Source organism: Onychomys torridus, chromosome 6, assembly GCF_903995425.1.
Source record: "Onychomys torridus chromosome 6, mOncTor1.1, whole genome shotgun sequence".
Classification (NCBI taxonomy): domain Eukaryota; kingdom Metazoa; phylum Chordata; class Mammalia; order Rodentia; family Cricetidae; genus Onychomys; species Onychomys torridus.
The window spans coordinates 32,328,577-32,616,934 of NC_050448.1; the positions used below are offsets into that span (position 1 = coordinate 32,328,577).

At 42.7% G+C, this 288,358-nt stretch overlaps 1 protein-coding gene and 1 pseudogene across 1 annotated transcript; one reads left to right on the top strand and one right to left on the bottom strand.

Annotated features, from left to right (window-relative positions):
- Window positions 1–1,685: 1,685 nt before the first annotated feature.
- On the top strand, window positions 1,686–204,526 carry Lhfpl6 (LHFPL tetraspan subfamily member 6). Its single transcript, XM_036191592.1, has 4 exons — window positions 1,686–1,954; window positions 3,299–3,870; window positions 173,761–173,859; window positions 203,398–204,526. The coding sequence occupies exons 2-4, from the start codon at window positions 3,486–3,488 to the stop codon at window positions 203,514–203,516; spliced, it is 603 nt and encodes a 200-aa protein (XP_036047485.1). The 5' UTR covers window positions 1,686–1,954; window positions 3,299–3,485; the 3' UTR covers window positions 203,517–204,526.
- A 15,665-nt stretch (window positions 204,527–220,191) lies between these two features.
- Window positions 220,192–220,809, bottom strand: LOC118586356 (annotated as a pseudogene).
- Window positions 220,810–288,358: the final 67,549 nt, after the last annotated feature.

The following is a 288,358-nucleotide window of genomic DNA, read 5'->3' on the forward strand; positions in this document are numbered from 1 at the left end:
TTTTTCCTCCCTTTTGTTGAGAATTAGATGACGCTGTCTATTCATAAACCTAGTGTACTGACACACAATAATGAAAGACTGCACTTGACATGGTCACTACTGATGCCTTCTGGCAGTCCATGTCACTATCTAAAGTTCCTATAAGCTTGAGAAAGTATCCTAGACAAGTTCTCCAGTGGTGTGTGTGTGTGTGTGTGTGTGTGTGTGTGTGTGTGTGTGTGTCTTGTTGCCACTGTATAATTTTGTCAACACTGATATCTGCTACCCCCACATTATGTAGATCGGAGGTGTGTTATAGCCAGGTGGGTGGTACTCAGCTGGAAGTCAGACCAGTCATATGGCTACCACCCACACTCAGCAACTGGTGATTTGCACAAGAAGTATGAAAACGTAAATTAACGAGAGAAAACTTCAATCTAGACCTCTAAACCTGAGATTCATGGGTGAGCTTGAACCATGTGCTATTTTGAAACACGGCTCCCCAGCCTTGGCCCTGTTCACATCTCAAGCTACATTATTCTGGATGTGCCCTGCATACTGTATTGAGCAGGATCCCTGGCATTTATGGACTAGCTGCCAGTAACCCCTTCCCAGTCAGGGGTCGTAGTTACCAAAACCATCTCCAGACTTTGACTCTCCTGGGAACTATTCTTTGCCTTTCTCAGGAAGTTTGTGAGAAAGCTTAATGTGTATTGCACGGTTTTTCTGGGAGGCTCATTACCTACATTGTATTCTTAAGAAGGACAGGCTTGGAATCACTTAAAACCTTTCAAACAATCATGAAAACAACCCCTGTCTCCAGCTGATATTACCTAATTAAATGGTGCACTTGAAATTTTATTATGAAATATATTCTCACCCATTTATTACTTCCAACTACTTGGAAAAGGCACATTACAAAAACTGTATTTGGAAAAGTATGTACTTCAAAAGTTGCCGTTCCCACATGGTAGCTTCCTAAAATAACTGTCCACAGTGGAGGAAGGAGTCAGCCAGTCACCTACAGAACACGGCTGAGGTTTCCAAAGGGTTAAATACTGATGTCAAGTCAGAACCGGGCTGGTCCGGAGGAGAAATCAAAAGGAGCTGATTTTCAGAAAGGAAACCCAAAGGTTGTGTAGATTATAAGATTGATCATGGGGGGGGGGGGGGTAAGAGGAAAGGGAGGAGGGAGAGGGAGAGGGGGAGAGGAGGAGCGAAGGGAGTGGGGGACACCGGGAAGAGAAATGTCTTGAAAGAGGTTCCCAAAGGTGTGCAGCTGTTGGGAGAGGCTGGCTAGAGGAGTTGCCCGCCTCCTCTCTGGCTTGTCCCCCACTGAATCCAGCAGCCTCGTGTGGTGTGCTCAGCAGCCTTCTCATCCCTACGTCCACACCCTTCCATGGTCTCTGTCCTCCGAAGTGATCACTTCTCAAGAGCCCCTTAAAGCTCACAGACATCTCTCTACCCCACTCTCGGAGGCTACTTCCCACCCTGGGCTCCTGAGGGCTGCGGGAACACTGCAGCTCCAGACCCCAGTATTTGACCCAGAAAAGAATACAGGGGTAGGGTGTGGCCTCGGCGCCCCGGAGGAGCTGCGGAGAAGGCGAGCAACTTTCTCCGTGATTTCCCAGTCTGTCTGCCGCCCCCACTCTCGCGCGTCCAGGGCTGCGCGGCGGGGCCAAGGGGAGGGGACAGCGGAAAGGGGAGGGCGGGGAGGAGGCGGCGCGTGCCTCGCCTGCCAAAGCTGGAGCCGGCATCCGCGGTGCTCCCGGGCCGCTCGGCCACAGCCGGCGGGCTCTCCCAGCGGGTCCCCTTGACCCTCCACCCCGGCTCTCCAGAGTCGTCCCGATCTCCGTCGCGATAGTGGCGAAGGCGAGAAGGACAGTCTTCCGTGCCGCTCTGTCCCCGCCGGGGAAAGACAGCAAGTTGTGCTGCGCCCGGGACCCGCTAGGGACCGTGGCCGCCGCCCGGCCGGGTAAGTAGCGCGTCCCGCAGCTCGGAGCCCCGCACCCGGGTCCCTCCAGACTTCCTGAGCCGCTTGGTTCAGCTGTGGTCGGTGTCGGCCTCCGGGGGGTGCTGCCTTCCCATCCTTATCCGCCCCTTTCTCCGAGCCCGCTGCAAGAACTTCCCCGTGCGGCTTAGCATCCAGAGATCATTGTGTGTGTGTGTGTGTCCCTGGTGCCCCAGGGTGCGGTGAGTGTGCCGAGCAGTTTGCTGGGGAGCAAGTGGGGGCGCGCGGGGGCGTCGCGGCTCTGAGTTGATCTGGACTAGGGCACCTCCAGCTGAAGAAGAGGCCCTCCTTCCTCCCGTTCCTCCCAAATTTCTGGTCCTCCTCAGACCAACTCAACTCCAGCCTCTGCTCACAACTGACAAGATTTTAAAAACTGTAGCCAGAGGGAGCTCCCTTTGGGTAGAATCCAGAACTGAGGGCGAGAGAAGTGTAGGAAACAGAGTTTGCTCGTAGGCTCTGAAGCTGGAGTTAGGAAGCAGTTTGCAGATGGGTGGGTGTACTTTTGCATTCTTTGTGCGGAGTGTGTCCAGGTGTGCAAGTCAACCCACCTGGTGGAACCCTTTGACTAGCTGATGTTTGACACTGGGTATTGGAAAAGTGTGAATGCCCTCCCTGGTTAAGTTAAACACAAGTGAAATGACCAGCAGGTGAAATCACTGAAGCCACCGAGTGGCAATAGGAGATGTGAAAAGAACAGAGACTTGCATTTACCCCCGGAAATTCAAGACCGAGTGAGTTCCCAGTGTTGTTGAGTACTGGAAGTGTGCGGTTCTATTCCAGTGCATACACCTGGGTGGTAGATGATGTTAGTTAAATCTGCAGTACTCTGTAATTGTAAGACGTTACAATCATTTTGTTTAGTTGGCGCACCCACCAAGAGATGCAGAGAAATGTGCTAGGAACTAAGTGTGAACTTGCAAGCCAAATAAACAAACAGCAGTATGGTTCATTTTATTTTAATATCCTGAATTATGTCTACTGCTAGTAAAAAAAGATGCTACATTGCTTTTAATGTAAGTATGTGAAATGAATTCACTGGCTTGGCAAATAGAAGCCATTCATTTCTTTAAGTAAATAGCTGTCAGAGTTAATTTGGGAGCGTTTTACAGGAGATAAAGACATGGGGAAGCTTTGAGCTAGTTTGGCAAAACTTGTACAGAGATGCGGACGGAGAACATTAATTCCTCCCATTTTTGAAGCATTGAAGGATGTTCGCCGCTTCTTAACTGAGAATTGTGGTGCTTCTAGAGACCTATAAATAAGCTAGAGGTACTTAACTTGCACTGTTTCCTGTTGCTGTTTTACCAGGGGCCACCTTCATTACTACAAAGTATGAGAGGTTGATACCCAGTAAGACTGAAGATTTGCTGCTGCTAGTAGCTGCATCCTCCTTGAAGAACTGTGCATTTTACCTGGGAGCTGATAGCAACTGGACGCCTTCATTCACACCTTCAGGACAATCACGTTGGGTCCCCATTGCATTGCCTGGTGAAAGATGGCATCCAGCCTGACTTGTACTGGGGTGATCTGGGCTTTGCTCTCCTTCCTGTCGGCTGCCACCTCCTGTGTGGGGTTCTTCATGCCTTACTGGCTCTGGGGATCTCAACTGGGCAAGCCTGTGTCCTTCGGCACTTTCCGGAGATGCTCCTATCCTGTGCAAGATGAGAGTCGGCAGGTGATGGTGATGGTGGAGGAATGTGGGCGCTACGCCTCCTTCCAGGGCATCCCCAGTGCGGAATGGAGGATCTGTACCATAGTGACAGGCCTGGGCTGTGGTCTGCTCCTTCTGGTGGCTCTCACTGCCCTTATGGGTTGCTGTGTGTCGGACCTCATCTCCAGGACAGTAGGAAGAGTGGCTGGGGGAATACAGTTTCTGGGAGGTAAGTGACTTTGCTAAACTTGAGTTGGTTCCATAGAATCTCAAAGCAGTATTGAAAATGGTTTCATTTGTCTGCTGATGCAGTTGTGATGGCCACTTGGAATGCAAGGAGAAGTAGGTCTGAAATGACCATGATAATAGATGGAATAGAGTCAAGGTTTTTTACTGGAATTCTTTTACTTGTCAGGGTTCTTCCTGCCCATTCATTCTTAGTATACACACACACACACACACACACACACACACACACACCCTTGTCTTCCTGGGTACCATCTATGTGAGACAAGCATGTATAGGCTGTTTATAATATATGTACTGGGGAGATAGTTTGCATTTAATAGCTTCTTGCTGTTTTTGCCCAACAGTAGACCCCTGGGTTGTCTTTGCCTTGCTAGATACTTGAGGTCTTTAGAGGCAAGGATTTCATAGAAAAATGCAAAAGATGTTTGGTTCAATATCATGATCACAATAAGCCTTTAAGACTCCTGGTGGATATAACATTGACCGTTGTTTAATTTTCCACTACATTTCAAAGTAAGTTTTAGGTGAGTTATTTCATCTTGGCAACTACGTTATTCACTGTGTTACAAATACAGTTCTAGGCTGGTTATGGTATGAGCTCTTAACTTCTCTGGTAACTTTTTCTGTGGGGGAAAGAAGAGAACACAGTGTTTAGAGAATGATGTGAGCTGTCCCAAACGGACTGGCTTGTCTCACTAACACCAGACAAGGTCTGATTTTTTTTCACTTGGCGCTCTTCCAGAAAGTATTGCTTCAATATATCTGGTCATGTGGTTCTAATTGCTCTTTATATATTTTCCACTGGGCTTTTTCACCTCCATCCTTCAACCTGACTGGCTGAACTTGTCTGATTTACAATATGCCCTGGTGAAATATGACAACCTCCATTGATGGTACAGACCGAGGGGAAACAGGAAGCCTGGAAGACCTGTAAAACTGCATCCGTAACTTCATAACAAAGTAAATGTCTATTATTCTCACACTGGATGTTTTCTTACAGTCTTTGGTGAAGAATCCAGAAGAAGAAAAGGCCTTAAAAATGACCATTTTTGTGGTGTCTGGTATAGATTAGAAAAACCCAGTGCCTTATTTCAGATTATTTACTGTTAAACTTTGTAAGTGTGCTGAAAAGGGGTACAGCAAAGCAACTTCGTGTTTCCAGGCAAGACTGAGACTTGCATGAAGTCCTTTGTTTTCTTATCTGGCATAAACTGCACTTTGCATCCTTGTCTGGGCTGGGAGGTGCTTTGGGTGCCTGGCAATCTCTCCTGCCTGCTTCTCTCTTCATCACTGGCCTGTATTGTCTTTAACACACACATTTACACAGAAATATAGTGAAACTTTTCGGAACCATCAGGAGGTTGCCAGTGCAAATGGCAATGTAGATGCAGTGCTCAGGAACTTGTTGGTGTCACAGATTTTTAGAGCCAAACTAAAGCTGGGAATATGGAGAGGAATCTTTTCTTTGAGGGTAAACTGGGCTTGCTGTTGTTTTCCTTGGCTCTGGAAAAATGCTTAGGCAGTTTCATTTTTCTCCTCTTATGGTAAATATTACTTTCCATTTTTTTTCATTTTGGAGCAGAGACTGCTATTATTTCTGGCAGAATAGGAAAATGCTTACAAAGAGAAATCAGCTTTTATTGATTATCTCTAAACGTGTAATGAAGGAAGGCAACAAGAAGGGAATCTGAGACCCTGGAGACTTAGCCTTCCCTCGCTAAGCTAAGTATAGATTTTTTTTTTTAAATTATATGGAGCCAACTCTTCACTTTATAGACTACCCAAGGGAACAGACAATTGAGAAAGTTGTATACATTTTTTAAATAACCATGCTTTTCTTTGTATATATGCTTCATGATCCTGTTTGGTAAGGGTTACTGACATTAAATTAGGGATAGTTATCATTGATATGATAGGTTCCTTCCTTCCTCCCTCCCTCCCTCCCTCCCTCCCTCCCTCCCTCCCTTCCTTCTTCCCTTCCTTCCTCCCTCCCTTCTTTCCTTCCTCCCTCCCTCCCTTTGTTCTTATCACTTTTTCTAGTATGTGCTTGTGTCTTTACGTGTGTAGTATGAGCACATATGTACCTGTGTAGGTGCATGCAGAGGCCAGAGATGGACATCAGGTGTCCTGCTCTGCCACTCTCCACCTTGTTCCCTTGAGAGCCTCTCACTGGATCTGGAGTTCAGCCAGCAGCCTGCAAGCCAAGCATTCCTCCAGCTCTACCCCAGAAGTGTTGGGGTTTCGGTACATGCACAGCCAAGTCTGACTTTGCACATGGGCACTGGGGATTCGAACCCAAGCACTCACACTTATGCAGCAAGTATTCTTACCCCTCTTAACAGTCTCCAACAGTTGGCATTGTCTTATTTCCTATACATGTTTCTTAGGTCAGGCAGAAATAATTCTGGTAGTGACAACCTAAGAGGTTTATTAAGAACTCTAACTCTTAAACAGACATGCCCATTACTACAGATAATAGTGAATTTAGAGTTAAAAAATAACTTGTAACATGGAGAGAGATTTTGAAAATCTGTTGCTAGTCATCAACAGCTAATAAGAGAACAGATGATAAAATGCCTTTAGAAGAATTTCTCCAGTTGTTCACTACATAATTGTTTTTCTTTTTATTCACAAAACTTACGTGGTTAGTAGTTTTATTTGATTTTTCATTAAGTGGGCGGGTATTTTTAAAGACCAGAAGATGCCGAATGAGTGAGTCCTGAGAGGCTTCAGCTTAGTGTCAGAATGTAATCAGCATTTAGGAGGCTCTGTTGGGAGGGAGGCAGATTCTCTTACTAAAAATGAATCGCCCAGAAGGGTTATGTTTAGCTAAGTGAGGGTTGTTCCAAAAACAACAGGAAGCCGAGGAATGGCCTGATACAGAGGCATCTTGCTTACTCCTGCCTGCTGGATGTGGAGTCTGCCCATATGGTGTAACATCGGGCAGCATAACCCCTGCAGTGTTTTGGAACAAGGTAAAGGACAGAGTGTCAACCTTGAATTTAAATAGTCTTGTGATGGCTGAAGAGAAGTTGATGTGTCACCTTTCAACCAGTGAAACAACATAAAATGGAGACTTCTGTATGGAGACCTTCTTCTATCTTAGGAACACTTCAACCAGTGAATGCTGCTTTCCCGAAGTAACTTGTGGGTGAGCTTTATTGCTGTTGGCTTTATTAAAAGGCATGCTTATATCATAATTTAAAAATAGTGAGCTCAGAATTTTACTCTTTCTTGGGTTTTTTAAAAGCCTGTAAGAAGGCTTTGGAACATGTAATGTATAATAAAAATATTAGCATGTATGGAGGTAATTCTGTATTATAATACCTTAGGGTATTCTGTAAAAATAGATGTTTGACTTCTTTCTTGTCCAGTATAAAATTATGTCCTCACAAATACTGTAGTCATTAAATACTGAGAGAGAGAGAGAGAGAGAGAGAGAGAGAGAGAGAGAGAGAGAGAGAGATTGAGATTCAGTCAGTCAAAATGTATGCTGGGTATGTACTGTATCATTAAACTCCTCTATCATTAAACGCTGAATGGTTAGATTGGGGGGCACTGGAGGAACTAGCTTTGGTTAGTGGATGGTTTCCTGGTCTTCAACACATGTACAGAAGAAGATGATCCACTCTTGCTTAATGGTAGGGACCCTCAAAATCTCAGGATCCGACTTTTCATTACAGTCATGTGTACTGATAACACATGAGGAATGAGATTGAGCTGGGGACATAGACAGTGCTTTGGTATGAGCAGGGATATTTACAGTCTGATGTGACATTGACAGTGCTTGCCAGAGTCTGCCTGCTCCAAGTTCTAGGTTCCTTACAGGCAGGAATGATGGCATCTTAGCTAATCATTCATAATATCTGTAACACCAAAGTCTATATATTCAAACCTAGTAATGGTTCTAAGGGGCATGTTTCAGGTATCCATTGATGTCGGTCTTATGTTTCACTTGAAGAGCTTTTCTGAGCTTTGGTCTAGGACTTTCCTCATTGTTTTGTTCTGTTCCCATGAAGCTTCCAAGCTTCTCAGAGAGGGATTCAGTGCAGCATTCTTTTAGCTCTATGAGAGGCCTTGAGATATCACCAGTGAGCTTATTCCTCATGGAGAATCCAGAGCTCTGCCCCAGAGTGTGTTCAGCAGGGCTAGGTGGAGCCCAGGTGGAAAAGGTTGGATGAACTTTCCCAGGGAGGACAGGCCCAGTTGGTGCACAGAACCTTTTTTGAACCATAAGCCAATACTATCTACTTAAACCCTCTAAGTCATACTGTATAGGTCACAGTGTAGACTTACACAGGTGCCAATCTTAGATGAAGCCATCAGACTTGTTATTTGGAGATAATAAGATTTGAGGCAAAGAACATCAGAACTGGTGCTGTGGAAACAGCCTTGTTAATTCGGATAGTGGCTTCTCCTTTAAAGTGTCCTGTTTACCTTGGGCGGTAGTTACCCCACCACACGTGATTATAAAGCAAAGGAGAACCAACTGTTATTTTCCATGCTATACTTTGAGAAAGATTTTATTTCGAATGCTGTGCTTGAGTCCTTCACCTTGGGATCACGTGAGGCAACCTTATATTCTGTTGGTGACTTTAGTTAGGGTCTTGGTTTCTTTCCTGTGAAATTGTACTCAGCCCCATCCTTGCACCATCCCCAGTTTGAGTTACTGTGTTTGTTTTTTTCTAACATTGCCTCTCTGAAATAAATAATAATAATGCCAATAATTCTTAAAAATGACAGAATATAGGGTTATCCATGGCCCAGGGCCAGCATATTAGCAGCCCCATGACAATTCCCCCTTTAGTTGCTGACCTGCCTCAGTTCCTCTGTATTTTTTCAGAAGTGGAGAGTCATGTGATTCTTTTCCCCCTTAACTCTTCTTGTTACCACCAGTTACCACAGCTAGAGACTAGAAAGGCTGGGGTCAATAATGGACTAGTTGCCCTCACTAGTATATAGGCTGCAAACTGGTCCTTCACAGAGTGAATTGTCTGAGGAATGCAAACTAATAAGCATTTACTAGAAAAATCTCAAGAAAGACCATTGAGATCCTTACATTGTTTCTATAAAGCACCAGAAGATGCATGACGTTTTCATGCAACACAGAGGCATCATTATCTGCCATCAGGACTTGAACCTTCCAACATAGCCAGAGTGGCTCAGTAGGTGTGGGCTAGAATCAGAAAAAAAAAATTATACTAGTCCAAAAATTTCATTCTTGGTGCCTTTAGAATTAACTTTGTTGCTCTTCAAGTATCATCTTCAAGATGGTCTGAGGAACATTAATTCCTATGTGTACCAAGATGTGTTAACAAGAATAACCTAATTAGCAGGAGCAAGAAGAGGTCAAGTGGTTAGTTATGACGATTATCAGCTTACAACAGATCTTTACAGATCTCTTGATGTGTTGAGGCATACAGGCAGTCTTTGTGGAGAATGGACTGGACTATAGTATTAAGTATTCCCTTAAGTCCAACACCATGAAGAGAACCATGTTTCAATTTTCATTTCACCTCAATTAAGCAAGAAACACTCTTCTTATGGATGAGAACACTGAATTTTAGAGTGAGACCAATGATGTCCCCATTTTTATTGATGAGGTTATAAATACTACCACTATACTATTAAAGTGTTAACTAAATGTTACTTTATGGAGCCGGAGAGATGATTCAACAGTAAAGAATACTTGATGCTCTTGCGTCCAGGTTTGGTTCTCAGCACTCACATTGGGCAGCATCCATCCAATTGTAACTCCAACTCCTGGAGATCCAATTCTCTCTTCTGCCCTCTGAGGTTACCCTCCTGCGTGTGCTCATACACACAGACACGTACATATACACATAAATAAAAATAAAACAAATTCTTTTTACAAGCTATTTTAGGTTGTATTTTGAATTCAAAGTTTCTGACCATAATAGGTAGTGACTCTCTTAGTACAGGTGACACTGTTTAAAGGTTTATTTGTTTTTATTTTATATGTATGGGTGTTTTGTCTGTATGCCTCTCTGTGTACCATGTGTGTGCAATGACTTCCAAGACTGGAAAAGGCATCAGATCCTCTGGAACTGGAGCTGCAGGTAGTTGTGAGCTGCCACGTGGGTGCCAGGAACCAAACTAAGGTCCTCTATAAGACCACCAAATGCTCTTAAACACTGAGGTGTCTCTCGTGTCCCCAGGGGAATATTTATTGTCTCTGTTGGCTTTAGCTTTTGACTCTGGCAGAAACCGGGTAGTTGTATTATACAGCAACTTTTCACGAATATACATTGCAGGTTAGTGGTAATAGTCCTCTTGTTTGTGAGGCCAATGCCTTCCTGACTGAGCCATCCCCTAGCCCCTCATAGATCTTCAATGTGACTGTCTAATTGTCTGTCTGTCTGTCTATCTATCTACCTATGTGACTAGGGGAATATAACTGTTTCCACTTGCACTCTATCCTGAAAGTTACAATCAATCAGAGAAGAAAGACATTATACTTCTAATTACAAAAATTAAATTGCAAAATGTCATTAGCACATACATTTTAGAAACGGAAATAACAAAGTCAAAATGTTAAAATAAGACCTTATTTTTGAAGTCCAACAAAGTACTGGAGAGATCTGTGATAATAATTTGCTGTCTGCTCCAAATTCTGTATAAAATGGGCTCTTTGAAAGTTTTTTTTTTTTTTTTCAGAATGGCAGATGCTAGCCTTGTGTTGAATATTGATGTTAGCATCTGCCGTCAAGATGTCCAAACTCTAGAATCAGAACCTGTGCAAACAAATGTGATGAAAAGGCTAAGAAGCTTCCAGTATATCTCCCTAAGACCCTTTGCAAACACCCTTTGGGTGTGAAAAAAGATCAGCCCATGGTATGCTTAGCCAAACTTAGCTTTGGATTCCAAGTTCTTTATTCTAAATATTCAGTATTCCTATGAGAGGGAGGTAGGAGCAGGCAAGCAGCTAAGGTTACACCTGGGGAGCTCTGGACTACCTTACTGCTGGCCAGAGACTGACTTTGTAAAGTGTTCTTCAGAATCACCATGGCCATTGAGTATCCTATCTTCCCTTCATGCCTTGTGGAGGAGGACTGTCTCTGTCTTCACTGCCCTGATTACCTGATCTCCGCATCCTCTAGTCGGAGTTCCCACCAGATGGTGGTCCTCTTGATTGGCGATTCTTCTGAATTGGACTCTGGGGAAGTGTATGAGGCAGAGAGGAAGGGGAGGGGAAGGGGGACAAAGGAGGAGGACGGGTAGAGGAGTTGACACCTGGTTGTCAATGATGAGATAAAGCAGCAATGGTCACTCTGGTTTCAAGTCGAAGTGACACCTAGAAGGACACTGTCATTCATGGAGAGGAAGATGTCTACAGATTTGGACAGCAAGGTCATCAACTCAGTTCTGGAAGTTTTTTGGTTCCAGTTCTGGTAGGAGTTCAAGGCTGAAGGTCAAATGGGGAACATTGAACATTGAGCTCATAAGAATGATCAGGATTAGAACACTAGAATTATAGTGGTTTTGAAACTTCATGTAAGAAGACATTACTCCATTTACTCTCAAAGGCACAGCTTTTTACGTCTCATGCTTGCTTTTACCATTTGACTGTACTGGCTGACAGGCAAGCCCCTGGCTGCGTCTGACTTAATGGTGGATGTTAAGCTTCCCCTGGAGAGTTCCAGCTGCTTGGCAGTTATTATGAGGTGGTTCAGGACCACAGAGGAGTTTCACTCCGTGGGAGTAGTTTTTTCTGTCTGGAGTAAAATGCCATGGAAATCAAGGTGCAAAAATCCTTTTGCATAATATTTGTTAACAAAAAAACTGCCTTGGGGAAGATAGAGCCCAGAAAGTACTGGACACAAAGAAAAAAGGTGACTACCTTAACTTTCTGTAGGCGCATGCGCACGTGTGTGTGTGTGTGTGTGTGTGTGTGTGTGTGTGTGTGTGTCCCGTCACGCATAAAGATGGCGTTCTATTTTGATCCCCTAGTAGAGAAAAGTCAGTTTATTTATCTCATCTCCACTGGTGGCTATCCTGAGCCATTTAAAATTCAATTTGGCTACTCATGCCCTTGGTGCTCAGTGGGTTTCATTAAATGACACAGCAGTGACTTCTTCTTCCCTGTGTGACACCTTTTGATACGTGTTTGACTCTGCTGTAATTTCAGACAATTGTGCTCTGTGTGCAATGAGCTTACCATGATAATCTTCCAGTCCAGTTATGGTAGACCCAAAGATATGAATCAGATAGAGTTTGAAGACAGTAGAAACTGCACAGAAGAAATGTTCACATCTCTCTCTACATTTGCTGTTCAGCTTGTTAGGCTCATAGGTTTTTTTTTTTTTTTTTCCAAATTGTTTTTGTGACATTGCTTACAGTCTAAATGTTGGCTAGTATTTTCCCTCATGTTAGGTATTTCAGAATTTTCATGGAGTTGGATTATAAATCACAGCCTCCTTAAACTCTTAAGTACAATGAAATATTACTATCTTTTTTCTTGTGTTAGCAGCCCTTAAGGTACTGCTCACTGTTTATGGGTTCTTGTGGGAACTAAATAGACCCAGGACACGGTCATCTGCCTCGTGTTTCTGACCCTCCCCTCAGTCCTTCAGTTAGTACTTAAACATCCATACTCACTGAACGTTTTGTGACTTTCAGGTATATATACTATCAGGCCCCATCGAGTAGATTCCCGATCCATGACGTCTATTATTGACAGGCCATTAAATACATGCTGGCTGACCACCGCCGTGTGCTAGCTGCCTTCCTGATGTTAGAGGGAAAGCAAAGGCCGAGGCTGACTGAGAGGACAGTGTAAGGGAAGAACGTGGATCCGCAGCAGTGAGAAGAGGGAGGGAGGAGAAAAGAAGGAGAAAGGAAGGGTTGTATCATCATTTGTCGTAAGCTTGCTATTGTTCCACAATATTGTTAACTTTTATGTGGGTACACGGGTTTGTGTGTCAAGCACTTTATCCGCCGAGTTGTCTTCCCAAGTCTGAAAAATCCATTTTTTTTTTTAAACGCAGTGTTTCTGCCCTCCACAGATCAACATTTGAGATGCTCTGTGGGTATCTGTAGATGGTCCCAGTGTCCAGACAATTGTGTTCTGCTCTGTTTGGCATATGCTCAGTGCTGTCCATTTTCTCACTTGTGGTGTACTTTCTGGTCATATCCATTTCATTTGAGAGAACTGCTTGCTTCTGGGCATAGAACTCGGGGCTTTGTATCTGCTGGGCAAACCTTTTACCTCTGAGCCACACCTATAGCAAGAAACTTTCCCTTTAACTCTGCATCTCTCTTCCAGTACACCCCACACGTATTTTTAGTCTAATAGCAACTTGTTTGCATTCTTCAAAATCACCAGAGTCACACTATTAACATAGCAAGTACATCCCCACATGTTTTCTCACAGAATCTTGAGATGCTGCAGCACCTTTTGCTTGCAACTGTGATGGGTGGAATAGCAGATGCATATGTAATTCAGGGCAGAGCTGGAGGAGTCCGCAGATTCACTCACTGCTTTGGCTGCTAGACTCTGTCCTTCTGGAATGTGCTGCTGTTATTCTGCCAACAGAAAGCTCTAGTACTGCTATAGGGTTGGCTTGTTACTCTGTCTTACAGGGTGATGCTTGTCATGGTATGGTCAGGTGTCTTGTGCTGATGCTAAGATGAGCACACCATTCAGGGTTTTGAGAGCTTTCATGTTTTTGTTTTGTTTTGTTTTTCGAGACAGGGTTTCTCTGTGTAGCTTTGCTCCTTTTCCCTGGAACTCGCTCTGTAGACCAGGCTGGCCTCGAACTCACAGTCATCCGCCTGCCTCTGCCTCCCGAGTGCTGGGATTAAAGGCCTGCGCCACCACCGCCGGGTGAGAGCTTTCACTTTTGATCCTCAGGGGAACTGAAGACGTGTGCATGTGTGTGTGTGTGTGTGTGTGTGTGTGTGTGTGTGTGTGTGTGTGTGTGTTTAAAAACTGTAGCAAGCACAGTGTAAGAGAAAGATAAAAATACTTTGAAATTGATGTTGGAGATGGATCATGGGAGTTCACTGTAAAAATGAGTCATTTTGCTGGCTGGTGGTGGCATATGCCTTTCATATCAGCACACAGGAGGCAGAGGCAGATGGATCTCTGTGAGTTTGAGGCCAGCCTGGTCTACATAGCAAGTTCCAGGACAGACAGAGCTGTTGTTATACAGAGAAACCCTCTCTTGAAAAAAAAAGAAAGAAAGAAAGAAAGAAAGAAAGAAACCAACCAAACAAAAAAGAGTCATTTGAGATCAGAGACTGAATCCTGGAAATGAAAAGAAATTTTGTCTTGAATATATCTCTAGGTAGTTACTTCATCTGATATGCAAATTATATGTAACTAAATTATGCTGCCATAGTTATGACTTCGATGCCCATTTACTGACAAAGCCAGGGAGTATTATACATTGTCTCCAGTGTCGTGGTACAGAGTTCACCTTCTGCCTGGACAGTCTCCCTGCTTTCTTATTTCTCCCCTTCTATCCTCATGTGTCTGAGAGAATAATCTCGGCTGACCATGGCGCTTCATTCCTCGATTGCCCCGGTAAGACAAAGACTTCCTGTGATGTGCCTCGGGCACCATGGAGGATGGCTACAGCCTTGGATGACTTCTTGTACTTGCAACTAAAGTTTAAAGTCCTTTAAAGTTTCCTGTCCTTCTGTCCACATCCTGTCTCCCCATATCCTGTCTCCATGGAGAGCACTGTTCCTTAGCCTTCCATTTCCCTTCTTCACAGAGCCAGCTCTGCTTATCTCCACCCCACCCCCATCCCCCCGCCCTGACTTCTCAGGGGTCACTTCTGCCCAGCTGGTGAGGAGCCCTGCCAGAGCTCACATGGAGTCTATCAACATGTTTTTCTGGTGGAGGTGGCGAGAGCACTGTGCTCCATGTATGACCGTCATGTGCTCCTGCTACAATCTCAGCAAACTGTGCCTGTTACACTTTCAACACACTAGATTGCTGATGCCCAAAAAAGTATTCAGGGAAAACTTTATGTCCAGGTGTTCTTTGGAACAATAGACACATTGTAGCTGATGACATGCTTGGCTCATGTGTTTGTATTGCACTGTTGAGGTCCCTCTTTTCTCTGGGTGAACCACCTGCGAATAACACACTCATCTCACAAGGCAGAGTCTATGGCATTTTCTCATTTGCACTCCATTGGCTCTATGCTGAAAATAAAGCCTTGCTTAGGTGGAAATATTTCTGACCCACACTGAAGATGGTCTTTTTTCTGGTCTCATTTTGCTTGCGTTTCTACCAATAGTCAATGGTGATGTAGTCGGTGGTATAACTGTTCCTTTGGAACAGTTCAGGGCCATTGTTTCCTGGTGATACTATCAGGATATCTAACTGGGTGGGGTGCTTTTGTCTTATTCCAAGATGATTGAAAGGGAAAAAGGAGAGGGCGCCATGTGTGTTAAAGGCAGTGGGCATCTGCTCTTTGTGGATGATTTTTTTTTGGTCAGGCTGCCAAGGCATTCTTAGTTCTATGTTACCCAATGTTACTATTTGAAAGTATTAGGCAATCTGAGAGTTAGTATTGGCTTGTGGAAAGAAGCCATCAGTTGTTCCTGATCTGCTCAAATGTCTGCCCATTCCCTGTCCCAGCCATATGGAGTGATAATACAGTTTCTCCAAGCAAAAACCTCCAGGAAGTACCTCAGCTATTGTACTTTTCATCGGGATAACCTTTGGAAGGTGACCAAAGGAACTTTCCTGAAACTGGGCTACAACTGACCCTCAAGTGTTTACTGCTCCAGTTTTGCTTGGGGTAACTCCACTGTAAAACTCCACATGGGTGGGACAGGGAATGGGCAGGCACTTGGGTAGAGCAGGGGAGCAGCTATGCTAGTTTAGAAATCCATCTTTACTCTGTGTACCTCTTGTTCAGGTTTTCCAGGTCATCCTAGTTCTTAAGTATGATTTTTCATTTTTTCTTTTGTCTGTTGACTCATGGTAGTGACTATGTCCTGTCAAACTGAATTTTCTTGTGCCTGTAATATCTCTAATTTACTGAGATTTCATTATTGATTGATGTATTGATGAACAAATGCCACTTTGAAACAGCATGGTGGCCCATGTCTGTGATTTCAGTACTCTGGATGCTGTGGTGGAAGGTTCAGGAGTTGAGGCCAGCCTTAGCCACGTGGCAAATTTGTAGCTAGCCTGTACTATATAACAGGACAAGAAACAACTGCCTTAATTCCATCATTTATCATGTAAGAGCAATTGACTAGTGACATTTGTATCTCTCACATAGGCCAGGCGACATAATTTGAGGGACAGTCAAAACAAACACACAGACCTCCAAGTTAAAACTTTACTGAGATTTTTTTAAAAGGCAATGGGAGAGCCTTAAAAACTAAGAGTGAGTCTGTGTGTCTGTCCAGGTTGGACACCATTCTGCTCTTCTGTAATGTAGAAAGGAGACTGAGGTTTGAATTAGCATCGTGTGTGTGTGTGTGTGTGTGTGTGTGTGTGTGTGTGTGTGTTACACATTGTGTAAGTGTTATGCAGAAGCCAGAGAAAGACATTGGGTATCCGATTCTGTTGCTCCGATTATTTTATTTCTCTGGATACATGCTTTTTCACTGGATCTGGAGCTAAGCTGGCAGCCAGCAAATCCTGCAAGATTCTTTTCTAATGTCCACTCCCTATGGTGCTGCGGTTCAGGCAGCATGTGGAGACTTTTTACCTGGTTACTGAGATCTGAACTCAGATCCTCGTCTTGCACAGCATGCACTCTTACGACAGGCACATCTCCCCAGCCCCCTATCTTGTGAAATGAGTACACATCATCATTTCATTTCTAGGTAGTGGTAAGAAGGCCTTCACTTACATTCTCACCTGTCATGGCACAAATTGGATCTAATGCTGAATTTACCATCTTTGAAATGTGCCTTGTATCAGCACAAAATTTAAGGCAGTACACCCCACCAATCTAAGCAGCCTGTTCTCATTCACAGCCCCGGTATTTTTTTTTTTTTTTTTAATAGACTTTAGCTGTACTGCACAGGTAAATCATTGACTCAGCTCTAGTGTGTGTGAACTCTGGTAAAATGATTATAAATCAGAGTAGTGGGAAGTGGCTGAGTTCCACTCTAATTTTGGAAACATAAGGAGAAGTCTAAAATGAGATAGTCTCTAGCCCCAAGATCAGGAAAGAGCTCTTCCTGTAGGGGAAATCCCCTGGGGGAGTTTTAGTTTACACAAGAAATTGGATTGTAATAAAGCAGATAGAAGCAATGTCTCCTTCAGGACTCCTTCAGCAGGACATAAACTTGAAAGTAAATGTTGGCCACTCTGTGATCTCCAGACTTGAGGTAAATAGGATTGCTCGTCTGCCCTGTCACACTGGTTATCTTTTGGCCCCTGGAAGTCAATATCAAAATCTGTAACTGTTTTCGTTAGCTTTCCATTGCTGTGCTAAAATACTATGACTCAAAAGCAACTCGAGGAGGAAGCATTTTATTAGGTTTGTATGTTCCAGTCACAGTCTATCATGAAAGGAAGGTAGGGAAGGAATCTGGAGACAAGAACTAAAGCAGAGGCCACGGAGGGATGCTGTTCACTGGCTTGCTCCTTCTTGCTTTGCTTAGCTTGTTTGCTTGAACCACCTAGGACCACCTGCCCCAAGGTAGCACCACTCACAATGGGCTTGACCTTCCCGCATAAATCATTAATTTAAAAAATGGTCCACAGACCTGCCTATAGGCCAGTCTGGTGAAGGCATTTTCTCAGTTGAGAATCCTCCAGATGACACTAGCTTGTATCAAGTTGTCAAAGATGAAAGAAAACAAAAACCTAAGGAGCAGAGGTGACAATCCTCCTACACCAGGCTGCCCCACAGCAAATGGTGCACATCACCAGGAGAGAACCCTGCCTTGCAGAAGTGTGAGCCATCCATCTGTCCATCATCCTTCCATGTACGCATTTGGAGCTTTCTAAAGAGCAGATGTTGCTGCTGCTTATCTTTGTGTTAGCTGCTTACCTCATGTCCCTTGCTTCTAAGAGGTAGGTCTTTTGGAATTCAAATAAAACTCAAATCAAACCTGGCCACTTGAACTCTTTCATTCCTGGTCATAGAGACTTAGCAGTGAATCGGGAAGATTCTTTGACTAAAGTTGTAACCACCCTACCAGAAGGGGACATAATCTAAAGAGAAACCTGTGCCTTTCCTTTCACCCATCCGACTACTGTAGTAATGGAACCCAAAGAGTTAAAAATTTTCCCGGCATCTCATGCTGAGGAAAGAGAAGGAAATGAAACCCTGATTCCTACCAGAGGAGGCACTTGCCTTCCAGGAAAGCATTCCATACAATTCTGATAAACAATCAGATCACCTTGTAAGATATACCAGAACTGAGAGGTCAGTGATAGGGAGGCCACACCTTGACCAGGGGTGCTTACTTATGCATACTTCTTTATTTAAACCTAAACTTCATGTTTAGGTTTATCTAATGTGGACTACCCAAAAAATTGGCTTGGGGTGAATCGCTGGGCCCTTTATTCAATCCTCTTTCCACTGTAGGCATATTAATCAAATGTTTTTTCTATCTGCTGCTTGAGTCACATACATGGTATAGGCCTGGAAACATCTATGGTTGATCAAAGAAACCATAATAAACAATAGAGGAAGATGGTTTCAAACTTAATTTCTTATGTTTTATACATATACCCGATAAAGTTGCAAAATGATTAATTCTTAGGCTGCAAGATTATTTCCAATATTTCTTTTGTGGGGTAAAATACGACAAAGTATGTTGTCACTTTATTTAAACTACAGATGTTTTGTGAGTCCTAGGAAACAAGAGCTTGTACACTTTTCAGTCTTTAAGCTCAGCAGTTTTACCATCACAGCTCTGCTTGCTTTTCCTTAGATGGTGTGCTGGCTCATTTTAACTGTCGATTTGACAAACCCAGAGTTACCCAGAGGAGAGTCTTGATCAGGGCTATCTAGATCAGGTTGGTCTGTGGGTGTGTCTGTGGGGGACTGTCTTGATTATGAGTGGATGTGAGAAGACCCAGCCCACTGTTGGTGACACCATTCCCTGAGGCTAGGCCCTGAACTGTACAGAGTGAAGCAAACAGATTGATGTTATGTGATTATGTACTTCCTTGACTTTTCCCAGTATGATGGACTGTAACCAGGAACTGTAAGCTAAACTCTTATTTCCCCAAGTTGTTTTTGTTTGTTTGATTTTTTTTTTTGGGGGGGGGGGAAGGGGGGTTACCAGGATATTTTATCACAGCAACAGAATTGGAACTAGGACAGAAGGAGATACTCATAAGTATTGATCTATTTTGATGATTCTTAACTCCTTAAAATGATTTTATTTGTTCTACATTTTGGTTAAGACTCTCCAAGAATATTCTAACTCTATACAAATGAATGTAAACCATTTTTAGGGGGAGCACAGGGAGCTTTAACATCCTGGCTTTCCTGGAACTCATTATTTAGACCAAGGTGACCTCGAAATCAAGAGATCTGCCTGTCTCTGCTTCCCGAGTGTGAGATTAAAAGCATGTGTCACTGTGCCTACTCCATAGACCATTATTTTTAAGAATCTTTATTGAAAATGCCACATTATGAAAAGCCATGCATAAAATCTTTTCATAGATACTTATATTTAAGTTGTAAAATAATTTATTCCCCCAATTTTATTTCCTTAGTATTTATAACCTTATAGATGTATGATGAGCTGCAAAATTTGCTTATACCTACCAAGATCCTTGTCATCAATTCATTGTGGATAGATCTCTCATGCATGATAACTCCCAATTGCTGTTTAACTATCATTCAAACAAGTACAAAGGCATGAGTGTGTTAACCCTTTGTAGTATAGAAAAGAAGCGAGTGTGTTAACACTTTGTAGTATAGAAAAGAAGCCCAATGCTGCTGCTGGGCAATTTTGTCCATCTATCTGTAGATACTAAGCCTCTGCTATATGCCAGGAAGTCAGCTGAGTATTAAATATCTGTAGATGAACAAGGAAGGACTCATGGATTTTGCTCTTATATGGTTTCTTTTTCTTTCTTTCTTTCTTTCTTTCTTTCTTTCTTTCTTTCTTTCTTTCTTTCTTTCTTTCTTTCTTTCCTTCTTTTTTAACAACAGAAACCAGGTTAGAAAATGATTTTAGGCTCCACTGAAAATTACTGCCCAGGTTTTCAGGAAGGATGAATGGAGAATGTGATAGCTCAATAGAAGCTGCTCTGTGTTTGTTGAGCCTTCTACAAGCTCTGACTTTGGAGATGGAGGCTGCTTGTCTTCTGCTGGGCAGTGAGGCAGGCCATTCCCTTGGAGGAGGTAGTGCTTGCCTCCTCCCTCCAACTGGACCCAGCCTGGAGCTTCTGAGATGGATGGGTAGGAAGGAAATTTGACTTTTGTCATACAGAAGGAATGTGAAATAGAAACAGGCTAAAAACAATCTTGTAGTATTTTCCAAATCTAAGTTCTAAGATGAAACAGAGTTGAGAGAAAGATGGCTAGCTGAGAAATCTGACTTTTGGAAATGATTTTACTTGGGTCAGATAACAGGCACTTGGAAACTGCTTTCGGTAAAAAGCATTGACTCCCCGGGGAGTCGGGGGCGGGGGGTGTCCACAAAGTAACTAGATGCAGGCTGGAAGCCTGGAATCTCTACCTTTATGTACTGAATTTTGGATAGTCTCTTGCTTGACTTTGCATATGCATGATAGTCCCTGAGGAGTGTCAGTCTACTTGAACTATGTCAACCCCTTCTGAGACTGGAGACACAAAGAGAAGTCAATGTTCTGTGTGTGTGTGTGTGTGTGTGTGTGTGTGTGTGTGTGTGTGTGTGTGAGAGAGAGAGAGAGAGAGAGAGAGAGAGAGAGAGAGAGAGAGGGAGGCACACACAGCATTTTGCTCTATTTACCTAGCATTATATCTTTTTATAGATTTGAATTGAAATCGATCCGTAGAAGAACATCTTAGTCGGGAGCAGGTCATTGTTCTGGGTAAAGCGACTGTCTGTGCTCACTAAGCTCTTCTTAGGCTCACCACAAACTCATCTTCCTGAGAAGGATGCCTTTCTGCCCAAGTGTATACTGAATGTCCTCCTTTGGGGTTTTAATAGACTCAACTTTTCATAAAATATTTCATAAAAGGCAGTATTTCTCATTCTCTGCTGTTATAAACTATGAAAATATATGCCACCCATTTTAAGAAACGCATTTTAACCTCACTTTGGCTTCTTATATAACATTTATCATGCTTTGACTTTTATGATATATATAACATTGGTCAAAAAAACCCAAAACAACAACAACAACAACAACCACCAAAACCCTCCCAACCAAGCAGCTGGGGCCATTTGCTCAAATTCTTCCTGTGGTTGAGAGTTATGGAGCAAAGTGCTAAGAACAAAGTGGTTTTTGTTGCTCTAGAGCAGAAAATATCATTTCCCATAAGAGCCAGTCAATAAATAGTATTTGGGGCTTTGTGGGCCATAGTGTCTCTGTGGAAAGGAGTCTCCACTGTGAGAAAGAGTCAGTTTGTTGATGAGTGAAGGCTGTGTCTAATAAAGCTTTATTTAAACAACAGGCTGCAGGCAAAAAATTTGGTCTCTGTCATGTAGTTTGTTGACTCCTGCCAGCAAGTTCAGTCTGGAAGCCTTTGTAGGTTTTTTGTTTTGTTGTTGTTGTTGTTTAAATGTTTTAAAGCTTTGTTGGAGGAGAGGAGAGTGGAAGGGAGGGGGGAGAGAGGACAGCAGAGGAGGGGAGAAGAGAGGAGAGGATGAAGACAGAAACAGACCTTATGTGGTCTAAAATATGTGTTTTGAATTTTTTGGAAAAAATTAGGCCTCCAAGGCCTAAAATATGTGTTTTGAATTTTTTGGAAAAAATTATTGTAGCTCTCTAAAAGATAGTTTACTTCTTCAATAATCTCAAGTTATGGTTGGAATTAGGGCCCTTTGTCAATTTACCCCTGCTTAAATTTCAATAATAGAGAATAAGAATTTATTAGAGAAAATGAGTCTTTAAAATTTTGATAAGATATTGGACATGAGAGAAAAATAAACTGATAGTTTTCGTTGGTCACTTGTATAATTTATAATTTTATTGGAAACTTAGAATTTGTTTTTATTTCATATGTTTGGGTGTTTTGCCTGCATGTATGTATTCACCAGCAAGTGTAGTATCTGTGGAGGCCAGAAGAGGGCATCAGATCCCCTGGAACTGGAATTACAGATGGCTGTGAGCCACTGTGTGGGTGCTGGGAATTGAACTCGGGTCCTCTGGAAGAACGGCCAGTGCTTTGATCCACTGAGCCATCTCTCCAGTCCCTTTAGGGGACATGAAACCAATGTATATACTGTCTTACTTGAAAAACCTGTGTCTCAGTGAGATCATTTAAAAGCATTACTTCTCAGTGCTTGAAATTAGAGTCTCCTAGCCTGTAATTGGGACACCAGGGCTGTCACAATAGCTATAATATTCTTGATATGAGGCACAAAACAACATTAGTTAACATGTATTCATTCCATGGTTACTATGTGAAAGGCACCAAGCTAAGTATTTAATCAACATCTCCTCGGTAATTTGAATGAAATTTGTGGTTATATACCCTGGTTTTAGTGGAAATTAAGTGACTAGTCCAAAGTAACAGCCAGAAGCAGTTCTGCTCAGTTTTCCTTCACCCCCTCTTCCCAGCTGCTCTTCCCTGCCATGTCTTTAATCTCAGTAACCTTCTGAAAGTGACAATATAGGTACCAGAACACACAGTCTGTCACTGAGCCTGCTTCTGCTATATAGAGACATGTTAATACTTCAAAGTGATGCTTGAAGTTTTAGCAAGTAGACAACCTCTGGTTACCTAAGTAGAATTTAGCAAGAAAAATAAAATAACTAGAAAAATTAGCAGTGTTAGGTCCCCTTGTGCCCCCATAAGTGAAGTGCCATTTCCACCTCTCACACACAGGTGAGAGCTCCATTTGAAGACACGATCCTTTTCCCGTCAGCCTTTCCAACATGACGAAAAGCATGCTCATGGTACTTCACACTAGAGAGGAGCAACTTGTCACAAAACACTCCCTTTCAAGTCCCCAGAAGTCATGTCTGCGTGTGTTTGCCTTTGACTTTCAGCTGTGTCTGAGAGCATCATTAGTTAGGGAGTGAGTTCAAATCTAAACAAAATGGCTTCATTGCTTTTCTGTTCATCTGGCTTTCATTTGGCAGCCACCTTTCTCATCGTGTGGTTATTCTCCACGTGACTTCCCAAGCTGGTTGGCCCAGAGGAGGGACAGAAGGTGGAACCCACTCTCTCCCAGCTCAGGGTGTTGGCTAAGGCTGTGAGTCAATGCACTGGAAACTGTGAGATCCAGAGGGATGGTCCTCATGCTAGAAGTCCTTAAAATTTCAGAAGACTGTCCTCCAGCTTTCTACTTTGGAAGCCACGCTGCCAGGAATTTATACTTGGACTAAATTTTATGTGGATTGTAGTTTTCTAATAAGCGAATGTTCCTTCAGAAAGTACCCAGCAGTGAAGGCTAAAACTTCCCACCACCCACACAGTCTCCTGCAGACTCTTAGTCTCCTCTGGGCTGTATTTCTTTGACTGTTTCCTCCTCGTTCTGTGGCTTGTTTTCTGCCCCGTGACAGTTTGCTAGCATCTTATTTTAACAGGCACCTAAGAATAAAAACCACAGCACCACAATTGTAGCTGAGGCTTCGTTTTGCAGGAGGAGCTATATTATTGTCATGTGTGGCCTGCAGTGAACTTGAAAGCAGTTAAACGCTGAACTTCTCTTTTGTGTGTAGTGCCTAGCTTTGACCTCTCTGATACACACTGGGTTTTATTCTTTCTAAAGAGTTCTTTGTCAGTCCTTGGTATTACAATGCAATTGTAACCTTTTTTCTAATCCCTTCCCGTTTCTCTTCCTTTTCTTTAGATGAGATGAGCTGCTAACAAGCTTATTGGGAGACAATTTGTTTTGATTCTAAGCAAATGGTGTATTTTATTCTTCTATGCTCCCCACACCCCCTTGCAGAGGATGCAACCCAGACCCTGTGCATGTTGACTAAGTGATCTCCCCCTGAGTTATCCCTCCATCTCTAAGTGGCACCTTTTAAAAACAGCACTGGTTATTTTTGCAAATACTCTTGGAATGTAGTAGTGTAGGAGAGGCGTGCATATAGACTTTAGGAATGCCACTCATCTGATGTGGATCCTCTGTATGGAATAAAAATTCATTTTGCTTATCATGGAAGGGTGTTTGTATCACAATATCAAGATGTAGTAAGGAATATAGACAGGCCTTACAGACTCTTGTCTCATGAGACGTAAATTTTTCTTACATTAGTACAGTGCCTCAGCTTCCAGAGGAGAGTTAGGTGGTGATCAGGGACGGGAGGCATCCCCTTGACTGTTCATGAACGGAAAGACTCTCAATCTAAGTATGCACATCTAATCTTCCACCAGTGTTTCTATGGCCTCATGGCCAAATTCAACTCTTATACATATAGCTTGATGTTTTCAGCTTGCATAACCCAAATTGTGTAGTATCGCTGCACAGTTGAAGGGAGTTTGGAGACAGTGGTTATCTTTGGTGGACAGTTTGCCTGGAGTAAGAGGCTACATTTGGCGTCTTATAAACAGAATCAAAGACCATTATTTCTTGTTCTTGAGTCTTGGATGGCATGTGAAGTGCACAGGCTGTTGCTGCTCTTGGTGGCTTTGATGTAGACAGGTGAGCGTCTGCTATCCATTGTTTACCACTTCCACTGGGAAGGAGTCAAAGAGGTCACTGCATGCGGTCCTCACAATGTTTACCACATTTTATCAAATACTCCTCACTGAGCACTCAATATTTATCTTTGTACTAGATGTTCTACTCAGAGTACACTAACTAGAATTAGAAATTGGCCTTGGCAATTTTCATTTTAATCTGGCCAAATCTGTGATTTTTTTTTAATTAAAAAAAACAAAAACAAAGTCTCTAGAGGAAACCAGTTCACAAACTCCCAGATTTAGTGGATTTTGGCAGTAGGAACCCTTCTGGTACAGTGATAGGCAGCAGCTCCTGTGTGCCCGGTGTTCACCATGGGCCTGGCATGGTATTAGTGTAACTTGAATTTTAGGGTAAAAGCCCAGATTCTAAGAGTTCAGGTCATAAGCCAGTACATTTTTGGAACAGTCTCGACTTGCCTTTTGGACTAGGAGTCTTCCATGCACATTGCAGGGTTTTGGTTGCTTTTGGGGTATACACAACAAGTGTCTGCTCTTTCATATGACAGATAGCCCTGGGGATGTTATCTGTTAACCTCCTCTTCCAGAGGAGAAGCAGAGAACCTGGGAAGAAAAGGATCACACCAGACCCCATTGTTCACTTTGCTCCCAGTTCCCTCAGTTAGCCTTTGTATTTTATGACCTCAAATTATTAATATAATCTGTTACCCTGACAGGCATAATAAAATACAGAGACATGACAGTAGATTAATAAAGATCTGATGAGGAGAAAAAAAAAACCTGATCACTCTATGAAATGTTGTTCCCAGGGCAGCAGAAATTATGGTCCAAGTCCCACACCCATGCTTGCTTGTCGGTTTTATTCTTATTAGCCAGGAAGACATTAAAGCATGCCACAGTGCTGCTCTGGAGAACGCTTCTGTACTGCTGACTTGCAAGCCTTGTTCTCTTGTCTCGTTCTCTAACATCTATTTTGACCTCTGTAAGTCACTTATCAACCCCCTGGACTCACTCATTGCAGTCAATTCTCTCTCTCTCTCTCTCTCTCTCTCTCTCTCTTTCACACATTCTCTCTCTCTCTCTCTCTCTCCCTGCCTCTCCCCCTCCCTCCCTCCCTCCCTTCCCCCCTCACTCTTGCTCTCTCTCTCTCTGTTTCTCTGTCTCTCTCTCTCACTCTCTCTCTCTCTCCCTCCCTCTCCCCCTCCCTCCCTCCCTCCCTTCCCCCCTCACTCTTGCTCTCTGTCTCTCTGTCTCTCTCTCTCTCTCCCTGCCTCTCCCCCTCCCTCCCTCCCTCCCTTCCCCCCTCACTCTTGCTCTCTCTCTCTCTGTTTCTCTGTCTCTGTCTCTGTCTCTCTGTCTCTCTCTCTCTTTCACACACACACACACACTCTCTTTCCCTCCCTCTCCCCCTCCCTCCCTCCCTCCCTTCCCCCCTCACTCTCTCTCTCTCTCTCTGTCTCTCTGTCTCTCTCTCTCTCTCCATATTGACCTATGTCTTTATGACTCATAATAAGGAATTTTTAAAAATTACTATCACCCCCACTGTGGTCATTATCAGTCATCACTCATCCTTATACATGAAATACTTTTTTTTTCTCTTTGAATATCCTCTATTTCCCCTCTGTGTGGAATTTATTCTCCCCTTGGTGCGTGGGGACAAATTACGTTCATAACAGTCATTAATGGTAATGGGAAGAGTATATAAATCTTTGATGCATTGAAAACTAAATGGAGCCCTGGTGGGTCTTTTTCTCTATCTTTCCTTACCAGATTTTGTTTGGCAGCATGTATAGTAGGCTGTGTAAAGTGCATTTACTTATTATTTTTCTCTTTATTGTGGATACATAGTACACACACACTCACACACATATGCACGTGCGCATGTATAGTACTTCTCTCTGTGTGTAAAGATTGCCCCTCACTGCTTGGTACCCCCATGAGAGTGAGAACTGATTTGGCTTGCTCTGCTCTCCATGTTTAATATTGAACACGACGTTATGTTAATAGTGGGAGCTCAATAAGGTTTTATGAGCACAGGAATGAAAGAGTCCATAAACATTAAAGCGAATGACTACTTACCCTGCCTGGACATGATCCTAATGCAAAGATAAATATTGTAAGAGCCAATGAGTATATATGTATTATACAATATGGGGACCCCGCAGAAAAATGACAGGCATTCAAAACTTAAAATTAGCAAAGTTTGGTGTTCATTTTGGTAGCCACTGACTGAATTTTGAGGAATTTCTCTCAAGTCTTTAGCATCAAGTTTTCTCATCTGTGGCTCTGAGTGCTTCTGGGAGAAGCCCATGAAAGTATTTCCTCATTGACTCTCAGAGCAGTCACTGAGTCCTGGCCTCCTGGGCTAAGTTTAAAGATAAATAAGACCCCACTCTTTTCATCCTGATTTCACAGGTTGTGAAAGGGAGTTCTCATCCAAGTTGGTAGTCTACACATACCCCATGAGGCTTTATTAATATGAGATCTCCTGCTCTAGGTTTTGAGAGAGCCTGAGATTCCTGGGAGAATCTGATGTTGCTGGTCCATGGAGCACAACTTGAATAGAAAGGCTCTCAGGAGAGGTTAGCAAGTGTCTTAGTTAGGGTTTCTATTGCTGTGAAGAGACATTATGACCATGGCAACTCTGTGCATGTGCGTTTGTGTGTGTGTGTGTGTGTGTGTGTGTGTGTGTGTGTGTGTAAGAAAGGGTTTATTCCAGATAACAGGTTACATATTCCATCAACTAGGGAAGCCAGAATAGGAGCTGAAGGTTGCAGGGACTGAACAGAGACCATAGAGAAACATCAATTACAACATTGTCAGCTGTCTTTCTTATGCAGCCCAGGTCTACCAGCCCAGGGATGACACCACCAACAGTGGGCTGGCTCCCCTGCACCATCTCAACCATTAATCCAAGAAAAGCCTCAGACATGCCACAGCAACTCTTATAAAGGAAAACATTTAATTGGGGCTGTCTTGCCGTTTCAGAGGTTTAGTCCATTATCATCACGGAAGAAGTATGGCATCATGCAGGCAGACATGGTGCTGGAGAAGGAGCTGAGAAGTCTACATCCAGATCAGCAGGCAGCAGAAAGAGACACTGGACCTGGTTTGAGCATCTAAGACCTCGAAGCCCACCCTCAGTGACACACTTCCTCCAACAAGGCCACACCTCCTAATAGTGCCACTCCCTATGAGCCTATGGGGCCATTTTCTTTTGGACGACCACAGCGAGCAATAGTGCAGGGTGGGAAGGGGCGCTTCCAAGAGAGCAGTGAGGGCTGGAAGCGATGCTCAGGGAGCACATCCTTGGCACAAATGAGGCTGGGTCCAGTTTTCAGCACTATAAAACATAAAGATAAAAAAGGTAGAGTGAGAAAGAAAGCTGGAGCTATTTGTGCTGGGTAGGAGAGACAAGGCAGGACACATTGCCTAGAAATGGGCAGGTAATCTGGGTCCTGAAGAGTTGTGGTGAATTTTCAGGCAGAAAACCAGAAAGGCTTTGGTTGTCCTGATGTAAACTATAGCTAACTCCAGCTAGAGTGTAAGGAAAGCTGAAAAAGGAGGTAGGAGAAGAGAATAGAGAGCTTACCCAGAGCTGGATGAGTAAGATTAGGCTCTGTTTACAAAGCTAAGATTGGGAATTAATGTAGAAGTTAACTAGTTAACTAGGAGGCATGAGGTTCAGTAGAAATATTCCATAATACATATAAAATATGTTGGGAAATTTTCATCACAAGGTAGATTGTGCTTGGATACTCATTATTTGCAGGTAGTAAATACCCTTTGAAAGAGTAAGACTAAGATGAAAGGCAAATATTTAGATTTCCATAGGCTTTGGAGACACATGGAACAGGGATTGAACCTTCCATGTTCTAGCTTGTCATGGTAAATCTTGGTTCTCAACTCGGTTGGATTGAGACATGCCTAGGAGATTATACATTGGGTGTGTCTGGAGGGCATGCCTTTCGCAAGAGTATTAACAGTGGGGGAAGTTCTGTCCTGAATGTGAGCAGCAGCACCATCACATAGGCTCAGGACCCAGAGGAAATAAAAAGAAAGAAAGGAGAAATCTGCCTAACATGACCATTCTCCCTCTCTGCTTCCTGGCCCCTGTGAATGTGAACTGTTTTACTCTGTGAAAACAGACTGAAACCTTAGAAGTCAGGAGCCAAAATAAGTCTTTCCTCTCTGGATTTCAGTTGTTTTTCTGGGCATTTTGTGACAAGAAAGGCTAACACATAGTTTCATAGCCTTGATAAAAGTTATTAGCATTCTGACCTTATTTTTCTTATCAATACAGTGTAGGTAATAAGTACTGTCATCCTCTTCTGGCCTCTGTAGGTACTACACATATGTGGTACAAAGATATAAGTTCAGGCAAACTCTCATACACATAAACAAACCTTAAAAAAAATCTTTTGGGGCTGGAGAGTTGGCTCAATGGTAAAGAGCACTTACTACTTTTGCAGAGTACCTTAGTTGGAGTCCCAGCATCCAATCATGGCTCACAACCATTTGTAATTCTAGTTACAGGGGACATGAGGCCCCCTTCTGGCTTTTATGAGCACTGCATGTAGGTGGTGCACATACATATATGCGGGCAAACATTCGTCACAGAAAATAAACCTTAAAAAATTTCTTTCAAACTTATGTGTCTATTGTTATCATGTCAAGAATATTATACTATGTACAATTTAATACCTAAATCTGTGTCATAAAAGTCTTGCATTCCCTTATGTGAGAACAGCAGTTTCAATAGACTGAATGTTTAATAGTTCACTGTAGTTTATTATTCTGTTAGTCTCAGACAATCACTTTACAGATTAAGGAGAGAGGGACCTACAGAAATCTGAAGCCTTTTCTGATGGCCATTGAGCTGCTTTCTCAAGGAACACCATCAAGGAGTTTATAGAACTGCCCCCTGAATACAATTATTTGTACTGAAAGTAGCTATCCCATGAGCCTTGGTATTAACGTGCCATTTTTGTTCTTTTTATTAGAGCAAAATGCAAAAACTGTTTTTAAATGAAAAAAGTAGAGTTCTGTTTTGCAAAGTTTTACTGCATGCATAAACATCTCTTACATATCTAATTCTGCCAAATGTGACAGACAGACATGGGGGACTAGAAAGACACTTCTGGAATGTCTTGATTCTAATTGGAATTAGCATAGTTGTTGACAGTCTCTGTAGCAGGGGTGGAACACTTGCTGCTGCAGTGTGACATTGAAGTGAGAGTTTTGAAAGAGCTTCATCTGGGCTGACTTCCCATTTTGATCTTGGTAATAGGTATTCATTTACCCAAGATTTTGTTGTACTTCTTGGTCAAACAATTCAATTCTTTCCGATCAGATCTTCTCCCCTCTGGGAAGCCATGATTACAACACATTAAATTTAAGCATATGAAACCTGTGCTATGGGTATGAAGGGCACAAAGCATCAAGAGCTGTGTGACCAAAGGATTTACAGCCTTCTAGCACCCTGAGTAAATAGAGATCGAGCTGCAGTGAAGATCTTACCAGAATGGAGGTATGGTTAGGAGGGAAAGGTCAGATCTACCCATGGTGCAAAGAAGGGCATGGGAGTGGCAGTGAGGGATGCATGCCTATGCAGGAGAGTTCTTAGTTGAATCAGTTGGTAGTAAAGTAAATTCATTAACCGAGGAAGAAAGGGGACAACATTTCAAAGTGCTGAGATATGAAAGGGCATGGTCTGCTTTAGTGGCAGCTCCAGTTTGAGTTCTGAGGAAGTGCGGAGGGGGGCATTAGCAAAGAGCAAGAAGAGAAAGTTGGCATCAGATAACGGAGCATCTTGGCATGCATGCTAAGCTTTTCAGAACATCCTGTGGGTATCTGGGAGCTATTAAGGTACCTGACTTGTACTTATAGGATGATATGTCCTAACATGTATTTTAGTAAATGCTTCTGATTTAGCAGGAAATTGCTCCAATGATTAAAGCATGAACTAAAAGGGCCAAGGAACGAGGAAAGGAGGTCTTCTAGAGGGCAGCTGATGAAGGGCTATGATAGGCACAAACGATGGAGAGATCTAAATGGCCCATAATGGGAGAAACAGAAGGAGGACAGACGTAGTCTATTGCGTAGTCATGAGTCATAGCATATGGTGATGCCAATGGCACAAAAAGCAAGAGGGAGGAAAAAGAAAGATGATACGGAATGAGTTCTGAGTCTCAAGGAGCAACTTTGGACCGCCAGTGGCCAAACTCTTATCACTTCGTGTAATAGGCTGTCCCCACATGTAACGTCTTCAAACAACAATCATATGAAATTGTGCCCATGAGTTTGAGTTGGCAGTGTGGTTCTTCTGATGTGGGCTGGCTTAGGTTAGAATCGCCTTTCATGCATGAATCTATACTGGGCAAAGAGCAAGCCTGGTGGCTGGCTGGCTGGCCTCGGCTGACCTAAGCTAACATGTTTTCCTCCAGTTTGCATCTTTTCACACAGCAGGCATGTTCAGGTTTGTTTTCATGATTGCTGAGCAAGTTCCAAACATGAAAATGACCTTTGGAGAGTGAGTCTCTACACTGGGATGGTATACATCCCATGACGTTCTCCTGGCCAAAGCAAGTGACTGGACGATTCCCATTTCATAGGGAAAAACTAAAATGTAAACTACAAGTTTACACGATAAGGAGTATGGGTAAAAGTTACTGCTGTAATCAGGGTACTAGAATGACTCACAATTATTAGGTGATTATCAAAGTAATTTAAAAATTATATTCCATTAATTCCATTTATCTGCTTCCCAGTAAAAAATTAAGATAAATGATGTTCTAATGTGGTCATAACATTGTTGAAACCTTTACTTAGTTTTCTCTTATTTTGTTAGATTTATTGAAATACTATTCTGATTTCCTTTTCCTGGTTTCTTAGGCTATATGTATCTGCATTTAGCTTCTCTAAAAGGGATTAATAGGCTCTTTTATGTAGGAGAACATACTGAAGAGCAATAGTATGCAAGCAGTCCTGCCAGTACAGTGTCTCAAAGCATTATGGCCACTCTTGACCACCATCTCCAAAAAGGCTCCCACTAAGTCAGAGTGCTTGACTATGAAGGCAAAGACGCCTGCGTAGTCCCAGTGTGGAGCCCTTCAGCTCACAGGCTTCACAAACTGCACAGGCTGACTTGCCATGTTGCTGGTGCCTCACAAATTGGTATACAGGCAAGGTGTGCTCTATCTTAGTGACTTGACTTCAGTCTTATTAATCATGCTTCACTGCCTCATGCAGAGCCTGTGAATAGCTTTTCCTGAAAAGACCTCCCACAGTGAAAATATTCAGCCTATCTGGTGGACTTGAATACGTTCCTTATGAAGCAGAATCTTTATGTAGAATAGACACTTGGGAAGCAATTATTATTAATTACAGACCCTTTCATCACATCTTTTGATCCTTCCCATGCCCCAATCCTCCCTGCTATTCGTTCATCACAAGGATAGCCAACAATAGCTTCTGTGCCATGAAGAACAAAGAGACTTTTTGAAAAATACTCAATTTACCAATTACCGTCACAATCATAATCTTTGATTGTGTTTCTGTGTGTTCATCTCAGTTAATAGATTCTCCTTGTATTAATGCCGGCTTTTTGCCTCTGTTACAGGCTTCAAGGGATGTGTTTAAGATGCCCTGCTGATGTCAGGATTGGTCTGACCATGTGCCTAATTAATTTTGATTAAAAAAAATCTCATGAATGAGATGAATACATGTGGTTATGGATCAGTGAAGGCACATGTACTTGACACAGTTATTCAAATTTTGTGTTCTCATGAAAAATTAGAAGCCTGGAAAGATGGTTCAGTTAGTAAAGTACCTGCCATAAAAGCATGAGGCCCTGAGTCAAACCCCAGTATTTGGGTGGAGGGCACTGTCCACCTATAAGGCCAGTGGTGGAAAGACAGGGACAGGGGGATTCAGTAGCTCACTGGCCAGCCAGTATAACCAAATGAGAAAGGTCCAGGTTCAATGAGGGAACCTGTCTCAAAAACAAAGGAAAGAGCAATAGAATACAGCTGAGGTTAACCTCTGGCCCACCACACATCATAGATCAACTCCCCTGAGTTTATTCACATGTGATTTAGAAATTTAGTCAAGATATTCTGAATTATTCTTTGGTAGAAATGTGTAGGTACAGGGGACTATCATGTTAGTAAATAAAAACTTAATAATGAATCATCTATAGATATAGATATGTAGCTATCTTTGCCATGTTTGAAGTGTATTCATTAATGAGCACAGACCTGACTTTGGGGAGTTGACTATTCTCATCAGAAGCTGAAACCCTCAAAGGCTTTTCCCTAAGGACACACCTCCGCCAACCATCTCTTAACTTTTAAAGATTTTATAAAATCTCAAAGCCGTGTCATAGATGGGGACCACGTGTTAAAATACATGAGCCAACAGGATAGTCATGTTCAAACAATAACAATGAAGCATAATGTTTCAATTCTGTTGCTGGTCTTACAAATCCTTCGCGTTTGACTTTTCTGATAAAAATTCTATTTCCTTAGAAAAGCTTCACATACTTAGTATCAAAATTGAAATAATCCAATTTGTAATATTTCCTTGAATCCCTATTTGCTTGTCAAGAATACCAAGCTCACTGCTAACTTAATAAGCATATGTAAACTGAATTTATTTTATTCATAAATAGTCATCAACAAAGGCAGGACTAGTTAATAGCTTTATAATTGTTACTGGAAATGCATATTACTACATTACCTCATGGTTATTCAAAACTTAAAGGGTAGGCTGAAACCACTTTAGTTATCAAAATGCAAAGACAAACTAAATAAATGGAAGTCATCTATAATGACTGAGATGGCTCATTGACCAACAAGCTTTCTGGGGTAGGCAGCCAGTTTAGAAGCCAATACACAAATTTAAAATCGTAAGATGGTTTCTTCTCTGATGAAGCTGAATTGTTTTTAAATGCCATATTTATCAAGATGTTACTCGCAGGGGACTGGAGAGATGGCTCTGTGGTTAGGAGCACCTGCTGCCCTTGCTAAAGATCTAGGTTTGGTTCCCAGCGATGACCTACCTTTTCTTGCCTCTAAGGATACCATGTGGGGTCTGGGGTCAAACTCTGGTCATCAGGCTTGGAAGTAGGTGCCTTTGCTGTCGGAGCCATCCTGTCTCTCTGGCTCTTGATTCACCCTCTGTACAGCACTATTTCCTCTCTGCAAATAGTCAGATAGGATTGGATGTGTATGAGAGATGTCTAATAATTTAACACTTTGTTCTTACATGCACAGAAGGTTGTAAAACAACAAAAGACCCCATGGTAACAAAGCACGTGTATTAAAGCTGTCAGCAAGATAATTCTGTCCTGATGAAATGGCCAAATCAATTTTTACCCCAGTTTTATTTGTTACCAGTTTTACCTCCTCTTTGAGTAACAGGTTTATGTCATGCTTCAAGATTTCAGTCAAAATAATGGTTATTTCCTTCTTTCTTTCCATTGTCAGTAATGATAACCAGTGTATTCTGAACAGGAAAGAATAGCTCCCTTGCACACAGAAAATGGAACTCTGGATAGTTTCCTAAAGTGTTTGAACTATAAAGGAAGGGATAGAGTGTAATTGCTAAAGAATCTGCAAGCAAACTGTTTTAGTAGATAACAAGAATGCTTTGGAATCTTAGCTATCCTCCTGCTATGTGTAAACTTTTTCATTGAGATACTTGCGTGTCTTCATCCTAATTGGTACCAGAGAAGTTCAGGACCACACAGGACCCATTCAGAATCTCTATTTTAGGTTATATAGCCCTGGATTCCTGAGACCTGAGGGACTGACAGTGTCATGCAAGGCTGGAACTACAATTCATAGCAGCTCCCAGCTCCCATTTCACATGGCCTGTACTTACACAGCAGCCCTCTTTATCTTTGGATTCTACATTTGTAAATTCAACCAACTGCAGATTAAGAATACTGCATTTGGGAAGAATAAATTGTTTCCATACTGGCTGTACAGACTTCTTTCCTTGTCATTATCCCCTAAGCAAAACAGCACAGCAAGAATTTGCATAACATTTATTTTGAGGTAAATACTCTATTAATCTAGAGATTATCTAATATACAGGAGGATATGTGTTTGTTATGTGCAAATGTTACCACATTTTATATAAAGAATTGGGACATATGAAGATAGAGTATCCAAAGGGGGTCCTGGAACCATGGGGTATCCAGGGAGATCTGCATAGTTACCAAGGAAGCAGCTATCATTTTGTTTAACTATCATCAGAAAGGATTCTAGAACAATCTTTGTGTTTTCAGGGCCAGCTTCGACTGTACTAATGCAAGAGGAAATGAATGTCTACTCTAAATCATAGACTATGAGAAAGAGAAACAAAATATAGAAAGAGTATCCTCAGGAGAGCCCCCCTACCAAATTGTGCACCCATCATCAAGCAACTACTAGTAGGATGTCATATATATATATATATATATATATATATATATATATGTGTATATATATATATATATATATATATATATATATATATATATATATATATATATATATATATATATTGTATATGAATGAATGACATTTCTATGATGGGCGGTGGGATCGACAGGTAGAAGTCTTCCTGCAGAACCTAACAGTTAACTATGAGCCAGGCAGGCAACTCATGCTATAGCTCATGTGCGTGTATGGGTATATGCGTGTGTGTGTGTGTGTGTGTGTGTGTGTGTGTGTGTGTGTGTGTTGTGTGTTTCATTTTTAATTGAATATTTTATTTTTACCAAATGGTGAAGAAAGACATTGTACCGTTCAAAACATGAAAAAGCACCACACTTGAGTCTTATAGAAAAGTACCCTGTATTACTTTGCATACATTTTACTGGTAGTTCTTTGATTTCATCTATATCTATATCTATATCTATCTATATCTATATCTATATCTATATCTATCTATCTATCTATATATATATATATACATATACATATATACACACACATTGGTTTTTTTGAGACAGGGTTTCTCTGTGTAGCTTTGGAGCCTTTCCTGGAACTCGTTCTGTAGACCAGGCTGGCCTCAAACTCACAGAGATCCACCTGCCTCTGCCTCCCAAGTGCTGGGATTAAAGGCATGCGCCACTATCACCCAGCTATTTCTTCTATATTTTTTATAGTGTGATACATTTCTACAAAACTATTATTCTGGTGAAGATGTAGAATATTGCTAGCACCGGGAGTCTCCTAGTTCCTCATCCCACTGGCCATTCCCCCTGCCTGCCCTACCTACCACCCTGGTACACACCTAGAGCAAGCGTCCATTACACGCCAGATAGCATGAGGAACAAATGGATGAGTAAGGCCATCATGAGATGAACAAGTCCCATCTCAGAAAAGGAAGTAGGCGTGGGGAAATAAAAAACAATTCGACAACTCCACCAATAGAGTGTAGGAAGTTTCGTGAGGGGGCTCTTCACGTGAGTTGGGGTAATTAGATGGGGCTGTGCTTGGAAGTGAGAGGTGGAGGGTCTTGAGGGCTTTTACTAGGACTTAGGGTAGCAGAGATGGAGTTTGAGGCTCTAAGATAAGTCCTGAAAGAAGTCACAGCATGAGGTTAAAGAGGTCAAGGGTTACAGGGTAGGGAGGGCAGTGCAAAGACAGAAACACCATCATGGTGAGATACAGCTGCAGAATTTAACTTTATTTTATTTTTTTTTCTATCTAAAATTTTTCTTAAAGGACAAATATGGGGAAATGGCAGGACTTGATTCATCTTCCAGCTGTGGCTTTAAAGTGACTCAAATCAAACCCTTCCCAGGGCTGCTATCTCTGTGATGCATTTACTCGGCAAGACCATGGAGATGGAAGATGCTTTTAAGAGCAGGATTGTGTTGCCCTGAGTAGCATTTGTTCCCAATATGTGTGCCCCAATGGCTGCCATTGAAACAACCCAGCAAATGACTGGAGAAGTAAGCCTTTGCCAAACCTACCAGGCCTGTGTGTCTCATATGGAATATGCCTGTATGGTTGCTCCTCCTTGGCAGAGAACTTGTCTTGGCTACCCTGTTCACTCTCCACCTCTATTTGAGACAGAAATCAGAGGTTTGACCATTGAAAATATGTTGAGAGGAGTATAATTTCATGGTTTCCTCATTAACACAGTGGTTTAAATTCTTAGGCAAGTATTGTCCAATGTACACTTGATTTGTGGTAGGATAAAACTGTTTAGTACTCATAATACTAATTAGCAACCCCAAAGACTCCCACAATGCTTTGAAACTTCTACTAAGCAAACTATAGATATCCTTAATGACCTTATTTTCCCTCAAAGCCTTTTTTTCCAGTCAGAAGGGTTGAACCCAGCTTCTTGTTCATACTAATCAAGCACCCCACTACTGAATGCTCCCTTTGTTAATGATTGTGATTATAATCTCACTGAGTTGCCCAGGGTGGCCTTGAACTTACAACCCTCCCACCTTAGCCTCTGGTGTAGCTGGCAGCATAGGCACCATTCCCTGCCAAAAAAATCCTTTTAATAGGTTAGGGTGGAGATAAATCTCCCTTTCCTCTTGACAACACTGACATATGTTTCAAAGTACCAATTAGTGTAAAAAAATATAGTAGTATTTCTAATAATGTATGTGTCATTTCCTGGGTGGGTGGGATACTCAGAAGTAGGTTTAAGAAAATAATTAATATGATTATAAACAACTTTTAAAAAAGATTTATTTATTTATTTATTTATTTAGTATGTACACAGAAGGTGCCAGATCTCATTACAGATGGTTGTGAGCCACCATGTGGGTGCTGGGAATTGAACTCAGGACCTTTGGAAGGGCAGTCGGCACTCTTAACCTCTGAGCCATCTCTCCAGCCCCAATTATAAACAACTTTTAAATAGTACTTAAAGGTATTTTTTCATTTATCTGTCAATTTAAATGACTCCTCAAGCAATGCATAGAATTAATTAGCAATCTATAATATTTTTTCATAAGTCTCCTACTTTACAGCCCAATTTGATCTACAAAGAATATCAACATGAAAAATGTGATCCCATGTGTCTGAGTTTATATTCTATTTCATCTACTTTTATGACCTTGAAACTTGGCAGGGTTTTTATCCCCCACCCTCAGATTCTGTTTCCATAGAATTTATTTGCCATCTTAACTCTGTGGGTTCAAAAAAAATTAAATAATGATTTGGCTTTCTTTTTATTAATAGTGAGTTTATATAACATGGCTTTTTCTCAGCTTAAAAAATTTATATTTCTTTTTATGTTATATGTATATTTGCCCGCATATATGTTTTTGAACCATGGACATGCAGTGCCTGAAGAGGGTGTCATATTCCCCAGAACTGGAGTGACAGATTGTAGTAAGCCACCATAGAGGAGCTGAGAACTGAACCCAGATCCTCTGAAGGACCAGCCAGCGCTCTTAACCACTGAGCTACCTCTCCAGGCCCATATCTCAGTTTTTACTCATCTGATTGAAATTCCTTCAGAAACAAATTCTCTTTAACTTTCATAATATGCCACATCCTATAAAAGTTTATTACTTTTGTTTTTAATAGCAGAGTTGAATAGACTAGAGCCTCTGATGTTAGGTGAACCCTTAATGGGCAGTCTGAACCAATGGTGCAGCTTAATTAACTGTCTAAATATTTAATGCTGAGTTCTATATTTCTAATGTCATCTTGAAGAGCAGTCTGAATTTGTGAGGGTCATTCTTGAAGGTAATTCATTTATGGGAACTCAGAGACGCAGACAAGTATATTTTAATCATATCTGTATATACTTGGTATGAGGTACTGGCTCACCTATGCAACATTCAGATTGACACTGGTTTGCTCAGAATCAGTGGGGCCTGCATCTAGTTTCCCAAGCCAGGGGCAGCAGAAGCATATTATGAAGAAAAAAAAAAAAAGAAGAAAATGGAAAGAAAACAATGGATTTTCTGAGTAGCTATTGTCTAGCAGACCCGGAAGAGTGTGTTGATTTCAGGGGTGAAGCCATTGTCCAGCAGACTCGGAAGACTGTGTTGGTTTCAGGGGTGAAGCCGTTGTCCAGCAGACCTGGAAGAGTGTGTTGGTTCCAGGATGAAGCCATTGTCTAGCAGACCTGAGAGAGTGTGTTGGTTCCAGGGTGAAGCCATTGTCCAGCAGACCTGGAAGAGTGTGTTGGTTTCAGGGGTGAAGCCGTTGTCTAGCAGACCCAGAAGAGTGTATTGGTTCCAGGGTGAAGCCATTGTCTAGCAGACCTGGGAGAGTGTGTTGGTTCCAGGGTGAAGCCATTGTCTAGCAGACCTGGGAGAGTGTGTTGGTTCCAGGGTGAAGTCCAGTGAAGGAACTGCCGACTCTTCCACTTGTCTTTATAAGTTATCTAGTTGCTGTAGCTCAGCTCTGAAATTTCCCCCAGGGGCTGATGTGTTGAAGTCTTGGTCTTCAGCTTTGTACCATCAGAAAGTGGTGGCCGAACTGGAGCCTAATGGGAGAGAACTAGGTGATTGGAGACAAGCTCTTAGAGGGGATTGTGGGATCCCAGTCTCTGCCTGGTCTTTCATTCCCTAGCAGGGTGACAGGGCCTCTTTCCATGTACTGCTATGATGTACAGTACCACAAAACAATGGAGGGACTTGATGAAACCTCCATGGCTATCAGCCTTTTAGCAGGATTCATTTCAGATTTTTGCTATAGCACCAGGAGGTAACCGACACAGGGGTCAAGCACTGGTTAGGTCCGGGCCATAGATCCCTGACACTTGTGACCCAGGGGCTAAGAGAACCTTCTCAAGAGCTGAATTTTCTTCTTAATATTTGTTCCATTGAATTACAGATTGTTTTAAAAGGCCCCAGAGATACCTGGTGGAAAGAAGTCTAGCTATGGAAAGAAACACTTTGAGCTAATGTGGACATCAATGTTGCTCTTGGAGATAGGGTCTCACATACCCCAGGCCGACCATGAGTTCCTCACCTTCTTCTTGCTCCCTCCCAAGTGCTAGGATTTTAGGCACGTGCGCCCCCCCCCCCCCCCCCCGTGGTTGGCCAAGACTTCATTTTTTTGTTGTGTTTCTTTTAAAGTGAAGGAATGTTCTAGAAGTGCAACCAAATGATTAAAGATTGTAAACCTCGATAAGGTAGAGTTAAAAAATATGATTATTGAAACTTATATAGAGAAGACAAGCTGCAACTGAACAATTATACTTAGGTAATTATAACAAGTAATAACATTGAATAGTGTTAGAGCTCTGGAAATCCCTAGCACATGAGGCTATATAACTTCAGTTTTCCTTGGCAGGAAATACACCAGGCACAGAGGAATAACAGGGCCTCAAACCTGTGTCTGACCTTTTCAAACGAACTTTTATGTTTCACAGCCAAGTCTAGTTTCGATCACATGTTATCTAGAACCACATGGACCTGTTTTATAGTCTGATGTATTTAGGGCCATGTACTCAGAGTTGCTAGTGATCTAGTCTGCTCCATTATATTGGAGCAGGAATTCATTTAAAGCAAGAAGAGAGCTGGGATGGATGAGAGGGAAGAAAGACACTGTAGACAGTGAGTGAACTTTAAAAGGTCTGGAGAGACCCACGAGTAAGAAGACAGTTCACTGAAACAGCAGTTGCAGGGGGCATGGCCTATGATTGGCCTGTGAGGTTGTAGGTAGGCAGGGAAAACCAGAATTGGATCCATTACTGTTTCACCATTCAGAGTAGAATTTTAACCCCGTTCTGCTCATGAGATGTGTGCGTGATTTAGATGAGTGATGGGAAATGCTGGTGAATGATAAAAGGGGAAGAGGAGGAAGAGGGGAGAGGTTTGCAAACTGGGCTTTAAAGTGTCCGAAGAAGGAAGATGGGTTAGAAAGATGGGTTAGACAGGAGGAAATCGGAGTTCACTGCAGTTCTGTGAAGGTCTCAGCCAGGCCAAGTAGGCCAATGCTGAGCAAGTATTGCCTGTTAGAAGAACCTTGAGTTGGGTAGGTGCAGGTGATCCTCATATGTGTGTGGTGCTCAGTCATTGGCTGAGTATCTTGGAAGAGCAGCGATGACGATGTTATGACATATGTGTGGATTCTCCACCCCTCTGGAAGGAGATCTGAGTGGTTCAACCCCACAGCTGCCACAGATCATCCCCAAAAGTAACCAAGATCATATCTCCTTCCCTTCCATCATGGTCTCCATAGCTTCACATCATCACATGGTTGTGTTATTGTACTGAACACAAGGGCCTGAGTGTTAAAGAGAGACACAGCAATGGATATTTCTTCAACTCTTTAGAACTTGCTCCATGGCAAACATGTTTTCATGCTGCTGGCTTGTGTGAATGCTGGGATGTTACCTGACAAGCTAGTAGATCTTCTGCCAAGAAGATGAAAAGACACATAATATACAAAGACAGTGGGGTGTGATTACCCTGCCTCCTTCCTCTTTCAACAGAGCATCAAGCACGGAGCTGAAGTCAGTAATCAAGTACTCTTCATGGGTGGTTAAATACATTTATTCTGCTCATTTATTACTTGAGTATTTTATTTAGATGGTTTCTGTGAAGCCTCATGCCCCTCCTTTCTTGTGTCCAGAGCTTGATTGCTTACTCATTTTAATAACTAAGAACAGGTGATTGTGACCCTCAAAAAAGGTAAAATTACAGCAGAAGAATGATAGTTTGCATTTAATAAATCAAGTTATTTTCTACTTTATTTAACTTAGCTATAAAATTTAACATAGTACATATGTATATAGAGCAACTTCAATCAGATAAAACCTGGCAGCTAGTAAAGCAGAGAATGTATACCAGCTCTGAATTCATAAAGCGGCCTTGTCAAGCATCTGGAATTTCCACTCAGTGCTTTATTTGAATGATCTGATTTCTTACAAGAATGGATAGAAATGTTCACCATCCCTTTAATTTTTATCAAAAATTTTTCCAATAAGAAATTTTCACAGGGCTGGAGAGATGGCTCAAAGGTTAAGAGCACCGACTGCTCTTCGAGAGGTCCTGAGTTCAATTCCCAGCAGCCACATGGTGGCTCACAACTGTCTGTAATGACATCTGGAACCCTCTTCTGTATACATAATAAATAAATTTTTTAAAAAACTTTAAAACAAAAGAAATTTTCACTCTTTCTGATGCTAGCTAAATCTCTAAAGGCATAGATAGCCACTAGGGTCATCCAGTCACCCTGATGTAATATGTTCAGACTAAAATGAAGAGGCAGAGTAAGAAGGAGATGCATGGGGGCCTGATGTGCAGTGGTATGAGTATGGCAGCAATATGCATTGAGTTGTCTCCCGAAAAGATGCTGAAGTCTAGCTGTAGTAGCTATGAGTGTGACCTTGCTTATAAATGGCTCCATAGATACGGTTAAGCTCAGGTGGAACCATTTGGATGGGGTCTAATTCAGTATGACTGGGACCTAGAACAAAGGGGAACTTTGGACAGAGACACAGAAAAAAATGCCACACACACCCACTGAAAGAGTGCACATCAAGCTACCACAGGTCAGGGAAGAGCTGCCACAAGAAGCTGGAAGAGACAAAGGAGGGTCTGTCCCTAGAGCAGTGACTTTCAGCCAGTCCTTCCTGAAGCGTGAGCTCCTCTAGCCTTTAGTATGGTGATGGGGCAAATGACTCTTCTTTTATGATGCCAGTTATGCTAGCCATAGGAAAATAACGTGGGTCATATTTCAGGTGGAAACAATATAGTAACAACATGGAAACATATAATTACCACTTCTGATTTATTTGAACTGGTAATGCATGGGTGTGTTGTGCAGTTATAGCATTATTAACGACATAAACTCATCTCTCACTCCTCAGGTCTCCCCAGAGGACATCTGCTAGTACCATTTTCTTGGGTGTTATTAACATATGCAGGACATTCATAAGCATGGCAGGATATATACTCATGTTTCTTCCCAATTCCTCTCAACAAATGACAACCTACCATTTACATGTTTGAAATCTTGACTTTTCCACTTATAAGATATTTTGAGGGCTGCAGAGATGGCTCAGTGGTTAAGAGCACTGGCTGATTTGGCAGAGGGCCCGGGTTCTATTCCCAGCAGTTCACAACTGCCTGTAACTCCAGCTTCCAGAGGTCTGATGGCCTGTTCTGTCCACTGCAGCTACCAGACATACATCTGGTGCTCATACATACAGACAGATATTAACATAAACACATCAAATCAAAATAAATATTTAACAAGGTGTTTTGAAATCTTCTTCATCTGTTTTCTGTTACGGTCACTCAGCACCACATAGCCACATAAGAATGCTTAATGCTACTACTGTGCTTTGCAGTGTATGTATCGGTTACTGTTCTTCTCATGGTAATCAAGTATAAGAAAGAAGCAGCTTAAAGGAAGAAGGCTTTATTCGGGCTACTGGTTTGAGAGGGTGTGGTCCATCATGGCAGACAATCAAGGCAGCAGAAGAATGTAGCTGAAACGTCTCACATCCTAACAGACCAGCAAGTAGAGAGAGTCCCAGAATGACAACTAGTTGATAGCCCTGAAAGCCTGCTCCTATTGTTCTACATCTGATGGGCAGACCCCGTGTCCAAAAGATGCCACAGCCTCTCAAAAAGGCTTCACCAGCAGAGAACCAAGTGTTCAAACACGTGTGTGTGTGTGGGGGGGGGGGGGGGCACTCCACTCCAAACATAACAACTGTCACGCACCAGGAACTACACAAAACTATTTGTGTGCGTTCTCTAACTTGTTTCTGGGTGGCAGAGGAGGCGTAACAAAGGAGCGCCAATTTCCTGACCCTAAAGAGCATAAAAGATGGATTTGCTATTGGAACAGGATCAACTTCTGTTTGTGCTGCAGGATCCTGAAAAGAACGAAGACAGGCAATTTTATACGTAGTTGTGATTAATGCCAAATTGCCTCAAGGTGAGTTTCATGCTAAAATACTTTCCTCTTGTCTTTTGCTTGTCATTACTGAAAAATGTATTTGTTTGGTGTCATAAATCTAATTTTCCTGTGTGCAGAGGTTATTCTCAGCAGAGAAAAACCTGGTTTTGATATTTCTGAATGTTCTAACTAGGCTCAAGACAACAAGAGTGCATATTTGTTTTGTACTGATGTTGTGAGCCCATGTCAGGTACAACTCAGTGTGTTCACCCCATGTTATCATAACTATCTCTGCCAGCCCTGTTTGAATTGGAGACTTGAGAGCTGGCAACAGGAGGGAGGTGTCAGGGTTTAGACATGAAGTGTCTCCAACCCCTCCTCCCAAGGCTCACATAGCAGATGATTGGTCTCTAGTTGGTGGCACTGTCGGGGGAGGTGAGGCATAGCAGGAGGAAATAGGTCAGTGGGTCATGTCCTTGTGCAGTGATTCCTGTTCTGATCCCTCATCCTGGTCATAGCAGGAGGAAATAGGTCAGTGGGTCATGTCCTTGTGCACTGAATCCTGTTCTGATCTCTCATGCCGCTTCCTGGTCCCTATGTGGTGACCACCTTTGCTACTTCCTTTCCTCCCCGTCATGAGTGGAGGCACAGACTGGAACCTCTGAAGACATGAGCACAAGTAGACCTGTCCCTCGTTTCACATTGTTCTGTCATGACAGTGGGAAGGTGACTGCCACTGTACGCATCGTCTATGGCAGCGAAGGAAAGGGTTGGGGTCACTGTGGCACTACTACCTGAAGGTGCATAGTGACATAACCGACGGCAGTGTGATGTCAAAAGCGCTGTAGATTCAGGGACAGTTAGGTCTCTGCAGAGCACTTCAAAGGCCTCTGATCTCTGGTAGCCTCCAGTGGTGGGGAGGAGGTTCAGGCTACTGGTTTTTATCTGATTGAAGTCGCTCTATATACATATGTACTCTGTTAAATTTTATAGCTACCTTGAGCTCAGTAGGAAAGCCACATGTTGATGACAGTCAGTTCACAAACCTGGAACACCACACCTCTCATTCAAGCTCCCGTACTTGGAGTCGGGGCCATTCTTTGTTTCAGCAACTGAGATTGTGTCCTAATTAATCCACCCGCATGCTCTGATATTGATAGGGACCTAAGCCACTCACAACTGTAACTCTTCTGGAATCAAATATTGAACATGAAGTGGCTATTTTTTAAAAAAATCAGCCTACAGTCCAAGACTGTAATGTATTTTCTTCTTTTATGTGTTCAATTTTGTGTTTCAGAAATATCGATGGCTTAAGGTAATCCTGGCTATTATCATGTTGGTTATAGCAATATTTTCCAAACTGCTTTTCAGAAACCTTGTATTCATGAGTGCTCCTACAAAAAACAGTGTGTGTGGGGGGGGAGGGGGAGGTGATTTGAAGATAGAAGGTTTGAAAAGTCATGGGTCTAATGATGTTAGCCCACTTTTTTCAAGGCACTCAATGAGGATCAACTACACTTAATTTTTCATTGGGAGAATGGTGTGTGATGTATTCCAGTATTATTTAGCTGTGAACTCTCTCTTTGGAACACCTAATGATGTTCTGTGGAACCCCATATTCTTCTGACAGATGGCTCAGGATAATAGCATTTGGGGTTACAATTGTACCTTACAGGTCTAGAAAGCACTTCATCCCTATTAAAGATGACTATGCTGCTTACACATTTGGTTTTACACATAGAAAACAACTTTGTTTTCCTTCACTTTTGAGCTTAGCGAGTATGTACATGATATCAGTAAAAGGCACAGGGCTTTGTAGAAAGGAGCTGATGCAGGTTTTAATTATGACATAACATTGTAATGATGATGTATTTTTAATTTGTTTTATGAGATTTGGGTTATGTTTCAGATTTCTCTGGGAAAGATTCTACTGTAACAAAAAAAGTCAATAAAACATTGCTGGTGTTTGTGGAGCAGTGGTTGAGTTCTCAGGAACCTTTGCCCTCACGTCCAGCTGTTTTTAAGTTCTTGATTTAAATACACCACGTCTGTACACTTACTTTAACCTCAGAAAGATGTTTTGGTTTGAGTTGCCTGGAATCTCAACAGGACATCATGGTACATTTTGCTAATTTAAAATAATCTTGCCCATTTTTCCTGAGTGTGCCCTGAAATTTTCACTGTTTTAAGAAAACGTTATGTTCTCTCAAAGGGGAACAAAATACAAGAATGGCATTTTACACCGAGGCAATAGGGTACATTAAACCTCATCTGTGCTCTTCTAAAACCCAACCTGTTTCCACCAGTTCTGCCCATTTTTCTGTTAAAAACTCACAACATGTTCAGAAACACGTTTTTTAACTCAGAGCATGTCCCTGGGGTAGGGTCCATGTGCGGATTGTTTTGGGCCCGTTCTGTCCCATGCTTTCCTCACAAACATCATTGGACAAAGCAGTAGCTTGTTCATCAGTTGTGATCCACTGTCCTGGCCTGGCTTGGAAATGGTTCCATGTGTCCTGTTTGTACCATTGTAGATACCCATGCATGTCCTTCTTGTTACCATGTTTAATTAACTGGTATTCTCCTCTACCTATAAAATTGGGGGTGCTCCCTTCCAGTGGGGTTTCACTTCTCTCTCTAACTAGCTCTGTACTCACCACACTAAGCAGCCTGCTGGAACATTGTCTCTGGCAGTATGTGGCTAGGGTTTCTAATGTCACAAAGCATACTTTTCTTCTGTCCATATGGCATTCCCCAGGTCCAGCCACACATCTGGAGCATCTTTCATTTTCCTTGTCAAGACTTCCAACTGGCCCCATTCCAAGGGATGCTATTTACTGGAAATACAATGTGGTTGGGGCCTTTGATGGCACACCCTGGGAACTTTCCAATGACAGTCTCCTCATCGCAAGCTCACCCCACTCAGCACAGACACATGTGATGCTCAGCTCACCATGCTCTCACCTCCAGGCACCTTTCTTCCTGCTTTACTCCCACTCCCTATGGCTCCTGGGTGGGACAGAGCTTATCAGACAGCAGCATGCGGTTACCTAGATACCTGCCTTCTTTACTAACTCCATGCTGTGTTCACCTGTTAAGTCCTAGTCATTAATTGATTTAGTATTTAACAATTCTTTATTGAGCGTCTACTATGGACAATGCCATGTACATAGATGAAACTCATAGAAAACATTCAATTATCTTGGTTTGGGTCATTTAATCTCTGGGAAAACCACAGCATAAAATTGCTTCTTTCATATAACTGTTCTTCCTGTCACTTTGTGCAAAACTTTTTTTTTTACATTATGTGTCCCCCCTGTCCCCCCTCCCCCCCTGTTTGCATCGTGTTATAGTTGCTTTTTTTAATCTGGTTTCCCCGCCCACTCCCAATCATAAGTATCTTCTTTCAATCAAAGTGCTCAGTGCACAGAAACCTGTAGAAGTGAGGGTAGAATGGGATGCGCTGGAATCCCAGCTCCTCTTCTTAGTCAGCACACCAGTTATTTAACTTTAAACACTGAATTTCCAGTTTCTGTGTTAGGGATATGGGTATCCAATGAGGTCAGCATAGTCTCATCTTCACTTTTACTCTTTCCTTAGACTTTATATGAGCACATGTTCTAATACAGTGCCTTACCACGAGTGTCCCTTACATGTTGCATGACCACGAGTGTCCCTTACATGTCATATGTATATTGAAGTGTTCATCTGTCAGTAGTTTGTTTTTCCCTCCTCTGGGACTTTTCACCTAGTAGGAACTTGTGAATGATTATTGTTGCACATGGACTCTGTCAATAAGTACAGCTTTGGGTAGGCACAGGTACTGGACAAGGGTATTGTGGGGTAGGTACAGTATCTCAGTTGAGTGTTCTATTGCTGTGAAGAGATGCCATGACCACAGCAACTCTTATAAAGGAAAACATTTAATTGGGCTGGCTTACAGTTCAGAGGTTTAGTTCATTATCATCATGGTGAGAAGCGTGGCAGTGTGCAGGCAGACATGGTGCTGGAGAAGGAGCTGAGAGTTCAACATCTGGATCCACAGGCAGCAGAAGGAGTCTGTGTGCTGGGCATAGTTTGAGCATATATGAAACCTCAAAGGCTACCCCCACAGTGACACACATCCTCCAACAAGGCCACACCTCCTAATAGTGCCACTCCCTATGGGCCAAGCATTCAAACACATGAGTCTATGGAGGCCATTCCTATTCAAACCACCACAGCATGGTACTGGACAAGGGTATTGTGTGGTGGGTATGGGTACTGGACAAGAATATTGTGTGGTAGGTATGGGTACTGGACAAGGGTATTGTGTGGTGGGTATGGGTACTGGACAAGGGTATTGTGTGGTGGGTATGGGTACTGGACAAGGGTATTGTGTGGTGGGTATGGGTACTGGACAAGGGTATTGTGTGGCAGGTATGGGTACTGGACAAGGGTATCGTGTGGTGGGTATAGGTACTGGACAAGAAGAGTATCGTGGGGGGGGTATGGGTATTGGACAAGAGTATTGTGGGGTGGGTATGGGTACTGGACAAGAGTATCATGGGGTGTCTTTGCTTGGCCACACCACTTCTGCTGATTGGTCGCTGAGATACAGTAAAGTCGCCCTGAAACAGCTGTTACAGATACTAGCCCTGACTGCCTTGACAGTCTTTTGACAAACTAGAGTAATTCTTTGAAAATCAAGTCATGCAGGATTTTTTTCCAGTCTCCCTCCCAAAAAAAAAATCTCAGCAACAGAATAAACAAAAAGTTATTATTCATTCCATGTTGTGTTAATTCTTCTTGCCAAAGGGGAAAAATGAATTTTTAAGAAATTCCAGGAAGACTATCTAGAGACCTAAAAATAAAAACCCTGGTTTTATTTTAAGCTTGTCAGCAGGGGTGACAAGTGCAAGAATTGTAGCCCAGAGTGCGGGAAGCACCTCATAAATTCTGTTTCCCACTCTGTTTCATCATGCCTGTCCCTGTCCCTAAAATGGAAATAATTTTTTTTTTCTTTTTAGAGACAGGGTTTCTCTGTAGCTTTGGAGCCTGTCCTGGACTATCTCTGCAGACCAGGCTGGCTTCTGACTCACAGAGATCCACCTGCCTCTGCCTCCGAGTGCTGGGATTACAGGCGTGCGCCACCACCGCGCGGCCCAGAAATAATTTTTAGTATCTGGGAAAGTGGCGTTTTCATTTACAGAGTGGCAACATGGTAAGTAGAGGCCCGCAGGGATGCCGGACTGTCTTAGTGGACGGACTCGGGGGCAGTGGGATAGCCCGAATCCTGTCCCTCAAGTCCATCAGCAGGAACTGGCGTGACCGTTGTTCCTTTGGTGTCTCCAGAAGGGGACCATGGGTCCTGATTAGAGGTGTTCTGACTTCCCTTTCTTGCTCAGCTTATGCACTATCCAAGGTCTAGTTCTTTTTGGTCAGATTAGGGGAAGGCAGTGTGAATAATGAATGGGGGCTACTGGGTCTGTTAGCAAGCATATTTAGTCTGGGCTAGGGAATCAGGCCAGGAGTAGAGTATATTCAGATATGTATAGATATATGTATATGTATATTCAGCTGGCCTAGACCCTGAGGCTGAGGGCAGGGAGTGGGACAAGCAGTTCATCTGTTGGGATTCAGGCTTGCCTCCTACTGTGAACCAAAAGTCAAAATGGCGTCTACCCCTCTCACACAGGCCTCTCAATTGAAAGCAGCTGGGTGCCTGTGTGAGCTAACAAGGCCATGAACTAGCAAAGCTGCACCAAATAGAAGATAAGTCAGATAAATAACATTTTCTGGATTAAATTTTATGACCATAAATCTCATAGAAATAAGATTAATTTATAATTGAAGGGCACAATTAGAGAAATAACTGGATATTAAGTCTTTGTTTTTGACAACTTGGTCAATGCCAGGCATATGCAGAGAAGTTTCCAGGATGGAAATAAAGGAAAGTATGAAAGTTTACTCCTGCTCTGCTGAGTTTATGTTCCCCTTGAAGAGGTCAAAAGCAGGTGTAAAGCAAAAAGGCAGAGATGCAGGAGAGGAAGGAGTACATAACCAAAAGGAGCCTTTGTTTGCTACCAATGGTGGGAAGACCCTGAGTTCAGAGCAAGCCATTGAACCTCACTATCTGCTGTAGTCAATAAGTGGTTCATGGTTCTGCTATTGGGAGCCTGGTGTAGCCCTGAGGGGTAACCCCTGGCAGGTCCTGGCAGGTCCACGGATCACAGCACAAGTCTGCTGTAGGAAAGAAGACAGACACAACTCAAATGTGTTGTCATTGCTTTAGTATCTGTATTAGTGTGCTATCTGTATTAGACAAATGACTTCTTTCTCATCTGGCCATCTCAGGCAATTAAAAGGCTTTGCTGGGAGTGTAAATGATAGCTTAATGGTCAGGGGACAGTTGAAACATAAAAGCACACACCCTCCACAGCATCACTATTAAATACAAATTTTTTATGACTGGTTAAAAAAAAAGGAAAGCAAACCATTATCAAACCTGAAGGCAAAGTTCCAGATATTTAGCATTTTAGTGTATCAAAAGTTGCTAAAACTTTTAAGTGCTAGCACTTATTGAAGATGAGAAAAGAGGCTGTCATTTAAATGGAATATATACTTATATATCGTATATAATTTAACAGATTTTTGAACAAACAGAATATGTCATTTTGAAATTTGATTAAATATATAAAAAACTTAGAAGTGAATTTAGCTGAACACATCTAGGAGAAAGGGACTCAGGATCTGCTGTTTGAGTCTTGAATGTACATTTCAACATTTCTGGTTCTGCCAGAAGAGTCCTTTAAAGCTGTCTTCAAAATTACAGATTCAAAGCAAGATTGCTGTAATTTCAATGGCGTCAATTACTACTTGGATGCTAGATTGATGGGTCTGAAGGTAAAGTGAGCTGGGGCGTAAGGAATGCATGTCTGGCTCCCCAAGAGCTGCTGTTCTCATCCTGTCCTGTGGGCTCAGCACATCATCATTCACCTGGAGTGTCTGCTGAGTACTGAGTAACACAGTAGAGTGCTGGACGGGCAGAAAGGGTGATTTTCTCCACTCTCATTTCATTAGCTGCAAATTTATTTACTTGCAAATTTTTATATTTACTTATTATTTTTAGGGTGTGTGTGATATATGCTTGTGTGCCTATCTATATGTGCAGGTGAGCATACACATATGTGCATGCAAAAGCAGAGGTTGGTGCCTATTGATTTCTCTTGCTATCCACCTTCCTTTTTGAGGCAGGGTGTCTCACTGGATGGGACCTAGAACTCACTGGTTGTCTAACTGGCTAGAAAGCCCTAGTCCCTAGTGCTGGAGTACAGGTGCATGCCACCATGCCTGGCTCTTTACTTGAGTGCACAGGATCTGAACCAGGTCCTCATGTTTGTGCAACAAGCATTTGACTGGCTGAGCCATCTTCCCAGACCCCAGTTTGTTTACCTTTATTATTGCAATTACAATATTTTGAAGTAATTGTTATGATGGGACTGGCCCCCAGAATTTCTGAATGCTAATGTTTATGCTGCAGCTTTGATTTTGTTGTGGGTGATGATGTATAAATCAGGTTCAGCATCCAGCCTCGCCCATGTGCATTTGTGGCACCCAGATCTTCAAGAGTATCCACATGTGTTTGTTACAAACACCAGCTATTTAAAGTGCAGTGCAGTCCCTTTCAGGAATTCATTGCTATATGTTAATATCTACATGCTAATCTCTGTACTAGGGACGGGGTTTAGAGTGGTGAATAAGTTCTTGAGCCTTCATTAGTCAATATAGGGCATTTTCTACTTGATAATGTTTTTTTTTTAGATTTCTTCCCATGTGAGGAGATGATTATGCATGTATTTAATTTCTAACCATGATGCAGATAATATGAAACCATTTTAGTAAACAGTGAAGGCTTTCATTTTAATTGCCAAGACTTGGCACAGTCTAGAATATTAACTTTCTTAAGGGTTAGTCCGTATGCTGTCACATTTTTGTCCTCTGTAGCCACCATTTGTGAGGTGAAAGGAAGATTATTGTAATGAGTCTGTAACCTTGAGTCTCTCTACAACAATTAGGCTCTGGCTGTACTGATTATCGTAAGTGCCCTTTGAATGTACTTGTCTGTCACAGTTAGGAACATTTCCTAACAAATCAGCTGACAAAGAAGCAAAGCTGGGCTGGGGAGCGGGCTCAGGGGGCAAGGCCACTTGTTTCCAAGCATGAGGACCTAAGTGTGGGTCCTAGCACCCACATAAAAAGCCAGGCATGGTCATATGTGTGCCTTTAGACGGTAACCCAGGCACTTTCATGGGGGGTCAAGTGATAAGGTGGAGAATAACAGAGCAGGCCACTAATGTCCTTCTGTAGCCTCCATGTATGTGCATATAGGTATGTGCGCACACCCCTGTGCTCACACAGCATGTGCAAGCACACATGTGCACCTGTGTTCTTACAATACAGACACAAACACACACACACATGCACACACATACAGACACACATATGTAAACACATAAACACACATGCCCTCAACACACGCACACACATACATGTGTACACATGCACACACAGACACAGACACAGACACAGACACACACACACACTTCCTTAACTACATAGCCCTTTGCCTGCCGTACTTAGCCTGGCCATCCCTGGTAATTTTTGTCTGTTTTTCTGTGTTGAAGTTCATGAGGAAGATGTAAGACTATGAGTGTTCTTAAGTTACACTTACCAGTTCCTGTCCCTTCTGGGAACTTTATGGCTTTAAGTTAACTATTGAGTGGTTGGTCTCCAGTGAGCAACTAACAATGAATTTGTTATGGCTGACATGCAGACTAAAGATAATATTAAATACAGAGAGATCCATTGCTTCACTGGGTGAAAATCCTTCCAGAAATACAATACGATGATGAAAGACATTCTTATGGAAATTAGTTATGTTATTATCTGTTCAATATAAATCCTAAGTGGGGAGAGAACTGTGCTACAGTGTCTTTCACTTTGGAAATCTGCATGTTAGGAAAAATAGATACTACCTTTTCTCAGGTAGTGACCCACCCACAAGCCTGTGATTAGGGACTGTGATGAAAATGAGTCTTGGCTGGATCTGAGAGGGAGAATTATGATTCATACCTAAAAAAAGAAAGAAAGAAAGAAAAGAGCTGAAAATCAAAGACAAAAGCATGTCATTCATAGGGCTACTTGAAGCCCAGGAATCAAGCAGGCACAGCACCTCTCTCTTTTGCTTGCTCCACCGTGGCGGCTTTGTACGGACTTCATGGTTCCTTTGTACAACCTGCAATGTCCCACGCATTGCCGCAGTGGGGGTGAGGTCCTCAAATGTGTTTCCTTCCTGCCAGTCCCATCCCTTCACTTGCACTGCCTGAGCTTATTTTCTGAATGTTATTTCCTCAGTGACCTGGCAAAGTTCTGCCCCCACCCCCACCTCTCACCCCCAGCAGGTATTGGAATTAGTCTTGGGGTTTTATTTTCTTTCTGAGTTTGTATTTGAATCTTCCCATTGACCTCAGACTTAGCAACCTTAATTGGATGCAGTTTTGGTATCTTGTCTACTTCCTATACCATTTACCACAAAAGTAGTTAGTTATTTCTACAACTGAATTGTCTCAAGGCTCATTGCCCTAATGGCCTCTGTGCTCCAGGATCTCAGATGTGGCTGTCTATTTCCCACTAAGTCCACTTGCTACACAGTGGGTGTGGAGAAGAGAGCAAGTGTGACAGATATTCATTTATTCCCCAGAGTGCTTTTAGCTAGAAGAACACAGGAGTTTAATATAAAAACCCAGACATCTTCCTCTTTTTGTTTTTTTCATAATATACCTTCTACAGGTCACAGTAGAGTAAGTGGAAACTATCCCAGGGGATGAAATCAAGTCCATGTACCTTTATTGAGCCAGACAGTGGTACCAGCCCCCAATATGCCCCCTTTCTAGAAACCGTGTGATACAAGATGGTATGTGTAAATAAATATGGTTTTTGATCTCTCCCAAACCCCAATCCCAGGACATATCTGTAAATTACATCCTTTCTATAATAATAATAATAATAATAATAATAATAATAATAATAATAAAACCCAAGAAGCTGTAAAAAGACAAGCTCTGATGAAATCATGATTGTTTTGAGGAAAACCCAAACTTTCTCAGTGTTTCTCCCTGTGCCCTCCCTCCCTCACTTTGTCTCTCACATGCACTCTCTCCTCTCCCTGCCCCCTTACATTCTTAATAGTTGTTGAATACAGACCACCCTCTCTGCATCCAGATTCTTCATCGTTAGATTCAACTACACATCAGAAATATTCAGAAAAATATTCTATTGGCTCTTAACGTGAGACATCTTTTTCTTGTCATTATTCCCTAAACCTATTAATAGCAATCCATGTGGCCTTTGCATTGTATATGGTACTTACTGTAAGTAGTCTAGAGGTGTTTAAAGTATGTGGAGGTTTGTGTGGGTGATAGAAGGTGCTGTCTCTCCTGGGAAAGGGACTGCAGATTTGGTCTATGAGTGGAGTATAAAACCACATCCTCTACAGCAAGGGTCCAGTGTATCTCATTCTCAAGAGTGCAGCAGCATCCCCACATCCTGGAGCGTCTTCCTGCCCATTAGTGTCCATTTAGTATTCCAGATGGTTATTAGTTTCTTTACATCTGAGGGCACAGCCTGCTGGATTTCGACTGTCTTGTCGTTGACCTTGGGTTGGCATGGCTTCTTCCTATACTAAAGCCGTCTTCTCCTGCCCCTCTATGTGTGACTCTTTCAGTGGTTCTTGCCAGTGTTAAGATCGAGTTAATTCTCCTTTGACATTCATCTAGCTTACTTACATAGCCTTTCTTTTCTATTTCCTTCTTTGTTTCCCCTTCTCTACCCTTCATGTTTCCCCTTCTCCCTCCTCTTCCCTTCCTCCCAGGACTTGTCCTCTCCACTCCATTTAAGCCCCTTTTAAAGTGGAGAGTAGCGGCTCCTGCCTGTGATCACAACACTCAGAAGGCTGGAATAGGGGTTCATGACAACTTTGAAGCTTTGCTGGTCTACATATGTAGCCAGGTCTACAGAGTGTCAAGAAACCAAAAATTTCAAAAAGAAAAAGACAAACTTCTCTTCTGTCACACTCTTCCAACTTATTTTAATGCTAGCCTAGGAGCTGGTACTTTTATTTATATTTCATCTTTTGTAAAGTAAATGGGTGTTGTGTTAGTATATCTATTTAGACAACACATGAAGTATCATAAAATGGTACAAAAGACCTTAAATTTCTCTCTTAGACCTTTAACATTTAATTTTTAAATCATTCTAGAATGTTCTCCATAATTCAGCCCTATTGGAAAGTTACTTACCAATAAGAGTCCAGTTGAGTCAATCCTCTTATAATCTGGGTCTTCATATCCATTTCAGTTGTCATGTGACATTGTTGGCATCTACCTAGTTTCTAGACTCATAGGCCCTTGTCATAGTAACACATAATGGTTACCAGAGACCACTTAGTTTATGCATAGCAGACACATTTAGATGTATAAGAAATAAAGAAGGAAATAAAATCTCCAAATGATTATATAAATTGTCCAACCTCACAGATTTGTTAGTAGTCACAGTAGGGTTTATTTTTCTGCAACCCTCTCCTGAAGTTGAATTTCCCTCATCCTATGTTCTGTGGTTGCTAATGCCAGATGCCTAGTAATATAATATTCAATTATGTGGACTACAACCCATTCTTCCAGGCTGATTTTTATCATGTTTTCAGCTTGCCACTGTACTTACAGGTTTATATTCCCAAGTATTTGAGAAATAATCATTTCATATCTGCTTATAATTTATTAACAAGAAGTGTTTGTCAAGACAAGGATCAGGAGAGCTGGCCAGTCTGGTAGCTTCCTAGCAAGGAGACTATTTCCTCCTCATCACACTTAGTCTAGTGTTGCTATACAAGGTGTTCTTAGGTATAGTGGTAGCTAATTTGGTATAATCTGTATGTGTGTGTATGTATGTATGTGTATGAAGATATATATGTGTGTGTATATATGTGTATGTGTGAGTGTATGTGTGTGTATGTGTACACACGTATGTGCAGAGGGGTTGGGATGAGCTGGTAGTTGTGAGGGAAGCAATTAGAAAGTCAATAAAGTGTGTAAGAAACAGCAAAGGAAGGTGTGTGTGCAAGAGAATAGTGACCCCTTCTTTCCTTTTTTCAGGATTCCATTTCCTTCATTAATTAGTCTATATTTGTTGGTTGATCAGAATTAAATCTCAAATCACAGGGTTTCTTTTGTTTTTTTCCACCTTTTGAAAAAAAAAAAAAACAGAGTTATCAGCCAACAAGTCAATCATCAAGACTCTTTCAACTACTCTGCGGTTGGCATAGGAAGGCATATCACTGATATCTAGATAAACAAAGACTCTTTATAAAGCTACATCTTTATAATGTGAGAAACCATCCAGTTTGTTGCAGTCCCTGTAGATGTCCATAAACAAACAACAAGCACATATACGACAGACTGGTCACACAGCATATTTTATGAATACTCTCCCTGGTATATAAAATCCTGTGTCTTCTATAGGACAAATGACAAGAACCCAATAATGAAGCAAGAGCATCTTCAAATATTGTAGAGACATTGAATCCTCATTTCAGCCTCTAATCTCTTTTCTACTACACAGAATGGACATGAAACAAATGTATAGAAGATTGCAGGCTAGTGGTACAACTTGGTTATATGCACCTTTGATATTTTAGGGCACTCTGAAGTCCTCCTTACTAAAATTCAATCCAAGATGAAAGGATCAAAGAGATATTGTACTTTGTAGCCCTGGATAGTGATGTAGTTTAAAAATAGGCTATCTTTACTTCATACTTGGAAGAAATATTGATTGAAGCTGAGAGCAAGGTCTTTTGTCTCTGATTTATCTAAAATGGTCTATTTGAAAGGCTGCAAGTAGCTTATGGTCCCTCAGCCCTGTGAAGGTAGGACAGCTGGTAAGGGAGGAGACAATTATTTGATCAGCTTCCTATCACTGTAGCAGAATACCTGAGTCAATTAACTTATCAAGATAAAGATTTATATTTGGCTCACAGTTCAAAAGGGCCAGTCCGCAGTTGGATGGGGGGCACCGATCAGCTCTCTATGGTGAACCCATGTTGTGGAGCAAACACGGCTAGGAAAGAGAGAAAAGGAGAGAGGAGCAGGGCTCCACAATCCTCTTTGAGGATACCCCATCCACTAACACAGAGATCTCCCATTAGGTCCTGCCTGTGGAAACTACCCTGCCCCCCAGCAGACCAGCCCTAGATATGGAGCCTTTTTCCCCCTTTGAGACAGGGTTTCTCTGTGTAGATTTGGTGCCTGCCCTGGATCTCGCTCTGTAGACCAGGCTGGCCTCAAACTCACAGAGATCCACCTGGCTCTGCCTCCCGAGTTCTGGGATTAAAGGCATGTGCCACTACCTCCCAGCCAGAAATGGGAACCTTAACCATGTGGCCTTCAGGAGAGACTTAAGACACAAACTGTAGAAGTTGGTATCTTCGTTGACACATTCCAGGATTAAGGAGAATTTGACCTTGGGCATTTGCTTTCAGGCCATGCTGGCTGCTGGCATCTTGGCTGCCCTTGCCTCAAAGCCATGCTCTTCATGACTCGCCTATCGTCCTTCAAATTATTTTTTTGCTCTCTGTTAAAAACAATCAGAATTACTTTGTTTATCCTTCAGAAACCCAGATATTAACACCCAGAAATTCCCCACTCTTATACTGTTGCAGAAGGTGGTATTATGCATGGGGCTAACCTGATGGCCACAAAAGAGTAAAGATAGAGCAGAATTTCTATTCTCAACTTTGTTGACACAGTTCATGTATCTTGTTAAACCTCACAATGTGTGTATGTGTGTGTATACACTAACACTATATAAACCATATATATGGTTTAGAATATATATGCATGCACATGTATGTATGTAAATGCTCAGTGGGTATTTTGTTATTAAAGTTATGATTTGAGAAAATTCCTTGGTTCAATAGGTATTTGACTTGCCCGCAGTCTAGAGGGCAAGATGAAAAGGAGGATTCACCAATCTTCCCGAAAGTCTCCTAACCCTCAGACCCTGGTAAGACTTTGATGCTAATTAACCCCATCGGTAATTTGAAGAAATAGTCTCCACTAGCTTTCTCCAAAAACTGATAATGTTCAAAAGTCGAGCTAAGGTCAAATACATCAGCAATTCTTTAAGAGAGGATTTGTGGTAGCATTTCTGTTCTCATCAAATTTCCCAAGTAGATTTATATTTGAATTGGACTTGTTGATTTTGTGTTATTTACAGTATCCTATGTCATGTTTCTGTAGACATGATTATAACTTCTGGTTGTGAGGCACCAGAGTAGAAAGATTTATTTTAATGATAATATTTCTCTTTTTGCTAGAATGCTGCTGGTTAAAATAGTTCCTATGAGTGGGCTGTTTTTGTTTGGCAGGAATTGGAGCTGGCTTGTGTTAACTATTTAAAATGCTTTGAGTTCTATTTGTCACTTAGCCCTTGCTGACCAAAGTCTCAATATACATGAAATGCATTAACTTGTGACTAGTCACATCAACTATCACCCTAAGAGGAAAAGCTAAGTTGAATCTGGAGGAAAAAGTCCCAGATCATGATGGGACACTTAGGGTTCTCTGAGAGCTAACTGAAGGGAGATCTGTCTGGCTTTGTTTTCAAATTTACATGGTGTGCAGTAGTAATTTGGTTGGGGTAGCTATTTTTACTTTTTGGTGACCAGGAAGTGCTTTTGAAAAACTAGTTTTGTAGGTATTGGTGTATCCTACTTTTATACTTTTGAGTTTTTATGGGGTTAATTATTTTTATCTCAACTCTTAGCCCTAAGGTACATAGAAATGCTGTTAGGACAATAATATAATAACTAACACACAGTCAAAGTACTTTTGCCTGCTGCTTTATATTGGTTAACAAGTGGATGTTACTAGGATAGAACCCAAAGTTATGAAGGAATCTTTTAAAATCACCTGCATCAGTTGTATCATGAACAGTGCAATGCATAAAGCTGCATGTATTGTTGGGAAAACTTAGAGGAGCAGCATAGGAAGCCGGGTCTGAACCCCAGACCCAGCTTCCTTCTGACTGTCGACTTTATAAAGTGCTTACCTCTGCTTTGTTCCTAGTGTGTGCAAATGTAGTTTTCTTTTATGCAAAAGTTGGCTAGTCTGGACAGCATGAAGGCAGAGCCTAATGAATGAACTCTGTGGGAATATTTAGACATTTTAAAGCTTCTCCCATTTTTAGGCTCTGACTTTCCAAGGAGCCTCTAGCTTACTGTCTGGTTTATTGATTTGTTCTAATTCTGACATCAAATAAGCATGGATTCTGCTGGTTTGCTTGTATTCTGGGCATTTTGTCTAGGATGAGCTTCAACGGACATACCTGTTTTGATTCCTAAGTCACAAGTGGAGTTTTTGAACATCTGAATTAAAAACCTCTCTACCCCTCCCTCCCTCCCTCCCTCCCTCCCTCCCTCCCTCCCTCCCTCCCTCCCTCTTTCTCTCTCTCTCTCTCTCTCTCTCTCTCTCTCTCTCTCTCTCTCTCTCTCTCATTACTTTGAATGTATCAAAAAGCTGAGCTTAAGAGGATTGGAACATGAAACAAGTTGCCTGGTGAGGTACTGCCAATCCTGAGATTTCCTGTGGGTTGGTCCTGTGTGAGCTGGCAGAAATTTTTAGGAAAAAAAAGGTGGAAAATGTGAAGCTAATTAAATAAAAAATATATATGTTATATCATACTCTCTCACCATTCAAAAACATTTCTACAAAGGCTACTTCAAACAAAAAGCTTCTTTTACACATTCAAAAAGTTTTTCAAGAAGACATCGTGGATCTTGTGTTGTGTACCACACTTCAGTACTTCAGTAACCCTGAGAAGTACTAAGTCCTTCAGTAGCACTATGAAAATTTCCAGTGCAGTTGAAGTCATTGGACTGATAATGACACTTTACTGAATGATGTAAAACATGCAGGACTTTGAATTCCATGACTCTAAAACATTTAAACTTTATTCTGAATGTTGAAGAAGCCACTGAAGAAGGGGGGATGCTGGTAGGTTTTCCCTTTAAGAAGAAGATAGCCTTGGAGGAATGAATGCCTAGGAAGAAAGGACGGGGGCCACAGAGACTAGAAGTCCAGCCCATAGACCGCTCCAGCATTTGGAGCTGGAGAGAATGAGACAGACTTGGTGATGTAAGAGGTGAATATAGAGGATGCTTGAAAAGTGGATATGGTGACTACATAGTTCACTTTCCCTGTCTAGACCACCCACAGCCAGAGAACATTTTAATAAGGACCCCTGGACCATGTATTTGTTAGTGCAAACTGAAAGTGCCGCAGACAGCCAGCAACATATAATGGAGTTGTGTCTAGAATATAAAGGAAAATTGTCTGGCTTAGCTACGTATACTTGTGGTCTTGAGTGTAGATGATGCTAATACAAGATGATGCCCAGAGGACTGGAGGTTATCTCAGACTGTGGATATAAAGAAGGGAGGCTAGGATCTATTTTTAAAACCAGTGGGGAAAAGTATGTGTTTCATCTGACTGCCCCCCCTCCCCGAAAATCTAACCTGCTTAGAGCATGTGTCTATGCCACAGGCGGTTTTTAATTAGTCTTATCTTCATTTATTCTCTTTGTACTTCATTGTTTCCTTTCCAATCAGCAAACTGCTGATTTTAAACAGGCTTGGGTAGGCAGGAACTAATGATGTAATTTAGAAGTGTAAATGTTCTCATCACCCCCTACCGTCTACCGAGCTTGTCTTTGGAGCTTTCTGAGGAGTTGGCAGTTGGCAAGTCTTTCTCTTTAACACCATGCCAGGGTTCCTTCAAGTTCATTTCCAGAAAGTGTATTATTTGGGGGTCATGTGGGAGATGAGAACTTTTAAAAACCAGATCTTCTAAAACTCCAGGCATATTCTTAATTCCAATATAAAAGACAAAAATGACCATCCTGTGGGATGTTTTAAATTAATATAGTAGTGCCTGGGCTGATGGAAGAGGCTTAGTGTGCTGTGTTGGACAGCAGTATTGATACAGCTCCCCCCTGGGCTGGCACTTGGGGTGTTTGCTTTGTGTTTTGACTATTGTCTTTGGGAGTGTAAATTACTCAGGCAGGCTCATCACAGTCAATTAAATTCAACATCCAATTTTCATCAATGTTTCCCTTTCATCCAATTTTACTGAGCAGGGAATTGAGACTTATAGAGGTCAAGTGCCTCGGCCAAGGTCATCCAGAGTGTTAATGTCTTAGCTCAGATGAGTTTTCTTTTGGTCCCTGTTGATTCCTGCATTATACATTCATCTATCTGTTAATTAGCACCTCTTCATCCTTGTGGCTCAGCTTGTGAACTAGCTGTTTCAGGGCTCTCAACACCCAGTGGGGTTTATGGGAAATCTGTAGGCTCATGAATTGTCTTTTATCTGGAAAACGAGAAACATATAGAGATCAATTATGATAATTTCTGGTGTGCCGGAAGGGGGTCTCTAGGGATTTGTTAACTCTTGCCAGTAAAATCAACAAGGAGCTGCTTGGGCCCTTGCATGGCATTGAATGATAAGTCATCCACTGTCTGGTATTTGAAGCTGGTGTGCTAGAAGGTGGGAAGGCCTTCAGATGAATGACTTCATCCCAGGGGCATGAAGTCCGCCAGGACACAAATATTCTGCATTCACTCCCCAATGCCTGCCATAAGTGTGGCATTGCTGTGACATTGGTGCCGTGGGAGGGTATTATCTAGAAAGAAAGAAAACATGAAGCTCACAGGAATCCAGCTAAGAGATGATTCCAGAAGGACTAGACAACTGGACCCTGTAATCAGTGCCCTTCGTCTTGAACATTCTAGAATTTGCTAGAATGCAAAAATACTTAGAAGATTTCTTAGTTGTAATTTAATTGACAAAATTAAGGTGCATACCATGAGCATGGTGATGGGTAAACTGTTGTTATATAACTTTTGAGGAATGAAATCATCTAAAAGCACACTCAGACTATATTTTTACTTTTCCCCATCCTAGTGAAACTGTTTCCCCATAGTAACTTCTTTTTGTCTCTTGAAAACATTGTTTTTTTTATTCTTAGTCCCCCCTTTAGTGAATAATACTTTTTATTTCAAGCCATTCTTTTCAAAATGTCTTTTCCTCCCTTCCCTCACAGCTCACCTATCAGCGTGACTGGGAAGATGCTGACAACGTTAATGCAGAGACATCAGTTAATGCAGAGACATCAGTTAATGCAGAGACACTGGAGACATCACCTAGCTCGCTCTGCATAGGGGCAGGGTCTGCTATGTGGGCTGGCAGGGAGGAAAGGGATGATTTAAAACAATGCCTTAAAAAGATTCTCAAACAAAGGCAAGCATTTAGTGAGCTGTTAAGAGAAAGAGAAATCTCTAGGCAGGAGAGAGGGACAGCCTTTATCTTGCCAGAAGGGCAAATGGTAAAATACAGTGTCAGCCCAGGCACACTTTATGTCAGTTTGAGTGACTAAAGGCCAATTTGGCACTGCGTGTGTTTGGATCATATGCTGTAAAATGCATGACCTTGTTTCCCTGCTGCTGATTTATGGCTCTGTGCTTTGGGCTTTTTCTTTTTCTTCCTGAAAAAAAAAAAAAAAAGTCTCAATCCTTGGTGGAAAAACAGCAAACTTGTGGTAGTTGCAGACCTTTGCGGACACATTGCTTCCTGAAGGCGACCCTGACACAGCTATGTGAGCAGAAGTAACAGGGATGGTATTCTGTCAGAAAGAGCATTAAGTGTGAAACAGAATAAGATTCTTCACCAGGTCAAGTGGGCAGAGCTGTCAGAAGTGAGGTCGCTCCATTTAGAGGGGATTCAGGTCTCATCAGGATCAAAGAGGGACAGATGTACCACAAGGGAGCGGATGGTTCTAAAGAGTGCGTAGGTTTGAGTTGGTCGCTATTTATCGATTTGATCTATTCCTGTAAATGCCTAGAAAGCTCAAGTGCTCTCACAGGTCCTTTGAGCTTTTCTCTACTGTGTGACATTGCATGGGCAGTAGCAGTTTCTGATCTGCGGCGCTTGGTTATCTTCCTCAGGATTCTGGAGCGTTGGAATTAAAAACTTGACATCAATCGACATGTCCTTGGCTGACTTCTTCAGCTTTGGGAGTATACTTTTTCCCTTCCTGTGCAAGCTCTGAAATGCATTAACATTTTAATTCTGCAATTTACCGACCCTTCCCTGCCCCTATCTTTTGAATGCTCTTGAGGGTGGCGGGTGCCTTTTCTTTCTCTCCCACCCCTTGGCACCCAGTTAACCTCGGCTGACTAACGATGAGCCACACAGCAGCTGTGGGGCAGACATTTCTTTGCTAAATCTTAGTTTTACATGTAGCCTGGTGCTGTCTTTGAGATTGCTGCAGTTCTCCTTTGTAACTAAGTGAGAGTAATAACTTGCTTCTCAGGGCAGGTGCACACGTGGTACCCTGTGGAGCTGAGAGTACCTTCCTCTCAGCAGCATGGATCAACCAGAGTCCAAGGAAATGGACTCCTGGTCCTCGGCCTTCTGACCTTCAGGTACAGGGAAGGGTTAGGACCTTCTTCCTTCTGCCCTTTGGGAAACAGCCCTGCTAGTTAGAGCTTTGCCTTTGTGGCTTGGCTTCTCCACCCTTCTGGCTCATTCCAAACCAGGGAGCTAAGAAAGGATTGCAAAAAGCTAGATTGAGTTTCAAGGGGCTTCGGGACAGTCTATTTAGTTCACGTATGAAGGGAAGAACCTTGTTACATTAAGCTGAATATGTAAATTATCTCTGCCTGAGGCAGGATCAGGATGTGGGTCTTCTGGAACCTGTCTCAAACGCTCTTATACCCCCTCACTCAGCTTTTTTTTTTTTTTTTTTCATTTTTCTTTATTAAGAAAATTTTTACTCCATATATCACCCACAGATCCCCCCTCCTCTCACTCCCCAGCCCTCTCTCCCAAGCCAGCATGCATCCCATATCCCCCAAATTGAGGTCTCCCATGGGGAGTCAGCAGAGCCCAGCACACTGAGCCTAGGCAGGTCCAAGCCCCTTCCCACTGCACCAAGGTTATGCAAGGTGTCACACCACAGGCACCGGATTCCAGAAGCCTGTCCATAGACCAGGGACAGATCCTGATCCCCCTGCCTGGGTGCCCCCCAAACAGTTTGAGCCAAACAACTGTCTTCTGTATCCAGAGGGCCTAGTCCAGTCCCATGGGGGCTCCACAGCCACCAGTCCACAGTTCATGGGCTTCCACTAATGTGGCCGGTCATCTCTGCACGTCTCACTCAGCTTTTAATGAGATGGATGTCATAAATGTTGGTACAGATCTATAAAGGTTAATTGTTGGATTTCAAATATCTGGCTATAAAGTCTGAGCTCAAGGTGGCCTCCATCTTTTTTTTTTTTTTTTTAACTATCTTTGGAATGGCAAAGGAGGAAGCAGCCTCTGAATGCCATCAAGATCCAAGTGTTATCCTTCATTGAATTTATCAATTTTGCTTGGAGACACTGACTTCCAACATCCTTTGTGATTAGTCGGGAGACACATGTTGTCTACACACTGTTTCCTTTCTTTCTCTGGCCTTTTCTTTGACTTATACAGAGTCCCAGCCTGTGGTCCAACTGGTCTAGAACTCACTGTGTATCCTTGGCTGGCCACAGACTCACAAGCTTCCTGCCCCTGCTTCAGCCTCCCGAGACTGTGCTTCTTTTCCTTATTTCCCCATAACTTATTTTGCGGGACATTATCTTGAGAAAGAAATTCAATGAAAAAGGACCTTGGAAGATACAGAAGGAAAACACAAGCCAGAGGCAAGGATGAGTGCAGAAGACACACAGATGAGGGGAATCAGTGACAAGGACTGATAACAAGGATGGTTAGAACAAAGGTCTATGGAATGCTGTAAGAAGCAAGTTGTGGTTCATGTATGAGTGGTTCCCCCAAAGTTCATGTGTTGCAGGTATAGTCTCCAGGTAATGGATCCAATCATTGAAAAGCAACTGGATTACATGGACACTAACTCCATCATTGACTTAATCCAGTGATTTCATATGGCATGGGCTATTAGGAGGTGGGGACTGGTTGGAGGGAACAGATCACTGCAGGTGTCTATGAAAGATGTACCTTGTCCTGATTCTTTCCTTTCTGGTGCTTTGCTTCCTGCCCACATGAGCTCAGTAGCCTCCTCTGTCCCATGCTTCCTACCATGAATTTCAGTTTCATCTCAGGCCCATAGCAGTGAAGCCAGCCATAGAACTATGAGCCAAATACCCATTTTGTTTTTCTCAGCGATTTGTCACAGCAGCAGAACACCTGAGGCAAAGGACAGTGCTCTTCTTGGACAGGTCTAACAGTTCTATGTGCCTGTGTGTGTGTGCATGTGTGTATGGGAGCTGCAGGTCCACCTTGGGTGTCATGCCTGAGGAGTCGTCCATATTACTTTTTGAGACAAGGTTTCTTACACGGCCTGGGGCTGATGGGCTGGAGGACAGTGATTGGACAGGACTCTATCTGTCTCCACCTCCCCAGCTCTGGAATTATAGACATGCACTGCACCACCATGCCTGGCTTTTTAAAGCAGGTCCTGGAGCTTGACTCATAGCCTCATGTTTGCAAGGCAAATACTGTATCAATTGAGCCATGTCTCTATCTTGAACCACCCTTTAACAAAGGGTGATTAAGGTTATCTGTTGTTATTCAGAAAACACTTTTAGATACTCCCAGAGAGTGGGAACTGGGGTGAGAGACAAGCAAGCTACATGCTCAGCAGATGCTGACTGTTTCTTTACAAAAGCTTGGGTTATCTTGGCATAAAGTCTTGATATAGCTGGCCTTTCTGGCAGCCAGCGCTAAGAAATGAAAGGACAGGGCAGCTGCCACCCAGACCTTTATGATGCTGCCAGGCATCCCACCCAGTAAGGGCTGAGAACAGTCTGCAGAATGAAGCTGGCAGGGAGGGCCTGGATCCCTATCTCATCTTCTGACAGATTCCAGACATGCTGCCAGGCCCCCTTTAGAACTGAATAGTAATCTAAAGATAAGACTATTTTCCAAAACAACTGTGCAGAGCAAAATATTAAAATAGAGGACTGACTTAGTCACTTTGCAACCGGTGGCAGAGAAGCGACGTTCTTTTTTGTGTGTTTTACATACTCTTGAGAGGTACGCCTTTGTTTTTGGTCAAGAAGACCCAGCCAGATTCTGCATACAGCTACATAGGTAGGGTGACATAGACACACATAAAGGTGAGGCTGGAGAGATGGATGCAAGGTTAGAGCATTTGCTGCTCTTCCAGAGGACCCAGGTTTGATTCCCAGCATCCACATGGCAGCTCACAGTTGTCTGTACCTCCAATTTCAAGGGATCTAATGTTTTCCTCTGATGTCCACAGGCACCAGACATGTGTGGTTCATAAACATACATGCACATACATTCATGTGTACACACACACACACACACACACACACACACACACACAACTTTAAGCATGATGAACTAGTTTATTATGAAAATTTGAAACTGTAAATCAATATTTAGGACTTAATTGCTTACAAAATCTTCAAATAAAAAAAATAAACTTTTAATTGACTATCTCACTTCAGAATCAGAAAATCATGGGTGCTAATAGGTAGCCTTAGGGAGACCTGAGAGCCAATCATTATTAAGAATTGTTAAGATCATCTGGAGACACTGTCATGGTGAGAAACATAACTTCCAGAAAATTCAGAAACTATGAGTGGATGATGGGAGGAACTGCCTAACATTGCTGTTATCAAAGGTGTTTCCTCTGTGCTTGTTTGCATTCCACAACGTAAAATCTCCTCCAGCTGGCATTCCAGTATTTCAGGTTGAGGCAGGAGGATCATGAGATTGAGGCCAGCCTGGGCTACATAGAGAAAGCCTTTCTGAAAACAAAACAGATATAGGAAAAAAAAAAAACAAATTTAATTCTTGATCTAGGGAAAACTTGGCCTTGAAGTAGTCTGGCTCCAGAATTTCACTAAAATTCAGGCAAAAATAGTATTTCGTTTTCTTCCTAACAAGAGAAAAGAAGTGAGGGAAAACAGCTGAAAAGCAAAAGGGACCATGGATGCGAGGAAAGAGCTAGACTTGAATTCAGAGACCTAGGTTGAGATTGACAATTGGTACTTACTTATTGGGGACCTGTGGTAAACTCCAGAGCATCTTAGAGCTCAGTTTTGTCTATTATGAGATTAACTTGCTTCTGTCGACTTTATATAGCGATAATGTGTGTAGAATATTGTTCATTGTATATAGAGATAATATATGTAGAATATTATTCATTATATAAAATGCTCAACACTTAAATGCCATTATTATGGCTGATACTGATGACATCTCACGAGCTGATTGAAAACAGTCAAAGTTGTAAGCATTTCCTACCTACAATGAGGAGAAATGTCTGGAGCCTTTTGAGGTAGATGTTAAAATGGACCGCATGGTGGAGAGAGGAAGCTTTTCTACAGGATAGAGGGGAACAAAACTTGTCAGACTTCTAAATGGAAGAGAAATGTACAGCAGCTGCTATTTGGTTTGGAGTCTGCAGGTCCCAGCATGCAATGGTGCAATTTAATGTGGGCCACTGAGCATTGCTTGTAAGGACAGGCAGTTTCTGTGGGCTACCCCCAACAGCGAGGAAATGAAGGAAAACCAGGCAGTAAATTCTTAATGCATTGCATACATCATGCCCCGTGTTCCTTTTAAACACAAAGCATACCATATGTGTTAGAATATGTTCATATTTACCAAAAGGTAGACAACTGTGGGTTGGATAATTAAAGAAAATCTCTTCCAAGCATAAAAAAATGTTTATATAGAAAATTATTTGAAAAGTGCATGCATTGTTCCAAAAAAAAAAAAAAATTTTCAGTCTCTGTTTCCATTAGCCGTCTCCTCCTTGGCTAGCCCAGAGCATGGAAGTAGGCGCCAAGCATTAAGCCATTTAAAATCTAAATCAGACTTTAATAAGGGAATGTCATGTTTCATTTAGAAGCCGCTCCTCACCTCCTTTTCTTGTGCTGTCAAGTGAGAGAAAAGCTGCCTTTATAATTACACGGCTGCCTCAGCTTCAGATAATATGTACGGTCTCACATTATTTTTCCACGTCTCTCCTCCCCTCTCCCCTTGCCCTGCCTCCTTCCGTCCACACCATCCTCCCTCCCCCACCCCGGCTTCCATCCTGGTGCCTACGGCTTCAGGGCCTGACAGGATGATGGAGTTCTGTTGAGTAAGATGGTGAACGGCGGTAGCCCTTATTAGTTTCAGGGTGACAAGCAAAAAATAAAATAAAATGAAATGAAATAAATGACTTCGTGTGAGGTGTTTCCTCACTGCCGTTCCTCAGCCTGGCATGGCTGGGGAGAAAGGGAGGTGGTTCTGGTCTCCATCGCTCGGTAGCGGCGGCGCATGAAATCAGATGGAATTCAACTTTGACAAATGTTTTCTCTTCCCTTCTCATTCCTGCCCCTGCTCTCTGGTCCTGGGGCTCCTGTCTTAAATCATGGTGTCTGTGGCCGGGGCCCCACCGTGGCTCTCACCTTTGCTGAGAACTTGACAAAGACTCTGAAGAACTGGGGCAGCAGCTGCCAGCACTTGCTTGGTTCTGTTATGGAGAAAGTTGGCCCTTCTTTTAGGAAAAGTTTGATGCAATTGGAAGTCATGTAGCCTTAGGATAAAGCAAGTCACCTTCTGCCTGGAAGTCCCTCGGCCTTTGCAGGCAGTTGGCTCTTTGCTAAACTTCCCTCCCATGTGAGCCGTTCCTCACCCCTTTCAAGATTTCCTGTCTAAATCTTGAGGATTTGGCCTTACTCCTTGCAAGTATAGTAAGTTTGCTCAATGCAGGACTTGGCAGAGGCCTGATGCCAGTCATACTCGGAATTCCATCAAAATTCTCCTCCCAACTGCATTCAGAGAAGGTTCTGCCCCATCAGATGTGGAAATGGCAGTGATTCCTGGGATAGTTCCCTGCTGATATCATCACGGGGTTGGTTTTAAACATTTGTTTGACTTTGTGTTTCCTGTTTCCCTGGTTAAAGGAACGCTCCTTTCCTCTCTTTAATTTGCACCGGGGCCCAAAGGAGAATGAAGGAAGAAAGGCAGGTCTGGGCCAACTCCTGGAAAACAAGAGACCCAGCAGGGAAAGCTGAGCATTGAGGGAAAGACAAATTAGTTTATTCTGGTAACAGCAGTTAAAGATTTTAGTTGCCATTAACTTAATGATTTCACTTCTGTAACTGGCTAATTCATTTCTGTTGGTTCAAGGAAAGTCATACATACATTCACTAGGAAATTGTGTATTTTTTCTCTTAGCTTTTTGTCTACATAGATGATAGCAGATAACTATGTAAAGAGATAGGATTATTTCCAAGTAAGCTTTAAATACTAAAATTAGCAATATGAGCATTAAAGACTGTATGCTCCCATTCATACATTGAAGAATTAACCTCCAATATCTCAGAATAGAACTGTATCTGGAGATAGTCCTGAAAGGCGTGATTACTTTCTGATGACATATTTGGAGTGGCATTCCATGTAGCATGACTGGTACTCACAGGCGAGGGGTGATACTAGCAACCAAAATGTTACAGAGGTCTGTGTGAAAACAGAGAGGGACTCTCTGCTAGCCACCGAGTGTGCTCAGGAGAAACCAACCCAACCCACACTGTGATCTCTACCTTCCAGGCTCCAGAACTGTAAGAAGATAAATCTTTATTCTTTCAATTGTGCAGTGTGCGGTAACGTTGTTCTAGAGAAGCCCCTGTAAGCCGCTGTCCCTAGGAAATGCTGAGCGTCTAAGTTGTAAACCACAAAGCCAGACAGGTTAAAGAAGATGGATGGTTGGAGATCTTGTAGGCTGAAACTGCAAATACTTGGCCAGTAGTGATAATGATAGGTCTCTGGCAGATCCTGAATATATTAATCCGAAAATACAAGCTGTCCTTCCTACAGAGAAATGCTGAAAGGCAAATTTCCAAGACATCGTGATTAAGCTGCACTTTGAAACCTTCTCTGCTATAACTAAATGCATATAATTGAAGCATGTCAGTAGTCCTGGTGAAAAAGTGATGCGTTATGGTTCTAGACTCCAGTCTTTATTACAACTTTCCTGTGTTCATCAAAGCTAATCTTTCCCCCAAAGAATTGTAAATCAACACTTCCAACTCTATCACTTTGTCATCTTTCTTATTTTGCTGTGGTCTAACATGCATTGTTGTTACCTTCCTAAAGGACCTTCCTTCTACCGTGCCTTTCTTCCTGCTTCTTCCCTCCCTCCTCCCTGTCTGGCTCCTTTCCTCCCTCCCAGTTTGTACTGAGATGAATCTAAGGCTTCCTATAAGCCAGGCCAGTGTTCTAGCCTGAGCTGCATGGTTCCTTTCTGTTTCGAAACAAGGTTTCACTAAGTTGCCCATATTGGTCTTGAGCTCGCCCTAGCCCAGGCTAGCCTCAAACACAGAGCTGTCTTGCTTCAGCCTCCTCAACAGCTTGGATACCAGGCCATGCCGGAACCTCTCTTCAAGGGTGTTCAAAGGATACTTTCCTATTAGTCTGCTAACAAGATGCATTGTGGGGGGCAGGACAGATGGATTTGCAGTGAGGAGCATTGGCTTTTCTTCCAACGGACTGGAACTGAGTTCCTATCACTCTCATGGAGGCTCACAAACATGTACAACTCCAATTCTTGGGGATCCTATGCCCTCTTCTAGTCTTCCTGGGTACCAGACATGCACATGGTACACATAAATACATGCAGGCATAACACACACATACACACACACACACACACACACACAGAGAGAGAGAGAGAGAGAGAGAGAGAGAGAGAGAGAGAGAGAGAGAGAGAGAAATGCATTGTGGGAAGTCATCCTGATGACCTATATAGGTACCCAGTGGTTACTAGCTCTTCTATCTGTAGGTGACCAATTATTTAATTGCTGTCAACACTTTAATAATGTAAATTAGAACTGAAGAGGGCCAATAATACCAGGTACATTGATATTCTTTCTTGACTTGTTAAGGCTAGGTATTGCTACTGGAAATTTGGTTCCATTATAGTCCTTAATTCAACATACATTTATTGAGCACCTCCTGCACACCAGACACTGTTCCCATACTAGATGAAGTCCCTGACTGCCTGGAGCTTGCTCTGCAATAGAAGAAGAAATAAGCATAGTAATTAAATGTTGTGGTATGTTAAGAAAAAGTGAAGGGGAGGAATTAGGAGTGGGTGGTCAGGTTGATTACAATCTTAAGTATAGTTAGGGTAGGCTGGTGGAGCTACTGTTAAAGAGAGGAGGCAGGGGAGTTGACAGGAAGATGACTAAGGAAAAGGGTTCTAGGCAGAGGGCACAGCCAGGTTGAGACTCCTAAAGTATTGTGAGACACACAGAAAGTTGGGGCTTCTGCAGAAGAACAAGTGACGTACCCAAGAGGTAAGAGTAGGCCAGTACACAGCACTTCACTAGTGAGGATCCTGGCTGTTCTGTTGAGCACAGCAGGGAATCGCTGGTTTCTAGACTGAAGACTCATAGGTGTGGACTGTGGTGACAGATATGTCTCTGAGCCTCTGCAGGGTGGGGCTGGGGGACTAGAAGATGCCTCGAGGCCAGGAGCTCTTAAATCCTCTCCGAAATGGGATTTCTGTGTTTAATGTGTCAGGGGTAAATTGAAAGTTCTGCACATGGCCTCCTAGTTTTTGGAACTGGTCTACAAAGTTAAAATCAGAATCCCTTAGAACTTGTTCAAGATCCTGTGTCCCATCTTTCCCCTGACTGTGTGTGTCCTTAATAACAGCTGTGTAGGAACATTTGAAAAATCTGAGTTCAGTTGCTGCTCCTTCCTACAAGGTATTGATGAAGGTATGTAACTAGAACTCAAGAGTTCTTGTTCCCTGTCACAAACATTGAGGAACAGACACGGAGATTGGATCTTTGTTTTTATTTTAAGACTTACTTATTTTTATTTTATGTATGATTGTTGCCTATATGCATGTACACACACACACACACACACACACACACACACACACACACACACATATAATGTATGTACCATGTGCATGCAGTACCCATAGAACCAGAAGATGATGCCAGAACCCCTGGAACTGGAGTTACAAATGGCTTTGAAACACCACGTGGGTACTGAGAACTGAATCCAGGCCCTCTGCAAGAGCTCTTAACCACAGAGCCAACTTTCTAGCCCTAAGGAATTGAAACATCAAGTTGGCTTTTATTCAGTGATCTGAGAACCCAGTGCATTCACACTGAGAGAGAGAGTGACAGAGACAGACAGACAGAGACAGAGAGAGACAGAGACAGGGAGAGCAAGCCAGCCCTGCCTTTGTTCTACAGCCAGCAAGTTTGGAGAGGTGGCTGAGAGAGAGAGAGGTAGTCAGTCACTGCAGAGCTCAGTCTGCTGAGAGCACCCTCCAGGGCCATCTGGAGTAGAGCTTTCTCAGCATAAGCAAGCTCCGTCCAAACAGTGCATACACACCAATCTGTTAATAACACATAGGTGCCTATTCCCTTTCACAAAACGGGGTACAAGAGTGCCCCCATCTATCCTCTTGCCCCGATCACTCCCCGCTGTCAGCTGCAACTCTTCTACCTATACCATCTGTATTATATGAGAGATGACACCTTACTACCACACCTCCAGTCAGTTTCTAACATGACATCTTATGAAGGGGGTGGGGGTGGGGGCTGGCTCTCTATCAAGCTGTGCAGTGTGAATTAAACTATAGGCAACAGCAAGCAATGGGAAAGAAAACTAGAAAGGCCTCCCTGAGGCTGTCAATACCGAAGAAATCTTTGATTTCTCCTATAGGCAGATGAGATACTCCTAACAGAGCAGTGACAGTTATGTAACCTGGAGCCTATGTGCCCACCTCAAAAGGCCGTGTGGAAACATCTGTGAATGTGCCCATTTGCACAGGAAATGTGGTAAATAGATCCAAGTAAGAAAGTAAGAGCGGTTTCATGCTTACCACTTCAGAGCAATCTAGGAACAATCTAGAAGAGATTCTCAGGAGAGTAATCCACTAGAAAACCAGTTCTGCCTGTGAACTGTTAGGTGTCCTGCAGGCCTACTGGGCAGTTTGCTGTCTGTTCTGAGAGTCAATGGGCCTGATGAAATCTGTAAACCCAGGCCCCCTTTGATCTGGCTAATTCTAGTGAGGCATGGAAAAAATGTTAATTGTTTGACTCTGGGCTCCAGCTCTTAGCATTCTGCTCCCCTGCCCAGCCCCTTGTCAAGACACATAGTTGACACCTTCTCAACATTTCTGTGGCCTACATCAAGGGGTCAGGCCTGTTAGTGTGATGGGGTAAATAGAGAAACTAGTGAATCTCTTCTCCTGCTCCTCCCCTTCCTCCTCCTTTTTTCCCTCCCCCCACCCCACCCCACTCCACCCCATCTTTCTACCTCTCCTTCTCTAGTCCCCCAGGTCATATAATGCCACAAATACCCATTGCCCTACAGGAAGCTTCAATCTATTTTATAGGAAAACTTTTAAGAACTATTAGGGGATGGAATGGGATGACTTTAGGCCCAGTATTTAATTTCTTGTAATGCACAGGCTTTCTGAAAGTTGAATTTTCATTGAACTCAGAAAGCAGAGCAGAAAACAGGTTCTCCGAGATAAGGAAGAGCGTTCTTGCTCCTCAGAAGAGGATGTCTGTAACAGAACACAGAGAACAGCATGGGAATGGAAGTAGAATCTCCTGGTGTAATGAAAGGCATTCCCAGGTAAGAGATGCTGAGGCTGAGCTACAAGCAACTCTGGATTTGCAATCAGAAAACATGGGAACCAGTGCTACCTCCAACAATGGATTCCCTTTGCCAAGAGCAACAGTAGCGATGTTTGAAACAATGTTTCAAAACCTTGTCTTTTCTTCTTGGTACTGAAAGTTAAATTCAATCCCAGAGTCTACTGTATGCTAGGCAAGTGTTCTACCTCCAAACTCTCCCCCTCCACCCTAGTCTGGTCAAGGACACCTAATATCAAGAGTAGAGCTGCCATGGTAACCTTTTCTGTATGTCTCGAGATTTCTGTCACAGTGTCTCACAGTCACAGAGCTGAGGATAGTGTCCAGAATCTTGACTTTAAATATTTTAAGAAGACACTTAAGGTGGAAAAAAGAAAAGATAGCTATTATGACAGTGTGAACATCCATTTGGAATGTGCTGGAAATTCATTCTCTAGCTCCACTCCAGATCTGCTGAAACACTAACACTGGGGGCATGGCCTCAACATCTGCATTTTTCTGAAGCATTATGGGTAATTCTGATACCTTCTCACAGCCAAGCGTCACTGACCTGAGGGACCACAATCCAAATTTCTCCAAGCTTAAAACAAGTTTAATATTTTACTAAATATTAGGCTTGATTTTAACCAGAGTGCTTGTTAAAAGTCTAAAGCTTCTGATAATATTAAAATTGGCACAGGTTCTTCCAGTTATCAAAAAAAAAAAAAAAAAAGCAGCACATAGTTTGAAGGGTTTCAGAACATTCATTATACAGCACACTTTCTCTAAGAAATTCCCATTTAATAGAGGAAGCTGCACTTGTATTAATCCATCACCAAGCGCACTGAAGAGAATGCAGCAAATGAGCACGTGCTGACAGGAGCTAGAAGGGAGCGTTGAGGTGTGTTTTGAGAGCAGCTCTGGGTGGTGCACGGGGGTGGGGGAGTGGGGGGACTTTTGCTTACAAAGAGACACAGCAAAGAAGTTTGGGGAAGCATGCCAAGGCGTGGCCTGGAGGGTCAAGCCAGAGAGCGATTGCTTTGTCTGCAGGTAAAAGGAGCAAACTGGAAGAAAGGGGGGTTAGGAAGAAAGAATGGTGACTTTGGAGTTTGCACAAAAGCCTGCTAGCATCTGGAGCAGGACAGAATTCTTTAACATGTTTCTTTAGTAGGACTGGCACATCAGAACAGTGCATAGTTGTATCAGCCATGATGGTTCAGCTGCAAGTGACTGAAACCCAGTTCAAAGTTGGTGAATGAAAGAGTCTATTGGCTCATGTCATGGAAGGCTAAAGGTCAGAGGGCTCCAGGCCAGCTGGATCCAGGAGCTCCAGCAAGGTCAGCTCTTACCATCTCTGTGCTAATCCTCTTCAGGGAGGTAGCCTTACTGAGACACTAAGCTCAGGATCTACACTGAGTCCTCAGAAGCCCTGACAACATGCTAGGATTTTAGCCTGTGGTTGCCAACAGGCTAGACCTGGTCTTTGTTCCTTCTGAAGAAGGGTGGGTGAATGGTGCTAATGATAGCTCCTGACTGGGCATGGGCAAGCACTGGGTGATATGAATTTACAACATGCCCCCATGGTTGGGCATGCCTGGCGGACTTAGACACTTCTGCCTAGCTATTTTCCATTCAAAATAGCCATTTCCAGGTCAAAACGTCTCACGTGACTAGGACCCCGTGGGTTTGCGTGGTTGTGTAAAGTGTGCGGTGCAGCCATGTGATCTACGTGCATGTGTGGAGTAACCAAATAGGTTCGTGTACGCAGGCGCGGCTCACACTTTATAAGCCGGCACCATGTTCCCCAGCCTCACTTTCCCTTGACCACGTGTATTTTCCACAGGCCTGCTCACGTCTGTCTCTTTCTTCCCTATCCTAATAAAAACTCTTGTTAGTGGATCTTGTGTTTGTGACATTTCCTCGCAGGGTAAGAGCGCCACCAAATAACTAACACTGGCTCCACAGTAACTGGACTTTGATTCTAGTGTGTCCTCTGGAATGATCATGAAGGAAGGCCTGTGAGGAAGCCACTGTGACCTGGGAGCAGACAGATGGAAGAGTCTTGGTAGGGTGTGATCATAAGATGTCACTCGTAGCCATACATGCTGGGGCTTTGGCTTCGAGCTGATTGGCTTTGGAGAAATGATTGGATTCCAAGTCAACAGACCTTGTCAATAGATTTATCATTCAATAGATTTAAAAAGTGATGCCATTATTGGGAAGTGGTAAAAGCGAAGCCAAATTAAGAAGAAACTGGGGGAGTGTTAGTGGAGCTGTATCTTGCCATGGCTCCTTCCTGTATCCTTATGGCTGATTCTTGATGTGATCTTACAACCTGCCCACCCTTGGATTAAAGCCTCTGAAAATGCCAGGGATTACTCCTTCCCTTAAGTTGGTTATGGTAGTTATTGTCTCAAGAGCAATAACTGATTCCTACAAGTTACCCAACCTTGACCAGTGTCTTAGAGTTTTAGTTGCTATGAAGAGACACCATGGCCATGGCAACTCTTATAAAAGAACACATTTAATTGGGTAGCTTACAGTTCAGACGTTTAGTCCATTATCATCATGGCGGGACATGGCAATAAGCAGGTAGACATGGTGCTGGAGCTGAGAGTCCTATATCTTGATCAGCAGGCAATGCGAAGTGAACTGAGATCCTGGGCATGACTTGAGCATATATGAGACCCCAAGCCACCTTCCACAGTGACACACTTCTTCCAACAAGGCTATACCTACCCACTCCAACAAAGCCACACCTTCTAATAGTGCCAGTCCCTATGAGCTTATGGGGGCTAATTACATTCAAACTACCACAACTACATTATAAAAAATAATCCCTGTGACCTTGCACAGAGCTAGGAAAGACCACCAGCTCCTTGTCATGCCTGGAGGACAGGAGAGTGGCTAAGTGGTACTGTCAGCCGTGGTGAGGATGAGTGGGACTCCACAGTCATGGGGGGAGATAAAAGAAAAACTGCAGCTGATAGCGGCCAGAGATGTGGGATTCACTCATTAATTCTTTGTCCTTGAGTTCTTATCATAGAGAACTCCCTGTACCTTGTTGGATTAGATATCTGGGGGCTCATGTACCCTCTCCCAGTGTTGATATCAACTTGGATTGTAGAGCTGTTTTGCACTTCCCAGCACGTTCTGGTTATTTGGACTTTCCTTCTCTACTGATTGATTTCAATCTTTGAAATAAATAGGCTCTGCTACTCTGTATGTAGTTTAAAAATATGTAAGTCCCTGAAAACACTGTTACAGGCAGGGCAGAGTTAGCTCTGCTAGCCAGGCTTAACTTAGCATAGACCAAGCCGATAAATGTTTTGTGCATCAGCTGACCAGGAAACAAGGGAGCTTCCAGTTGATTTGGAGTTGGGCATTGAATAACTGATCTCATACAAACTGCCTGTGTTGTAGACATCCAAATCAGGAAGCAGACATTTACCTCTTCTGGAATAACTGGGAATCACACGCGTGTACGCGCGCGCACGCGCGCGCGCGCGCGCGCACACACACACACACACACACACACACACACACACACACACGAGAGAGAGAGAGAGAGAGAGAGAGAGAGAGAGAGAGAGAGAGAAAGAAAAAGAAAAGAAAGAAGTTGGAACTACAATGCTAAATGTGCCCCATAGTGCTAGAGAACTAAGCAGTGGGTTTCATTCTCATGACTGACAGGTATTCTAGGTGGGGGCGGCTATCATGGTGTGCATTGCAGGGGCTCCAGTTACAACTGAGAAGAGCAGCGTCTCAGGAGTGTATGCTAGCACAGAAATCAGACAGTGTCTTCATTAGAGTATTAATCACAGTAGAAGTGGGAATTAGGCCTGGCAGCATGACAGGAGCAGCTGACATCAGAGTTATTAAATTGAAAAGATTGCCACTCAAATCAAATCAGATGATGCTATTGCTGTCATCGCTGGCAACTCAACACTAAAGAGAGTGGAGGAAGTAAGCCTCAAGTTCAGCAGCTGTGGGGGCCTGCCCCTCTCCTTGGGTCTGCTGTCACAATCCAGGAGATTAAATAGGAAATCAAAGCAAGACAGCCTCTCACTGATTGAGACATTATAAACATTACAAATTCATTAGTTACAAGGTAATTTCCCCAGGGCGGTACAAAGTGAAAAAGGAATATCCTACCGCTCAAAAGAAGTATACTCCAGGAAGTTTTGACAAGTTGTTTTCTTTAATATTTCATTTATTTTTAGTTTGGGGTATGAGTATTTTGCCTGCGTGGATGGTAGCACTGGAGTCCAGAAGAGGGTGTCCGATTCCTTGGACCGGGAGTTAGGGCTGGTTGTGAGGCACCAGTGGATGCTGGGAACTAAACCTGGGTCGTCTGTGAGAACCTCAGATGCACTGCACTGCCAAGCCACCGTCTCTGCAGCTCCCCCAAAGTGGATTTTTTCTTTTTTTAATGCACACTTTGTTCTAAGGACCTGTTCCTCCTCTTTCTACGCTGACAGTTGGGCAGAGCTTTCCTAACTCTCTTCATTCCTTCCCTGGGCCATGTAGGAGATGGTAACGTTGGAGCTCCTGTGTGGAGGATCAGCATTCCTATAGACTTCTCTCCCCTTGACCTTCCCATCTCAGCTCTGAGTCAGCACCAGTAACTAAAGCCCTGATGGTTTTGCAATTGCCCGGTTTTCCATTCACCTTTGCTAAACGTTACTATAAAATCTGACTCGTGTCCCCCTGTCCGATGCTTGTGGCCACTGCAGTAGGTGGGCGCGTGGCTTGAAGCCCGTTAGAAGATTCTGAAAGAAAGAGCAAAGAGATTTGTTGCCGAATCCATGCTGCTCCTGATGGTCATGGTTGAAATTCCTCTTTCTGGCTCCATCCAGTATGCAGCCAGCACTCAATACGGGGATGGGCTTCTGCCCTCTGGATAGCCCCGGGCTGCAATTTTAGTGTAGCGGTTTCATGGAGCCACCTGCAGTCTGCACATCGGGGAGGCTGCCAGTACCGGGCTCTTCTCCGGCAACTGGACAACACCCAGGGTTTTGTGAAAAGTAATGGTGGTTCTTTCCTCCCAGCTGGTCACTGGGAATATCTCTGGCACAGGCAACCCCTGGATTTTTCTGGTGGTCAGTGGAGCGAGCATTTTCTCAAATGGGATGGAATTCGCCTTTTCACTGGTGACAAATTGCCTGCCATCCCAAGGTGACTATTTTTGGTCTAGCTACTCCTGAAACTATGCTCTCTTCTATCTTATAGCTCTGTTCTGATGAGTTACTTGGTCAGGTCTGTTTAGTCCAGGAAAAAAAAAGGTCTCTTTCTGGCACCCAGACATCTGATCCCTTTCTGATTTTGAGATGTGTAAATGTCAGAGCTTACGTGTCTGTTTGAAGTGCTGGGTTTTGAAAGAGCTTTCTTCAGGCTCTTAATACATCACATGTCATTAAATGGCCTTGTTAGAACTGCAAGTGTTGCATTGTTGAAATCTGCACCCCCAGGTGGTAGAAGCGGGTGCTGGGGGTGATTGGGTGCAGAGACTTAATTAATCATGGAAACTCATGCTTTGATAAAAGAAGCCTCAGAAGATTGACTTGTCTCTTCTACATGTGAAGACATGGTTAGAAGAGGGGTCCCATCAGGTCTCAAATCCACCTGATGCTGGACATCCCAGAGAATGAGAAATGATTTATGGTATTCATAAATATCAGCCCCAGCTGACTTAGACACAAGGGATGGTGGTGCCTGAATTCTCCTTTTCCTTCTTCCCTAATCTCTTTCCAAGGAGGTGTCATTAATTAGTACCAGACCGTTATATCTATTGTCACATTTTATAGTTGTTATTATTATTTTGGTTTAATTTGAAGAAACTGAAACTGAGAGAGGTGAAATGTCTCCCAAGGTCAGCTTGTTATCAGTTGAGACAGGTGAATCCTCAGTCTAAAGCCTGAAGCCCCCCACTCCCACAGCATCGATGGTCCCAACACTGGCTTCCCAGAAGCATGACCTAGCAAATTACCACCATCCCAAAAATCAATTAGGTACATTCCCAGCTTCTCATATTCTCAGCCTGAAGCTGGGAACCTGACAATTAGAAGGCAGTTTATAAATATTGATTCTACCAGTAAGCTGGCCTCTTCCATAGCCACAGATTCTGCATGCATGGATTCAACCAACCACAAAGACATTCCTCCTCCAAATTGTTACACATGTATTAAATACTTTGTCATTATTCCCAAAGCAATAGGTAGTTTCACAATGGTTTACATGGCATATATGCTGTATTAGTTATTATTAAGTTATTTAGAAATGATTCAAAGTATATGGAGGTATGCATAGGCTCTATGCGAGCACTATACCATTATGCGAGAGATTTAAGTAGTCTAGATTTTGGGGACTTGGAACTTGGGACTAGGAGATGTGGAGCCAGTCCCTCCCCCAGGTACTGAGAGATGACTCTATATTTTGGCCAGTGTGGTCATGGGAAGAAGACACATGGATGTGGATTGACTGAATTTCTTCTCCTATGGTAACACAGCTCTGGTCTTTTCCTCCTCTATAGAGTGGGCCTAATGCTTTTCCACACATATCACTGATATACTGTGGCCACTCAGTGAATGACTCCAGAAGTACGAAATGTGATACAAATGAAAGGTATTACCAAATGAATCGAAGCTAAATTCCATACTTGATTCACTAGACTCACCGACCCCCACTCAATGAAATCAACATGCCATGGGAAAGAGATTGTAAACTGGGAATATAGCCTAGGGAAGAAGTTCTGGAAGACACGTGCCCTGAAATCTGAATGGAGCCATTAGGCTGAGATAGATGGAACACATTACAAAGCCTCAAGGCACTACACAGTATGTCTCCTTGGGAGACAGACGTTTCCTTGTGTGCTGCACATCTGTTTCAGGAGGCCTGGCTTCTACCGTGGTTGAGTTCCCTGTGTCCATCACTCTCTTCTGCCAGCGGACATAACTGGAGAGTGGGGAGAGCTTTAGATGGGGTGGAGTGCGGACATTTCACGTGACAACTAGGTGCCAAGTCAGACCTATGAAGGGCAGTGGGGCAGCTGTGCATAGCTTGAATGCACATGAGGAAATGACTTGCCCGTTTTCAGCTATGTGACCAACAGCGCAAGCAATCTGTCAATATAAATGGAAAATTCTGAGCTATTTAATTAATTAGAAATGGAGCACTCATAATCTCAGGCAGGGAAACATTTCTTTTGGCAGCTTTATTCTGCCCTCCCCTGAGTATGGACATGCAGCTAAGTGTAGCATATTTTATTGAAATTAAGTAATAAATAACTTCTGAAGTTAATTCCAATTAAATATACTAATGAATCTATGGCCATTGAACTATAGCTGTAGAAAGATGTTTCTCTGGATTTTTAAGATTGCTTTATTTTTTTTCCTTTGGTATGTTAGGATGTACATATGTGTGCATGTAGAAGTCACAGGATAGTTTGTGGATATCAGTTTTCTCCTTCCACTATGTGGGTCCTGGGGATCAAACTCAGCTCATCAGGCTTGGCAGTGAGAACCTTTACCTCTTAAGCTATCCATTTTATAGGCTCTGTGTGGATATTTAGAAACGTTAATATTATTTGGATGCTGTCTTCCACTATCCACACTTAACCAAAATCATTTACCTAAAATCAAGCTATAGGATGTAACCTGAGTATATAAATAATATTCAGAGCACAGTGAAGCTATGGAAATGAGGAGAATGTAAAAGTAAGGGCTGGAACCTGATTGGAAGACTCACCTCTGTATTCTTCATCAGTGAGGAAAATAACAAGCCCTCAACATCTCTTCTACTGGAGTAAGAAAGCAGGGTGGAAAATGAGGAAATTAACTGCGTGACGTGAACTGCTAAGGAGACAATGCTAAAAATGTGACCACACTGGCCATCACCGTTCAAGTGCAGCTGTGGATCCAGGGGCCATGGTGCTTACTTCCTGTGCACAGTGTCAGCGCTGTACGTAGTATACAACACATCTCAGAGTGTTGGAAAGATGTCATGGAGGATCCTTGACAGGATCCCTGACATTGGGACTCAGACACTTTGACATAGTAACAAAAGAGACACATCTTTTTGAAGCAGATCCACTGAAGTTAAGACTCATTTGTTGCCTACGGTTTAAAGTTGGGTCACTGAGTCCTTGCACCTTCTCAGAAAGGGGACAGAATTGTATCCTGTGTTCTCAATCTCTGAGAAGTTTCTCTTTGCTTAGAAATCAAGCTTGTCAGAAAGGTGCTACTAGGGGTGGAGAGTATAAGGCGGGGAGGGGCAAGCGGGAGAAAGAGAGTCGAGAAATAAACAGAACAAGTTTTGTTCCAAAATACTGTCAGGAAACTTAATATTTTGTATGGTAAATAATATTTTAAAAAATAAGTTGATCTCAGTTGCTGTTTTCTTTAGTTCAGGGAAAAACTGTGTTCACAGTGTCCTCAACAGTCATGAGTTACTGGATATTACCATGGGTTGTGATGTCCTCCTTGAGGACCCTGTGTTCTTGACTAGAACACTCTGTTAAGAGCAAGTTCAGGAGCAGAAAATTGTGTCTTGTACCAAACTTTCATTATGTGGAACAATTAAACGTAGAGGCAAACAAAATTATAATTTCTTATAATAGGGCGAATATTAGCCATATTTTGCCATTTTCCTAGCTTCCTGTCCTCTGTGCTTATGTTTAAGTTTGGGCTTAAAAATTGACCATTATAGGTCATTTCATAAAGGGGGCTGGAGACATGGCTCAGCTGTTACGAGCACTGGCTGCTCTTGCAGAGGACCTGGGGTGGGTTCTCAGCCCCCATGCTGCAGCTCACAACCATCTGTGACTCCAGTTCCAGATATGATGCCCTCTTCTGGCCTCTGTGGACACTGCATACATCTGGCATACATACAAGCATGCAGGCAAAAACCTATACATAAAATAAAAATCACTTACTCCTAAAACCTGATCATTTTAGTAACTATGTAGTTTGATTCTATGTATGTTTTAGTTTTATAAGTGTTTCCTATCTCATTTCAAACTTTCTGTTAATACATTTTACATGGGGTGTGATGTTTGTGTGACACCATTTGCTACTTTTTGTTGGATGTTGTGTCTTGAGCTGTCTGACTCTGTCATCAACCATACTTTGTTGACTACTGGGGATTATTTTACTATAGTAGATTCCTGGAAGTGGAATTTCCAGGTCAGGACTGTTATGGATTTTAAATCATCTGATATAAGTAGCCAAATGGCATTTTAGAACATTGCAAAAACAATGGAAGGGGTATGATTATATAATTTATGGCAAAAATCACAAGATGGGACATTCATAGCTATTAAAATTATTTTAGAAGAATGTTTTCATTCTTAAAAATACGATGACTTACCTTTTGGGAGAAATATATACATATTGTATTTTATATATTAAGGACAGAGATGTAAAGGAACCATCCTAACAGTTTGCTTATTTGGTTAAAATGGTGTGGGTAAACCTCAAATGATGGGGAATAATTGTTATCCCAGCACTCAGGAGGTTGAGGCAAGAGGAATGAGGAGTGTTAAGTTTGAGGCCACCCTAGGCTACATTCAAGACCATTGTCTCAAAGAAAAAAAAAGGAGAAGGGAAGAGAGGGAAGGGGGGAGATGGGCTAGGAGCAAAGGGAGGAAAGAAGGAAGGAGATGGAGTAAGTAACTCCTGTTTTACTTCTGTAATGTATTCCAGAGTTTCAGTAAGAGCTGCATATTGCTTTTATAATTAAAAAGTTGTTTTCCTAAACGCATACAATTTAAAGGGCTTAAGGTCCCACTATTCATCTGAACTGGTTAGTGTTATTTGAGCTAAAATAGCAACACCTGTGTTAGCAAGAGCAGTCAATGCTGATCCTTCCAGCTCTTTAGCTACTCTGGAGTACTGATTTTGGCAGCCCTTGGGAATGACTGATTGCATGCTCACCATGTGTTCATGTATTAACTCATTCACTTATTCATGGATGTTCATTGAGTACCTATGGCACTTCTCTCTGTGTGTATCAGGAATAAACAGAGAGAAGGATGAATGAAAACTATTTCTATTTTTCCTACCAAAGGCCACAGCTCAATATTTTAATTGGCACTTGGCTTACACCAAAGTCTTTGAGAAACTGCCAAAAGTAGTATAAATGCCCGCCTTCAGTTATTTAAACACCTTTAATGCTATTTCCTTTGTGTTATCTGATATCTTACCTACAGCAATATTAATCACCAGAGATCTGTACCATAGCCAGTAATAAATAATAAACACAGGAGCCAATAGTTGCAGGTAGCTGTTTCACCAGAAATTAATTAAAATGAAATACAATTGGAAATCCAGTTTTCCTGTTGTCCTGGACACACTTTAAGTGCTGAGCATCCAGACGTGGTTGTGGCTGCCACATTGAACATCACCTGAAGTCTTATTACATGCAGCTACTCTAGGAGCAGATACTTCTTCCTGCTCTCCCCAGTCCACGTCCTCATCAAGGCCTTCTTAGACTTACTGTCACCTTCCCAGAAGACTCTGTCCCTTGCAACTGATTCTGTGCATCTCCAGTAGACATACTACTGATACGACCACAGTAAATCTACAGCGTGCCAACTATAAACGAGGGGGTTGGTTTGCCTATTAGCTTTCAAAGCAAGTGCATAGCAAGAAAACAGGATATGCAAGATAAATAAAACACAGCATGGTGGGTGATAAAGCCTGTGGCCGTTACAGATTTGGAGTCATCTACAGAAAGAAGGAAAGGGTGACTTCTGAGTAGAAATCAGAGAAATATGCTATGATTCCTAGGTAGGTTTTGGAGCCTTCTAGAACCCATGCTATGCCTCACTTTTAGGCTTTATCCACTTGTGGCTTCAAGTAGTTGTAGCCATCTCCCGTTCCTAAAGCTGCTGCTGCTGCCTCTTGCTAACGTAGCTGAGCAGAATGTCATCTTCCCTCAGTGCCTGTCTTAGGGTTTCTCCCTCTGTAATAAAACACTCTGACCAGAGCAACTTGGGGGAGGAAAAGGTTTATTTCATCTTACAACTCCGAGGTGACACTCCATCACTGAAGACTTTCAGAGCAGAATCTTAAGGCAAGAAGAACCTGGAGGCTGGAACTGGAGCTGAGACCATGAGGGAACATGCCTTACTCTTACTGGCTTGCTCCTCATGGCTTGCTCAGCCTGCTTTCTTGCACTGCACAGGACCACTTGCCCAGGGGTAGCACCACCCACAGTGGGCTGGGACCGCCTACATCAATTAGTAGTTTTAAAATATGCCCGCACAGGCAATCCTGTTGGAGGCGTTTTTCTCAGTTGAGAGTCCTCTTTACAGATAACTCTAGCTTGTGTCAAATTGACAAAAACCTAACTGAGACCATCCATACTAGAAATAACTTCAGGTCCCATCCATGTCATGAGTCATTTTCTGATTTCCAATCAGAAGCCACCCTTTCCTTCTTTCTGTAGATGGCTTCAAATCTGTAACAGCCACAGGCTTTATCGCCCACTATGCTGTGTTTTATTTATCTTGCATATCCTGTTTTCTTGCTATGCTGTAACATCCTGGAGTAGTTTATACGTAAGGTGGGACTCACAATTTGTTGCTGACTAAATCTAGAGGCATGCGGTGATCATTATCTTTATTTTTATTACTCTGCTTGTGTGTACTGCATAGCAGAATCATCCTCACTCCAGTGGGATTGGAGTTGACTGTCCATTTTAGAGGGCTATTATTTTGCCCACCTGCCTGGTATGATCGGAAGTACTGGGATATAACACTGATCTTTTAAGAGGACTTCCAATAAAAACTGACTTCATTAAATATGGAAGAGAATTAACATTAACAAGAGGAAAGCTCCAAGTCAAATAAGGAACAGCGAATAAAGAAAAGCTGAATCCTTAGCAGCTGTCCTCTTCAGCTTTACTCTTCAGATTAAATACATACGTCTTTGGCTTGTGGTGTTATTGTTTTAATTGGTCTTGTTACCAGCTCACGTATCAATTGGAGTTGTGGTTTTATGGCAGATGCTTAGCTGCACGGCTAATTACACAGCCACAGATGTAGCTGTAAGCAATGGCTGACTTGTTCCCAGAACACTCCAGCAACCAACATCCATTGTACCCAGCAGGATTGCTTGCCAGAGCAGAGGGAGCCTGTCCCAGTCCTTTCCCTGTTGATGTGATGAGAGACCCTGATGGAGGCAACTTAAGGAAGGAAGAATTTATTGTAACTCACATTTCAAGGTACAGTCCGTCATGGCAGGAAAGTCAAGACTGCAGGCACTGGATACAGCTGGTCCCATTGCACCCACAGTCAGAAAGTGGAGAAGGAAGAAGGAAGGCATGCATGCAGCTGCTGCTTAGCTCTTCTCTGGTGGATGCCCGCTCACAATGAAGATGAGTCTTCCCGCACCACCAAATAGCAAGGTCATCTGTACAGGCAAGCCAGGGGCCCCTTCCCTCAGGTGATTCTAGATTCTGTCAAGTCAGCTAGCACTATCAAAGAGATACTCCTTGAATGTCCTTGTCACTGGGAAAATCAGGATTGTCCCTCTTTGGGGCATGTCTTCGGAGCCTTAGTTTGTCTCACTCAGCCTAATTTTTCTCAGTTTTGACCCTGGTCGGGAATCAGGGAAGAGGGAGAAGAGAAGCAGAAGGGGTGGGTACCCAGTCCCTCGGATGCTCGCACTCTTCTCTGTTCTTGGTGGACGCTGCTTATCTCCAGGTTTCCAACCACAGGCAAAGAAAGAGAAGTTTGTGTTTGACTTGGATGGTGCTCGCTTTTGATTTCATGTCTGCTGCCTTTTATTGTTTATATGAACTATTGCTGTTGTGAGTCTCTAAACCTCACCCTGGTGTCTGAAAGTTGTGTAGCAAGCTCAGAATTGGCCACTCAGGAAGCTGCTGCACGCTTTTTCATTGCTCTGACCTGTATGGAAGCTCTCTGTGTATACTGACAGATCACGAAAACAGTGTTTTTGAGGACACACTGCTCTGTAAACTGAAGTATGTTGCTTGCCCTAGGGACACCTGACCTCCAGGCTAGTGCTGTGTTAAAGAGACTTCTTAGTTCTACCAAGAGATGAAACCATCAGCCTTGCAAAGGAATTCCCCAGCATCTTCGCCTCAAAGATCTTAGACCTACCCATGGCCAGAACCCGGGTTCTAGTAATGATCTTCGTGCACCAGTTTTGATGTGGACATTAAACAGCCACTTAATGAGATGCCGCAGAACACTGCAGCAAAGAACACAAGAGGACTGAACAGCCTGCAGGCAGGTCTGTTCTTACAGGAGGCTGGAGCGGCAGGCCTTTGACTCTGTGCAGAGGTGGAACAAATCCGGGGAGAACAGGAACCAGAGAAACACCACACTTTTCTATTCTGGACCTTTGTGTCCATACCTTCCAGTTTCATGGTAAAGACCATAGAAGAGAAAAAGTGCCTACAAACCCACATGTGTGGCATCGGGGAGGTGGGCATGCCCATGACACAAATCTTAAAAGGTCTTATAATATAAAAAACCCAGAGCCAGATATCAGGGTGAAAGCTGAAAGATGAGAGAAGCAGAGCTGCAGCCATGTTCTTACCTCCACAGAATCATCAGTCTGAAGAGAGTGAGTTCCTGTTTCCTCACGCCTTATATACCTTTCTGTGACCTGCCACCTTACTTCTGGGATTGAAGGCATGTGTCACCACTGCCTGGTTCTGTTTCTCTCAAGGAGCCCAGTGTGGCCTTGAATTCAAAACTTCTGAGTGATAGGATTAAAGGTGTGTGCCACCACTGCCTGACCTCTACGTCTAATTTAGTGGCCGGCTCTGTCCTCTGATCCCCAGGGAAGCTTTATTGGGGTACACACTATTTCACCACACATGCAGCCTTGTTTGGAGCTTGAACTGTGATAAATGTCTAAGAATGCTTTAAGATGGACCAGTACCATTCACTTCATTCACGAACAGGAAGGTGAGAGACTGGCTTCGTGTTTCCCCGCAGGTAATGAGAGCCGTGGCTTGGGAGCTAGAATGAGTCTAAAGGGACAAACGCCAATATGAAGTAGATTTCAGTGAACTGTGTACTGTGTGATTGCAAAGGGCACAGTCATGGCTGCAGTCTGTAGTTAAGATTCTATTTCTGTGCCTAGGAGAGTTCATCTGAAGTCATCCCAAAACTGTGCGTCTCTGCTGGCAGCAAAGGATTGGAGATGGTAGGGAATGAGAGGGGAAGGCATTGTGGAGGGTGGTTTTAGGAAAGGAACAGACTGCTGGGACAGAGGGGGAAATCACCTTACCAGTTATACATCGCCATCCTCTGAGTTGGCATCAGACTGCCACAGGCTGGTTGTGGACACCCTGTGGTTCTCACTAAACTGAATTCTGAGATAAAATTACTATAAACATTGATCTCTGGTGGTTCTAGAGTCCACAAAGCCTCAGAACAAGGCCCCATAAGTCACAGAGTCTGGTGGAGCCCTGTCCCCAATGACTGCACCTTCTTGTAACATTGCCACTTACTGGAAAGATAAACGAATTTCCTTGAGTTTTGCTTCCCTGAGTACTAACTCCACCTGCCAGCAGAAACCTTATGCTGGTCATCCACCAAGTTACCACATCCTTGTGAGGTGGATTCCACTACATGAACTGGGAGGTGAGTGCATCCAACCATAGTATTAGATAAGATTTTTTTTTTTTTAAAACTGGAATTTTCCCTTTTGTTCACTAGCATAAATAGTAAAAGCAATTAAGCAATACATTCCTTTGAATGTCATCTAAGGCCTTGCCCACAAATAACCTGAATGTACTTTGTCATGCACAGTCCTGGATGTAATTCTGTGGGCCATATGGACTGTATCACTGTGGGGGTTTGCTAACTGTTGCCAAAAGCTTTTAAATCAGAGGAGCACTTTCAGAGACAATATGATTAATTCATAAAACACTTCAGTGAGGTTTATAGGTATAAGACCTTACGGTCATTTTACTTCTTACTTCACAGTTAGACATATGAAAATTCAGGAATGTTAACTGTTTTGCTCAAGATCGTTAAGGGAATCAGTGGTGTAGTCAGAGAAATGGGAGCATCCTGGGCTGAAAGCACCGTTCTGTGTACTAAAGATGGGGAAGATGTTCTCTTTTGTTTTTAGATTTATTTATCTTATTTTATGTGTACTAATGTTTGCTTGTTTATATGGTTATACAACACTGGTGTGCCTTGTGCCCTTAGAGGTTAGAAGAGGACAATGGATTCCCAGAAACTGGAGTTACAGACGATGTAGCCACCACATAGGTTCCAAGTACTGAATCCTGGTTCTCAGCAAGTGCAGCCTGTGCTCTTAACTGCCCCTCTTTTTGTTGTTGTTGTTGTTTAGTCTACTATCTATAAAGTAAGGAGGAGGAGGAGGAGGAGGAGGAGGAGGAGGAGGAGGAGGAGGAGGAGAAAGTATCATAAATTTTGAGAACTGGAGTCCTTCTCCTGTGCTGTCTTGAACAGTACGAGAGGAACGCAGTACTGCCTGGTTGGCTGTGGCACATTTAGCCCTTATATCACTGTATACAATGCTGCCTCCTAGAGTACACCCTTGTGTTTGTGACGGTCCACAAACTCCCAGTGTTGCATGTCATCTGAGAAGCAGCGCCCATGTCCTATACTAATGAGTTCTTTATTTCTATTTCAGGAAGTCAAGCTTTGACAGAGCACAATGTGTCAGTGCCTTGAAAGACAGTGGCCTGTGTCCTCTAGTCTCTGTCATGTGCTCATTAAGTACTATTGAACCAATTAAGGACATTCATATGATTTTTGCAGATTTTAAAGAATAAAGGCACAGTTTCAGGCTTTTATGTGGGGCCACCCCTCGTTTGGAATGATTGAAGCGGAGTAACCCCAGCGGGGCTCAGGGCTGTCCCCTCTTGACATCACTTGCCCTAATATGCTAGCATTTTCTTTATTCTATCAAAGGGGCTTAAGGTAGCTCTGATTTTCATGCTGGTGAGATTGTACCTTCCCACGGCAGTGACAGATTGCAATGCCTCTCTTATTGGCAACTCTGTATCTGTAAAGAATAGAGACACCCTGACTTCAGTTGGCAGTAGTACTTAGTAAACTTCTTGGGATGATACAGCTTATACCCCTGTTGCAGTGCCCATTAGTAACTGGCCGTAGCGCAAGTCTGCCTCCAGGATGGCTGTTGACACTACCTGCGATGGGCTTGTATATCTACCTCTTGTTTAAACACAATAGCACAGGGTTGAAATGCATTCAGCCGATCCACACTTCTGACAGCAAACACTCTATTCTCTCCTTAGAGCAACTGTCTTGCCTCGGGTAGGCATGCTGTGGGAACTAGAAAGCACTACAGCAGGTGGACATTTTCTACCTAAATGGAGACTATCAATCGTGTTTATTGAGCACTCCACCAGCAACAGTGGAGGAGTACAAAGACATAGAAGTCTTGCACTTACTCCCAGAAACAGCCTGTACCCACCTGGCAAGGAACATTTCCTGTTTCACTAAGAGAAGGAGACCTGGAGAGGTTGCACCAAGCATTGACAATGTATGAGTGGTGTGTGTGGGGGGGGGTGGGGGGTCAGTGGGGCAAGTCTTGGTTCCAGACCTGTTGACTCAGTTGTCTTTACAGCCTTGAGCAGATTACTCATCCCTGAGTGCAGGTTTTCTTCTTGCAAAACAGGAAGGGTAACACTTACCTTGTAAGGATTAGAAACATTGTCATGTATTTCACATAGCCTAGAGCTTAGCAAAGGATCAGTAAATGCCTGTCATCACCGTCATCATCTTCACCACTGTCACCATAGTTGTCATCATCACCACCATCATCATCATCACCACCACCATTATCATGGCCATCATTCTCACAATAAATTAGTTCGTATTGCCAGATCTGGTAGTAAGTATAAATGCCATGGATCATCGAAGTCCAATCAATTTCCTTCATTTCAATTTCTATATTTTTGTTTGTCTTTTGTTCTGTTTTTTGAGACAGGGTTTCTCTGTGTAGCCTTGGCTGTCCTGGAATTCCCTCTGTAGACCAGACTGGCCTGGAACTCACGGAGATCTGCCTGCCTCTGCCTTCTGAGTGCTGGGATTTAAGGTGTACACCATCGCTCCCAGCTATAATTGCTAGATTTTAAAATCTGGACTCATTCATAATTTCTTTTAGTTCCACTCTGACTCCCTCCCTTTCCTAAAAATATCCTTATTTCCGTAGCCACCTCCATGTTGGCTAGCTCTTGTTTCTGCCATGAGAAAGAACATATAAATATTTGAAATTCCAAGGTTCTTTATTCAAAGGGTACCAAGAAAGCTCCTTTCGTCTGTTTTCTACTCTAATCTTGACTTCACTGCAAACCCAGTAAGTAGCCCAATGGGCTTGTTTTTATCTTCTTCCCATCCTGCCCCACTGACCTGTGGTGCCAGCAGTAACTCATGCATCAATTGGAAGGTGACTATGAGATAGGAAAAGGAAGGCTTCCTGTTTAGCCCTTTTGGAATTAAGTCATTGTAAAATACCTTTTTTAAAAAGGCCTGAATCTTTGAATCTGACTTACAGATGAAATTTCTGGAAGGTATTAAAATTCCCCCAAGGCATTGTTCTGTTGGAGAATAGTGGTGTTTGATAATGAAGATCATGAGATACATCTAGCAATGTCTCTGTTTGTGTTTGTATGCAACATAATCTTTCTGGATGATTTATCATCTTTTGTGTTTTGCTTAATCTGATAGCAAGCATGGTTTGCATCCCATAGTGATCACTGACAAATGAGGGGAAAGTGAGCCCAAAGCACACAAGGTAGCAGCACAAACATCTCTGGAATGGGAAGTAGGGCATGAGAAATGCCAGAGGCTTCTAAATGGATAATTGTGACTTGTCTACAGATGAGAGTGGCCATGTTTGGTCATTCATTTGTCATTGTGAATATCAGTAAGTGCCCTCGGGCTAAACAAGGCGAGGAGAAAGTCCATCAGTCATTCTGAAGGTTGTGGCTGTAGAAGGCAGTCAGATGTATGAATCTCTCTAGGAGGGAACGTGTCTACCACACAGAGGTTGTAACCTCTTCAGTTTGTATTCACCCCCTTCCCCAAGTGAGACCCTCTGCACATAATGAACGATAGATAACCCTGAGAATGGATGATTGCAAATGTTGGTCAGGTCCAGGCTGAAAACACCCAGCATTTAACGCTCTCACAACTGATGCTAACCTCCTGCTTGAATTCTTGTTTTTGATAAAGGGAGTCTGCATTAATGAAAAGGAGTTCAAAAAGGAAAAATACATCATCTTGTCCATGAAGAGAGAGAAAGACACAGAGAGAAAAGGGGAGCAGCAGAGATGGATGAGATCTTTATTTTCCATCCATACTTGATTAGTAGCATCTATAGGGCTTATAAATGGGGATTCACTGAAGAAATTTTTCTGATCAGATTTCCTCTAACTAAATTTTCTAACAATGACAGCAAACAAGAGACATCAAATAAGAATTGTAATTTAAGACAAGTAATTTAGAGCTGAAACCAGTGTGCCCATGGTGGAGCCAGATTGTTGACTGCTGAGGGAGTACCTGCTATATTGACATAGAGAATATGTGAACGGGGATTCCAGAGAACCCTCTGGCCATGTCGGGTTATATGTGAAATGCTTGGGTGGCAATAGGTTATATGAATCTGCAGCTTGGTGAACAGGCTTGGACTGGCAAAGTGGATGAGGATGTGGGCATGGAGATGACACTGAAACCATATCTTTGATGGAATCCCACAATTAATAAGTATAAAGAAACTGTATTCTAGAAGAGCCAATTTTGTATTGGTCTTCCTTTTAATGAATGGTTTTACATGGAGAAAAAAACCAACCAACCTTAGTCATTTAACTAAAAGGTCAATGATATTTCTTGTGACTCCAAAATCTGGAATATAAGGTTTTTAAGCTACTATAAACACCTGAAGTCTGTCATATACTGTTAAAGGGAAGATTAGACATGGTCAGTCCCACCTCCCTACTGCCAGACCCACGTATATGCCGGGTGAATATTTTCGCTACTCCCCGTCTCTCAGTCAATAGCTATTTACATTGGCATCTCTGCCTTCTTTCTCTGCTCATTGGTTTTTAATGCTTCTGTAAGCTCCTAAATCAAGTCCACTTGGATTCTGAAACCTTTTAGCGAATGTTCAAATAAGTCTTTGTGTAACATTATTATTTCCCACACAGTTTTAAGATGTATTTCCAGTGTGGCTATAAGTTTCATTCAATAAACAGTGTTTATTTGTAAAATGTGAATATATGTTTATAATACAAACATTTGAAAACAAAATGTGATATAACAATAAAATTCAATAATAATCCAAGATATTGAATTGTTCTCTCTATACATAATGCATACATATAAAAACCTGTCATCTGTCTATTTGCCTATCATCTATTAATGCACATAGAGATACCATCTACTGGGCCTCTGATACATATATGAATAACTGAGCTGTTTTAGAACTGGGAAGTCCCACCATTCCTCACGAACAAGTTGGAGACCCAGGCAGAGGAGTGTAGGTCTAGTCCACGCCTCTTCCTCTCAGGAGCTTGAGGACTAGTGGAGCCATGGTGTGACTCCAAGTCCAAGGGCAGCAACAGACTAATGTCCCAGCAGGCAGACTGGAGTGAGGCGGTGAATTCTTCTTTGGTCTTTACAGGATTGTAGCATGCTTGCTCACATTGGGAGAGTCTCCCACTCTAAGTCCAGTAACTCAAATGATGATCTCACTGGAAACACACACTCAGTGACACCCTCAGAAAAAAATGTCTAAGTACCTCCTGGGTCAGTGAGATTGACATTTGTGCAGTGGAGCCAGACTCACAGACAATATAGACACCTAAAGTACATCCTTTTGGCTACACACAGTATAAATCATGTGTTTTGCCACAGTTAATTAATAGAAACAATGAGTACTGTATATGAAAAATCAAGTTTTCAATGGCATGAAATTAAAAAAAACACTGCTGTTTCCAAACCTAGTCACAAGTGTAAACGCATGGTCGGTGTTTATATTATTTTTCATTTCCAGTGCTGTGACCCTCTTACTATGAGTCATGTGATCTACTTTGAGACCAAAGGGAATGTGGTCGGCACTTCATTTCTTGTGGCAGTGCTGAATGCTGTGGTCTGTTCTCTCTGTGTGATGGTGTGGGATGCAGGTGGTGACAAGGTGACTTTTCCTGCTAACTGCTGCTGCTTCTTTGGTGCTCTGGTCACTGAGACTCCCGTCCTGTGACGACAGTCAGCATCTCCAGCACCCTTCCTCCTGGGCTGCAGGGCAGTGCTGGTAAACATATCATGGTGCCTATGGAAAGTGAAGATGGTCTTGACAAGTCCTGCATGTAGCTTGGAGAGGGCATCTGCAGCATCCATGAGCCATCTGACTTAATCTGTGATCAGTCACGCTGCCGCCCCAGTGCTCCTTTAACTCATTGTGTTCTGACATTAGTGTCTGCTTTCAAAACAGTGGGATGGCAACGATCATTTCTTCATGGCTCTATTCCAAATACATAATCAAACTTATAAGGGTTGACCCTCCATCTATCATTAAAAATTATTGGGTTTTGGCAGCTTGGCTCAAACTAGAATCACCCCCACCCCTCAATTGGGGAATTGCCCCTTCAGTGGCTTATAGACATATCTGTGGGGGGTTTTCTTGATTGGTGATTAGTGTGAGTGGGTCCAGTCCACTCTGGGTGGTGCTCGTCCTGGGCAGGGGGACCTGGCATGTATAAGAAAGAAGACTGCACAAGCCGGAGGGAGTAAGCCAGCAAGCAGCATCCCTCCATGGCCTCAGCTTTCATTTCACCTCCCAAGCTCCTGTCTTGAGTTGCTGCCTTGGCTCCCCTTAATGACGGTCTGTTACCTGGAAGCATAAGGTGAAATACACCCCTTTCTCCCCACAGTTGCTTTTGGTCAGGTTTTATCACAGCAACAGGAACCAAATGAAGACAACTCTTAGCATCTGAAAAACTGTCCTTGATGAATGGATAAAGAAAATGTAGTATATACACACCTTGGGTACTATTCAGCTCCTAAAAGAATGAACACTTGTCACCTGTGACAGTATGGGTGTACCTGCAGATCACTATGTTAAGGGACTCAGCCAGTTGTAAAAAGAGCAGATCTCATTCATATTTGGCACCTAAAAGACTTGACTTCAGCCAGGCAGTGGTGGCGCACGCCTTTAATCCCAGCACTCAGAGGCAGAGGCAGGTGGATCTCTGTGAGTTTAAGGCCAGCCTGGTCTACAAAGTGAGTTCCAGGAAAGACGCAAAGCCACACAGAGAAACCCTCTCTCAAAAAACAAACAAACAAAAACAAAAAACAAAAAACAAAAAAACAAAAAAAAGAAAGAAAAAAAAAGACTTGATTTCATATAATGTGAAACACAGTGGAAGGGCTGGGAAGAGCAGAGGTTAGGAGGGAAGGGAAAGGCTGGTCTTCAAGTACCAAGTGACAGTTAGGAGTGAGTGGTACTAGTACATAACTGCTCATCTGGGCAGTAGAAATAATAATAATCTACATTTCATAAGGTTAGAGGTAAATATTTCGAATGTTGGCACCATATGTGGTAGTATTCTGAGGTTTTGGATGTGTTTACCTTGACTTAACCATTAAAGGATCCATACTGTGTCAATCCGTCATATGGGGCCCCGTTGAGAAGAACATTTTTATGATGGTTTGTTTTCTGCTTTCATATTGAGTGCTTGGGTTTTTCTGTTTTTTTTTTTTTTCTTTGTTTTCAGATAGAATCTTGCTATTATCCTATGTAGTCTAGGCTGGCCTGAAAACTGTGGTCCCCCTGCCTCACTCTCCAGAATGCTGGGATTCTAGACAGATGCCACCATGCCTGGCTCAGTGTTCCTGTCTTTGTAGGTCAGCTAAAATAAACGTGAAAAGGTTATGGGCCACAGGTGATCTTAGTTCTCACTTACCCTTACGCTGCTTAGGATCACATTTGAGCTCCTGCACATGGGAAGTAAGGCATTCGTGAGCAGGTTCCTATCCAGGCAGCTGACTTCTTCCCTCCCGTTTCCCAGACATTCTATACTTGTGTGTCCTACTTCTCATCTCACAGATGGTTCTTTCTGCCTGATATATCACCCCCACCCCTACCACCCATCCCATCTGCCGTGTAGTTCTTTGAGCAGAATCCTGGGACCATTTGGATCAAGATCAGATGCAAAGCACATGTGAAGCCCCGGTTTCTGGGTCACATCTGAGATATATTGTACACGAGTATCTCAAGCCGGCTTTATTTTTAATAAGGTCAATGTAAACGTGAGGAGTACTGAGCTGTAAAGTGAGTTCCTTCTTTCAAGGATCGGTTCTACCCTGGCTATGGAGGAGGCCCCCTCCTCTGCTCCCTGCAGGCCTCTTCTGTCTTTCCTGCCCACTGTGTGTCAGGAGAAATGGGCTGCTGTTTGTAGCATGTACCTGACCCTGCCACCGTGTGAGCAGGGCCGTCACCTCGCAGCTTCCTCTGACCAATACTCATCTCAAGGCCTCATGTGATACAGTCCAGTAGGTGTTTTGTTCAGGGCCAACTTAGCCTTAGTGTTTCAGGGTATTAAATAAACCTAAGAATCCTTTTAAAAGCCACAGGAACTTAATAGTTTGAGTCTAAGAGGGTGAGAAAGAAGACGAAGAAGTATTCTTTTCTGTATGAAAAGAGCACCGGCTTAAGCAATTGCAGGAAAAGTGATAATATTGCATTTTAAATTATGAGTTAGAAGCCAAATCCAGTTATAAAAAGCTGCTACCAATTCATCATGCCAAGTTTCTTCTCCTGTGAAAAGTGATCTTGAGTCAGATCAAAGACAATGAGAAGATAAAGACAGGTTCTTAATGAACCTGGAAAATAAGTGGTGAGGTCATTTAAATAGACCCACAAAATAGGAAAGCTGGATTATTACCTCGGGCCTATGGTTCCTTTCTCTCTAAAATAGTACAAGATAAACCTTTTTATATTTTACTTCCACAGACTGCAAGGTATAGAATGTTTCCCTACTGTGTCTTGAAGGAGGCTTATCCACAACCTACCTCTCAGCAGAGGTTTGAGGCAGAATTCTCCTGGTGTTTCCACTGCAGTCTTATTCAGGGAGGCAAGTGCCTGCCATTGCCCAGGAATCAACAGCTGAGTGTTTACATAGTTAACTTTCTCCAGTCTCAGCCTTGATGTATTGAGGACATTGTGTGAAACTAGAAACTTACAAAGTGCTCATCTAGTTCTGGAGAGCTTTTCCTCGTTTGTCTATTTTTCTGCAGGAGCAAACAAAAAGAAATCAGACTTCATGTCCTCTGTAGTCATAGGGAAAGGACAAAAGGAGATCCCCAACACCATAGTGATCATTTCATTCCGTTTTAAACTGATTTAAATATCACTCTTTCCCAAGACTCCACATTGCACATTTGACTGTTTGATTATACGTGTCTGGGGGACTTTGTGTTAAGTTCAGCCACAGGCCCCCGAAAGGTCACCTGCTACTGTTTATCAGCCATAGAAATGGTCTTGTTCAGGGCCACCCTCTAGGGATGGCCTTGCTTGGGCCACTCAGCTGTTTGAAATGTTCTTTTGGTAAACCATTTCACTTGTACTGGATGAGTGTTTGGCATTCATACATTTTTTTTTTTTTAAGCTGAGGATCGAACCCAGGGCCTTGCACTTGGTAGACAAGTGCTCTACCACTGAGCTAAATCCCCAACCCCCCACTCATACGTTTTAAATAATGCATTGTTTCTTTTTTGCACTCCTTCCCTATACCTGTGGAAAAGCTATTGAATGTGGGCGTTTTGTAATGGATCCCTTAAAAAAAAAAAGGATTCAAGCAGGACCTTGGCAAACACCGTCCAGGGGACTGTGTCAGTGGATAGGAAATGAAGTATTGGTGGGCTTGGCAGTCAGGATCAGTCACTGAATGAAAGACCTGAAATGAAGAGTTGGGGGAGTTATTGTTTTTTTGTTTCTATGGCAAAGTTCTTGACGAAGGCAGCTCAAGGAAAGGGTTTGTTTTGACCCCAGTTTGAGAAGCTACAGTCCATCCTGGAAGGAAAGGCAGGAGCTGGTTATACTGGACCCACTGTTAGGAAGCAGCTCGTGCTTAGCTTAGGCTCCCCTTTGTACCACTTTCTTCAGTCTTGGACCCCAGCCCATGAGATGACACCACCCACATTCTGGTTGGTCTTCTCTCCCCGGGTAAACCTCTCCAGATAACTTCACAGACACCCAGAGAGGGGTCTCTGAGGAGATTCTAAATCCATTGAAGTTGGTGACGAAGCGTCCCTAACACAGACATGTTTCTCTTTAGAGAAATTCAACCAAATTTGAGGAAGTGCTGTGGAAGAACAAAAATGCCCACTCCTCACCTGAACTGCGGTTGGCTTTCATTCTCTCCCTCTGGAGTCCCTCGTGAACTCAGTGATTACCTACAAGTGATTACCTGTAGCATGTATCTCAGCCTAGAATATTAGATGTGTGTGTGTGTGTGTGTGTGTGTGTGTGTGTGTGTGTTATTTATGTGTTTAAGAGAGAGAGAGAAAGAGAGAGAGAGAGAGAGAGAGAGAAAGAGAGAGAGAGTGTGTTATTTATGTGTCTGAGAGAGAGAGAGAGAGAGAGAGAGAGAGAGAGAGAGAGAGAGAGAGAGAGAGAGATCTTTATTTTCTTGTCCTTATTTTGTGGGCATTTCCCTAGATATCTGTCCTTCTTAATGTGTCCCTATTGAAATGGGGCAGGGGAATGGTGTCAAGCCCTTTGCATCATGGGTCATGGATACAAAGAGAACATAGACCATCTTAGACTTGCTTAGAAAGAGGGCTCTGTGGGAATCTCTGCCTCCACCCTTCAGCCCAGGCCACACATCTGTATACCTGCAGAGTTCTGCTCTGCAGACATACCCCGTGGTGTTGCTCAAGCTGTCCCCTGTAGTCTCCAGTGGCCACTCACACAGTGCAGAGCTATCACGGGCTGCCTAATGCTAGTATGTGGGGGCTGCCATTGATCGAGAAGGGGAAGAACCTGTCTGTGTTCACGAAGAAGGAAAACTCATTCCTGTTCTCTCTGCTGAGCCTTAGTACGTCCCTCGGAAACGAACCACATAGAAGCTACATGCTGTTTACCAGGCTTCAAAAGCTCAGCTCGTGTAGCAAGACACTATGAAGGTCGGGAAGCAGACACGTCCTCTGTGTCTGGACTCATTGTAGCTGTGGGAATGAGCAGCGGACATTGCAAAGATGTTAATCACTGAGGAGGGGAAGGCTCTGAAAAGGAAGCAGTGCTTTCAGTTGTTACTCTCTGATTGGTATCTCCCACGCCAATGACTGCATCGCTAGACATGGGACGCAAACTCCCAGAGAGAAGGTGTGTGAATAAACCACAGGCCCTGTGGAAGAATATGAAAGGAAGAGGAACCAAGAGCCAGAGGGCCAGTCTGTCCCAGGTTGTCACACGACGCCCTGTCGTGCACTGGTTCTGTCATTTTGGAGCCCCTGTTCTTTCTTCAGTGTGTACTCCTTATCCTCTCCCTGTGCTAGCTTGGCTAGAATAAATGTGTTTTGCATACTTTAGCTCTGTCATTGTGTGAGGAAAATCTGAGAATTATTTGGTGGTGAGTTGTTAAAAAACTAAAGTCAGTTTCTTTTTCACTGAAATTAACTTTGGATTTAGAAGGATGACAATGGATGGGAATGGCAATTACGGTTAGCTTGGCTTAAAGTTTTATGTTTAAAAAAGAATGTCTAATGCCACACAAATGAATGTGAGTGCCTTGGCTGGTATTTCTCCAGCTGGCCATCTTGGGTCCTGTTGTTTCTGCATATATAGTAACTGTACATTCATAATTAACAATATATAGCATAAGGCTCTATGTAGGGAGGTAAGACTGGGAAACAGGCCTCGAGAGACAATCTGGGCCCCTAACGGACCTACATAATGACCAATTTCTCAGGACTTCCTGGATGAGCTGTGTTTAGTTAAATGGCTGTTTGGATGTGGAGGTGCTCTCTCATTAAAAGAGAACCAACCTCTCAAATCCGCCTTCAAAAGGCATCAACTCTTCATAGTAGCTACAGGCCTCCAGGGTAAATGCTGGGGTCTGAAGTGGAGCCGGGGCAGGGAAGACAGGATGGCCAGCTTCAGCTATGTTCATGACAAAAGGGCACAAATGACAGACATTCGTGTCCCCTTCTGGCCAAACTGTCTGCACCCTTCCGTCATGACAGGCGTCATTTGCTCCAGATAACCTTTCTCAGATGACCTGGGTAATCCTTTAGCACCCAGCTTCTATGTCTGCCATGTTACATGTTGGGAGTAGAGTTTCTTGGCTGTCTCTCCGACTGGTCCCTACGTTCTTTCAGAAGGATCCCTGGCATTTAACTCTGTAGCTCATAGTGGTTAGAGTAGCACTCTGCTTGTTGAGGTACCTCTGGAGAACGGGCAAATGTGGCACTTTGTCTGAAAGTATCCCCTAAAATCTGGGTAACTATTAAACTTGTTTTGAAATCAATGTTTTTTTTTTTTAATAACCATTCCAAGTCCCCTTAAAATTAATTTCCAAGTTTGTGGATGCAGAAAGAGTCTTCTCCACAGCTTGACATATTTATCTATAGGATTAGCAATTTATTGTGAATAATGGACCCATATATCATGGACAATCAATTTATAGGAGTGCCTATTCCTCTGCTTGGTAGGTTAGGAGCATGTATATGTGGATAAATTATCATCTATTTTATCCCCAAAAAAATGAGAATTCCATTTTGATTGATTAAGATGTTTTTCAAAGAGTGTTTGTTACAGAGAAGTTTTTCTTTTAATTTAGATGATTACAACTGCTTTTTAATTACCACATAGAAAAGTGAAATTGCTTGAAAAAATTAGCATATGAACTGAAGATAAATCGTTGATATTACTAAAATGGCAGTGAATCTCATCATTCTAACTTTGATAAGTTCTTAACAAATTCAACATAGTGGATGGTATTCTTTTGCCTATCTTTATTTTTTTTAAATTTTGAGTATTGGAGTATATGCATGTATACGTGTTTGTATGTGTCTGAACTTGTGTGCATTGGAGTTGTATACACATTGGTCCAGAGGTTGATTTTGAGTATCTTCCTTAGTGGCTCCCCATCTTAGTGTTTGAGGCAGTGGTCTCCCACTGAACTTGAAGTTCACTGATTGTCTAGATGAGCCGGTCAATAATCTATGGGGATCTGTCTATCTCTGCCTCCCCAGCTTCGGGTTTACAGATGCATGCACTGTGCCCCACTTTTTACACAGGTTCCGGGGATGGAACTCAGGCCCTCATGTGGTGTGGCAAGCACGTTGTCCATTGAGCCATCTCCAGGGCCATTTTTGTCACTTCTGTGAACATCCCCAGTATACAATATTATAACTGATAGAGGAGTGGTATTAAAGGAGAGGTATATTGTTTAGGTTTTTTTTCCCAGCATAACATGTATATTGATTATTTGGGAATTTCACATCATATACTCTGGTCACACTCACTTCCCAGTCCTCCCAGGTCTGCCTCTCCCCACCCTAGTAACCTTGTCCTCCCCAGGAGGAGGAGGAGAAGTGAGAGGAGGAGGAAGAGGAGGAAGAGCAGGAGGAGGAGAAGGAGGAGGAGGAGGAGGAGGAGGAGGAGGAGGAGGAGGAGGAGGAGGAGGAGAGGCAAGTACAATTTGTGTTGCCCATATACTCAGTGGAGCATGATCAAACTCAACAGTGGCCAGCCCCTTACAGGAAACTGGTCCTTCCCCACCTGCCAGAAGCCATCACTTGTGAAAAGCTATACCCCAGCATCATTATCACAATTTTTAAGAGTTCTCTTTAATGCTTAGGCTGTTTCTTTTGGGAAGTGGGGTAGGGTGGGAGTAGGAGGCTTCCATGTCCCTCTTTCCCAGCTGTGAGTCTGCAGTCACTGATACCACTGTAAAAGTCCTGTCCTTGTCCTTTACAGTCAGCAGGAGTGCAGATCATGGACTTCCACAGGATCTCTGGTGTCAGCACATGTCACAGACATCAACACAGCCCTCTACCACAGCACAGGCCACAGACACCACCATAGTCCTTGGCAGCAACACAGGCCAAAGCCATCACCATGGCCTCCAGGACAAGAGGAGCCACAGACACTATATATGGTCTTTGTTTTATCAAAGGACTTTCTCATTCTAACTCACCTATTTTGACTCTGCATATCTTATTTTTTTTTAAAGCATTTATTTTTTGAAACAGGGTCTCACTATGGAGCCCTAGCTGACCTGGAATTCACTATGGAGCCCAGGCTTGTAGTTGGAGTTATCTCCAGTCCTATCCCCAGCCTGCGGCCATTCAGACCCAAATAAACACACAGAGGCTTATATTATTAAATTGTCTGGCCTAATGGCTCAGGCTTCTTGCTAGTTAGATCTTACATCTTAAATTAACCCGTTTCTATTAATCTATAAGTTGCCACATGGCTTGTGGCTTACTGGTACTTTACATCTTACTTCTCATGGTAGCCGTGGCTGGCAGCATTTTCTGATTCAGCCTTCCTGTTCCCAGAATTCTCTTCTCTCTTTGTCCCGCCTATACTTCCTGCCTGGCTACTGGCCAATCAGCACTTTATTAACCAATCAGAACAACACATTCACAGTATGCAGATATCCACAGCAGTTCCCCTTTTCTTTTTTTTCCAAAAAGGAAGGTTTTATCTTTAACATAGTAAAATTACATATAACAAAACAATTATAAAGTAAGAATTACAGTTACAATATCTAGTCTATTTGTATTTGGCAAAATTAAAGAAAATATTCTATTTATCCTATATTTGTGAGTCTAAGGTTTTATATCTAACTCATCTTTTATCATAACTAAGGAAATTATAACTATCCAGTCTTCAACTACATCAAAGACCCCAGAAGGATATAATATTACCTGAGAACTGGGAGAAGGATGCAAGCAACTTTTGGGAGTCCTGCAAGAGTAGACAGAGACAGCTGGCAGCCTGGACAGTCATCCAAAGTTCCTCTGTAAAGTTGGGGCATTTGTCTTTAGCCTATAGGTCTAGAGTCTCTCTGTCACTTCTCTCTGTGTCCTGTAGAATGTCTGGCAGTTTCCTCTGTGAAACTGGAACCTGAAGGATCATTTTGCCAAGCAAAGTACAGTGGTCACCTTCCTATGGTCCTGCATGTCCAGTTGATCAAGCAGTCCAGGCAAGAACAGTTTCTTGCCCAAATGGCTATTTTTGCCTAGAAGAAGATAAACTCCATATAGAGTATCTACAATGCCCATCCTCCTCTCTGAAGTAAATTGGTGCTGCCAGGAGCAGACATGTCTAACTGTCCAGAAAGTCTATATTTTTAAAATATTTTAAATGCTATATTTTGTAGGTCTTTGAAGTGTTTGAAGATTACCTACTTAATTGAATTATATTTATGTATAACTAGAAAACTTAACTAACATGACTACAAGTGTGATTATCATAGAGGACTAATTATTAATCTATTTTTTTTTTATTTTAATAGTTGTAGATATCTCCAGTCCCACCCAGGCCCATAGCCATTCAGATCCAAATAAACACATAGACGCTTATATTATTTAGATGTTTGGCCTAATGTCTCAGGCTTTTTGTTAGCTAGATCTTACATCTTAAATTAACCCATTTCTATTAACCTATAAGTTGTCACGTGGCTTGTGGCTTACTGGTACTTTACATCTTACTTTTCATGGCAGCAGTGGCTGGCAGCATTTCCTGACTCAGCCCTCCATATGTTGTAGTAGTGAAACCGAGTGAGGAAAAGGAAGGAAGGGACCAAAGGATCAAGAGCTGCATGAATCAAGAGGGAGAGCAATAATCATTGGTTCCTTGTGACAAAGGAGCCATGAGCTAAATTTCCCCAAGGGCCCAAATCTCAGCAGTGTTTGCAACACTGCCTTCTGAGCTGTCCATCAAGAGAATGTGCTGCAAGGCAGAGGGCATGAGAGGGACAGGAGGAAGGGCAAGAATCCAGACTGTGCTAGGGAGGCCAGTCTGACTAGGAGGACTTTGCGGGCCATCTCCTGTCATGAGTTAAGAAATGTCTTGCAGTTGAATCAACAGTTAGGAGCACTGGCTGCTCTCCCAGAGGACCTGGATTTGGTTCCCAGCACCCACATGATGGCTCTCAAATATCTGTAACTCCAGCTCAAGGGGATCCAATGCCATCTTCTCTGACCTCTGAGAGCAATTGGTGCACACTAGGCACATACACACAAACATACACATAAATGATTTTTTTTAAAAAAGTAATGTCTTACTGTAGAAACTTGAAGTTAAAATCTCATGAAGAGAGCTTTTCTCCTAGGGTATCAACAGGAACAATTATCCTGAGGTGTATAAAGTTGGCTAAAATATTCCTTCTCTGGGAAAACAACGCATGCATAGGCATTTGGAATCTGAGCCCATGGCAGACTTTTTTTTTTCTTACATTTTAGCACCTTTCACTCATATAAGTGGAAATGTACAAACAAATCATGGCATTGCTTCCCTTGTGAAGCTGGGGCTGAGTTTTTGATGAGAAAAAAGAATTCAGTTCAGCTTCCTCTGAGAACTTTTCTCACAGATAGGGAAGTTGTGAGTGATTGGAATAGACAGTGTGACTCGATAGTTGAATGATTTTAATCCAGAAATATTTTCAGACAATTTCCTTCTGACTGTAAGCAATCTTGATGACTTTGGGGTACAAATCATGACATTATTTTTGGAACATGGCCAAGGATGAAGAGCATCATGGAAATATGGTATCCTTGACCAACATGTCAATGAATTTCATGGTTCATGACTCAGTTACAGAATTCAGCCAGTCTCTCTCTCCCCCTCACCCCAAAGTGTTGAGGTTCAGGTGATCTGCCAGGTCACTGGAGTGTGGGAGATAAAACCAGTCCCTCTAGCCGAGCAGTGGTGGCACACACCTTTGATCTCAGCACTCAGGAGGCAGAGGCAGGCAGATCTCTGTGAGTTTGAGGCCAGCCTGGTCTACAAAGTAAGTTCCAGGAAAGATGCAAAGCTACACAGAGAAACCCTGTCTCGAAACAAACAAACAAAAAACAAAACAAGACAACAACAAAAACCAGTTCCTCTGTTCTCATTTAGCTTACTCTTGGGAAGACAGTTATCAAAGTATGACAGAAACATCCATGGTTTTATCACATGCACACAGTTCTTTACCTCTGTCCAGGGAACAACTAGGATTTTTCATCTTAACTTACATTGATATCCAATAGAGATGTGACTGAGGAGACCTGTCCTTCTGCCTGTGATGCTAAGCCTACGTGTTCCATGTTTCTCTACTTGAGGGAACTCGATGGTCAAATGTTAACAGGATTTTAGAAGATCAGCCACACATTTTAAGTGGTACTAAACTGTGTCTCCACAGTTTAGACAGGGAGCTGAAGAATGTGAAGTGGGCTTTCCCCATCACATGGAGCTCTCCATGCTCAAAAACGGGCCTTCAAAGGGGAGCATTTTCCCACAAGGCAGAGAGAGCAGGGCTTCAGGGAAGACCATGAGCACTCAACCCAGTAGCAAGACACTTGAGATGAGTTCACAGGGTCCCGTTGCAAGCTGAAAGGACCTTCTGAGCCATAGGAAGATGGCTACAAAACATACACCTCAGTAGGTCATTGCCGCCCTTTGCTAGAGAAAGAGACTCAGACTTGGCAGCTCCCTTCTTGCCTTGTTACTGTTGATTCAAAACTGGGGTCATTATAATAGATCCCTTTTGCATTATGAGGCCACATGGAAATTCCACAGCTGGAGGCCAGTGTGGGACACATACTCAGTGTGTTTTAGTTATTGTTGCTGTTTCTGACAGTGGAAACTTCAGCTATGTCCAGAGAATAATTAGTAAGTCACTTACCACTTTGTCCTTTCCCAGTGAGTGTTACATTATGTGCCCCACCTCCAACTTTTCCTCCTGGCATTGGGAGCCCTGGCCACAGACAGCAGTTTGGTGGGATACGATGTGCAAACAGCAAGACACTTTCCTTAACTAATTGGGTAGTGATAATGTGAATCCTTGAAAATGTTGAGGAGCTGCTAAATTAGTGAGTCAGCTCTCTGGACGTCACAGGAATAGACAAGATTAGAATTTTTGAGTTCTACCCCATATTCTGTATAAAAGTTGCCTGCTGAATGTCTTGTTAATGTGACTGTTTCTCTCAGGTCACCTTAGAAACTGGAATTGGAAGAAACATTCTTTTAGGAGAATAACTTTGCAAAGAATTATTATTTTATAACTACAGTTAGTAACGGAGTGGAGGGTTTCTCTGTATGTTTCTGTTTTCAGTGAAATCCTGTGAGAATCAGAAATCTCTTGGGTGATCACATTTTTAACCCTTCTGTTATTGCCATAGCAACAAAGTCTGTTTTTACTGCTCAGATTAGTTAATCAATAGTAGTCTTTGATTTATGATGTTTGACAGTAGCCATCCCTGAAGATCATTGACTCTGTTCTTCGTTAGCTAATGAGAGCCCTGTTTGAAGACAGTAATTCCCAGGTAACATATACACTCAGCAGCCTGAAGGACTCCTTTGGTGTGTGCCTCTGAGACCTCAGAGCAGGCTAATTAGCTGAAATGTCAGCAAAGGACACATTTTCCCACATGTATGTCTTTGCTTAAGGATAGAAGCAAGTTTTCTGAGATAGAGCACATAATTTATTTTCATCCTGTCCAGATAGTTAAACTGTGAATTAAGACATGAAGTCTGATGTCATGAGAGATGGCTCAGTGGTTAAGATCACCGGTTGTTTTTTCAGAGGACCTGGGTTCAAGTCCGAATACCCACATGGCAGCTTACCACTGTCTATGACTTCAGTTCCAGGGGCTCTGACTCCTTCTTCTGGCCTCCAGGGTCACTAGGCATGCATGTACATCTATGTACACAGACATCTGTGCAGGTAAAACATCTATACACATAACAATAAATTTTAAAGATGTGAGGTGAGATCTGAAAGAAAATGCATATTTTTTCCTGGTATTTGAATTTATTTATATTGAGTTTGCCAAATAATGTACTAATAAAAACTGTATCTAGCTACATCTTTATTAGTTAATAGGCATTATGGAATAAAAGAAATTCAGATTGGGCATGTATATATTATATATATTATATGTATGTAAGTATGTATGTATAAGAGCAGCTTAGTATTAGTCCACATTTCCTATATGCATTCTCTCACAGAGAACCAATGTCTATAGATCACTCTACATTCAATATTTGTCGGTCTTAGCAACCATTATGATTATGGGTTTACCTTCAGTTTCACTTAGCTTCCATCTCCAGTTAACTATTTTTATCTCATGGGTGTAGGTAGGGCAAATGCGGAATGGTAATTAACCTTTGTGAGTTTATATGAATCCATTTCCTAGCATCAACCTGTCAATTTGCTGATATATGTCAGGTTCACCATTGGACAGAGCTAATTGGCACTAAAATAGCCCTTGTAGTTTGCTGTAAGCCATCTTTTCTTATCGGTGTTTCTGTGTTAACTAAGGACTCTTAACTGCATTTGGGATCTGTTTCATCTTTGAAGACCCACCTTTCTGAGCATGTGCCAGATTCATGGCTCTCTCTGTGCCTGGCAGCTTTTCCTCTGTGGAGTGTATGTAGTAGGTGAGCTCCAAGTACCACTTCCAGCAGAGCTTTGCCAATGCCAACAGGAGGACTTCCTCATCAAAATGAAGGCCTTTGCATTTAATTAGCATCTGCAGATGATGCTGTATCAGCTCACATATCTGCAAAGCATGTAGCTTAATTGTTAGGAGGATCAGATTAAACCCAAAGTGTCCTATCTACAATTAATAATTTTTTAATTTGTATATAGCCTGGATGTAGGACAACTGACCCTCAACACACCAACTGCTGCAAGAGAATCTCTACAGCAGAGAACTGTGAGAAAACACACCACTTTTCACTTCTCTATCCTAATTTGCTTGGTTGAAAATACCTTGCAGAAATAGTCAGATGTTTATTCAACAGCAGGATGTCTCTATACCACAAGGGGATGGATTCATGGACTATTGCTGCCATTTACTTAAGGGTTAAGGTAACACAAAACATGACCTTTATCCCTACCCAATAAATGTGGGTATGAAATGTGTGGGTTAGTATGAAAATTTGGAGAGATGAGAGCATTTATATAGGCTATGCTTCTGCTGTGTTGACTAGTCTTATGATTGCAAGTACTTTACCATGCCAGCCACTGATCACTTTCTACTAATTTTATCCCTATAGCTCAGCTGGTCCTGCTCCCAACCCAGTTTTGAAAGTGTGTAACTTCACAGTGAGAAAGGGGATTTTATAATTGGGAGATGATTAGAGACATGATGGTAGAAGAGACTGGGGTCATACAAGGTTATAATTTCTAGGTCATATGTATACCAGGCATATGGGTGACTTGCAGCATATGCTGATGGGACTATGTGCTTTTGTCAGAACCCATCACTCTTGGGAGTCTATAATGTGAGGTGACGATAATGGTGAAATCTATTTTGGTCACTGCCTTGTGGGCAATGTGGAGAAAGACTGAATCTTATGGCGCTACCCCGTGGCTCATCTGAATTTGTGTCTTTATGTATAAACTAGTGACAGTAATAGCTACTCTCCATTTCACAGAGACCATAATAGAAAGTGTATAACATTGTGTGTCACATTTATTTGTTGCCTAATAAGGCTTGTTCGCTTTCCCTAAAAGTCTTTGGATGGGAGAATTCAGGATGTTTACAGAGGGAAGTGACGTTAAAACATTTGATAACTATGTGGCTGAAGCAAAAGGCCAAACATTTGGAATTTGCTAAACATTCCCAGAGACTCAATATGTGACACGCAGTAGCACACACATGAAACCAAATACAGTCACCAAAGCACAGGGATTGTAGCATGGTCTAAAAGCAGCCCTGCTGAGGGAATAGGGTTTTGAAGGGTCAGGGCCTAGCTTAACAGTGTGGATAAATAAGCCTTTGGGGACCTGTATGGTGTATCTGAAGGTTGGGCCACCTCTTCTTCCTGTAAAGATGGTGTTAAGATACTGCCATCCCCAACCCCCAGGCTTTCTGAAGAGAAAGATAATGAGGGAAAAGGGATCCACTGCTGAGGGTCCACCCTCATCCACAGAGAGCTAGATGACATAGACCTCCCTAGGCACTTTCTCATTGACTGTCTGAGGCAGGAGGCTCACTGTAGTCAGCTCCACCTCTGTCAAGCTGTGTGCTGAGATAGGTGCTGACTGATTTCCCAGTCTCCTAGGAGATAGCTGTGAAGTTTCTTTTCCCTTTGCAAATCTGTCTGTTGCGGGGTGTCTAATTCTAAAAAGTGATAATGGCTGGCTGGCAATTGATGTAGTCAGCTTAGGAAAGAGCGTGTACCATTGTATGCAGGGCTGAGACTTAGCATAGAGCAAATACTCCAGCAGCAAGTTTCTAAGTAGACCTTACTTTGGTTTCTCCAGCTGTTAGTCTTTGCTGTTGTTTGTTTTTCTGTTGCTCTAACACAGTACCCGAGGCTAGGAAGTATATAAAGGAAGACCCATTTAGCTCAGTTTTGGAGATGAGAAGTCAAGATCCATCGCTTTATTCATTTGGCCTCTGGGGTCTGGTGGTGGGTGGTATTCCAAAGGAGGAAGCATTGGAGGAAGCTGGGAGGGACCAGCCAGGCTCTTTTGTCAGCCTTCCTTCACTGGTCTCAGGCCTCCAGTACACTAATCCTCTTTGAGAGCAACACTTCTAGAGACCCAGGTTCCATGCATTCAGCTGAACTTCCTCAAAAGATCATCCTCTCTTAGTATAATACATTCGACACCACTCCTCCAGCATTAAACACCCAGGAGATAGCCACACCCCTCTGCCACACCCTCCTCTCCACTTTTTCTTGTGTGAGTTGGGTCAGATAGATCTTTTCTCTGGTAAATACTGTCCTTGGTCTTTTTTCTTCCTACCATGAGGACATGCCAGTAAGCAGGCTGTCTCTGAAGAGAATAGAAACTGTCAACAATGATGTTACAGTGCAAGAAAAAGCTTGCTTAAGACATAGTGACTTGTTATACTCTTGCTTTGAGACAAGACCTCTCTGTGTAGCCCAGGGTGGCATCAAACTTTCGATCCTCCATCTTCTTCCTTACTTGTGAGGGAATTACAGGCCTGTACCTCCATGCTCATCAGGGATAGAGACTTATGACAGTGTTTAGTTCTTGCAAATGGGCTGTGAATTGTGAAATCATACTTGTCACTTGTTTACACAGATAGCTCTAAACATGGATCCTGTGTCATTCACAGGTAAAAGGTCATCTTGTTTTAAAGTGGCAGGCTCACACACAGAGTCTTTTCTTCTCATTGGGATCTGAAAGATCAGACCAAACATCTACTTCCAGGACTCTACACAGACATGTGTCAGGAGGTCACATCCTTCAGGAACCCTACTCCTGAAAGCACCAGTAGTCACAATTGCATTCTAATCAAGTACTGCTTATTAGTTACCTACAAATGCTACCTCGGGCTCTGTACTAAGTGATTGGAAAGAACCAGTTCCTGTTTATAATTAGGAAGCATTGGGAGAGAGGCTGTGCCTCTTAGGCAAGCTGCTTGTCATGTTTTCTGTTTGGCCCACAGAAGCGTCTCCTCTTCGAACTGAGTGCGGGCTTCTGGGGCAGAACACAGAGGAGAAAGATTGGGGTTTCTCTTTCATTCAGTCCGAGGAGCTTTTGTGATCTCCCTTTAGTTAAGCAACCTCGAGTCCCTGAACCTCGAGTTGTGCAAAGGAGCTTGGCTATTTCTTAAGCTTAGCAGCTGTTGTAGGTACATCACGTGACTCCCCACATAGCATACATGAAGTTTTTGTTGAACACCTGCTAATTGGCAGAGCGCCATTGGTCACAGGATAAAAATAGAAATTTCCACAGATCCTCAAAGGATGAGCTGAGTAACATGAAGTGAAGAGAAGGGATTAAGATATATAAAGATACAGTATTTATTATGTTAAAACAATCTTATTCCACGTTCTTCCTGATGATAGGAATCTAGGAGAATTAAAGGAGCACTGTGATGCCAATACCAATTAGGATGTTTTCAAACCTCCGCTAAGTGATTTCTTGCACATCACCTTGTTGCCAGAATGAAGTGTGCTTTTTGGAGGGTGGCTAGAGTTTAGGTTGTGCGGCTTTTGCTGATGTCAGGAAGGATTGCACTTAAATTCTCGTGATTGTGTTTACAGCCTCAAGTACAAAAGAACCCCCAGCCTTCCTTGTCAGGATGAGTTTTTGTTTTTCTGTTTGTTTGTTTGTTTTTGTTGTTTGTGTGTGTGTGTGTGTGTGTGTGTGTGTGTGTGTGTGTGTGTGTGTGTGTCTGCCCTCAGTAAGTACCCGTGGTTGCCACTGAGTACTGACTGAGAGCAGAAAACAGCTTTCATGAGTTGTTTCTCTTTTTTTAAATATATTTATTTATTTATTTTTTCATTTTACATACCAACCCCAGTTCCCCCTCCCTCCCCTTCTCCCACCTCCTCACCTCCCTCCCACTCTACCCCCATCCACTCCTCAGAGTGGGTAAGGTCTCCCATGGTAGTCCACAAAGTCTGGCATACCAAGTTGAAGGGGAGCCTAGCCCCTCTCCATTGTATCAAGGCTGAGCAAGGTATCCCACCACAGGGAATGGGCTCCAATAAGCCAGTTCATGCACCTGGGATAAGTCCTGGTCCTGCTGCCAGGAACTCCACAAACAGATCAAGCCACACAACTGTCACCCACATTCAGCAGGCCTAGTTGGGTCCCATGCAGGTTCCCAAGCTGTCAGTCCAGAGTCAGTGAGCTCTAACTAACACTGGCCAGCTGTCTCTGTGGGTTTCCCCATCATGAACTTGACCCCCCCTCCTCCTTCTCCTCCTCCTCCTCCTCCTCCTCCTCCTCCTCCTCCTCCTTCTTCTTCTTTTTTGAATGCCGAATGCCATTTATTGAAGGAGGGAGGAGGTCTTAAATACAGGCTTACAGCACAATGGGAGAACCCCAGAGGGCAGAAGTTCACTTCTGATGTTTTTTAGCTGAGGATCAAACCCCGAGCCTTGCACTTGCTAGGCCAGTGCTCTACCACTGAGCTAAATCCCCAACCCTGCTTCTGATGTTTTACAATCTTGCATCTAAGCTGTTAACATCCAATATGCTGGATACACAGGCAAGGAGTTTCTCTTAAGCATTCAGGAGGGTAGAATCTTGCAGGGAATTAGCATAGGGAGGATATCAAGGTCAAGGTCGACAAGCAATGCAACAGTTACCCAAAACGGGGGCCAGGGACCTACAGGTCCCCTCCTATTACTAAAAAGTGAGCTTCTGACTTAGGTTGCGTGGGACGTCAGGAGGTCACCTTACCTGTCATGGAGACACCTGTCCAGGCCACACAGGCATTCTGTCTTAGGTTGGTGAGCGCTCCCCAGGTATTACCCGTCTCTGAATACTCATTATCATACAGGCTCAGTTGTGTGAGAGCTGCAGAGTTAACTGTTTCCAAAGATCTCTAAGTGGTGCTGGGCTTGCAATCTGTGTGTTCTACACAGAAAAGACCAACAGAAGTCTTAACCCACCCATAGCCGGTAGGCTAAAGGCAACTGAGCCATTCCCTTCCTTAACGAGCCTTACTGCAAATTGGAGACCTTGTAAGAGGGTATCCCGAGAGCAAATGGAACTTGAGTTTGTAAATTTATAACTTTCAAAGCCAATCAAAATGTATATAACTATTGATTTAAATTTGTCATGCCCAATAGAATGAAAAATTAATTTAACTGTGGTAGCTACTTTTGCTTCCAGGGTCTCCACTGTGCTAACTGTAGTAACCAATTATGAAATGGCAATCCCAGAAACAGTAGTAGCGGTGGTCGTCACTGTTACAACAGCAACAACGGCAGCAGTGATGTCAAATTCTCTTCTGGGGCGTGTGGGTATCCATTGGCATGGACACAACTCTAGGAACATGAACCGCTGAGTCCCATTATTCTTGATCCCAGCATGACTTAAGCTGGCAGCTCTGCAAAAGAACAACTAAGAACCAAAAAAGGGAAAACAGGCAGCTCACAAGGAGCAGAACTAATGGTCTCATAATGGCTACATTCAGACTCACAAATTTTAAGGTATCTTCAAAGGGGGCTAAATGAATTTCAGGAGGCCAAAAAATGTTGCACAGAGCCACTCCTGGGAAGTAGGTATTGCTCCAGCTTGAATAGGATTGTGAGAATGAAAATGTTTAGGTGGCATGCTACTGTTACTAAATGGAGGTCAGTGATCTTCAGTGTTATCCTTAATCTCCTAGGTGTCTGGGTGACACATTCTCAAACATACTTGAAAAAGCAGTTACCATACATTACCTTCTGGAGAATCCAACTGCATGGCTGCAGTTCCTAGGCTTACGTTAATACTCACCAAAGCTGCTCCTATTGGGCTTTCAATCCCCATTGGCATCGGAAGGGGAGAGCTTTACACGAAGGCCCAATAGGTTTCTGCCATGTTAGGCTTCAGCTGCAGCCACAGGGTGCACTCAGCGCTCAGAAACCCAATGAGGAATTTCATTGTCTTCAGGAGGAGTTTTAAAATTCCAAACTGAGATGGAAGATGTGACATTTAGGAAACTTAGAGATAAATAAGAGCTTGAAACTAGAAAAAATGTTGTATACAGAAAGGCTGGAGTTCCCATAGGAAAGAAGAGCATGCTTTTATGTCTGAAAGGATTAATATTTAGGACAGAACGCTCAATACTTGCCTCTCTCTTACGCCGCAGCGTGGGACGTTCTCGCTGGCTTCCAGCAAGTTGAAGTCCTGAGCAGCACTGAGCGGCTTGTGGTTTTGTGTCCTTGGCAGCCGCTCAGCACACAGCTTGGCCCATGCATGCATCCTTTGTCTGGATGAAGAAAGGGGAGGAGGGGAGGAAGAAGGGAGGGAGATGGTGAGGGTTACGGAAGGAAGAGAAATAGGAAGGTGTGAGAGGGAGAGAAGGAGAAATGAAATTAGTGAAGTTGGCAAAGTGTGTCTGTAATGCACACCCATCTCACCGTTCCTAACAGAACCAGGCTAGAGCGCAGATAGTGGCCACCAGCTAGCTCCCTCCTGCTGTTTCCCTGCCTTTCAGCACAAGGTCACTTACAAACACTTTTAAAATTCTTGAAAAACAAATATTAAAATTTAAAATCCTTGGAAGGAAACCATGATGTAAGCTGAGTTTTTTGTTTCTTTTTTTAAAGAGAGCTAAATAATCATTTTTTTTTTTTCTCCCAAAGTCTACATTTCATAGATGGAACAAAATTATACTGAAAATATCTGTAAAGAAATTCTCCTTGTTACTTCTTTGGTATTTCCTTATTTTAATGTTATAGGAAAATAATCTGCAGCATTTTTATATCTCACATTCGCATCCAAATGTAGACTTCTTAAAGTCTTTTTTTCTTTTGCCATTTCTTTTCTCTCTGTTGGCTCATGTCGGCTTTCTGTTCAGCTTGGCTTTCTCTCTCCACAGCCCTTGAGTCCCTTCTCCCATCTCTGCATTTCCTTCCAGCGTTTGACTTGCCTTACGGCTTTGGGACCTCCTTGTGCATTTTCTGCAGATCACAGAGTCTGTTTTTCTAGCTGGCGCCCCTCGTTCTTTTTCTCCTGTTGATGCCTTTCTTCTATCCTGTTGCCTCCTGCTCTTTCCCATTCTCCAAAGATTACTGACTGACACAGACTATCTCAAGTTCTCTGTGACAGGACTCAGCTGTTTTCTGTTATTCAGTTGAGTGTGCACGGCAGCCGCTAGTACTCCTGATTTTAGCTTTTCACTCTGTGAACATTTTCTACAAAGTAAAAGAAGCTCCCGGATGACCATGACGATGCTGGAAGGTGGTCCGTCTGACCTAAATTTTCTGTTTTGGGTTTGAACTTCTGATCATGACTCTCCTGACTCTCCTGCTCTTAACTGTTACTCTGTAGTACATTCCTAGTGTTTTCTATACTCACAGGCACTGAATAAAGAGGGATCTTTATTGAATTGAACTTTGAATTGCTAAAGTATTATTTGATGTAATGTAATGCACCCAGTTTATGGTGTGACTTGAGATATGCCAAGGTGTGTCATTGCTTAATAGACAAGGCACCTCCCTCACGTTACAAGGTTGCCTTGTCCCCTTTTCTCCTTTGTATGCATTTTGTCTTGTGATTTTCCATCATGCAAATGTAAGCTTTCTACTTCCCTTGAGTAAATTCCTAAGGATAAACTCTGGGTTGTACCTTTAATTTTATAAGAATTTACCATTCCCTGGACAAATAAAATGTGGTACATATACACAATGGAGTACTACTCGGCAGAGAAAAACAATGACATCATGAAGTTTGCAGGCAAATGGATGGATCTAGAAAAAAATCATCCTGAGTGAGGTAACCCAGACTCAGAAAGACAAACATGGTTTGTACTCACTCATAGGAGGATACTAGACGTAAAACAAAGGATGACTAGTATAGTGGGTAGCCATTCCAGCCTTGGCCTGGAAGTTCCAACCCTATTGAGGCTTTGGTAATGGCCACAAGGTGGGGCCGAGAGAGGACGCTGAAGACCCAGGATCCAAATGAGAAGGATCTCTTGGTGCCTGGACCCTGGACGCTGGAGGTAGACCAAGCAGAGTTCTCCAGAGAACACCGCCGGACTGCACCATACCTTTGCCAGACCCTATGACCTACCTGTCCCTTCATTTGTAAGTTACGCCACAAAATAAACCTCCCTTTTAACTACGTGGAGTGGCCTTAATAATTTCACCAATAGACTAGACTGCTACTCACAACTCCAGGGAGGCTACCTAGAAAACAGGACCCTAAGAAAGACACAGGACTCTCCCAACGACAGAGAAATGGATGAGATCTACATGAACAAACTGGACGTGACAGGGGTAATAAAGGCCAAGGGTCGAGGGAAAGAGAGCTTAGGGGAGCAGGAGATCCCAGCTGGACCAAGAACAGAGAGGGAGAACAAGGAAAGAGATACCATGATAAATGAAGACCCCATGGGAATAGGAAGAAGCAAAGTGCTGGAGAGGTCCCCAGAAATCACAAAGATACCTCCACAATAGACTACTGGCAATGGTTGAGAGAAAGCTCAAACTGACCTACTCTGGCCAAACACCCTAACAGTCATGCTGGAACTCTCATCCAATGACTGATGGAAGCGGATGCAGTGATCCACGGCCAGGCCCCAGGTGGAACTCCAGGAGAACAATTGGTGAGAAAGAAGAGAGATTGTATGAGAGAAAATTGTTGAGACCTTGATTTGAAAAAGCACAGGGACAAAAATCCAAACTAGTGGAAACACATGAACTATGAACCAATAGCTGAGGAGCCCCCAACTGGAGCAGGCCCTCTGGATAAGTGAGACAGTTGATTAGCTTGAACTGTTTGGAAGGCATCCAGGCAGTGGGATAGGGACCTGTCCTTAGTGCATGAACTGGCTGTTTGGAACCTGGGGCCTATGCAGGGACACTTTGCTCAGCCTGGAAGGAGGGGACTGGACCTGCCTGGACTGACTATACTAGGTTGAGCTGAATCCCCAGGAGAGTCCTTGCCCTGGAGGAGATGGGAATGGGGGGAGGGGCACTGGGGGAAAGGCGGGGGGGGGAGGGAGGAGGACAGGGGAACCCATGGCTGATATGTAAAATTGAATTAAATTATAAAATAAAAAATTTAAAAAGAAAAAAAAAGAATTTACCATTCCCATTTCTGAAATATGCTTATAATTTTGCATCCTCACCAGAAATGTCTAAGAGTGTTGTGCAACTCATGTCCTCCCCAGAACCTATCACTGCCAGTCTTTGGAAATATAATCTGCCTCTAGTGACTTTGACTGAACATTTCCCTCCTAACCAGTAGGGTTGAACTTCTTTCTCTGCAGCCAGGGCCCATCTGGGGGGCCTTCTCTAGTGGTGGCCCTGTCGGGACATTTCTCTCCTTCTTCAGTGTGTTCTTTTCCTCAATTGTAAGACTTCTGTATACATGTGGGGATTTAAGCTATATAAGACATAACCCTGCAAATATTTCCTCACATCTGCTGCTTATGCTTCTGTTTTCCCAGCTGTCTTTCAATAAAAACTTTCCATTTGGATTAAGTCAACTGTAACAGTTCTTCTCTTTTGTAATTTGTGCTTAAGCACTCCATGTGTAACCAAACAGTACGGATATTTTTATTGTACTTTCATTCTTACCTGGAGATCCATAATCTACTTAGAATACATTTTTGAGCATGGTATGAGGTATGTTTGCTTGTTTGTTTTCTATATGGTTGACCTAGCCCTATTTATTGAGATCTCTGCTCTTTTCATCCATTGGATTAACTCGACATCTTCTCAGAAATAAAACAAGAGCAAAGTACTGAATTGTCATGTTTTGGTGGAAAAAAACCCACTTAGTCATATGTTGTCCCAATTATGTAGTGCTGAGTTTATCTTGTTAAGGTTTTGTTTGGAATTTTGGGATTTTATTGGTGTCTGAGCTTCTGACCTTTGAATCTCTGTTCTTTGTGATGTCCTCAAAACATGAGCTGTATATTTTCTCTCAGTGTTTCTGGAGAAAGCTCTTAGGTTTGTTGTTATTTCTAAATTTGCTTTTGAGATGAGCAGATAAAATTCAGTAAAAACACTAGGATTCTTTCAAACCTTTACACCTCTGGGCTTGCCTGAGATTCTGAGGCTGGTGGTCTCATTAATACGCTAATGCATATCTTAGTGAGTGTTTTATTGCTATGAAGAGACACCATGACCACGGCAACCTTTATAAAGGAAAACATTAAATCAGGGCTGGCTCAGAGTTCGGAGGTTTAGTCCATTATCATCATCTTAGGAAGCATGGTGGCATGCAGGTGTACATAGTGCTGGAGAAGGAGCTGAGAGTCCTGCATCTGGATCTGCAGACAGCAGGAAGAGAATGCCACGCTGGGTGTGGCTTGAGAATTCTGAGATCTCAAAGCCCACCCCCTAGTGGTACACTCCTCCAACAAAGGCACAGCTACTCACACTATGCCACACCTCCTAATAGTGCCATTAGTCCCTATGACCAAGCTTTCAGACACTTGAGTCTGTGGGAATCATTCCTATTCAAACTACCACAAGCACTGAGATGGATTCAAGAAAGTAAGTATCTGTGGATGCCTTCATTTTTGCCAGTTTAATATATGTGTCTGTTTTGTGATGTCGCCATCTACAGGGGCAGGAATGGAATGAAATATGTAAGTAGGCATCTTCATAGTCTAAAGACGGACAAGCAGGTGTGGTTTTTTCCAAGAACCTCCAGTTTCTTCCATTCTGCAAGTTATCCAAGAAGGTCTGGCTGAGGTTGGTTAAAAAGCAATTATAGGAAGTTGACACTTGTCTAGATGTGACTCCAGGTATGTCACCTATGGTGTTTGCCCTCAGCAGGCAGGTGTCCATCGCTTGCTTGCTCTTGGCCTTTTCTTGCATTATTAAATGCCTGAGTGACACACTGCAGTTTTCATAACCTTTAACCTTGAAGTCAGCTCTCTAAGAATCAGTGTGTTTGTGTCTTGTCTTGAGTTTAGGGAATAATTATATGGGTTTCAGGTCCAAGCAGGTGTACTTCTACATATGATAGGGATTATCAGAAATGTAATGAAATGTCTACTTTCTGAGTGAATTCTGTTTATGTACAGATAGCTCTGGTTATATTCTGGGAAGCTATTCTTTCTCTGGTCTCTCACACTGTCACTGCTGATTAGCACCAATGAAGTAACCACTTCCTAATATTTGATAAATACATTACAAGAACGTCAAAAGTAACAGGAGCTGTCAAAGCTTTCCCCAGTGAAATAAAGCCTGGTTATTATTCCATAAACCATCTCTCTTCCCCGGGCTTCTGGACAGGCCTCCTAGCTGCTGGGATAAACATGTCTGCTTTCTCTAGAAATAATGAAACTCCTGGAAATTTGGGATTTGGGTCATTCTTTTTGGGAAAAGAAAAATAATTTGTTATTAAAACAATAGAAGCATTCTTACATTATAAGCCTTGATGATCTATGAAAAAGCCACTTTGTGTGGGTGGCAGGGAAGAGAGTGTGTTTTTATGTTGAGTTAGTTCAGAGTGTGCTGTGGAGATTTGCCCACATCCTGTGCTCTTCAATGACTTTCCCAGACTGAGGCTCTGGGGAGCTGCTACTGTAGCTGCTGACATTTGCAGCCATTCCAGGGGGCCTGTGCCATGCATGCAGGGTGCTCAGTAAATTTTGTTAAATGGTTTAGACATGAAACAACTGAAAACCTCTTGACTCTTATTAGCAAACTCTCCAAAGTGAAAATACAGAGAGAGAAGCAAAGAACACTGTATAAAGATACTAGAACATTAATTTTTCCAAATGAGTTAAAATGCCAGCAATTACATACATTGTGACCCGTTAGGTGAAAATATTCCATCTTTTAAAATAGTATCAGTAGGAAACCAGGGGCGATGAACTTACATAATTACACATTCATTCTCTCTACAAATGTCAGTTATTAAGTACTGTTTGGTAATGTTAAAATGGAATTTAAAATAGGATTTGAGTACTACACTTTAAGGAAAACCAACTCTTACTTGAGTAGTCCTTGATTATAATTCATTGCATTTTTTAAAAAGATTTATTTTAACCAGGCATGGTGGTACACACCTTTAATCCCAGCATTTGGGCAGGTGGATCAAGGTCAGCCTGGTCTACAGGGTGAGTTCCAGGACAGCCAGGGATACAGGGAGACCCAGTCTCAAAAAACCAACAACAAAAATACGTGTGTGTATGTTATGCCTATATGTTTGTATGTGCACCATGTGCATGCAGTACCCTCAGCTGAGGGCCAGAAGAGGGTGTTGGATCCTCTGGAACTGTAGTTACAGGCAGTGTGACCCACCATGTGGGTGCTGGAAATTGACCCTGGGTCTTCTACAAGAGAAACAAGTGCTTCTAACTGTTGAGCCATGTCTGCAGTCCCTTGATTACAGTCTGAAGGACATGTTGCTGAGAAAAGAAGAGTCCCACCTAAATCAAATGGCATCGTACTTTGAAATACTAAAAACACTGACTTCAATAACCCTAGTTTCCTTTGCTACGTTCTTAGCTTGACCTTCAGAGGTAGAATGATTACAGCAAAGACGACACACTGGCAAGTTTTATTGAGGAATGGAAAGAGGGCTCAGTGGGTAAGAGTACTGCTGCATGATCAGGAGGATGTGAGCTCAGTTCCCCACCCACATGAAAGGTGCGTAGCTGTGCACCTGACTGTAGCTCCAGCGCTGTGAGGGGCAGAGATGATTACTGGGGCTTATTGGCTGCCATCTTGGCTCCAGGTTCATCAAGAGACACCATCTCAAAAGAATAAGGTAGACAGTGGTTGAGCAGGGTACCCAATATCATCTGACCTCCACCCATACGCACAGGTGGGTACACCCTTATATGTATGTGTACTCCCACCGGTACTTAAGTGATAGTAATAATTTTTAAAGTTATAATGGTGGTTTGAGATCAATGTTCCATAGTTTCTCACTTAAACATTTTAAAAATCATAAGCCAAGTAGCCTAGACCACTCAACACAGTAAATATTTATGAAATCAATTGCATTTGCTTGAAGAATGAAGGGAAAGAACCTGAGTGAACTACATCCAGGCAACACATATCAACCCTCAAAACTCTTAGGCCTGACCTTGAACTGGGTCTCCTCCAGTTTTCTCATAGTTGATGGTCTGGTGTATTAAAAAGGAAGTTGGAATTTTTTCTTTAGTCATATCATGCTTTACTTACTGGGTCTATATCTAGTTGGCTAAATATGTTTTGGTAGTCTATGTTCTGCAGTTCCTGGGTCTTGAAGACTGAATGAAAGTTCAGCTGCCCTGGTGGAGAGAATGAACTTGCTTCAAGTTAGGTAATCACCGATGAGTTTGAAACTGGTTCCATTACAGTCTGAAGGACATGTTGCTGCCCTTCAGTGCATGCCCTAATTTTTCACTTCTTCAAATATCAGTTTCTAGTCTGCAGCAGAGGTACCCTGTATTCCCAATTTCAAATTGTTAAATGAAAATCAAATATTATTACTATAGGATTTTTAAAAAATTGAGCACTATAAAAATGATACCTAAAATTTGTTTGCTTTTTAAGGTGAAGGGCTCTGCATTTTTTAAGATGAAAGACATGAATTTAAATGTGAATCATGATGTACTCCAGGCTTATTTACAATAAAACTACAAACACTGAATAAACCGAAAGTTGATGTGGCCTAATTAATCTTCTTTAATTTGCCTATGTTTTTTTCTGTATGCATATTCAATGATATGCTGCTTAGAAACTTTAGTTGAACAAAGTAGTCTTGTTAAAGCTAGAATCACCATGCCCACTTGGTGTTGTTTTTCAAGAAGTCAGTGAAAATGGATTCTTTGCAATGGCAAAATGACTCAACTCCCAGGGTAAGGCTAAAATAAGAACAGCCCTATATGTTTCTCTGTCTGGAATATGTAGTCGAGTGAAGCCAGCAGGCTGCAGTCCATAAAAGCCTGAAAAGGTCAGGATTCCAGGGAGACTCTTTGTTCCTGGCATCGCAGTGTTTCACAGGCTGCCTCTGTCATATACATGTATTACCTTTTTATAGAGTTGCAATGCTGCTACCCTCTCCAGAGAAAGGAACTAGATGGAGAAAGCCAAGGGTAGACCAGTAGGATAGAGAACAGCCCAGCTAGGCAAGGCACGAGCATCCTAAAATAGAACAGATTGGCCTTTATTGAGTAGTTGTCCTAGTCAATATACTTAATGCTATTTTCTCTGAACTCTGTATTTGCCCATTGGCCACAAGTCCTACTCTGCTACCTTGGGCTTGACCGGTGTCTGAGGTGTCCAAACTTGGTGTTTGAAGGGGAGAATTAAAAAGGCAGCAGATGGTGGATGTGTGTGAAGTGTCTATCCTCTGTTGTCAGCATAATTAGGTCCGTATCAGAGTCAGTGCCCAGTCCCCTGTCCCCAGTCCCCTGTCCCCAGTCCCCTGTCCCCAGTCCCCTGTCCCCAGTCCTGTCCCCAGTCCCCATCACCCCACACTGTAACAAAGATGAGACCTCAATGGCAGAGAAGCACAGGCTCATCTCCCCGCTGCTGATCTTCAAGAGTGACAGTTGTCATAAACTGTGTAACTTCCTTTTTCTTGTCTACACCAAAGGCTGCATTTCCGAATTGGGCTACCCCATCAAAACCGGGCTTCGCTGGCTTTATATGCAAGAGTTTCTCTTTGATGGGTAAGCCTCATTTGTTAAGTTCGTGAGTACTCCATGACCTTCCAGGGCTGAGGGTGGCTTTTCAGGCAGCTTTCTGTGTTGTTTTTCTTCTCCTTGGAGGCTTTAATCTAGATTAAACCTCAGGTGTCCTGTATGTCGCCTCTGTAGCCCAGTAGGGAAGGGATCAGCTGGTGGCATTCTACTGACCTCTTTTAAGCTGTCTTATGTTCTTTTCTTTTTAACTTGATAGAGCTATATATAATACATTTTCTGTAGAAACGTTTTGTTCCTTTAATGAGCCAGGATCCTCTCGGGGCTCCATGAGGTCCATGTTCACTCAGTTCATGGACCTGGTCTAAAAACGTTTCTTAAGCCCACTGATTCTCAAAACAGCAGTGTACAAATCCACCAACATCTTCTGCAGACTTTCATTTCTGTTTTCTAATAGTTTGATTACCATGCTGAGAGAGGAACGTTTTCTCAATAATTAGCAGAAGTGATTTGAGTATATTTTAGTCTTTTGGAATATTAGTGAAGGGTGTTAGTTGACAAAATAAGAAAATGAACCCCACTTGGCTACCCGTTGCTTTGTGAGCATTACTGGAAGGAAACCATTAGCAGCCAAGCCATATGCTAATGGAACTAGAATTACAAATGGTTCCAATATAAGGGTGGGCTGTAAATAGCTGTTGTGTGCTTCAAAGTTGGCCTCTTTCATCTTCTGACTGGTGCACACAGACAGGCAAAGAAATTTCCTTCAGTTTGGTGCAGATACTGTGTACATTTGGTAGTGGCTTTTTGTGAGCTGGTCTCTCCCTTTAGTGAGGTCTCAAAAGGTTATCAATAACAAACCCTGACCTTCTTAAACTGAACCACACACTCACCTGCCAAAGGAATTTACTTACCATGAAGTCATAATGCCAATTACTGTTTTTCTTTCGTCCATTAGTAATCCCCCAGGAGGCTTAGTCACCATGTTTAAAAAACAAACAAAAAACCCACAGCTGATTAAGCTTTATTTTACAAGAAATATGAACACATTTAAAATTTTCTTCCACTGACCCACAAACTTATTTAGCTACCTCTTGCCCCCTGCCAAACAAATTGATGAAGTGAATCTCATGCCTGGGAGAAAACACTCATTCGCACATCAGCTTTATTGCACACTTCCTGGGAGACCCCTGAGCCAGCAACTAGCTTTGATGCCTCTATCTCCTGAAAAGGAGTAAAATTCTGCACAGTGTTTGTGTGGATTGAGAACAAACATTTCACGGTGAGTTTGTAAGGCTGAGGGTCTTAATATAGTACCTTTCAAATGTCAGCATTTTTTTTTCCTCACTCTGGTTTCCATTAGAACATTGAATCGTAATTTTCATGCCAGGTCTGAGCACCCACTATGCAGTTATTATATGTTTATAATATAATCTAATTTTAATGATTGGGTACAGTAAAACACGATACAGCAAAATATACAAATCCTTAGATGGCCCGTGATGTTTTGGAGTATATAAGATTATCTACAGCCACATATAAAGGCTAATGTTTGACAGGTCTGGACCAACAGAAAGACATCCACTTAGCTTAAACCTGAAAAAAGCCAGCTCTTCTTGGTTGAGATCTAGAAGCCACCACTGAATCTCACTGAAGTGTGCTAGCAGCACTCTTGAGTACAGGCAAAATTACCTTCAAGTGTTTTGACTCTAGGAACCTCCCTATACCTAGAAATGTAGATGTGTAAGGGTGTTTTCATGCATCTATATGTACAGGTTGCTCACACTTACATAGCTATACACACACACACACACAACACACACACACACACACACACACACACACACCTATTGTTTACTTTCTCCATTGCTGGCCAAAGGCGACTTAATGAGGACAGGTTTATGCTGGTTACTTTGGAGGTTTGAGGGATACTAATTCATCACAGTGGTGATGGAATTACTCTATTAACACGAGGTGGCTGATCACACTGCAGCCACAATTAGGAAACATGAAGGCTCATACTCAGCTGGCTTTTCCCATTTTCCCTTTGTTTAGTCTGGGATCCTGGCCCAGGGGTTGACGCTAGGCACATCCAGTGGGTCTTGTCTCCTCTGCTAACCTGTCTATAGAATGCTCATTCCCAGACATACCCAGAAACATGTCTCATAAATGGTTCTAAACTCAGTCAAGTTGACAGTGGAGAGTAACCATCACACTTATGAATGCTCTTCCGACCCTCTCCAATGGATGACTTTCTAAATGAACCCCAGATCCATAACTTAAGAGACTGACTACAGTGAACAGAATGATTCTAACATTAGACTGGGTTTCAGGGGCCAATGATGGTGCTCAGCAGGTAAAGGTACTTGATGCTAAGTCTAAGGACTTGAGTTTGATCTCCATGTCATGCATGGAAGGAAAGAACCAACTCCTACAAGTTGTTCTTTGGCTTCTGCATGTATCCTGTGGCACACAACTGTCTGCGTGTGTACTCACACATACAAAATGTATGTGTGGTGTGTGTGTGTGTGTGTGTGTGTGTGTGTCTATTTTCTTTCCCTTTTTCTGTCCTGGAACTTGCTTTGTAGATCAGGCTGGTTTCTAACTCAGAGATCCACCTGCCTCTGCCTCCTGAGTGCTGGGATTAAAGATTAAAGGTGTGTGCCACCACTGCCCAACTAATAATAATAATAATAATAATATATATATATATATATATATATATATATATATATATATATATATATATATTATTGGTTTTTCGAGACAGGGTTTTTCTGTGTCACTTTGCACCTTTCCTGGAACTCACTCTCTAGCCCAGGCTGGCCTTGAACTCACAGAGGTCTGCCTGGCTCTGCCTCCCGAGTGCTGGGATTAAAGGTGTGCACCACCACCACCTGCCTGAACTTTTATTTTTAAGAATAGCTATCTCCTGGGTTCTTCTGTGATCTGTTGGGTCTTGATGCTGTCTCTTAGACATTCTTTAAGTTCTTGTTCATTTTCTTTCTTTCTTTCTTTTTTTTTTTTTTTTTTTTTTGGTTTAAGTTCTTGTTCATTTTAATGGGTTTTCAGTTTTCTCTATTGATGCTGGCCATTGTTCCTTTTTTCTCATAAGCCCTAAACTCATTTTCTCATGGCTTCTGATATTCCTTGGGCTTAGCAAACAGGTCAGCCAGTTCATCACATTTTTAGATAAAGCATAAGAGGAAATAACGTTTGATGTTGGTGGTAAGGATTTCTCCTTGAAGACAAAGTGAAGACGCTCATTGCTTGGCTTCACCGTCACCAGCTGCTGATTCTAAATTGTGTTGCAAATGTACAAAACCAATGTTTAGACATTTGTGAGGCCTCACAATGCAGAACCCAGAGTGGCCAGTCTGATACAAAGCTGATGGGAATAACATAACATATAACATAAAAATTCTATTTTAGTTTAAAATTCCTTGTATTGTTTTAAATGTCAGAGCACTTTAACCATTGACCTTGGGTGACCTGGCAGTGAGGTAGACAGTGTTATGAATTTTAGGTGGGTATAATTCATTTAATTTTCTATGTAAGATCCATTGTTGCCTTTCTTAATAAAATATTCACTGCTTAGATAAGTTGGTTCATTATTTATCTAATCCTCCATCCTTTGAATTTCATCATAGAAATCAAAGACAGGGCAGTGTGTTGCATAAATCTAGGCTTGTTTGTGGACAAATTTTGAGGTGAATATTAACAATTCTTTATGTCATAATATTTTAAAAGGAAAGCTATAAATGAACATTTGTATGTAATTATAGACAAGTGACTTTGGCCTCAATATTTTTCCCTTTCAATACTACTTTCCAGTAATTATTAATAGTGTGTCCATTTATACTCTGGCCCATTTCACATTAATAAAAATATTGTAACTGTAAATCTTTATAGCTCTATAAGTAAAACTTATAATTTGCCTGGCTTAGAATTGAATATAGATTTCTTTGGCCTCCCATTAAGGCACATTTTAAGCATATCTGGATTTAGTAGACATTTAATTGCAACTGTCATAACATAGTAAGATGACATTGCTGGTCATTCAGTCTAGCTGGTTTCTAGTTCTGTACATATGAAAGACACAGATTTGAAGTGCGCTTGAAAGCTGCATCCCATGTGGGGTACATTGACCTCCCACAATTCCTTGAAGACTGAAGACTGTGAGTCCCTTTGCTAATGCACCTGACTGAGTCAGTTTAAGGAGATTTGCCCCCGTGGGGTCAGTTTTCCACATAAGGTGTCTGTCCCCCAATGTGCATCCACCTTTTTGCCCAAGTTCCCCCCTCATTCTTTCTCTGGAAATCTAATCCTATCAATCATTTCCCCTTAACAAAAATTTACTTTTTGTTTTCCTTGCAAAAATAAGAATTCATTATGCTTTTTCAGTAAGTCATTTCTGTTATAAGCATTTTAAATATCTAAATATCTCTAAACGATCTGGCTGGATTAATGTCTGAGCACAAACAAATATTTAACTTTTCTGGATTTAATGTTATGGATGATAGCTTGAACAATTAAAAATTCTATTAAAAATAACTATAACCATGTCTTAGAAACACTCTCCCATGTTTGTTTTTTTTTTCTTCCTAAAGTAGGGTCTTCCCATGTTGCCCACAGGGACCTCAAATTCAAAATCCTCCACTTAAGGCTCCCAAGCAGCTGGAATTGCAGATGCTGCCGCAGCCAGCCCCCTTTCACACAGCTTAAATCTTAGCTCCCACCCGATATAATCATAGTAATTTTATACACTCTATTGTCCTTTGTTTATAGAAACTGAAAGCAGAGATACTTGGAAGAACAATAATTTCAACTGTGTCTAATGCCTGGTCTTGCTTTTCATAATTATAGAAAACATCCTGTGAGCCAGATTCTTTAAATAGCATTGCTCCTTCTGTCTTGAAGAACGTGCTTCTTCTGGTTTCCACACTTCCTCATCCTTCCACTTGATGAGTCCATGTGTAAAATGCCGCACGCACATCAATGTTCACACAAAAGGAGTGGGTGGAGCCTTAAGATGCATTTATATGGAACTAAAGATGATACTGGATGATATTGAGGATGGAGTGCCCACAGGTCAACCTGTTTAAGTCAAGATGTGCCCTTAATAACAGTCCTATGTAGCTTTGTAATTTGGAGAGTACTATTTCCATAAGGAGTCAGGCTTCTCCACAAAGTATGAAATACTGAAATTCCGCAGCTGTGAGATCTGTGCCCTCCACTTTTCTTGTGTAGTAGAGGCAAGTGTCACAACTCTGATCATGTGACTACTATGGTTTGGCACCTGGCTAAGATTAAGATGAGGGATTTAGAATAAGATGGTATGAGTATTTTGATTTAAGAAATTAGGATGGACATAGATGAGGCAGTACAGTTTGAGGAAGACAGAATGAAAGAATAGCATGTGTACTCTCTTACCCCACTTCCTGTTATGTGACACTATTCTTTGGACTTGTGAACAAACATCTACTTGCCCCAGCTAGGAAAGCTATGGCAGACCAAAGTAAGGATCCCACTGAAGTCCAACTTGGTGAATCAGTGAGTTTTATTGAGGTTACTTACAGGATTATGGGTGAGGGGTTACTGGAGCATAGATGACTCAAAAGCAGCTGAATCACCAAAGCCCACCCCATCATGGGTGACAGCTCATAAAATCTGGAGACATGGAATGTGCTTTGCACAGCCCGCAGCCAAGTTGCAGACCCTTTCATGTAGCTCAGATGGTCTCTGCCTCTCCTAGAAGCTAAATTGGCTTGCTTGTTTAAAAGTTTTACTTTTAAAAGTGTTTTTAAAATTGTTCTAGGCAGCTGGGCTTGTCTTAAAGTTTTACTCAGCAGTCCTTACTGATTATATATGCTCAGGGAGGGAAGGGACTAGTGAATCTTGTCAGTTTCAGGGACTTCCTGAAGCTTTTGAGTTGTTTACTTCCTGTAGGATGAAGTGTTTCATCCATTAGAACATTCTATGTCTTTAGCCAGCTTCCCACCAAGCTGGACTGTTGTATCTCAGAGGGAATTTTTAAATAACACCTGCCCCATTTCCCCCTTTCCTTTATGTTTCTATTTAACATCCTCTTAAAAATTATTACTAGTTCGTAAAAGGTGAGAAGAACAATGGCCAGAACACTATTCTATGTAAAGAATGGAAACTCTCTCTTCTTGCCTCTTTGTCTGACTTCAAGAACTCAGGCCTTGAATTACTCAATTGGGGTGAGAAGTGGATGAGTGATGCTGAGCCTAGTGCAGATACTATGCTCCATGTTGTTGAAGAGCCCTGCAGTCTGGGTCCCAGGTTAGGGATTCAGATTTGACTGCACCATGTCCAAGTGTGGTAGTGTTGCTTTCTACTCAGGACACTCATTATTGGTGAGATACTGTCTGTCTCAATAAATTCCAGGGGCTAAATAAGTCTGGTAGAAAGTCAGTTATTTGTTTGAGGCTTTTTAAAACGTCCAGATTCTTTTAAGTATCCTTAGGTACAATGAGTTATTTCCACGATCCCTCCCCCCCAAAATGTAACAAGGTATAAGCCTTATTACTGTGATTTTTTTCTTAAAAGTTATGTATGACACTTTATTCATTGATATTCCCATCTTCTGTAAACTGACCATTTTGAAACAGACAGAAAAGAAGAAACAGAAAGAAAGGAGGAGAGAAAGAGATCATGTATGTATGTGACTGTGGCGTATAGTACAGAGAACACACATCTCTGCTGCTGTAAGCAGAGTGTTCAAACCAGTGCATGACTGTGCATTGCTAAAGGGCCGACTTAGACTTGCGGCTTAGAAGGTTCTGACTCTGATTAGCTTCTCTAGTAATCTGTAGTTAATTAACAAGTAGTTAGAAATCAGCACCAGAGTGCCCAAGGTCAAGGGTTAGCTTTCTCTGTGGACAGTCATTGATGGACACCTCATCCCAATTCAGGTGACTTGTAATGCTATGCTATTAATGATAAAGAACAGAGTGTGGGTGGATTAAAGCAAAGCCATTACCAGAGCAAAATCACTGCGTATAATTGGTCAGAATGGCATGCTTCTAAGGTTAGGGAAGTTTGCTGTTGGATTGAACATTCTGACTTTACCACTTTATTAGAATACTTTAAGCAAAGCATACCACTTGCTGAGTCTTAGTGTCAATATGCCAGATGAAGATGTTATCAGCCCATGAGGACACTGTAAGGGCTGAAAAGAATATTGGCACTTGTCCAAGCTAGGATGGAAGAGATCCTGGGTCTACCTGACCAGCTCTGGGGGCTGGTCCCCAAGCTCAGCATTGACCAGCTCTGGAGGCTGGTCCACATGCCCAGCATTGACCAACTGGGGGGAGTGCTGGTCCACGTACCCAGCATTGACCAGCTGTGGGGGGAGTGCTGGTCCACATGCCCAGCATTGACCAGTTGTGGGGGGAGTGCTGGTCCACATGCCCAGTATTGATCAGCTCTGGGGCTGGTCCACATGGCCAACATTGACCAGCTCTGAGGCTGGTCCACATGCCTAGCATTGACCAGCTCTGAGGGCTGGTCTACATGCCCAACATTGACCAACTGGGGGGAGTGCTTGTCCACGTACCCAGCATTGACCAGCTGTGGGGGGAGTGCTGGTCCACATGCCCAGCATTGACCAGTTGTGGGGGGAGTGCTGGTCCACATGCCCAGCATTGATCAGCTCTGGGGCTGGTCCACATGGCCAACATTGACCAGCTCTGGGGGCTGGTCCACATGCCCAGCATTGACCAGCTCTGGGGCTGGTCCACATGCCTAGCATTGACCAGCTCTGGGGGCTAGTCCACATGCCTAGCATTGACCAGCTCTGGGGGCTAGTCCCTATGCCCAACACTGACCAGCTCTGGGGGCTGGTCCCCATGCTCAGCATTGACTAGCTCTGGGGACTGGTCCACATGCCTAGCATTGACCAGCTAGTGTGGGGGCTGGTCCCCATGCTCAGCATTGACCAGCTAGTGTGGGGGCTGGTCCCCATGCTAGCATTGACCAGCTCTGGGGCTGGTCCACATGCCCAACATTGACCAGCTCTGGGGCTGGTCTACATGCCCAACATTGACTAGCTCTGGGGCTGGTCCACATGCCCAGCATTGACCAGCTCTGGGGCTGGTCCACATGCCCAACATTGACCAGCTCTGGGGCTGGTCCACATGCCCAGCATTGACCAGCTCTGGGGCTGGTCCACATGCCCAGCTTGCAGCTATCCTCACCCCTCTGTGCTTTGTCAGAGCTGGCTGCTTAGCCCTCTCCAAGCTCTATATCATGAAGCTGCCTCCTCCAGCCACACACCAGGAGAGGGCAATTTGACAAGTGATTTCATTTACTTAAGGAAGCATTTCAACTGAGTAGTAGAAGTCACCTGGCATGAAGAAAAGACAAGACCCTCCCAGATGTGTGCACAGAAGATAAGGGGGCCTATTAGAGAGAAGGCTAGTGCCCTAGTGGGCCTTAAGGTGTAGCTGAGTGTCCATATGTCTTCCACATTCTGGGGGTCACCCAGTTAGTTCTTGTCCTAAGGTCACTTTCACACCGGTGTCCCTGAGTCCCCTCATTGGTAAGTTTTTTCCTCTCCTCAGAAAGCCTTGGAAGTAATAGGCACCATAAAAAAAGACCCAGCATACAAATTATAAATAAGATCAATAAAAATATGATGGAATGATGCTTTTAAGTCCTCCTTCTAAAATTATTAGCTCGTCTTGTGGAGAGAAAAATGCAAATGTGCTGCTAATTACAAAGATCCATCTGTTACACTTGAAGTCCGTGGGAGGGGAGTATGCTAAAAGCTTCTCTTCTGTTCCTCGCCATCTTTGAAGATGCATTTTGGAGAGGCCATTTCCATTTCAAGCAAACTTTGATGACCTCTGAGGTGGCGCATCTACCCCAGAGATTCTGAGTCGCCATTCGCTGAAGGTTGTTCTCTTATGACTACTGTTTTGGGTTTGATTGATTCTGTGGCAAGTATGTGGGCCACACTAGATAGCTGATTATTGGATGCTTGAAAATTACTTGAAAAGAGCTGTTCAATAAATTTCAGCAGCAAGCACTCAGTCCTCACAAGAATGTGTGGCGTTTGAAATCCTCTACTTAGCAGGGATTCCAAAAAAATATTTATTAACAAAAATTTGTTGAAAATCTGCTCACTAGTAGTAGGACTACACTTTCCCAGTAATTCTGTTCAGGTCAAATGTAGTATTGAGTCAGGAACTCATCCCAAGTTCTTAAGTTTATGATATTGATTGCTTTCCAGTAGATCTTCATTAATGGCTGTCTATAAATCCTCCCTACATACCACGGAAACTCATCTACGTGTTCTTCTCAGTGCTGAGTTCTGACATCATGCAGTCTACAAATAGAGATTTGTAAACTATCAATACAAAGGGATAGATAAAGACACTTAAACTGTTAGTAATTAAAAGAAGAGAAACAGGGGCCTGGGAATACAGGCTTGGGTGTGTGACCATGGGGGTGGGGCCTGAGGATGCAGGCAGGTCTGGCTATGTCCACAGGAGGAGCAGGGTACAATTTCCTTCCAGAGCTGAGCCAGTCATTACAGAAGTACAGTGAGTCCTCTGGCTAAGTCAAGGGAGATGTTTAATGGACTATTCCCAATTACGCTACGTTGATGAAGTGTTCTATAGCACACACAGGCATTTAGGCTGTCGACTCTACCCCTGGTCTGTTGGATTCTGATAGTTGACACACTGGGTGGTCAGTGTCTGTGTGCACCCAGAATACAAGTCATTCTAATCTTGCACTGTCTGTATGGCAATACTTCACAGCTATTGCTGGCTGTGCAGTGGGGATGCTGAAAAATCCAGACTCACTCAGAAAGTGGCAATGACCAACTGAATTTGATGCATAACCAGCTAAAGATGGTTTTGTTTTGTTTTGTTTTTGCAAAGCAGAACATTGCCGTGCTCACTAATAAGTAATTGTTAAGTACTTGCAGAGAGCCAATGCCTTCGCTATCTCAGATGACATCTGGAATCCTTGAGCCAGAGGCGGGGCTGTGGGGCAGTGATGGGCAGGGAGAGTCAGCTAACAATGAAGCGGGCAGTGAATAGAAGTTTCTTCCCTCGGCTAGAGCAGTTGCCTCCTCTGAGCGACTCACTTCCGATGTTCGCTTGTTGATTTCAACAAGCCATGCTCATTTTATAAAGCTGTAACAAAATGCCAAGAATAACATTACTTAGAGCTTCACAACTTTGCAGATCCTGTGAACATTAGACATCTCTCTTCAGTCTTTTTTTCTATGAATTTTTTGGGATATTTCTGGAACTATTTCTCAGAGTGTTTAGCTGCATAAGGTTTTGTGTGACACTGGGTTTCCAGTTTGTGTTCAAGACTGTTTTGTATACTTAGAAATTATTGAAGACTTCAAAGAACTCTAGCTTATGTATGTTATAGCTTCCTTACTTTAAATAAAAGCTGATGAAAGTTTAGTATCTTTATTTCTTTTCTATCATTCATCTATCTACCTTCCTATCATCTATCAATCATCTATATCTACCTATTATCAATCTATCTATCTATCTACCTATCTATCTATCTATCTATCTATCATCTGTCTAATATCTCACCTTTCTGTGCCATCATACCACAACAGGCAGTACCACACTCACGTAACAGATAATGTCCTTTTTCCTGACATCTTAGCTCATTCCAGATGGTTACTTTAGAGTAATAGAGATACATTTTTAAGCTAGCCAACTCGATATCCTGTCTATTCTTGTATTTCCTTCACTACCAAATGGGTCCTTTCTTCTGAGAAAATGCCATGTATACCATGCTGGTACATCAGGCATCCTGTGAGTCTCTCATTGTTGGCCCTGGCAGAGACACTGGGCAGGGCAGGCCACTCTTCATGTCACCGCAGGTGATTGAATTTCTGCTCTCTCAGAGGAAGGGATCTGAGGTAGTGACTTGCCAGCAGCTGGCTAGCAGGTCTTTCAAAACCTGGCCATCTTAGAGGCTATGCCTAAGTCTCTGGTCCTGGCAGAGTGAGAACTTAGCAAGGGCAGCTAGAGGAGCCGGGTGAGTCAGAGCCCATCCATGTTTGATTCATGCTTATTGTCCACCATGGCCGCCATGTCCTCTCGGTCCCCTTGTTCATGAGGTGTTGCCTTAGGAGCTGACTGGCCTCCAAAGGACAGTCCGTGTGTGTGTGTGTGTGTGTGTGTGTGTGTGTGTGTGTGTGTGTATGTGTGTGTATACCATGGCATGTGTGTGGAGGTCAGGACAACTTTGTAAAGTCAGTTCTCCCCTTCTATCTTTACAATGGTTCCAAGGATCAAGCTCACATCATCAGGCTGTGTGGCAAACACTTTTATCCACTGAGCCATCCTGTGGGTCCACTTTCTCTTCTTGACATATTTGTATGACATTATTCTCTTCTTGTGTGCATGAGACAAAGGGCTGTATGCATTGTGTCCACTTCCATACTTCTGTGTACACACACTTGTAGAAATTCCTGTACCACACCCTCGAGTCATCTATATGTCAACTTGACTAGACTTGTACTCAAATATTACTCTGGATACTTATTGTAAAGGTGTTTTTACATAAAATTAACAATTTGAGTGGATCTGAATATTAACTGACTGGTCAGATTTTCCACTGCACAGTCCTATGTTGCATAATATTCTGGTTAAAAATAGATCAAATACAGTTGGGTGGTGGTGGTGGTGGTGGTGGTGATGGCGGCGGCGGTGGCGCAAGCCTTTAATCCCAGTACTTGGGAAGCAGAGGCAGGCAGATTTCTGTGAGTTTGAGGCCAGCCTGGTCTACAGAGTGAGTTCCAGGACAGGCTCCAAAGCTACACAGAGAAACCCTGTCTCAAAACAAAATAAAACAAAGATCAAATACATTATGGTGATTTCAAAAAATGGTTATAATATTAAACTAAGTATATTTTATAAATATATTCTCCCACATAGAGTTAAGAGCATCATTATTTTATAATATTTGTAATGATCATTTCTTTAACTTCTGTCTAGTTTAAGAAAGGATGTTTAAATTTCTGTATCTATTTGTACACTCAATTTTATTGTAAGAAGTTGCTTTGCCCACACATATGAGGGAGATAAGAGATCACACATATCTGCAACCACAGAAAATAGCAGTATTTTAATAATATTTTCAAATAATTAAAATCTGTTAAAGTGATTGTCTTCTAAAGTTTGATTAATGATGTGCCCATGAACTGCTATTTTCCTCTAGCTGAGGAGATGCACAGTGTATGTGTTGTGTATTACACTAATAATATACCAACTCAGCTCACCTTCACGAGAAAGCCATACATGTCTGTTGTTTTATAATGTCATGTATTAGTGACTTGGAAAAATATTGATTTACTGAATGGTGATGAGTTTACCAATATTGACACATATCATTTTGTAACACAAAATTATATTAACGCCACTAACAATCTCTTCTTAGCAGCCTTCGGGATAGACACACTGTATAGAAAAATCATATTTTTGCTTGAAAGTTTCTATTTTATTCTTGGCAACAAACACTTGCCGGCTCACTTTCCTCACTGTCAAGAAAATGTTTCCAAATACTCAGGTCTAAACAACAACACACTGATGTGCGTTTTTTCAAGTGAAAAAGATGTTTTGTGGGGAGTAAACTGGACTGAAAGAAAGCAAGAAAATAGGGGAAAAAGAAGAAGAGGAAGGAGGAGGAGGAAGAAGAGGAGGAAGGAGAAAGGAGGAAGAAAGAGGAGGAAAAGGACGAAGGGGAAGGAGGAGGAGGAGGAGGAAGAGAAGGAGAAGAAGGAGGAGGAAGAGGAGGAGAAGGAGGAGGAGAAGGAGAAGAAGGAGGAGGAGGAGGAGGAAAAGGAAGAAGAAGGGGAGGAGGAGGAGGAGGAGAAGGAGGAGGAGGAGGAGGAGGAGGAAGGAGGCGGCCGCAAAGCCCTTGGTATAGCTGTCTCATCCTAAGAGGAAAAATACCACGTTCGCTTAAAGCAGGCGTATTTCAGGGTTGACACTGATTAATATAGTTTCTGCGTGTTTCGTGAAGGGTTTTCTCGAGAGTCACTGGCATTTTTAAGTGCACACATGGAGGAGGAGGACGGTGTGACAGGAGAGGAGCTTGGCGCTGCCCGGCAGTGTCAGTGTGGTGAAAACCAGGTCTAACCGTCAATGGGGCTGCAAAAGTAGGTTCCTCCCTAGACCTCACTCTGCAAACCACTGCATTTCATTGAAATTTCACATCTAATTCCTTCCTTCCCCAGCTTTTGTTTTTGGGGGGGGGGGTGGGGGCGGGGTCCGGGTCGCATTTTTGTCAGTTTTAGAAGACCTTATTGGAGTCTATACTACAACTTCCCTTTGGAAAGCAGTTTGGGACTAACCTCAGAAGTTAAGTACCATGCAATTCAGAAGCTAAGTACCATGCAATTAAGTACAATTCCATGCAAGGAATTCTAGGTGTGTTCCTATAATAAAGAAAACCTGTGTCCATATGTAGATTTTATATACAAATATTTATTACAACTTTGTTCACATTAGCTAAAACCTAGAAGGAGCACAGATGTTACCAGCAGATGAATGTATGAGCCAGTTTTGGAATATCCATGTCTTGGGCTTTTACCAATAATGACTGAATGAACTACTGATATATGCAATATGGGGACTCCGGAGATAATCTTCTCCGTGACAGAGGGCCAAGATTATCCACTGCATTGTTTCATTGGTACTCTCTCCACTCTAGAATACAAACCAGTGTATAATGCCTGGGAACAAGTCAGCGTTTGTCCACGAGTGAGGGAGAGGGGTGGGTGGAGGAGAGGGGTGGGGGAGGGGAGAGATTGGGGGGCGGTGGGCAGGAAGAAAGATGCAGACACAAAGGAAGGGGTTTTGGCAGGGGAGGGAGATGGGTTACAAGTTGGCACAAAGAACTGGTGAGAAGCGGCAGACATGCTGATTATCATGATTGTAGCCTTGGCTTCATGGGTGTCTGTCAGCCTAAAGTTACAAGAGTACACACTGTAAACCTGCATGCTTTGCTGCCGCTCGTTCCTACCCTAGTAAATCTTTCTACAACAACTTAGGAGTGCAACATAAAACTGCCGTTCCGGGATGCAAATCAGCCGAGAGGTTTTCCTCTATGACTCCTGAGTTCTCAGAAGTATTCTGGGAATTTATAATGCCCTCCAAGACATGATAGTCACACAGGTTCCAGATCTCTGAAATTACACCCAGCTATTTTCATTAGCCTGAAAAATTGGAGCAGCACGTTTCAGCTTTGTAAAAATCTCCATGATAGTAAATTGGGTGTTATCTTGCTACTGTTTATGGGAATTCAAAGTGGCACATAATCGGGTGATACATTTTCTGTAGCCCATTTGGCAGTGTGCCGTACTCACCAGTCTTGTGCTCCACATTCATGCAGTGCAGATGGGATGGCGTCTCCCCGCTATGATTGTCACTGTGAGACCCAAGTAGCTTGTTGGTTAATTAATTTTTCACCCTTAGTGTTTATCATTTTCACTTATTTATGCTTTCTTAAAATTTTATTCTTCCTGGCCACAGTGGCACATACCCATATTGCATACTTGGGAGGCTGAGGCGGGAGGATTGCCACTGGTCTGAGCTGGGCTACATAGTAGCAGAGGAGCCCGAACTAAATAGCAAGACCCTGTCTTTGAAAAGCAAGCAAAATGTTTTCCTCAGTCAAGTATTTGCTGTGCAAGCAGGAGGACCTGAGTTTGGATCCCCAGCACCCACATATAAGCCCTGCGTGGTAGCCGGTGTCTGTAACCTCAGTTCTGTGGGGAAAGAGCACAGATAGGCAGATCCCAGAAGCTCATTGGCCAGTCTGTCGGCAAAAGACCCTGCCTTAGAAAATAAAGGTAGAGAGTGGTCAAGGAAAAACACTGGATATTGATCTCCAGCTTACACACGCACACGTGCACACACACGCACACACACACATGTGCACACTAGCAAATACATACATCACACACACACACACACACACACACACACACACACACACACACACCAAGCGCATACGCCCCATGTGCACACTCCATACACCATACAAAAAGAAAATACAACAAAACAAAAACGCTTTATTCTCATAATTAGTGATATTGACTCTCAAAAGGAAATCTGATTTTTCTAATAGTCATTGAAGCATTCATTAAAAAGCTTTCATTTTATTGTGTCATTTCATAACTGTGGTTCTGTTTTCATCTTAATGCATGAGCTACTTCAGGGGGACTGCAGTTTGGGTAAGTGTTTAATATGCAATCTCTTAGAGTTCTGCACTGTATTTATTGACAGATGCAGGTTATAGGCAGCTAGTACAGAGGAGGTTCACTGCCTCATGGTTTCACCTCATGCCACCGTCACCCTTCTCCTTCAAATGAGGCTCCTGATCCCAAATAAACTGCAGAGGGGAAAGTCTGAGATGGGAGAGAACTTTCAGATGAGCAAGTGCATTTTGGTGCAGAACTTGTGGCCACTGCCTACTCTGTTTCCTCACGAAGTGGGCTGTACCACACCAGTTCTTTGGAATTTGTTGTGCCTTACCCTGAGAATGTGGCCCATGTTTGCTGCTATTTCAAGGGGGAAATATTGCAGGAGCATAGCTTCCCTTAAAACGTGTATCCAGGTACTTAATTGCCTAGCCCTTACCAAACCCTGATTATCCCTGAAAATATCACTAAAAGTGGCATGAGATGGGGTTACAGTGAAAAGAGTCAAGCAATAATAATAATAAAGTGACCCCCAAACTCTAAGGCACATCCGTATTCAGCCCAGACTTTGCTTTACTGCAGCAGTCTAGTGGGAAGTCTCCCAGCCTCTTCCCTGGGTTCCCATTCCTCTGGTTGCTTTTCCAGTGTGTATGTTTTGCCAGGTTTATGTAAGAGAGTTTCTATGTGTAGCCCGCCTTCAGACTGCCAGTCTGAGACCATTTCCACCTTTCCCTGGTCTTTGGAAGTACTGTCTCCATTGGACTGCACTGGTAGTGGGATAAGCCAACAGCTGAAGGCTTCCTTCCATTAATGACCCAATGTTTACAGTGGGGTCGCACATGGATGTTTACAGTGAGCATGGATTCTGTTTACAGGCAAGCATGACCCATGACTCTCTTCATTTGGAAATGATGATTTTTTTTTTTAGAATGAAACATCTGGTTTTATACTTACTAAAAGAAAAACTACAACATACTGTCAATGAAATCTATTGAAAATAGTTTTTAAATTATTTCAATATGTAGGCACCATTATACTGCTGGACTCTGGTTCACCATAGTATGTGTATCGTTAGTGTACTGTGAGCCCATGGTGTAAAGGTATGGGATTCAATATTTAGGAATTTCCCCCCCAAATTAAGTTATTATTTGTATTTGGTAAAGTATTGAAAGGAAGCATTATATTTATAACTTCGGAATTTCAACTATGTGAATATCATGATCTAGGAATAACTGCTGTATTTTGAAGTGTGCTTTTCAGCCTAATGCTTCCCAAACTGAGCAATTTCGGCCGCTAAAGTTTTAAATTTAGTTATTTGATCTTTGTGATTGACAGCCCGTCCTTAGGGGACAATAGAGTATGGGCAAACACACTTATGATTCCATACTTTTTCCTGTTTGCCTTTCTATCTGTCTGTCTGATCTGATAGACAGTTATTAGATAGTGTGACCACCAGAAAGAAAAATCCCCCCGCCGCTGCCAACCAGAACTGATGAAGCATGGTGCCTTTTCAATTGTATCACAAAACTATTTCCTAGTTGGGAGAAAAATAAGAAATGTCACATGATATTGCTGTTTGTGAGATTCAACTGTAGGAAGAGAGAGACATCTTCCCAGGACAAATAATCTCCTGGCTAAGAAAAGAAATTGAGAGAATGTAGGTAAACAGACGGGAGAATTTGCAACCATTTGCCTTGCTTGTGGTTTGCAACACCTGCCCCAAAAGATCCTCTCTCTTGCCTGGCATGCTCATCTCTCCCAAGGGTCTCTCACATTCAAAGAGAGTTGCAATCAATCCGCTCAAGCTTCTGGAACATTCTCTTGAAAGCTTTCTTGAGAATAAGCCCCTTCCATACTTAAAGTCTTGAGGTATTGATTTTGTGCCTGAGTGTCACAGGGCTCCCCAACGTTGGTACCCACAAAGCCCATCCTGATGAGCTTAGGTAACACTCAGCTGTGATAACTTGGGATTTCACTGTTATAGTTGCTGTGGTGGTTTCTGGCAGATGAGAAGGAATTTCTTTTTGAACAATCTTTTGGCCTAGAATTTTTATTGAGACATAATATTTGCATGTGGATTGGATATGGTATGATAATTGAGTATACATATACAATTCACATTGGTCAAATCAAGGTAAAAATTACTACCATGTCCTCCGAGAATAATCATTCCTGTGTGCTGGGAATTAGCATATCCTTGTAGGAATTATAAAATGTTTTGTAGATTGTTACAGCCAGTGCTTGACTCTGTCTGATATAGAAAGCCAGAAGGAATTGCTCATATCTGACTATTTTTAGTAACCTCTCTTCTAACTCCATCTATCTTCATTCCCCGGCCTGGTGTCTAGTGGCCACCATTCTACCCATGGTTATTTTAAACGCCTGTTTTATGCTTCCCTCATAATGCTGCCAATACTGACTATTATTTATAAAAGGAAGACACAGAGGCTCAGTGGTTTCATAATCAAACCTGTTTAAGAATTTCAAATTGAAGTGTAGGTGACTTGGATGTTCAAAGTTATAGTCTCTGTGTTGAGGATCACATGATAACCAGAATGCTGAAATCTCTGGAAAATGAGCTTTATTTCTACAGCTGCCGTGTGTGTCAGTAGAAAGCAAGCGGTGGAAGAGCGGCAGCTGGTGACCCCAGAGTTCAAGGGCGTCTGCTATACGTGGGTCTCCAGTGTCTCCACAGGCCTGTGTAGAAAAGCCCTGTTCACTGGCTTGACATTACTTGGAGAGCATGGGACCTAATGGGAGGTCTTCAGATAATTAGGGTGCTCTCTAATAGGAGACTTTGAGGCCCTAGTCTTTCTTTACTCCAGGCTGTGAGGTGAGAAATTTCGCTCCCTCACTTGTTCCCTCCATGGATAGGTCTTACCTCCAGCAATAAAGCAGAGATCATGGATCCCAGCTTAACAACCTTTCCCACACAGACTCATTATCTCACATTCTGGGTCCAGTGAGGGGAGCTGACTAATGTCGGTCAGGTGGCTCAGTAGGTCCTGGGGCTGGTGAGTCACATCTTCCTGGAACTCAAGGCTCACCAGCTGTGTCTTCTCTAAAATCTTCTTCTAAAATCTTCTTGGGCCTTTGGTTGCAACACTGAAAAGTATCACTCTTTGTGTTTTTACTTGGACTTTTAAATTATTTCTAAGAACAAAAAAAGTGTCAACCTGTATTGTTAAGACTTACCTTAGGAGAGTCAGGCAGTGGTGGTGCAGGCCTTTAATCCCAGCACTCGGGAGGCAGAGGCAAGCAGATCTTTCTGAGTTCGAGGCCAGCCTGGTCTACTGAGCAAGATCCAGGAAAGGCGCAAAAGCTACACAGAGAAACCCTGTCTCGAAAAACAAAACAAAACAAAACAAAACAAAACAACAACAAAAAAAAACCCCCAAAAACCACAAAGACTTACCTTAGGAAAAGACCCTTTTAGGAAAATATTTTATGAACAGTATGTTTTTTTGTTGGGGGTGAGCATGTGCAGAGATCGCAATGATTAAAATTTATTTAAAGAATGCTGTTTACAAGGAATTAGGAACCAGTTTCCATAATTAAGAGCATAGCAGGTTATAGTTGAAGTAGTTTAAGTAATTTAAATTTAAGTAATTTCAGAAGACTAACACAATTCTTCCCATTCCACAGAATGAATAGACATTTATGGTCTATAAAAGCTCTTTGTTATTTATTGGAGTTACAGGTGGCTGTGAGCAACCATGTGGACGCTGGGAACCAAACCTGGGTCCTCCACAAGAGCAGCCAGTGCTCTTCACCACTGAGCCATCTCTCCAGCTCTAATGCAGAAATTACAAAGCTCAGGCAATAGGAGAGTTTGTTGTCGCCAAATCAGACATTTCATTTGTATAGCCATGGAGGGCAGAGTGCTGCTTGGAGCTTTGAGGAATCCCGTCCCCCCGGGGGCTGGAGTGTGTGATAGCACCAGCATTATGAGGGAAGCATAAAACAGGCATTTACAATAACATAGTTCTTTTAAAACAAGAGGGTAGGTCTTAATAGGAAAGTGACCCGTTATTACTTGGGTAGTAGTTCTGTTACACCCTAAGAAAGTAAATAAAAAGTTTATTCTCTTTTCCTTATAATGTTCTTGTACATGTCAGAGAACATTGCCAGCCAATAAGTTTATTATATTATACTCTCTGTGGAGACTTGCATGTGTAAATGAGGATATTAACATGAAATTTTAAGTAAATACTTAAATGTAATTGCAGCATTTTTTTTTCAAATCCCATAGTAATCTGTATATGATTGGTTATAGTCGAGAACGGCTTGTTTCTTTCTCTCACTCATTCGCTTATTCATTCATTTGCTCATTTGTTCTTCGAGGACAGGGTAGGGACAAAAAGGGGTGTGGTGAGAAGCTGAGGGTTTGGGTCTGTTTTGTTTGAGTTTGGGACCATCTCATAAGATGCTGCAAAATGTCATTCTTGCACATTCTTTTGGTACAGCTCTGCTCACAGCAAGGCTGTGGGACCACAGATGAATGTCGTCTCCTCGGAGTGCCCCAGATCTTGATTGACTCTGACCCGTGGATTCCCAATCCCACGCCTCTTTGCTCTTTTCCTCATTTCCTGAGCATGTTTGTGGTGTGGCTCACATGCAGACAGGAGGCCTGTTTGGAGGGTCTCCTTGTTACCACCTCACTGAATTGGAATGCGGCCCACAAAGTCAGCCCTGCCAGGGGCCCAGGAGCGAGGCCTGGCTGTGTGAGAGTTCCTTGATGTGCTGAATATCACAAAGATTTAATTCTATACTGAAAGGTTAAAAAGAAAGGAGGGAGAAGGGGAGGGAGGGAGGGATAAAGACGAGGTCTCGGGAGAATGGTTTATTCAGCTAATGAACTGGGCAGAATGGCTGACGAGGATGGTGGTTGGCTATGTCTTCTTTTCCTTCTCTTTGCCCTTTTGAGGGGGAGCAGAGTTAAGGGGCTGTTAGTGACACCATAAAGGAAAATGCAAAAATGCATCTTCAAAAAGAAGAAGAGCCCCCACTTTGGGCTCCACTTCCAGCTCTGAGGAGGGAGGTGTCCGGCTGGGTTGTTTGATCAGCCGTGGCCTCGCTTTCTGTTAAGAACTGCTGTGACCACATTTGGCCGGGTCAATCCATAACACATGGGTCAGACACTAAAGGCTTCTCAAGGATTTTGTACCATGTCTGTCTGTCAACAGCACCTGGGGCTGAGTAGTTAGTCAGTACCTGGTGACCTGTCTCCAGGGGAGCATGTGGCAGCATGGGCAGCTCGCTGGAGAGAAGGGACTGTAAGAAAAGCACTTCGGTTTCTTCTACCTTTTCTTCCTGGAGTTCTACATCTATATCTGCCTTTGGGCATTTCTAAACTTGTCACAGCCTTCGTGTAGTGGTACTTTAAAACAAAGCTGCATTCATGTTGAAGAAAGCCACCTTGTGTGATCACGTATAACTCAGTCGTCATTGAACACCTGTGACAGATCCATATACCTGTCCCAGGCAAGAAGGTGAAAATGAGCATCAGGGCTAGCAAACTGCTTGGGAGGGATTGCAAGCCACATATAAATTATTTCCCCCACCTCTTAGAGCAGCGCTGCAAAAGTTTAAAAAGCTGTGCAATGACTTTATAACTCCCCTATGTTTGATTTATGTTCGCGTAAACTGGAAAACGAAGCCAGCACTTTATCTTCTCTTAGAACTAAATAATGCATCAAGTAGGTAAATCTGATTCTGTTTTTCTCCAGCTGCAAACATGTGATTTTATTGCCCAAATATTTAAGGGTCTGCAGGAGAAAAGAAGGGGCACCTTTTATTCCCTATCTTTTTAAATTCAAATTTCAAATGTTATTGTAGCACTCCATAAGTCAGGTGATTAAGCCAGGTGACTCAGGTCCCCACTATTACATAGTTTGCTCCAACACACAGGTACCGGTCATCTCTACTGGGCCAAGCATTGTTCAAGATCCCAGACACATGGACGAACATGAGGAAATGTCAGCTCCCCTGGGTGTTAGTCAAAGGTGTGACCTTTGTCCGAGTCAGGGAACCTTCTCTAATTATTGTCCCCAGACACTCACAGCACTGTGACGCCCCATCAGAGCTTCAGTTCACACTTGCTGTACTGCTCCCACTGCCGTGTCTATGTGCCCAGTATTCTGCCTTTGTTTGCTACCCACACACACTGTGGTCTCCTTTGTGGAAATTTTTCCCATTTGAATCCTTTCTGTCACCATAAATATTGCCATATGACACGAGGGGACTCCGATGGGCAAACTGTCTTTGCTCCGAGAGGCTCACACTGTTAACATGTTGAAAGCACATTTAAGGTTCCAGGTATGTGCATATATGTACATACATAAACTGAATTTCTCCTTAATGTTGCTCATCTGTTTGCCTTCCACTATCTGGTGAAGAAATACAGTGAGAGACAAGTATTCCTATACCCAGCGGGATGTGTGCTCACCCGTATCCTTGGGTCTGTAGTCGATCAGTCTCCAAAAATTCAACACTGGCTGCTTCACTTTGGTCTTTGATCCTACCAACTCAGTCATGATGTTTTTCCAGATGTTTCCATCATGAGTTACTATTACACAAAAAGGCCCAGCACAAGTAAAAGCAAGCCAAGTTGGCCTGCCCTTGGGGATGAGGAATGTGGTCTCCACCAAATGCGCTGGCCATCTGCTACACTTAGGTTAGGAAAAGGAGCCAGTAGATTCATCCAAAGGATGCTCTGAGTTGTGTTCTTAAGGAGAAGGACCATGCTTAGCCCATGAATTCTACACAAGGCCCTATAGCTTCACATTGATTTGGCCTGGTTCTGGTGACTTATTTGTTTTTAAATAAGTTAACATGCTAATTTTCTCTGTTCCATTTCCTTCAATCTTTCTAATACTCTCAGGGGTTTAAATGCCAATAGGTATGGAGACTTTAATCACTAATGTGCATTTAAGTGGCTAGGCAGGGATGAAATAGATAATTGGCAGTATTATCCCTTCTACCAAAGTTTCATATGAAAGATGTTCATAGCACGTTTTAACATAAGTGGTCAAAAGGAGCCCACAGCAATAGGAACTTGAAGCATTATAACTAAAATTCAGTAGTATGAGCCAGAAATAGGGAGAATAAGTGACCCTAAAGAGATTCCTGGGAGACTCATCTAGCCATATGCAGGAGAGCCTGGGTCTCCCACGTTCCAGCCGAACTCCACCACGAACATTCCTTCCAGTGTAGCTCAGTATGATGTTTGAAATACAGCCTTGTGGAAAGTGACAAGTTCAGTGCCTGTGTCAAACTGCCACTGAACTGTGGTGACACCGGCTAGATCCTGACATAGTCTTTCAAAAGAATGCTGGGATATAATGAAAATAAGCCAATAACTACTACACTTGCCACTGTGGGAACACCGGCAAACACGTGTTTGAGTGAAATAGGCCACAACAGACAAGTGGGCGATTTCTTCTCCATTTGTGTAAGATCAAAGACGGGCAGGTGGCAGAAGAGTTACCCTGGGGAAGGGGTCCTGATTCAAAAGGAGCTGAAGGATGGCTGCTGGGCACTGGTCACACTTTTTTTTTTAATCATACATGCATCTGATCTATGAACATGCTGAGCTCTGCCCTTCTGGATAGTCACCAGCGTTCATGGTAGATTGAAATCACTAGTCCAAATGCAAACCCATGCCTACTTACTAACCAAAAGCGATGGCAGAAAAATTCATTTATTTGAAATACACTTGCTTTGAAAAATACAGCTCCTGTTTGAAGTTTAAATAGAAACAGTTCAGGAATACTCAGATTTGTTTTCCTGCTTTAAAGACAGCGTGTTTTCCTGAGCGTGTGGCGCTGTGGTTACATTTTGTAGTTACTATTTGGGTACAGAGTTCTGAAGACTTGGCATACAGTGGTTCTCAATAAAAGAGTGCTCAATTGAATTAAAAGTGATTAGCAAATGCTGTTTCTGCATAAGCTCTTCCACATCTTTGGTTAGTTAGCATTTCTCCCTTTTTCCAAAGGCCCCAGGATTGTCTCTCTCTCAGTGGTGCAAACAGTATCACTGTGTATTGCATGTGGTTTTGTAAACTTCCTGGGGCCAGCTTGTCTGTTCATCACTGACCTCTCTGTGATGGGTGGTAACATAATGACGCAGATGCAATCCTAGATTGCCTGGGTTCAAGCTTTCTCTCTGGTACTTCTTATAATTTGCATACTTTGGGTAAACATTTAGCCTTTGTTCTTAAGGCAGCTGATGTCTTTAAATGGGGGCAAGGTGGCACCCGCCTCAGGGTTGTGGCAAAGGTGAAATGAAGTGAGGTTAGAGCTCCGCGGATAGGTCTTGGCACACCTTGTAAATGCTCAACAATTCCTATTTTTAGTCACCATTGTGGTGTCACGGAGATTCCCAGAAGAGAAAAGGAAAGCAATAATGGAATGGATCCAGAGTAATCATCAATCCACAACAATGCCCCAAACAGAATTGAGCAAGTGAGATGGTTCGAGGGTAAATGTAGCTGTTCCCGTGCGCATGGCAGGCCCTCTTATATCCGTGAGCTGAACTGCAGTTACTACCCACGTCAGACTGAAGAATCGCCGGGAAGCATAGTCCCAGCATGCATCTTTGCAGATGAAGTTGAATTTTGTGTCTGCCATTTTGAGAAAAGCGAGGGCTGCTGGAAAATAGACGTGTGCTCAGATCGTTTACTAGTCCACAGCTCCAGTGGTTGTGGCCTCCTTCCTGACACCTGTGGACAGACATCGAAACTCTCTTCTGACATCACTCTGAGCCCCACAGCAGGCTCAGGGTGTCACTAAACCCTCGAGCTGCAATCTGGTGCCTGGGTCTTATGAATCATGTCTGAAGGCATCTCTATTTTAGAATCAGTCTCAGGAATTGTGTCCAAGGGCACACCCTCCACAGCTCACTAGATTCCTCACATGGTTTGCAGAAGAACAAAGGACATCTTTAGATTCTAGTTAATGCAAATATCTTGAGCATTAAAAAATTATCTTGCAAGACCTCATACTTATTCCATTTTTCCATTTACAAACATTTCCAGGGCAACAGAGATAAAAATAACTACAGTAAATCTGCAGTAGCCATTTGGGAAGTGGCTTTCTGACGGAATTCTGCCTACCTACAGTTGAAGTGTTTTAGCTGGAAAAACTACTCATTCCAGGTTATAATCAGACTACTCACACATATGTATCCTTCTGCCATATTGTAGGCAGCAAATTCAATCCTCTATTCAGATATCTCTTGACAGACATGCTCACCTACCTATGGTGGTTTAACACACATTATTTCTCCTAATATAGAATGTTGATTGGAGAGCAAGCCATTGAGCTGAGCCATCAGGAAGTTGTAGACGTGTGCCATTGTGTTTCTGTCTCTGTAAAGATCAGTAAGTGGCAGTGATTTCCTGATCTTATCAACCCTTAGCAAAGGAAGTCATGAAACATTAACATTTCCACTGACTTCGCTTGTAGAAAGCCTCTTATAGCTATGGAAGACTGATCATCTCAGTGGGGTTGCCTTTGGGTGCTTTTGCAGAGAAATTTCCTGGATAGTCTGCTTGCAAGGAGCTGACCCTTCCTTCCCAAGATGTGGGGAATAGCAATTGTAAGCCTGACTAATGTGTTTGGTGGGGGAGGGATCCTGGACGTTTTTCTGTCCCCATGATTCTTTGTTAGTTTTAGAACCTTGTCGACTGGATGGAAAGAGGGACTATTTCCATGAAATAATATTTGGATTTCAAAAAGTATTCTTTTTTAAAGCTATCATACAAAATGTTGGGCTGCACCATGACATTTTTTATGTCTATGAGTCAGTATCCTTTTCTCTGATCTGACTTCCCTCACCCAGTGCCCTCTCCCATGCCCCTTTCATCCCCCTCTGGCCTGTTCCCTGCTCCAACGTGCCCCCTTCTGCTTTCATGTCAAAAGCATGTGTTCCATCACACACACACACACACACACACACACACACACACACACACACACGCCTTAAGATCTTTCCTCTCATGATCTGCTTTCCAGCTCCTGAACTGGTATTTGAAGTATCTTTTTAGATCCCAGACAGAGGGTTCATATCTAGCTTCTAATACTGTTTTCAAGTTCAGTGGTGGGGTTATAAAAGCACACTGGAGACCACCCTACTTGTGTGGGGAGTGGGCGGAGGGTGTTGCTGTCTTTGCTGCCCTGTTTTCACCATGGCAATAGGAATAGAATTTTTGGTCCTCTGTGTTCTGCCCTTTTTTAAAGTGGGCTTGCATAATACTGCAAGGACAAAGCAGTTGCCTACTGAAAGCCAAATGAATGAATAAATTTGGTCTCTGGATTTTTGAGCTGTTGTGAAAGAGTTTTTGTTTTTGGCTCTCTTACCCCTTCCCCTTAAATCACAGTTAGAATGCCTCCCCTCCCCCTTCTGCAGATGACGTCCTTGTTATCCAAAATATGATGTGTAACCCAGATAGAAAATTCTAACACTTAGTACCTGAGCAGTGACTTCTAGGGACTATCCACTCTTTTAAAAGTTTTTAGCTTAAACTAAAACTTTCTTTTTAAATACTTCTCTGGCATTTCATACTAAGCAAGATCTAGCAGAGAATTATTGTGCCCAGAACAAAAGTAATAAGCCCTCTAGAACTTGGTCGAATATCTCTGAACATTATTGAGTTATTCTTTTTCTCAAAAACATTTGAACAAAGGATTTAATTATGTTTAATTATGTTAAGAAACAGCCATGTTTTAGATGAACAAAGTAAGGGCCTGAGTGCATAAATTACAATTGCTATTTTGTTTGTGACAGTATCTTGGTGGTGTTACTTATTAGGCATTAGCTAAATGTGTTAAAGCGGACAGGAGGGGCCTATTATAGAACAAAATATTTCAAATTAATTTCTCTCCTCCTTTACCCATATTATCTCTTTTCTAATAACCAAGTAGCAATTTTAGATACTGTTTTTCTGTTACTTGAAAATATCCCAATAAGTTTTATCTAAATAATTGAATGGTTGGTTACTGTAGAAAACAAAGCGTTACCACTCAGACTGAACTGTTAGACTGTATGCTGTAGAAAGGAAGCCCTTGGAGAGCGAAGCCCAGCTTGGCCCAAGGACATGCATAAGACCCTAGGGACGCCAGACCTTCATCATATCTTAGTGCATTTCAATTTGACCTCTAAAGTAATACTTTCCCACCGTGGACAATAGCAGGCTGTCCCTTCCATGTTGTGATGGCTCTTTACAAGACATTCCTGTTGCCTTGGATAGAATACAGAAAAACAAGGGGAAATTTTCATTTCCTTATAGGTGACCAGTTTAGCCAGTTAAACAAAATACTAAGAATACAAACCTCTTGCCCATCGCATTACTATTAAAAATTTCTGTACATGGGAGCTGGAGAGATGGCTCTGTGATTAAAAACATTTCTTACTCTTACAAAAGACCCAGGGTCAGTTCCCAGCACCAACATGGCAGCTTACAACTGGGTGCTGGAATTGAACCTGGTCCTCTGCCAGAGCATCAAGGACACTTAACCACTGAACCATCTCTCTGGCCTCTCTTTCCCCTTTTTCTGAGAACAGAATGAGATGTGTATTGTGTGTGCGGTGAAAATAGAGGAAAGCACCATATCCAAGATAGAATGGGTCCAGACTGTGGGGAGATGAATTATTTATTAGTGTTTTAGTTTCCTGTAATGAGAATGGTGATGTCTCTGGATATTTATAATTGGCTGTGTGCACACAGCAATCTTGGAAGGTCTGGGTAAGGATCAAATGAATTGTGCTTAATTAAAGTGATTATACCAGGAACTTTGTGACATTGGTTTTTTTTTTTTTTTATTTGAATGTGAAAGGATATCTTCATTACTACAGAATAATTCCCCTCCTTCCAGCCACATGGTCTAGGGTAAGGCTTCTGTCCGCTTTAACACATTTAGCTAATGCCTAATAAGTAACACCACCATGATACTGTCACAAACAAAATAGCAATTGTAATTTATGCACTCAGGCCCTTACTTTGTTCATCTAAAACATGGCTGTTTCTTAACATAATTAAATCCTTTGTTCAAATGTTTGTGGTGTCTTTATGGATGTGTGTTTATTATTTTTAATTAAGATTAGCGAGTAGTCACTGCAGTCTTCTGAGGCTACTCTGCTGTGGAGTGGGAGGGCAGTGGAGTGCTGAGTGTCACGTCCTGTGTCCCAGGCAGGTGCTGGCCACCTGTAGCTCTCAGAAGAGGAAGTCCCCTGTTTCTTCCCGAGGGAATATGCTGTTTATCTGATGTTGAGACATGCCTTTTTAATTAAACAGCCATTAATTGTCAAATAAATAAATCAATTTTGTAACAAGAACCTAAAGAAAAACTTGATCAGCCATGCATTAGATTGTCATGGGCCAAAATAGATCACTTACATGCCATGTCTGTAGTTCCTTGGTGGACGTTAAAGTGAAGCTGCTTTTGTGCATACGTTTGTTATGGGGAGGAGGTTTTTTTCAGAGTGCATTACATCTGCCTCCTGTTTGTGTCCTGGATCCTTTCCTCAGAGGCCAGTCGATACCTCCCCATGTCATTTTCTTTAACAAATACCGAGTTTGGATGCCATGGCCTAATTCTTTCAGTTCTGTTTCTGAGCTGTGTGACCTGTGGTTCATTTGGCACTTTACCTGGAGGTCAAGAAAAGTTAGTGAAGATATTTACAGCTAAAAGTCTGCAAAATAGAAAATAGCTTGATGTTGGTAAATGCCTCAAGTCAATATCAGGGCAGACTTCATGCAGGGATGTGGTCAGAACAAGGGGTGAGTGGGGGACATGGTCAGGAAGCGTTGTCTCCAGGAATCCTTTCTCAGGCAGAGGGCCTACAACAGCATTGAGAGGTTAGGAAAACCCTCAACTGCTTGGTCAGTATACACCAGAGGAAAAGGGAGAGAGAGGAGTCTGTGGGATCCAGTGGTGGTGTGTGTGCATCACAAATACATGCAAGTAAATGCAATTGAAGTAGTGAAGGGAAACAGCCCAAAGTCTCATGTGGGCTGCAAAATTCTGTTACTAGAAGTAAGTCAGGCAGCCTGTGGCTCAAGACCACCCTATATGGAAGCCCCAGGGACTCTGCTGATCCAGGGTAAGGGGACCCATGAGTAGCGAGGGTCACTTCACTCTGGATCTGCCTCTGTGCCAAGATCTCCAGTTGGTGTCCAGCTGCCCCAGCAGATGACAGCCTCAGTTGCTTGTCTGCACAGTCCCAAATACTTGACTCATTGGCTTCTATATAGCAGTATAAGATTAAAGTAACAATACTTCAGAAAAGGATTCTAGTTGATCGAATGCTTTTATATAAATTATACTTTTATATAAATTAATCTTCCTGACATCTTAGGTCTTGAGTATCTTCACTGAGTGTTGTGATTAAATTTTAAGTAGCTATCTCTTTCATTCAGACATAAAATTTTCAGTTGAATTAAAAAGATCCTTGTTTGTTTTCCTATGGGGACTGATCTGAGCCTCAAACACCTGCCTTTGCTGGTGATGGAGCTAGATCCTAGCCTGTTCAATAAAAACACTTTTTAATTTAAATAAAATTATTGAGAGTTTTATTTTATAGCATTCATTAGTCATACAAAAATTTCATTACTACATTTTCATATGTGTACATAATAGGCTTTGATCATATGCTCACTTATTAGAAGTTGAAATCTTAATAAATTTATAAACATGGAAGCATTTGAGAACCTAAGATTGACTGTTTTTAAGCTTTAGTTTGTAGTATTTATAAGGATTATTTATTTTTATAATAGGGTTTCTTTGAATTGAAGTAGCTGAGGAGATTAGGAAATTAAATAGTAAATGTCAATACAGTTTAAACTATTTGAGGAGTTTGGTAAAATTAAGGAATGTAGCCAGCTGTTAAACAGAGATCACCCAAAGGGAAGTGTTAAAATTTGCTAAATTGCAAAAAGAGGATAATAACAGTTTTGCAAGTTAGAAGTCGAAATTTCACTTGAAAACAACTCTTTAGAAGTTTTCACTGTTCACAAAAGCCCACATCTCCACTCTGCTGGGGCCCAAGTCTTCCCCAGACAGTGCATTGTTGATTGAAAAGGAAAGGCGGCCCACCAGACAGCAGCAAGCCCTGGCTGGGAAAGGCAGTCACGCTTTGGAAGGCATAGGGCTGAGCTGGAGTCAAGAGAATGCAGCGTGAATCACTTGTAGCTCCATTCACTCAGTCACCACACAGAGTAATAAATCCATGTCAGTCACACCCACGAGGCTACTTTAATGTCACCCATTGGTGACAATCAGACAAATTCCTTCCTTTGCTTTAATGGTGTGAGCCCAGCCATTAAGTCAGCATTCTCCTAGAGAAAAAGGGCCATTGCTGCCCTCCAGCAGCTCCGACTAATCTTGCATGTCCTTCATTAGTACCTATACCACATGCCTTCTTTCACCCTGGAGCTCTCTAGAATTTATTCATCCTCCTCCTCTGTTGTGGCCAGGGAACATTCCCTTAATTTGCTGCACCTGTTTGTATTGGGAGACGGATGTGCCTGAGAGCCTCCTTTGGTCTGTTGGTGTGACTGCCTGCCTCAACACTGGTAGTTCCGCTTGCCAGTCCTTGCCTTCTTCAGTGTGAGTTTGCGCTCCAGAACCTTCTACTCGTGCTAGATGCCGCATAGTTGATAGGACCAACAGCCCTGAAAATATTTGCACGGGCAGGGATTTGCCTGGAAAGGAAGGATGGATGGAATGAGAGTAAATATTTCCAAGTGCACGGATCTGTCTCTCCAGGCACAGTGCTGTGAATCACCAGGCTGATCATTTAAACACCATCTCAGATGCGATGCTCAAAAGGAAGCAAAGGAAGCTGCTGACAGTCGACTCAAAACTGGAGCTGTTTCTTCACATGCTGTAGGCGAATCTGCTTTGCTGACTCAGAGAAGCAAAAGGCCACTGACTTAGGCAAATAATGTGTAAAGTTCAGGAGGATTTACTGAAAGAGAAATTAAATTCTGAGAGACGGGTGTGGGGGTGCTGGAGGGGGGAGGGCTGGGGAGATAGTTAAGAATTCCAGCTGCTCTTGTGGAGGACCAGAGTTCATTTCCCTGCACCTACTTGGCAGCTCACAGCCACCCTTAATTTCAGTTCCAGAGGATATGATGCCCTCTTCTGGCTCTGTGGGCACAGAGAAACCTAAATACAGGGAGTGGTTTGTGAAGTCTTTGCTGCAAAAATGGTGATGAAGTTGGTGGCTCCCCGACTTTATTGTACAGTGGAATCAGGAAATCTTTGAAAATTTTTACATTTGTCCGTTCATTCATTCATTCATTCATTCGTGTGTGTGTGTGTGTGTGTGTGTGTGTGTGTGTGTGTGTGTGTTACCCACACACATGTGTGCCCTATGCCACCTCACATGTGTAGAAATCAGAGACAGGTTACAGGAGTCAATTCTCTTAGACACTGTGGTTTTCAGGGATAATCTCAAATGGTCAGCCTTGTTAACAATCATCTCTGACCCACTGAGCTATTGTGAAGGCCCTAGGAAATCATTAAAACAACAGCAACAAACCTCACGCTGGACTCCCACCTCCAGATATTCCAACTGGATTTGCATGGCGCATGCCTTGCATGGAGCATCCCTTGGACAGTGGAGGGTTCAGAAACTCCTGGGATTTGGAGGTACAGTGAAGTTTAAGAGCTGGGGCTGTAGATTGACACCTAAAACGTGAATCGGAATGACCTGGTGAAGAATGCTGAGGGAATGTCCCTGTCTCCTTGAAGTGGAGAGGATTATCTACCCAGGGGATGCAGGAAGCTCTGTTACATCAGAATGGAGAATGGAACTGTGGCCTAAGCCACCCTGCTCTTGAACACTGGAGACTGACTTCAGGAAGTTTGAAGGAGTTAGGAGAGGGCCGCTCTATGATCTGCTGGCCACCAGGTCGTAAAACATGTACATGTCAAGCAAATTCTATCACATGCTTATTTAATAACAGGCCGAACCAGAGCGAGCACAGAATGGTCTTTACAGTCTGTCCATCTAGCTAGGTAAAAGTTTTGGCTATCTGGACTTGTAGGTATGGCAACCTTGCCTTGTAAGAAGCTCAGTTGAGTCAAAAGCAGCAGCATTCTCCAGGCAGGAGTCCAAGTCTTCTACTTGGCAATGAAAACCAGAAATCATCCCAAACCCATGGCTGGGCCCAGATCCAACCCTGGGGATCAAGCTCAAACACGGTTTCTCTAAGTAGTATTGGGCACAGGCCTTGCGGGATCTTTACACCCCTAGACAATGGTGGGTATCTCTAGCATTTTATTCATGCATATATTTTGCATATTGTAAATGCCACCTAATGAGATCCTGGCTTTGCAATTATCATGCTAGTTAACAAAACATGACTTTCACCAATAAAACCTCATTGTTGATGTTTATTTGCTATTGGCCCAGTTTCTGCTCTTGATTGATATGTAGACAGAGAAGAGCTTGCTGTGGCTGCTCTGGAGTGTGTCACTGGTGTGACCTTCTTAGTCTGGCCTGGCGTCCTTCATAGTGTGGTAGCTTGAGGACTCGGGCAAGAATGTTTAAACCAACTGGTATATGCACAGTACCCCATAGATCGGACTTGGTATCAAGGAGCTGATGGGGACCTCAGAGCTTGGAACGATTTGAAAGGAGCCCAGATGACAGATACTGACTTCTGATCCTGTCTGTACAAAGACTTGATAAGGACACAGAGGAAGAGAGAGGGATGCTTGGATGGTCCCTTGGCACGCCTGGGCAATGGCTTCATTGCCCAGCTCTCTGATGACTTGAATTGCCACTGGAGAAAAGCTGTTGCTTCTTACACAATGAGTTGATGGATATCTTCCCTTACTATTCAATAATGGGAGATGTAAATGCTAGTCTGAAACTCTTGACATGGTTATTAAATTATCTTGCTATCTTTCTGGGTCTTTGTATGTCTTGCTGGGGAATTCCTTCCTGGGGCCTTTGGCTCACTGTTTTTCATTACCATCTTTGATCAAGAGAAAAATCAAAGTGAGGATCTTTGTGCTGTGGGAGTCTGTAGTCCTAACCTCTGCAGGCTGTGAACTGCTCTCTCAGCCAGTTCAAAAGACAAGGCAGGGACTTGGAGATCTGTGTTTTATTTCTTTTTGATATTGCAGCTGTGGGTACTGGCTAGATCTTTATGGAGCTCTCAGTAGTAGAGATATTTACGATGCCTTCCTTCTCCCGTTTCCAGTAGGCTTCTGCTTTTGTTGCCAAAGGATCCCTTTGCCTTCCTTGCAGGTCAGCTTGGGGGTTGCTTTTCATGAGTCAGCATTTTCAAGGCCTTTGTGTTACACACAGGCTAATCCTGGTGCTGACTGGTTCTGTCAATACAATCTTACAGGCCACACATGACATTTGAGATTCTCTATCTGCTTATGTTTAAAAAAGCAAAGAGAAAATTGAAACTAGCTTTAATAACATTTAGTAGCCTAATATATTAAAAATGTGAATTTAACCTGTAATTAATATTTAAAAGGTTAACTTTGTATTTTGCATACTTTTTTCTATATGACTTCTTTGAATTTCCATTCAACTTTTAATAAGCACATTTTTAATGTTTAGTGGCCAATTGGAGTTACCAGCTACCATTTTGGATAGTCTATATAATACTAAGACATTTACAATCTCAATGATCTGTTATTCAATTCATTTACTCATTTGGATTGATTTTTAAAGTGTATTTCTGAACCTTCCCCTGGACTCCCAGTGGGTTTATTGATAGATAGTTCTTAATTTAAAGGGGACTACCCTTCAGTATCTCCAGAATATCAGTAAGAGATTGGATTTTGTGGATCTAAAGCATGTAAACCTAACATCTTAAATTTCACACACTCTCTATTTGGGGTAATTGTTCAATTTGCCAAAATGATACAAAAATGAAAAATAGACTGATGGCTTCTGGTGGTGATAATCTCAATGAGCAGAGAAGTTCGTGGTAACTGAAGGAGAAGGCTCAGCAAATAATGCCCTAGCGTTTCACAGACCTGGAGAAAGCTCATCTTATAACACACCAAAGCTCATAGACCTTCACATAGTTAACTTTCTGTTTCTGCACCAACCTGATAATCATTTCCAGAGAGAGCAGATGCAAATGGATATTGGCCTCTCCACACACCTCATTGAATCTGACCAAAAGGGACAGTGAGGTCATCTTTGCCTCTGTTGATTCCCTTATTGGGGTCACTATGAAGCTGAAGTGTTCCCCCTTTTGTGTGAAGAGTGAATTCTCATAAGAAAGGCAGGGCAAACCATTGGTACTTGCTTTCTTCCTGTCTGGCCTCTCTTCTCCTCGCTGTTGTTTCTTGGGGAGGGATCAGATAAGTGACCCTGCCAGCTGACTGCATATTTCCAAAAGTCCAAGCAAATGCTGTAAAGTTAAAGTAGTGGGGGAGGGGAGGCAGGCTTTGCAATTGCTTCACTAGAATACTCAGCATATCTGCCATGGATGTGTGCAATTACATTCAGTGCAGGGATTCAGTGAAGAATTCATGTTATCACATCGTCTCTTAAAGAGCCCTTGAGTGAAGGCTAACTGAAGTCAGCTTTCTACATAGTAAGTGTATGTTGAAGTGGCCATTTTCTGTAATCCTCTATGTTTATTTCTGTAGTGGTTGAGCTTGGGTAGAGTTGGAATTGACACACACAGTAATGAACGGAAAGGAAGAAAGTTGAGGATAAATGGTGGTAGATGCCTCAGTGAGGAAGATAAGAGAGACTATTGCCAGCACCAGCCATGCCTGTGGTGATATGAAAAGTGTGAACAGTGCACCATCAGGAGCATTGCTTTCCAGGGAAAATGTCCACGAGTAATGGGCACGTCCTGTGTCTGCGATGTCCTGCTTGGTGGTCACTAATCACACAAAGATATTGGTTGGCGTAACTAAAACACCAAAAACGTATGTTCTGGGAATTCACACTTCGATTTAACTCAGTTGTTATTAGTACAAGTTAATGTGAAGTACTAAAGGGATCACACTTGGAGGCCCAGTGTGGCTCTTGATTTCAGAGGTGGCTATTAGTAATTTCTGACTCACAGTGGATTTGCTTTCTTGACCAAAATCAACCTTATACTTGGGATCAAAATATACTAGATGCATTGGGCAGTGGCAGCAATTTCTACCTTCCAGTCTGTCTACTTTCTTCATGGACTAATAGACACTCAACATCCCTGTCTCTCTTCCACAGAAAAGAGTTGGTGGTTTCTCTTCTGATTTCCTAGTTTTGCTATTCAAACTTCAAGCTACCTGCACGAGTTTTTGATAACAGTTTGCACTGACTTGTTCGCCCCTCCCAGCTTTGTGCCTTTGGTAATAATCACTTTCTTCTTGTAGTCAATGCCAATTAAGTCTTTTTTCTGGCTTAGTGTCAAGCCTAATGCTTAACAAGAAAAGCTAAGCTTAATTTTCCCCCGATCCCTTCAGGACATTTTGAGGAAAATGAATATATATAATTTTAGATTATTGTTTCTGTAATGTTGATCTCAACAGGACAGCTACAAATAATACATAAAATTTTAATTTTAATACAAATAGAATAAACCAGATTGAGTGTTAAGTTCTTCTTTTCTTTGTGTTGAAATTTTGAAAAGCCACTGTTGAAATTCTTATAGTTTCTGAGTAACCACAGGGTTTTAAAAAATTTGACTTCCTGCAGTCATTATTGGATCTAGGGAGGGTTGTCTGGCCATGGACATGTTAGATGACTGTAAGAACAATAGGGCTGGAGGGTAGGAGCCCAGTGAGAGAGGACTTCCCTGGAATGTTGGGATTGAGTTGGATACCCAGTATCACCACCAATGCTAGAACAATGAAAAAGGGTGTTCCTGTAGCAGGGTATGGTGGTGTTGGTAAAGTCAATCATGGAAAGGTATTGAGGATGGTGAACCAGTGCTATCAAAGTTTCCAAGCATGGTGAGATATGTGAGCCTCTCACAGTCATCCCAAAGGCAAGCCAGCCACCATGGGAGTGCTTCCTCTTGCTCTGCCTGTGGCAGAAGAGCCCTAAGTCTGAGGCAAGACAAAGCACCTTATTAGTAAGTCTTTGCTATTCAGTAAATGCAAGGAAGGGCCTCCCAGCTATGATCCAGAAGCCCACTGTTTCCCAGCATCCTTGGCCTGGGACCAGACTCCTCTCTTCCATTTCTTTACCACTGGTTCCATCAACACAGTTTTTGGAGGGCAACCAATGGGACATATTCTGAAGGCTGACCTAAGCGTGGCTGGATACATACACACACACACACACACACACACACACACACACACACACACACACACACACAGTGTCTGCTGAGACACTGAAAGGCTGCCTCCCCTTAAAAACATTTAATGACATTTCAAAGTGCTCAGGGCCTTTCTGAGGAAACTGCCATGTCCCCCAAAGAGGAATAGATGGAGACAATTTTCTTCTACCAACCAGGAGCTCCAAGGAACAGTGCAATGGAAATGTGAACACCGATTTCACAAATGAATATATGTATCAAGAAAGGAGAAACTCAACAATCCTGAAGACAAGAATAAAGAGGAGAGCAAGTAAAAATAAAAATAAAAAGATTAAAAAGAAGGGGGGGGCCAAACCTTGAGTGATGGAAGAAAGAGGGGGCTGTGTGACCTTACTTCCCCTTCGCCATGGATGGCTTGCAAGGATTAATTAAGTAAAAGTCTGTGAAGTTCTTCCAGCTCTTTGGAGAAAAGAGCCATTTAAATATAAATTATGACCATGCGGTTTGCATCTCACGCCGGGCACGCATGGTTAGCGGTGTCTCGGGTATAAATTATGCGGCTTCAGGTGATCAAGATGCACATCGGTTTGACCTTCCCTCTTTGACCTGGTGGGAAGAAGATTGATTTACGGTGCTGCACTTGAGGACAGGCCACCTCTCTGAACTGTGTTTAGAGAAACTAGAGATGCCATGTATGCCTCATGGGCATGGATGTGAGGAATAAGATTTAGTAAATTTAGAAAACGATTTTCTCTTTTTTGTCTTTCAATTGACTGCTGTGACAATTTTTCCTGAGAGAAGAAACGTATTAAGCAATGAGTGAAGAGCGTATTTTCTAGCAAGTGTTTTGAATTTCCCAAGGCTTCTGTAAGACCTGATTACCAACGATGTGGCCTAAAACAATGGAAATGAATTCCCTTGCAGTTCTGGTGTCTCAAAGTCTGAAAACGGGCTGGCAGAGGCACATGCCTGGGCATTCTAGAGATGACTTTCCTCTGGCTTCTTCCGGAGGCATGGCTGAACGACCTCCATCTTCTTCAGTCATCTTTCTCTGTCTCCATCTTATCATGTGACTACTTCAGTATAAGGACTGTGCTCATGCTGTACCAAAGGCTCATCCTCCTCCTGTATGACGTCATCCTAACAAATGATACCTACAGCAACTCTATTTCCTTCCTCCGCCAATCCGAGTCCCCCTGTTCATTCCAACCAATGTGTGCTCTTCAAACACCACCCCCAGGCCTCCCAATGGGACATCACCAAGCCATGGAACTCTGTTCTCCTTCTCTAGGTAAGAAGAGAAATACAGATTGAGAGTTGAGGACCAAACTCAGGGCAAGTGTGAGGCAAGCGCTCTACCACTGAGGTACACAACCCTCTCATTGTTACCATTGATAGTCCACCCACCTGATAGAGCCTTACCCCTCCTTCCATGCAAACTGAGGGAGTGGAAAACTTGTTCCTAGAAAGAATGAAGTGAGTTCACTGCCATCTTGTTTGCTGGGTGGCAGCAGGCACGTCTACCACCAAAACCAGTTATTCCTCAGTACAGCCTCACTGGAGTTCTCTGCCATGTTCATCCAGTGATGGTACCTCTAGGGGCACTGCTCAAGTTCCTGAGGGGGAAAAATGCAGACTCGCTTATCAATCCTGGGGAGGCAGGAAAAAAGAATGGTATCATTCATATTCTTAGATCCTGGAGGATGAGGAGGGTCTGGGAAGGAGTCCACAAAAGATCCCCAGGGGGAGTCCTAACTAACTCCTTACAACGAGGCTTTAAGTGGTCTCGGCTGATCCATATTTCTAGAAAATTGTTTTGACTCAGCCTGCTTGACTGTACGCTCACTGCCAGAAACAGAGATAAACACGCTGCGGTGCAGTCTCTTGATGCCTTCCATGAAGCCCTGGGCAATGCACACCTCACCTGACATCAGCCTCTGATTAACAGCTGCTGCCTTCTACCCAGAGGCGGGGCTGTTTCTCCCAGGTGCTCTTGTCCATTCCTGAATGAGCTAGGAATGCCCCCTGGAGAACAGCTCCGCTGGAGGAAGCCTAGGCTGAGCCACCTTGCCACATCTGGGAGAAGGCTCTCTCTGCAATCTTGTGGTGGGATGCTGGCTAGCCAGCTCGTGTGTCCATGAGGATGTCTGGGTTTTAGGGTAGCCATGTGTGACTCTAAAGCTCTTTAAATATGATGTGCCATCACACCAGCCACTTCTGTCTTTTCTCTGTGATATTGTGACATTACAAATCATGAGCTTTGGACAAAGAATACCAGTTCATTCTGCTTCTGATATGTTTTGTTGTTGCTGCTGATGCTGTTTTGTTTTGTTTTGTTTTGTTTCTGTCTATGACTTGAGACTCATTTAATCTCTTCAAGCAGACACACGTATATAATTATGGAAAAGCAAGTGTGGTGTTTCATATACAGGAAGGTACAAGTTGAACCCAAAATGTCTCACTGGGGTATCAAGTTTAACATTTGGGGGAAAGTATTCTTATATATTGAAAAAAGGTTTTCTGTTGAATAAGACAGAAATTTCCATGATGATTTTCCATTAGATATAAGAAAAATAAATGGTCCGTTCTCTTTTTCTTTAGGAATATTTTGGTGGCAAATTAAAAAAAAAAAAACCATTAGATCATTTTCAGGATTCCTTCTGCTCTTGCATTTGGGAATTTAATCCCCAAACTGTGAACTGTTAGGAGCCGCACTGTGCACCCCCAAAACTTATATGTTGTAATTCTAATTTTCAGTATCTTAGGAGTGTCTGCATTTAGACATAAACCCATAAAATGGTGACTAAGAGAATGAAGCCAGTGAGGTGAGACCTAGCTCTGCCATGTTAGTGACATGGGGAACACCATGAGAGGACAAGGCAAGACAGTACCATGGAGACAGGCCTTGGAAGAAACCAACTCCATCTACACTCGCATCTCTGACTTCTAGTGTTTAGAATTGTAAGAAAATAAAGCTCTGTTGTTGAGGTCATCCATTCTGTAGTAATTTGTTATAGTCCCTTTAACAGATACTCCAGTGCCCCTCTGCCTCCTAAATGGCAACAGCTTTTCTGGTCCAGAATGAATGAGCTCTGCAAACATTACTCACCCCTATCTCTGCCATTTGGCTCCAGACTTGCTCTGTTTGATTGTGTTGATTTCCAGTCTGGGGCCTATTCCCTTTCCCAGGAAATTTGAATATTGAAACCCACTCATTCTCTGGTGGACATTGTCCATTCTTTCTAGGTGAAAATGAACTGTTTCCTTCCTCTTTGTATGTATATATTATGTGTGAAAATATATATGTGTGTAGGTGATATATATATAATGGTTTGACTCTTGAGTCTGTATCTGGTGTTCAGGCTTTTGTCTGTATAAAATTCATATAATTCATACTTAGATATTTAGATCTTTGGGCTATTGATTTTGATTCTGGGGCTGGAAGATGGCTCAGCAGCTAAGAACACTGGCTGCTCTTGCAGAGGACCTGAGTTCAGCTTATAGCACAGATGTGGTGGCTCACAATCATCTGTAACTCCAGTTCCCAGGGATCTGGCGCCCTCCTCTGGCCTTCAAAGGCACCAGGCATGCAAGAAGTGCACATATGTGTATGTGTGCAGGCAAACACTCATACATATAAAATAAAAAAGAAATAAATATTTTTAAAGGACTGGTTCTGGTTGTACTTTCTGCTGGTTCTTCAAGTGAACCATTTACTCATTTTAAAGTTTGTTCCTAGTATTACTTGAATATGCTATTTAGGATAATATTTTTTAAATGATGGGCAGTTTCATTGTGACTGCCTGTCACAGGGCTTAAAATACATTTTTTTGTTCCTCACTGGGATCTACTTTGGAGAGACACTAACATGTATATCCTTAATATATGCTTTACATTAAAATGTTTAAAAATCATAAAAGACAGTGTGTTAGCTAAGAAAAAATCCATTAACGTTTTAAAATTTGAACCCAATGGAAACAAAATTCTCAAATAACTTTCAAAACTTACTTTGGACTGATCATGAAACCACAGATGGAAAGTAGAGAGCTCCAGTTATTCCTGACATTTCAGGAGGGAAAGAAAACAGAAAGGAAAAATCATTATAGAGGTCCTGAAAGGAATCTCTTCCCAGTTGCTGTCTCTCAGCTATTCCAGATGGCTGTGCTGTGTTTGGTGGAATCGATGGTATTTTTAAAGGACCTGAGGGAAACAGACGGGCTCTTACTTTCAGAAGTCCCTTAGAGTCGGAGTGTGTGTGTGTGTGTGTGTGTGTGTGTGTGTGTGTGTGTGTGTGTGTTTAAAGTCTTTTGTTGCCCGCCCATGTGCCTTACTGATGGTGCACATCAGGAATATTACAGGATATTCAGATTTTCTAACATTTCAGTGGTGAAAAGGGTGCTTTATAAATAGAGATACCGACAACTGTATGTTTTAAGTTGAAGTCTGTTATAGATATCTTATACAGTTGATGCAGTCATGGATACTGTGTAATGAAGTATGCTAGCTGTTTCTACCTGCTGTGTCTGAGTTTGTTTGTCTGTCTGTTTGTTTGTTTTTTTCCTTGCCCTTGATTCTTTACATGGTGCAGAAAATGGATCTGATCAAGACCTGAGGGCTGTAATGTCTTGGCACTTGATGTGTGGGTTCCCACTGGTAGTGAGGAGTGAGTTTTCTTTTCAGGCCCAACATCATGTCAAAACTGAAACAAGCTCCTGCCGTTGAATTCGGACCGCCAGGAAACTCAAGCGAGTATCTCAGGGATCAGCTACTCTTAACTGATTCCTCTGACATCAAGACTGGGGTGAGAGGACATTGGTCAAACACTGTGTGGCCCAGGGTTCAGTCACCATTGCTAAAATAAAAGATCCTGGAAAGGGGGATGTTTCCCTCTGTGGTGATATATTGTGTACCCTAATAAAACTTATCTGGGGTCAGAGAACAGAACAACCACTAGATTAGATATAGAGGCCAGACAGTGTTGGCACACACCCTTAATCCTAGCATTCTGGAGGCAGAGATCCATCTGGATCTCTGTGAGTTCAAGGCCACACTGGAAACAGAGCCAGACATGGTGGCACACACATCTTTAATCCCAGCACTTGAGGTCTCATGTCTTACTTGGGAAGGACACATGCCTTTAATCGCAGGTAGCAGAAAGGTATATAAGGCATGAGGACCAGGCTTTTCAGCTGTTAGGCTTTTAGCAGCAGTTCAACTGAGATCCTCAAGGGTAAGGACTCAGAAGCTTTCTGTCTGAGGATTCATGGAAGCAGGATTGGATGAGGAGCTGTCGGGGTGAGGTTGGCTATGGCTTGTTCTGCTTCTCTGATCTTTCAGAATTCACCCTGATATCTGGCTCTGGGTTCTTTTTATTATTATTATTATTATTATTATTATTATTATTATTATTAATTATACTATTTAGCAATTGAATCCACTTACATTCCACTTGTTGGTCCTCTCCCTGAGTGCCTATACTAAGATGCTCTACCTCCCATGCCTTGTGCAAACACAACCAGCTGTGGGGCATCTGTTATGTGCTGTGCAATTGTGTATATGTCATACCAGCTCTTAGTGTCCAGGCAGTCTTACACACCCTGGTCTTGAGAGTAATCCTAAGGCCTAAGATAGATCCTGGTCACACCCCTGATCCTCAGATTCCAAAGCTAACTGCCCTCCCTGTACCATAAGCTTTCAGCTCAGGATTTCTTTGAGGTAAAATCTGGTCATGCCCCTGCTTCACTCATCCTTAGATAATAATTAATAAAATGATGCTTATTGCAGCCACATAAGGTTCAGTCCGGGTCTTCTTCTCTGTAGTGCATATTCCTGCTTCTCTTTTCCTCCCAGAGAACATGGTTACTCAAATCCCACTGGTTCCCAGGCCAGCCAGCCCTTCCCAGAGGGCCCAGGAGTCGTCTGTGTATTATCAAGATAAGATACCTTGCATATTCTGCTTAGAATGGGAGCTTCTAGGTCTTATGTATTTCCATTCAAACAGGACACAACTCCTAAATCTGCCCCAGTTCTTGCAGGGGCAGTGTGACAAGGACCTGTTCTCCAGTTACAGTCTGTGCACCGCTTGGCCCGTGATCCCATCCCTGAGGTTCTTGGTGTCAGTTCTCCCAGGGATCCTGGAAGATTCACGATGAATCCGACATGAGCATCAGACATGAGTGAGGCTGCTTCCCACGCTCAGAGGAGGGGCCCTGGTAAAGGGAACTGAACTGGTTGTTTGTTGGGAATCAAAGCAAAGATCTGGATGCTTATCAGGCTGGGAGGGGGCTGGGGATAGAATTCTGTCCCCTGATGCTGAGCTGTGCTGTCTGGGAGACCAGACACATGGTCTGCCCTTGAATTCCAGTATCTTGGCAAACTTGTCCTATCCTATAAAACAATGTACCCTGAAGGCAGCACACTTCCCTTTCCTATAACCACAGTGTGCAAATAAAAATCAGTGTTCACAGCGCGGGGTTACTTCCACTTTCTCAGAATGTCATGAGATGGGAGCTGTGTGCCTTATGCTGTGTTGGGGCTTTTGACCATTTTTTATTTAGCCCTCACAGTGACTCTGTAGGAAGCATTGATATACCCATTTTATGACGAGCTCAAGTTTAGGACTTGCTCAGCCAGCATCTAGTAAACAGCAGACCAAATATTTGAGTATAAGGTTGTCAGGCCCCAAAGCCTTTGTCCTGACAGTTTTCCACTGGAAAAGTTTTCTGAGGCTGGGCACACACTGAAGGGAGCGTTGTTGGGATCAAATCTGCATTTTCCAAGCAAGGGGAGAATGAGCTCAGAGTCTGGAGTGTACTTAAGAATTCAGCTTTTGTTTTTGTTTAGTTTCTGAAAGGGTATTGTTGAAGCCTACCCCATGTCTGTTTGTTAGTTTTAAACTTATATGCTCAATTGTGATGATTGAGTTTTGTTTTTTTTTTTAATCATTTTAAGAATAATTCATTTTGCACAAAGCAACAGGGACTCTTAAGGGAGAATATTTGTACTTAAAAGTGAGCAGCTCTTCTGGGCTCTGCTGTTATTCTGGGCGTTCTGGAGTGTCTCGAGAGGCTCCCATTGATATTTCTGGGTCAGAGATCCAAAGCAAGCTGTTTCTATTTTAGTTTGCAGGATAGTTGTTGGAGAAATGTGAAAAGGTTAGAAGTGTCCTTGCTTGAGATTTGTACATCAGTCACTTTCCCAAGTTGATGGGTCCCAGTTTCGGTGCCTTCTGGGTCAAAGGTTAGAAGATAGTGTATGGTAATGACAAGCGTTTTCATACTGCAAGAGGGTAGGGTATGAGAGATGACACGAAATATATTAGTTGAGGCTTAATACCTATTGTAACAAATACTCCTATGTCATCCTACACACACACACACACACACACACACACACACACACACACATACACACACACACACACAAATGTATGGATTTCCAGATCCACTGAGAAATGGGAAAATGGGTAGGTAGGTGATAAGCAAAGAGGTAAACAAATTCTAAAAACCTGTCAGTCTTAAAACCACCGTGGTTGGTGAGCAGACGCTAACCCTACATTTCTCCCAGCTCTTCTAAGTGCTGAAAACTTTTTATGGTACCATGTTAGACAGGATGTAATAATTCCTAGCTGCAGATCTGAGACTGGATCTAGAAAATGTATCTGTTGTGAAGACATGAGCAAGCCATCAAGTGTTCTTTCTGCTTTTGATGAGATTATATTTTTGCGTGTGTGTTTACTTTAAGCTCATGAGCACCTCTAGCTGCTAGTGAAGGATCTGAAAGTGCTAGCCAAAGTGCTTGTGCTTCTCTGGTAGTAACTGCATGGTTGTTATTACCATCGACACAACCACCTAAAATACAAGGTTTTATACTAAGCCACTAGTGTATGCCACGCTCCAAATGAGACATTGTTTTAAGCCTTCAGTTTATTTCTAACAGCAATGCTGCAGACTTAGGCACCGTGCTAAGAGAGAAATTATTAGACCTACATTGTGCATGAAGATCTAAGCTCAGAGAGGTCAAGGACTTGTAGTCGAATGTCTAACTAGGGAGGTATCAGATTCAAATCTGGTGGAATGAACCTTAAAAGGCCCCTGCTGCTCCATGTGGATCCTAGATACGATCTCAGCTCATCAGGAGCTGCCAAGCAGAAGGTGAATTTGAACCAGCACCCCCATCCCCCAAAGCTGGTTCTCACACCCATAGTTCTATACAGTACTCTCCTACACTCTGGAAACTCGAAGCTACTGTGACTTTGCTTTGACTTCTGGTGCAAATGTGGGGCCCTACTAGGTCAGTGAAAATGACCCTCTCTTTTGTCTCAGAAGTATAAATGCAGCATTGAGCCTGGTGAGCATTGTCCAGAAGCGTCATTGTGAAAGCCATGAACCGACCATGTCACGCAGCCGCAGCCGGGCGCCGCTTTTGCTTCTGGTCACTCTTGTGGTAGATGGCACTTAGATGGTTCCACCTGCTCCTCTTTGTCAGTGCTGGCTTTACTTGGTCATACAAACAGTGCCTCTAAAAGTAAAACGGTGGCAAGAAAAAAAATAAGCAGAAAGGAAAAGCATCAGGGTGTTCATCCTCTGCTCCCACGGGAGGGTTGTCAGGCTACGAATATTTCATTTGCACTAACTGAGGTTTGTGTGGCTGATAATGATGTCTAGAGCAAGTTTTCAGTGCTCACAGCTGTAGGAATACTCCTGTTAGTGCCCTCCCTATGTTTCCATCTAAGAAGAGATTCTTCTTTGAGAGCAAAGGGCACCATCTGTATCCTACCGATGTATATGAAAGCACATCCACCACCCTCCCCTGCCTGCAGCACTGGATGTAAGGCTTCCAATTAAGAGCACTCACTGACTCCTGATATCAAGTGCCATTGCTGCCTTTTCACAGACACATCTCCTGTAATCCTTGTAGAAGCCCAAGGAGACAATATTTCCCTCACTTTATAGACAAACTGGCACCCTGAAGAGTGAAGCAATGGGACTGATGGGCTTTGAGCCACTGGGCCAGGAAGATGATGCCTTTGCGCAGATGATTTTGCCTGAGAGCTGTCACGTGCACGGGGTGGGACATCATCATCTGAAGTAACTTTTTTTTTTGTATCAACAATTGCCTGGGACCCTAGAAAGAGAAAAGATGACAAGCCACTCATGGCTGAAATTAGCTTGTGAGGTTTCACTGTGAGCTAAGAAGGCATTCTAGTGCCTAACACACTGCGTCTGTCTTGTGTGTCTTCTGTCACATGAGGTGGAAAAGGAAAAGAAATGAGGATGGACAGACCACTTTGAAAAACATTTTAAGAAAACCCAAAGTCTTCTGCAGGATGATTAAACAAAGAGTCTGCCTGTGATTCCATAAACTACATTGTCAGTGCAGAAATGACCGTGGGTTACTTTGTATCACAGTGCTGAGCTGTTACTTGTGATGACAAAGAGCCGGTTGCTTACCATGATGTCTGCAGGATGATTAAACAAAGTGATTCCATAAACTACATTGTCAGTGCAGAAATGACCGTGGGTTACTTTGTATTGCAGTGCTGAGCTGTTACTTGTGATGACAGAGCCTGTTGCTTACCGTGATGTCTGCAGGTGCACTTTCTGGACAGAGACTCTCTATGTCCTAGAACTCACACTGGGGTCACTGGGATCCACTGAAGCAGGGATTGACAGGTTTCAGAGGGCCTGTCCCTGTCTTAGATTGTAAGCAGCTGGCTGGCTCAGGCTCCCAGGGCTATTATATATGTGGCTGTGGAGGGTGGGTCAGAGAGCACTTGGCTCTTTGGGGGTCTCTGGGGGTCTCTGGGGGTCTCTGGAAGCTACAGACTGAGAGTGCTTGCTCAATACTCAGAATGCTGCATGTGTCTCCTGGAAACGCCACAGCACATTTAGAAAATACGGGCCACTTTGATATGCTTTTTTTTTAAAAAATTAAATAGAGGCAATTATATGTCTCATGTTATTTGTTAATTATGAGCCATTACATAATTTCCCAAGGCTTCTGAAAGTGGCCAAATAATAATACTACAGTGACAATATTTAACAAATATTATGAATGAGCCCACTGAATGAAAGTCATCACATATATAGGAGATGTAATACAGAAATAACTGTAATATAATGTACTTTACTGTATGCAGGAGCTCCTGGGAGGAGTGAAGTACATAGCTGTGTGCCTGGGGGGCTGAATGCTGATGTTTCTAGACCTAACCAGCAGGTATTTCCACGATGGCGTTTGAGCATTAACCTAAGGCAATGTAACTGGCCTGGCAGAAATGAAGATAACCCAAAGAGATACTTGGGTTCCTCAGTCTTACCGTTTGACTGCTGAAACCACAACCCCGGAAGAAATGGGAATTTCTCCAGGAGTCCGATACTGGGAGAAGCTAAAAGAGGAGGAGGGACTTTTCTCCCAGAAAGAGATGTCTCTAGCAGCTTGTCACACCACCTTACAGGATGAGACTGAAGCCCAGATAATGGCCAATCGATGGTGGATGTGACCACAACTTGACCATGGCTACTTACATGTGCCGCCTCTGCTCAGTCCTCTATATATGGCTCAGCCTCATGCAGGACCCAGAACACGGTTTCCTAGAGCCTAACCAACCCTCCTCGCTACACAATAAATATAGGGTTAGTTTTTAGCTACATTTTTGGGGCCTGCAAGTTATAATACTGGAGCTTGCTGGTGCTTCCTCTCTGTGGCTGTTTATTCAGCTGTATTTTGTAAGGAGTCCTTATCTGGCGTGGAAATGGAGAGTATCTCCTACACAAATTGGCATATGGAGACTTTGAGATGGAAGCTTGCCAACCCATTCCAAGGGAAAGTCCAAATAGCTGGCTATAAGATGGAGCAGCCTTCATGAGAACAGTAAAGAAAGCACTTTCCCTCAGTGCTTGCCACAGAAAGGGAGATAAAGGGCCTGGAGGATGGATGAAAGTATCCAAAAAACATAAAAGATGAATTGATGGGAAAGAGGCAGTGTGACCACTGAAGGGGCGATAGGTGGGAAAAGCCACACTATTCAAAAAAAGTGAAAAGAGAGAGAGAGAGAGAGAGAGAGAGAGAGAGAGAGACAGACAGACAGACAGACAGAGAGAGAATGGCTCAATAGTCATGGAAAAGAAGTGAGACCACATAAAAACTTTCAAGAGTGGTCTGGAAAAAAAAATAAGGCTTTATGAGTTTAACATGAGGACTCTGTCCTTCCCACCTGGGGAGAGCCATTGGCAATGGCTGAGTAGAGGTTTGTTCTGTCTTCTTGGCAGGAGCTGGATTGTTATGTTAATATTCTGCTGGCCAAGTGTTCAGTGCTGAGTTTGAATAGAAGGAGTTTTACAGAAGGGAAAATTCCCAGCCCCGGGTCTGTTCTTGAACCTCTGAACTCTTCAGCATTCAAATCCTAAGAAATAATTAATATTATGGCAGATATCACTGGCCTTTTGTGGACACTGAAAGGAACTGCTAGAAAGCCCCCTGTAGTATGTGGGCAGATAAGAAGTATCCATGCTGAGGATCTCACTGAGCTAAAGAGTAGACTTTAAAATCTTCATTATTTGAAGTTACTTTTTTTATTCTATGTGAATGAGTGTTTTGCCTACATGTGTGTATAATGCCCATAGAGGCCAGAAGAGGGTATTAAATCCCCTGGAACTGGAGTTGCACATAGTTGTGGACCACCAGGTAGGTGCTGGGAACCAAAACCAGGTCCTCTGCAAGAGCACCAGGGCATTTACCCATGGAACCTTCTCCACAGCCAGGAAAATCAACTTCCCTCTGACGTTAGCCAGCACCTCTCTGGAGTGTCTGCCTCTTTGCACTCATCAGACAGAGGTCTTTTTTTTTTTTTTTCCCAGAAAGACCAGTCCTCTGATGGGGCTCTTAGGGTATTTTAATTGTTCTTAAACAGAATGAGCCTCAAGCCCTCGAAGTCAGGATGGAAGACCTCATCACCAACATATTTTTTAAATGAATGTGTTAAATTGAAGGATTATTGAGTTGCCTAGTTTCTTTCTTTATTCTTTTTTGGGAGGCAACATCTCTCTGCAATCTACAAAATGACCTTATTCATGATGCCTTGTCCTTAGCCCCATGGCCCCCAGCTGATTGCAGTAATGAGGATAGGTGGGAAGGAAAGATTCATCTAATTTATAATTTGCAACTTACTCATGACCTCTTTAAAGTCGCAGAGTCTCCAGAACTGCAAAAATAGCTTCTTTCTTAATCCCATGTGAGCCTGTCTCTCACACTTTCCCAGCATCTCACCTCCCACAGCACCCCTTCCTCACTTTCCCTCCTGATGCACAGTGTTTTCAAGACGTGTGATAATGTGGCTTTTTCATGATTTTTTTTCTTTTGATGCAGTGGCAAAGGATGGTAACAAGGTCTATAAATATAATAAAGAAAATCTCTATAAATAATAAAGTTTGTAAGCTGGAGGTTCTATGGAGCCATTTATTCCCGATGAGCAAGTTAAGCAAGCAGAACTATCAAAATCTGTTGGGTCCATTAAGATGCCACTTGAGCATCTTCAACTTCGGTGACCTCCATCTCAGCATACAGTAGAATGCCCACAAAGATAGTGAGTTGTGGGCTTCCAAACTGTGCTTCGGTTGAACATTTGTTCATCATGCACTAAGGTTTGGCAGGGCCACAACAGGATGATGGCAGGTCCTTTTGTTTAAAAAGATGTTCTCACTTTCACCTTTAATTACTTTTATCTTACAATGTGGTACATTCAGTGGAGACCATAAAATGCTAGTTAACTCTCATCCACACCTTAAGGGCAGTTAGTTGACATTTGAAGCATCCGCTCAGAAACTCATACTCCTGGAGAGGTTAATTAGCATGTTAAATTCCCTAGCCTGAGAGGATGCCACAGAAATGGTTAAAGGCTAAGCACTTTGAGATACACAAGCTATCTGCCCTTGCCTCAGAGCTTTAAAAATTAGCTTAAACCTTATTCAAGGTGATGTTTAATTGGACACATGCATAATATCTGAGCAGTATGAGAGAATAGAAAAGATTCATATCATTTATCTTGTTTGAGTTAGGCCTGGACCAGCCATGGACTTGACCACACTAGGTAACTACTAAAGGAAGCCTCTGGATTTGAAGTTTTGCAGGTCTGCTGGAAAGTCTAGGAAAGTGAAAGTCGGAGATGCCGACTTGAGGAATTCCAGAAACCAGAGGTCTAGGCATCAAAAGTACCTGATGTCTGACCACCTTCTTCGGGTGATATGGAGGGGATGCCTGGAAGGCCCTCCCCAGATCTCAAGTCTGCTGTCTGCAGAAAGGCTTGCAGGTGATTGTAGCTGCCAGTGGCAGATCCCAGGTCATTCCTGTCTCACCTACTGAGTTCCACACAGAAGCGTCCCACTGACACACCATGACACAAAGCTCGGGCCAGCAGGACAGTTTAAAGACTAGATTTTAGAGTTAGAGTTCCTACCCTTACCTGAGAAAGAACACTGGAGAGCAGGGATGACTTGAATTATAGCAGAGCAATACCAGGCCCTGTGTATGAGTCTGGTAAGCCCTGCACCCTTTTGAATTTTGTCCTTAGGTCTGGAGCAGAGCTCTCCACTGGAGTTTTCTAAAGCTATGAAAATGGTCAATATTTGCACTGTGTAGTATGGCAGCTACTTACCACCCCACCCTTCTGTAAGGGGACTGGCAGAGGTAACGATATTCTAAAGAGGCACTTGGGGCTCTTAAGTTATCAGACCGTGGAAACAACAGACCCCAGAGAAATGGGAATGTCCCCCAAGAATCCGATGCAGGCAGGCGGAAGTGGCCCCACCAGAGCAGAAACTTGTCTTCCAGAAAGAGATGTCACACAGTCCTAACAACTTATCATACAGGATAAGACTGAAGCTAGACAGTGAGGATACAATAGTGGGCAGGACCCACACCTTGACCAGGACCCATTAGATGTACACATCCACAGCCCACTATTTAGAATTCAGTCTTTCCTCAGGACTCCTAAGATGGGAGCGAGTTCCTGGATCTCTCTCCCTCTTCCAGTGTGACCACATTGAATAAATCTCACATTTCTTCTTTCCACTAATAATTTAATTGGTTTATTGGGAGTAGGTGGCTGGACCTGGCTTGGGACACAGGTTATAGTGCTCAAATTCAATAACATTTCCACCTGACTAGGAGATAAGTGTCACCTGATTGGACCTGAAGTTTTCTGAGTCTTCAGTCTGACACTCGCTGTGTTCGTTATGTGTTGAAATACTAATAAGGTGACTACTTGATGGAGTTGCCAGCATCCTTCACTGTGAAGCTGAACTGATTCCCTGACTGTTCTTGGTTCTGCTAATACAGACATTCACTTATCATCAGTGTTCACCTACAGACCCTAAAACGTGCGGCCACCAATTAGTCCAAAGGTGCTGTCTGTGCACTTGGCTTCTAGAAATGTTTCTCAACATCTTTAGCATCTACAGTATCCTTCCTGTGAGCAGACATTAGCAGATGACAAACCACAGTCTATGTAAATATTAATGGAAGAAATCATACGAACTAGTGACCTCCACAGAACAACGAATTTTTAAATGTGAACACATCTTTGTGGTTGCTTTCTAAAATTTATGCACAGGGCTGGAATGTAGCTTAGTGATAAAACATTTGCCCAAAGTTGGCACACACAATTGTGAATTTCCTGTGTATAAAATTATTGCTAATTTACATGGCTGAGTCTATTTTTAATGGTTTCACAAAGATAGTCCTGGATTTTGCAAAGGAACTGATTCCCAAGTGTTTTGTTCTTTAGAGAACTGCTGATCTCCTTCTTATACACACAGGAAGACGCATATGTAACTAGGTATGGGTCAGCTCCTTCTGTTCAGGGCCCAAATCCAGCTAGCTACAGCAGAACCAAGAAGGTACTTTTGGGACTTCATGATTAGTAAATTAGAATATTTCTTGCCAAATTACACAGGGAAAGCTATAGATGACTTACATGTTACCTTTTTTTTTTTTTTTTTTTTTTTTAATTTGGCACTTGAACAAATTCTATCCCCAAAATTTTCATATTTGTTATCCTTTACAAATTACTACCAAAATGTCAAAAATGGGTGTTATTTATTAAGAACTAAGTCTCGTACAATGCTCTTACATTGATTATTAAATATGTATGGGGTTCAATTTGCACTAACTTTGACATCCTCAATTAATTATCTCTTTACCTAATGGTGGGGAAAACTAGCTCAGAAAAATCTTCCTGCCAAAAAAGAAAAGCCTAAGGAAGCTGACCAGTGGTCACATGCCTGGTCAGTAAAACCTTGCCTTACTGCTTTGCGGATGGTGTCCCAGCCAGAACAAAGCTCCCATTACTGCACAGTAGACTGGTCATCCTGCAGTTAGTCAGCGATTTGTACTGAGGATCCTGAACTCTCAGATTGGATCCTCTGATCACTTTTTTTCTGTAGACCAAGGGACGGGTTGAGGGGAGAGGTACCAGGGCAGGAAACGAGTGTCACATTGGGGGACTCTCTTGGTGGCTTAGCACAGTGTTTGGAGAGGGCATGGCCAGTTCTGCCCTGGATGGCTGTTAGAGAGACATGAATTGACCCAGTGCCACTTACTGGGTGTAGAGGAGGATAAAGTCTGGGTGGAGAGACACAGAAAGGACTCAGTGTGTCAGTGCCGAAGGTCTCCTGTGACAGCATTTCTCATCCATGTTTTATCCTGAAGGGTGTTCCCATGTGGGGCTGGTACCTGGTGACTGATAACTGACGTTCTCACTCATCAGACGGTGGCAACAGTTGGTGCTACTGTCTCAGCATATTTGTGTTATGAGTGATAATAATGCTCGCTGATTGGTGTGGCCATATCTTACTTTCAGATTAGCTCACAGAATTCAGCCATGCACTCTTGAATCCTTTTCAGGTTCTTGTAAATAAAATTTTTTTAAAAATGCAAAATCAAAGACTCATGGAAAGCAGTTAACACCGCCTGCTGCCACGATAACTGTTTTATATGAAAATAAAACCACTTTCTTCTAATTCTCGAACATTTTGGTTTTACATGTATGTAAAGAGGATTTAGACTTCCATATATCTGCCTTCTAGAATATTCCTGAGCTGTGTGGATCTCAGCAGGGCAAGAGCAGACAGCACAGTTCACAGGCTCAAAGGATGAGCCGACATGGTTCTTAATGTTTCTTTAGCTCCTGGTAAAATTTCACAACATTGCAACATTTTGTGTTGATTCTTATATTGGGAACAGAAACTCCAGTGAATTATGAAGTATAACTTAATAACACTGCTTGCTCTGGAATTCGTTCTCCATGGGATTAATGGGATTGGTTGGCTTCTTACAAGTGTGATTAAGAGAGTCTCGATTTTACTTCCTTAGCAGGGTTCCCAAAGTTTTGAGTGCATTTAGAATGCAAAGTTGGAAACAAACTGAGTTGTTACTGTTTTTACTATTATTATTATTATTATTATTATTATTATTATTATTATTACTACTACTACTACTACTACTACTACTACTATTTGGTTTTTCGAGACAGGGTTTCTCTTTGTAGCTTTGGTGCCTGTCCTGGAACTCACTCTGTAGCCAGGCTGGCCTCAAACTCACAGAGATCTGCCTGCCTCTGCCTTTTGCGTGCTGGGATTAAAGGTGTGTACTACCACTGCCCGGCCGACCTGTTTTTACTATTATTTTAAGCAGACTTGTTGTTCTTGGAATCTAACTGACTTGAGATGGCCTAAAGGAATTTAACATGGTGTTTGCAAGGAGCAGGCACCATGGCCTTGTTGTGTTCTAAGTTCTGACCTGTAAAGCCTTGTTTTACCTCTTCTTCACAGGCTTGTTGATTGGCGCTGGCTGTGCTCTCTACCCCTTGGGCTGGGACAGTGAGGAAGTCAGGCAGACTTGTGGCTACGTCTCTGGCCAGTTTGACTTGGGTAAGTTCTTGTCATTGTTTCTAGGAAAAGGGGCTTCTCTACAGCTTCCTGGAAGGAAGACAGTGTGAGACTGCATTCAGCTAGTCATTATGTGTGATTGTGTGTGTGTGTGTGTGTGTGTGTGTGTGTGTGTGTGTACATACATTGGTACATTTATCCATTTGTTTGGTGAGGAGTCAGTGATACCCTGCTGTTTGCCAGCACTATGATTTGTATTGCAGATTCAAAGGGAAAAAATGGCACTGCACTCAAGAGCCTTTATAGTCTCTGATTAATTTGTTCAAAATCATATATTTATTACTCATTATACATGCTGAAAACATCTCCAGGGACTTCACAAGCAAACAAAACAATCAAGAAAATTATCAGGAGGGCAGAGCAGTTTCTCTCCGGGTGTGGAGCACCTTGTGAAGGGGAGACAGAGCGGCAGCAGGGTGCTGAGCACTGTAATGTGTGGGATTTCCAGCAGTCGGGAAGCTCTGGGCAGGCAAGAAATACCTCAGGGCAGAGAGAACTACGGGAGGGAAGAGAAAGTTCATCAGAGAATCCAGCCGCAGAAGCAGCAAGCGAGAGGCCACTCCTCAGGTGTGATGAAGTGCTTGAGATTCTGATTCTGCGCTGCATGAAGGGCCCTTTATGGCTCTGCTTGTCTGTGTGCTAAATGAAAAGGTTCCGCTGATTTCTTCCTATAGCTAAGGGCATCCTACCCGCTCTGCAGCCTCCATGATTTCTAATGGTGTGCATACTACATAGTATTCAAGATTTTGATTTGTGGTAAATGGGGACTGTTTTACTTGGTTGGTAAACTTACACTGATTTAATCATCCCCTTATTTCTCTTCAGTTGAGAAAATAACTAAGTTTACTACACTTCCTATTGCTTTACGGTATGTTCTAATGAAGTGTTTGATAAATATGTGATGTCTCTGCTGAATTCTTTCTCTTGGAGTATTTTTCTGGAACAGGTGTCAATAGACCATTAAGATACTACTGTACAGGATGGGACATATTTCTCCTCATCCCCACTGGGTTCATGACTCAGACCCTTAACGAAAAGGCAGATTGATGAGGAAAAAGCATGTAAATGTATTTAAAATGAGTTTTACTGGACTTTATAAGGATCTTCATAAGAAGATAAGGGCTGGCTTCCTGTCCAGGTTTAATGAGGAATTAGGTAGTCAGAGAGAGCTGTGATTGGACAGGGTGGGGTGGGGTGTGAGCCAATAGTAATAGCAAGGACATCTGTGGTCTCCCTCACTATGTCCCTGGGTTGGAGAGCCATAGATACTGTCAGGTGCAGACACTTGTGGATCTTATGCCCTACTTAGAGGGAGTACACAGTCTTCCTAGGTTTCGTAAACCTGCCCCTGCCTCAGGGCCTAAGGGTCAGAGTGTCTTGTCCTGCTTCTGTGGTTCTCCCAAAGTCCAAGATGCCATATTTGGAACAGCTGTGCAGCTGTGCTTGCCAAAGGCAGCCAGTCTGTTCCTCTGCCGTGTAGACTGGAGGCCTTAGCCTCTGCTAGAAGGGCCGTCCTTGACACGTGTACTTGACTGTCTTAAATGCTGCTCACAGAAGACCGTCAATTCCAAGAAGAAAAGTTCCGAGAGAACTGGCCTAGTGGATTTTATTATATTCTAAATCAGTTTTGTTTTGTTTTGTTTTGTTTTGTTTTGTTTTAATGTTTGTGCAACTGCAATGCTGATGGCTGGATGTGTTTGTTTTTGTTTTTCCTGTTCACATCCTGAACTTCATAGCAAAATACTGTTTAAAGAAAATCAAAGGATAAGGAGAAAAGCAAACAGAATTGAGACCCTGAAAATGAAGGGTTTCTATTACTGGGTGACAATCACCTTTTCTCTTCAGGAGGACACTGGCTCTCTCTAAAGAACACAGTGTGCCCCTAATTTGCATGAACAGAGCAAGCTGCCCCGTTTCCCTTCCGCCCTCTTCCAGTACAGGCCTGCCCAAGTTTGGATTACTTTTGTAGTTACCGTTATGGAGAAAAAAGGCAAATGCCAGTGGACTCCTCACAGCTTTTCACTGTTTGCTGTAAGTGCGTACTGTGTCCAGGGGAGACATTTTAATATGTCCCTTGGCTTTTCTGTTCCCTGGTGTTGGAAGCATTCCTAGCTGTTTAACACAGGCTCCAACTTGACTGGAACCTTGTCCTAGGCTGAACTATGGCTGTGATGCAATGTTGAGTTAATTAGCAGAGTATGTGACATGTAACCGGACTCAGATCTGTAGTAGAGGTTTGCCGGCCCCCAGTGTTCTTTGTCTTCTCAACACTGTTCATCAAAAAACTGAATGTTGAACTAAAACATGTCTCTTTATTGTTTCTTATTTTCCATATTCTTTAAGATTTTTTTCTTTTTACTTTGTGTATATAAATGTTTTACCTTCATACCTTTTATGTGAACCATGTGTCCGCAGTGCCCTTAAAGGCCAGGAGAGGGCATTAGATCCTGTAGCCATTACATGCCGCTTCCTGGACGGCGGGCTGGTGTCTCCCTAACTCAGCCTTCCTCTTCCCAGAATTCTCCTTGTCTCTTATCCCGCCTATACTTCCTACCTGGCTACTGGCCAATCAGCATTTTATTAAACCTGTGTACAAAAGCATTATCCCACAGCAAAATTCCCCTGGAACTGGAGTTAGAGATGGCTGTGGGCTGACATGCAGGTGCTGGGAACTGAACCCAGGTCCTCTGGAAGAGCAGCCAGTGCTCTTAACCTCTGAGCCATCTCTCCAGGCCCTGTTATTTATTTTTATGTTATAAAAACCACATTAGCAATTCAAAGGACTAGTGTAATTTAATTTCTCCCCCTCGTTATTATGTTTCTCTTATATCAGATGATGAGAGGGAAAGAAATTGACATCATCTAAAGATTAAAGTGGGATCTAGATTCCCCGCAGAAATAATTTTTGCTTATTCTGTTTTTCTAGGTTCTATTTTTGGGGGGCTCTGTCATCTTTTCTTTCAAAAGACCCAAGAAGAGAAGCCATTAGTAGATCCATTAGTAGACCTGTCCCACATAACTACCATGCTTATTTCCCTTAGGAAATCGTCACTCTCCCTCTGAACAAGGATGCAAATGGTACTTAATGCTTTAGTGAAGTCGCAGACTGTGGAGCTAACTTGACAAGATTCCTAGGAGAGTGTAGATGAGCCCAACAGGAGTTAATGGGGGACCCTGTCCATGGGGAGCACTTTGTGTTCATGCTGAGTGCCACAGTCACCCCCTGCTTCTGCCACTGATGAGAACCTGAGCTTATGTCTATATCCTCTAGAAGGAGACAATGTGTGGGCACAACTCCCTCCCAAAGGACAGCAGGGCTAGGGACTCACCAGGCCCTTACAAGGGGCCAGGGAGACGGTATCAGCAAGGAATAAAGCAAGTCACTATTTACTGCCCTTCAGGAACTTAGAACTAGCAAGAGAGACCAGTATTAAAAAACATAATATGCCCCTGTGGTTGTCACTTTTAACTGTCCACTTGACACACCCCAGAATCCCCTAGGAAGAGAGTCTTAGTGAGTGTCTAGATTAGGCTGGCCTGTGGGCAGTGGGGAGATTATCTTTATTAAATGAATTAAGGTGGGAAGGCCTGCCCACTGTGCATGGCACTGTTCCTAGGCAGGGTATTCTGAACTGTATGAGATTATACAAAGAAAGCTGGGTATTGGCATGAAAGAATTCATTGTTCTTTTTTCCCGATTATGGATGCAAAGTGACAAACTCCCTCAGGCTCCTGCCACTGACTTCTTTGCTATGATGGACTGTAACCCGGAACTGTGAGCTAAAATCAGCCCTTCATCACACCAACAGGAAATGAAATTAAGACATCTGATGCATGTTAGACAGGAAAAGGGTGGCTGTGGGCATAGTGGTCGCCTCGCTGACACTGTTCTACTCCAGTTGGTGAGATTAAGCTAGAGGTTAGCAAGCATTTCTATAAAGCTCCAGATAGTAATGTTTTCAACATGGCAAATTATATGTCTCTGTCACAACTACTCCTCTTGGCAACTGGAACTTGGAAGATTATAGACAGATGGCAATATTCCAGTTAGAGTTTACTTACCAAAGCAGACAATTGGGCTATGGTTAGATGATGTCTGACCCCAGCCAGATAAGACCCGTAGTGTTCTAGGAAACTGCTCCTTTCAGGTGTACTCATGTACTGATCGTTGCAGCCTCCCCGACAGTGGTCATGTTCTGGGGACAGCGGAACACTAACTGCATTCAGTTACCCTACCATGCTGTGTAAATGCTGTGCCTTGTGGGGCAATGGAGGGACATCAGGTGTCAGGCACTGCAGCTGTCTTGCCCCACACCAGCCCTCACACTGGCATGGGATGAGGCTTCAGCCTATCCAGGAGTCAGTGGCAGTGAAGATGTTCCTAGAGATTACTGAGGAAAGGCTCATAGGCCTATTGGAGAAGAACCAAAAGTATGCTGTCCTTCCCTTGACAGCTCCCCTCTCAATATCCAGAATGGAGTAAGCAGCAGAAAGGAGCAGAGGTGGACAATGGAGCCAGCCTAGGATCACCTCTGAAGCTTGCTTTTCCTTAGACCTCCAGATGTCACTCACACACAGAAGTTCATCTCCTTGCTGGACACCCTGTCCCTCCCTTTGCTCACTAGTAGCTCAAAGCAGCCTTATGTTAGTAGTGTGAATATAATTAGACCCCAAAAGCTCATAGGGAATGGCACTCTTGGGAGGTTTCGCTTTGTTGAAGCAGGTGTGGCCTTGTTGAAGGAAATGTGTCAATGTAGGGGCAGGTTTTGAGGTCTCTTTTGCTTAAGCTTTGCTGAGTGTCACAGACCATTTCCTGTTGCCTGCAATAGGTAGGATCCTCAGCTACTTCTCCCTCATCATGCCTGCCTGCATGCCACCATGTCCCACCATGCCCCACCATGCTGATAATGGACTGAACCTCTGAAGCTGTAAGCCAGCCCCTATTAAATGTTTTCCTTTCTAAGAGTTGCTGTGGTCATGCTGTCTCTTCACAGCAATAGAACCCCTAAGATACCAACTAATTAACAAGACCACTTGACCTACCCTGGGGATGGGCTGCAGGGAGAAGAAGGGAATGGCCAGAAAGGAGCCTTCTTTATGTTTAGTTTTTCTGTTTGAGCAGGTTTAATCCCAAGTATAAACCATGGATGCAAGATACAAAGTAACTTCATTAGATTAGAGGTTACAAGGACCCCCAGGGAAAACATTTGAATTGGCCCAGATGTATGTAATAGGCAGGAATGGGCTTCATAGAAAGTTTACATTGTGGCTGTAATGCAGTATGGGAAAGATCTAGTGTAGACAGCTCTGCTTCTTGGGCAAAAAAAGAAAGTTATTTGTTTTTGTTGGTGGCTTTTTGCTCTGTGCCTACATTTTTTTCCTATCACTTATTTATCAAGCATTTTCATATTAAAAACAGAGCTCTGAACCAGTTTTGCACTAGTAGCTACCTGGACAAATCAGAGAATGTAACAACGCTAACACTGATTTATGAGGAAGAAAGAAGTATTTATAAATTTACTCCTTTAAAAACAAAATTAAGAGTCTCAACAGGCTGGGCAATGAGTGTATAAATCTCCACCAATCTTGTGTCTACCCTGACAGTAGTTATCAACCTTTAACGTATGAATCAGAAGTAGTCTGACGCTGGAGAGAAGACTCAGTGGTAAGAACCCTGGCTGCTCTTCCAGAGGTTCTGAGTTCAATTCCCAGCCACCACATGGTAGCTCACAATTATCTATAATGAGATCTGAATCCCTCTTGGGCATGCAGGCAGACAGAACACTCATACTTTTAAAAAAAATACATAAATAAATGAATCAGAAGTGGTCTGGTTGAGAAAGTTAGGTGTTTGGTCCCCACACCTCAGAAATTATTATTTTCTCAGTGTTTTTAAAACAGGTATTTTTTATATATATGAGTGTTTTGACTACATGTTTGTGTGTGTACTGCATGTGTGCCTCATACCCACAGATGTCAGAAGAGGGTGTTGATATGAAGTCACAACATGCCCACATGGTTGGGATTGCCCGGTGGACCACCTACTTATTTCCAGTTCAAAATAGCCATTTCCGGGTCAAAACATCTTGCGTGACTAGGACTCCGTGGCTTTGCATGGCTGCATAAAGCGTACACAGCCATGTAATCTACGTGCATACGTGGAGTAGCCACATGTGTTCCTGTACGCATGCACAGCCCACCCTTTATAAGCCAGTGCCATTCTTGCACCGGTCTCTTCTCTTCCTCTCTTGTCCTCTTAATCACGAGTTTCCCAGAGGCCTGTCACATCTTCTATCCTCTTTCAATAAAAACTCTTCTGTGGTCTTGTCGTGTTCGGGATGTTTCTTCACAGGGTAAGAGCACCAAATAACTAACAGGTGTCAGATCCCCTGAAACCATGGGAACCGTGTGGGTACTGGGATCCAATCCGAGTCTTCTGCCAGAGCAGTGCTCTGAACTGTCCAGTCATTTCTGAGCCCCCTCCCTAGTATTTTAAATACTGATCATTTATGTAACTTAGGATGCTTTTGTATTCAGATTACTAAAGTCTGATTTAAATGAACTAAAACCAAGAGGCCATTCCAGACGGCTCACGACAAGGCCAGAGCAAAGGCGCAAACTGAAATGGGTCTGGTCTCAGAGATCCAGGCTGTGTCTGTGTTTGAGAAGAAGCATCTGCAGGAGGCTGCAGCCATCTACATCCACAGGTTGACTTCATCCTGAAGCTCATTCTCCTCATGGTCAGAGATGTGTTTGGTGCCTATAGCTCTGAACATCCTAGCTCATGTCAACCGACAAAGACAAGCTATTCCCAGTAATGCAATAGTTCGTTCGTGTGTTCTCTCTCTCTCTCTCTCTCTCTCTCTCTCTCTCTCTCTCTCTCTCTCCCCCCCCCCCTCGTTGGGCCAGCCTGGCTGCACATGTACCCTTGAACAGATGACTACTGCTGGCGACAGTATGTCTGAACTGGCTTCTTAGAAAGAAGTTGTAAGTTGCCAAGGACAATAAGAGGAGAAAAGTCACTGTTGTCTTCCTTGGTCAGGTATCAGAGTTTATCCCACCAGTGTAGCCTGTGGTTGTGACAAGGATCAGCAGTAGTTTATGCTGTGTAAGTGTTAACAGTAGTGACTGTCCCTTTATTTGTTGAAAGAGCAACAGTGCAAGTGATGGGAACATCCAGAGCACAGCAGAGCATCCAACATTTAGGAAAGCCTGGCAGAGATTTGCCATGTGGATTAGGAGAATAAGGCCTTTTTATTTGCTCATTTGTTTTTGTTTATTTTACATCCCAACTGCGGTTTCCCTTCCCTCCCCTCCTCCCTGCCCTTTCTCCCCACCTTTCCTCTGCCTCTCCCCTCCCCCCTCACCCCTCCTCCGTTTCTATTCAGAAGGGGGCAGACCTTCCATGGATATCAACAAAACATGGCATATCAAGTTACAGTAAGACTAAGCCCCTCCCCTTGTATTAAGGCTGGGCAAGGCAACCCACTTTGAGTAGTAAAAGTAGGGTTCCATGAGCCAGCAAAGGAGTCAGAGACTGTTAGCAGTCCCACAGGAGGACCAAGCTACATGACTGTCACATGTATGCAGAGGGCCCAGATCAGTCCCATGCCAGCTCTTTGGTTGCCGGTCCAGTCCCTGTGAGCTCCTGTGAGCCCAGATTAGTTGATTCTGGGAGTTTTCTTGTGGTATCCTTGACCCTTCTGGCTCCTACAATCCTTCCTCCCTCTCTTCAGTAGAATTCCCTGAGCTCAGCCTAATGTTTGGCTGTGGGTCTCTGCATCTGTTTCGACCATTTGCTGGATGAAGCCTCTCTGATGACTATTGGGCTGGCACCAATCTAGGAGTATAGCAGAATATCACTAGGCATCATCACATTGACAGTTTATTTCCTCCAGTCATGTTAGGTCTCTGGGTCATCCAACCTCTGGGTCCTGGCACTCCAGGCAGTGCCAGAGCTGGGCTCACTCTCATGGCATGGGTCTCAGGCTGGACCAGTCATTGGCTGGCCACTCCCACAATCTCTGTGCCACCCTTACCCCAGCACATTCCATAGGCAGAACAGACCATAGGTGAAAAGTTATGAGACTGGGTTAGTTTCCCAATCCCTCCACTGGAAGTCTTGCCTGGTCACAGGAGATGGCCAGTTCAGGCTGTGTGTCCCCCATTGCTAGGAGTCTTAGCTGGGGTCATCCTTTTAGATCCCTTGTACCAGATTTCTACCTGACCCCAATATGGCCCCCTTTTCCAGTCAGCTCTTTCAATACTTCACTCCCCCAAACTCCACCCCGCCTGATTTTTGAGACAAGGTTTCTCTGTGTAGCCCTAGCTGTCCTGGAACTCACCAGGCTGGTCTTGAACTCAGAGATCCATCTGCTTCTGCCTCCCAAGTGGTGGGATTTAAAAAAAATGGTACCAAGGCCATTTTTAATGTGTGCTTTTCAGTCACATACTGAAAAAGTCTCCATAATCAGGTTGTCCAATTGATTTAATTCACGCCTCAGCAATATCTGAAGACTTTTATAATTATATCCTTATGATCAAAAGTAGCATTTCAATTAATTTGTCTTGCTAATTTGCCAAGTAAATTTGAATAATTATTGCTTTCATTTTCTATTTAATTTGATTAAGAAGCCACGGTGTTTGCTGTCCTTGAAACCGTGCTGCTGGTGTCTTAGAACAGCACGGTAGACTCAACTCGGGCATCCCAGCAGTGAAAAGATCAGAGTCTTCCTTTGCATTTTCACTCCAAAGAAAAATCCTTCCTACTGACATTTAAAGGACAACCACATACCTCTAAACATGTCTCCCTCAGATGTCCGACCCCTGAGTCATGCTGTCCATGCTTAAATCTAACCACACTGGATTTACAAATTAGAACTTGTTATATAAAAAAAAAAAAACAAAAAAACTCACAAGTTATAGGAAGGACAGTTGGGGGAAGATGAGGAGAAAAACAGTTCCTCCTACACCCTCCCTCCCGTCCTCTCTCAAGTTTTACAGTGTTGAGCCTTTTCCAAGCCTGGTTTTCCTGGTGCTTTTCAAGCCATACAGGCGGCTCGTCTTCTGCCTCGCACACAGAAACCTCCATTAGTGGAGACAGTAACCGAAACTGTGACTCTGATTGGCCTCTGTGACATTTAATATGACACATATCACTTTGGCTGTTTTCATACAGCTCTTGGATCTTTTGTGGATGTCCTGGCTGCCGGGTGTGCAGGCAGCTCCTGCCTCTGACTGTCTTGCTGGAGTCAGGTGTTGGTCATTGTTGTTTTTGTTTTCTTGTCTCAAGCAGAATTAGTTTCCCATCCCTTGGGTTATAGCAGGAGACTCCTCTCATCCAATGCACTGGTCATTAAAAGTAAACATAGAATCCCACCGTGAGATAACTATTTGTGAGGCTAGTGAATGGTAAGGTCTGAATACACATCAGCATTTAGCCAGAAAGGCTGGAGAGATGGCTCAGTGTTTCAAAGTTTGTGATGCTCTTGCAGACTGGAGTTTGATTGCCAGCACCCACATTTAATGAGTCCTAGCTCCCTGTAACTCCAGCTCTGAGCATCCTGATGACCTCTCCAGTCTCTGTTGGTACCCTCATTCATGTGATGTACCTGGCTATTCGCTGGACCTGTCCCAAACTTTTGAAATTAAGACCATATTACTGGGTGCCATCTAAGAGTTCCTTCATGGGCCTGGATTCTCTCAACCATGGCTCCAGTGCAGGAGGATGTGAGTATGAAGTCAGGCAGCAGCTGGGAGATCACAAGGAACTTCAGAGAACTCAGGAATGCAGCTCTAAATGTTACAGAGAAACTTCTACTGGCAAGGGAAGTCCAATTTGGCCAGTGATAACTGACTGAGCAAAGCACTCAGGCACCACCAAGTGAAAACAAAGCAAAAACAAACAAAGACCCAGAAAAGGGAAGAACAACAGATTTATTTCTGGAACATTCATTCAACCTGCCTATTCCTGTGGTTCCTGTGGTCATGAAATTGGAGTGTGGACATTTCCACTTGAAGCTATCAGTTAGGAAGGCCTCTAGTCTCTCCAGCAGGAAACGTTGCTGCATTCTGGACAGTGTGCACCTGGTTCTGCCTGGTTCTCTAGACACACTCTTGCAAGTTCATCTCACCTGGAATTGCAGACATACACATTCAAGGTAGCAAGCTATGCCACATGTAGACGTGAAAATCATCCATGTGCCATATGTCCGTCGTGCTCAAAGAGGAAAGGGGCACCGGGGAAAGGCAGGAAAGAAGGAAGTGGGAGGTGGAGGCAACTGACTGCTAATTTTGGACAGCTACAAAAGCCATGTGCATTCATCTTGTTTCTACAGATTTGGGCATCTGGCACCTAGGTAAGAGTTATGGCATGGCTCTGTGAGGGATTCAGGCTTAGTCACTACTTAGAGAAAAGCCAAGGTCATGGATGGGCACAGTTTAAAGATGCAGATAATGGGCGTTGAAAACTTAAATTCTCTTCCTGCTGCAGCCTTCTCTGGGTTGGAAGGCTATGGCCTTTAAAAGCCTTACTCCTCCCCTTGAAGGGATTTCTGGCAATGGAATCCAGTAATTTTGAAAAAAGAAAAATTTTTAGCAAACCTATGTGAAGTAAGATTTCTTGGAGTCCAGCCACCAGACAGGGGCTGGGTTTACGATAATCTCCACTTCAAAGGTTCTTCACTTGTTAACGGGCCTGCTGGTGGTGTGCCATTTTCAGATGCCTTAAATAGCGCTTATGGAAATTGAGGAAACCCAACAGTGTTGCCCTAATTTTTTTATATCCCGTTGATGGTTTCCTACCATCTTCCGTTCGGATACTAAAGTTTGTCCAGAAAACATTTTAAATTGACCTGGTCTGGGGGAGGGGTGTTTCTGAAGTTTGAGAGTTTGAGTTCTCTCTCAGAACTTGACCTTCAAGTGGCAAGAGAGAATGGACCACTGAAACAGAAGATCACAGGTTCGAGGAATTCTCCTGTTCTTTCTGATCTTGTTGTGGCCTTGTTATCCTTCTATGTCACACTGTCATTTTTATTCTTTGCTGTTCATCAATTATGTTTCTCATTCTTATTCTACCATTCCTAATCGTCATTATCTTTTCTCATTGTCCTTAATAGTTTATGATTTATAAGAATACCACCTTGTTTCTGTTCCTGTGTACTCTGTATCTTAAAAATGTTATATTTTACATTCATTTATTTACTGTGTATTGAATATAGTGGATATTTCAGTTCATGGTGCTGCAGATGAGTCCAGTGTCATAGGAGGGCTTGACCCGCAGATGGATTTCAGCTTGAGGTCTCTAGACAAGGAGCCACAGGTCATTTACATAGGTTTCAGAGACCTACTGAAGTTCCATGTGATTTTTCTGTGTTAAATGCATGAATACATTTTAAAAAGCATGTATTTTCAAGAGTGTATCCATAACTTTATACTTTGGTCAAAGAGCTTCTTGATATCTGAAGATTTATCACTTCTGGCAGGCAACATTGGACATCTGACCTTAGAAAGTGTAATGACCCAAACTTTAGACTTAAGAGTCCTCAGGAGCCTCGGGTCTCCCCAGGAAGATTGGAAGCTAAAAAGACCCTTTGGCCTGATTCATGATCTGTGAAAATGCTTGCACGGAGCGCTGTAGGGAAAATATCCTTGCTTACGATAAGCATTGTGCAGACACGTTTCGTGCACGGTTCTGATTTTATCTCCCATCTATGAAAATGTGACCTGTCTTCCCAGTGAGTTGCCTCTATGTCCGCTTAGATCTGATCCAGTTTATGTTCACTGCATGGACATAGCCCCATGGGTATCACAATGTTTTCATGTTTCTCCTACCTTCTCAAAGATGTCTGCCGTGGTGATTTGACTGAGTAGTGTCTCCTATACAGTCATGTCGTTGAGCATTTAGTCCCTAGCTGGTAGCACTTTTAGGGAATTTCTGGAACTTTGGAGATGGAGGTTTGTTGGGGAAAATACATCACTGGGATGGACTTTGAGGGCTTAAACCTCAACCTGATTCTAGTTCTCTCTACTTCCTGTACACAGATGAAAAGGTGACCTCTCAGCTTCCTACCCCTGCAGCCGAATTGCCACCATGCCTTCCCCGCCATGGTGGACTCAGTCTCTCTGAGACCACAAGCCAAAATGAACCTTTTCTTCCTTAAGCTGCTTTGGCCGTGAGATTTTTATCACAGCAACAGAACAGAACTAATACATCTTTATAGTCAACAGATTAGTAGACATCACAGAGATGAGGCTGTCACAGGCCCAAGTAATTAAATTATTTCCCTCTGCGGTAAAAGTCAGGTATATTTCCTTGTAGCCCAATAGAGAAGGTTCAGGTTCCCTCAGCCCAGAATTCCTCTGTTGTCACACAGACCCTCTGTGCTTGCTCTATCTGCCTGTGCTACTGAGTTTCAGCCTTTGTGGGATGTGGGAGGCAAGAGAAAACAGGATATGCATGCTGCTTGCTGTGCTCTAATATAGCCCCCATGCTGGTCTAATATGAGAGCTTGCAGGTGGTCAAAGCTCAGCTCTTAGTCTTCTTTACATTACAGTCCCAATGCTTTCAAACACCTCTGCATAGACAGTGGCATCACTTTGCTCTCCAGAGAAAGCACAGCTCAGGTGCATAGTCTACACTACAGTGTAAGTACTGCTGTCGTGCCTATCTCGATCAATACCAGAAGCTTTATTAATGAGCATAGCAGTGGCCAGAGATGGATTTTTATGGGTGAAATTTGTGTCTTCTATATTAGCATGGTGAATCTTTCAAAATGAATTTTCACTGATAAAGACACTTGAGAGGGAAAGTTGCCTAAAATAGCAGAGAGTCTTCCCCTCCTTTCATGACGGATTCTAGCATCTATCTAGGAATAGAACCATTATTGCAACCATGAGCGATATTTCGGTCTATCAACCTATATGGCATAGACTCTGCAGCCACAGTGGTGAAGAAAGCTCACACAGAGACCTCCTGCCTCAAGACATCAACTCTGGTTTGTGGGATGTGAAGCTAGGAATCTCCACCCTTCTCAAGGGAAGAAGGGAACAATGGAATATTTAGGGGACTTAGGTGAAGGCAGTCTCCTTACCAGGGAACAGGAGGAAGTACTCTGGTAACCATTGCACGTTTAGTGATGCAGTCAGCTATGGCCTTCTGCAGATTGGTACCCACCACTTGGTCATTCTTAAAGGGTCTGTTTTAGTCTTTGGCTTGAAGGGTGTATGAGTCTGAGTTGCCGAGGGGAACACAGCCCTGCTTGACCCTGTAGCATCTGCCTGTAATGGTTGTTTGTTCAAGACCACTCTTTGTGTGCCGACCACCAATGTGCATCAGTTTGACAAGCCACTTGTGCATCTTTTGTTGACTTCAGTGTGTTTTGATTCATGGTCTCTCTGTGTAGTTCAGGCTGGCTTTGAACTTGGAATCTTTCTGCCTTCCAAAACCTGGTATTGCAGACACATGCCACCATGCCTTGAGTTGCTTTGCACCTGCTTTCTGATGACCATTTGTTAAATAAGTATGTGTGCAGCAGTATTTGGTCTGAGGCTTGCTTTTATTCATTATCTTGGAAGTGAGTTCTTCAAAAAAGAGTGTCTAACCACTGTCAAAATTATCTGTCATAATTTTACAGTGGGTATTGGAATTTACCAGAAGGAATCACAAGCTTGGGCATGACTGAATTTGGTTTAACTATATTTCTTTGATTTGTCTTCCAAGCATAGTGAGACTGTTGAGGAGAAACTCCTAGACCAGGCCAGCTAGCCAGCATCGAAGTCCCGCCTGCGGCCACAAAGTTCCACTTAGCTCAGTGCCTACAGAGTGTGTGTGGACTCTGCTCGGTGTTCAGTGGAAATGTGACAGTGACAGACGGGGTGGGAGACTAATGACATCACAGTTGAATGCTGCCTCTCTTCACACTGGTGTGTGGCAAACCTGCCATGGACCTCACAAGCAACAGCACTGGGAGACAGACTTGGGTTTTCACTCCTCCTTTAGGGCCATCCAGAAATCAGAGAGACAAGCTTCCCAAGAAGCCTTCACCTTTATGAAAAGCAGCCCCAGACAGAAACTAAAGGGTGATCTGTGTGGTCTTTGTGTCAGTAAACTGAACGAAGAAGGTTTGTTTACCATCCCCTGTGGAGATGAGTCTCTGTGTCAGTTCACGGTGTGAACACAAAGGCCCCTCTGTGCACACAATAGTGGCATCCAAGCAGCAGTTGTCTCCAGGAAAGCTTTTAGGTTGGCTTTAGTGTTAAGGGGTAAGGTTAGTGCCTGAGTTGGTGGATACTCAGCTAACTGATATGAGAAAGGGGAACTGCTTTTCACAAGAATGGTGCAAAGATGCATAGCAGGAGATGCGTCTGATGGGCCGCAGGGAATTGTGGGAGCCATTGCACCCTCCTAATTTCAATGTATTTTTAAAGGAACCCTGGGTGTTTGGGGTTCTTTGGCATGCATACTGAGAGAATGTTGGGTGGATAATGCATCTTAACCACCAGAAAGATGTTAATGTGTGTGTTACTGGTATACCAGGATGGAGTGATACAGAACCTGTGTTCCATGTAAAGTGTGGAAGGAAGGACACTGGATCGATCCAACACCAAAGAAAAACAAATAGGTGTTGTGATGTGAAAGAGGAAACCTTGAGAGTCAGAGATGTTGGATGAATTGAGTACCATTGTTCTATGCAGCCACGCCCACATCATCACCTGGTCACGTGGTTCTTAGAGCCTGTCTGTCTGTCTTCCCTGCTCCTTTGGTTCTATCAAGATCTTCCTTCCACTCAAGGTTTCCTTCTTGTTGCACATGACCATCTCCTGAGCCAAAGTGCCACGGTTTTCATGAATTCAGCCATGGCAGGTTGCAGAAGATCACCACAGCAGGGCATGTTGACTGTTGATGTGGCCTCCTAGAAATGGTGATGATGGTCATAACATGTTCACCTGAGTGTCAAGCCTGTCCTCCAAACCATATGTATGTAGTTCTTAAGTGCACGTGGCCTTGGGGAGGGGCTAGAAGTACTTTAGATGGGAATTCCCAGGAGGGGGAATCCAACTATGCAGCTGTCCAGAGAAACACATGGCTCTCAGGTCAAAGGGAATGAGAGACCATTGTTCCTAGAGCCAAATTTGAGTGACGGAGGCCTAGGTCACTCCAGGTCCCATACGCCCTCATGGAAGCAGTTTCATGAAGCTTTATAGCTATAGAACACAGAAAGGCAGCTTTTATAAATAAGGCAATTATTAATAATCCATGTTAAAATACAGTAATGGGTACCTCAGAGAGGCGGTTAAAGCAAGATTGCTGAAACGCTCTTAGAGACCTCAAATGTTCTCTGATGACATTCTTGGCTTTGGGGTTGGTGCAAGTTACTCGTCTGCTAAGTTAGTAGATTCCAAAGGGTTTTGTCTGTTAGTCAATGGATGCTAGTTCCAACACAGATTTAGACCAGGAATGACTAGTCAGGGGCTAAAGCTAGCCCAGGATAAGTAATTAGCTTCTGGTGCTGCAACATTCCAACCTTTCCATACCACTACAGTTCTAATTAGTGAGTCAATGTTTTTGCAGAAACAGCTTTTTCCTAGGAATTCTTATTCACTTTGCTAAGAAGGAAGAGCTAGTGTCTAATGCTGGGTGCAGACCTTCCAGTGTGGCTCCTTTAAGACCACCCACACTCCTGCCCATCACCAGCACCCACCTGTTACTCTGTAAGTAAGCTGTCTTAGTTAGGGCTTCTATTGCTGTGAAGAAACACCATGACCAATACAACTCCTATAAAGGAAAACATTTCATTGCCGTGGCTCATTTGCTTTTCAGAGGTTTAGTCCATTATCATCACAGTGGGAAGCGAGGCATCATGTAGGCAGGCGTGGTACTATGAAAGGAGCTGAGAGTTCTGACATCTTGACTCACAGGCAACAGGAAGTGGTCTGACATTGGACAGTGTCTTGAGCATATATTAGACCTCAAAGCCCACTTCCACAGTGGCACACTTCCTCCAACAAGACCACAGCTCCTAAGAGTGCCATTCCCTTTGGGGATCATTTTCTTTCAAAACACCACATAAGCCTATGAGTCGTTTATGTTGACATGACACACAGTCATCTTTAGCATTCCAAGGGGAATGACTCCAGGACCCCTTGCAGACACCATTCTCAAAGAATGTCAAGTTCCTTATTGAAAATAGTGTATTCTTTTCATATAGCCTCCCTATAGTTTCCTGTATATTTTATTTCATCTCCAGATGGCTTGTGCTAGTACTCTGGGGAGAATGAGGACCAGGAAAGATGTGTACACAACTTCATTCATTGTAGACACCACATTGCAGGAGAAGAGTACCTTGATTTTCAGCTCATTCAAATCTGTGTTTCAAAAATCAGTAGATACCAAGGCCTGATGTTGTGTCCAGATATCCTAGTTTGATGAGGAAACAGGATGCTGGCTTATTTTTCCCATACAATACATACTTTGTATGTATTTGCTTTGAGCATGTGAAATTAAAGAATGAAGGCATCCAGGACTGAAAAGGTGGTTCAGTGGTTAAGAAAAACCTACTGCTCTTGCAGAGGACCCAGGTTCAGTTCTCAGTACCTACATGGAGGCTCATAGCCATCTGCAACTCCAGTTCCAGGGAACCAATGTCCTCTTCTGGCCTCAGTAGTCATCACATACATGTGATGCACATATGAAATAAAAATCTTTTTTTTAATAAAGGCAGGAACTGTTATGGTTCTGTTAAGTGTCTCCCCACATGCTCGTGTGTCAGAATACATCGTTCTTAGACTGTGTGCTGTTTTGAGAGGTTAAGAGACTTTTAGGAGGGGGCCTGGCCAGCTGACATGGATAGGTTGCTAAAGGCAGGCCTTTGAAAGTTCAGCCCCACCATGGTTCTAGTTTAGCTTTCTCACCTTCCTTCTGGCCTCTGGGGCTCTGCCATAGGCTCAGTGTGCCAAGGAACTGCTCAGCCACACCTTCCCTACCCAATGGACTGAAAGCTCCAGAACCAGACACCCAAATGAGTTGCCTCTGCCTGGTAGCTTGTCATAGACAAGAGAAGCAGTAACTGGTACAGCAGGTCTTTTCAGATCACATGTAATTTATAGTAAATAGTCAAGATTAAATGTTGGGCTGTGATCCGTGGTGACACTAGCCTGCTTGAGTTTGGGAATCAGGACATTATGTATCATAAGCAAACCCAGCACACTAGTGACATGCTGAGGAGAACACTTCTGAGAGATCTGGGGAAGTCACCAGTGTCCTGGACAACTCTCCTTGTGTATAAACCCAGTAGGTGTCCTAGATCCAGGGCTGGCAAGCTACGGCCAACTCTGCTCTGTGTGTTTCTGTGAATTAGATTTTTATGGGCAGGCAGCGATGCTCACTGGCATATTTGGTATCTGTGATTGCATTTGAACTAAAATATTTACAGTCTGACCCTTTTCAGAATAACATTGCCAATCTTGACCTGTGCCGTCCTTTTTTAAAAAACCTCTCTAGTGCTGAAGTCTGTGACCCTGTGACACACTCACTCAGTGGCAGAAGTGTGAGAAGACGAAGGTCGCAAAAACAGAGGAAAGGTGCCCTGGTTCTGAGCAAGTCTTGAATTTGAAGGCAGCTCTCTTGTGTTCATGTTCAATACCTTCACAACACCCACCCTCATCCCTCCTGCCTTCCTGTCTTGCCTGAAGCGTTTGCCATCACCGCCTGGGGCCCACTTTGGTTGTACATAAAAGCCCTATAGTCATTCTCTGTGGGACTCAAAGGCTCCTTGTCTTTCAAATATATCAGCTAGAAAAACTCCTTTCTATGAAAGTGTTGTTTCCCACGCAGAGTATAGACCTACTTCATCCTGCCAGACTGGAGGCATTTGTTGAGCAGAATGGGCCACCTGTGCCCCCGAGGGCTGCCCTGCACACGATGTGGCTCCTCCCAGGAGTCTGGATTGGCACTCTGTTCCCTCCTACCTGGACACTGAGAGCCTGCACACAGGTCTAATTTACCTGTCACTTCAAAACCAGTTTACCAAACGAAGGCTAGGATGTCTTCTTAAACTTAAGTCAGTTAATTTGTAGTTGGTTGGCTGTGGTTATTTGTAGTGTGCTCAGTTGGCTTGGTTAGCTGTGGCTCCTTCAGACAGGATGCAGTCACAATGCCTGGACTGCAGAGCTGCCCACTATGGTCACTCTCCTACAGAGCCTCACTTGCAAGTGGAATATAAGGAAAGATCGATCTTTTGATTCAGAAATTTTCAGAATAAAAAGGATCAGTAGGCAGTATTTGAGTAGCAGATACAACACAAGTCCTTGGATTTGACCCTGCACTTTGGAGAGGAAGTGGTCATTGTATCAGTTTTCCATTTTGCATACCATTCGTGTGTGTGTGTGTGTGTGTGTGTGTGTGTGTGTGTGTTAGAGAGAGAGAGACAGAGACAGAGATAATTGATTGATATCAGGTATCTTCTTCAATAACTCTCCACTTATTTGGGGAGAAGGGTTTCTCCCTGAACCTAGAGCTAGATTTGGCTAGACTGGCTGGGCAGTGAGCCCAACTTATCTGCCTGTCTACACTCCCCCACTCTGTTTATAACCCCAGGTTTAGAGTCACAGAGTGCTTTACTCTGACTTCATATTTGTCCTGGGGAGCTGAACTCAGGTCTGGTATTTGTGTGGCAGGCACTTTACTGATTGAACCATCCCCCCAGCCATGTTATTTATTAGTTTCTTTTTCTACAGACTTGCAAGCATACCCCCCATTTTTGTGTATATGTGTGTGTATATATGCATCTATAGCTCACTTTCTTACTGAAATTTGCTTAATTTTGATTTTAAATTTATTCTATAGACAACAGACATATCCTTTTGGTCCTTTGTCTTAACATACCTTTAAAAATTTTTTTCATTATGAAGCTGTATGAAGGACTTTACTCAAGGGGAGAGAGAACTGTCTTTCTGTGATAATTTAAGTCTATAGAATTTTTTTCCCTCTCTCCATTGATCCTTAGCTTTCTTGCCTTTGTTCTTTGTACAGCAAAAAGAATAAGGTCAAACATGCCTGCTTCTTCTCTACCCAAATTTACTTTTATACATTAGTATGCTAACGTTCAAAATGCCACAGTGAAAAGTTATTGTGCTTTGAAACTAGTCACCTTCTTAAATCCTGACTTGGGCATTTGTGACAAGGCGTGCTGGGTGGTCAGCAGTGACACTGTGAAGAAAGAGAAAGTAGCAAAGATGCCATGGAGTCTGTGTTCCTACTGCAGAGCACGAGACGGCATAGCAAGGGTGCAAGATGGAGAGTCTACCGCATGTCAGTCAAATTTTCATGAGTACAACAACATTATACAAAAAGAGAAAAAAAGATTTATGTAATCCACAGCTTTGGAAGTTCAAGACTGGGTGACCCTGCTGGTTTAAAGAGAGCATGTACAGTACAGACTAATCCCACCTTAAACCAGAACATAGAGCAAGCAACCGGCCACCTTGTCCCCTTCTGTGGACTCTGATAACCTAAAGACCTCCCACGAGAACCCATGCCCTCCACGGTGCCACCCTGTTGACCAAACCTTTCACTAGCAGTAATGTATATGGGGGACACAAAATTAAGCAAATGGTGCCCAATGACAGGTCGTGCAGGGACAAAGGTGACCTAAGTTTTTCTGGTTTGTTCTGTGTCTAACAAAGCCTGCTGGACTTGTGAGCCCTGTGATAGTCTGGTGGTTGCAGCTGTACAGCTGAGTGCCCATAGCAGGTGGCATCCCTAGTATGGAATTGGGACACTCCTTGTGACCTTCGTCAAATAGGGATCAGAGTCAGAATGGGCTAAAAGCAATGAGTTTGGAGCATGTCGAGTGCTAGATTTTCATGCAAGAAATGTTAGTTTACTTTAGACCTGGCCTGCTACTGTGGAGTATTATTCTTGAGTATCACACAGCATCACTGTCTTAACCCAGAACTGCTGCTATTACTAAAGACTCCCAAGCAAGGCAGGGCCATGCTGACAGTCCTTCATAGAAGGAGGGCATGAGAAAGACCATCCGACCCTCCTCTGAGATTCCTGCCACCTGTGCCCATGTGCCTTCTAGCTGTGTGTAATCCTGCCCCAGCTGCAGGGCACCTTAATGCAGAGACACAGCTCCCACCCTGAAGGGAATAAAGGAGATTTTATTCTGGAGCTGTCTGAGTGGCCATGTCCTAGAAACCAAGATTCAGGTTAACTCAAATCAAATACCATACTCCAACCTGGTAACCATTTTCTGAAGTTGTTAATTACAGGAAAAAAAAAGAAAGTTTCAAATACTTGGAGGACATACAGGGAAGCAGAGCAGTCTCTGCCACAGGCCTCAGATACTGTCTGATCACGTTTCTTGCTTTTGGGTTGGTTGAAAGCTTGTGGTTTCTAATGCAATGTTTCAGTATATTGTTGTGGTGATATTTTGTTGTACTCTAATAAAATTTGCCTGAAGAGCAGAGAACAGAGCCAGCCACTATATTAAACACAAAGGTCAGGCAGTGCTTTAATCCTAGCACTCAGGAGGCAGAGATCTGCACACTGGGCTACATGAGATTGATCCAGTCTAGGAGAGAAACAGAACCAGGCAGTGGTGGCACACATCTTTAACCCCAGTATTTAGGAAGCACACACGCCATCAATCCCAGCACTAGGAAGGTTGAGACAGGAAGTGAAATGACTGGGTGCAGAAAGGCATAGAAGATGTGAGGAGACAGGAACTAGAGCCCTTTCAGCTGAGGACTCAAAGGCATTCAGTCTGAGCATTCATGGAGATAGGATTGGCTGAGGAGTTGGAGACATGAGAAGTGGCTGTGGTTTGTCTCTCTGATCTTTCAGCATTTGCTCCAATATCTGGCTCTAGGTTTTTCTTCTAAGACCATTTAGGATTTGTGCAACAGATCTTCACAAGGATTGAGGTTGACAGTGAATCACTGTTGAGGGGGCTAAAGATAGCTCAAGATAATGTTCATGCAACATTCCAACCCTCCACAAATGTCAGCGCTCTGCTAGTGTGAAGCACTGATCAATCTACTTGGCAGATCTTTTCCATAGCTGTGGCTTCTATAGTGGGTTCTTCCATTCTTGGGTTCACGTGGTGGTCCTTGGAGATGGGAGAGTAACTGAAGGAAGAGGCACAGTCTGTACTGATCTCAGGAGGTCACCCATGCTACGGTGGGACTTTTGGGGGATTGCTTGTGATCCTATAATCCCTCACCCATGCTCCTGTAAATAAGCCCAATTAAACTTGTTGGCTCTCCAACTAGACTTGGATGAGGTCTGTCATTCATGCTGCACTTGGAGTGAAGAGATACTTGCTGATGTCTCCCCAAGAAAAGCTAGAATGGCACCTCACTACATTGGGTTGCCAAGAGAGTACCCAGTGTGGTGTGACTGACTAAATCTTTAAAATGCAGATCCTTCATATAACTAGAAGCAGTCAAAGAGGACAAGGAGAATCTTCTAAAAAGACTGGGAAAAATCAAGGGGTAAGAGGAAAAGGTGACATTTTTCCCTCTGGCACACAAGTTCCAATAAAATAGCTACCTCTCACAAGAAAAGTAGACTTGGCCTAGACCTTCCTTATACAATATCTGGGCACAAGAGAAAGTTCTATGGTTAATTTAACCCAAGTTCATGATCAAGTTTGACAGTTACTAGAGATATGGGGCAAGTTGCTCCTCCTTGCTGGGAACTAGTTATCTTCTGAGAGGTGAGTCGTGTTGAGGAAGTACACATGGATTTGCATCTCTATTTCCTAAAAATATCTTGGATAAAAACAAGTCAATGAAGGGCCCCTCCCCACTTAGCCCCTGGCTGGCAATCTTCTGCTGATAGCTATTACACAATTAGAAATGTTGAATTTCTCTTTGCAGCCCTGGCATGGTGTCTGATACCCATTCCTGGCACAAGTGGGTATCGATTGCCTCCGGGGGTCCAGGCATTGTATCAAGCACCAGAATACAGGAAGGAAGAAAGAAACAGGCCAATGCAATCACATCTGGAGTATGGAACATGAGCTGAACTAATTAATGAAAGGGTGGAGCTTCTATTACAAGGTCAAGGATGAGCTGATCATGGCAAGTCCAGGGCGTTGAATCTGGTCCTGGATCCTTTTCTTCCTTCCCTTGTCTCTTATTACTTCCAAAAGCTGCACAATAAAACTAAATTGAATCACCCTTCAAAGGCAGCCACACCTCACCTCACCCCGTCCCCCCCACTGGAGCTGCCCTGGAATGCAGCCAGGGAGCCTTTGTCTGTGGACTTGGCAGGTGGCGGTGGTGCGCTTTCTGTCCCATTAACCTCTATTTTATCTGTCAAGAATAGTATTCCCCATTGTTGAAAGCAGCAATTTGCCAAGCAGGCAGGCTTGGAGTCCTGTTTGATGAAGCATCACACAGAGCAAAAGGGGAAATTTAAACAGATTTGCCTCTCTAATTTCCTGAAAGATCACAGACCAAACTTGCCCTCTGGTAAAATGCTTTCTGTTTGCATTCTACCAACAAGCATTTATTGCCCTGACATGGGGAGGGAGAGGCCAAGAGAGAAGGCCCCCTATTTCCTGGTTTAATTTAGTTCCATTATAACTCATAGCATATCTTGCTATTTAAAACATAGGAATTTACAGACCTCCTCTTTGCTAATGGCCGAATGTATCCCGGAAGACATATTTTCTTCTGTAAAACACGGTGTCGATTTCTGTGTTTCTAGTATAGAGTATTGGGGTCTAGGCAGGCAATCATGTCCAGAGTAGATTCTCCTTTCCTTTTCCTTTGAAGAGATCTGTCTTTATTGTCAAGTCTATGGGCAGCGGATGCAATCCCATAGCTCTGAGCATTCCCTTTACACTCATCTTTTCATGAGGAAACATCAACAACAAAATCCCTCTCATATCTAGTTTGTTAGCATGAGAAAGGATCAAGAACTGAGGACTCCCAAGGAAGCCAGTGACTCAATCTCCTAGATTGGCCTAAGTCTTGCCACCTCATGCTGGTCTGGACTGTTTCTTGCTTCTCTGAAGGGATATGCATGTTTGCATATGTATGTGGATTTGTGGCTGCATGTGTGTATGTATATGCACCTTTGTATACTTTTGAGGCCACTTTGGTGGGCTGGCATATTTGTTACACGAGGCACATTCTAAAGCAATATAACTGATGTGAACACTCAACAAAAAGCAGGCTTCAGGAGACCAGGTAGGGACACATTTCCAGCTCCTGAATAGTTTCAAAAAGATCATTGGAGAATCAGGGTTATTTGTGAATGTAGAATATCTAGTATGTCTATCTCCTGGCACAAGTCAAAATTCAGAGGAGAGCTCTCTGAGAGTGGAGCTCTCAAACTGGGAAGCATCCCTCATCCCTGGCAGTGCATTCCAATGGTACCCATACCTCCTGCTGAGCAATGTGTTTGCAAGCCCTAACTCTCTCCTCAGTTCTCTGTGGCAACCTCCTTCATCCAAATACTTTTCTTGGCCTCCCACATCTGTGCTTCATGTGCCCTACCTCATCGGCTGGGGCTCTGCCTCAGTGTCACTTCCGAATTAAGCTGTTCAGTCCTTCAGCTCACTGGCTACACCCTGGAGGTCTCTCCAGATTCGCTGTCTCAGCATCCTGGGGTGTTTTTCAAAGCGCCTATCGCAGTCACCGGTACATCTTGACTAGGCAACCACTCCTCTGAAAGCAGAGGTGGTTTTCATCTTAATCAACCCAGTCCACAGCACCCAACTTGAAACAGTCGTCAATGAATAAATATCGGTCGGATCAATGAATGAACTGATGAAAGAAAAAAGGGCAGAAACATGAAGAAAGGAAGGGAGAGCAGAGAGAACAGAGCATGATGGGGGGGTCGGTATAGAACCCCAGCTGGGGCTGGAGAATCGGTTCCATGGTTAAGAGTGCTTGCAGCTCACAACTGCCTGTAACTCTAGTTCCTGGGCAGCACCCTTTCTGGCCTCCTCAGCACTACACACACACACACACACACACACACACACACACACACACACACACACAAATAGAATAAGGCATTGACCAGTTAGCATTTCTTCAGATGTGCTCAAGTCCTTATTCTTACCAGGCTGATCTGGGCTATCTTTTGTTTCTCAAAATGTATGTAAGAACATATACATTCATATGCCTATGTGCAAACATGTGTCCATATGGTATTCACAAATACATGCATGTGTTTGTATGTGTACATATGTGTGTATCTGAGGATAGTTTGATGGGATTTTGTGAGTTAGTAAATGGAGTTCTTTGTGTCTGACATGATGAGATATGTTTCTTTTAAAGCAAACTAAATCTAAGTTACTGCTATTGGCTCTTAACCAATGGCTGAATTTTAATCACAAAACTTGAATGGTATGTGGTTAGTCAGGGGACATATTTTCTTTCGTCCTCAAACATTTTGAGAACCTTTATTTAGTGTCCACTCAGCATTCATCCATCTGGTCTCCTGGGTTGACCATATGTTTTAATACACAGCAATGGGAAGTTACAAGTATACACACAGGCCAAAACAAAGAATGGGGTTCGCCCCAGGAAGGTGGTAATGCAGGTGATAGTGTGAGAAAGATACTGCACTCTCCCCACCCCCACCATCTCTTTCTGTCCTCTCTCCTTAGTCTTTCAGAGATGGCTGGATGTGAGTGGGTGCATGGTGAGTGACAGGACACTGGCGACATCGCACAGGCTTGCTGATCAAGTCAGGTGAGGAGAGAGCCTGGTTCATCACGACTCTCTGGCATCTAGTTCATCAGGGCAGACCTTTAGATGAAAATTTATATTCAAGGAAATGTGCCAAGCAGGGCTGGGAAGATGACTCAGTAGTGCTCACAGTGCAAGCATGAGGACTGGAAGCCATGTGAAGGGCCTGCCCTGGTGGACCCACACAGATCCCTGGGACCGGAAGCCATGTGAAGGGCCTGCCCTGGTGGACCCACGCAGATCCCTGGGACCTGCTGACTGATCTGCCTCACCCACTCCAGGCAAATGAGAGAACCTGCCTTAACCAACAAGGTAGACAGCTCCTGAAAAATGGCAAGCAAAGCCAGGCGGTGGTGGCGCACGCCTATAATCCCAGCACTAGGGAGGCAGAGGCAGGCGGATCTCTGTGAGTTCGAGGCCAGCATGGGCTACAGAGCTAGTCCAGGACAGGCTCCAAAGCTACAGAGAAACCCTGTCTCAAAAAACCAAAAACAAACAAAAATGACAATCAAGGCTACCATGTGCACATGCATATGCCTATACCAATACACATGAACACACAAACACACAAACATACGTGTATGCACATGAAACGTATCAAGGAGAAACCAGGAAGTAAAGAAGGAAAATATCAAGACATAAACACCAAAAAGGGGGATAATTTGATGTAAGGACCAGCCTGAGCGCTCAGATGCTCTGGAAGCTTCTTTATGCTGTGGAATATGTCCAGGTAGGGGTAAGAAGCCACCAGTGTTGACAATGGCCCAGTCCTAAGTCTCCTACCGACTACAGCCATGCCGGAGGGAACTACAGCTATCCGGGTGGAGGGAAGTTGTCTCTAATCTCTCATGGACCCTGGGAGGGAGGAGAGCTGTGGTGTCCGCTGTTAGAGGTCAAATAGAAACAGAAGCTGTGACTAGTGCCCAGAGCCAGCAAAGGGATGAGAGGACTGGGTGGAGCACAATGCCATCAGCTGCAGCCCCCCACCAGTTCAGGGCTGCTGCACTTGAAACTTACTGACTCCTCTGCAGGAAACAACTAGGGTGGTGGCCCTCTCCCCTTGGTTCTGTGATAGCCAGCCCCCTCTGTAGCTCCTCGTATCATCTTTAATAGATGCAGCTACAGCGACATGTACATTCTCAAGTAATTATCCAGGACAGCTCCTCTTTCTTGAGAATGTGTCCAATAATTAATATACCCTTCCTTCCGCATTAGGTCATAGAGCTGTGTATAGGTCAATATCTGTTAATAATGAGCGATAGATTGTTCCACACAGGGCTCATAACATGGAAGGCAAAGAGAACACACATTTCGCTGACTCTTTGAAAGGTTCTAAACCACTGGCTACTCTTAGCTGCCTGTTAATTTGCCCTCCTAGATTTATTTAATATGGCTAATGAATAATTCACAGTGACGATGGTTCCCAAGACACAGAGCCTGTGGCTGTCAGCAAATGTGGTCATGAAGAAGGGATTCTGTCACCCTTGAAAAACACTTATCCAGTTGACCAGTACTGAGGGAGGTCACTGTGTCTAGGGACCCGCTCCAAGCTGGAAGTGTAATCCTTTTGAATCTATTATCCTGTGGAAAGGGGCACAGCCTGTGGAAGGCAGTGATGCATGCTGGGATTGGAAAACTTCCCTTAAAAGTTCAGTGCCAAGACTGGACTAGAGTTACTCTTAAATCCTAGACTCACTCTTTTCTGGAGCCCGGCTGCCTGGCTTCCTTCATTTCTGATTTCTGTACACCTTGCTCCTCATTCAGCGGTGATTTTCTGAGTGCCTGTGAGGGGTCCAGCATTGTGGGCAGAAGTGCAGGAGGGAATAAAGACCATCCTCATGTCTTGAAACTTCCAACTTTCTGTTCTGGACAGAGACTTAATCGGGTGTACACACACACACACACACACACACACACTGTTTGCAAGCCATGGAAAGTGCTGTGGAGGAAACAGGCAGAGGAGGTGGTGAAGGATCTGATCTAAGAGGTAGCATTTGAGAAGGATCTAGTTGCCTGAGAATCTGGAAATAGAATTTTGGGGTGGAGGGAGGAGTGTGTGTAGCACCCCAAGCCCAAAGTGCTGTAGAAAAAGCCACCCAGGGTAATCAGAGGACAAAGCACAAGGCGGCCATAGCAAGGTGACCAAGTTTGGAGAATTCGAGGATTTTAAATAAGAATGACTTGATTTTTTTAAAGTGACAAATGTTTTACTGTTGGTCATGTAGTGGGGACTAGGAGTCAGGAAAGCATGCTGGCAGACAAGGCTGGGCGCCTCAGCCATGTAGAATGGGCAGTACGTGTACATACAGAGGCACATGGTGAACCGCTGTGTCATCCAACACTTTTTCTTTTGTTTTTTTCGAGACAGGGTTTCTCTGTGTAGCTTTGGAGCCTGTTCTGGAACTCACTTTGTAGCCCAGGGTGGCCTCAAATTCACAGAGATCCAGCTGCCTCTGCCTCCTAAGTGCTGGGATTAAAGGCGTGAGCCACCACTGCCCAGCTGTATCCAGCTTTTCTTGACCTCAGTGTCCCGCCTGAGTGGTATCTAGGTAACCACTGTATTGTGTTCTTCTGATGATCAAATATATTAGTATTTATTCTCATGAAGAATGAATGTGTGATTTTTTTTTGTGCAAAAGTAATAAACATATGGCACTGTTTCCTGTCATCACTGCATGGAGAAGGGGGAAATCAAGGATGGCAGTGGAGATGGGGACTAAATAGTGTGGCTTGTCATCTGTGTGCACGGTCACGCCCTAGACTGCTTCTATGGTGTGCAAGCTCTCCAATGTGCTGCACTGTTCTGGATGCCGCCTCTGTCTTTGTTTCCACCCTAGCACTTTCCATGCTTACAAATTCAGTCTCTCTCTAGAATGGAAGTTTCCAGAAGTAGGGTTTGCCTTTGTTCATTACCATACCTCTACCCACAGTCTGTACACAGGGCAAGTTAGACACCCAACTGAAAATGTCTACTTAAGATAGTTTGGGTGTCCTGATAATCTAACAGTCTTTGTATTTTTTGGTACCATCATCATCATCATCATCATCATTATCATTATTTTACAAATGAACAAAGCAAAAATGATGACATTTGGAAAAAAGGACATGGTTTTCTCTGTGGTTGGTATGTACAATCCCTGTTAGATCCAAGTGTGTTGGTGTCTAACATAATATGAAAGCAAGAATAAAAAGGAGGAGGAAACTGGTTGCTATTGGAAGATGATAAAACTGAGAAAAGAAGGTTAGCATTGTGGATATGCAGCTCAGTGGCAGACTACTTGTCCAGCATGCGCAAGGCTCTGAAGCCCATCCCCATCACTTCACACCCCCCAAAAAATGCAGAAATGAAAAGTGGGCTCTAAATAGGAATAACTAGACTTAAGAGCAGAAAGGACAATGACCAATGCAAGAGACAGAGGGCTCGTGTGCTGTGCATACAAAAAGAGTAACTCAGATGCCACTACAAAACAAGGTAGCCAGACATGGCAACTCGTGCCCCTAAGCCCAGCACCATGGAGACTGAAATAGAAAGGCTGTGAGTTGAGTGACAGTCTGGGCTACAGACTGAGACTGTTTTACAAATGACCCACTCACCAAAGGTCATGAGCATAGAGACCCACTCCCCCGACCCAGATAGGCCATTTAGAATGAAAGATGTCTCATTGTTACACTGCTTTGAACCATGCCTCTGTTTCTGAATAATTGCATGAGCTTGAAGGATACTGCCAAGGTCACTAAATCTCCTTGTCACCAACATCCTACCTCCCAGGACAGTTAGAAGAATCAATCCAGTGGGCACATGGGAAAGAAATCAAAACTTTCAGAGTTTCCAGTGTGTCATTACCCTGGGCAGTTAGGACCTGTTTGGACCCTGGACATAGTGTTCTTGTTTAAATAGACTTTGCATTGTAAGTGAGTTTTGGCTCCAGGACCATCTTGAAGTCTTGTTCTCCAGTTTAGACCACAGAGTGCGGGCCATTTGACACATTCCATATGTGTCAGTGTCCACTGCAGTGCTGTCCTTCAAATGGGTCCCCTCCTCAGGAGGACTGTACCTGTATTTTGTCCTGTTATGACTTAATATGCATGCAAGACTGGCTTGCAGGTCAGAACAGACGACATCACCTCTCATCCTTGTGATTGCCATGCTTCTTTTGTTGCAATCCTGGGTGTGGATGCTATGGGATGCTCTGTATGCTGTGAATGTGTTGTTCAGATTGGTTGATAAATAAAATGCTGATTGACCAGTAGCCAGGCAGGAAGTAAAGGCAGGATAAACAGACAAGGAGAATTCTGGGAAGTAGAAGGCTGAGTCAGGAAACGCCATCCCGCTATCCAGGGAGCAGGATGTAATGGCACACAAGTAAAGCCGTGGAACACATGACAACATATAGATGAACAGAAATGGGCTGAGTTTAAATATGAAAGCAAGAGCTAGTCAGTAGTAAGCTTGAGCTAATGGCCAAGCAGTTTTAATTAACATAAGCCTCTGTGTGTTTACTTGGGTCTGAATGGCTGTGGGACCGTGAGGACAAGGGAGCCGGGTGGGTACAGGAAAACTTTCAGCTACATGTGGACATATGTTGAAGGGAACAAACAGTCTTCTGTCCTCCTAGCTGACATGGGATACAGACTGAGGGACCTGGGGAAATGCACACAACCATTCTCCCACTCTTCGTTCTCTGTGAGAGAGGACACCATGTTGTTAGTGGGTACCCAAAGTGCAACACTGGAAGACAGAACCAAGCCTCCTCCAAGCCACGTTCATCCTTGTCTGCTTTTCTCTCTCTGCTCTGTCCTCAGGCAAGTGTGAAATCGGCTGGGCCTACTACTGCACTGGGGCTGGGGCTGCAGCTGCCATGCTGCTGTGCACATGGCTGGCTTGCTTCTCAGGCAAGAAGCAGAAGCACTACCCCTACTGAGACAAGGCCACCTGGAGAATCAGAGGAGAGGATGGACCACGGGGACCGAAGGGGCCAAAGCATCAGCTACTTTCACAAGGTGGAACAGTGGTTCAGACCCAGTACAATGCTAATGTAATGAAATTCGATTGAATCTGGAACATTCTGTAGGAAGGGAGGGTGGTGGGGAAGTTGTTGAAAGCATGGAAAATATGGGACAATGGAGGACAATGGACCAAAGGCTAAAAACACTGCAGGACATTGGATGTTTCTATTCCACAGAGTATCGTTAATGTATATCACACACACACACACACAGCAAACTATATATGCAAATGAGGGTCTCATTTTGTTCTCCTTCCAAAAGATGAGGACTAGGGGAGTCAAAAGGGCTAGTAGAAACAGTATTATCTTAGGAAGCAGGAGAAGTACCCTGCAAACATTCCCTGTAGATGAGGACTGAGCCTGAAAGCACATACGCGCACAGCATATACATATGCACACATCATATGCACACACACACATCAGTCATCACACCACTGCACAGGCGGTCAGCTGTGCATTATTGCTCCTGATTTTTTTAAATATACATCAGTACAGTATCATCACGTTATAAAACCATACATTAAGCCTAGTCCGTGGACCAATAAACCACTCACTCTATCAGTATTTTTGATATCCTGCATAAATGCTTTATGCCTGCAGCGTGTCTTCAGTGTTTATTCAGATCTTTAGGGGAAAGCCTTTGTATTTCAATGTTATTCAAAGACACACAGTAGTGATATGAGTAGCTTCTGCCATAATATCCTTGTGAAGCAATCGGGCAGCTTTGTCCATCATAGAGAATTCAGTTGCAGATATGAGAGTGAAGAGAAGTCTTTCTCCAATTATTGGATCTTGTTTTCTTTTATTCATTATTCTACCATGCTATACCACAATTATTTCAATATTCATTTTGTAAAGGGAAAAAAGTACTATTTTGTTTGTATTTGAAAAGCTCTGTGAATAAATTCTCTTTGATCAATAGCTCACCAAGTCATCGTGCATTAATTCACTTATCAGATTTGCTAATTTTCTTAAATAAAGCCTGTCTACCATGGTGGGCAGTCCCGTTAATCTAATTATTTTTGTCTAAGGTCTTATGGGCACAGAGTACATGAAAGGTAAGTGTCTACTTTTAGCTTAGATTCTTGGAAACCTTTAGCTCGTTTTCAGTTCAATCATGACAGATTCTTAGGAGAGTTTCAAGACTGTTATGTATGTTATGGGAAGAGAGACAGTGTTCCAACATGACCGAGGACTGCAAGATGGTCCATCGCAAGTGGTGTGTCACATGCTGCCTTCCCACTGTCCACGGGGTACTGTGTGTCTTCTGGACTCCTGTGCCAGCACAGGTCACTCTACCCTCACCTGTGGAGGTCGGCCACTTGAGCAGTACAGCTGTCCCCTACAGTGGCCTCCAGCAGTAAGCCTTGACTCAAGAGAAAGGTTTAGCTTTATCAATGTCTCTATAACAGAAGCAGCTCTTCAGGGGCAAAAGTTGCATACCATATAATGGATGCATTCTAAATTAAGCGTTAGTTATTGTGACATAGCTTTAAAAAAGGGATGCTGATCCTCCATTCAGCTGACCCCCATGCTGACTTAACTCAAACAGCATGCTTTCCTGCTTCCCTCCTCCAGGCGGCTGCTGAGATTTACAGCTTGCCTGCCCCAGGGTTTTTCTCTTACACTTTAATAAAATGTTCCTCTCTGAATAAACTTTATCTTGGCTTCATTTTAGGGGGAAAAAATCCATTCAGTTTTAAAATTACATACACATATTTAGAAATTGAACGTTCTTACTGTGTGTGCATGGAACTGTTTTCTGTAGCCCACACACATTTATCAACTTATCCTGAATAGTGTTATGCATGTCAAAGTCCACATCGGTTCACTGGCCCTTCCCCCCACCCCAGCTACTCATCCTCCTTATAAATCATGTGATCTTTCCACACCCCACTTCGCATGCTCAGTTTGTTTCTTTTTCTCTCTGCTCTGGACTCTTCAAGATGCCTCTGGATATCTTCTCTCTTACCCACAATAAAAACCTTCCCCTAGTGGAGAATCCGTCTTGGCAGTTTCTTCACTGTGCTCCCGTGAGACAGCCCAGCAGGTAAAGCAGTGATCACACAAGCCTGGCAATTGGAGTTTGATCCCCAGAAGCCACAAGAGAAAATCAGCTCCTAAAAGTTGTCCCCAGGCTTCTACATGCATGCTATGGCAAACGCATGCCTGCACCCACATGCGCAACAATATAATAATAATAAGCAAAATAAACCTAACAAAAAAGAAGAATTTCACACATTGCGCTGGGAGTTGTTATGTCAGTGGTCCAGTACTTGCCTGGATGCACACTCTGCACTCCCAAATCTTAACACCCACCACCCTAGGGGTTCACCCCAGTATCTTGTTCACTCTGACCCACAAAAGTATTAGATATACATACTTCTTTTCTTTTCTTTTTTCCTCCGGAGCTGATGACCGAATCCAGGGCCTTGTGCTTGCTAGGCAAGCACTCTACCACTGAGTTAAATCCCCAACCCCACATACTTATTTTGAAACCAAAAAATCAAAATAGTTTTTCTCATCTTCATAAACCAACATAAAGAAAATGAGAGGATGAGGCAAAGATTGGGAAAAACTACGTGTTTGACAGATTCCTTCCATACAGAGTACATTTACAACTATTGCAGGTGAATCATTTTAAAAATTCAGTATTTTAAATGAGCAAATATGAATAAGTTATTTCTAAACAATTGAACGATATTCAACAAAATTGGATGACAAGAAAATGGACTCAGAACCACAATGAGATCATATAACACATACCAGGTGAGTGAAAATATTATGGTCCTCCAAAAGAGCAGAAACAAACAACATAGAGTTTTACTCTATAGTTCCGGTCAGCAACCAAGATTATAGATGTGGGAGTTGGGGGTGGAGTTTTCTATTATGGTTTTGCTAATTTGACGTGGTACCAAACTGCTTTCTAAATAATTATGTTTCTACCCATAGACAAAAGCTGCTGTCGGCCTTGATAATTGAAGTTTCTCTTTGCAGGAAACTGGAATGAGTGCAGAGACTTGGAGTTGCTCAAGGTTCTAAGAATAAGTGATAAGTGAGTGCTCAGCCTTAAACAGGACATCCATACCACCCCTCTAAGACACAGTGACATTGGGGAAGAGAGGGCAGAAAGAACATGCGAGCCAGATGTCAGGGAGAAAGGCTGCACAACACTATCTTTGGGGCATCCCATAGCCATCACAATCATGAAGTCATAGCGGTTACGGTTATCTTCAGTGGGCTTGCACAAGACTGGACAGCGGTTAGTTGTGATGGGGGAGGGACTCCAGAGTTACCTTTCCCTAGGGAACTATTGAGAGTTGATGGGTGTGAGGGCATGAGAGTCACTGTCTTCGGCTGTGCACCCGTTGGTGGGCCCACCAGCTTCTAATGGATAGCTCTACAGCCATGGTGAGAGACTACCTTGGTTAAACTCAGTGGCCAAAGCAAAGCAAAGGGCCATGAATGTGGAAAAGGGACTTGTGGTGAGGAGCAAGAACGACAGGGGTGATGGGGAGACGAGAGAGGGCAGAGGAAGGAGAGTAGTGGAGTGCATCACACACACGGAGTGTCAAAGGGCACGTCTTATTAATGGAAACATAGTGCTGCTTATTCTAAAATAATGCAGTATGGCTATTTAAAATGTATGACTTGGCTATAGTGTGATCGTTATTCTTATCCCTCAACATCTGTGGAAGGTAAACACAACTTAAGTTCAAAGCCAGCTTGCAATTTTATGCAGATTCTTGGTGGAGATGTTTTCAGTGGCCCCTTCGGACACTTCAGTCACAGTGCAACACCCTGAACAAGTATAAATGAACAGACTAAATTCATCGTGACATCGTGCTAAGTACTCTGACTTCTTCTTCCTTTTGAAGAGCAAGCAGCATTACTCTTATCTCATGCACAGAGGTCCTGTGACCCCAGTCTACCACTCAGGGATTCCCCTGAAGCATCTCTCAGAGATTCTTCATCTCAGTTTGTACATCAGATGTCCCCAATAAGACAGCTTACCTGAAAAGGAATGTGGCTGTTAGACCTTAAAGAATTTTTTTTAAATGTACATAAACACTAAAGTAACATCCTCCTCATCATTGACTTATGTGCTCCAGGACTGAGCAGTTACATCTCACAGTGTTTTAGGTCCCTCCTACATCACTGGCTACCTAGGCAATCTCATAGAGTTCATGGCTTTGATGGCATCATTTCCAAAGCCTCCCAAAGCACAAGTGTAGCATCTAGACTTCACAAACTCGCAGTTTCATCTGATGAGTATATACTGACCATGAAGTTACCGTCTCTAAGTGGAGATGACAAAGATTGACTCGTATTTGCGTGTAGTTGTATATACAATACCGACATATATCTACACCTACATGTATTTACATATCACATTTTATATTCTTTTAAGGCATAGTCCTTCTCTACATGTTCCAGACTCACCTTCCTGCCCATTCACTTCTTCTCTAACTGTGCATAGATGATATATAGCTTTCACTAGTGTTACCATCATCAGGGACCCAGATGGCTCTCTCGAGTGGTCTGTGTCTTAGTTCTCTGCCATTTTATTCATGTTCCTTTAGTGGCCAGGACATTTTGTTCTTTGTACATGTACACACCTGTCCTTCCTGATCTTACTGGACTCCATTCGTTATTAAGGTCACAGCTTAAACACCTTAAAGAAATATCACATCTCAGCCTTTGAACTAGGACCCAGTGATTAAGGAAACATGCCTGGCTTCTTCTCACCTCCCACCATGTGGCTTCCTAATAGATCCTTCCTTGAACAAAGTCATCAGTGCTGAACTGCCAAATGTTTACTTCCATCCTCAGGCCTTATCATTAGAAGGACAAGGCTTATGTCCCATCTCCATTACTTTGTCTGCCCAAGACCATGTCTGAGTGAATTATGGCTGTGTTATATCTGAGGAGCCCCAGCCATATGCATGCATTGTGTTTCCTATTGCAAAAAGAAATAGGTTTCTAGTTGTATCTGTTGGGATAGACATTTAAATGTTATTCTTAGCAGATGACATGACAGCTTGATTACCCAAACTGAATACACAGGGAAGATAGATACTTTATGGCCCCCTTTGAAACTTAAATCCTAACCCCCCCTTATCTGATGGCTCCTAAGAGCCTTTGGAAAGTAAAAACAACATTCAGGACAAGAATGAAGACAGAAAATTGCTATGTACCATGTCTAGAAAGAGTTTCCTTGGCCCTCTCTCCTCAGGGTCTTTTAAGGAAAGTGTAGCAAGGTCAAGGTGGCAGGAGAAGACCTTTAAAACAGCAAGAAGAGGAAATTGCCTGCAAGCCTCAGTTGGAAACGATGCTTGGAGTTAATTCAATGTTGGAAAATACTAGGAAGTACTAAGTGTACTTGCCCAGTTTGCTTCAGCAAACCCACACTAGAAACAGATTTGCTTAAATTCTAAGGATTGGGTTTCTTTGGTGATATTATTCCAGTATCTTGGAAGCCAGGGGAGTAATAATTTACATACCAATGGACCGTCATTTGCAAGGGAGAGAACAGAAAGCAGGTAATTAAGGCTGGAGAAGTCACTAAGGGTTGAGAGCACTGGCTGCTCCTGCAGAGGAGCCATGCTCAGTTCCCAGAACCCACGTGGAGGCTGTAACCACTGTGACTCCAGTTCCAGGTGACACAGTGCTTCCTTCTGGCCTCCTAGGGCACTGCACACACACAGCATACATTCAGGGACACACACACACACACACACACACACACACACACACACACAGCATACATTCAGGGACACACACACACACAGCATACATTTAGGGACACACACACACAGCATACATTCAGGGACACACATACATACAACATACATTCAGGGACACACACACAGCATACATTCAGGGACACACACACAGCATACATTCAGGGACACACACACACACACAGCATACATTCAGGGACACACACACACAGCATACATTCAGGGACACACACACACAGCATACATTCAGGGACACACACACACAGCATACATTCAGGGACACACACACACACAGCATACATTCAGGGACACACACACACTATTCTATTCATTAACACATATACTATTTATTTATGTAGGTGTGTGTGCCTCTGTGTGTGTCCCTGATACTTATCGGGTATCCTGTGGAGGCTTTGGGGAGGGGGGCAGTTCAGACTGCTTGACTCGGGTTTCCCCCAGGATCACATTTTCTTAGAATTAAGGATCTTCTGAGGAGCAGAACTATTGAGAAGCAACAAAGCGACGCTGCTCAGAATCCCGGAGAACTCAAATGAGTCCTGGTTTCATACAGTGAGATTGTAAAGAAAAGGAAAGAGAAATTTTCCAAAATTTTATTCAAAAACCAATTAACTAGATGCATTTTCAGAGAGGGTAGCAAGCCAGTGATGAGTATAATAGAAGTCAGTACTTTAATACCACTCCCCCACTTTGCAATACAGCTGTGGCAGGAAGGGATGGCAGAGAAATGATCATTCTAGTTAGCTGATTCTTACAAAGATGGTGATAAAATCTAGACTAGACGTGAGCTAAGCTTCAGAAATGAGTGCGGAGGTCATAATGGAGTGTATACATGGATGATGACCAGCAGCACTGTGGAGCTGAGGGCAGAGGCTGTCAAATCCCTGGAATTTCTGACACAAATCTCCAGCCTCTCCATCTGGATTTTCTTGGGGCAAGGTAAAACCAGAAGGATCTGAGAATGGAATGATGATTTCACTAGACAGTGTGAGTCTCAAAGGCAAAAGAATAATAAAAACTGAGCACTCAATCTTGTTTCCTACACAGCCACCAGGGGCTACAAATATGTCTGGTCTGTTTGTTCCTCTGTGGTTTGGGATGTGGCACCAGGTCGGGGCTGGCTCTGCATGCTGTTTCTGTAGGCCTTTCCTCTTTGACCCTGCTGCTCTCTTGGTGAACTGTACAGGACAGCTTGGCCTTTTCTGTTTCTTTCATTTGGGTTGTTCGAGACCTTTCAGGATGAAATCATCCTTCTGTTCTTGTTCTGTTTGGAACTCTATTTAAGCTTATAGTTTAAGGCCACAGAATATTAACTGCATCGTCCGTGTTAAACAGGCTTAGGGTGGAGGCGCACTCCTGTATGGAGAAGGGCTGCCACCTGGTAACTCACCCTCATTAGGAAATGATAGTTCTTACCCCAGGGACACCCTCAACACAAGGCTTGCCACAAACTGAATGCTCATTGAATGATACTATTCTTATTCAATACTTTGACACTGTAAAGTTCTAATGCTCTGTTATGACTTGAGGTTGCTAAAAGAACCCCTTTCTTGGCAAGGAGGGGGTGGTTAGTGTGGGAGAACTGAATCCAGAGCTTCAGGAATGGGCATGTACTATTGCTCTGAGCTACATCCCCAACCTTAAGAACCCCTTTGCCATTGGTTAAGAGTGTGACTTGGTTGTCCATTCTGCTCCTAATGTGCCTGGCTTCCTTGGAGAAGAGTTTAAGGCCTAGGAAGTGTTCAGGACTTGTCCTGTCACAGGTACTGAAAGTCTAGACACCTTATACTCTCATTTAGAGAAAGACTGTACAATCCTCATCTCTTTATGTGTCACCTCCTTTTATCGTCCTATGATAATGTACCATCTTTCCTTTCAATTACATCTCCCATGTGTATATGCGATAGTTCAGACCTTAGTGTATCCAATCAAGAGCTGGAGGAAGGACTCTGTACACAGAAGAAGCTGCAGGACAGATGGACAGGAAATTGGAAAGGAAGCCCTATACACTGTTCAAGAATCATCCACACAAAAAGCTCCACTGTGGTTATATGATAGAATGTTCTAGAATGTAGACAAACCACATTTAGCATGACCTAGGAGCCCTCATTGCTTCTGAGCTCAAGGATTAGATGGCTGATGTCAGGCCTGGCCCTTCTCTGCCTCCAGATGTTCCAGTCAGTCATTCACATGGAGTCCTGGCCACGAGGAGGAGATTCAGGAACCTCCAGAAGCCTCCCTGAATAGTGCCTGATATAGAGGCAGACATTTTAGGATCTTGGGGTTTGTCTGTTTTTCCCTGCCTCTAGGATTTTTTTTTTTTTTGAGCTATTTAGCTAGCTTTTTAAAATAAATGGCTAAAGTGTGTGTGAGGAAAGAACTCAGGGGAAAAACAAAAACAAAAACATGTTTTGACCCCACAAAGTAATTAGACGGTTGTAATTTAATGATTTCTGTGTATAACACATTGTGTGTTAAATTGGCCACTGCCAAAAGTTCTCACCAAACAGAAAATCTCACTTAATAATGCTCATTAAATAAAGGACAACATAGCTTTTGAAACATGCAGATTCAGCTTCCCCTTCTTCTCCCTCCTCTCCACTTCCTATCAGTCCCGCCCCCCACTTTTCCCTTTCTTCCTCCTGTTCTCTAACATTCACCTTTAAAGTGACAAGATCCAACCAGCCACACTATGTGAGCAGACACACTGCTGTACAGATGAGATCCAACCAGCCACACTGTGTGAGCATTCACACTGCTCCACAGATGAGATCCAACCAGCCACACTATGTGAGCAGACACACTGCACCACAGATGAGATCCAACCAACCACACTATGTGAGCAGACACACTGCTCCACAGATGAGAGATCTCTGCCTGGTGTGAAGACAGCCATGCCCACAAGTCCAGCTATGACCAAAGATGCTGGTTCAGTGATGAGGAGAGGAGGGAGTAGTCCTTCCATTGTGACTGGGAGGCAAAGATGTACTCACTTGGTCTTTGTTCTTGTTAAAGAAAAGCTGTCATTGAATAAAATGTTTGTCATATGTTTTATATCATGCATGTGTGCAGGAGCACACACACAGAAGTGGGCCAAGAATGTTAGAACATGACTTTAGGAACCATGGGAAATAGTTTACCCAGACCCAAGGCTGAATTCAGCTAGGGCAGGAGGCTTGATAGTCTCAGGTTACATCCACACCCTTAGTGCCCAACTTTAACCCCATTAAACACATAACTGTTCAGCTGTTGTAATGTGGTTTTTCAAAAGTGGATGAAATGATACGGAGAAGGTACTAACTTGTTGATAATGTATATCAATATTACCTGAAAAAATCCTCTTTCTTATTAATAAGCATGGCTAGATATTCACTGGATGGACGTGAGGAGAGAGGAGACATCTGAAAGCAAGTGCAGAGAATGCACAGACAAAGAACAGCCACTGTGTGCTGGGGCAGAGAAGCCACCCACGGCAGGAGGTGGGGAGGACAGAGTGAGCTGGTGAGCAGCGCCAGACTTCTGAGTAACGAGTCTGTGCTTTCCTGTCCTGCGCTGTCCTTATCCTTCCCCTCCTTCTGTCTCTTTCTCCTCTCTTTCTGGTATCTCACCGGGTGTGTTTAACAATGTTAAACATGTTCCTCCTCATCCTTCTTCTACAGCCTTGCTGTTCTTCAGATTGTATCATTTCTATTGACTTCTCTCTAACTTGGATAGCTCATTCTCTTACCTCATATGTATTATTGAACTCCTAAATACTTTAATTTTAATTTTCTTCCCCCCTCTCTCTCTATATATATACATACATACATATATGTATGTATGTATATGTATAGATTATGTCAGCATGTGGTACTAGAAATCAAATTGAGGACCTCATATATACTAGGCAAAACTTTACCAGTGAATCATGTCCCATTCCCCCATATTTGACTTTTCTTTTAAAAAATGATGTTTTATGTGTATGCGTGTTTTCGTGTGTGTGTGTGTGTGTGTGTGTGTGTGTGTGTGTGAGAGAGAGAGAGAGAGAGAGAGAGAGAGAGAGAGAGAGAGAGAGAGATGAGGGAGGAGTGTTCCCTTTGCTCCAAATCCTCTCTGACATTGACTGTCATTAGTGTTTTTTATCATGGCCATTCTGACGGGTGTAAGGTGGTATCTCAGAGTCATTTTGATTTGCATTTCTCTGATGATTAAGGATGTTGAGCATTTCTTTAAATGTCTTTCAGCCATTTGAGATTCATCTTTTGAGAATTCTCTGTTTAGCTCTTTAGCCCATTTTTTAAGTGGATTGTTCAGTATTTTGATGTCTAGTGCTTGAGTTCTTTATATACTTTGAAGATCAGTCCTCTGTCAGATGTGGGGTTGGTGAAGGTATTTTCCCATTCGATAGGCTGTCTTTTTGTTTTATTGACTGTGTCTTTTGCCCTGCAAAAGCTCCTCAGTTTCAAGAGGTCCCATTTATTAATTGTTGTGCTCAGTGTCTGTGCTGCTGATGTTATATTTAGGAAGTGATCTCCTGTGCCAATGCGTTCAAGAGTACTTCCTACTTTCTCTTCTATTAAGTTTAGTGTAACTGGATTTATGTTGAGGTCTTTGATCCACTTGGACTTGAGTTTTGTGCATGGTGACAAATATGGATCTATTTGTAATCTTTTACATATTGACATCCAGTTATGCCAGCACCATTTGTTGAAGATACTTTCTTTTTTCCATTGTATAGTTTTGGCTTCTTTGTCAAAAATCAGGTGTTCATATGTGTGTGGATTAATGTCAGGGCCTTCAAAGGGAACACTCCTCCACTGTTGGTGGGAATGCAAACTTGTACAACCACTATGGAAATCAGTATGGTGGTTTCTCAGAAAATTGGGAATCAATCTACCTCAAGACCCAGCCATAACCACTCTTGGGCATATACCCAAGGAATGCTCAATCATACCACAAAGATACATGCTCAACTATGTTCATAGCAGCACTATTCATATAGCCAGAACCTGGAAACAACCTAGATGCCTGTCAACTGAAGAATGTTTTAAGAAAATGTGGTACATATACACAATGGAGTACTACTCAGCACAGAAAAACAATGACATCATGAAATTTGCAGGCAAATGGATGGAACTAGAAAATATCCTGAGTAAGGTAACCCAGACCCAGAAGGACAAACATAGTATGTACTCACTCATAAGTGGATTCTAGATAGAAAGCAAAGAACAATCAGACTGCAACCCACAGAACCATGGAGGATGGAGGCAAGAATGACTGTGGCTTATAATAAGTTGTGGTTTTACTCAATTACTGGGCAAGCTTCAATGAAACATTTCACTATTAGGATAAGAATTTGTACTGTATAAAGCTGATAATAGAAAAATAAATAAATAAGTAAAAAACAAGAAAAAAAAGGAGAGAGAGAGAGTTTAGATAACCCAGAAACACAGAATCCATAGGGATCTGTGACTATCGAAAGCTTTGGTTCACAGGAGCTGAGAAGTCCTGTGACCTGCCACCTGCACAAAGGCCCAGGGTAGCTGGTCAAGTTCTGGTCTTAGAACAAAGGCCTCAGAGTCATGGGTGCCAATGTCTCAAGGAGGGAAAGGCAAGAAAGGGCAAAGCAACCTTCTCTGCCTCTCCATTCTGTGTGTCTTCCATGATGTCCACCCACACTAGTGAGGGAGACTTCCTTCACTGTCCTGCTCCAAGTGGCAATCTCCTCCAAAGAACATGCCAAGGACGGATGCACTTTTACCTGTCTATGTGTCACCTAGCCTAGTCATGTCCACACGTATAAAACTGATCACTATCATGTCACTATTAATACTCTTTGTTGGGCCCTCGTCATTAGACCTTCCTTTAATTCTTTCAACATGACAACTGCTTTTGTTCTATTCACAAATATTTTTGCTGCCTTCCCTGTTTAGGAGTTACATGTTTGTTTCTTTGCATATCTGCTCATTTTATTGAAAACTAAGCATTCAGCTACTGTATTATCACAGTGTTGACCTTGTGCCCATTCTAAGTCTGTGGTGTAGTCTTCCTGGGATGCCTTGCTGGGATTTTTCTTGTTTTCACCTGTTGCTCTGTTTTGTAGGGATCCCCTCTGGGTCTTCATGAAGCTGGTCTTTGTCCAACTCATGAGGAAGCCTCTTCCCTCAGTCTATCCACACAAACCCATTGTGTGTGTGGTTCGAAGAGCAGTTTTCACATTTATAGGAACTTACTGTTGCATTCTGCGCTCATCGAGGGCTGGATCCTGGCTCTTTCCAGCCTTTCTTGATGGGGCACGCTGTTGCCTACCCATACACACCCTTGTACACTGGGATGACAATAGTTTTCTTTTGAAGTGTTACTCCTAGAAGTTCTTCTGGGTCAGAGAAGCTTATTTTCAAGTAGCATTTGGTCAGAAGCTGTGTTAATCCTTTTCCTCAATAAGGTTTGGATATCCCTGCTGATAGATGGAATCTCCACTACCCACCTTAATTGCCCCGAGTTGGTACAGCCAAGAGTACTCACACAGCCTTGCAGACCCCCAGGGGTAACTTTTTTTTTTAAATCACTCAAAGTTATTCTTAGCTGACTCTAATACTGTGTCTTTTTGTTTGTAGGATGCTTTGCAACCATGGAGCTACCAATTCCCCTCAATTATTTGTCCCCAATATCAGCATTGCTTTTTGACAAAACTATAGACAGGAACTACCCCATGTTCAGATAGAACTGTAGAGTTCTTCATTCTTATTGTGTGTGTGTGTGTGTCTTGCCCTGGGAAGAGCCTCAGAGCTTCTGTACCAAAGTGGGGAATGGGATGACACCCCACCACTAACCGTGTATGACTCCTACTCTATTAATACAGCCAGCAAGATAATATCATTGCGCTGTGTTGGCTTCCCTCACTGACATAGAAATGGTACCTATGAGCAAGCCATAGTGGAGATCAGCAGCAGTCAGCTTGCAGCTCATGGGCCTTAGCTCTCACTCTGAATATAAGGTGGGATGATGGAGAAAGGTATCCTAGCTCCCACTGTCACACAGAGTTTTTACGATATGGGACTGTGATTGGTAAGTGGTAAGCTAGTGGCCTGTTCTTTGAGAGGTGAAAGGGAAGCCATGGTCTAGAGGCTGAGGGGAGCAGGAGACACCATCTTTTTGCCTGTGTCCCCTGGAGTCATTCTCTGATGGACTGGAATGGCATTAAAAGTGGCATGATGAGGACAGCCATGACTCAGATGCTAAGTATTCATGTCAAGACTCAGTAAGTAAAGGTCTCTCACTTGTTATTTGCTCTTGAAGGAATATCCAAGGCTTCAAAATGGTCGTTTTTGTTTTGTTTTTATATTTATACTAATTAATTTTTCCTGGAGATTATCCACTTAGCCTTATGTTGCCCTTGGCCAAGTCTTAGTCAGTGAAGAACTGCAATTTTGAAATCTGAAGCTAAGTCAATTAGCATCCAGCAAACAGACTGTCCGTTTCCCTACATGCAAAAGGAATACCATTGCTAATGGTAAGGGAAGCAATTCTGGATGATTTTAAAAGAATAAACAATATCAGTTAAATACAGCGTTCTCCGAGTTCCTACAACTAGTTTGATGGGAATACCATTAGTCACCAGTCAGCCTCAGCACCTGCTCTGTATCACTTCTTACTTGTTATTTTTAGTAAACTAGATACCCGAAGCTGAGGAGATGCAAGCAGTTGGTGACTGTTCTCTAATTCACAGGGCAAAGCCAGGCCATGGAATCCTGGGTGGATTCCTCACAGAAGACCCCTCTCAGTTGTTAGAGGGTCATCTGGGCTTGATCGTGTGATAAAATAGCTTAAGGTTTCCTAGCACGTCTATTCTGGAAGGCCTTTTCCCATTTCCGTTTCCACTGTACTGTGTAGAGATGGTGTAAAAATATATCTAACTCATGACTCTTACTAATTTCTCTGTAAAGAGAAGCATTTTATGTGCTTCTGGAAAATAGTCAAATTCTGAAAAAATTAACCTATCATACCTTGGGTTTCTTCTAAAGCCCTGACACTATGTGTCCAGGGGTTTCACCTTTATACATTACTGAACCACTCTACTTGGACAAGTTTTGTGGAATCAGCGACTGGACATGCCATGATAATCTAGTTTGATAACTTTAGCTTTGAGTACACCTGTAATTTTCGACAATTTGCAGACATCATGATTACCATCCCCAGCCGATTAAGATGAGCCACCATTTACTGATGCCAACTGCTGTCCTCAAGTAAAGTACTTGCTGGATGGGGCAGTGAGCTTCCCTCCTGGACCACCAGCTCAAGCTTCATCACTGGCCATGCCAACATTGTTTTTCTAGTCTCTTGCAAGATGAATAATGTAGTCCTTAAATTCAAAATTTGTCCTTCTTTGTGGTGTGTGTGTGTGTGTGTGTGTAGTATATGCACATGTACTTGTTCATGTGTATATAAGCCAGAGGTTTATGGAAGGGGGCTTCCACTGTTTGCTCCTCTATTGATGTCTGCCTCATTTTTTTTTTTTTTTTTTTTTTTTTTTTGCCACAAGCTAAACCATGAGCTTTCCAATTCAACTAGGCTGTCTGAAAGTGAGCTCTACTGATCCTCCTTATTTTGGCCTCTCCAACACTAGGATTACCCACACATGCTTGTCATTTTAATGGCTTCTAGGGAGCTGAATTCAGGTCCTCATGCTAGTATGGCCAGAATTTCACTGACTGAGTCACCTCCCCAGGCCCCATCCATTTTATTTTTCTGAATTAAAATCTCTGTGTTGAATATGCCCAAGGGTCATCAAAGCCCTTCAACTCAGTACACACAACACACAAGTGTCAGGATGAGGCTATGGTCTAAATTCTGCAGTTCAGTTCCCACACTGACTACCTGGAGTTAATGAAGATGCCACAAAGGCTTAAGGCATGGAGCCCAGCAAGATCACACTCACTGGGCTGAAGAGATGGCTCAGAGGTTAAGAGCATGGGCTGCTCTTTCAGGAGACCTGGGTTTGGTTCCCAGTACCCACATGGCAGCTCACAACTCTGTCTATAACACTGGTCCAGGAGATCCACCGCCCTCTTCTGGCTTTCTCAGGCACTGCACATGCATGTGGTACACTGATATACATGCAGGCAAAACACCTATATACATAAAAATTTAAGGAAGAGGAAAACTTAAAAAAATAAAATAAAAGATTTCACTTAATTCTGATGATAGCTGTGACCCATGGCCACCTGCACTTCTGACTGACTGGCTTAATATTGAGGAGTTCTTATGATATAAGTCCCTAAACACTGATAAACAGCTAGAACAACACATAGAAATGAGCAAAACACTATATATCCAGCTTACATTATATTTTGTTACAAGGAATATAAATCAGAGCCATCTAAAATAAGAGGCAGAGAAGGCAAGATCTGGGGCAGCCAGTCACGAATGCACAGTTTCTACTCCCTCCTTATGAAGATGGTCCACATCACTCTTCTCCAGTATCAGTGTGCTCCCCAAGTTGGATTGGGCCTTGAAATGAGTTCTTTTGGGATTTTATTACTGGACACGATTGATTGAATCACTGGTCAAGTGAATTCAGTCTCTACCCATCTAGTCCCTTGCAGAAGGTATATCTGAAAATGTTACATGATTCAAAGCTCTACCATTCTATGCTCCCAGAGCTGACCTTTCTAACGTGGCTAGCCCCCATCCTGAACTATCTAGAGGTCTCTACAAGTCACTTCACTAGCAAAAGAGAAGTTCACCATGAGCAGCAAAAATACTCTAACCTTTCAGAATATTCCAAGTATTTAGAAACTCTATCTCTGCAGCCTAGGACAAAAGCTAGACAGCATGCTATTTCATCTGATTGTGAAGTTTATGTCCTCTGCATATACATCAGCCATTGCCTTTCTTGGTTATATGCTGTTCAGAACATGTCTTGTCCAGGGTTCCATTTGATAAAGGGCATGCAACAATCCCTTCCTATTCTCTGAGTTCCCTCAAGACCTCCACATTGTTGCAGAGCTGGAGAGATGGCTGCACAGCTATGAGTGTTTACCAGTCCTGCAGAGGACAGGGTCTGTGGCTGATGGAGCACATCTGTCTGCAATTCCCATTCCAGGACATCTGATACCTTCCTTCTGGCCTCTGCCGGTACCAGGCTTGCACAAGACACACTTAAATGCATTCAGGCAAAACACTCACCCATAAAATACGTATTTTAAGATTGTCATTAAAAGACATAGGAAAAAAGATTCTTGGCATTATAAAAGAGACAAGACATCAGAAGGTTGGGAAGGATGTAAAGAAAAGTGCTGGTATACAGCTGGTGGGGCTAAAGATTAGCACATCCAGCAAGGAAACGGTGGTGATACCAAGCATGTTCCCATAGTGTCACCAAGAAAGAGTAAGTGGCATGGGGCAGAGAGGCCTGGTATCTTGAGTGTTAGAAGGCACTGCCAACAGCCAGCCCATTTTGCTTAGAGCTACAAGACACTTGCTATTTCCATTTCTTTTTATGAAAAATAAAGAGTTTTCCCTTAATGACAGTCTTTGATTTTATGTTTTCACCAGAAAAATACCGGTCTACCTGGCCTAAGATGAGAGAGTGACATTTGCCCAGAAATCTTCCTGGGGAGAGTTGCTCTGAGTGAAATGCTCAGTAGCCCAGAATCTGCCTTCCACCCTTTGTTCTCATAGAAGGGACAGACATGGTTTTATCTTCCTTTCTTCCTTCCTTCCTTCCTTCCTTCCTTCCTTCCTTCCTTCCTTCCTTCCTTCCCTCCCTCTCTCCTTCCTTCTTTCCTTCCTCTTTTTCTTAAACATAGAACAATAAACAACTTATTTCATGAGCTATGAATGATGGTTTATTTGCCTTTCCAGGCTTTGACCTTCCTCTGAACCCCAGCGCTCTGCCTTTGAGCACACAGCCCTCTGCTCTGCCACCCTGGCCTGGTCTTGAGGTGATCCAGGCAAGAAGCTTGACCACTGGAAGACTGATAATTTTGGCATTCTGTTTCCTTTCATTGTATTTATTTTGAACTTTCTTTGTTTTTTGTTTTTTGTTTGTTTGTTTGAGATCTCTTCCTCTTCAGGAGTCAGATCGGCCCCCTTCTTGTGGCCAGGACCAGTACACAATAGGACTGATACCACTGTTGGTACAATGTGCTCTCAATATGCACGATACAGTTCTTCACCAGGGTCTTGGGGCAGAGCAGCTCATTATCGAATGCATTGTAGACGACAGTATCAATGATCTGTTTTGTGAGTACAACACTCAGAGCCTCAGGAAAAGTTCCCCATATACAGTCTCAGGGCTCCATACTTCTTATTGCCTTCTTGAACTCAGACTGTGTGTATTCAACAAGGGCCAATCTTAGTGTTGGCCGCAGCTGTTCCAGCTCATACTTCTGCTTCTTGTGGTAGGGCATTCTCTTACCGCCGGTCTTATGGTCCTTGTGCCAGTTGTTCTGAGAGATGCCCATCACTCAGTGCTGGCTGGAAAGAGTGGTTGTATGTTTCACTCTGTCTCTTGTCACTAAACTAGCAACTCCAAGAGAACAAAATGCCTAATTCACTTTTACTGCCATACCCTACACACAGCACCGTGAATAACAAATATTTGAACCAACAAAATTTCCTGGTTACATTTTTTTTTTTCTTCAGCTTCTGTGCCTGGCTGCTTTGACTTATCTGATTGTTACAATTCAGAAACTCGGCAGCATAGGCATAACAGCGGCATAGGCATAACCCTCTTGAGCTGTAGACAACATGTAAAAGAAACAACCCCAGCTGTTCAGACCATGTAGGGAGCCATCACAAGGCCCACTCACAGATTTGAAATTATATATAGGTCATAAAGAGAAAAGAAAAAGAGAACTCCTCTTTGGAACTTAAGTCATTCCTAGGCAGCAGTTTGTGGACGTCTGAAGTACAGACCTTCTTTCCACTCTTTCTGGCGTAGCTGTTTGTGAGGTAGCTCTGCAGTTAATGGAGTGATTTGTCTTTGAGCCGCTTAAAGCCCTGACCTGTCTTGTTCCTCCCACTTCTAAGCCATTTAGTTCCTTTGATGCTTCCTGCTGATTTCTTGTCCTCTCTTCAGGTGTCTAGAGATATTTTTCTCCATCTCAGAGGACCAAACTTTGTACCTGCAAGGGTGTATGGGGGTGATTTTTGGTGGTAAAATGCACTGATTTTAGACTGAAATTCCAGGTCTCTCCTTACAACCTGTGTTAACAGAAGGCAATACTTAGCTTTTCTCAGCCTTATCTGTAAAATTGTAGTAATTCTATTTCTTATGTATAACTGTTAAGTATAAATGAAATCAAATAAAAAGTTTTAACACAAAGCTTGGCACCCATTAAAGGCTAATAGCTCTTATAATAGTGATTTGTTTTTCTGTACCCACTAAAGCAAGAAGTCTTTTTGGAAGTCTATGGTGCTATTTCCTGGCCAGTGTCCCATGATGCCCAATGAGACAGATGTCAACAGATGGACAGTTCTCCATTGAACACAGGGTTGGAGCTGAGAGTTCAAGTCATATTCATTTCCACCTTCCTCCTCCTTCAGTGCTGACTGTTACTGTAACATCACATGTGCAAGGGTCGGACACCTCAGTCGGTACTCCAAGCCTGCCTCTTCCGCTCCTTCAAACAGCCACTGATCGGCAATTTCTTAAGGCTAATGGTGGGCTTCCCTTTTGCTGATCTGACAGTGTCATGAGCCTTTAGAATTCCCATCAGGGACTTCTATGCTCCCAGGTAGCTGGGAATGTGGTATAGAAGCATGGTATAGTTTGGGTGCCTTGGAATTCCCCTGTGGGAAGGAGCGGCAGGAGGGAGACTAACCAAGGGTATCCAAAAATCAAGGATCAGATCAGAGCCTCATTTCTCTGGGATTAATCATGCTTGATTTCTCTAAGCATCCAGAGTCCCTTCTATCTATATAATCACAGCGATACCAGTGTTCCTGTGCATAGGTGCTGGACCCTCCCACCAAGGCCATGGAAACCACCAGGAAACCCCATAGCTTCTACTGGACACATAGAGCTTGCTACCCCAGCCTCAACTGGTACTTCCCCTGGAGTATCCAGTCCTCAAATATCTACCAGACTTTTCTCACAGCTTCTCTCCTTTGCTAACACATCTTTCCCTTAGAATTTGCTAAATGGATACTCAATGCTGAGATCAACTCAAGCATTGGAGACCAGAGGAGAATCTCAGGTATAACAAAAGGGGAAGAAATCTGCTGCAGCCCAGTATCCTCAGATTAAACTCTGAAGATAAGTATCCTCCTCCTTCCTGTAGGACAGAGTTTGTGGTCTATCTGCTCCTTAAAAATCTAACAGCTCTATTCAGAGCAGCTGTCCCCCATTTATTGCTGAAAGCTTGGCATTCATGTGCTCAACATGTGATTACCAAGATTGGGGGTGAAGGGGTAGCTTGTTGAGGATTTTTTTAAAGACATAATTTGGCAAGAAAAATAGTCATGAGCATAATTCAATAAGCAAATACACAGTAAAGATGAAGCACAGGCAGAGGGTCATAAAACTTCCCAGGAAAGGAAATCAATGTCTTTGAGTATGATTTGTCACTTGGAATTTGGTGTCTAAGCCATAGTGCCATCCCTGGAGTGCTAGCATTTAGTGCTAGATGCAGGATATTAGCTTTCTGTCCTACAGAGCAGAAGTATGTTTTTCTGGTGAGCCCAGCAATGCAGGTCCATGCAGATGGCCTTACTAATTAGACAGCACAGTTGGACTGGTACAGTTCTCTTATATATAACAGTATACATGAAAAAGAACTGCAGGGTTGTTCTTCCCTGAAATAAGCAAACAAACAAACAAACAAACAAAAAAACATAGTTGACTAACATCATAATAAGTGGGCTACAACAGCAAATTAAATGGAGAGAAACTTAAAGGAATTCCACTAAAACCAGAGATAAGATACAATTGTCCACTCTCTCCATACCTACTCAATATAGTACTTGAGGTCTTAGCAAGAGCAATAAGACAACTGAAGGAGATCAAGGGAACACAAATTGGAAAAGAAGAAGTCAAAGCATCTTTATTTGCAGAAGATATGATAATAGACATAGGTGATCCTAAAAATTCCACTAGAGAATTCCTATAGCTAATAAATACTTTCAGTAAAGTTTCTGGATACACAATAAACTCACAAAAATCAGTAGTTCTCCTATATACAAACGGCAAATGGACTGATAAACAAATCAGGGAAGCAACACCCTTCACAATAGCCTCAAATAATATAAAATACCTTGCCGTAACTCTAAGCAAGTAAAAGACTTTTATGATTAAAAACGTCAAGTCTTTGAATAAAGAAATTGAAGAAGATATCAGAAGATGGAAAGATCTCCCATGGATCAGTAGATTTAATATAGTAAAAATGTCCATCCTACCAAAAGCTTCTACAGATTCACTGCAATCCCCATTAAATTTCCAACACAATTCTTTATTGACAGGACAATTCTCAACTTCATATGGAAAAACAAAAGACCTAGAGAGCTAAAACAATCCTGAACAATAAAAGAACTGCTGGAGATCTCATTATTCCTGGTTGCAAGTTGGACTACAAAACTATAGTAACAAAACCAGCATAGTATTGGCATAAAAACAGACATGTTGATCAATGCAAAGACAGATATAAATCAACACACCTATGGACACCTGATTTTTGATAAAGAAACCAGAAATACACACTGGAAAAAAGACAGCATCTCCAACAAATGGTTCTTGTCAAGCTGCATGTCTGTATTGTAGGAGAATCCAAATAGATTCATACTTATTACCCTGCACAAAACTCAAGTCAAAGCAGATCAAAGATCACAACAAAAAACAAGACAACTGAACCCGACAGAAGTGAAAGTGGGGAGTAGCCTTGAACTTGTTGGCACAGAAGACAACTTTCTAAAGAGAACATTGATAATGCAGACACTAAGATCAATAATTAATAAGTGGGAGCTCATGAAACTGAAAAGCTTCTATAAGGCAAAGGACACGTCAATCCAACAAAGCATTAGCTTATAGAATAGGAAAAGATTTTTTTACCCACTCCACATGGGGGGCTAGTATCCAAAATATATGAAGATCTCAAGAAACTAGATATCAAAAAAGACAAATAATCCAATTTAAAAACAGGGAACAGATCCAAATGGAGAATTCTTAATAGAGGAAACTCAAATGGCTGAGAAGCACTTGAAATGTTCAACATTCTTAGTCATCAGGGAAATGCAAATCAAAACTACTTTGAGATTCCATTTTACACCTGTCAGATTGGCTAAGATCAATAACACAATTGACAGTTCATGCTGGTGAGAATGTGGAGCAAGAGGAACATTCCTCCCTTGCTGGTGGGAGTGCAATCTTGTACAGCTAGTATAGAAATCAATATGGAAGTTCCTCAGAAAGTTGGCAATCAATCTACCTCAAGATCCAGCTATACCACTTTTGGTCATATACCTAAAGGACACTCCATCCTACCACAATGACATTCAACCCTGTTCATTGTGGTTTGATTCATAATAGCCAGAAACTAGAAATAATCTAGGTGTCCCTTAACAGAAGAATGAATAAAGAAAATGTTGTACATTTACACAGTGAAGTATCACTTGGCTCCTTAAAAATATGATATCATGAAATTTGTAGATAAATTGATGGAAAAAAATCATCCTGAGTGAAGTAACCCAAACTAAGAAAGACATATGGTAGGTACTCACTTATAAGTGGATATTAGCTGTTAAGTAAATGATAGCCAAGATACAATTGGTAGATCCAGAGAGGTTAGATAAAGAGGGAGGTTCTAAGCAGGGAGCATGGATCTCCCTGGGAGGGGGAAATAGGAGAGATTTTATGGTCAGACTGGGGTCAGGTAGGGTCAAGAGTGTAGGGATCAGGTTGGGGGAGATGGGGTAAAGAGAGAAAGTACAGAGAGAGATAACTGGAATTGGGGGCATTTGGGAACAGTGTGAAAACTTAACAAAGTGGAAACTTCCTGGAATGTATGAAGATAATGCTAGTGAGGATTTCCAATAATAGGGGATATGGAGTCTCAACTGACTGGTCATCTCTTGTTACCAAGCAAGGCTTCCAGTGGTGGGACTGGGTTACATTCAAATGAGTTGTTAGTCAAGGAGGTCTCATGGAAATTCAACAACACAGGCTGTTGCTAAGACAAAGGGCTGCTCCCTGCAAACCTACCTTATGGCCCCATTGCCAAGGACAACACACACACAACTCATTGAACACAGAGAAGTCAAACTGGTACCTACAATCTAGTCTCTTTGGTGTGGGAAAGTACTCTGCAGGCTACTAAAAGAGAAACATGGACACCAATCCACCCACAAAATCTCTGACCTACAATCTGTCCTGACTGAAAAACAAGCTAGAAAAATGGTGGAACACAACTTCTGTGAGTAGCCAACCAATGTCTGATTTGACTTAAGGCCCACCCCAGGAGAGGGGACTATGCCTGACACTGCTTGGCTATCCAAGATCCAGAGGCTAGATAGCCCAGAGACTTAGGATAAAACCAAAATCTTCTGCTCTAAAAAAAAAAGGAAAAAGTAACAATAAAATGACCCTTAATGATATTCTGCTATACTCATAGATCAGTGCCTTATCCAGTCATCATCAGAGACTTCCCCCAGTAGCAGATATGAACAGATGCAGAGACCCACAGCCAGACATCATGTAGAGAGAGAGTCTAAATGGGAGGTCTCCATTAAATAGATAGATATGGAAAAAATAATCTTAAGTGAAGTAACCCAGACCCAGAAAGATAAATATGGCATCCTGAGGAAGAGGAAATAGAAAGATTATAAGACCCAGAGGGGATGGAGGACACAGGATTACAAGGTCCTCTGAATCAACTATGCAAGGCACATATGAGCTCATAGAGACTAAGCAGCAAGAACAAGGTCTACATGGGTCTATACAAGGTCCTCTGCATATATAACAAATCTATTAGCTTAGTATTTTTATAGGACTCCTGACCATGAGAACAAATGGGTCTCTGACTCTTGTGCCTGCTCTTGGGACCCTTTACCTCCTGTTGGGTTGCCATGTCCAACTTCAACGTCATCATTTTTGCTACATCTTATTATATTTTATTTTGTCATGTTTGGTTGTTATCTGTTGGAAGCCCATTCTTTTCTAATGAAAGACAGAAAGGGAGTGGAACTGAAGGGGTGGGGAGGAACTGAAGGGGTGAGGAGGGAGAGGAAACTGTAATCAGGGTATATTGTATGAGAAAATAATCTATTTTCAATAAAAGAAAACAATAACTGAGCTACAAACTAAGTTTCTCAGGAATTAACAGGGGTTGCTGTGGACTAATTTTGTGCCCCTTCCCTATCACCAAATTCATGTTGAACCATTATTTTCATTATGATAGTGTTAGGAACTGAGGCCTTTGATAAGCAGTTGGAACATGAGGGTGGCACTCTCTCACTGTCCTTGTGCAGTTATTTAAGCCTGTGACCTAGATAATCCTCACCCTGGTGTTGGGCTTCCTCTGTAGAGCTGTGAGAAACGTGTTCCTGTTCTTTCAACTCACAAACACAGACCATGTAAACAGGGCCCCAGTGATCCAAAGTTGGAGAGAAACAAAATGAAAAACAGATGTCGAAGTGTTTGCTTGTGCTGCAGGGTCTCTCAGAGCTCCTGGTAGACTCAAGTGCAGTAGTCTTTCAACTGAGAAATTATAAGATGTTTTCTCAAAAGAGAGCAAATTAGAAGCAGCTGGCGTGGGTCATTTTTACTCCTTGCTCTTTCCCTTTTAGGTGTCTAAGTTTAAGAATGATACTGCTTTGGAGACATGATAATTAAATACATGCTGTGGCCTGGAAAAGAGTTGATTCATGGATATTGGGGGTTGAATATTACCTTAAATCATCCACCTAATAAAAAAGCAGGTACTTTCTGCATGTTCCTGTGGGAATTTGGAAGCAGGAAAGTCACTCTGGCCACAGGTACTGACTACTGCATCCCTTGGATGCCAGATAATCTCCCTGTTCAGGTAATGATTACCCAGAGTGGCTATCCCCACACCTCACAATAATCTTCCTCTGCATGTATCCCCTCCATTCTCAGACCATTCACCCTGAGACTCCTGTTAAGAAGGGACTGGGGTTTGCTGATACTGCAGCAAGTCTTAAATATAAGGACTCACTTGATTTCCCTGTCACGTTTTATTTACCCTCCCATTTTTCTCCTTTTAAAAACATTTAAATTTAAATGAATACATAACTTTTCTATATTTTCCATATAAAATAGTGGCCTTCAATATGAGATTTTCATATATAAACACCATTGTATTTTACTCTTTTTTAAACTTTTTTTTTCCTATTTTTCTTTATTAAGAAATTTTCTACTCATTACACATACTATCCACAGACCCCCTTCCTCCCACCCTCCAGCCCTCTTTCCCAAGCCACCCTGCATCCCCACATCCCCCAAATCGAGGTCTCCCACAGGGAGTCAGCAGAGCCCAGCACACTGAGGCTAGGCAGGTCCAAGCCCCTTCCCACTGCACCAAAGCTGTACAAGGTGTCACACCACAGGCACTGGATTCTAGAAGCCTGCCCATAGGCCAGGAACAGATCCTGATCCCCCTTCCTGGGTGCCCCCCAAACAGTTCGAGCCAAACAACTGTCTTCTGTATCCTGAGGGAAACAACCTAGATGCCCCTCAACTAAAGAATGGATAAAGAAAATATGGCACACATACACAATGGAGTACTACTCAGCATTAAAAAACAATGACATCATGAAATTTGCAGGCAAATGGATGGAACTAGAAAATATCCTGAATGAGGTAACCCAGACTCAGAAGGACAAACATAGTATGTACTCACTCATAAGTGGATACTAAATGTGAGGGAAGGGGTGACCAGACTGCAACCCACAGCTCCAGAGAGGCCAGCTAACAGGGAAAGACCCTAGGAGGGACACATGGATTACCCTGTGAAGGAGAAGTGGATGAGATCTACATGAGTGGACTAGGTGTGTGTGAGGGGTGGTGGCAGAGGACGAGGAGTGGGGAATGAGAACATAGGGAAATATATTTTACTCTTAATCCCTCTTCCTCATCCCCCCTCCCCTCTTCTTGCTGGTCCCAAATAATTCTCAGTTTTCATTATATATAGAAAATATGTGTGTGTAATGTATATACATTTGTATTTCTTTACATATGAGTGTATATATGCATACATATGTCTATTTAAATTATATTCCACATGCAAAAGGAAATGTTATTTTTTATATCTACCCTTATGCTCTCATGCCCCTCCTCTCCTCCAGTTCCTCCTCCTCCATTACAGCCCCACCTCTACTTTCCTGTCATGTGCATATATGTGCACGCGCATGCCACACACACACACTTGATTCTGTATATGAAAAAACAGGATATTTGATTTTGAATACGTCTTATTTCAAATAACATAATATTCAGTTCAACTCAATTTTTCCAAGACACATTTCATTTTTTTTTATAGATGAATAAGATTCCACAGTGAGTCAGCACATTCCAGAGTGTGTGGAATATTACAGATGGAGAGAGAGAGAGACAGACACAGAGAGAGAGAGAGACACACACACACACACAGAGAGAGAGAGAGAGAGAGAGAGAGAGAGAGAGAGAGAGAGAGAGAGAGAATGTGTATACATTTCTTATATCAATTACATTTCTTTATTCATCTATAGATAAACATCCATATGTTGGATATTCTAAACAATGTAGCAGCAAACACAGAGATCTCTGTGGTGTTGACTTAGATTCCTAATCTAGGTGTATACCCCAGGAGTGGTGCAGCTAGATCATATGGTAGTTCTAATTTTAAGGGGGTTTTGTGAGGATTTTTTTGTTTGTTTTTGTTTTGTTTTGTCTTTTTGAGGTATGTACACACTGACTTTCATATTGGCTTTACCAGTTTACATTCCTACCAGCAGTAAATAAGTGTACCTCTTTCCCAACATTCTTGCAAACCTTTGTTATTATGTGTTTTCTTGGTAATAGCGGTTCTGACTCAGGTAAGATGGGATGTCAGAGCTGTTTCAGTTTGCATTTCCCTGAGGGTAAAGATGTTGAACGCCTTGTCACGCTTTATTCATCACCTGTGTTTCTTCTGTAGAAAACTGTCCATTCAATTCATTTGCCCATTTATTGAGGGAATGATTTGGTGTTGGGGGTATTTAATTTCTGCAGTAATTCATGGGGTGGATATGCTAATTTCATTGTAGAGATCTTTTATTCTCTGGGTTAGATTTATTGCTAGGTATTTTTAAAGGTTGTTTACAAAGGGAATTTTTTTTTCCATCTGATTTCTTTCTAGAATGTTTGTTATTCCTATATGGAACATAGTTAGGGTCAAACAGTCAGGCTAGCATGGAATTGTATTCTCTAGATCTCAAGTTGGGATATGTTATCTGAATACAAGGTTTTTTAAATTGTGATTTGTAAAGTTACTTACTCCATATAAAAAGAGTTATCTTTACAAGATAATAAGAAAATCCATCAATCATTGATGTCAACACATGAGATTCCAATCTGTGTTCATACTGCACAGCCACCCATGGTGCCACCCTCTGTATATCTTTCCACTGTTTGGAAAAAAGAATGCTTTGCATTTCTTTCTTTCTCTTCTTTTTTCTTTCTTTTCTTTCTTTTTTCTTTCTTTCTTTCTCACTCTCTTTCTTTTTTTGACTTTGACACATATTTAGATTATATTTCTTCAACAGTCATTTTTTAGACACACATTGATTGACTTCGCAGCTGGAATGAGAGTACCATGGACAAACTCAGTCCTCAATCCACCCTCCATCCATTCATCAGAAGCTACCTGGGAGCTCCTGCTGAGCAGTGGAAGAAAAGGCTTGGAACGCTCTTGACAGAAGATGGAAGTTCACTCTCACCTTCAGGAGCCAAGATATGAAATGGTGAAGGCTCTGACTCCTAGGACTCTAGCACAGCCCGGGCATTAAGGAATCATCCTCACTGGCAGTCCTGTGCAAATGCAAGCAGAATAGGGACCACTAGCTCCAATCTTCTCTCTTGGCCATATCGCTGCCTGGGAACCAGCCTTTAAGCAGCACAAGGCTCAAAGGGAAATCCACAACACTGGCAGGAACTAGACTTTTTATCTGAGGGGGTTAGGGAAAAAGACACTCTCTTGATGGTTTCCTTTTTTATTCTTCTGTGTTCTTTTATGTTCTTTCTACTGTTTATCTTTTCTCTACAGCTTATATACCCCAACAAAGTTTTTTTCAGGTAGGGTGCGGGGGAGGCTCTCAGGAATCCACAAGGTTGACCCCACCTTGATCTGCTGGCAGTGGTCCAGAGGGTGCCTGGACCAGTACACTCTGGTGACCAGCCTAGCAAATAACCTAGCTGTCATCATAGAGCCTTTGCCCAGTGACTGATGGAGGCAGATACAGAGATCCACGGCCAGGCACCAGGCTGAGCTCCAGGAATCCAATTGATGAGAGAGAGGGGAGATACTGCAGGTGAGGGATGTCAAGATCATGATGGGAGGACATGCAGAGTTGACCGGCTACACTAGTGGAAGACCATGAACTGTGGACTGGTGGCTGTGGAGCCCCCATGGGACTGGACTAGGCCCTCTGGATACGGAAGACAGTTGTTTGGCTTGAACAATTTGGGGGACACCCAGGCAGGGGGATCGGGATCTGTCCCTGGTCTATGGGCAGGCTTCTTGGAATCCAGTGCCTGTGGTGTGACACCTTGTACAGCCTTGGTGCAGTGGGGAGGGCCTTGGACCTGCCTAGGCTCAGTGTGCTGGGCTCTGCTGACTCCCCATGGAAGACCTCAATATGGGGGATGTGGGGATACAGGGTGGCTTGGGAAAGAGGGCTGGGGGTGGGAGGAGGGAAGAGAGGGGTCTGTGGATAGCATTGGAGTAGAAAATTTCTTAAAAATGAAAAAAAAAAACAAAACAAAAACAAAATGTAACCACAATGTAGTTTCTATATTGCATTTCTTTTGTGAACCAGTCTATTCTACTGTTTTTAAGACTTTTTTTTTTTTTTGGTAATGCTGTGGGCCACAGAAATCTGAAGTAGGAATTCAGTTACAATGGCAAAAGCTATTACCTGGAAGAGTAAAGAAGTCTGCCAGAGGGAAGCCAAAACTCAGGAGTCTTGGTGATATTGGCTTTTGAATATATTAGTTGTTTCCTTCTGTGAATTTCTTGTGTGCTATTGTAGCTTTCCCATTTGATTCTTTCCCCAAGAACTTCTAACAGTGTGGTTGATCATTCACTGTGCACAATTTCCCCCATATACAATTAGGGTATTTGGATAACACCCTCAGGCCTTTGTTTCCCCTTTTTAGCATTAGACTCAGAAGTCTGCCTTTCTGTAATTATCTCCATTAGCAAGTATCCGGCCAGAGCCATCTCTGGACAAAAACATTTTATCAGAGATACTTCTCAAACATCCAAGGACAGACTGAAGATAGATAACATTCAGAGCACCTGCTATTCTCCTGAAATAAGATAAATACTCATACTGAGACAACCGTCAAAGCCAGGCCGATGTTAGGTGTAAAACTTTATTTCTTGTGCAAATTAAGCTTAAATCTTCCTTTCTCCTATAGCCCTTGTTGTATCCCCAGTTCTAAAAAGACTCCCCCTTTAACAATTAACTCAGAACAAAAGAGTTTTTACATAACAGGTGCATCAAACTGTGAGGCAGCTTACCTAGCAACCAAGTATACTTGCCCCACCCAATCAGAAAGTGGTGCAGCCATAGGATTGCTGATTGTATGCGTATATAAACTGGAAACTTGAAAGAAGGAGAATGAAGTTGGAAAAAACTAAGAGCAATGAGAGAACAGCAGGAGAAGGGACAGAGAGAAGCTAAGTATGAAGCTGTGTAGATAGAATTGACTTAGAAGAATAAAGTGAATGGACTAAAGAGCTCAGTATACTTAGAGTCATTCAGCATCCCTCAGATTCTGTGCCTCTGGTAGCGTCTCTTCTGGAACTCTGGGAAAAGGCTATAAGGGGTGGTTGGCCTCCATAGTCTTTGTTATTGTAAGTTATTTTCCTCTATTAAAGCAGTGGTTTTCACACCTGAAACTTTATACTCAATGATGGAGAGTATGACCACATATTGTTAGGGTCGGCGTCCAAAACAGAGAGCTTCACTCTGCTATCAGGTCACAAAAGAAGCTTTATTGGCACAAGCTCGTGGGCCACCAGCACGAGAAGTAACTGGTGATCCTGAGTTTAAGGCTTGCAGGCCTTTTATGAGGCAGTTCCATCAGGGCAGGGGAGCAGGGTCATCCAGAGTGCAGACATCTGGAGGCCAGATGTCTCTGCGGTCTTTCTCAGAGTCTGGGTGGGTAAACGAATTCCAAGCTTATCTAGCAAGGGGTTATTTGGCAAGCATTCTTCTCAAGCAATTTATATTGCAAGCACAACCGCAGGCGGTTATCCTGCAAGCATCCTGTTAGCACAGCATGATGGGCTAACTTTCTGGTATGGGGCGCGGGGGCAGAGTGCAGTATTTTCCACTGAATCTACAATTAGCAGAGCTAGTGGGGGGGCTTGTTTCCCTTACAATGGCCTTTCAATATGTCTCAGACTCATGGGACTCTCCTTGGTGACCCAACATTCAAATCTCTGTGTGCTTTTTGTTACTGATAAGTTATTAAGTTATGGCGGCCTCCATCTAGTTCTAGGTTTGGGGTTTTTATTTGTGAGCCAATTATCATAAACACAAGGGGGAGTATATGGTATGAGAGGTTTCCACATTTGGATGTGAATTAGTCTGAAGTTGTTTTTTAAAAGTATATTTGAGTCTGACTAAACATAAGAAATTTCTTCAAGCAGATCTGTGCACTTCTTTCTATCCCCACCCCATCCAGAGAAAATACCAGACTCCAGGTCCTTACATTTTACATTCCACAAGAAATTTTTATTTTCCTTGATTTCCAAATATCTGTTCAATTACTTTCTTAAGTCTTTAATTTTTCCCTTCACTAGGGCAAAGTGCTGAATCTGACAACTTAGGAACTGAGTGTCTGCTATGCTCTTGAGCCCTCCAATACTGTACAGGGAATTTCAGCAATTTATCCAAAATATTGTTTCAATAAAAAAAGACCAGAAGCTTGAATATCTTAGCCAGCAAAAAGCTAGTAAACCATAAACAGTGACTACACTACTGCCCTGACTGACCTAGAGCCCAATAATCAGGAAGACTTGGACTTTATTGACTCTTGAAAGCCAGTAGAAGGCAGCTTCAGGCCCTCACTGAATCTAACCTTCTAGACCACTGTTCAAGAGTGAATGTTTATCACTAATGGAAAAGCACAAAGGTTCATTCAGAGTGTCTTGGGCTGAGGGCAAAATAAAACACTGTATTAGTTACCATTTCTGTCGTTGTAATAAATACCATCAGCAAAAGCAACTTATAGAAGAAAGAGTTTATTTTCACTACAGATTTAGAGGGAGAATCCATAATGGTTAGAGGGTCCTGGCAGCAGGTGGCCAGAGCAGGAAGCTGAGAGGTCACATTTCAACTGTAACCACAAAGAAGGGCATGTGAAGAAGAAGTGGAGTGAGGCTTTAATCCCTCAAACCCCATCCTGGTAAGTCTCCACCACTTCAACCTCCTCAAACTATGCTGCCAACCAGAGATCAAGTCTTCAGATACCTGCCCCTCTGGGGGATGTTTCCCAGTAAAACCACCACAAACACCTCTCTACATATTCAACAGTTCTCCCAAGTGGTCCCGTTTCTGTGGTTTGAGTCTCCCTGCTGTGTTCATTTCTGTGCAAGTCCATGCCACATACACAGAATTTCTACTGCAGATGAAAGACTCAGAATGCTTTTTTGTGCCACCAAGCCCACTAAGCTACCATTAAAATAGAGTAAATTTACTAAGATGTAATTAAAATAGATTCTAATGTTCAAGATGAGTAATGATCATCATATTCACTTTCATATAAGAATCTATATTCAGCTCATTACTTTTCATTATCCTGCATGTAAAACGTGTTACAGAAAGCCAAAATTCATATATTTTAGAAATTAGATGAAATCTTTATGTGGCACAGGGCTGGCTCCTCTTAGTGTTGTGAGAATATTTACATCTTGTTTTCCTCCTACAGAGATTCGCACACCAGCTTTCCCTGTTTACCCCAGTTTCCTGCAACAGGGCTGTGCCAAGTGTGCCGTGAATGTAACGATTTGTTTGTGACCCCCCCCCCAAAAAAAAATCAGCTCTATAAAATTTCTCTGAGAATGTTTGGGTGATTTTCAAGAAAGGGTTCTGTGTGATTAGTTTGTTCCTCTGTGGTGATGAATGGACTCCTCTGGGAATGTTCCCACTGCTTTGGATCTGGGTCCTTTTATTTTCCAAAGTCTGCATTCATCCCCCCCCCCCCAATATCCACCAAGACATGTTCCCTGCCCAGAGCAATTTGTAATCTAACGGTGTTTTTAAGAACTACCTGGTCAACAATCACACACCAGCATGGAGGTGTTTGAAGCTGCAGCTTGAACAAAACTGATCGCTGCTTCTGCTTCCCAGATATCAGGCAGCAGAGACAGCTGTGTAACCAGCACACAGGTGACACACATTGGGAGACACCACAAACGTTTCCTGGTGGTTTAGAACACCTTTACAAAGGTGTCACAGGGGCCGAAACTAAAAAACAACCTCAGAACCAAAATTTATGATTCAATAATCCTATTTATATTTTAAAAAACAAAGTTTGGTTGACTTCTACTTTATAATATTTTAAGTGATAGCTCTTTTTAAAATGTATTTGTTTTTTATTTGTGTGTCTGCACATGTGTCTGTGCACGTGAGTAAAAGTGCCCATGGAAACCAGAAGAGGATATTGGATACCCTGGACCAGGGTTACAGGTGGAACACAGGTTCTAGGAAGAACCGCTGCAAGAGCAATATGGGGTCATAAACACCAAGCCATCTCTTCAAACCCTAAGTGACAAATTCTTTTCAACTACTGTGTGTTGCAGGAGATTTGTTTGGTCTGCCATTCTGAGACTGACAATGGACTTGGTTCAGAGGGCCGAGTTCGTGCTCAGCTGACCAGAGTGGGTCATAGAGTTTTCTGGAGGACTGAGAGGAATACGGAGGGGCAAAGGAGATGGGCGGGTCTTTTGGATTAGCAAAGGAAGAGAAGAGAGCAGGTGATTGTATCTCCATTGCTCCCTCGATCCTTGGATCTCTCAGGTTTCTTCCCTAATATTTAACTCCTGAGTTTTGTTTTTCTTTGGTTTTTTGTTTTGTTTTGTTTTTTGTTTTTCTAGACAGGGTTTCTCTATAGCTTTGGAGCCTGCCCTGGATCTCGCTCTGTAGACCAGGCTGGCCTCCAACTCACAGAGATCCACCTGCCTCTGCCTCCCGAGTGCTGGGATTATAGGCGTGAGCCACCACCATTTGGCCATTTTTGTTTTTTAATAAAAGAATGAAAGAAGTCTCAATAACCATGGTTTATATTTAAAAACTTGAGACGGAAAGGATATCTCAGTGGTTAAGAGCACTTACAACTCTTTTCAGGGGACCCAAGTTCAGTTCCCAGCACCCACATCTAGCAACTCACAACCACATGTAACTCCAGCTCCCAAAGTTCTAGCGCCCTCTTCTGGCCTCCAAGGGCACTGCACTCATGTGCCCACCCCACCCCCCATACACACACATAAACATAATTTAAAAATAAATAAATAAAAAGTAAAACAAATGAAAATATGCGATGGAACAGATCATTATTATAAAGAATATGTATATGTAGGATGTTTACACATATATTAAATTGAAAACTAACTGTATTGATTATTAGTCTGAATATTGTTTTAGGAAGCATGATTTTGAAATGAAGACAATGCTGTTTATTTTAAGATAGACTCAGATGAGGTGTTTGGCTCAAACACACACGAATAAGATAAAGGAGCCCGATTCCATGTCTAAACCTCTGCAAGGATTCTCCTGGCCATTCTCCCATGCCAGCCACAGGTATTGAAATGTCATCCACACAATTAACACTATTCAAAAACATCTCTCTTTTGACACTTTAAAAAGGAAAACAAATTCTAAAAACACATTTTTCTATGTATATGTAGAAAAATAAGTTTCTGAGACAGGTTTTGGTTATGTTCTCATTTGGACAATTATGTTCTATCTCATTTCCAACCTTCTAAACGTCCCTCTTGATTCAGGCTCTGACCTGTCTGCAGATGGCTTAGTGAGACAAGCAGTTTGCTCTAGGGACTGCCTGCCTCAGCCCCCACTAAGAAACCTTGCATCCATTTCACATCTCACATCTGTTGGGCACATGAGGACCAATAGAACTCTGCTGTACCTTTCATTACATTTTTTGATACAACCACCCACTTGGAACTGGCAAAGAACATGCTATTAAGAATTCCTCCACACTGTGGGCTTTCCCACACATCTGGAGTAAATATAACTCAAAAGTGTAAACACACAGGCTGGAGAGATGGCCCAGTGGTTCAAAGCACTTGCAGATCTTGCAGAGGATGCACATTCAGTTCCCAGGATCCATGGACAGTCCACAGCTGCTTGTAACTGCAATCCCATTGCGTCTGGCATCATCTTCTGGCCTCTACAGAGACTCACACCCCTCAGACACAGTTGAATACACACAATAACAAAATCTTCAAAGAGGTGAAAACACAAATTATATTTCTAATTGAAGAGAAAAAGATAGCATATATTTCCATCGCAAATTGGAAATGCATATCACTTGTCATATACAGCGACAATCCTTTCTGGGTCTAGAGACACTATTTCCCATGGAAGAAAACAGCAAGTTTCTCTTGGCCACTCTGTAAGTGTGATAAGGAATGATGGCTTGATGGGCTGGAGACATGTCTCAGCAGTTAAGAGCAAGTGCTCTTGCAGAAACCTGGGTTCAGTTCCCAACAACCAGAGGGTACCTTACAAGCATCTGCAACTCCAGTTCCAGGGGAGCCAATACCTTCTTCTGACCTCTGAGGACACCAGCCATGCATGTGGCATACATACATCCACATAAGCAAAACATTCATAAGCATAAAATAAAAAGTTGGGTTGTTTTTTAAAGAATGATAGCTTGGGTCATCTGATACTTTCTGTAGAGTATTGAAAATTCCAGCTTCACAGGCCAGGAGAATGAACACATGTAATAAAATGTAAAGTGAGAAATTAATGTGGTTAATTTTCATGTAACCTGAAAAGCACCAATTCTTTGGTTAGGTTCCGTTCCTGTTGCCTTGACTTATGAGAAGCTATGTTATGGACATGATACGGAGCATGGGGGATGGGCGATGGCTGTGAGTCTCTGCGTCTTCTTCCATGGGGAGGTGGAGTGTGGCTTCTGAGACTCTCTTGAGCAGTGTAAGTGATGGAAGTGAAGGACTCACAAGGAGGTCACAGGAAATGCTGCCGCTGCCGCTGCCGCTGCCGCTGGGGCTTTGTTCCTTGAAACTCCACGTCAGGAGTTCCCTCTCCTGGGGCTGCCACAGTGAAATGGCACCTGTGGGTCCTCCAGTTGGCAGGTGTAGATGAGCCCAGTCTTGCTGTCACTGTGTCAAGTCACGGGGGAACAGAGAGTGGCTCCTGCAGCCAGCGTCATGTGCAGATTCAGAACTCACGCTGGCCCCACAGTGGGAGTCTTAATCACGTCTGATGCAATCTCACAACAAATAAGATAAAGTCGCTCTATATTATTGGACTCTGACTCCATGAATCTCAATTAGAAGTTAGCAACCCCTCACACTTTGTCTCAAGAAAAAAAATTTATTAAAATATACTTTATCTGTAAAATTCACCCACTTAAAATATACAAGTTAGTTGTTTGGGGTATATGCACAGAATTTTCCATTTTTGTAAATCAGTTTTTAAGCTTGAGACCATTTCATTGAAAACAACAACAAAAACCACTGTGTCAATCAATAGTGACTCATAATTTTTCAAGTCCCCAATCTTGAAGGCATCATGAATGGACTGTCTCCACAGATTTGCTCACACGACACATATGTAAAGGGAACCTTGGCATCTGGTCCTTTGAGAATGGCTTCCTTCACTTAGTAAAATGCCCTTTCCTGTTGCAACACATACAAAGCACTTTGATTTCAGCAATTTCTTTTTCTCACACAAGGATATAGGAAGTACATATTTTATATTATGGGCTGTTTTGTCCCTGTGGCAGTTACAATATTTAGCAGCTATAGTGGCAATGCAGCCATAGACAATATGGAAACAGATGAAAGAGGCCATATTAAAAAAAAAAAAAAAACACCTTTATTTACAGAATAATGGGGAGAGGTAGATATGACTCACAGCCCAGTGTGCTGACCCTGATTTATGCATCTGGGAAGGACTATTTTTGAATTTTTTTTAAAAAAAGAACTTCAAGTCTTAAATAAACTATTGACCATATTTCTTTATAATTCAAATTTTAAGGGAAAGCTGAAGGTTTTATTAGATTTCAAGAGTCAGCAGAGTAGGTATAAATCAATGTAGAACGTAGCAGAAAATGTGCACCAGGGAACATTATTTCAGCTATTCCTTTGATCTGCTCAGTCACAAATCTTAGAGACTTATTACACATAAAAATAAGCTAAAATGGTGGAGATCTCTCTCCTGCTGGGCTCTTCCTGCCAGGAGGTTTTCGTCAGGGGTTGTTTTCTCTCGGCTTTGGGAGTTTTAGAGATGTTCTTGATGACAAACACCCTTCTCATGAAACATTTTAGAGACGACTGCGCCCCTCCCCACTTCCAATAAGTCTTTCATTATCCTTCCGGTATTTACTGTGACAAAATATCCGGTAAGTTCAACTTAATGAAGGAAGGTGTATTTCGTCTCGGGGTTGGAGGTACAACCCGCCATGACAGGGAAGGCAGAGCAGCGGGGAGTATGAGGTAGCCGATCTGTCAACAGTCAGGAAGCTGGGAGAGGTGAATGCCTCCGGGGCTTCCACTTCAGGACTGTAGCCCCTAAATACATGGCACTGGCTGTCCACACTCAGGGAGAGCCCTGCCTCCGCAGTGAAACAGCTCTGGGAACATCCTCACAAACACTTCCAGAGATGTGTCTCCTAGGTGATTCTAAGTGCAGTCATGCAGGACCCAACACAAGGAACAGTCCCTGTGGCTGACTGGCCCAGTGCTGCTGGCCTTTTGACAGCAGTGAGCACATGTGCGCTGGGCGGGACAGAGCGTTCCCACCATGCTGCACGTCTGTAGCCACTGTGGGTGGCTGAGAGCTCCTGGAATAAGAGGAACTTCTTCCTCCTGTGGGAGTTATTAGCGAGAGAGAGGGTCAAAACCTTAATTATCTCTTTACTTCTGAAAGATCTTAGTGTAATAGCCTCACAGGAGGGGAGCCAAACCACATCATTTCGATCTGTAATGCTTTATTAATTTTTTCTCTCTTGCTACCTCAGATTACCTTCTTCTACTATATTTCCAGTGGTTTGAAGACAGGAAGTAATTTCCCTTTGTGTTCTCATCTCCATTGCTCAATATAGGATTGTGTTTAGTATACTTTTGAAAGTGCTTAATTATCTTCTTCAGTTTTTCATTTCCCATAAGCACGCACATTTGAAATCTCTTCATATCAAGCAAGTCTTTAGCTATCTAATAATGCTATTAAACAGAATATGCAATATTATCATTGACTTCTATCTATATGAATTTATTTTATTATTTGATTTTGTGAAACAGCCACCTATAACACTTACAATGATTTTGAGCATATTATTGAGTTAAATTTGGCAATATGTACCTCTTGTTTTTGCCCTACGGTTTTAAAAAGAACGAAATAGTGTATACTAGCAAAACGTTCACATTTCCTGTGTGTACCACTGCTCTGGGGTTCTCATTGTCTCCCTCAGATATACTACACCTCTGTGTCACATGTGTAGTCCAGTCACCCCCATTTATTGAAAGATCTCTTCTGCTTTAAAAAAACTCATGCTATCTAACAAAAACCCCAGTCCAGGCATGTTTTTCATCAGGGGAGTCCAGGGACTCCCAACATGATGTAGACCACTTCCCTCCCTTGGAAGTTTGCCCAGCACCTTCCAGTACCATGAAAGCTGGTCCCCAGGGAGGAGGCTTCCAGGTCAGCTCCATCTTGGATCCTGAGTCCTGTGTTAGGGACATATTTCAACCTCTGGGAGGCAACCATGCGCAGCAGCAATAGCCTATATTGTTTTGGGAGTTTCTTAGCTTCTCCTGACCAAAAACATGTCTGGTATTGGTTTCTTTGTTCGTTTTTGTTTGTTTGTTTTTGGAGATGGCTCAGCGAAGGAAGCACTTGTCACACAAGCATGAGGAGCAGGGTTCATGTCCCTATCGCCAGCACCACATGCCTGTAATCCCAGCAATTCAGGGCAAGCTGAGAAGCTAGACCAGCCACAAAACCAGAACTCCTACTTCAGCAAGAGAACCTGCTTCAGTGATTAAAGAAGAGAACAATCAAGGAAGATACCCAATGTCAATCTCTGACCTCCGTATGCATGCAAACACACCTACTCATGTCCATCCACATACATGTAGCATGTAGGTATATATACATACACACACATATAGTAAATGAACAAATACCTGACTAAAATCAATTCTTAACCAGAGTATCTCTTCTGGATTCTCTTATCTCTGCTTTACTCCGCAGGTTTATGGGTATAAAGCGAGTCATCTGGACAGGAAGTGCCACTCTGTTCCTGGAAGCATCACCTCTCCATGATGGAACATTTTCACAGCAGAACACCTCTGCAGTCACTGATTTTTCTCACTCTGGCCTCCTCCAGCAGCCCCAGGCATCTAAAGCAGTCCTTTTCTCAGCCTATTTGCTGGGCTGTCCTCTGGACCTTGGAAAACAAGCTCCTTGGCTGGATTCTGCAGGGAGATCAAGTCTAAAGCCCACCCCTGACACAACATTCCCCAGCTACAGCTTTGGATATAATGCCTAAGAAGGGCATGGAGCTTGAGATGCTTTAAAGGGAAAAAAAGGTGCGTCTTCATTGACATTTGCATGGATAGTGACCACAGACCTCAAGAGTTTCTTGCAGGAGAAACTTCTTTAGCTTTAACTAATACAAAAACATACAGAAGCTGTTGTTGACAGGTTTCATGTGATGTGTAAATCAGGTCTCACACACACACACACACACACACACACACACACACATGCACACACGTGCACACACGTCCTGGTTTGCTTTCTGTTGCTGATAAACATGACAACCAAAAGCAACTTGGGGAGGGAAAGATTTATTCCATCTCACAGGTTATAATCCACTATGTGTGGGCCCAGAGACTCTGTAGTGTGACCTTATTCCATCTTGACTCAGGGTCAGAGAGTCTCAGTTTGCTTGGCCCTGCAAGGCTGCATAATAGGATGATTTGGCCAAAGACATGGTTACCAAGTGTCTTATACTTCAAGGCCCCATTACAAAATGCTTTGCTGTAAGACATGGTCACCTGGTGTTTTGAAAATTAAGGAAGGGTCTACACTTGTTTGTACTTTGTACCTTGACCTTGAGAGGGGGAGGTCTTTTGCCTCTTCCTTGCTGGTGTATAAAAAACCCATTAGGAACAAACTTAAGGTGACTGAGGAATTGACCCAGAGCCCTCCCGAAGCTATCCTGTGTCTCTGTCTTTTTCTTTGTCTACTGTGAAGGGGCCCCAAAATAGCTTGACCACACAGCAGCAATGACAGGCTTAGGGGCCTAGACATAGCCTCTGAGACAGGCTTACTGGCAGACAACACCCAGATCCAGGAAAAGCCTCAAGCTGATACCACCCAGGGATGAGGAAATACCTAACATTCCAACCATTGATGCTTACCTTGAGTCTAGCACATACCTAATTTTTGTTTTACAGATACCTCTTAGACAACTGTCAGCCAACCAGGGTCCTGGACCCTGGAAATCCCCTCACCCCAACCTCTGCTATGACAAAAACTCTGCCCCACCTGAGTTCATGGCTCTCTGCTCTCACCGCTGTGTCGAACAGACAGAGGGACCAAACTCCGAGCTTGAAATAAAGGCTCTTTGCTTTTACATGCAGGATTCGATCTCTGTGGTGGTTTTGTGGGTCCCTGTGATCTGGGCATAACATTTACATCTCTCCTTTTTTTTCTTTTCCCCAAGGCCTTGCACTTGCTAGGCAAGTGCTCTACCACTGAGCTAAATCCCCAACCCCATCTCTATTTTTCATATCTATTATTTTTCAATCCTCACTCTTTCCTTCAAGGACTGTTCGATAGCTGGGCTGGTCCCGGACAATTATGAAAGGAAGTCAGGGCAGGAACTGAAGCCAAGACCATGAAGGAATGCTGCTTACTGGCTTGCTTCCTCTGTCTTGCTTGGCTACCACTCTCATACAGCCCAGACCATCCTGTCTAGGGATGACACCACCCACACTAAGCTGGACCATTTATATCAACTAGCAATTAAGAAAATACCCCAGAGACATGCCGATAGGCCAGTCTGGTTGGGCAGTTCTTCAGTTGAGGTTCCCTCTTCCCAGGTGACTCAAGGTATGTGTCAAGTTGAAAGCTTACGATGATATAATGCTCTTCAGACATTATGCATTGTGAAACATTCAAAGTGCTCCTCCCCAAAGGTGCAATAATTGTAATCATCTTTAGTCAGTCATTGATGTACCATAGCAGACTTTTGACATCTATCCAACCATAACTTAACACCTATTCATGAAGCTTTCTCTATTACATCCTCCTTCTCTCAAAGCCTCTTGGTAATCACCATTCTCCTGTCCACCACATCTGTGAGACCAGCTTTAGTTTTAGATTCCATATGAGTGGCACCCAGCTGGAGCTCACGCATTTCATTTAACATAATGATTTTCAGCTCCGTCTGTGTTGTTACAATGATAGGATTTAATGCTTTTTATGACTGGTTGGTTAGTCTTCCATTTAGTATGTGCATCGTCTTTTCTTTATTCATTCATCAGTTAGTGGGCACTTGGGTTTTCTCCAAAAGTTTCATGAAGTTCTCTCAGAAGCTTAGGTAAGCATCAAAAGCAGCTCAGACAGAGAAGTTCCCTTGAAGATTTTGAACATGACTGTCATTCAGGAACATCCTCTAGGATTAGTATTCAGTATCTGTGTCAGTGGTCCTCAACCTTTTAACACTTTGGTCCTTTAATATAGTTCCTCATGCTTTGATGACCCTCAACCATAAAATTATTTTTGTTGCTACTTCATAACTAATTTTGCTACTGTTATGAATTGTAATGTAAGTATCAGTGTTTTCTGATGGTCTTTTGGGGGCTGTGACCCACAAATTGAGAACTGCTGATCTATGTGAGCAAGTTCTAAGCCTCTAGAAGACTTACTATTGTAGAAGTGGGAAAGAATTAAGTATGATGTTATTGGGGCATTGTAAACCAATGACTGTGTAGGCTTACAGATGACATTGTCATTTGGGTTTGCTGTCTGTGTTCCCACTTCCACAGTCAGCCCCAATTATGTCAAGTGTTGCCACTAGTCACATAGCTAAGTTGTTCTCATCCGGATCACACAGAAAAATACTCGAGGTCCTCTGACGATGGAAGACAACACCATGATTCCCATACATGTCTTCCCAGACTCCTTATTTTCATGTAAACTCAGGTTTTTGTTTTTTTCATCTGGTAAAAAAGGTGCTTTGGAAGATGAGCCAAACAGCCCTTGACAGGACAGTGGAGACGCTGGTCAGACACCAGTGAATAGTCTAATGTACTCAGCTCACTGTAGCCTCCAAGCCTGCCAACTTAACCAGCAAATACCTATTTCAGAATGTTAGATGGCTTGCCCTTAGAAACGGCTTCCTGTCTTCTTTTTTAGAAAAAGTATTCTTCAATTTTTATCTTATGAGTGTTTGCCTGCATGTATGTATGTGTGCCATGTGTGTGAATGCCTGCAGAGGCCAGAAGGGACCCTGGAGTTGAAGTTAACAAATGCTTATGAGCTTCCACGTGGGTACTGGGAGCCAAATCCGGGTCCTCTGCAAATGCAGCAGCCAGTGCTCTCAACTGCTGAGCCATTTCTCCAGCCCCGCCTCTGTGTCTTTTAACAGTCTGTGAAACATTTCTATTTTTTTATTTTCTAGAAAGCCTATTTTTATTTTCTATTTATTATTTAAGTCCACATGGCTTTCTCTTTATTTTAATCATTAACCATCTCACAGAAAAACTGTCTGAGAAGACTTGAGGGAGAACGTATCTGCTTGGTTTTGAAATATGTGGAGATGTTCATTTCACTATAATTTTTATCTACAAAATAATACAAATTTCTTTGAAATACTTTGTAAAGGGAACCACTCATACACATATTGTTTCTATTAAAACCACTTAAGGTGGAAGGATCCACTTGTCCTTATACCAGGAAACATATGGTTTTACGTCAGCATTTCTCAGGTCTTTCGAGATTCTGGGTAACACGTCCCAGTGATTTGTAGGGTCATGCCAGAATCAGTAAGCTGCTCCACAGACATTTCTCATTGAACATCTGCTATCTCGTCCCTCTTTTTTCCCCATGGAAGGAAAATTTCACCCAGAAGCAGCAGCAGACTTTTGAAAACAAAAACAAAAGAAGGCTTATTAAGAAGTAAATTGACATAGTTTCTTCACAGAAGCCAAGAGGACCTTATGAAATAAATAAGCACAGGAAGAATTAAGAAGGACATGGAGCTACTGAATCAACTTCTTGCAAACCAGGGCTGGAGAGAAGAAAAGGCTCAGTTGTTCAGAGCACCAGTTGCTCTGGCAGAGGACCTGGTTCAGTCCCCAGCACCCACACAGTGGATCACAACTGACTGTAACTCCAGTTCCAGGACATCTAATGCCTTCTTCTGGCTTCTGTGGACACCTACCTGTATGTGGTATACATATGTACACTCAGGTACACACACAGAGATGAAATAAAATCAAATAAATCTTCAGACAATAACTCCAAGCCTTTTAAAGCACAGGATTTGTTTCAGATGGGAAGAAGACAGAATTAAGGATGTTCACCATGTTTCATTGACATTTTGTGCAGTTCAAAGCTTTTCCTCAACACAGTTTCTCACTGTTAGCCCAGTGTTTCAAGCATGGGAATCTGAAAGACTTCTCGGGCAGTTCGGGTTCACTGCTCACCAAAGCAATCTGTAATGACTTAAAGATAGTCATCTGATAAAAGGAACCAATAGTTCTAAAGCTAATACTAAAAGGCATGAAAGGAAGCATTCTGTTTCCATACGGGCATATTGGAGACATTTTAGATGATATATTCTGGGATGTCTTTGTATTTGGAGTTCAGAGGGAATTTCTCCATGAGGCAAATTACTCATAATAACCCAGTAAAGTAAATAAAATAAGTACAACTATTTGGCAACATCTCCAAATAACAGCTTCTAAATGCCCATAGCACACAGAGCAGGGTTTCCGTCAGTAATGTCACAGTCACGCATATCTGCATCCTACCACAGAGAGAGAGGAGTATGTACCAGACTCCACTGAAAGGTTCAAGCTTGACCAGAGTAGTGTCAAGGTTTTGTTTTGTTTTGTTTTGTTTTTAATTTAAAAACTGTGTTAAAAGCACGTAGAGCATTAAACTAATTACCATGGTTCCTCAGCAGAACACTCAAATAAGCCTTCAAGATATCAGAGAGCCCACTCAACTTCCACTAAGCCATCACAACATGGGAGTCAAAAGATCTTTCATTACATCATTAACTCATTCATCCATCCATTCATTTATTCAAATATTAACTAATGGCCTATTGAGACACTGGGCCCTCTCTTCACATTTATGTGGCATCCTGTCACAAGTGCTACAAGGAAAGACTATTCTGGTTTAGCAGAGAGCCTCAGAAAGATGACGTTCCCAGGCCGCACAGTGAAGCAAAAGGCAGAGCCTTTATTTCAAACAAAGCTCAGTCTTCAGATTCTTAAGATTTCTTCTTATCAATCACATGCCTGACATATGGAAAAATTATTTCTTAGTAATGTTCCCTGAAATGTGAATGCTATGAGGTATTAGCAACTGTGATTTAAAAACGGGCTTCAAACCTGGGCAGACACCTCCTGCTCAACCACAGGCAAAATTGGCCAGAAGACCAGGTAGGCTGCCTCGGGACTCCCTCTACACTGTCTATTACCCCAGCCTAATTCTCAGGGTCACCCCTAATGCTGCAACAGAACCCCAGAAGCAGCCCCTCCCCCAGTCCCGTGGATCCCCCAGACCATCTCCTTCTGCCTCTTTCCCCAGCCAGCATTTCCCTATGAACACATCATCCAAGCAGGCCAGTAAAACAGGCAACACTCAGCCAACACACTTCAAAAATCCAGAGAGGAAACAGAAACCAGGGAACAAAACTCCCACCGAACCAAGACAAACCAAAATCAGCACCTAGACCTATAATCATCCCAAACTTAGATAGCTAGATGCCAGTATAAGAACACAAGCAATAATAGCCAGGGCATTATGTCACCACCAGAGCCCAGCTACCCTACCACAGCAGGGCCTGAATATTCCAATATAATTGAAACACAAGGACAAAAACCAACCAACCAAACAAACAAAAAACCCAAAAAAAACCCTTAAAAGTATATAAAAGTGATAGAGGTCCTTAAAGAGGAAATAAGTAAATCCCTTTAAGAAGTACAGGAAAACACAAACAACTGGAGGAAATGAATAAATCCTTTCAAGAAAGCCAGGAAAAAAACAAACAATTGAAGGAAACAAAGCTGTTCAAGACCTGAAAATGGAAACAGAAGCAATAGAGAGAACAGAAACTGAGAAAATCCTGGTAAGAGTGCAATCTTGCACAGCTACTATGGAAATATGGCAGTTCCTCAGAAAATTGGGAATTGATCACCTCAGGACCCCGTTATACCCTTCTTGGGCATATACTCAAAAGATGCTCCATCCTTTCAAAATTACACTTGCTCAACATGTTCATTGCAGCTTTATTCATAGTAGCTAGAAACTGGAAACAACCTAGATATCCCTCAGAAGAATGGATAAAGAAAATGTGGTTCATTTACACAATGGGATATTACTCAGCTATTTTTAAAAAATGATATCATGAAATTTGCAGGCAAATGGATGGAACTAGAAAAAAAAACATTGTGAGTGAGGTAACCCAGACCCAGAAAGACAAATATGGTATGACTCACTTATAAGTGGATATGAGCTGTTAAGTAAATGATAATCAAGCTACAATCCACAAACCCAGAGAGGTTAGGTAAAGAGGGCTGTGGGGGAAAGCATGGGTTTCCCTTGGAAAGGAAAATAGAATCAATCTTTTGGGGAGACTGGGGGAGGGTGAGGACAGGAGCTGGAGGGATCAGGTGTAGTGGGAGGGATGAAGGAGAGAGTGCAGGGAGAGACAGCTGGAATTGGGGGGGGGGAAGGGGGTTGCCTAGCACAGTGGAAATTTCCAGGAATCTATGAGGTGACCCTAGTGAGAACTCCCAGTAATGGAGGATAAGGAGTATGAACTGGCCATCTTTTGTACCAGGCAAGGCTTCCAGTGATATGACTGGGTTTGAGTGGGTCGAGTTGTTGGCTAAGGAGGTCCTGTGGAGGTCCCTAAACAACCCAGGCTGATGCTAGGACAGAAGGTTGTCCTCTGAAAACTAACAGTGGGCCCCATAGCCAAGGGCAACTTCCATTTAGTTCATTGAACTTAGAGAGGTTGAGCTGGTGCAAACTTGGAGCCTTCATCCCTACATTCTAGTCTCTTTGGTGCAAGAAGGTACTGTGCAGGCTGTGGAAAAAGAAACCTGGACACCAACCCAGCCACAAAACCTTCCACCTACAATCTGTTCTCCTGTAAGATGTGCTGCAGCTGTAGGGGTACAGAACTTGCAGAGTAGCTAGCCAACTAACATTTGGTTTAAGTTGAGGCTTACTCCAGGAGAGGGAGTCCATGCCCTACACTACCTGGATGGCCAGGACAGAACCAGAGACTTGATACCCCTAGAGCCCTAGGGTAGAACCAAACATAACTGGCAAAAAAATTAAATTAAATTAAATTAAAATTAAAAAATAAAAAATAAAAATCAATGAGATGATTCCTAATGACATTCTACTATACTCATAGATTGGTGCTGTGTCTAGTTACCATCAGAGAGGCTTCCTCCGGCTGCAGATGGGAGAGGGTAAACCGATCCATAGCCAGACATTATCATGTGAAGAGTGAGTCTAAATTGGTGATGTCCATCAGACCCCTTCTTCTCAGAGATTGGGGAACCCCATGGAAGAAGGGGAGGAAAGACTTTAGGAGTTGGAGGGGATGGAGCATGCCAGGAGGACATGGCCCATCAAATCAGCTGAGCAGGCTCACATGAACTCACAGAGACTGAAACAGCAATCACAGCACCTGCACGGGGCTGCACCAGGTCCTTTGTGTATGTTATGGCTGTTAGGAGTCTCACAAGCATGCCAAGCTAACAGTGGGAGCTGGTGTGTCTCTGACTCTTCTGCCTGCTCTTGGGGCTCTTTTCCTCCCACTGGGTTGCCTCATCCAGCTTGGCTTTTGCCTTGTTTTATTGTATCTCATTTTTTTCCTGTCTGGCTGTCTTCTCTTGGAGGCCTGCCCTTTTCTGAAGAGGAAATGGAGGAGGAGTGGACGGGGGAGGAGAGCAGAGTGGAGGGTGAGGAAACCCAAACTGTAGTTGGGATGTAGTATATGAAAGAAGAATATATTTTAAATTAAAAAAAATTTTAAAGGTGCTTTGTATCCAATGGAGTTGATCTCAACTGTCCCTTTCTTCTTTCTTTATACAAGCACCATGTGTCCCTGACCATTGCCCCCCCGATGCGTGTTGTCCCAGGAGAAATAGACACTTGCTCATCCTGTGACCTACTGGCTTGGTGTGTGATATGTTACAGTTAACAAAACAATAGTAGCATCCAAGCAGAAGCCCGCAGTTGGCTTAGATGTTTCCTCCTTTATATCTGTCACAACAACAACACAGGAAGGAAAAGGCACGTGAGCCAGAGCCGCACTGGTTCAAAGCCAGCAGGAGGTGATGCAGGAGACAGGCATTCACCATGCTGTCAACTAAGGAAATCTAGAGATTGCCTGGAATAACAGCAACGTTAGCTCAGAAAAGGATATCCTCCAAGAGCTTGAGTTGGAGAGAGCCCTCGTCCCCAGGACTCATAAGTTAGAGATAGCCTTTAGTGTGGTGATGTTGAAATGGAAGACTATTTAGGAGATGAGGTCTATTTGAGACGTAGTGAGTGAAAGGGATTAACATAATACTTGTAAATTTTAATCACCCCACACAAAAATGGGGTGTTATTTTAAAAGGTTAGCCTGACTCCTGAGTTCCTTTGTAGCTTCTTGTCTGACCTTATGGTTTATCCTCATTCATTTGTTCTCTCTCTATCTGTCTCTCATGCTCCCTCCCTCTCTCCTTCCCTCCCCCTCCCCTCCCTCTCATTTTCCTTCCCTCCCTTTCCCACATAATGATGCCATCTATAACATACTCCGGAAGGTTGATCCTTCAGAGCCAGCACTATGTTGTTCGGACTTTCCACCTTCCAAACTGTGAGCTAAATAAACCCTAAACCCCCTTTGTTCATAAAGTATCAAGCCTCAAGTATTTTGTTATAGCACTGAGACAAAAAATAAGTTCATTCTCAGATTTTTCACAAAGAAACTGAGCATATTTAGGTTCTGGGAAGTTGACTGCAAACCAAAAACAGACAAAAACCATTTTAGAGAGCATAATAAATCAAACATGCACGCATTTATGTCTGTTTGCATGTGAATCACTATTAAAATGTCATGTATAGCTTTTTAAAAGACAAGGACAAGTGGGGGGCCGAGGGAACTAAGGAGTGGGCATGAAGTGGCATCAACAATTTGGAAGCCATAAAGCAGAGAGAAATTCATGATTTTGAAGTTTTCTGGACCAAGAAAATAGAAATGTATACCAGCAACAGGGAGGGGTAGTGACAGGTGGATGTGAGGCCTCAGTTTCTCAAAGGAAATGTCCCCAAGTCTAAGTTGGATTAACACTTAACCATAAAAGCAGGAAGTGGACCTTCATGTTAATGTGAACAGTACTTGCACCAGTGAGCCCTCCTTTGGTCTGTCCGGTAGAGAATGGTCTTTCTTTGGCAGAAGATGGGAGTTTAATCCTGGGAGAAACTGGACCAGGAAGATTCGATCTTGGAGAATTCGGAACAGCAGAGAGAAGGTGACCTACAGAGGGAGTTATGTGGAACTTGATGGGGCTGAGCAGCAGCAGGACCCTCCTGTGTGTGGCTGTCTGGATACTACCAGTCAGGCCCATGTCCCCCAAGCAGCAGATCAGAAGATCCATTTCTGGGGAAGTTTACCAACCACAGGAAAGACCTGGGCCGAGAGTCTGAATACACAAAACAGCCACCATGTTTGTGGACTGAAGCCCTACAGTGGACCAATCGACAATTAAATCACATCCCTGCCTGGCATGAGAAGGAGCAAGAGTCAGAACAGCAGCTCAGAATGTGAGCCACAGGGAAGTCAGAAATTCCTCACAGATGTGAAGGAAAATTTTTGATTTTTTCTTATTCCCATAAAAGTGTTAATCAAAGGTGAGGTTAGAATGAGACACGATCAGACTTTTAAGGCCTCAAGACATCTTCTCCTAGGCCTTGTCATGAGGTCCTCTGCAACACCTGCTCCAGCAAAATAAACAAAGTGAGTCAATGGAGAAAGTAGATACATATGGGAAGCCAAGAGGATTCTGGGACTTTAAGGTGGTGAGAGTGTTGCCATTCTAGCTGCTGAGCAGTCCCTGAGAGAAGCAAGACTGAGCAAGAGACTACATGTTCTAGAAAGAAATGTCAACCGAAAGCCACAAAATAAGGGTAATGCTAGAACTAGTTGGGAGGGAGTTGGTTACATTTGCCCTTTCTGATACATTATTAACTGACGTAGAAAATTAATCAAACAAAAACAACCACCTATAACTCCAGGTAATAAAAGAAGTTGTTAAGGAGTACGTTTGTCAGTGTTCTCTGACTACACCAAATAGATCTGGTTATAAAGAGAAAAGGGTCATTGTAGGTTTATTTTAGTGGTTTAGTCTGTGTTGACTGGCCTGTCACTCTGGCTCTGTGACATACAGCACGGTAGGGGTTTGGGAGAGGACCAAACCTATCTAGTGGCCAGAGGGCCGAGAGGAGAGGGAGTAATTGGGTCCCCACTATGGAAGCCCTCCCAATAGGCTCCACCTCTCACGTAGCTTCCCACTTCCTCCCAGTGCCATATGCCAAGGACAACCCTCCGACATAAGAAGGGCATGTGGGGACATTTACAATCCAGACCATAGTGGAGAATGGGCTTGGGACTCAACACTATTGCATAGCTCTAATAAGATGAAATGATTATTGCTGTGGAATGGTCTTTCTGTACGTTGTGAATATACGTTGCTCTCATTGGTTGATAAGTAAAGCTGATTTGGCCTATAGCCAGGCAGAATATGGCTAGGCAGGAAAGCCAAACTGAATAGAGGGAGGAGGAAGGTCGGAGTCGAGAGAGACACCATCCAGCCACCCAAGGAACATGTCAGCAGACCAGTAATGCCACAGCCACATGGCAATACATAGACTAATAGAAATGGGTTAATTTAAAAGTAAGAACTAGCTAGTAATAAGCCTGAGCCATCATCCAAACACTTATAATTAAGCCTCTAAGTGATTATTTGGAAACAGCTATGGGACTGGGGGCTATGGGACCAGGCAGGACAGAAAAGCCTCTAGTTACAGATTATAGTGACTCACCCCAAACATAGCCAAAGAGGTGGATGCTGAGTGGAGAAGAATGTGAGCTGGAAGGGTAACATGACATCATGCCTCACAGAGAGGAACAAACTGACAACAGCTGACAGTGGCTAGTGTCTTAGAAAAATAAAATTAGTATTACAGCATGATATGGAATTTGAGGATTTAAGGAACAAAAAGAAATTCTCAGAGCTCCCGGAATCACAGCAGGAGAGCCTGTGTCTGTAATTACAGCACTAAAGAGGCTGAGGCAGGAGGATTGCCATGAGCTCAAGGCCAGTTTAGCTTACAAAGTTCCTAAGTCACAGAGTGAAGCCTTATCTTGAGAAGTCAAAATTAATTAATACCTTCTAGGGATAGCCTTAAAAAACATAATGGAAATTAGGCCTAAGAAGGGGATTGGCTGGAGGAAGAACAGGGTAGAGAAACATTTTTTATGCCTCTAGTAATGACTGATCTTAAAAATTATGTTTTTAAACTTGATAATAAATTTCAATTTGAAAGTTAGAAATGTCACCATTAACTCAGTGTGTGTTTCTTTTTCCTGCAGACCAAGTGTGCTGTAGCTTCATTTTGAGAAAATCTGCTCTGAGAGGGGAGAAAACAAAGAAAAACTGCACAAAAGAATCAATGCCCAAACTCTTCCTTGGTCTTCCATCCCTGTCCATGCAGCCTCGTGGGTCCCAGCGCCGCCTACGTAGAGCATAACTACTCTGCTCTTCTATCCCGACCCTGGACAGGTCCCCGAGTTTCTGCAGGTTTTGAGATGTGTGCTAGCGCACCTGGGTGGGGGAAGAGGTCTCTGTAGATTCCATCTTGCTGATGACATCACCAGCTTGTCTTTAAGGACAGGACTCCACAGACCCAAACCATCTCTCTCATCAAGGATGTTGCCCATCCACCTTCCTTCACTTTAGGGCTCCTGCGGCCCTGGGAGTTCTTCATGGCTTCCAGGTTTCTACACTTTCTGATGACAGCCCACATTTCAGGGGGTTATAAAAGGTAATAAACCTGATGTTCCAAGTAGCTTTGGTCAGTGCCATCCTCTCTGTTTAATATAATGCATAATGCTTTTATAGAAAAGGCTAAATGAACTATGACTACGCTTGCTCCCATGGCTGCTTCCTATTGCTTCCCCCTCAGCTGAGACATAAAAGATTTAAACCCCCTTCACACACTGTTGCTAAGCCCCACCTTCTTAGTTTTGTGCTTTTTTAAAAAATTTAGATTCAAGCCCCTGATTTTACACATCCAGGATAATGAGTGGCCCGAGAGATCCTTTTGAATCCCATTCCATCATTCAGCAAATATTTCATCTCTTATAGCTTCACACCATACACAGTTTTATAGCATTATTTCTATATGTTTATTGGAATCATTCCTTAAAGCAGCAAGCCACCTGGGGACCAAGATGATGAATGGGCAGATTCGGCAACTATTAGGTAACCAGCTCTAATACAAGGCAATTGTGGTGCCATCCAGCCCATGTATTTCCAGCACGTCCATCCAGTGGGTGTTATGTCGAACAGCTTGTTGAATTCCAGAATTATTTATCTACCACTTTCTGTTTTGCTGGTCTAGTGAACCTCTCACAAAGAGAAAATGTAGATAAGTTTAGTTGGCATTTCAAATGAACACATTCTGGCCTGGCAATCGCTAGCTATTTATTCTTCCTGAAGGTTGCCTCATAAGGCATTTTTTCTAAGATATTAATTTGAGAATTTTCCCCAACATAGGTGTCAAGAGGAAAATAATACATGTTCTTCCATGTGTGGTCATGTGCTTCAGCATGACCTCATTGCTCTTTTAAAAAAAATCACTGACAACATGGATCTTTAAAAATGTAATCTCATTATTATGTGTCATGATTTTCCCAGGCCACACAATTTTTGTGCATCTGAATCTTCATTTCTACTTTATTTCCTTCTGGAGATTTTAGCCTGCTGCCCACAAATCAATCAAAAGAAGGAGCAAAGTACATTCATTATAATACAAACACACAGGGAGAGAACAGTAAATCCAGCCATAGTTAGATCCTTAACCTTATAGATATGTAATTACATTTAATGTAAGCTAGCTCTAAAAAGACAAAGACAGCTGTGCTGATTAAAAAAGCAAAACCCAATTATTACCTGCTTATAATCTGACAGTTAAAATGTAAGAATAGGGAAATATTGACAGTTGTACAAAAATCTAATTGAAAAAAACACCTTGGGTGTTAATATAAAAAAGACAGCAGTTTTTATGAGGCACTCATTCCCAGCTAAAAAGAAAAATATTTTATGATAATTAAATCTTGCATAACTTCAAAATACACAAAATAAAAATTGAACAAATTAAAAGAATATATCCAATATCACACAATCAGACAATTTGACACAATTGTCTCTCACTAAAGAAGAGTTCCTGATGAAATTTCAATAAGAATATACATGCAAAGACCAATAACAAATCTGTCAAGTGGCCATGTAGAATATACATGCAAAGACCAATAACAAATCTGTCAAATGGCCATGTAAAATATACATGCAAAGACCAATAACAAATCTGTCAAATGGCCATGTAGAATATACATGCAAAGACCAATAACAAATCTGTCAAATGGATATGTAGGAAGCAGTGGGCCTATAATTTCTCAATAAGCATTCTTTGTAGACACATACACACATTTACGAAAAGATGTGATAGGCCATAAAGATGATCACACTGAGGTAAATAGTCCTAATAAGACAAAGTGCTCTGCATTCTTTGACTACACTGCAATTAAGCTTGCTTCCAGGAAGATAATGCTGATTGAAATAGCCCTCTATGGCTGAAAATGGAAGAGATTTCATTCTAAATAACTCATGGGTCAAGGGAGAATGGTTTCTATAAGAGACTTTTGAGTAAATTAACAAAAAGGGACTTATCAGCTCTCCTGGGATGGGATTACTGCCATGCTTAATTTACAATCTTAAATGCACAGACTAAAACAAAAACAAAATCAAACTCTGACCCTCAGCTACATGAGCACACAGGTAAGAAGTAAGATAGGGCTGGACAGATGGCTCAGCAATTAAGAGCATTGGCTGCTCTTCTAAAGGACCCAGTTTCAATTCCCAGCACCCACATGCCTGCTCACAGCCATCTGTAACTCCAGCTCCAGGGAATATAATGCCCCCTTCTGGCCTCTGAAAGTACAGCACATACACGGTACATACACATACATTCCAGTCAAGACTCCTACACTTAAAAGTATCAAAAAATTAAGAAGAACAAAAATTAAATCTAAAGAAAGCATAAGGGAAGGGCAGGAGACACAGAACAGAAAGGAGCAACAATAATTGTCATTTCACACAAACAATGAGAGTGACAGAATCCAGGTGAAGCCTTTTACAAACAAATATATCCCTAATGTTTGAAATTAGAAAACATAGATTATGGAAGTGAGCAAAAGTATTAATATTGAACTTGTAAAAATCTACTGGGTACGGTCTGAATCTACAAATCTAGAATTCCCTCAATAAAATGCTAGTCATAAATTCTTCTAAATATTGGAAGTGTATACAAAAGTTTTCCAGAGAGAAGGAAAGACTGGAATGTATCCCAGATTGTTTTACGAAGTCACTACAATTTTGACGCTAGCCCTTGAACAAAATAACAAGCAACAGCGCTTAGCTTCCCTCGTCAGCTGTGCGTTGCTTTTCCGTAGCTGTGATGAAATGCCTTGACATGAAGCAACTTACAGAGGAAAACGCATTAGGGCTGATGGTTTCAGAGAGCTGGATGTTCATAACGGCAGGGAGGGCACCATGGCAGGAGCAAACCGAGCAACCGATCTTAACCACGCTCACAGGAAGCGGAGCCAGACAACTAGAAGCGGGCTCAGGCTATAAACCCGAAAAACCCACCCGTCCTAAAATTTCCATGACCTCCCCCAACAGCGCCACCTCCTGGGGACCGATTGTTCAAATACAGAGCATTTTACCACCACGCAAGTTACCCTGATTAACAAATGATAAAATTGAGAAGCACCCATTTCTTCCTTGACTGCACTACTTAGTCAAAATATTCACTACAGATTCCCCGGACTTTTTCCCAATTCTGTTAACTGGCCCAACAAATCCTCATAATTCCTTTCAGGAATCATTCTATAATAGCACTCCATCTCCATTGCTGAAATGCCAAGTGCTACAGAAGTTCTGAGACGGTCTTCTACATGCAAGCTTGCAAGCTAATCCTTCCTAACTTTATGAATGCTGGAAAAAGAGAAGACTCCTGGGTCAGAGGCAAAGAACAATATATTGTATACCCCATCTCCAAGGCGGTAGCCACATTTGCATTCATTGACTCCCATTCATCACAAGGTGATGCACAGAGCCAATGACACTTGAATACAGAATCAGCTGCATTGTGAGACAGACATCTTGAGCTTTGGGGCCTCAGCCCAAGTAGTGAGCAAATATGCCTGACCCTGAAAGGTAATGTTTTCTGATAGTCAGTTTTCTGTGGCTGCCGTAAAAGAGTAACTGAGATAAATCAACCTAAAAGAAAGTTTATTTTGTGTCGCAAGCTCTGCTGTTCTGGTTTTTGGTCACCAGGTCCCATTGCCCCTGAGTTCCTGGTGAGGCAGAATGAACTGAGACAGAGCAGGCAGAGCAAAGCAGTTTACAAACTTGTGTCATCTGGGAATCAGAAGAAAAGGAGGCAACTGGCTTCTCAATATCCCTGGATATGGACCTAATTTCTTTCCAGTAGGTCCTAAGAATGCCACTACCTCCCAGAGTGCCATAGGCTGATCTTCAGGACATGGGGTATCAGAGGATATTTAAGGACTAAATCATAACATATCATTTTTATTATATTGGACAATAAGTAAATCCATCTTTTGGCATGGATGGAGATAGCATCTCTAGATCCCATGGTGCTATTATATCAATAACTTAGAAAATATAATTGAGAGTAAAAGAGCCAGTACCTCTGCTCATGAAATACAGGGAAATCCAGAGACCTGGAATAAAGTATCTCCTAATAAGCATTCCTTCAGCAAAATTTAATAGGAAATTTTGTCTTCAGATCCCCTTTCCTTGATTCACACACATGGAACACAAAAATGGAAAGCTAAGAGGTCAATCTGAAGGCACAGCCATGGTTTCTGGGTGACATTATGCAATATTGTAGATGATTACAGCTGAATGCCGGCAAGAAGGAATTTCCATTCACATGTGTTGGGCTTTTTCTTGGAGCTGCAGATAATGAATTCTTGCCATTGAGAGAAAATTAGTATTTGCCAAGACACGAATGCCAATAGAAACATTACCAAGTGCAAACATGCAGATTAGATGCTTAATTCAACTGACTTTTCAGACTGCAGGATTAGCACCGATTGCCCAAAGACCTCTGGGTTTTTCTTTCTAGTCCAATTATTGGTCTTTCTTCCCCTTCCTCCTCCTCTTCCTCCACACCCCTCTTTTCCCCCTTCACTCTTCCTCCCTCCTCCTTCCGTCCATCTTCTTCCTCTCCCTTCCTCTCTCATCACTAAAAGTCACAGATTCAATTGCTTGTTTGAAATATCATTACTCTCCTATCAAAAATCACCTGTATAAATGGAAAATGCAGCACATTGAATTCTATAATGTATCAAGCAAAATTAACTCACAGGAATCTGACATACATGAAGGTCACAGAGATGTGTCCATATTTAAAAGTAAGTTCTGTGGTCCACCTGGAGTTGTATGCATATTTTCCACTGCTGGTTGCCAGCAATTATTGTCTGTCTTAGAAGTTTAAATGGGTACCATCTGTCTCAGGCCATGTCAAGGCATGATGGCTGTGACTGCTTTTTGTGCACCCAGAAAATTGGATGTGCAACGTGGTTAGCAAGAAAACCATTCTTGGTCATCATATTTGTGTGCACGTGTGTCTTCATACATGTATGTGCAGGTGTGCATGACGTGAATATATATGCGTATGGAGGCCAGAGGACAACCCTGGGTGTCATTCTTCAGGCATCATCCACTATTTTTGAGACCAGGTCTCTCTTGGGCCTGAAGCTCACCACGTAGGCTCTGCTGGCTGGCCAGTGAGCTCCAGGAAGCCACCATATTCTACCTTCCCAGTGCTAGGACCTACAGGTATGCTACCATACCCAGATTTTAAAAACACACATTTTAATTTGTTCTTTGAGAACTTTATACATGTTATACAATATATTATTATACCCATTCCCCACTCTCTGGAAAACTCCTTCCAGACCCCCCCCCATCTTCGTGGTCTTTTTATACTTAAAAAAGAAATCATCCACTGAGTCTAAATGTGTTTCGCATGTGCACATGATGTGGGCCCGTCCATACTGTGCGCCATACACCTGAAGAAAATTGACTGTCCTGCCCCCTGCAGCCACTGATTGCCTCAGCTGGGGCTTGAACGAGAGCAGGCCTTCCCAGGTGCTGTGAGTTCATGAGAATATGACCACGGTAGTTCCTCACCACCACCACCACCACCACCACCACCACCACCACCACCACCACCACCACCACACCACCTTTAGCTCAGCCTCTTCCTGCCTCTCTCTACTGCAGTGGTTCTTACCCTTCCTAAGGTGTGACCCTTCAACACAGTTCCTCATGTGTGGTGACCCTCAACCATAAACTTACTTTGTTGCTACTTCATGACTGTAATTTTGCTGCTGTTATGAATCGTAAACATTTGATAAGCAGGAAATCTGATATCCCCTGTGAAAGGTTCATTGAGAACTACTGCTCTACTGCAATTTTCTGAGTCTTGTGGGGAGAGGTGCAATACAGATGTCCCATTTAAGGCTTAGAAAATTCAGACACTCGCTGCACTTTGACCTGTCATACCCACATGTTTAAAGGCGTGCTAGGGGCTCAAGCTCAGGATTTCCTGCTCACAAGGCAAGAACTCTAACAATAGAGTCATCTCCCTGGCCCAGTCATCACATTTTGTTTTCAGAAAACAGAAAGTGTCTACTATAAATGAATAACTGTCCAGGTGGGTTAGAAACAACCAGTTTTCAAGAATCCAATATGGAAAAGAAAGACTAGAAACAACTGAGTATTCTATAAGCCACCCGCTTCCATCTGCTCACATCAGTCTTACAAAGAAATGTCATGTATGTATTTGAAAAGATAAATGAGTCAAGGTGGGTATAGGCAACAAGATTAACTGCCCTGTTAAAGGTCTCAGCACTTAGGGAGCAACAGAAATGTAAACCCTGGTGCAAATTCATTTTCTTTTCGGCCACCCCACGTTGTTACTCTGGTACTGAGAATCCCTGAATAGACCAAACCTGACCCCTAGATCTTCCTGAGACCTGCAGCTCTCCCATGACACTTTGTTTAAAGATTCCTCTGCCTTACCTTAGACCAGCTGAATTCCTCTTCTGTGGCCAACACAAAATGCTTCCATTGACGTTTCTAAGGAGTGTATTGATTCATCCAGCTCCATCTAGCTCAGCTCATTCCTTCCTCAGGTCCTCCTAGATGTTTGGTGACACATTGCACTGAAAATATACAATCCAGTTATGAGACAGGCCACAACCCAAACACTCTCCTTTCTTCAACCTCACCAATCGGACAATTATTTTTTTTACAATCTTTACAATTCTAAGCTTGCAGCATCATTTTGTTCTCTGTGGTTTTCAAAGTGAAACTATTAGCTACTGCCCTTGAAGAGTTGTTGCTGAAGGGAAGTGCATTCTCTTTTGGGTGATCTCTGCTTGTTCTGCCCTTTGGTCTCTCCTTGCACAAAGGACATGGGATCTCTTTCTCTTCCAAGATGAGAGGTTTCAGCACTGGCTATAGAACTATATTCCCATGGCTGACAGCACTTCTGGAAAGTGCTTTGTAGCAAAAAAGTCTTTTTTAACAAAATTTCTTTTTATGAACAATGCCTTGACCTTAGCATAACCCGAGACACACAGACTCAAGTCTTTGGTGGACTTAAATGTGAAGCAATCTTAAAGGAATTCCCCCCAAATTGTTCTTGTCCAACTTGAATATACACATTGTCTTAATTAGGATTACTATTGCTTTGATGATACACCATCACCAAAAGCAACTTTCCATTGCTGAAGGAAATCAGGGCAGAAACTCAAAACTGAAACTCAGACAGGACGGGAGATAGGAGCTAATGCAGAGGCCATGGAAGGGTGCTGCTTATTGGCTTGCTTAGCCGGCTTTCTTGTAGAGCCCAGGACCACCAGCCCAGGGACGACCCCACCCACAAAGGACTGGGCCCTTCAATATCGATCACTAATTAAGAAAATGCTCTACAGGTTTGCTTACAGCCTGATCTTATGAAGGCATTTTCTAAGTTGGGGTTCCCTCCTCTCAGATGGTTCTACTCTGTGTCAAGGTGATATAAAGTGAGCCAGCACACACATTTTTCAGAAATGTAAATAATATTTGATGGGTTGTTTAGTTATACATATCAGCCATAACCAGAGTAAGAGTAACATGGTTGGGAATGCAGATTTGTATACTATGTATCATAGTATTTAATTTATAAATATTCGTTTTACATTCTTATATCTCCTGAAAAATATTTAAAATTCTTTCCATATATTTTAATACTAATCTCTGTCATTAGTAGGGGTATTTTTAAATATCAGCACTTTCTTGGAGAGTATATCACCTTAAATAATATAATGTGGGGTGATAAGCAATCCATACTTAGCGTTGCTACTGAAAATTACATGTCAAGCTATACACACAGGTATGCAGTGAGTCATCTGAGTCATTGGCTGAAGAAGCGTTGATGAGCATCTTGGGTCTCTTCTATGGGAGATATGGTTGTGACCTCACAGGGTAGAGGTTTTGATGGAGTTATAGTCTAGTGGGGACACCACAGAGCCAGGCACATTCTTTGGAGTATAATGGCTGTAAATGCAGGTGTGAAGGACACAGGTGGAGGGCAGTCACAGGAAACGCCTCTGCCACTCACAGTCACCTTTTATTTTCCATATTCTCATGCTTTAACCTCTGTGCCCTGGCTGAGCCTGGAGGGGCAGTGTCCCCTAGGATTATCCAAATCCTAAAGATTGCAACTGATTGTCCCGAGGTGTGCAGTTCCAGAGTTCTGCCCACCTCCACTCACTCTCACCTACTGGAGGTCAATATCTTCCTTGTTTGTGCACCCCAAATCCAGGTACAGATTACCGTTTCCCTGGAGTTACTCAAACCAACCTTTTCTAACTCTGTCTTTGCTCCCTGGAAACCATAATACTCTTGCCACAACTGCCTGCCCTCTGCTGTACCCACCATCAACACTGCTGCTTCCCTCTGCCCTTTATGCCAGCTCCTCTCTAGTCAAGCATCTTAACACACAGTGGATGACATCTCAGAAAAAGTCTGTGTCAAGTAAAGAGAGACAAGAGGCCAGATGGAGAAGCCATGCCCCTTGCAGGGAGCTATATGTGCTTGTGGGCTTGCCTGAGGACAAGGCGAGGGGACAGAGCAGAGCAAGCAGAGGGAAACAGCGAGATCAATCAGCATGTGCCCCAAGTGCATAGTCCAGGGCCAGCTGAGTCTCCTGCTAATTAGACTGTCGGCTGGGGCAGCTGGGAGAAATCTCTAGCTGTTGGGCTGTTCTTTTTTGGCTGTTATCTTTCTATGGGACAGGAACTTGGTTTATGGAAATAGATTCCTCTCATTTTTCTTTGAGGATTTATCTGGAATTGAGAGAAGAACTGAAGAAGGTTAGAACATGGAGATTCGTTGTTTCTCCTAATCTCCCTGTTACTTACAAGCAGTGTTAGGATAGAGGTCTAGGGAAAGGAAGCCAGGCCTTGTTAAAGGACCCTTCATTATATATTGTCCTTTTAGAAAATGAGTGTCTTCGTTAGGGCTTTTGTTGCTGCGAGGAAACACCATGACCAAAGCAGCTTGGGGAAGAAAGGGTATATTTGGCTTACTTCCACATTGAAGTCTACCCTGGAAGGCAGTCAGGACAGGAACTCAAACAAGGCAGGAACCTGCAGTCAGGAGCTGGTGCAGAGACCATAGTGGGAAGTGCTACTCCCTGGCTTGCTCGCCGCCGTGGTGGTCTCTTGAGCCTGCTTTCTTGTAGAACCAGGCCCACCAGCCAGGGATGGTACCACCCACAGTGGGCTGGGCTTTCTGCCATCCATCATTCATTAAGAAAGTGACCTACAGCTGGATCTCATCGAGGCTTTTTCTCAGTTGAGGTTTTCTTCTCTCCTCTCCAATGACTCTAACTTGAGTCAAGTTGATGTAAAACTAGCCAGCACAATGAGGGATCAGCATCAAAGGTGGAGAGACTTCCCAGGCATAGAAGTTGCCATATCTCCTACAAAGTTGAGAGTCTTATGAATTCAGAGAGAAATTCTATTGATCCATTGAGTCTCTGTATGATAATGGACTGCTACTCTAGAACTACAAAAGAAGCATCATCCTGTGGGTCATATCGGCTTCTCACATACTATCATCTCTTTCGACTAGATGCAGTTTCTTTCCCTCCTAGTGGTCATAAACTACGGAAAGGATTAGATCAAAGCCACCCCCAAAGGAGTAGTTCATATAGAACCACCACTGAACAGGATTTACACCTGTCTGTTTAAATTAAGTAGTTATTATGCATGTGGTAGGTACAATCTTTAGTATTCCTATGGTGAGCACAGACTAATCAGAAATGTTTGCATATCTTATCACTGGGCTAAACCTGAGGGCGTCTCAGAAGTGTAAATGCTGGTCACCCCAGAGAGTAATCACCGAGATACACACAGATAAAGAGATATAGCCTAGAATGAGCAAGCAGATTATGTAACATAGCCTATAACTTTTCTATAAATTTGGAGGACATAGAGATAAGAAGCATTGGTTTAACTAATGAAGAGCTCGGTTTTAATTTTAATTTTGACCTTCAAGTATGAGGTTGAGATAGAAAGATAGTCAAGAGGCTCCTCAAAGGGATAAAAATGAAAGTGAAGGAGAAAATGAGTGTCTGGGCACTAATAAAAAATCTCAACCTCATTGGGAAGGGACAGTATTACAAATCATTACACAGCTGTCTGGGATCTTGAAAGCAGGAAAAAATGAGTTTAGTGATAATTGGGGGAAAGAGAGTCTTGTTGGTCATTTTAAAACCAAAATGTGATGTGAATCACAATAATGGGGCCGAATAATTCAAGGATAAAACAATAAAATGGAAGGCACAAGGTGTGGGGTGTGTCACTTACCTGGGGACAACATCACAGAGTACTGGGTAGCTTAGACCAACTTGAATTTCTACCAGTCCCAGAGTTCAGAAGTCCCCAGGCAAGGGGCTGACACATCCACGTCATCCTGAAGTTCCTGGGGAAATTCTGTCTACACGCTCATTTAGGTGTCAAATGCCAGTTTGGCTTGTAGAGATACCAATACAGTCCACATTTGTGGTCTTATGATACTCTCTATCTACCTGTCTCTGTGCCCAGATTTCACACATCTCATTATGTCCTTAGTCATTGGCTTGGGTTCCATCCTAACAGTGGTTCTCAAACTGTGAGTCTCAACCCCTTTGTGGATCAAACAAACCTTTCATAGGGGTCACCTAAGACCCTCAGAAAACACAGGAGTCAAATCACAGTTATGAAGTAACAACAAAAACAATTTATGGTTGGGTGTCACACAACATGAGAACTGTATTAAAGGATCGCAGTGTTAAGAAGATCGAGAACCACTCTGCTGTAACTTCATCCTAATTCGATTGTGACTATGAAGATCCTATTTCTAAGCATGGTCCCTTTATAGGTTTCAATAGTTAGGGATTGAATACATTGAGCCAGGGGAAGGGAAACAGAGGACATGCAGGCTTGATAGTAACAGTAGCTATAAACTAAATTATGTCACCCTCAAATCCAAGGTTGAAGTTCTCATCCCCGATACAGTGATGTATGGAGATGGAGCCTTTTTTTTTTTTTTTTTTTTTTTTAAGGTGAACAGGTTCAAATGAAGTCCTCATGATGAAATCCTTGCCTTTATAAGATGTGCATCAGGGGCTGGTTCAATGGTTAAAAGCACTTATTACTTTTGCAGAAGACCTTTTGGTTCTCAGTACCCACATGGAGCCTCAAAGCCATTTATAACTCCAGTTCAAGGGGATTCAATGCCCTCTTCTGGTCTCCATGGGCACTGCATGCATGTGGTGCACATACATACACATAGATAACCACTTACACATTAAGAACATACATCTTTTTAGAAAGATATGTTTCAGGTGTCCTCCTTCTCACCTCCATCTTTCTGTTCTTCTCCATTTCCTGTTCCATTCTCTGTCATGCTAGGACACTAAAAGTTTTAATGCCAGGAAGAGACTTAATACCCAGATCAACTAGCACCTTGAACTAGAAGAAAAGAGGTCTTGAAAAAATGTAAAATGCTCAAATTAAGATATAAACCATTATTAGACCAATGACCACAAAATAGACTAGAAGGTGATTAATGAATGTTCACTCAATAGATACTGGAACCAGATGGACTTACAGCTGAATTTTATTTAACCATTAAAAGAAAGATGATCCTATCATTTATTAAACTACTCCCAATACCAGAAAAAGGCAGAAAACTCAATAATTCTTTTCTTTTCATCAAACAGCTTAGGTTTAATATAAAATGTTAAAAGTGATTATATGTATAAAAAGATTATAAACCATTGTCTGTATTAGGTGCAGATGAAAAATTAAGTATCAGCATATTAAATCTGTTGGTACAACACTGATATATTATTCCCAAATTGTTCACATCTAAAGAAGGCAAGGATCATTTTTCAACTAGAAAGACAATATAACACATACGGAATCTAGATTTAACTTGTGTGCATGTATGTGTACTTGTGTGCATGTGTGTGTGTCACATGAAAGAACAAATGGGGCTTTGTGTGAAAAGGAAGGGTACCTACCAGGGTGGAGGAATGGGGCAGGTATGAGGTAAATATTAGCTATGTGTAATAATATATATTCATATATATGAATAGGTACAACAAAACCATTATTTTATATACAAACAATAAGTAAATGGAACATGTCAACTCAACTCAGTTCATTAAAATTAAAGGAGAAAGCATTCCATCAGCAGACTGAGGAGTGCTCAGCCCTAAGTGGGCATCTATACCATACCCCTTACTTCCAAGGCTCAGTGATTATTGAGAAATATGTAGCATGAATCTTAAAAGGTCTTATTAATAAAAACAAACCTGGAGCCATGTATTGGGGTGAATGCTGAAAGATCAGAGAAGCAAAACAAGCCACAGCTTTCTCACCTTGTCAGCTTCTCAGCTGATCCTGTTTCCTCAAACTGGAAGCCTCTGAGGCCTCATCTGAATGGATCTCAGTTGAACTGCTGCTAAAAGCCTCAAAACTTAGAAGCCTAAAAGCATCTAGTTCCTGGTCCTTATATACTTTTTTTTTGCCTCTTGCCATCACTTCCTGTGATGGTGTATGTCACCATGCCTGGCTGTTTCCAGTATGGTTTTGAACTCACAGAGATCTGGATGGATCTCTGCCTCTGGAATGCTAAGATTAAAGGTGTGTGCTACCATTGCCTTAATATAGTGGCTGTTCTATTCTCTGACCCCCAGATAAGTTTATTGGGGTACACAATATATCAACCACAGGAAGAGAGAACAGAAAGATTGTAAATACACAGGTAGTGGATGACTACAGAAAACAGTGTTTTACAGGCATGAGAGAGATGTAGCACATATGCACTCACAGAGACTGTGGCAGCATACACAAGATCTAGTCAATCCAGGAAAGGTCCAAGCACAGATGCGGAGGGAGTCATGAAGTTTCACCTTTAGCTGAGGAGCTATTAGCAACTGATGGCTACTGGGGTGAGGGGAGGTCAGTTTTCTTCAGGGATATTGCAGTCCTTCCCTGTATGGGCCTTGGGAAAATAACAGGGCAGCCCAGTGCCATAGTTGTAGCCTGTGAAGATCCCTGAAACCAGAGACCTAACCAGACTGGCAGAGTTCCTCATGTTCAGAAACTGTGAGGCCATAGACCAAGAAGGCTATGGAGTTTATGTCTGCATAGGGAAGGAAGAAATGTTACTTACAAAGCAAGAAGAGCCAGACTGACTGGAAGAACATACACATGGGAAGGATGATGAGTTTGGTCAATGCAGGGCATCCAAGAAGGGCTGCAGCAGCATGTGGTAGACTATTGTTTGAAGATGTGTTACATTTGTTTACACTGTGGCACATTTGTTTAATGATGCAGAAATGTGTTGCATTCTTTTATGTTGCATTTGTTTAACTCTGTGAACCTGTGTTACTTTGCCTGTTTAAAACACCTGATGGTCTAATAAAGTGCTGAAAGGTCAATAGTGAGGCAGGAGGATAGGTGGGGTTGGCAGGCAAAGAGAGTAAATAGGAGAAACCTGGAAGGAGAAAGAGCACGAGAAGGAGAGGAGGACTCCAGGGGCCAGCCAGCCATGAAGTAAGAGTGAAAGTAAAATATACAGAAGTAAGAAAAGGAAAAGGCTGTGATGTGGTGTTATTTTATTTGTGCACCTCAATAAAGCTCATCTGGGGATCAGAAGAAAAAGCCGGCTAGTATATTAAACATAGAGGTCAGGCAGTGGTAGCATACGCCTTTAATCCTAGCATTTGGGAGACAGAGATTCATCCAGATCTCTATGAATTCAAGGCCACACTGAGAACAGAGCCAGGTGTGGTGGCACATGCCTTTAATCCCAGCACTAGTTAACCATAGAGGTCTGGATGTCTGTACAGATAGACAGGAGGTGACAGAGCTGGGCAGAAAGAGGAAGTGATGTGGCTGAGTGGAAAGAGGAAGTGAGATGGCAGGGCACAGAAAGGATATAGGTATGAGTATAGAGGAAGTAGCTCTCTCTTTGGCTGAGGATTTCCTAGCAATAAGAACATGGCTGGCTTCTTTCTGCATCTCTGATCTTTCAGTTTTCACCCCAATATCTGGCTCCAGGTTTTTTTTTAAATTATTAATAATATCTTTTAAGACTCATCTTACACTCTTACACTGTGGGAGCCCACAGAGGTTTCCTAGTGAGAACTTACTCAGGGTCCAAAAAATCTGAGCTTGCTTTTCCCAGCAGGGCTGCATAAGGGGATGATTTGGCCACGGGCATGATTACCAAGTGTTTGGAAGGGTAAGTTTGGCTGTGCAGTGTGCTTTGATCTTGCAAGGGGGAGGTCTTTTGCCTCTCCCCTTGGAATGTTATAAAAAGCCTTTTGAATAAACAGAAGAAGCCGTTGGGTATTGATCCAGGTCCTCCCGAAGCTATCCTGTGTTTCTGTCTTCCCTCTCATTGGCTAGGTCTCTCTTTCTACCTAACATTTATTCCTCTCTCCTTTACCTAAGAACCCCAGAAAAGGCGGGAAAGGTAGGAACTGGACTCCCACAGTCTCCCACAAAAAGCCCAGAAGCAAAAGGTAGACAGGATAATTAGTTAAGAAAAGCTGGCTAGAAACAAGACAAGCAAAAGCCGAGCATTTGTAATTAAGAATAAGCCTCCATGTGTGATCTATCTGAGAGCTGGGTGTCACGCTCTCTAAAAGAGCCAAAAGAGTAAAGAAAAGAACCAATTATAGCAGTGGAAATTTCCCTCTTATGTCATTGCATAGTATCATTTCAGTTGTTGCAAACAACTTACCATTGTATTATGAAAAGAAATTAAACACAAAAAGCCTTAAACAGTTTCATCATGAGGAAGTTTGTACTAGGATTCTCTAGAGAACTGATAGAATGAATTTATGTATGTATGGGATTTATTAGAGTGGCTTACAGGCTATGGTCCAGCTAGTCCAACCACAGCTGTTTACCAGTGGAGAGTTCAAGAATCCAGTAATTATTCAGTCCACGAGACTGGATGTCTCGGCTGGTCTTCCGTGTACACTGGAATCCCAAAGAAGGGGGCTCTAATGCCATGAAGGGATGGACTTGCCAGCAAGAACCAGCAGGCAAAGAGCAGATGCTGCTTTCTTCCTTGTCCTTCCCGTAGGCTGCCAAGGGAAGGTGTGACTCAGATTTAAGGTGGGTCTTCTGACCTCGACTGATCCAATTAACATCAAATACCTCACAGGTGTGCCCAGCGACTTGGGTTTTTAGTTAATTCTAGGTGCGGTGAAGTTGACACCAAGAACAGCCATCACAGAGCCTGCTCTCCCCAGTTCTGAACTATATATGGATATCCCGTTCTCAAGCAAACAAGTAGACTATATCTAGAATAAAGAAAGCCAGGGTTTTCACTCTGAAAAACCACAACTGTGGAAACATATATGTGTAAGCACAAATAAAGTAAAACACACACACACACACACACACACACACACACACACACACACAAGCATTTTTGGTGTTGTCTTTGAAGGGCTGTCTTCCTCCCAGATCCTGCTTTGAAAAAGTTAAGGAAAATGAAAGAAGATGGAAAAAAAGAAACATGTATCTATGAATATATGAGGCACACACCTTCCAATGGATCCAAACCCTGCAACAGTTGCTGAAAGACCCAGGGCTGAAGAAATAGATAAAAGTTAAGAATACTTGCTGCTCTCTCAGAGGACCCAGGTTCAGTCCCCAGCACCCACATAAGGTGGCTCACAACCACCGTAATTCCAGTTCTGGGAAATCTGACATCTTCTGGAACTGAGGTTCTTAGCATCCCACAAACTGCTCAGCCAGGATACAACATAGGAGAGGATTGGTTTTCACTTAACAAGAGCCTTGAACTTTAAACTTCTAAGTCCTCAGGGCAAGGTGATTTAGTGTTGGATTGTGAAGTCTTTGAACTTCATCCTGCAAAATTTAACAGTAAATTGTCCTTAGAAATGTGAAATTATAAAAGGGGAGTTATAGTAAAATCTGGGACATTTCAACTTATGGGCCAAATTGGATCCCACTTCTTCAATTCATACATTAAAGCCGAGTTCCCAGTATCTCTGAATGTGATATAGTATGTGGAGAAAAGTGATTGAGTTAATGAGGTCATTAGATTGGGTCCTAACTCCACATGACTCTTGTACCCATAAGAAATGACTAGGGAAGACACGGGTCCTGAGGAAGGTCATGGGGAGACACAGGGGATGGCCATCTGCAAGCATAAGGAATGGACACAGAAGAAACCAATTCTCTTAGGACTTTGATATCAGACTTTGGGCCTCTAGCAAAGTTTAAATTCCTGTTGTTTAAGACACCAAGTCTATGGTATTTTGTAAAAGGAGTTCTCACTGATCACGACACCAGTGTTGGATTTTATCGTTAATACATGTCACAGGTAATACATGAGAGAAAGACTATTTTTAATGGATGAATGCCCTAAGATAGTACCAGAAGCGGCAGAAAAGGAGCTCAGCAGTTAAGAGCTCTGGCTGCTCTTGCAGAGGACCCAGGTTCAGTTCCCAGCACCCACACAGGGCAGCTCACAAACATCGATAACTCCAGTTCCAGGGGATCTGACATCTTCTAGCAAACATTGCATGCATGGGGTGCATATACATACACACAGGCATATAGATATAAAATAAAGACAATAAACAAGCTTTTAAAAAAGTATGACAACAGATACATTCTGAAAAACTGATGGTCGCTTCCACATAAGGGGTTGATAGCTCGATCTGAAGGAGCAGAATAACTAAGTGAAGATTCCATGAGAAATGTTTCTTCCTGTAAGGGAACAAAATTAAGTGGAATCTGAGCATCTCTTTGCCTTTATCCATTCACCTCAAGGCAGAAGGGCTGTGGTGCTTTATTCTATTGGTAAAATTTCAATAATTAAATTGGACCTAAGTACCTGAGCCGTGCTCTTCTTAGAAGTGAGTGATTTGTAGGCAACATGGATTTCCCCTTGCCCTTCCTCCATGCTCTCTGCCCATGAAGCACAGGAACGATGGATGAAGAACTTCCTTGGTGAATTATTCTGATGGCCGGGGAAGGGGAGCGAGTTCTCCAGCTGGCTAACAGACATCCAGCTTGCTGCTGGACTATGTTCTTCTAACTTCACTCTCTGTTGTGAAGATGGCCTGGCTTCTCACTTTTCTTCTTTAATACTCAGTTTTTTCAAATTCATTTATGATGGGAAGATACTCATTTTTTAAATTTTTTTTGTTTGTTTGTTTTGTTTTTCTCTGTTTAGTCCTTGCTGTCCTGGAACTCACTTTGTAGACCAGTCTGACCTTGAACTCAGAGATCTGTCTGTCTCTGCCTCCTGAGTGCTGGGATTAAAGGCATGTGCCTTTAAAGACATCAATAAATGTTTTTATATTATATTATATATATTATATTATGTTATGTTATATAATATATATATTCAAGTTTTTCATGCTAAAGAGTTCATCTTTTGAAATGAAGCATTCATACCCTGGCTGTGTTAGCAATGTCCTCTGCCACATACCCACTCTGGGAAGATTAGAGGCTGACCAGTGTCTGTCTCTGTCCTTCCTATTATGGGCTACATTATAACTAAGGATACTCCAATCCGTAGAGTATATATTTGACTTATTAAGCATTCAGCTCAGTGCCGGGGTCAGCTTACTGTTAATTAAAATAACCTTTAATGTAGAGAGAGAATTGTTTCTTGCTTGACAGTTGATATAAACGCTTTCATATGTATTTTCCCTTTTCCCCGTATTCTATGTGACTTGGTGACTTTATATGAGCCATAAAAGTAGCACAGCTAGTTAACAGCAGTCACCCCAAACCAGTTCTGTCTCTAAGTTCAGGAATCTTCTTGCTGTTTCATGCAGTTGCTTAGAAAAAATTCATTAACTCGGCTGTCAGATGGGACATCAGGAAATCAGGGAGCTTGAAATAGATACCTATAAGCTCAATGGCACTTGTGTTTGAACTACGTGAAATAAAAATTTTAAAAGGTGCATGAACTATAATGGACCTTAAGCAGTGTGCATTTCCCTGGCTGGAATATTTGACCTCACCTTGGCTCTGAGCGAATGAGATCATTACCTTCTCAGTGTAACTTAGAATTAGCAACTGATGCATCCTTTGCCAATGGGAAACCACACTGATCTCTCCTAAACTCTTTTTCTTCTCTCAAAATCAGAGACAGGGACCCTTCAAGGGTAGTGTGACACTCAAATTTCTCCTATCCTCTCTCTTTTCTGGCCATGAGAGGAGGCCTCTACCATGTACCCATGCCATGGTGTGCTACCTCACCACAGATCCAAGAGTAATACGCCGACTGTGGGCTGCGATCCAAAATAGACATTGCCTCCCCCAAATCGCTTGTCCCAGATATCTGTAACAGAGGAAGATGATGGACACATCCCTCTTTCGGTGTCGATTTCTTGCATTGCCAGGAAGTTTCCGTTACCTCCCTTCTCTCTTGAGGTCACCAGCCTGACCTGGTGCAGATCCAAATCATTCCCTTCCCGTCAGCTGCTCTAAAGTCTATGAGGGCTGGTAGTCTGTCCGGTTTGCTTCTTTAGAGTGAAAGGGACCCACGTGAGTAAAGCATGCCTCGGAGGTGTGTCTATGAGGGTGAAACTCTCTAGAAACTGGAGAGGATTATCTTAGGAACAGGGACTGCGGAAGTGCACCCTGAATTGGAACAGCACCCCCTCATGGTGTGGGTCCCTGACTGGAATAAAAGGCAGGAGGGGGATGTTAGCTGGCATAGGCGCAGATGTCTCCCTCCGCTTTCTGTCCACCTTGAAAGGAGCAGCTCAGCCACAGGCTCCCACTACTATGATGTTCGGCTCCTCAGGACCAGGCTCAACAGAGCCAAGGACTACAGGAGGGATAGTTCTGAAGGCATGAATCCAAATTAAGCATCTTTTCCTTGGAAGTTGTTATTCTAGGGGCTCTGTCAGAGAGGTAAAAATCTAATATGGAAGGTAGGTCGTACATTCTGAAGTCTCTCCATGGGCACACGGGTTTCCTCATTGCTGGCTAGCTGAAGTCTATTTGAAAAGGAAAGAGAGAATGTCACCCTGTTTCATCAGCTCAGTACATATGGTACAAGACCATCACAGGATAGTCTATTTTATTAAACATTCCCATGCAAGGAATAAATGAATCGTACATTCAGAGATGGGGTTCCATTAACATAACTGCTCAGGACTTGTGCCTATGCTGCTTAAAAGTCCCTAAGTTACTCAAGCAAAAGGCAGGAAAGAGATTCTGTGTGCTTGGTCTTAGTATTACCTTTCAAGAAAAAATTCTTTTCAAGATGTATTTTTCCATGCAGAAAATTTAACTTGGAAATGCGTAGGGGAAGATGATGGCTTCTGGCAAACTTTGACCCAGTCATGTAAAGTGGGATTAATCACGCCTCTCTGCCCAGGAAGCTATTTGGGATCCTTAGATGAAAATAGAAGTGCGAAGTGTACTTATAAATAAGTAAAGATTTTTACTGCTAAGATCAGCACACAGGCACGTTGGGGCTTTTGTGTCTCAGAATTGCTGACTCTGCAGACACAGATGATGTGTGAAGAGAGTGGGAAACATGAGAACTACATTACCCCCACCTCGTGACAGCACTCCTCCCCTGTTGTCTCTATTTCCTTGGCATGCAGGTTTAGCTCAGTACCATGTGCAATAATCCTCTCTGCTTCATATCAGGTCCTAGGAGGCCGCTATGTGCACCGAAAGTATCCTCTCTGCAGAAAAGACCCCCCCCACATTTCAATATCTATTTTCAGCTGTCCAATAAGAAATTGACCCTATGGGTTGCACACTACATATATCTTCTGTTGGTTAAACCTCTTTTTGTCTAATTTTTCTAAATGCAAAAGCGTTTAGAGAGGATATAGAGGCCCTGAGCATTTGGTGACTCTGGTGTATAAGACAGTAAGCTGCATCATGGGATTGTTTTCTCAAGGACAGATCACTAACCAAAGATAATTTCCACTGTACCTTCTCCTGTTTTCACTTATTTTCTCTTCACCTACAGTTCATGAGGAGGACTTCTGTGATAAAACTTCCAAAGTTATAAGCATACCCTCTAAAGACCTCAAAAGTCACAGTACCCACATATCCAGGGATAAAAGAAGACTTAATGAGATACTTATGTTTCTGAAATTTAAAAATAAAAGTTTATTTTTAAAGCAATATGTATGTGTATTCTTATAACATATAAGCAGGACTCATACTTTACTGAATGAACTTCAATTGATAATAGCAGTATTGATGGTGAGGGGAATGTTAAGAAAATCTCCCCCAGACTGCTTGATAAAATAGAATGTCAGTATGTAGGAATCTAATTATATTTATTTTCAGAAGAGTTAAAAATGAGGTTTTGTTTGTTTTGTTAGGTAGGATTTTCTTATGTAGGCCAGATGGCAGGCTAGAATCATGCAATATACTATACCAACTCTCCAAAATATATCTTAAATATAAAATGTTTTCAGAATTGCACAGCATTTTAGGATTTTCTGTATGGTGCTAACTGAATTGTGACAACCAGCTGAGAATTACCCTAAGTCTTGGGATAGAGATAATTTTTCTTTATTATTGGAATTTCAATAAAATACAAATAATCACTATCTTGAAACTGGGTGTCTTAGTTCTATCGCTATGAAGAGACACCATGACCATGGCAACTCTTATAAAGGAAAACATTTAATTGGGGTTGGCTTATAGTTTCAGATGTTTAGTCCATTATCATTATGGCTGGGAGCATGGTGGCATGCAGGCAGACATGGTGCTGGAGAAGGAGCTGAGAGTTCCACATCTGGATCATTGGGCAGCAGGAAGAGCAGAGACACTGGGTCTGGCTTGGACATTTGAAACCACTAAGTGCACCTCCAGGGACACACTTCCTCCAACAAGGCCACAGCTACTCCAACAAGGCCGTACCTCCTAATCCTTTCAAAGAGTGCCACTCCCTAGTGCCTAAGCATTCAAATTTGTGAGCCTATGGCAGCCATTCTGACTCAAACCACCACACGGAGGATTGTCAAATTGCTCAACTGGAGATAACTGATTAGTGACCTCACTTCAGAATCTATCCTCAGAATTCCAAGAGATGACTTTTTGCTGGTGCAGTTTCTCACAGAGGTTCAGTTCTGTTGAGTGATTTCCTCTGAACATTTGCATAGCTCTTTTTATTTGAAAGAAGCAGGTAGGTAGCAGTCTCTAAATCCAGAACCCTAGAGATTTCTACAAGTCAGAAGGGAACAGAGATTTTTCTACAACAACAGTTATCAACCTATGGATAGAGGCCTTCTGGGGAGGTTGACTAACCCTTCCACAGGGTCAAATATCAGATATCCTGCATATCACATATTTATATTATGATTTATAGCAGCAGCAAAATTCTAGTTATGAGGTAGCAACAAAAATAATTTTATATGGTTGGGGGTCGCCACAACATGAGGAATTGTATTAGAGGGTTGCAGCGTGAGGAAGGCAGAGAACCACTGCTCCAGGAAACAGACCTTGTGCTAGCCTAAGCAAAACTGTACAAGACAAAAAATAGTCTTATTCAAAGTTTAATCTTATTGAAAGCAAAATCACTGTGTCTCTTGACTTTTGTAAATCATTCTGTAAAGACTGTAATTCTTCCATGCAACCCACATTTACTTTGAAGTCTTATTTTGCTGGATATTAGGATGGTTACACGCACTTGCTTCTTAAGACCATTTGATTGGAAAGTTTTTTCCCAGCCTTTTATTCTTAGGAGGTGTGTATCTTTGAATTTGAGGTGTGTTTCTTGTATGCAGCAGAAAGATAGGTCCTGCTTTCGTATCCATTCTGTTAGCCTGCGTCTTTTTATAGGTGAATTAAGTCCATTGATATTAAGGGATATTAATGACCAGTGATTGTTCATTCCTGTTATTTATTTATTTATTTATTTATTTATTTATTTATTTATTTATTTATTTATTTTGGTGGTAGTGTTTGTGTACTTCTCTTCTTTGGGGTTTACTGCTGTGGTGTTATCTATTGCCTGTGTTTTTGAGGGTGTATCTGACTTCCTTAAGTTGGAATTTTCCTTCTAATGCTTTCTGTAGGGCTGGGATTGTGGATAAGTATTGTTTAAATCTGCTTTTGTCTTGGAAGGTCTTGTTCACTCCATCTATGATGATTGAAAGTTTTGCTGGGTACATTAGGCTAGGCTGGCATCCATGGTCTCTTAGTGTCTGCATTATATCTGTCCAGGTCCTTCTGGCTTTCAAAGTCTCCATTGAGAAATCAGGTGTTATTCTGATGGGTTTGCCTTTATAAGTCACTTGGCCCTTTTTCCTTTGCTGCCCTTAATATTCTTTCTTTATTCTGTACATTTAGTTGTTTAATTATTATGTGGTGAGGGGACTTTTTTGTGGGGTCTAGTCTGTTTGGTGTTCTATAGGCTTCTTGTATCTTCATAGACATTTCCTTCTTTAAGTTGGGAAAGTTTTCTTCTATGATTTTGTTAAATATATTTTCTGTGCCTTTGAGCTGGTATTCTCCCTCCTCTATCCCTATTATTTGTAGGTTTGGTCTTTTCATGGTATCCCTAATCTTGGACATTTTGGGTTATGACTTCGTTGGCTTTAATGTTTTCTTTGACTGATGAATCTATTTCTTCTATGTATCTTCAACACCAGAGATCCTCTTTTCCATCTCTTGCATTCTGTTGGTTATACTTGCCTCTGAAGTTCCTGTTTGTTTACTCAGATTTTCTCTTTCCAGCATTCCCTCTGTTTGTGTCTTCTTCATTTTTTCTATTTCCCTCTTTAGGTCTTGGACTGTTTTCCTCATCTGTTTCATGCCTTTTTCATGATTTTCTTTCAGAGATTTATTGTTTTCTTCTGCTTTATTTGTCCTTTCCTCTAGTTTTTTATAGCGTTCTTCCCATTTTTTGTTTGTCTGTTCCTCCACTTTATTTTTGATTTCTTCTATATAAGGCTCTAGCCTCTTCATGATGTTACTTATAAGGTTGTTTTCTTCTGCTTCTTCCATTTTGTGATGTTAAGGTCTAGCTGTTGGAGGAGGGCTAGGTTCTGGTGATGCTGTATTGCTCTTTATTTTGTTGTATATACTTCTGCCTTGATGTCTGCCCATCTCCTTGTGGATTTGTTCTATGTCTTATCAGTGCACTTGGTCCAGACAGATCTGACAGATTCAAGAAGCCTCTCTCTGGTCCAGATGGAAGCTCTGGGCCAGATGGGAGCTGGGGGGTAGTCTCTGAGTCTCAGGCAGTGGCTGGGGTCTCTGGTGGATGGGTGTGGGGGCAGGGTGTGGAGATTGCGGGGTCTGCTGGGGGTCTTGGAGAAGGGGAACCTTCCCCCTTTGGGGGGGTGTCCTGCCTGATGGCTAGAACCTGGGGCCAAGTTGGGCAGGTCTTCCCCAGAATGGCTGGTGCCCAGGGTTGAGACCTAGGGGCAGGCCTCTCTGGGTATGCAACCCACATTTAAACGGCAATTGAAAAGTTGCTTCTAACTAGAAATCTAGAAGAATAGTTGATTGCCAGTTTTTCCTGGCCAGTTTCCTATGGATTTCAGTCTGGCTGCTGGTTTTGTCTGATCCTCTGAGTTATGCCTAAAGAATTACTAAGTTGGAAGAGCAAAGAGCACTTCAATCACCCCAGGTTGCTGACCGAGAGAGATCTAGCAAGCTGTTCTTCATCTCAGAATGGAAAAGGGTGGCTGGGAGACTGTCTCGGTGTGGAGCAGATCTAAAGGCCCACTCCATGTCCTGTTCTATGCCACCTTTTACACAGCCACCTGCTTGGGAATGCTTAATGTGTATTCAGGAAAGTGAGGAGAGAGAGAAAAGCATTCATTCAGTCATTATGCACAGGCCAATTCGAACTCCATTTTCCCCAAGAAGGACTTTCATTTCCACTCACACATCTGATTTGCATGCTCTTTGTAATGTCATAGATTAGAGAATATACTTACACTTGCTTTTTGACTACCATGCTGTCCCAGTGTAGCTAATTTACAGTTGTGTTAGGAACTTCATTGGAAACACGTAATTCTGTATTCAGTATGTACGGAGTGGGAGGAGGGGACAAGAATGAGATGAAAAGGCTCTGCAGATGAAAGCTGTAAGTGAAGACAGGTGTAAGTGGCTTAATTCATCTTTTATTCTTCAGCACAGAGAGGTAGGCACAAACCTCAGTTTCAAAGCCATGTCACACATACTACTGTGCACGTATGTTTGACAATCCCTCACTTCAATATCTGCAAAATTAATCCGATCTGACAGCTGTTTAATCCCACATGTGAGTGCTTTCCCTCATTTTATCGATGCCTGAATTGATAATCATGAAGCCATTGCTGGCTGAGTGTTCGCAGATGAAAATCGTCTTATTATTTCTACATGGGGTCTTTGGGTAAGGATGGAAGCCAGTTCTGTGCTGGATTATATATAGGTCACTGACAACCAGCCAGAAGATTGACAGCAGCTCTTTTCATATGAGGACAGATGTGTCTCGAGGGGGAGTCCGTGCTTGGATTCACTGATGGACTGTCCACAGGGCTGAGTCTCTGGGGGAGGGGTGGATGGTGTCGGGGAGGAATGGAGCACAGTGCCTGTCACGTAATTCCTCAGGCAGAAAACTTCTATAGAAAATAAATCTACCCTCAGGGGAGTCGGAAGCAGCTGTCCTCTGCAGGGCCAGAGACTAGAATGCAAGCAAGACATGTGGATTTTAATGAAGTAGGGCACAACCCGACTCCCGGGCCAAGGTGGCAAAGTTCCTTCAGCAGGCCGTGAGCAGGTCAACTGAAGGAGCTGGATTATACCCCAGGAGACATGGATCTCTGCTGCTGACACCTTACTGGTTTTCTAAGTCTGCCAATCAAAGAGGACAGAGGGATTAGTTAAGACAAAATCAACACCAGTACTATTTTTTGTTTGTTTGTTTTTCAAGATAGGGTTTCTCTGTGCAGCCCTGGCTGTCCTAGAACTAGCTCTGTAGACCAGGCTGGCCTTGAACTCACAGAGATTGGCCTGCCTCTGCCTTCCAAGTGCTGGGTCCAAAACTATTTGTTTTTTATCCTTGAAAGCAGAAGGAGAGACTATTTGGGGAAAGGGAAGGGCCAGCAAGAGGCAGGCAGGGATGGGGAAGAGGGTAAAGAGGGAACGAACAGAACAAAGTATAATGACATGCATACGGAAAGACCATAATGGAGCCCAGTGCTCTGAATGCCAACTTAAAAACCAATGGTTCGAAACAGGGCAAGGCCTAAAACTCCCAGAACACTCGGCCATGGTTCACACCAAGGCAGAAGGCAGGCAAATAGCACTAAAACTGTGACTCTGAGAAGTCCTGTGAAGCCAGAGAACCTGGGAGAGTGACATCAGGTTCTTCGTCACTGAAGGGTTATAAGCTGGAGATCATAGCTGGGACCCACATTCCTTTCACAGCTTGTCTTCAGGAGCCTCCTCTTTGACAGGTACCCCTCAGATGTCAGCGATGGTGTGGATGTCATATGCTTCACCCACAGGCGGTCGTAGCCAGGGAGAGGGACACATGACGACACTGGTCTGTCTCATGAGAGGTACATCAGATGTCCATACAAGGCAGTGTATCTGATTAGACCTGAGTGAGATTCAGGAAAATCTTCAAGACATCATACTTTAGCTGAGTTTTGAAGGATCTGAGAAGGGTCCTCTAAGCAGTTCATTATTTTTTTCTTCAATGTTTATTGGGTGCCTCCTATGTCGTAATCTGCTGGGGACGGCAGTTATAATGGTAAGTCTAAGGAGGACCTGGAGGTTCACGGTAGAAATGCAGAGTTTCCGTGAAGAAGTTGATAAGGAGAGACCAATGATGCGGTAGAATCAGAAGTGGTCGTTGTGAAGCACACATGTGAGGTCCCGCTAAGAGGTGGTTCGTGTCCTCTTGTTGGGTCTCACTGCTGCTTCTGTGGCTCCACCAGGAACAGGGTGCATGAGAAAGTGCAGAATCTCCTTGTAAATACTGTGGATGTTTGAGGAATTACCATGTGATCTTGCTTGCCTGGACCTCAGTCAGCATGACCATTTATTAACTGCATCCATAGGAAAGAATTCATAAGCCATGCTTGTTTATCTCCAACAGTCAAGGTGAATCATGCAGACAGCAATGCTGGCCAGCCTCTGAGATGATGAGTCCAGTTAGCATCATTCCTGTGCATTGCAGAACACAGCTGAGTATTTCCTCAGCTTAGCTGTGCACTCTGTGGATTTCACCACATCCCATCCCAGAAAATGTCCTAACAAACTATCATTTAATTATTAAAAAACTTTTCCAGGGACAAATCAAATTGCTCAAACTTAGTTAAGGTGCCTACCTGATAATATTGTTCATAGATGGAGCAAGTCTCCACACAGTTTTTGCTCATGACCCCTTTTCATCTGAGAAACTTTTATATGAACCTAGGGATATAGATATATAACATGCGACCCGACAGTCTGTTAATGCCACACCCAGGGGATCTGACACCCTCTCCCGGCCTCTGGAGGCACACTACATATATATGCATGCAGACAAATACTTATATACATACAAAACAATTTTTTTTTAAAAATTGCGGGAATTGGAGAAGAGGTAAATGGATGAAGTAGAGAAGGAACAGGAGTAAGATACCTGAGGAAGAGGAGTGAGGGCCTGAATCTCATCTTTCTGAAACCCATCAGGCAGTGCCCAGACCTGAATACGTCACTCTCTACAATTTTGCCCTTCATTTAAAAGCAATGGTTGAGTTTTAAATGAGCAAATTGTAAGTTTAGATTTATCACTCTAATAGGTACAAAGTTGCATGAGCCCCTTGGAATTTAGATATTCCTAAAGACACAGATAAAGAGTGGTACTCTGACCAGGACCATAGTTACCCTTTCTGCCTATCTGGGTAACCCACTTCCTTTACAGCTTCATTCTCCAAATCCAGGTAGTGAGATACATGCCTTTATTCCAAGAGTATACCATGCTGTCAACGTCACAGAAATAATGGTATGGTGGGCGGATTAAATTTTGGTCAGTAGCCTTGTACTATCCATTCTGCTTTCAAATTTTATTAAACTACTTAATTGCTCACCCACAGCTTAATATCTTCTACAATAGGGCTAACGCTACAGACTCTGGGGTAATTTGCATGTTCTTCAGATTTATCAGGTGATCATGGAAAACACTTAGGACCTAAATTTACCGATCTTACATGCATTCCAAGGGGGTGAAGCAGATTGTCCTTTTGTAATGACTTCAAAAGTACAATGTTTCTAAATGCATCTGAAACGAAGAGCTATGCCCTATGCATCAGCATCTCACAAAGGGTGTTCCCTGGAACCTGGTGCTGTGCTGGGAGTCCTTAACAATTCCTAGTGACAAGGAGATCCAATGGTCAAATCAATTCCTGTTACAGCAAGTCATTGTTAAATAGATTTCTTCTTACCTTAGGATATAGTCATTTTTAATAAATCACATGAATGGTTTATGAATCTCTCGGAAGGAGCTATAGCTTATAGCATTTTGCATTTCCTCCTGACCTTGAAAGTGGGTGCACGGTGGCAGTTGGCAGTGCCTGTGGGATAGTTCCGAAATACAAGCACAGACAGAGCGGTAGAAACCCAGCAGCTTGGTCGCTTCAGTGGAAATCCTGGTATCTCAGAACTTTGAGGCTGAGAAGTTAATGAAGTAGGTAAAGGTGCAAACCAGCACTCAAGATAGAACAGGAAACCATTAAACAAGTCTCCCAGAGCAGGTGCATATTAGCATGTTTCCAGGAGACGCAGAGCTGGATGGAGAGACTCCACCAGCTGGCCATTCTAAGGCTGGAGTCTGTCTTCATAGCGCACTCCACTATGTGCCAGATTCTGACCTCAGCAGAGGAAGCAAGAGTGGCTGTCCAAAGGTGTCATGTGGACCCAGCACCCTACAGAGCATACTGGACAGAAGAAACAGCCTCTAGAGATGGTAATCCATGAACATGCGGAAAACAACATTCATCATACAAAGGAGAGGTCCTTCCTAGAGTGAATTGTGGTCTCTGAAGCAAAATGCAGATATGGCACCTGAAGACACATGGTTCCCAGGACATGAGATTGGGGACCAAGGGACCAGGCTAGAGAATCAAGGGTGACCCCCAATTTCTTAGAAACAAGGAAATGGAAATTGATTTCACACTCCGTTCTTTTCTGTTTATAGCATGTACTAACTTTGTGGAGTACTACTGTGTATCATGGATTATCTGGCTGAACTTTCACGAAGTATGCGGGGCTGAAGACAACGACCTAAGGCTCAGAAGATACTGTGATGTCCGTGGCACGCCAGCTGCACACACGGGTCTCTCATCCAAGAAGGGGCTCTTGATGACAGGCTCACAGCAGGCATCATAAAAACACATTTGAAGATCAGAAATGAATGAAAGCCCATCAAGTGTGGACAAATGAATAAAAGAAGGAAGAAAACGGGAAGACTAATTCTCTAATTTGCGTTGATTAAACACTTTTCATCACCTTTTTTTAAATTTATTTTTTAATTTATTTAATTTTACATATCAGCCATGTGTTCCCCTGTCCTCCCCCCTTTCATGCCCCTTTCCCCCCAGCCCCCCCCCCCCATTCCCATCTCCTCCAGGGCAAAGACTCCCCTGGGGATTCAGCTCAACCTGGTAGATTCAGTCCATGCAGGTCCAGACCCCTCCTTCCAGGCTGAGCAAAGTGTCCCTGTGTAAGCCCAAGGTTCCAAACAGCCAGCTCATGCACTAAGAATAGGTCCCGGTCCCACTGCTTGGGTGTCTGCCAAACAGTTCAAGCTAATCAACTGTCTCACTTATCCAGAGGGCCTGACCAGTTGGGGGCTCCACTGCTTTTGGTTCATAGTTCATGTGTTTCCATTAATTTGACTATTTGTCCCTGTGCTTTTCTAATCTTGGTCTCAACAATTCATACTCTTACAGTCCCTCCTCTTTCTCACCAACTGGATTCCTGGAGCTCCACCTGATCACCTGTCATTCTTTTTTTTCTCCTCTTTTATCTATTATATTTGTGTTTTAATTTTACACATCAGCCATGGGTTCCCCTGTCCTCCCCCCTCCCACCCCCCCCCCCACCTTCTCCCCATCCCCACCCCTCCATGCCCATCTCCTCCAGGGCCAAGACTCCCTTGGGGATTCATTTAAACCTGGTGGATTCAGTACAGGCAGGTCCAGTCCCCTCCTTCCAGGCTGAGCAAAGTGTTCCTGTGTAAGCCCAAGGTTCCAAACAGCCAGCTCATGCACTAAGGAAAGGTCCCAGTCCCACAGCCTGGGTGCCTCCCAAACAGTTCAAGCTATTCAATTGTCTCATTTATTCAGAGGACCTGCTCCAGCAGGGGGCTCCACAGGCTTTGGTTCATAATGCATGTGCTTCCATTAGTTTGGCTATTTGTCCCTGTGATTTTCCAATCTTGGTCTCAACAATTCACACTCTTACAGTCCCTCCTCTTTCTCTACAATTGGTCTCCTGGAGCTAAACGTGGGGCCTGGCTGAGGATCTCTACATCCACTTCCATCAGTTATTGGAGAGTTCCAGCAAGACCATTAGGGTGTTTGACCATCTGATCACCAGACTAGGTCAGATTAGGCTTTCTCTCAACCATTGCCAGCAGTCTATAGAGGATGTATCATTGTGGATTTCTGGGGACCTCTCTAGCACTTTGCTTCTTCATGTTCTCATGTGGTCTTCATTTATCATGGTCTGTTATTCCTTGTTATCCCTTTCTGTTCTTGATCCAGCTGGGATCTCCTGCTCCCCTAAGCTCTCTTACCCTCGAAACTTGCCCTTCATTACTCCCACTGTTGTCCAGGTTGTTCATGTAGATCTCATCCATTTCTCTGTCATTGGGCGATCCCTGTGTCTTGCCTAGGGTCTGGTTTTCTAGGTAGCCTCCCTGGAGTTGTGTAGCAGTCTAGTCATCTTTGTTTTACAACTATGAGTGAGTACATACCATGTTTGTCTTTCTGAGTCTGGGTTACCTCACTCAGGATGATTTTTTTTCTATATCCATACATTTGCCTGCAAACCTCATGATGTCATTGTTTTTCTCTGCTGAGTAGTACTCCATTGTATATGTGTACCACATTTTGTTTATCCATTCTTCAATTGAAGGGCATCTAGGTTGTTTCCAGGTTCTGGCTATTACAAACAATGCTGATATGAAATAGCTGAGCAAATGACCTTGTGGTATGATTGAGCATTCCTTGGGTATATGCCCAAGAGTGCTATAGCTGGGTCTTGGGGAGATGGATTCCCAATTTTCTAAGGAAGCGCCATATTGATTTCCAAAGTGGCTGTACAAGCTTGCATTCCCACCAGCAGTGGAGGAAAGTTCCCCTTTCTCCACATCCTCTCCAGCATAAGCTGTCTTCTGTGTTTTTGATCTTAGCCATTCTGACAGGTGTAAGGTGGTATCTCAGAGTCATTTTGATTTGCATTTCCTAGATAATTAGGGATGATGAGCAATTCCTTAAATGTCTTTTAGCCATTTGAGCTTCCTCTGTTGAGAATTCTCTGTTTAGTTCTATAGCCCATTTCTTAATTGGACTGCTGGGCATTTTTGATGTCTAATTTCTTGAGTTCTTTATATATTCTGGATATCAGCCCTCTGTCAGATGTGGGGTTGGTGAAGACCTTTTCCCATTCTGTAGGCTGTTGCTTTGTCTTGTTGACTGTGTCCTTTGCTCTACAAAAGCTTCTCAGTTTCAACAGGTTCAATTGATTGATTGTTTCTCTCAGTGTCTGTGCTACTGATGTTACATTTAGAAAGTGATCTCCAGTGCCAATGCATTCAAGACTACTTCCTACTTTCTCTTCTATCAGGTTCAGAGTAACTGGATTTATGTTGAGATCTTTGATCCACTTGGACTTAAGTTTTGTGCACGGTGACAGATATGGATCTATTTGCAGCCTTCTACACATTGACATCCAGTTATGCCAGCATCATTTGTTGAAGATGCTTTCTTTTTTCCATTGTACATTTTTGGCTTCTTTGTCGAAAATTATATGTTCATAGATGTGCAGGTTAATGTCAGGGTCTTCAATTCGATTCCATTTGTCCACATATTGGTTTTTATGACAGTACCAAGCTGTTTTTTATTACTGTAGCTCTATAGTAGAGCTTGAGGTCAGGGATTGTGATACCTCCAGATGTTGTTTTATTGTACAGGATTCTTTTGGCTATCCCGGGTTTTTTGTTTTTCCATATGAAGTTGAGTATTATTCTTTCCAGGTCTGTGAAGAATTGTGTTGGTAATTTGATGGGGATTGTGTTGAATCTGTAGATTGCTTTTGTTAAGATCGCCATTTTTACTATGTTAATCCTGCCTATCCATGAGCATGGGAGATCTTTCCATTTTCTGACATCTTCAATTTCTCTTTTCAGGGACTTAAAGTTCTTGTCATATAGGTCCTTCACATGCTTAGTTAGAGTAACCCCAAGGTATTTTATATAATTTGTGGCTATTGTAAAGGGTGGTGTATCTCTGATTTCCTTCTCAGCCTGTTTGTCTATTGTATATAGGAGGGCTACTGATTTTTTTGAGTTGATGTTGTATCCTGCTATGTTGCTGAAGGTGTTTATAAGCTGTATCAGTTCCTTGGTTGAATTTTTGGGGTCACTCATGCATACTATCATGTCATCTGCAAATAGGGAAAGCTTGACTTCTTCCTTTCCAATTTGTATCCCCTTAATCTCCTTATGTTGTCTTATTGCTCTGGCTAGAACTTCAAGTACTATATTGAATAAGTATGGGGAGATGGGACACCCTTGCCTTGTTCCTGATTTTAGTGGTATTGCTTTGAGTTTCTCTCCATTTAATTGGATGTTGGATGTTGGCTTGCTGTAGATTGCCTTTATTATGTTTAGGTATGTTCTCTGTATTCCTGATCACTCTAAGACCTTTATCATTAAGGGGTGTTGGATTTTGTAAAATGCCTTTTCTGTGTCTAGTGAGATGATCATGTGGTTTTTTTCTTTGAGTTTTTTTATATGGTGTGTTACATTGATGGACTTTCATATGTTGAACCACCCTTGCATCCCTGGGATAAAGCCTACTTGATCATGCTGGATAATTGTTTTGATGTGTTCTTGGAGTCTGTTTGCCAGTATTTTATTGAGTATTTTTGTCAATGTTCATGAGGGAGATTGGTCTGTAGTTCTCTTTGTTTCTTGCATCTTTGTTTAGTTTAGGAATCAGGGTAATTGTAGCCTCATAGAAGGAGTTTGGTAATATTCCTATTCTGCTTCTGTTGTGTGGAACAATTTAAAGAGTATTGGTGTTAAGTCTTCTTTGAAGATCTGGCAGAATTCTGCACTGAAACCATCTGGTCCTGGGCTTTTTTTGCTTGGGAGACTTTTAATGGCTGGCTGATTCTATTTCCTTAGCAGTTATTGGACTATTTAAGTGGTTTATCTGGTCTTGATTTAACTTAGGTATGTGGAACCTATCCAGAAATTTATCCATTTCTTTTAGATTTTCCAGTTTTGTGGAGTAGAGGTTTTTGAAGTATGACCTGATGATTCTCTGGATTTCCTCATTGTCTGTTGTTATGTCCCCCTTTCATTTCTGATTTTGTTAATTTGGATGCTCTCTTTCTGTCTTTTGGTCAGTTTGGATAAGGGCTTGTCTATTTTGTTGATTTTCTCAAAGAACCAACTCTTTGTTTCATTAATTTTTTGTATTGTTCTCTTTATTTCTATTTTATCGACTTCAGCTCTCAATTTGATAATTTCCTGGCATCTGTTCCTCCTGGGAGACTTTGCTTCTTCCTGTTCAAGGGCTTTCAGGTGTGCTGTCAAGTCACTAGCGTGAGATTTCTCCAACTTCTTTATGTGGGCATTCAGTGCTATGAATTTCCCTCTTAGCACTGCTTTCATAGTATCTCATAAGTTTGGGTATGTGGTGTATTAATTTTCATTGATCTCTAGGAAGTCTTTAATTTCATTTCTTCCTTAACCCATTGGTGATTCAGTTGAGCATCATTCAGTTTCCATGAGATTGTAGGTTTTCTGTAGATTTTTTGTTGTTGTTGTTTGTTGTTGTTGTTGTTGAAATCTAACTTTAAACCATAGTGTCTGATAGAACACAGGAGGTTATTCCAATTGTTTTGTATCTGTTGAGATTTGCTTTGCAGCCAAATATGTGGTTGATTTTAGAGAAGGTTCCATGGGGTGTTGAGAAGAAGGTATATTCTTTTTTTGTTCAGATGGATTGTTCTTTAGATATGGATTAAGTCCATTTGAGTCATAACATCAGTTAAGTCCATTATTTCTCTGTTAAGTTTCAATTTGGCAGATCTGTCTAGAGGTGAAAGTGGAGTGTTGAAGTCTCCCACTATTAATGTGTGGGGTCTTCTATGTGATTTAAGCTTTAGTAATTTAGTAATTTTAGCTTCTTTTTCATATGTGGGTGCCCTTGTGTTTGGGGCATAAATGTTCAGAATTGAAACTTCATCTTGTTGGATCTTTCCTGCAATGAGTATGCAATGTCCTTCGTCATCTCTTTTGATTGATTTTAGTTTGAAGTCTATTTTGCTGGATATTAGGATGGCTACACCGGCTTGCTTCTTAGGACCATTTGATTGGAAATTCTTTTCCCAGCCTTTTATTCTTAGGAGGTGTCTATCTTTGAATTTGAGGTGTGTTTCTTGTATGTAGCAGAAAGATGGGTCCTGTTTTCGTATCCTTTCTGTTAGTCTGTGTCTTTTTATAGGTGAATTAAGTCCATTGATATTAAGGGATATTAATGACCAGTGATTGTTCATTCCTGTTATTTACTTATTTATTTATTTTTTGGTGGTAGTGTGTGTGTACTTCTCTTCTTTGGGGTTTACTGCTGTGGTGTTATCTAATGCCTCTGTTTTCGAGGGTGTATCTGACTTCCTTAGTTTGGAATTTTCCTTCTAGTGTTTTCTGTAGGGCTGGGTTTGTGGATAAGTATTGTTTAAATCTGCTTTTGTCTTGGAAGGTCTTGTTCACTCCATCTATGATAATTGAAAGTTTTGCTGGGTACATTAGGCTAGGCTGGCATCCATGGTCTCTTAGTGTCTGCATTATATCTGTCCAGGTCCTTCTGGCTTTCAAAGTCTCCATTGAGAAATCGAGTGTTATTCTGATGGGTTTGCCTTTATAAGTCACTTGGTCTTTTTCCTTTGCTGCCCTTAATATTCTTTCTTTATTCTGTACATTTAGTTGTTTAATTATTATGTGGTGAGGGGACTTTTTTGTGGGGTCTAGTCTGTTTGGTGTTCTATAGGCTTCTTGTATCTTTATAGGCATTTCCTTCTTTAAGTTGGGAAAGTTTTCTTCTATGATTTTGTTAAATATATTTTCTGTGCCTTTGAGCTGGTATTCTCCCTCCTCTATCCCTATTATTTGTAGGTTTGGTCTTTTCATGGTGTCCCCAAATTTCTTGGACATCTTGGGTCATGACTTTGTTGGCTTTAGTGTTTTCTTTGACTGATGAATCTATTTCTACTGTATCTTCAACACCAGAGATCCTCTTTTCCATCTCTTGCATTCTGTTGGTTATACTTGCATCTGAAGTTCCTGTTCATTTACTCAGATTTTCTATTTCCAGCATTCCCTCTGTTTGTGTCTTCTTCATTTTTTCTATTTCCCTCTTTAGGTCTTGGACTGTTTTCCTCATCTGTTTCATGCCTTTTTCATGATTTTCTTTCAGAGATTTATTGTTTTCTTCTGCTTTATTTGTCCTTTCCTCTAGTTTTTTATAGCGTTCTTCCCATTTTTTGTTTGTCTGTTCCTCCACTTTATTTTTGATTTCTTCTATATAAGGCTCTAGCCTCTTCATGATATTACTTATAAGGCTGTTTTCTTCTTCTTCCATTTTGTGATGTTCAGGTCTAGCTGTTGGAGGAGGGCTAGGTTCTGGTGATGCTGTATTGCTCTTTATTTTGTTGTATGTACTTCTGCCTTGATGTCTGCCCATCTCCTTGTGGATTCGTTCTTGGTCTTATCAGTGCACTTGGTCCAGAGAGAGCTGACAGATTTAGGGAGCCTCTCTCTGGTCCAGATGGAAGCTCTGGTTCAGATGGGAGCTCTGGTCCAGATGAGAGTGCTGGCAGGATGGGAGCTGGGGGCTGGTCTCTGAGTCTCAGGAAGTCCCTGGGGGCTCCTTATCTTGTCCAGATGGGAGCTCCTCTTGTCCAGATGGGAGTTCCAGGGCAGGATGGAAGCTCTGGTCCAAATGGGAGTTCCAGGGCAAATGGTAGCTGAGGGCTCTTGTCCAGATGGGATTTCTGGGGCAGGATGGAAGCTGGGGGCTGGTTTCTAAGTCTCCAGAAGTGGCTGGGGTCTCTCTGGTCCAGATGGGAGTTCAAGGGCGGATGGGAGTTCC

What these genes read in the sequence shown, in the direction of transcription:
- Lhfpl6 (XM_036191592.1), top strand. Translation starts at nt 3,486, where the DNA reads ATGGCATCCAGCCTGACTTGTACTGGGGTGATCTGGGCTTTGCTCTCC. An exon ending in GGGAATACAGTTTCTGGGAG is followed by an intron (nt 3,871 to 173,760) that starts GTAAGTGACTTT and finishes TCTTCTTCACAG; the next exon opens with GCTTGTTGATTGGCGCTGGC. An exon ending in CTCTGGCCAGTTTGACTTGG is followed by an intron (nt 173,860 to 203,397) that starts GTAAGTTCTTGT and finishes CTCTGTCCTCAG; the next exon opens with GCAAGTGTGAAATCGGCTGG.